This window comes from Bacillus rossius, chromosome 10 (assembly GCF_032445375.1).
Source record: "Bacillus rossius redtenbacheri isolate Brsri chromosome 10, Brsri_v3, whole genome shotgun sequence".
Classification (NCBI taxonomy): domain Eukaryota; kingdom Metazoa; phylum Arthropoda; class Insecta; order Phasmatodea; family Bacillidae; genus Bacillus; species Bacillus rossius.
In genome coordinates, this window is record NC_086337.1 from 47778703 (window position 1) to 48017345 (window position 238643).

Here is a 238643-nt window from a genome sequence, read left to right on the forward strand (position 1 = left end):
CGTGGTAATTTCAGGCTAAAGCAAAAAATTTACCGCCGGTTTGCTCCCGAGTATTTCGTTAAGGTTCAGATTTGCTTGGCGTGGAGCTCGAACCGGAGAGCGGCGGGAGTCTGTGAGTACCTTGACCGCCAGGGCCGGCGCGTCCACACAGGCGAACCAGGCAACCGCCCAGGGCGCCAAGTAGCTGGGGGCGGCGCAGCACGACACATAGCAGCTCATATTATAATATGTTTAACCATTATTGAAACTAGATGAAAATGGATTTTTGTAACAGTTTGGAATGTTTATATTGACATAAGTAATTATTTTAAGTCCACGGTGTCCTGTTTATGATTTGTAATAAGTAAAAAAGTAAAAAAAAAAAAAGTCTGCTTACATTTGATTGTTGACAAAATCTTAGGCTTACATGATGTATTTTGAGGCAAGGAAATTTTTTTGGGGTGTCCGGGGAGGGGGGGGGGGGGCATTAAGGTTTTTCGCCTAGGGCGCCAATTTACCTTGCACCGGGCCATGTGACCGGGTGTGCTCAGGACACAGGCAGACGTGTCGCAACTCGCAGTGAGGAAGGCGCGGACTCGGGTGACGTCCCAGGACGACTTCTTGGCGCAGTCCTCAAGGTGTCCGCCGACGACCCCGTAGGGGGGAGGGGTGAGAGATATACGACGTAACGAGCGCGGTGACGGGAGACGGGCACTCACTCTGCAGCAAGAGAGCGAGCGCCTCGCAATAAACGTTTATGGTCACGATGTTTGCGCGAGGCTCCGGTCCGCGCAACGCCAACATTCTTTTTTATTTTTTTTTATTTTTTGTGAGCGGCGTCGTTTATCCTCTTGATGAGTTCGGCTGCTGCGACGACCGCGGTCCACGGGATCCGCCCGTCGACTTACAAAAGAAACTGAGGCCCCGAGTAAGGGGTTGAGTTTTTTCCACTCGGGGGCGATTGGAATGAAGGATTATGCTGGACTCACAATGATACATCACGTTCGTCCGTCAAACAGGCCGAGCGATTCACAACAATCCGCGCATCCATCAGATACTTTTTTTTCCATTTTGTTGCCGCTGACTAGTAATATATCTTGAATTGATAGATTCATAGATCAAGTTAAGCACTTGGTAAATCAATAAAACATTTTTTTTATAAAGTAAAGGTTGCCGTTAATAGGTACCTTGCTAACGTTCTGGAGGTTATTTCATACGTCCGTCCGTCGAAAGTTAAAGCTTGGTCATGTTTTGACGGACGGACGGATGGAAATTTTTCCGTCGCGTGATTTGACGGACGGGTGACGGACGAATGAGACGGATCATTGTGAGTCCAGCCTATGGCTGCATCCGAATACTAGCCTAATGGATCCATTAGCTAAAAGATCCACTAAGAAGTGCATCATAGTAGACTCGGCCATATTTGCGTTGGTTACAAATTCTCACAAGGGATGCCGATGCATCCCTACATACGTCCACTAAATCGAGCATTTTTTAGGTATGCGAAACTCGCATCCACTGATGCTTCCTTTCATGCATTAGCTTCGAAATAGTGATATATTTTGTTTGTATATAATATTACTCAAAATTTTTTGCATAAGATTTTGTTTAAAACGTAATAAGTTTGATAACGCAAAAAGAGACAAATAAAACGTCAATAAAAAACGTAAGCCGAATTTAAACTATAGGGGTATTAAATACGCATTATACCTATATTTAATATTTAAATATTATATTTATATATTTTAAAGTTTTTGTTAAAAGAAAACACGCTGTGTTAAAAATCATTCTAGAGCGTTGCAGGGTGCCATAGCTAGTGTCATTAAAAAAAACCAATGTTTACAACCATTAAAGACAAGAGGTACCGACTGTCAACACCATGCAAGCGGCCTCGTAACACTGTTTACGAACTGCCACGACGACGGTGGTTTAAGCATTTGGTTTTTGAAAGCCACTCACGGTGTAGTCTTATTTGACATCCAAGTTACGACGGTCCATAAAAACGGTCGTCAGTTCACTTTGAAGGTTTTTGCAAGGTCGAGCTGAAATCGTGTTGCTGATGTTTCCGTTTCTAAATCGTTAGCGCACTGAATTCGTAAACGTGTCTTCGAAGCTCTTCAGCTAATGTTCGTCTTGTTACTCCACTGCACACGTACACATACACAGAGTTCTCGTACTTTACGATCTCTCCGTTTTAACAAAACGTTGCAAAAATATTAATGATGTGTACCATAAATTAGCTCTCGGTATACAACATTTTGTAGGAGACATTTCGTGAATGGAACGGAAGTCGCATGGAACGGAAATGTGCAAACACGGTGCTGCCATCTGGGGCGGATGGCGCGAACCGAAGTTCACAAAGACAAAGGGACACTTTATAGAATTAACTATTTAGTTAATATTAACAGGATGGACAGAATGTTAATAACATTCCTTGTCGAATATCAGGTACAAAGCCAGTGTTTAGTATTTTTTTCAAGTCTTTTATCCGCTTTAATCAGAGCCGTTTCATTATACAGTTAAAAATTTTGGTCTGCAAATTATATAGTATACGTAGCTGCTCCACAACTAATTCTAGCGGCGGGTGCGGAAAGTACGTGTGATTCGCGCCCAGAAATTTAGTTGAAAACATAATTTGTGTATATTTATCACGCTCGGCATTATTTTAAAGAATTATTTCTCCAATACATTTTGTGTTGTAGTTTAGTATTACAAAATGTATTTGCAACATGAGAACAAATGGGTTTGCTCGTTAGGGGTCGTCCATTAATCACGTGATGTTTTTTTAGCAAATTTTTAACCCTCCCCCTCCCCCCTAGTGATTTGTGGTGAGGTTTCAGACGCCCCCCCCCCCCCCAAATAAATCACGTGTATTTTTTTGGTACAAAATATTTTTAAAAATTTTAGAATATTATCTTTAAATATAGGTATAATCTAATTTAATTCTGGAAAATTAAGCACAGTGATAAAAATGTCCAGACACACATTAAGGTTGCATGTTTATTCTCACTGGCATAAAAATAATAAAGGAAAGGCTTATATGTGATATACGCATGTATTCGGCGCCAAAATCACAGTCTTACTAGCGACTGGCAAGCCGAGCCGGGTGGTTCATGTTGCGGCGGGCGGGGATATTGTTGCCTGGCTACGGCGAGTCAAGGTCACGCGGCCCTTTTCGGTTTAGTAGAAATCGCGCGAAAAAATAAATACACGTGATATCTCTCTACACCCCCCTCCCCCCCTTGTGATATTTCGTGATTTCCCCCCCCCCCCCTTTTCGAGCCTCACGTGATTAATGGACGATCCCTTACCATGGTTAGATGTCACACATCTCTGGCGAGTACTGAAATACTGGCTCACATTTATTTTAACCGTTTACGATATCCATTTTTTTAAGTGTTCAAATTGATTCATATTCACCCCTGAAAATGTGAGTAAGATTTAAATTTTTTTTTTTAAACTTTAAACAGACGAAATATGGAATTTGTGTTCATATTTATGGTAATATTTTTATTTGTGTTGTTGGGGCTTGACGTTTCATTAATGAACTAACTACTCGTCAGCTCAATGCTCGAGCGAGGCGAAAGATAATCCAATTGCTAGAGGCCGGAAAAATTCGCGGGTTCAATGACCTCCAGTATAGACTCGAATATCCTCTACACACTCGGGCAAATGCCAACTGTTCATAGGCTGCTGACTTGTGAGTCGTCTCGACTGGGTGGCCTGTGATTCGACACTTCTTTGAGTGAGGGTCTCTAATTGGCCCTCAGTCCTCCAGATTAACAGTGAACCAATGGCAGAAGCAGCACTAATGTATAATTATTTGAATTTTAGCATAACACGTAATGAACCCGCGAATTTTTCAGGTCTCTACCAATTTGCAGAGCGGCGGTTCTCTCAGCCTGAGGGTGGTTCAGCTTGTGGAAGAGGGGGTGGGTTTGGGGGGGAGGGGGTTGCAAAAGGATTGTGACCTGGCTGCTGCGTCTACACTCTGACGCCTTCACATACTCAACTACGAAATAAATCTTTTAATCTTTAGTTCTACTATAAATTCATTCATTATCATCTTTAGGGTAACTGCATCGGCTGAGGTGGACTGTTTTAAATAGTCATTTCAACTTTTTTTTTTTTAAGAGACTTGGAAACTACCGCGAAGGGGGAACTCGTCTGCCGCGAGTGTGCCGATTCGTGTTGCGAGCTGTTTCCACAGTATCACGGCGAGAGACGCGTCAAATGCGTGTTGGTATATGTAACGAATATTCGCATGCGATTAAGTCTTGACATTCGCATTCGCGTTCGACGAATTCTTGCAAATTTTAACCATGGTTGAACATTTTTTTTTATAAAATGTGGTTGTATGTAAAGTAATTCTTGAAGTTATATCAATAATATAATCTTGATAACTTTATTTGAAAAAAAAAAAATTGTTACTGTAACTGCCTTACTTTAAGAGTATCCAATTACATTTTGTTTAAAAGCATATCCTGTAATATGACTGGAGGAAGGGGAGGGGGTGATATATTTTTTAATTTTTGCAGTTGCATCCTGGATTTGACATATTACCCTTTGTTTAATCTGAATCTTGCCTACAAGCCGGCCAAAGATTTCCAACACGTTAATTGATAAACAAACGAACAAATGGTATGAAAATTTCAAAGTAATTCACCCTTTTCATACCACAATCACAAAAAAAAAAGCTTTATTACTCACGGAAACATTTAAAATGTATTTTATTCCACAGAAACATGTTTACATAAAAATTTAATAACGTTCGTAATATAACACTTGGAAAAGAATAAATAACACAAATTGGAATTTAAATGTGTTACTAAACACGTTAATGAATCAAAGTTGAATAAATTTCTTGTACCAATAGTAGGCCTATTTGGATGGCATAACCTTTATCTTAACCAATAGGCGTTATTCGCATCGTCCTAGACTGTGCTATGACAAGCCAAAGGGGTGAAAGTAGTCATAATTTTACATACTAGTGTTCGTTTGTCATTTACAAGTCCTCTGACACAAATAAAAATATTGTGGTTGGCAAACTAGACATGAAAATAAAATATTCCTGTAGGTCCCCCAAAAAATGAAAGAGATTCCGATTTTACCATCTTGTCGCATTTCATTCATCTGTATTAATAACTCAAATGAATGCACATTTAAATAAACAATTTTATTTATATATCTACACGATTCACATATAAACGAACTAATGGCTGTATACAGAATACATCTGAAAAAAAGAGGAAGGATAGGAGTCTTAGAATGAATTACTTCAAACTCAAACATCCTATTGTCACTCTTAAATACAGTTAGATTGGAGATCTACAATTGCATTACATAACTTTGTAAACCAGTTTTCAAAACTTAAGCTTAATTTTAATTTCGTATAACACAATAATAATTATTGACACTGTTACATTCGAGAATTTTCATCTGTAAAAGTGTTGCAGCAAAATACAATTTCCACGTTCAACAACTTCTCTTATTGTAAGGCAGATATCATATGTTGTAAACGATTAAAAATACGTACACTACTTTTCTCATGGTTATGTATTTTATATTTAGTTAACAGTTCATGCAGGAAAAACATTACAAACACAGCTATTTTAGGCATTTCTGTTTTGGAGAGGAATAAAATTCAAGTTCTCTGTACAAAGGCTAAGTGAAAAAACAATATACAAAAACGAAGAGCAGAATCTACGAGTAAATATTGTCACTTCTATCAACACATTAATTTATCTCTTTTCAAATCGTGCGCCATAAATATAACATATAATTGTATATGGTGATTTTAACATAAGTTCTTAATTTTAAAGTTCACTCTGGCTATAAAATTTTATTTTACATTAGATTCTCGTGTTGTATAAGACTGAATAGTCAGCTCATGAAAATTAAGTTTAACTGTTTCAATTACACTGTTAGTGATAAGAAAAATAGATTAAACTAAATGTGACCATTTGAGTTGCCTAGAAAATTGTATGGAACTTTAGACAGTTATGCACACAACTTAACAACAACACAGTCAGTGTCAAACTAGCTGAATGTTTTAATATGCATTTCACGAAAATAATGAGATATCTGGTAGAAATGATACCTGGAACTGTTTTTGCTGAACATAACCTTTTGAAAAACAAAGGATTATCTTCCTATTCTTTAATACAGTTACTTTCAAACTGAAGGAAATGGACACAAAATTATCTATTTGCTTTTATTGGAATGCAGAAGTAAAAGTGAAAGAGCGCATGTAAGCAATTTATATGCATAAAGAATATGAAAAAAAAGGTCAAGGAAATTCCGATTTTATCTACATATTAAATTAAAAAATAATAATATTTAACAATTGTGTTCATTTTGAATTTTGATAGAAAAATAAACAGGCATTAAATATTGACACTAGAATTAATATTATTTAGGTACTGATGAATGATATGTCGTGTGCATCTATCTCATGGACCATGTTTTAAAAGTGAGCAGCAGTGTGGATTGCTTGAATAAATTTCACGTGTCCTTGCTATGAGGAGCATGGTTATCTTTAAGATAACATGACGACTGCAGAGAGAGATTAAGCCTCCAAATGATTTGAAAATAAATGATAAATATGTAATAAAATATTGTGTTATTTCAATGAATCTAAATGTATAAACAAATTCCGAATCCAGCTAACACATGAACTTGCAGACATTATCCTGAAGTGTTCTGAAAACAAGTCTATTTAAAAAAAAGGGATTTGAAATGTACTAACATCTTTGAAACAAGAAATAATATGATGGCGAGGCCCATGATTGTTATGTAGGAAATAAATAATTAGTAGATCAATGTTTAGAAGACGGTAATGTTTTTTTTATAGAGCAAGTTGTACGTGTCATTATTCTTGAGCAATTAGTTAGTGCCATCGTTTATAATGTAATTCGTGGAATAACTGTTTTCAGAGATCTTTTTAAATCCTGACTGGTTGGGGTCAGAAAAAAAAAATGTCTGTATATTAAAAAAAAAAATTAAGTTGTATACAATAGGTATATTATTAAGTTTAACTTGTTCAAAGCTAAGAAATTTAAGTTTGTTCTCTAGCTCAGCTGAGTGTACCTAGTATTCACGAGTAATTATTGACCCTCAGTAGATACCATAAATGCTGTGGAAAATGCATTAAAAAGAATTTATTCATTTTGTTCTTAATTAATAAAATAATTACTTGTAAGTAAAATAAACAGCATATTTTAATGGAAAAAATGCAAACTGATAATGGAATATTCTTGTGCCTCATGTGAACAACCTTAGAGTCTCACGACTTATATACTTAATTACTGAACAGAAGGGTTCAAAATCATTTCGCATACAAAGCATTCGGTTTGTTTAAATTTTTCTTGTAGATAATTTGATGTATAATATGAAATAGTTGCTGCCACTCGATCCTAAATTATGTTACAGTTCGAATAAGGCGATAGTTGTCGCACGTGTAGTTCATCGAAACTCGAAAGTGAACTTCGTTCTTGAAAACATCCAGTTCCACAAGTAAATTAAAAAAAGATAATATTTCTTGCCTAACACAGCATTACATATTTTACCTCTGTTACATATTGGTAGAAATATTTGCATCACATTAAAAATTATTTTAATACTTTTCTTCTCAAATAAACTTATCACACGAACCTGTGCTGACGTATTTATTAATGGCACAATACAATGTTTAAAATCTGTTCCAAACATATGATAGAGGTTCTCTTATCACAACATCAAACACTTCAAAAGTTTTTTTTTTTAGAATCATAAACAAGTAAATGGACTGAACACTGCTAACTAATCCTACATAAATTTCACTTGGACACATAGAAATTACAACAGCCTACAAAAATAAATATAATACTGTATACTGTAAACTTCATAAATTATTACTTTACATATAACACAGCATTATCTTGAGATTTTACAAGTAAAGGTTCACTAATGTTCTGAGTGAAAAATGTTAAGGTGAACAAAATATTTACAAGGATAGTTTTTAGCAGTTCTACAGCAACAGCACAATACTAGCAGGAAGCTGAAGTGACAGTGTAGATTGTTTGTAACAACAAGCGGTCGTGTAGTATGTGCCGTAGTTTTGTAGTTACGCCGTGAACGTAATGTCAATAACTGCTTATGCTGCATCGTGAACTAACTTCACTGATTAAAAAAAAACTGTATGTTTTGTACCATCTAAAAATCCAACTATCACAGACGTGTGTGCACCGGCTCCCGCGCGCGAGGTAGCGTCCGTGGCGACCTGGCAAGTTGCAAGACACGCACTTGCCAGCAGCTCAGGGGAGCCCAGCGCCGATCACGTTGCCGTCATGGCACGAGGACTATTCCAGGTAAAGGGCGTCCCGCACTTCTCCAGGCAAATATGTCCTGAACTTATCAGTATTCTCCAGGCACTGATGTCCTGATCTTCTCCGGAATGTCCTGGACTTATCCAGGTACTGACGTCCGAGACTTCTTCGGGCAAGAATGTCCTGGACTTCTCAGAGATACATGTGTCTTAAACGTCCTCCGGTAAAGATGTCCTGGACTTCTCCAGGCATGAAGTTCTGGACTTCCCATGGGTACATAAGTCTTAGAATCCCTCAGGAACAAATTTCCTGCAACTCTATGGGCACAGATGCCCCAGACTTCTCCAGGCACGGATGTCCTGGACCTCTCCAGGCACGGATGTCCTGGGATTATCCGCGCGAGGATGTCCTGGACCGCTCCAGGGGAGAAGTCCTGGTCACGGCTGCTCAGGCGTCTGCTGGCCGAGTTCCGTCGTTTGGACAGTCTGGTTCGTGTAACCTGGGTAACCACAAACTGCACATTGTTATGCAAAAGTGATGGCAATGCGGTCATTTTGCAAACACTACTACGTGAGGAAAAACTCTGTGGAGTAGAGTTAGCAACCACCCAGGCGGATAAAAACTGCCATGTATATTACTATATATAAAAACAAAAATTTGCTAAAAGCAATTTGAATATAAGCGAAATTGTGATTTAGTACCTCCTTTGACATCGCATCAACATGGTTCTAAACGAAATATTTAAAAAAAAAAGCCCTTTGAGGGCTGATGAGATGTTGCAAAATGCACAACTATTCACTCGGAGACTGTAATGGCTTGCTTTTTGGCTGACGTTACAGCCTCTGGAACGTATTTCTACAGTTTGCAACGAGCAACGAATGGAACTGTTGCCTCGCCGCTTGCCCTCGAATGGTCGTTACTGAAAGTTCAGTGTCTCCCTACTCTGCAGTGGCGACTGGTTTCTGGCGCGTGCTCTACAACCGTAGAGACTCGAATAAACCAGACGCACGTTCGCAGCCATTCACCAGACACCACTGCAACCACGAAGGTTGTAGGTTTCTAGAGTCCATAGGTGTTTGACATAAATGAGATACTGTTATAATAAAATCATGTAAGCAGAAATTTGGAAAATTGGGGAACTTTTCTAGCTTTTCATGAATTTCGTTCTGCCACATTTCACACAACTAAATATCCAATTTTGGACTCAATGGGAATCTAACCCAGATTGTCGCTAGGGAAGCCACAATGGTAATTACATATACACAAGCTCACATCACATTAATTCCTGTTTTAACTGCTCTCTGATGTCATTGACCCTTTGTAAAAATAGCCATGTAAGGATAAGAAACGAAAAAATCATGGAGGACCTAGAACATGAAAAATAAAATAAAAGAGACGATCTTCCTATGCACATGGCAACAACTCATTAATAGGGATAATATTTTATCCCTAATATACTGAATTGCGATAAAACCGAAATTATAGTTAGATCATCGAATCAAAAAGCATTTAACAAAAACTTATTTCAAATAATGAAAAATTAATCTTTCGACGTTTGAAGTTAAAGGAATGTCGTTATTTCCGGACAAAAAAAAATTGTATTTAAGTGCATGGATCAGAAAAACTAATTTAATTTGTTTTAGTGTGCATTTTTGGTGAAGAGAGTTATACAAAACAGCTTTTATGAAAAATGAAAACTATAACACTAAAATTCTATGTTTTAAAAACGTAATTGTAATAAAAATAAAACCATGAAATCTTGCGTCTAATCGTTAAACGGGTAAACCTAGAGGTGTAATTGGTAGAGACCTGTAAAATTCGCGGATTCATTTTGCGATAGGCTAGAGTCCAAATACTTTTGACATTATTTTGCTTCAGTGATTGGGCCACAGTTTATCTGAAGGACTCTGGGCCAATGAAAAATCTTTAACAGAAGAATTAGCAAATCACGATCATTCCAGTCAACAGGTGTTATGAGTCGGTAACCAATCAGCAGATGGAGTCTACTATCCTTTAAGGATTTTAAATCGCGAATTTGGCAGGTCTCTAGTAATTGGTGATTCAGGACGGTTTGCACGCGCGCGCGAGAGACGATCTTGGGAAGTACCTTTCAGCAGTTCGTTCAGCTCCACCTCGTTGTGGCAGCAGTTGAACTCCTTCGGCTGCACCCCCTGGAATATCTCCTCCACGCTCTGCTTCAGGTTGTAGAACAGCAGCGGCTGTTTCCGCTTCACGAAGTCTTCGATCAGCGACTTGATGCCCTGCAACAAGCGCGTGTTAAAAAACAAAAATTGGTTGTCTGTAAAGTCGGTTTACGGACGATAGTTTAACGTGACAACGTCATAACAAAACATTGATGAAATGATTGCATGCTTTATGAATAAAATTGGATCATTTTTATTTTAATAATAAAAGAATAAATATTTGAAATTATACTAGTAACCAGATTTTTAAAATGCAAGAATAATTAACCTTTATTGCCGAAATTGTTGTTGTAATAAGCAATGAAAACCACATTAGATTTTCACTTCACTTTATAAACAGTCGAGTGGAAGAGAGATAGATACGGCGCAAGCGTACAATGAGCGTAACGGGACACTTTTTCGTGCGTGCAGCCGGCGTTCATCGATTTATTAGATGTTGTCACGTCAAAATAATGCTCTCAGTGAATCAGCTCGATTCTTCAGTTCAGCTCACTAGTGAAGAGAATGGACACCGGAAAAACAAGTTTCTCCTACAGAAGTGGAAATAAGTAACTTTCATTTCGTGTCTACCCATGGTTGTATCATTTAGTGATGTTGCGTTTGATATATATTCTGCCACCAGATATTTACCACAGGAGTGACACTGACCAGTAGATGTGAAATTCATAAATACGTTTCAATACTTTTTTTTTCTCCATAGTATTAATTAGGGATGGGTCAGTCATATCCTCAAAAACCTCAAACGACATAAAATCCTTAGTATTCGAAGTATTCGATATTCGATTCAAAGAAAAATACTGTAGAAAATAAAGAAAAATTTACAAATTCAACACTGATAAACTCTGGAGTTTATGACGCGGAAAGCACTCGGGACTCCGTCAAGATTTGCAAAATAAAATTAATAATAACCTAACATCTTAAGATTACAAAAAAAAAAATCGGGTGAAGGGATTGGGGGAGGGGGGGAGGGGGTTTACCAGTAGAGCTGGTACAGGGACGTCTACTTAATCTGAATTTTTTTTTCTTCACACCACACTGAAAGACTCACTCTCATTAAAAAAAATCGGTTGTCTGTAAAGTCGGTTTACGGACGATAGTTTAACGTGACAACGTCAAAACAAAAAAATTTACGAAATGATTGCATACTTTTATGAATAAAATTGAATCATTTTTAATTGAATCATCACTATTTTGTATGGATACAAAGAAGGAGTGAAATGAAATCTACAATTTAATTGATAAATTTACCTTTATTCACACTCATTAATTCAAATATGTTTATTACTTTAACGAAAAGAGATTATTTTAACTATAACTTTTATACATGTTCGCTATTTAACTTATTCCAATCTGTGTCATTCTGTGAAGGATAGGACGATGATAGGAAAACTAGGAAACGAATGGGAGTGTTTCAAGGATGATGTGCCTCGGAAAAAGTCAAATCGATGGTTGTTCCAATCGAGTGGGAAGAGAGACAGATGCGGCGCAAGCGAACAATGAGCGTAACGGGACACAGCGTAACGGGACAATGTGCGTAACGGGATATTTTTTCGTGCGTGCAGCCCGGCGTTCATAGATTCATTAGACGATGTCACGTCGATAGAGAAATATTTCAAGGAAGAACTGTTAGAATCTGTGGAGAGAAGCTGAGACGCACCTTGGCGGCGGTGAAGTCGGCGCCCTGGATGTGACGGCTGTCGATGACGACGGGAGTGGAGCTGGAGCCCTGCTTGACGCCCGCCTTGGACACCACGCTGCGCACGTACTCCACCGACGGGAACACGAGGCTGCGGTCGGGCGTGATCAGCAGGTACTCGCACCCGGAGGAACTCTGCGGGACCAGACACCACCACGGTGCACCTCAACCCCGAGAGCTCGTCGTAGTTTCCGCAGTAACTGAAGCCTGATTTTCGACGGGAAGCACTTCGTTTCACAGACGAGAGAAGCCACACCCGAAGTTCCCCGAAGTTCATGCTCGCTTTCCCCCCCCCCCCCCCGCCCCCTCGGTTCTATCTCATTGTATCAACCGGTGTGGCATTTAAATTTTGCGGTCGATTAGGAGAGGTCAGCTACATTATAAATACTTTAAAACATTGTGGCTGGTTGGTTATATTAGGTAAGTATAGCTACGTTAAAAATACTGTAAAATCATTTTATGGTTGGTTGCTTAGCAAATAACTTTTGAATATATAGCTATATCCAGGGCTAGGAAACCGTTTACATGATTTCACAGTATCTTTAATGTAGCTCTCTATCCTAACCAAATCAACCGCCCACAATGTTTTAAAGTATTTATAATGTAGCTAACCTAACCTTTTACAATGAAACAAAAAAAAAACCGAAGATGCACGATCGGGCGTTTGGCTCTCTCGTCTGTGAAAAGAAGGCTTCCCGATTTTGACTTCGAGTTGAGTGTTTCTTTTGTAAACAGGGTACACACAAGCGTGGAAAGAAATAAAAAAAGGTTTTGCTCTACACTCAACAAAATTCAGAATGTCTCGTTAGTTAAATAAGATTATTATCGTTGATTCAAGTTAAAATATCTTTACGAAGATCCTTGGACTACCATCCTGAAAGACTACCTACCATAATGACGGTATTCCGCCTGGCCTCTTCGAAAAAGGCGGAAAAGTACCATAACGGAAATCTGCCATACGTTCAGAGGACGAGACGGAATTCTGCAATACTTTCGTATACACTCTATGGGAAGAATACGGCGGCATTACCCTCGAAGTAGTGTATATATTATATTACTCGGTAGGTAGAGCCGTCAACCCTCTAGCTGTTTCTCAGGTTAACTTTAAAGTTTACAGTTAGCGCTTCTGGCTGCGATAGTTGCAATTACAAATAACGAGATATGATTCATAGCTTGAAATGCAACAAAAAAAAATTGGGATACATAGTGTGGAGTTATAATTATAGCAGAAAGATGGAAAAATCCGAGATGGCGGGGCCTAGTACCCCCAGGAGGGACCCCGGGACCGGAGGACACTCACCGTCACCTTCTCCACGCGCACGGTGGGGCGCGCCGAGGCGTACAGCAGGAACAGCACGTTGATGCCTATCCCGATGACGATGCCCAGCTCCAGCCGGATGCACAGGCACGAGATGAAGGTGGCGAAGGCCGGGATCAGGTCCAGCTCTGGAGCAACAGAGGCCGAGCGCGGGCGGCCGTTAGCGAAACCACAACCTTCTCAGACCACAACCGTGTCTCAGACCACAGCCATCTCAAACCACAACCGTCTCAGACCACAACCATGTCTCAGACCACAGCCATCTCAAACCACAACCGTCTTACACCACAGCCGTCTCAGATTACAACCGTCTCCGACCACAGCCATCTCAGACCACTACCGTCTCAGACCACAACCGTCTCATACCACAACCATCTCAGACCACAACCGTCTCACACCACAACAGTCTCACACCACAACAGTCTCAAACCACAACCATCATTCCACGGCAATGACACGTCGTCAGACATGGGAAAAACAAATTAAGAAAAACACGGAACAATGATTAATACAATAAATATGTTTTCGTTTTTAAACTGTTCTATTAATTGTAAAATAATAAATGTTAAAAATTAATGAAACATGAATATAACATGGCCAGGGTAATCGGTATAGGAAACCGTATTTAGTACATGGAACAGAATCCGATAAAGAGAACAGTAATTACAACAATAAATGTTTAATTTTGTATAAGGAACGTTGCATGAATTATTCAAAGAACTGAAGTTTGTGTAACAGAAAAATATGGGTATAGGAAACAGAATGGGGTACAAGAAACATCTCTTTTGTAAAAAAATCAGTATCATTATGGTATAAGGAACAGTATGTGGTATATACAGTAAACATAGAACTTGCATGGGGGATTCACGGAAATTAGCTGAAGGGGAGGGGGGTGGATATATGACTGTTATAAGCGTGGATTTTAACCGATGTTTTTCACTGCCCATATTCTGGTCTATATGTATGCAATAAAGAGAAAACTTTAAAATACACGGAAAATTATCCATAAAACTTAGTTTCAACGTTTACGTTTATGAACCCCGTTTCACAGCCATGATTTTGCATGCAAGTGGGTCCCTCAATGAAGGGATTCTTAATTGCAGGAGGATAGGGCTCTGCCCCCACCCCCCGGATCTACGTCCATGGTTATGCATATGAAGGACAGTGTGTGGTATAGCAAAGAGTATGAGGTATAGGTAACAGCCTGCAGTATTGGATACACTATGCAGTAAAGGGAACTTACTTTTCGTCCTCCACATGGGCTTGACCACGTGGAACTCCACCATGAAGACCACGGCGGCTATGATGACGGCCGCCAGGGACGCCTTCGGAATGAAGAAGAAGTAGGGCGTGAAGAACTGAAGGGATACCAGCACCACCACGCCTGTTGACGTCAGAAGAAGGGCCTCCAGTAAGTGAAACTGAGCACTTTAAAGAGCGCTGTTTGGTTTAGCTAACATGTTTTGTGTTTTGCAAATGGTGGTCAATACATAATAAGTAAATCAAAATGGAAGCTATAGAGGCAACTATACCTTAAGGGGTTCAAGAACAGAGGCGACTATATCTCAGGTGGTTCAGGAACAGAAGCGACTATACCTCAGGTGGTTCAGGAACAGAGGCGACTGTGCCTCAGGTGGTTCAGGAACAGAGGCTGTTGTTATACCTCAGATGATTCAGGAACAGAGGCGTCTATGCCTGAGGTGGTTCAGGAACAGAGGAGACTATGGCTGAGGTGGTTCAGGAACAGAGGCGACTATACCTCAGGTGGTTCAGGAATAATGAGGAACAGAGGAAACTATACCTTAGGTGGTTCAGAAACAGAGGTGTCTATAACTGAGGTGGTTCAGGAACAGAGGCGACCATACCTTAGGTGGTTCAGGAACAGAGGCTGCTATACCTCAGATGGTTCAGGAACAGAGGCGACCTTACCTCAGGTGGTTCAGGAACAGAGACGTCTATACCTTAGGTGGTTCAGGAACAGAGGCGACTATGCCTGAGGTTGTTCAGGAACAGAGGCGTCTATACCTGAGGTGGTTCAGGAATAGAGGCGACTATACCTCAGATGGTTCAGGAACAGAGGAGACCTTACCTCAGGTGGTTCAGGAACAGAGACGTCTATACCTTAGGTGGTTCAGGAACAGAGGCGACTATGCCTGAGGTGGTTCAGGAACAGAGGCGTCTATACCTAAGGTGGTTCAGGAATAGAGGCGACTATACCTCAGATGGTTCAGGAACAGAGGAGACCTTACCTCAGGTGGTTCAGGAACAGAAACGTCTATACCTTAGGTGGTTCAGGAACAGAGGCGACTATGCCTGAGGTGGTTCAGGAACAGAGGCGTCTATACCTGAGTTGGTTCAGGAACAGAGGCGTCTATACCCCAGGTGGTTGAGGAATGATGGGACTCGGTACAAACCACGAGATAGGAGGAAGCGTGCGGAGGGCGGCGCGGCGCTCTCACCCGTGTAGATGCCGCCGAAGGTGGTGGTGACGCCGCTGGCGTGGTTGACGGCGCCCCGGGACAGCGCGCCGGACACGGGCATCGAGCTCACGAACGACGAGAAGATGTTGCAGGCGCCCAGCGCCAGCATCTCCTGGGTGGCATCGATTGGGTGCCCGTCCGCTGTCGGGGGACACACAGCACACGGGCGCGTCAACCACTTGAGTGCTGACCTCTCAGACCCTGCTTCAAACGTATACTTGCAGTATCCCTCCGCCACAGTAGCGGATCCAGAGGGGGGGGGGGGGCTAAGGGGCTCAAGCCCCCTCCAAAAGCATCTGGGTCCACTATTGTTTTAGTGTTTGCCTTGATAAAGCCTAGCCTCAGCTGGGTCAAGCCCCTCCCAAACTAAAATCCTGGATCCGCCACTGCTCCGCCAGACAGTATGTTTAATGTGCATGCGTCTGTCGTTGTAAAATTTCAAATTATTAAAAATACATTTTGGGTGGATTTTCAAGAAATAACATGAGAAAATTGAACGTTTTATGGACACTGCAACTACCATCATCCAGCACAATTAACTTCCTGGATAATGTGCACATACAACAAATTCATGACAAATTTCGGTCGAGTTCTTTACTGCGGAAAATAGGGCCAAAGGGGGTAGAAAAGGGGAAAAGAGCTTTGAAAATTTTAAAAGAATCACTTTCACTTCCTTTGTATGAAAAATATTACATCTGTTTTGAGTTCTGAAAGAGTCTAGCCAACACTGACTTGTCATGTTGTTATAAATTCACGCCTGATGTAATCTTTATGTGTGCTTAAGGCTTGAAAAAGCACCAAATAAAAATTAGCCTCCCCCAAAACTCTGGGGGGAAAAATAAGGTTCCCGTGATTTTGGGAATTTCTAATTTTTTTTATATTTTATCATGATATAAAAAAAATAAAATTTTGGCGGAAGAAGGCTGCAAACGAAAGATTCCATGCTTTCAGAATATTCTAGGGCTGACACAAATATTTGGCTTTAAGTTGACGAAACCTGTAAAATAAGTATTTGTAATTATAAAAAAGTATTTTAAAAACTTTATGTACAAAAACACGAAATATTAAAATCAAAATAAGTTTGTCATACTAAGCTTTTCGGCTAGCTGTACGCATGATCCAGTCATGCAGACTTGTGGCGGAGGGGCGGGAGGGGGACACTCACAGAAGACCTTGGCGAGCGCGATGTTCTCGAGGATGGCCAGCAGCGGCACCACGAAGAGCGCCGACCCGATGCTCGAGGTCATCTCCAGGAAGGTGTAGGTGTGGTTGCCGACGGTGGCCGAGAAGGGCGGTGGCTTGAAGGGCGGCAACCCCGGCTTCAGGAAGCCTGCAGCACGCAAGCGACACGTGTGCCGTCAAGAGGTGCGTCCAAACGCGATGCTATGAGCTCAACGGCTAACACATGAAGATGCTTCTGAGAATGGCTCGCATCTCATCGAACCACGCGCTAACCCGTTGCGATGTCTCTCGCACGTACACGGGTCAGTTTTTTTCCTTCTGAGCTTGCAGGTGCCACTCGCTTCTCACCCAGAGGACTCGGGTTTCGATTCCCGGCGACGATGGACCTGGATTTTGTTCGAAAGTGGAAAATGTGACCGATTCTGTCGTAACCCAGTGGTTTTTCTCGGGGTCGTCCCATTTCAGATACTCAGTTAGCACCTCGTAGCCCAAATCATCTCTAAAGACCCCGATGTCGATGGGACTTTATCTAATTCGTTCATTCATTGAGCATGCAGATGATTGTTTAGTTCTATCTCTAAAAGGTCTGTTAACCTTCAAATTAAATAGGTTTGATGAGAGGAGCATTGACGGAATGAATGGACGGGAGAACTCCCTAGCTCATGACAACATCCACCGAGAGATAACTCCAGATCTAGTTGGTGGAAAGCGAGTAATGTTGGACACTCGACCAGAATGGATCCCTGAGTCTGCAAGGTTGGGATTTTCGTGATGAGCCACTCACCAGTGAGGACGAAGGGCGTGGAGCCGTGGATGGCGAACATGTAGGCCATGATGGCGCACACCACCACGACGATGATGTTCCTCGCCGTCGAGATGAGCCACAGGCCCTGGCACATGGCCTTTTGGAACATCGTCCGGTCCTTCGAATTCTCGGGCCCCACATTGATGTCCTTCGCCTTCTGCAAACAAAACAGAGAACACACCGTGCATCAACACCCAAAGAAGATATGCGTGGGGATTGCTGTTGACGTTGCTGTGAACCATCGGTTTTCTGAGAGCACTCTCGGCTTTTACTATTCCCTCATAAATTTATTTGGACAATGCCACATTCTATTATAGTCACTCCTCATCGTCTCTAAAGACATCAATCTCAACAAGAAACTTGGAAGTAACACGACCATTCATTCGTTCAAACCCTGAACACCTAACTCACCGCAGGCTAACTCTGGATATAAGCCCTGCTACTGATTTGGAATCACAAATATAGCGTCGATAGTATTTTTTTAAACATTTTTTTTGACACATGTGACATACAGGTAGATGAAAATCTCGGATGCAACACACTTCCTGTTTAGAATTTTTTTTATTCTATTTACATCGCATCGGAGATGCAAATGGTAATGAAACGAGTGAGTAGTATTTGTTTTTGTTTTATAGTGATGGTTAACCTGGAGTATTTCTCCAAATTATATTTTCATTTTGGATTTTTGTTTACTCGAAAAGAGGTAAATTAAGACCCTACTTGTAAACATTGGTGGTTATCATGATCTGTAGAGAATGTAATGGTTAGAGGCTAGATAGGCTAGAATTCAAACACATATACCTCTTAGATAATTTTGCTATTGGCTTACTGTTCATCTTGGCGAATCTCAACCAATTATAAACCCTCAAGCAAATAAGGATCGAATCACAGACAAACCAGCTAAGACGACTTACAAGTCAACAACCAATGAACTTGCGTTATTTGCCCAGTGTACAGGAGAATGTGCAGTCTATCCTGATGACCATCGAAACCGCGAATTTTGCACGTCTCTAGTAATGGTAATAGTTGTTTGTTTCGGTTTGTCGCCCGGTTAAGAACCGTGTGTTCAACAATAGTGCCGTCACGACCCGGCGCGGGAGGCACGTGTAGCAGACCGCCACAAGGAGAGTGGAGGAGGGAAGGTTGGGGAGTTGAGCACGAGGGTTGACGAGTCGAGCACGAGGGTTGAGGAGTCGAGCATGAGGGTTGAGGAGTTGAGCACGAGGGTTGAGGAGTCGAGCACGAGGGTCTAGGAGTCGAGCACGAGGGTCGAGGAGTCGAGCACGCACCCTGAGCACCAAGAGCACGACCATGCAGACGACGCCCAGCAGAGCGTCCCACAGCCGCGTCTCGGAGATGTGCTCGAACACCTTCTCCCACACGTCCAGGAACTTGCTGCCCTGGAAGCTGAGCCCCAGCAGGTCCTTGATCTGCGTCGTCGCGATGATGATGGCCGCCGCCGAGGTGAAGCCCACCGCCACGGGGCCCGAGATGAAGTCGATCAGGAAGCCTGCAGGCACGTTCAGGCTCCCTCAACCATCTGGCTTACACCATGGGCGTCGCAACCGGAGGGGACGGGGGGGCAACACGTCCCCCCCCCCAATAATAAAAGTCTTCAATTTCGTCCCCTCCAATAATATATTTAGTTTCTTAGTTATATTAAAAATATGAATTTTACCATATGTTGTGCATGGTGCATTTAGTCCAATCGTGGTAATGTGAATTTTTAATTCGATCTTCGTGTAAAATCAAAGTTCAGGTCCGATACCGAATACAGATATGTTAACTGTGTTTTTACAAATTTGTTCTCAGAAAATATTTTTTAGAAAAAATAAATTATATATTGGAACACACTATAATTAGAATATTTAGGAAAGAAAAATGCCTAAAAACCACCTTTCTGCACCTTCAAACCCCAAATTTTCCCGGACCCCCGCTTTTTTTTCTAGGGAATGGATATTCCTCAACAACTAAATCAATTGAAGTCCCCCCCCCCCCCCCAAAAAAAAATATATATCCTTGCGACGCCCATGCTTACACAATCGCTACTAATAATCGTGAATGTAAGTTTGTTTGTTACGCTTTCACGCGAAAACTACTTAACTGATCATCATGAAACTTTGCACACATTTTCTTGGATGTATGAGAAGTAACATAGGATACTTTTTTATTGAAAAAAATAATATTTTTTACGAAAGATAAGAAAATGTTTGTCAAAAAATCTCAAAATCTAGTTACTTTAACGCCATCTATCATTCCAGTTATGAAGTTCCAACCCTGAGTACTGTAATACCGTTGCACTGTATTATCTACGGTCAAAATTCAAAATTCAAAATTATTCATTTCTGTTACAGAGAAATATATTTTATTGATTCATTTCTATTGCTATGATCTCTGATACTTATTTAATGGCTTCAATGCGAGCAAAGCCACGGGTAAAAGATAGTGCAATATATATTATATCATTAAAACATCACTGGACATCATAACGATTAATTACCTTCATATTTTCTAGTGTAAACTGTAATACAAAAAAAAAGCAAACTCGTCCTCTAGGATATTGAAACAATAAGGCTTGTAAACGTAAGTTGTGTTCCTCACGGAGAGCATAATTAAATGTCATCTGCAACCACAACAGATTGGTGTCCCATCTATGATATATTATGGAGTGCAAATTTGAGGTTTCCTTATGCGACGGCTTCGGGTAATAGGAGTATGTGAGACATTGCTGGATGCCGTGAGAGCACTTTTTTTTTTAAAACCCGTTTCGATATGAATTGGGAACCATTATCAAACACGATTATGGATGGTAACTCTGAGATCTTCAAAATATGGTGTTGCAAAGCTGGAATTGGCTTTGAGAATAAAAAATAATGTATGTTATTACAATGGTGAAATAAAAATATATTTAATACTTCAGATTTCATTCAATTTATTTGACTTTATGTGTGATTTATTATCCCGTCTAGGCCAAAGGACCCCGTGTGTCTGTGTGAGCACAGTAAGACTGAAGGATTGGCCCCCAACCAAAAAATCTGTCTTGAAATAATTTGTCTACAATATAACTTGGTATTTATGCGCATCGTTCAAGTTTAATTCATTAATACTGTTACGAGTGTAATGTGTTGAGAAAACTGGGTTCGTAAGGTATAGCCCAATTAATTGGTTCAGTTTTATTTATTACTAATGTCTACACCATAAATTTAATAACTGCACTCAAGAATTCTGTCCACAACAATTAGCCCTACACTGATCATTGAAACATTAACACTTTCCACTAGAGCTTGGCTCGACAGTGGATCGCTCTTTAGTCCGCTATGTCTACCAGTAGAACACTGTCGAGGCCCTTGCCTGTCCGGGCATGCATGCGGTGTGCAGAGCTTCAAAAGAACCCAAGTCATTTGAGAACTACCTTCCCAAGTATTCAGAGTAGCGTCTGTTTACGAAAAAAAACATTTAAGAATACCCTGAGGCAGATGGGAGGAGTTCTGTGTTCGTACTTCGTTATAAACTGCATTTTTTTGGAAGAGTAAAAATGGCTTTCAAATATTACTTTACAAAACACAAATTTGTTTCTTAAACATTTTTGCTCACTGGTGTATATCGAAACAAGGACAGTGCCAATGGCAGGAATCGTGCATTGGGAAGAGACGGCAAATGCCCATCTGCAATGTGAGAATGAGACGTGCTATGGTGGTTGAATGTGGTCTGCAGTCTAAGGACCAGACGTGCTGCAGTGGCGATGGAAGCAGAACTCACCGAGCTGCAGCACCCCCATGAGCGTCACGACGCAGCCGCTGAGGAAGCACATGAGCACGGCGAACTCGGGTCCCAGCCCGTGCAGGTTCTCGCGGGTCAGCAGCGCCAGGATGGCCGTCGGGCCCACGGGGCTGTCCTTGCAGCTGCCCAGCAGCGTGTACACGAAGCACGCCATGAAGGACGAGTACAGCCCGTACTGCAACACCAGAACCACCCTTGAACCACACACACTCCGGACAGGTATCGTTGAACCAACAGAACTGCGAGACAGACTCCGTTAGTGTCCATGGAAGAGTTGCAGAACTAACAATTTATTGGTGTATGGTCGCCAATGGCCACGGTGGACATAGTCAGCATAGGGAGTCAACATAGTCTGCAGAGAGAGTTAACATAGTCTGCAGAGGGAGTCAACAAAGTCTGCAGAGGGAGTTGTTGGGAGGTTCCGACAGTTACGGTGGACATAGTCTGCAGAGGGAGTTGTTGGGAGGTTCCGACAGTCACGGTGGACATAGTCTGCAGAGGGAGTTGTTGGGAAGTTCCGACAGTCATGGTGGACATAGTCTGCAGAGCGAGTTGTTGGGAGGTTCCGACAGTCACGGTGGACATAGTCTGCAGAGGGAGTTGTTGGGAGGTTCCGACAGTCACGGTGGACATAGTCTGCAGAGGGAGTTGTTGGGAAGTTCCGACAGTCATGGTGGACATAGTCTGCAGAGCGAGTTGTTGGGAGGTTCCGACAGTCATGGTGGACATAGTACACAGAGGGAATTGTTGGGAGGTTCCGACAGTTACGGTGGACATAGTCTGCAGAGGGAGTTGTTGGGAGGTTCCGACAGTCACGGTGGACATAGTCTGCAGAGGGAGTTGTTGGGAAGTTCCGACAGTCATGGTGGACATAGTCTGCAGAGCGAGTTGTTGGGAGGTTCCGACAGTCACGGTGGACATAGTACACAGAGGGAGTTGTTGGGAGGTTCCGACAGTTACGGTGGACATAGTCTGCAGAGGGAGTTGTTGGGAGGTTCCGACAGTCACGGTGGACATAGTCTGCAGAGGGAGTTGTTGGGAGGTTCCGACAGTCACGGTGGACATAGTCTACAGAGAGAGTTGTTGGGAGGTTCCGACAGTCACGGAGGACATAGTCTGCAGAGGGAGTTGTTGGGAGGTTCCGACAGTCACGGAGGACATAGTCTGCAGAGGGAGTTGTTGGGAGGTTCCGACAGTCACGGTGGACATAGTCTACAGAGAGAGTTGTTGGGAGGTTCCGACAGTCACGGTGGACATAGTCTGCAGAGGGAGTTGTTGGGAGGTTCCGACAGTCACGGTGGACATAGTACACAGAGGGAGTTGTTGGGAGGTTCCGACAGTCACGGTGGACATAGTCTGCAGAGGGAGTTGTTGGGAAGTTCCGACAGTCATGGTGGACATAGTCTGCAGAGCGAGTTGTTGGGAGGTTCCGACAGTCACGGTGGACATAGTCTGCAGAGGGAGTTGTTGGGAGGTTCCGACAGTCACGGTGGACATAGTCTACAGAGAGAGTTGTTGGGAGGTTCCGACAGTCACGGAGGACATAGTCTGCAGAGGGAGTTGTTGGGAGGTTCCGACAGTCACGGAGGACATAGTCTGCAGAGGGAGTTGTTGGGAGGTTCCGACAGTCACGGTGGACATAGTCTACAGAGAGAGTTGTTGGGAGGTTCCGACAGTCACGGTGGACATAGTCTGCAGAGGGAGTTGTTGGGAGGTTCCGACAGTCACGGTGGACATAGTCTGCAGAGGGAGTTGTTGGGAGGTTCCGACAGTCACGGTGGACATAGTCTGCAGAGGGAGTTGTTGGGAGGTTCCGACAGTCACGGTGGACATAGTCTGCAGAGGGAGTTGTTGGGAGGTTCCGACAGTCACGGTGGACATAGTCTACAGAGAGAGTTGTTGGGAGGTTCCGACAGTCACGGTGGACATAGTCTGCAGAGGGAGTTGTTGGGAGGTTCCGACAGTCACGGTGGACATAGTCTGCAGAGGGAGTTGTTGGGAGGTTCCGACAGTCACGGTGGACATAGTCTACAGAGAGAGTTGTTGGGAGGTTCCGACAGTCACGGAGGACATAGTCTGCAGAGGGAGTCGCTGGGAGATCTCGGTCTGTCACTGAGGACACAGTGGTCGAGAGACTGGTTGAGTAGTCGCCTACGAGTACGGCGGACCGTAGTGGACGAGTGTTAACATTTTGGGTGAGCCGGTATGAAAGGAAGTCTCTTGGAGGTTGCCAAGACAAGGTTTCTGCATCCGCGATTTAGTCGTCAGGTCCCTGACCACAAGGGTGACCAGTGTGGGTTCAAAAATATTTTCTATTTCACATCAACAAGAGTCCTTTAAAGTCGGCTTGATTTTTTTTGTTGTAAAATGTATTAATTTACATATTTTTATGGCTACTATACTATGCAGAAAATTTTTACACCAAGGTTTAACTAACGATTTTTAAAAGGTCATAAATGTGTTAATATGTCAATTCAAATTTTTTTTAAATTTTTACTCCTAATTTAACTCGGAGATAGGTTATTCCATACTACTCAAAACACTCAGGTCATTGGAAGATGTGTCCGCTACTGGTATTCGGCTGGTGCGATGTCAAATGTCATTTTGGTGTAAGTCTGTGGTGTGGATGTCTGTTGTAAAGATAGCAACTGGGTAACAACATCAAACAATGGCTGTACAAAGCATAATGTTAGAAGATTGTTTAACAGCTTGAAAAAAAACTCGTATAAATGTTAAATTAAGTGAGTTTTATAAACCAAAGAATGCTAATAAAACGTCAAAAAAGTAATTAGCATTAAAATTAAATGAAACAACAAAAATAAGGTTGAGTTAACCAGGTGGAAAAGGAAAGGTCAGCCGGAGCGGAAGTAACCACACTACAGAAGAATGCTCCATGTAAGCAGAAGAGAGCAGGAGAGGGCAGCAGGCTCACCTGGGACAGCAGTTAACCACTCTACAGGCAGGTGGGCAGAAGAGAGCTCACCTGGGGCGGCAGGCCGGCGACGTTGGCGTAGGCGATGGCCTGCGGGATGACGGTGAGGCCGACGGTGAGACCCGCCACCAGGTCGCTGACGGCGGCCGAGGGCGAGTAGCGCGGCAGCCACGAGAGGATGGGCAGCCGCTTGTAGAGCAGCTTGCGCGTGCAGCCGCGCCGCGCGCGCTCCACCACCCAGCGCACGCGCGCGTCCTCCTTGACGCGCCGGCACCACGGCTGCTTGGCGGCGGGCGCCTCGGGCAGCGCCACAGCCACAGCCACGCTGCCGTTGCTCACGCCTGCGTCACAGCCACGGGACCCGCACTCCTCAGTCCCCGCCACACTCGCGTGGGTACATTGGAGTTCATACAGACACACAGCACGTGGGATGTGGGGAAAAAAATCAAACATGGAATAATCCTTTTTTTAACGTAACACTCTAATTATTACTATTCTTTTTTTTAGATAATATATTTATTTTTTCCCTCTTTCTTAATTGTTAATTGTTGCATGACACCTACGAAAAAAGTTTTTTTTTGTAAAAAAAATTTCCTTTTATCTTTTTTATTTTCAAGTTGGATACACTCTTATACAGTGATGAAGATATAATTATAAGGGTTCTGCATTTCGTCAACATCGATATATATATATATATATATATACAGGCTGTAGAAAATAGAATGAATTAAGGCTTTACCATCCCGGCGTCATCAAAATCAGTCCAGATAGAATCGCTAGGTAGGATTAGCGGTAAGTTATGTGAATGGTGGGGGGAAACGGTGGTACCTTGCAGTAGCGGTCTTACAGGAGAGTCGATGAAGCCAATGAAGGACCGTGCCATTTACAGGGGTAGAGTCTCTGTTGAGACTCGGAGAAGTAAATGGGAAACCGAATTCCGGAATGGCTCGGACTGGAGTCGAAACTATGTAGGTCTTTCGGAATACGAGCCCAGAGCTCCACGATAGTGCTATCCGGGAGTGAATCCCGAGCCGAATGCCGCCGGCTAACCTAGAAGGAGGCCGGACGCACACAGAATGAGACACGAGACACGACGAGACATTTGTGCCTGGTGGTACTTGACTTTCACGTGTTTGCACACAAGCAAATGCACACAGGATCAAGAGGCGACAAGACGCCACACAGAACTGTCGCGATCAGACACGAGGCGACCACATCGAGTGGCTGCTACAACTTCGTCGCGAGCGGACTGTCTGCTAGCTGCAGTGTTCTACGCGTGCGCTAGTATAAAAACAATTGCCGTAAAAAAATTTCCGTTACTTTAATTTGAGGAAAACATTCACTTGTAAAGATTTTAATATAATTTTTTTCTCACTATGGAGCTGAGTGCAGGTCGAGTAGTATGTTTAGTACACGAAAGACCTATTTTAGATAATCCACCTTTGAAGGGAGTGTCACAGCAATTCGATTTCAAGAATTTGGGAAGGAAATAACGAATTCAAAAGAAAAAAAATACAGTGTTAATCTGTAGCGAGGCATCGTGAGGTGTCGCGCCGTGCCTTGTATAATTCTGTGTGCGCCCGGCCAGTTGCCTCTGACGAGACAGCCGCGCCGCCTGGCCGATAGGAGCGCTGCCAGCGCCGCGCGCTCACTGGCGGCTCCTTTGATCCCGCCCGCGACATGTTCACATACAAAGGCGAAACAGGAAAAGGAGGGACGGTGCCAAAAATGTCACCCACGCTGTACAAAAAAATTCTCACCTTCAATTTAAAAAAAAAAAAAAAACTGGTTACAAATAATACAGGGATCTTCGTAAATTTACGGCTATCTTCGTGAATATACGGACAACTGAGTTCACTTACTTTGAACATGAGTCAAAAATCAAATCCTTGGTATGTTAAACAGATATTCCACGCCTTGTTAGTTCTGCAGAAAGAACAATCTTCTTTTGTCTAAATGTGTGTTCCCTTTTGTTAATAACAAAACACAGAACTTCAAAAACGGCGCGGTTTCTCCGAAGATTCAGCTATATGAAATTACGAAGAACTCTTCATTTATTTGAGTTGAAATTCTTCGCTGAAAATGCTTTAAATTTTGCTGTGATTTATACGAACAGTGTACTACCCCCATCCCTTCCTGAACATTTTCCGATGTTAAAAACATTTTAACACAATGAGCAAGAAACTATTTTAAAATATTAAAATATATTATTCCTTTGATTTTATTCATTATTACATGACATTATAAGAAAGATTTAATTCTGAAAAATCCTTGCCCTTCTTTTTTTTCAGTTTTGAGCTGGAGCCACATATAATTGTAAGAGTCTAGATGGAGCTTATGCTAGTGAAAGAGATGCTAACCAATCCAAAATCTCCCCAGTATGGAGGCTATAGTATACAATCAAAGCTCTCTTATGGACAAAATAATGTTTTCAACATGGATTGTCATGTGACCGCCTCACCTTGATCCTTGGTTATCATCCGGCTTTACGCTCACCACGTTTATATCATAGGCACAGCTTTCTCTGCGCTGTAAACACTGCTGTTTGAGGTCAATACTGAACAGCTGTTCTACACTCTTAGAAATTACAGTAAATTTAAAGACTTTCCAAATAACAGTTCTTCGTAATTTTATATAATTGAATCTTCGTAGAAACTACGCAGTATTTCGACTTTCCAGCTCTGTTTTTTTAACGTAAGAAGAAATAAACATATTATTGCATGAGTCTTATCAAGTTTTTGAATGTTTTACTAGTAGACCAAGATTATTTTCGTGGATTCATGTTCAAAGTCAATAAACTTGGTGCTCGTAAATTTACTATCTTCGTAAATTACGAAGATAGTAAATTTACGAAGATCCCTGGATGATTTGTAACCGGCGTTTCACGGTTGAAAAAAAAAAAAGAAACAGGGAAACAGAGCTATCCGTACGCCCTCAGAGTATTCTTAAATGCTATTCGCAAACATACGACACTCGGATATCTTTGAGCAGTTTCCAAATCACGCTTATTTTTGTTTTTCTTCCTGAGAGCTGTGCACACCGTGTGTGTTTCTGAGTCCCGATAGGCGGGGAACATAACTAAAGGTTAGAGACCCGGAAATTTCGCGGATTCTTCTGGCCTCAGGATAGAATTCAAAGTTATAGGTGTGCTCGACCCATGTTTACATTCCCATTGGTTGATTTCTTAGCGAGAACATTTTTATCCTTGTTATTTGACACTACCTGATTCGCTTTCTTCTCTCCTAGCTGGGCATCATTGGCTCACGGCAGTAGAGGGGCGTGTCCAACTAACTGCGGACCAATCATGAACACAGTGCGAGAGTGTGAAGGTTTGCATTCTAGCTTGCGACTAAATGAATCCGCGAAATTTCTGGGTCTCTACCAATAGCAATGACAAGAAAAATAAAAAAGATCTCATTGGCGTGTGAGACCGAGCATTAATCAAAGAGTGTTCTAAATAAATGCAAAATCGTGCCCCACGCCGGCTCCAGGCCCGCGAAAGATCAAATTTTTTTCCCCGTTCCATCTTCCCCTTCCTTCCCCTCTTTTCTTCCCCTCCCTGCTCTTCCTTCTTCAGCCGGGCCGAAAAAAGGGGGAAAAAACCCAACCCGGATGGCCAGTTGACCTTGAACGTCCGCTGGAAAATAGCATTTGAGATTGTACAAAAAGGAGGAGAGGGGGTGGAAGCAGGGGAAGGAGGTTGGTGAGGGAGGGAGGAGGAGGGGGGGATAAATGGCGAGAGAGGGCATTGTTGAGCGGGTCATTGCCGCCGGCGATTGCGATCAGCATGCTCCGCATTCTGTGCTGCGGGTCGGCTTGCCCGAGTTTAGAAGGGGGGGGGGGGAGGAGGGACGAGCCCGTAACTACATCCGGTTGTTAGCCCCCTTTAAGCTCACTCTGTACCCATCCCATAGTTATTTTATATGCATGCAAATTTTCGATTAAATAATTGTGTATCGCACGGTACAAAACATGTCAGCGAGTCTTTCATTATACTCGCCCGAGATGTGTAACATCTAACTTGATGTAAGCTTTTGGACATACGCCATTGCTAAGCACATGCATGTCTGTAGAAGAAAACTAAAAAAATACCCAAAAGAAAAAAAAAATACAAATTAAGCAAAAGAATTGCTGTCGTCAGCAGGATATAAACACCACATAATATTCCACAGAAATATGGTCAACAAACAAAGAAAAATGGACTAACAGATAGAAAAAACCCCCACAAATGACAGCACAAAAATATTGAACCCAAAAAAATTCAGCACAACAGTTTATACGAGACAAAAACACGACAAAACGAAAAGACGAAACAAACACAATAGTTTTCCAAAAACAGAAGAGAACGAAAAAAACCTCACAAATGATGATAGCACAAAAATATTGAACAACAAAAAAAACAGCAATTTTTTGCTTAATTTATGTTTTTTGTAGTTTTCTTCTACAGACATACATGTGCTTAGCAATGGCGTATGTCCAAAAGCTTACATCAAGTCATGCACTCCCATTGCACAAATCTTTCAAAGATAATGTAACACCTAACTTCAGAAACAAGCAAAATCACGTGTTCTCATGTTGCAAATAAACTTATAATATGAAACTCAAGAGACATTCAACTTATTCTACCTTAAAATGATGCCGAGAGTGACAAATACACGCTAATTTTGTTCAACTACATTTCTGGACGCGAATCATACGTAGTTTCTGCAACCACCGCTAGAATTCGCTGCCGGAAAAAGCTACGTCGAGTATTGAATCATTTGATTAGCAGACCGAAATTTTTAACTATATAATGAAACGGATCCGATGAAAAAAGAGAAACACTTGAAAAAAAAAAACAACTAAACCCCGGTTCAGGGCATGATTTTGGATAAGTAAGTAATTTGATTAAAATACTGCCCATATTGTTCAAATTCATTACAGAAGGAATCCGCAGTAGTCCCGCGACACTGGATACGAGGTGTGAGGGATACAGCGATGGCATCAGAATGAGTGAAGCTTGGAGGGAAGTCTAGTAACAACGGATGAACCCACTCTTTTCTTCGACTGGGTTTCCCCCTTTGGTTGCTCCTCTTCTCGCAGTGAGAGCAAGCACGAGAAGTGTCTCTGATTCCTCGGGTTACAACAAATGTGTTGACATTCCGCCGGGAAGAGAAGTTCATTCCACGACGAGTTGCCCGGCGTGAAACTAGCCCGCCACCCCCCCCCCCCCCAAATAGTTTTCGCACTGCAGTAATCTATCTGGGAGTCAAGGGAAGCCTTCTTTTCACAGACGAGAGAGCCAAAACCCGAAGTTCCCCGAAGTTTACGTTTTTTTTTTTTTTTCGTATCTTTAATGTAGCTATCCTAACCAAATCAACCGTCCACAATTTTTTAAAGTATTTATAATGTAGCTAACCTAACCTAATTGACCATTAGTAGGGACCTGAAAAATTCGCGGATTCATTTACCTATAGGATAGACTCCACAGTCTTTTAAATACTCGCGGAAATGACACCAGTTCATTGGCTACTGACGCGTGAGGCGTCTCAACTAGGCTGTCCGTAATTCGGCACTTCCTTGGTTTAGTGTTTCCCATTGGCTCACAGTTCCCCGGATAAAATGTGGGCCGATCGCAGAAGCGGTACGAAGGTATAGTTGTTTTGATGCTAGCCTATCGCGAAATGAATCCGCGAATTTGGCATGTCTCTAACCGTTAGTATCCTTTTATCAACATAGCCATATTTATTTACAATGAACCAAAAAAAACAACCGAAGATGCACGATCGGACGTTCTGCTCTCTCGTCTGTTGAAAGAAGAATTCCCGGGAGTAAAGCAGGAAGCTCGGTGGAAGTCTGAGCCGAACCGCTTCGCCTCGCCTCGCCTCGCCGCCTGACCCTGGCGCGCTAGTCGCGTGCCCGCCGGCCCAGACACACACGCACCGGCCGGCCTTGAGAACCACGTGGTCAGCGGGTGTTCAGGGGGCCCCGGGGATGACGCAACTCCCGCGACCGGCGGGTCAGGATCAGGTGCAGCGAAACTCTCATCACCCACAGTCCAATCTACCATTTTTTTTTTACGTGACAACGTCTAATAAATCGATGAACGCCGGCTGCACGCACGAAAAAGTGTCCCGTTACACACATTGTCCCGTAACGCGGTGTCCCGTTACGCTCATTGTACGCTTGCGCCGCGTCTATCTCTCTTCCACTAAATTGGAACCATCGATTTGACTTTTTCGAGGCACATTAAACTTGAAACACTCCCATTCGTTTCCTACTTTTCCCATCATCGTCCTATCATTAACAGAACGACACAGATTGGAAGAAGTTAAATAGTAAACATGTATAAAAGTTATAGTTGAAATAATCTCTTCTTTAAAGTAATAGACATATTTGAATTAATGAGTGCAAATAAAAGTAAATTAATCAATTAAATTGGAGATTTCATTTCACTCCTTCTTTGTATCCATACAAAATGGTGATAGTTCAATAAAAATGATTCAATTTTATTCATAAAAGTATGCAATCATTTCATCAATGTTTTGTTATGACGTTGTCACGTTAAACTGTCGTTCGTAAACCGATTTTACAGACAACCAATTTTTTTTTTCATATTGTTACTAGTGGGAGATAAACTGGTTCGTACTGATAGCTCAATTAATTTTTTATAGTTTTATTTAATATTTAATTACTAATTAAATCACTAAGTATCTGTCAAGTTCCACATTTCACACTCCTCACTGGAGCCAGGCTCAACAGTGGTTCGCCCCTCACCTAACGCCTGTCCACACACACAGTCTCGCGCCACTCAGTCACATTCGCACGGTCCCGTCGCCCCGCGTCTGCGCCGCTCTCCGAACTCGCACTTCACTCCTCGCCTGTCGGAACTCCCGCCGAGGCAAGCGTCACCGCTTTTATTACCCGTCGGCCGTCTTTCTGGAACCGACTGGAGTGGTTTTTGACGTGTCGCGTCATCCCCGGGCCGGGCACCCGACGCTCGAAGCATCCAGAACAGTGGCGCTTATTCGCGCCACTCCGCGCGGTGGTCTCAGTAAGTCCACGAAATTCCCAGGCCACCTAGGGAAACATAACAGTGCCGAGAAAGGAGTGCAGGATTCCGGTGGGGGGGGGAGGGTTGGTGAGGCCGAAGGTATGACGTCAGTGGCCTTACGATGGTGTAAGCGAAATGCTTCAATTTCACGACGGAATTATACCTTTGAATATATATACTGTATAGAAGTCGCGAGTGGATAGGATTTACTCTACGTTTTTCAGAAGCGTATGATGAGCAGCTTGGGAACTTCACCGCTGCAGTGCGCTGCCGTAAAGCCCTGCATCGTCTTAGTTGTTATTTACACGTTAGAGCGCAGCGCTGTCGCCCGCTGTCATTCCCCGCACCCCTCATCCATCATTCACTGCAGCTCAACGGGAGGGGGAAGGGGTTTTTGAAGAGTTGGACACTTGTCCGCTAGGGACCACCACAAGTCGATGCCCTAGAGATGGTGGCGATTGCGGCGGTGAATTAACCAACTACCTCAAAACCGTATTAGAAATTTTAACCTGGGCTGGCGACTTCTATACAGTATATATATTCAAAGGTTATACATAGTTATTTTTATAGTTTGTATATACACTAACGATGCAGATGATGATGATTCCTTTAAATACGTTGCACTTGTTCGTTATTCTCCCTGGCCGATAACGATCTACAATGTGTTCGTCTGAGCGCTTGGCGTATCGTAACTGCGACAACCGGAACATTCACTCACGACGCCTGCAACCGCGCGGGAAACCAACCCGGCGTACGGCTACGTAGTGCGGGCGAACGGGCCACCTGTCGAGGTACAACGAGTTCCGTAAGGCCGGGTTTATACGTAACGCAAGAAACGCAAGAGCGCAAGAAACACAAGACGCAAGGTTTGTAAACCACGCAAGGCGCATCAGTGTAACGCAAGAATTGTTCAACTTCCAACATTTTTTTTTTTTTTGTGTTTCAACGTGCGTTTACGACGTCCATTTTTGAAATGACTTGTTCCCAAAAACTTTTCAAGGCGCACACGTTAGGTTCTATCAAATTATATCAATTATATAAGTTATATCAATTATAAGCATTATTTTCACACTTGCTAAACTTTCACACAGTGACAGGAAATAACTTTTTAAAATCAAATTCCTGACAGTTTCTTTTTGTTTTTGTGATAAATATAAATTATCTATAGAGAGCCGGAGTAAAAAATATGTTTTCTACTGTTTTAAATTTCTTACATTATAGGGTTGGTAATGTTTTCAACTTGCATGCTTTTTAAACTACTGTGACATTTTGTAAGCGTTAGTTGGCTCTGGACTGAGACCCGATGCGCCAGTTCGCGGATAAACAAATTATTATTAAAACCTTCAATAAATAGCCTATTATTAATATCCGCTCAACGCAATCTTATTTTTTTATAGTTTTAAGCACACGTGCTGACTGGCAGCCGCAGGGCGACCAATAAGGTGGCTGGCTCACCGCCAGGGGTACCAACCCAGACACGAACAATCACCAACGCGGACCGCCAGGTCCAAGCCCCCCCACCCCGGCATGGTTGAAACTTTCTGGCCCCAGCCAACTAACTCTTCTTCCAGACCATCCTTCTTGTCCCGTACCGAACCTGCCTGCTCAACGCTTGCAGTTATTTAACCCCAGCATGACTGTGCCCAGGGCTTTTCCCTGTGTCTACGCAGGTTTTTACCTGGGCCCAACTTAACCAGTTATAGTCTAAATCCAAGATATGGAGATTTAGTCATGACACCAATCGCTGCCATTGCTGGCCAGTCCCCGAACAAAGCACACAATGCGTCCTACCCTTTTCTGCATGGCTGAAACCCAGCCCTGACCCAAAGCCCTCACAAACAAGTACACTTTGTTTTAGTTAGATTAGGGAAAAAAAATTGGTTGTCTGTAAAGTCGGTTTACGGACGATAGTTTAACGTGACAACGTCATAACAAAACATTGATGGAATGATTGCATACTTTTATGAATAAAATTGAATCATTTTTATTGAATTATCACTATTTTGTATGGATACAAAGAAGGAGTGCAATGAAATCTACAAATTTATTGATAAATTTACTTTTATTTGCACTCATTATTTCAAATATGTTTATTACTTTAACGAAGAGATTATTTTAACTATAACTTTTATACATGTTTGCTATTTAACTTCTTCCAATCTGTGTTATTCTGTTAAGGATGGGACGATGATAGGAAAAGTAGGAAACGAATGGGAGTGTTTCAAGTTTAATGTGCCTCGAAAAAGTCAAATCGATGGTTTTTGTTCCAATCGAGTGGAAGAGAGATAGATGCGGCGCAAGCGTACAATGAGCGTAACGGGAAAATGTGCGTAACGGGACACTTTTTCGTATGTGCAGGCGGCGTCCATCGATTTATTAGACTTTGTCACGTCAAAAAATAGTCACTAAGCCCAGCCTACGGCGTGTGGCATAACCGTAACGCATGGCGGAGTGGTGTTGGAGGGGGGGAGGGAAAAGCAGACATGATCGGCTGGGAAAACAAGCACCAAGGAGAACAGCCTCGGCGAGATTGTCAGTCAAGAAGGCGAGTAATTTACGAGATCTGCGGAGCCAAGTACGCGCCGCTCCCAAGAGTTTCTGGGACTGCTTGGCAGGTGTTGGGCAGGTGTTGGGCGCCGTCAGGCGAGAGAGCATTCCCTTTCGCTAACCGTCTTCCGCTCCAAGACTCCTCTTAGTTCGCACACGGCATCCAGTGTGACGAAGAAAAAAAAATAAGAAAAAACTGCCCAGTCGGCTGCAGTCACACGAAAATAATATAAAAAATAATAATATGAAAACAATCCTGCAAAGCGAAATTCCTAAAGATATCTGCTGCATCCGTATAGAAAATCATTCAAGTGTATTACATGACGAATTTGAAGCCTTTTGTAGGAAAATGCAGAAAAGTATTTACTTGCAAAACATCTTTCAAGATGTTTTTTTTTTTGAAGTTAAACTTTTTTGGGTGCGATGAGAGTAAAATTTCAAAGCCGAATTTTAATGCAACGTTTTCGTGAAACATTTAGTGAAACTTATCGTGTTTCCAAGTTGTCTATGTTTGCACACGTCTGTATTACAGTAAGCATGTCTTTCATACAAACTTCACATGTAAGTGTCATGTATTTAATAATATTAATATATGTGTGTGTTTATGACTTGTTTTAACGAAATCTTCAAACAATTACTTAAGAACAAATTAGTAAAAAAATAAAATAGAAAATAACATAATAATATAGTTCTTCTATTTTATTTATTTACCAGTTTTCTCACTTCAATCATTTTGGAGCACGTTTTTGTACATTTTTTACATAGCTATACTTTTTTATTTATATATTTTCAATTTTTTTATAATCACACACATACACGCAGTTAAAAATTTGATGTATCAGATAACATTAAGTTGCGGCATCAATTAAATATTTTCCTAAACTTCATTGGACTCTCTAATTCCAATTTTTCTGCGTAATTTTCAGTTCTCAGTCCGTATAATCTTTTGTTTATTTGTCCTTCAATTATATCTTCCCTTTCTTCTGAAGCAAACCGCGCTGTTACTTCTTCAGTGTTATCGTTCCTCCACTGCTGCGCACTTCTTGTTTCCCTCGCAAAGAAAGAAGGCCCGGAAGTGACCGTGGTCGGATGCGCGCGCAGGTCGCCGGGGCTGTCATTTGTCGCCGCCGTCCCACGCCCCTCCCCCTCTCCAAGGACACACGCCAGGCCACGCCCACCCGCGCGCGACCAACGCGCGCTGAGCGTAGACGCAAGCCCGGTGCACAAACGAAATAAAATGACAACACTAACGACAGGTCGCACGCACGAGATTTTACTGACCTGTTTTCGAACCGGGTCGTTACCACAACGCCGAAATACCACAACGCCGAACTTACAATAACGCCGAACTTACAATAACGCCGAACTTACAATAACGCCGAATGCCAACTTGACCGCAACGCCGACAGCTAGAAAACTGCTGTGTACCACAACGCCGAAATATAGTAACGCCGAAAAATTTTGCTGCGGGGGGGGGGGGGGGGCACAGGAGCAAAATGAAAAACAACTGAATGAATTTGTTTGATAACCTTACCTAACCTAACCTTTGTGGCAGTCCTGCAATGACATTTTTCGACGTTGTGGTACACAGCAGTTTTCTAGCTGTCGGCGTTGTAGTCAATTTGGCATTCGGCGTTATGGTTTTCGGCGTTATTGTACGTTCGACTTTGTGGTATTTCGGCGTTGTGGTGCGTCCCCTTTCACCTACAGATTCACGGTAACGCACACCACGGTCGTGTACATGGGAGACAGATCGTGCGAATAGGAAGGATGAATAAACTTTATTTACATTGCGGACGCATGGTGCAACAACCAATGAGATAAGAGTAGGGTGAATTATGGAGGGACTAGAGAACTGTTTATAATTATCAATCATACTGTGGCAAGAAATTGTTGAGATATCATAGTTCTCAGGTGTAATTAATTAATGCTTTTATTTATATAAAAAGTCACTAGCAATTAATGTAAATAAAATTTTTATAAATGTCTCGCGGTTAGAATGGTTAGCATAAAAAAAATTTACATAGCCCAAATTAATTAATATGTTTAAAAAAACTGTGTTCGCAAACTGCTATTCATATGTTACGGGATAAACATTTGGTACTTAATTCAGTTGTTTGCTAGCGCTAACAACAGGTGTCAGATGCATCGGGAAATGTGAGATTTCAATTGTGAACCCATTTCGCACAGGTAGTGGGCGTGGCTTTAAGGTGGCCGCCTCTTCGGGCCCACGAGCTCTAGAAGAGCGGGGACGCTAAGGGTGACATTGGGTCGCGCGTCACACGCCTCTTCGCCTCTATGCGCCAGGCATCGAACTGGCGTGCGGTCTTCCCGTCGGTAACGCGTCTCTTACTAGACTTGCAGCGGTGACTCCATCTGTTTATGCTGGAATATTGAAGATACCGCTATACCTTATATCTAGGGACACCTGTATTTCGCGATTTCATTTCATGTCAAGATATTTCACAAAACACTGTGGCTTTTTCTAAGAGTCAAGGCAAATTGTGAGGGTGCAGCAGTACGGTGACCACATTCTCGTTGGCCCCGTCAAGAGCGGGACGACACCTCTCACCGACCTCAGCAAATAACCACAGGAGAAAAGCTACAGTATTTTGTGAAATACCTTGACACGAAATGTATTCGCGAAATACAGGTGTCCCTACGGCTATACCACTTACAATACTGTATGTTGAATTTTTCATACCTAAATATGTACTCGTACGTGAAAACACCCTTTCGAGACTTTTTCACTGTTCAAAAAATGCAAGTTGTAGACGAATCCATTAAAATAACTTGTATAGAAACATGCGATGGCTCTTAAATGCCGTTTGTAATCTCTTGTGATAAGTATTGAGAGGTTTGTAAATGGCGCGTCTAACACCTGGAGCCATCATCATGGCCTGCCACATCCGCGCAGTCGTATCTGACTCGTGCGTCGGAGCTGAGGGCACAGATGCGCGCGTGTGGCATTCGATTGGTCCACGCGACCTATGACGTCAGATGCTGGTGGCGCAGTCCCGTGGAGCGGATCGGGTCGTTACCACAACGCCGAAATACCATAACGCCGAATGTCAAAATTGACTACAACGCCGACAGCTAGAAAACTGCTGTGTGCCACAACGCCGAATTACCACAAAGCCGAAATAACAACTGAATGAATTTGTGTGTGTTTCTTAAATGTACCTTAACGCCGAAATACCACAATCAAACCTAACCTTACCTAACCTAACCTAACCTAGCGTAATATAACCTAACCTAACTTAACCTAGCATATCCTAGCCTAGCCTAACCTAACCTAGTCTAGCCTAACCTAGTTTAACCTAACCTAGTCTAACCTAGCCTAACCTTTGTGGCAGTCCTGCAATGACATTTTTCTGCGTTAGTGTATTTCGGCGTTGTGGTATTTCGGCGTTGTGGTGCGTCCCCAAGCGGGGGATCTGACTGACCGGAGCTGGCGAACTTGAGCTTCCGAGGACAGACAGGTCAGTCAGCGCCATAAGCTTCTGACGTCATGAACCATTTTTGCCAATGAGAAGCATGAGGAGTATAAACAAGCAGTAAAACCGCGCGAAAATAACTTAATCAAAACAAGGTTTTTAACTGCATCTTGATATAATTTCGTCTTGGAAACAATTTTGTTTAGTTTGATTTTCATTAGTTGGGTTATAACGTAAAAAAAAAAGTACCTGAGAAAGTAGATAAAACTGTAAACATGTGTAGGCATGAAAATAACACGTTTGGTCCAGATATATATCGAACTCTTAAGTTGAATTTTTTTTAAAGTATCGAAATTCCTTTAATATACATTAATCTCTCTTTTGTAAAAAACTCTCGAGTAAAGTCAAGATAAATATCTAGAGGCATGCAGATTTCGGGTCTCGATGAAAGTTAAAACACTACAGCACAGGCTGTGTTTCGTGATTGGGTGAGTTTCTCCCAGGTACACGTCGATTGTAACAACACCAATCACAGTGATTCAGTGCGGAAGTAAACGCGTCCTGAGTGGCTCGGTCAAACAAGGCAACGACTTCTCTCACAGACGGCCGCCAATCACAAGGAAGAAACCACAGGTGCGGGTATATCTTGTTGCAGTCTAATAAGTGTTCATATCTTTTCGCGAAAAGTGCCTGCCCCTATAAATATCTATAGTAATCTACCATGCTGCCCTCTATGTGTGATCACGTGAACCAGATGCAGCGAACAAGTGAATGTGGCATGATGCTACATCCGACAGAATGGTCTGTCAACACGGTCAGACAGGTCAGGCGGTCGTGACTGCGTGAATGTAGCAGGGCCTTTAAGGATTATTATGCCCCGTCATCTAGGAGTTTTTTCATCTGTTTACTATGGTTCAATGTTGAACTACTTATCAAAAATTTTTGGCATGTTAATGCATAAATCACATCTCCCAGACCTTCAGTGCCTTGTTGCAACCACATATTTACCAACAAGGTTTTAGCCTGTAAACGCCGCTAGGAAACAACTTATTATTCTACCCGGGCGACTCAACCGCCATGACGATCACACCATTTCGCAAGTGGTGACTTCAGAAAGGAGCCAAAGCTAAGTCCTATGCCATTTTAAAGCTAAAAAAAAATTAGCAAGTGTTATAAAAAATATTTCGAATTGTAAGATGGCGAGGCTTAATCCCCCTTAAGGCTTGGTCTCGCACGCAATTTTGTTTTAGATTTTTTTTTCTTTCCGCCATCACTGTTAGTTTGGGGCTATTTCTTTTAATTCAACGCGACAACTCTCTTGCATTCTTTGTGCTGTCATAGATATTTTCAACAGATATTCACTCAGTGTAATATCATGCGTGTAAAAAAATGCGCGCAAGTATACATAGTTATCATCACTTGATAAAAAAAAACCTATGTCACGACGTAGCAAGTGTGGCAGAATATCATAAACAGAACTAGATTTAAAAAAAAAAATATTCAATTAAAGTTTCTTTTATACTTTTTTTCCTGAGTACTAGTATAAACATTTACAAACAATAACTAGCAAAAATGTACATGCTTCTAACTACATCAAATCAGTGCATTGCAAATAATAAGCATTTTGATTAATATACACGAAAGATGTTTATTCAGTTAAAGAAAGGAGTCTTGTGCACACGGTGCCCCGTCGAAGGGAAACTAAAACCGGTTTATTTTGGACTGAGAGCGAAGTTGTGCGAGGCGGACGTCACACGCTAATGTATTCGTCAGCTGTCGCCAATTACGTCTGCAAGTGGCGCGCGGGACGTGTGGCAACCTCGCCCCGCGCCGGGAATACCAGAGGACGGAGTTCGCGCACGTGCGCATGCGCGCGCCGCGGCGACAGCCAACCGGCGGTCGATCACGTGACCTGCAGCCAATACCTCGTCAAGCTTTAGCTTCCGACTGACGGGCGGATGAAGGTAAACCTCCAAGATGTTAGCACAGCACCAATTGCTGGCAACCTTTACAGTGTTAATTTTTCGCCGTGACAACGTCTTATAAATCGATGAACGCCGGCTGCACGCACTAAAAAGTGTCCCGTAACGCACATTGTCCCGTTACGCTGTGTCCCGTTACGCTCATTGTACGCATGCGCCGCATCTATCTCACTTCCACTCGATTGGAACAACCATCGATTTGACTTTTTCGAGACGCATTAAACTTGAAACACTCCCATTCGTTTCCTACTTTTCCTATCATCGTCCTATCCTTGACAGAATAACACAGATTGGAAGAAGTTAAATAGTAAACATGTATAAAAGTTACAGTTAAAATAATCTCTTCGTTAAAGTAATAAACATATTTGAATTAATGAGTGCAATTAAAAGTAAATTTATCAATTAAATTGTAGATTTCATTTCACTCCTTTGTAGCCATACAAAATAGTGATAATACAATAAAAATGATTCAATTATATTCATAAAAGTATTTAATCATTTCATCAATATTTTGCTATGACGTTGTCACGTTAAACTATCGTCCGTAAACCGACTTTACAGACATTCATTTTTTTTTTAAGTTTGTCTATTAGTTTAGCAGCTTGCATAAACTGTTTTTTTTTTAATTACGTATGAACACATTTTTTAAAATTGTTGTTCGATAAAAAAAAAATCGTCCAAGACATTGAAATCGTTTAAAAATAAAAGTTTCAAAACGGAAACAGAACTTCTCATCGTATTCTTAAAATTCATTTCGCAAACAGGCACCACTCGGTTATGCTGAGCCGTTTCCTTCTGAAGCTCTGCAGTGCGCGCGCGTGTGTGTGTGTGTGTGTGCGTGTGTTCGGTTACCGCCTCCGTGGTCAGGGTCCGCGCCACACCGCCGTCCTGCCCGACGCTGAACGCAAAGAGTCGGAGCACGCGATCCCTCGCAATGGTTATTATTGCCGTCGGAGGAGCTCGGCGTGACGGGCCTCGCCCATTGGTTCGCTCCGTGATGGCGCACTGTTGATCATTTTCCCCCCTTCCCCCCCCCCCCTCAATCACAAAGCCATCACTCTGGGCCCGAAGGCGTCACGTGTCCGCGACTGAAGGCCGCCGCCCGCCAGGTGCGGAATGCCTGTACATTAGGACCCTCAATGATCCGTCGCTGCGTCATCAGTTTATATACTATTTGTATGGCAGCACGGACGTCGTAACTTAGCAAATCATAACTTATAACTAGAGACCTGAAAAATTCGCGGGTTCGTTACGTGCTGTGCTAAAATTCAAATAATTATACCTTAGTGCTGCTTCTGCCATTGGTCCACTGTTAATCTGGAGGACTGACGGCCAATTAGAGACCCTCACTCAAAGAAGTGTCGAATCACAGACACTCGGTCGAGACGACTCACAAGTCACCAGCCAATGAACAGTTGGCATTTGCCCGAGTGTGTAAAGGATATTGGAGTCTATCCTAAAGGTCATTGAACCCGCGAATTTCTCCGGTCTATTATTATAACTAGAGACCTGCAAAATTCGCGGATTCATTTCGTTACATGCTACAATTCAAATAATTATACCTTAGCGCTGCTTCTGCAATTGGTCCACTGTTAATCTGGAGGACTGACGGCCAATTAGAGACCCTCACTCATAGAAGTGTCGAATCACAGACACTCGGTCGAGACGACTCACAAGTCAGCAGCCAATGAACAGGTGGCATTTGCCCGAGTGTGTAGATTGTAGTAGAGTCTATCCTAGAGGTCATTGAATCCGCGAAATTTGCAAGTCTCTACTTATAACTATCACAGCCCAGAAACACACAACTCGGAACTGTCGTAACTTATAGAAGTACAAAATGTCGAGCTTACATATACCTAAAACACGCAACTCAGAACAGGCATTAAATGAGAAAATTCTATCTTGTGTGAGTTCCTGAGTTATGACAGCACCCCGTCAATGTTCGCAAACAAGACAAGTGACGGTTGGGAATTGGGAACCGCTGGAACTACTTTCGAGGGCTGTCAAAAGACCGAGACAAGGTAACACTGCGCAGACTTGCTCACTATAGGCGTGGTTCTGCTGCAGTTGAAGTTATCGCCGCCACCTCGCACAAGTTGCGCTCTTGCAGTCACAAACCCCCCCCCCCCCCGTCCCCTTCTTCTCATTTGCATAATGTCCTTGGTGCCCGCGGACGAATGTGGAACAGGATGCCTGGATTTGTTCTCGTCTCGCCTTGCAGCTGCACAAGGCCGCGTGGGCGGACAGACAGACAGACAGACACCGGCGGCGTGCACAGCTCCGGGGGGCCTGGCGCCATTTGCAATCCGCCCGGACGTTTGTTCAATGCGCCTGACGGCCCGGATCAGTTGCTAATGCGGACAGCACAGTCAGCGACATGCGCGTCGCGGAACTGACACTATCATCATTGCCCGGTCCGCATGCCTGTCTGTGCCTGTCTGTGCCTGTCTGTGCCTGTCTGTGGACATCGACCCAGGGGCTCGCAAAGAGTCCCAGGCCGCTTATTACCGCCAATCACCTCTCGTTTCGTGTCTGGTGTGTACGTTTCTCATGTGTTCGGCTTGTAAATGATTAGGGACTGGAAAAAATTCGCGGTTTCAATGACCACTAGGATAGACTCCACGATTCTCTATGTACTCGGGCAACTATCACCTGGTCATCGGCTACCGACTCGGGACACCTGTTTTACTGCGATTCTTATGATTCGATACTTCTTTTGTTGAGTTTTGGCCATTGGCTCAGAGTCCTTCCCAGGTAAACTGCGGTCAAATCACTGACGCAGAATTAAGCTGAACGAGTTTGGATTCCAGCCTGTCCCGAAAGGAATCCGCGAATTTTTTCCGGTCTCTATAAATGATTCTGGAGTCTGTCGGTAGGGGGTGGCTGTTTGTCCTTTTCGGCTGTGGCGGAATGCCTGATCACTAGAGACCGGAAAAATTTCGCGAATTAATTTCGCGATAGGCTAAAAAACAAATCGTTATACCTAAGTGCTGCCTCTGCTATTGGTTCGCAACTCACACTGGATGACTCTGGGCCAATGAGAAACACCCGACCAGAGCTTTATACGAATCGCAGGCTGCTACGCTGGAACGTCTCACAAGACAGCAGCCAATAAGTGGGTGACATTTGACCTAGTGTACGTAGAAATATGGAGTTCATCCTATACAGTTCTTTGAACCCTGCGAATTTTTCCGGTCCCTACTGATCACGAAGAGACACGTGGTGGCGGGGGGAGGAAAAACCTTGCTCCACGCAACAGCTCCCGGTCGCATCTGATTAAAAGCGTCCGCACCTTGTTTTCAAAGCTGCGTTTTTTAGAACAGCGGGGGGGAAAAAAATGCGTGATTTTCAGATTAGACTTTTGGGGCATGAAACACCTGGAGGGCCCCTACCTCGAGTGACTTGCGTCACGGCGGCCACGCCCTGGTCGCGACGGCGACCTCCAGGTGCCGACCCGAGGGACTGCCCCACGGCGGCGGTCATCTGGCACAAGGCCCTGGTGCGACCAGCACAGCCGCGCCCCGGGGTCCTTGCCCGCGTGTGACATCTCAGCTGTAGAGAAGCCTGAGATGTACATCAAGTTCTGTCCCTGCCCCGAACACACGCCCGAATATTCACCTTCGGCCAAACCTCGGGATTTGTTTTATTTCTGCGCAGGAAAAAAAATGAATTCAAAGAATTAAAAGTGGTCGGTTAGGTAGAGCTACATTAAAAATACTTTAAAACACACTTTAAGGACGGTTAGTCAGGTTAGTATAGCTACATTAAAATAAACAGAGAAATACAAAAAAAATATATATATAATCTCGAGGTTGGCCGAAGGTGAATATTCGGGCGTGTTCGAGCAGGGACATAACTTGATGTACATCTTAGGCTTCCCTCAGCTATCTGCGCGACAACTGTGCTGCCACCTGTGGCGGATGCCGTGGACCGAAGGTACAAAGCCCAAGGGGAAACATAAAAGTATTAACTGTTAATGAATTAAAAAAAAAAAGATGGGCTGTAAAATTCTTCAGTTGTTTTTTTTTTTCCCTTCACTTTTATCGGAACTGTTTCGGTATAAAGTTTAAAATTCCGCTCTGCGAATCTAATGATTCGGTAGCTGACGTAGCTGCTCCGCCGGCGGCGAATTCTAGCGGCGGATCCGGAAACTACGTGTTTTCGCGTCGAGAAATCACACGCGCCAATATTTTTTAAAGGATTCTACGTGAAATTTCGTGTATTAGTCTCGTATTATAAGTTAAGTTGCAACATGAGAACTCATGGATGTGCTCGTTACCGAGGTTAGATGTTCACACATCACTGGCGAAGTACTATTTTTTTTAACATCTGTACTTTAACATGATTATTTCAGTCCTCTTATATAAAAAATATATAATATATAATAAAATATATAAAATATATATAAATTTATAATAAATAATAAATTATATATATATAAAATATATAATAATATATATATATGGACAGAAGCTGCGTGGACACTATTTCCATTTTTATTCTTATATTCTCATGTGTTGTCAGTAGCTAGGTCATAGCAGACGAGCGAGGGGGCTGAGTTGGGGGGTCAAAACAATAAACAATGAGATAGAGCGGCGACAGGAGGGCATCGGATTGCGGAGGGAGGGGGGGAGAGAGTGCGAGATAACTCCGAGTAATCCCGCCACTTCCGCCAAATTTCATACTTGGGAGCACACACAAAAAAAAAACCTTGCCTTATCAGCCTAGTGGCAGTCGTAACACCAGGTTTACAAACAGCGCAAGAAACGCAACATGGCAAAATTATGTAGTTAAACGACGACGTTATCAAATACCTATTTACAAAGTACGCAAACGCAAAAAAAAAAAAAAAAAGAACACAACTTCCATTTCAGAAAAAAAAAACGTTTAAAGATGCATGCGTATTGTGTATAGAAGGTTAAAAAAAAATATGTTTATTGTTAGCATCACAATGAAAGCAAATGACGCTTTTACATTTAATGACTGAGAATTCGCACGGTTTTGATATTAAAAAAATCATGGAAAAAAAAAGCCTCCAGAAGTAAATTTCTTTTAGAGTTTTATAGACCAACTTTGTTTTTGTTTACTGTTTTCTTGCGTTTCTGGTATAGTTAATTACTCGGCCTAGAAGCGAAAGCGTTGAATTTTAATAAACGAACCCGGATCACACACAGTAAAGGTTTGCCGCGGAAGGTCGCCAAGTGGAGGCAAGGCAAAGGCGACTCAGTAACTTGGCGAGGTTGTTTGCGTGAGTAATGGCTTCCCACGGAAAGTTGCGTCCAAGGACGGCCGCCCCGAAAATATCCGCGCGGTAAGGACTCTCTCCGCGGCGGCTGGACGGAAGACAATCTGAGGCCTCGAACTGACAGACGGCCGTCTCTGCGACGAACTGGTCCGTCGCTGCTTCCTACTTGGGGAACCCGGCGCGCGACAACCTGCCAAAAAAAAAAAAAAAAAAAAAAAAAAGACACCTAGCTACGCAATTCCTCAAGGAAAAACAACGTCCGCGTATTTTTTTTCTCGTGATAATATAGAGACCTGAAAAATTCGCGGGTTTATTTCGTGTTATGCTATAAATTCAAATAATTACACCTTAGTGCTGCTTCTGTCATTGGTCTACCGTCAATCTGGAGGACTGGGGGCCAATTAGAGACCCTCACTCATAGAAGTGTCGAATCACAGGCCACCCAGTCGAAACGACTCAATGAACAGTTGGCATTTGCCCGAGTGTGTAGAGGATATTGGAGTCTATCCTGGAGGTCATTGAACCCGCAAATTTTTCCGGTCTCTAGCTGATAAATAATCCAGCGCGTTGTTCCAAAACAATCCCCCTCCCTCCCCCTCGATGTAAGCCAAACATAAGAACAAAAAAAAAAAACAAATTCAGTCACGGGGACTGTCGACAAAAGTGAAAACTTAATTTTTTTTTAATGTGTAATATGAAATCATTTCTACGTCAAATGTACGCAAGAAAATGATTTTGGTATTATATCGCTAGCATGTCGATGACGCGAACCCATGAGTTTTGTTCCAACGAATAATAACTTTAAAACTAGAAGAAATGAAGAATAAAAAGTTATTAACTTAAATCTACAAATAATCAACATTATCTCTAATAAATCAATAACCTGACATTTGAAGAAATTCACATCGTAAATAAATAAACAAAAGAAAAAACATAACCTCAACTTAACTACCTACTAAAAATATCCAATGCTCGCAATATGTACCACATAATAGCGTTAAAATTTCATTGGAAAATAAAGATAAAATTAAAAACTTGTATCTTTAAAAATAGAATAAATTAAGTTTTATCCTTGAAATATAAAAAAACACGTCACGTTACCATGTCGATGACGACTTACATGAATTTACTCCCTATTCAAACCTTCCTATAGAAGTTTTCACTTCAAAAATAGCTTTCACTCTTTGTATCCCTGTAACATTATTTTCAAAAAACCGCTAAACATTTCAAAATATGTATGGAAGAAAAGTAGAACATTCTGAGCAAAGATCTCCGTACTGGACACGATAATCGTGCACCATTTAGCTTCTGAGATGTGCTAGCTATAAACATCTGAACATCCTATCGTGTTTAAAACATTTTTTTTCGTTTCTCACGGAGAAAATAGTTAGAAATTAAGTAATACCATTAATGGTGTTTTACTATGCCCTGAATTGGAAAAAATATATTTAAAAAATACTTGGTGTTTCAAATCGACAATAACAGGATAAAAATATGATTTGGTCATATGGTAGGAGTACAAGAAAAATCAAATTCGTCCAGGTCTTTATTTTGGTGGATTTGTTTGTTTAAAGGTTTGGCATATAAGTGTCTATAATTTTCTGTGTACATTCTTAACAGTATTATGCATACCTTCTTTAAATAATTAAATAAAATACAATTCTTTGGTCATACGCAATTGTAGTTTTGCACTCTTTGTCATGGAATAAATTATTCGAGAATGCAAAATAATAAACCCTGGGCAACACAGCAAACAAATGGATCAAACGATGAAACTAATCAGGTATTATGGACAACACAATGCGACGACAGCATAGACGAACACAGCCAAACTTAGATATCAGACTTCAGGATTAAATAGTTGCGTTTATGTATATGTAAGTGCGGACAGATGTTAAACGTGGTCTGGGTTCCATTTTTAAAACGCATTCTTCGGATTTTAAGTGCTTCATTTTGTGAATTGTGGTACCTAAAACCAAACGCGTTTTAATTATCAAGTAAAGTTTTATGAAAAGATATTTCCTCATAAATTAAAGTGTGGCAACATATATTTATCCTGTGTTGTTTGATAACACTTATGGTTTGTTCAGAATATGTACATGTTTATGTGATTTAAATTACGTCTGCAGTTGCAGTATTTGTTTTTCCCTTCGAAATAATTTCTTTGGCGTGTACATCACTTACGTAACTGTTTTAAACTGAGTGATGTGAATGTTACTCACCTGCCAGATGTTGAAGTATTTCGTTCCAAATTTTACACTAGTTTTTTCTCGAAAACAGTTGGATAAAGGTTAATACAAAAAGGCGGCCTTTTCCGATCTTTGATACGCCTTTAAAAACCACCTTATTCCTCCGGGTCTCAAAAATTTATGGAAAATTAAGGGTTTTTCCTCTTAATTATTTAAAGGAAATAATTCTTCAGTGACAAGATTTTTCAGTGTTTGTAGACATTATGCAGACATTAAACAGACACTTGACATTCCAAGGTAAATACTTTCTTTATTATTTATTTCAACTGCGACTTCAAATGCGTCTACCAATCCTGGGAATAAATTTATACTCTATGTCGTATAAAAGGTTTTCGGCTTATTGTCACGTGACGAAACTGCAAGCTGAAGTTAGTCAGTAGAATTTAGACTCATCCTGTGTTTAAGTCCTCAACAGTGATACGGAATGAGGATACAAAGAACGTTATTTTTTTTCGTAGGCACGACCAGATTCTTAAATTGCTGTGACGCCTTTGGTAATCGGTACTCGATCATTGCAGGAACTTTTTTTTTTTGTTATGATAACCTTGAAGGCAGAAATTTGCAGTAGGGACACACATGCTTCTTGCACAACACTGATGTGATGCGGGTAGTAGCTGCATGCACTGCCAGGGGACGCGGTCAGTAGATGGATGACGTGAACATTATCACAAACGAGTTTGCGATTGAATATGAGTAATAGGTCACGAAGGAATATGTTTCATATTATGCACACAGCCATATTTTCAGCTACTCTACATCCAATGGCATTGAAATAAAACTTATAGAATGCCTTATGTCTTTGCGTTATGCACTCACCGTACAAGTTTGATCACGTGTACTTTTTTTTTATATGAACTCGGGTGCTCGGTTGGGAACTGCAATTAATAAAAATCGAGAAAGTTCTGTGCACTTGTCACAAACCGCGCTGTAAATTCATTTTGTGTACATACGCGCTTTCCTGTTGCCAATAAAACGTAGCGTTCCCTGACGTGCTTTTCGACGATTATTAACACAATTCAATGTAAATGCGCAAACAAGTCAATGAAGGTATGATATTAAATAAATTTTGATCATTGAGTATTTCTGATGAGTAACATTTTATCTTTCGGTATACGGCATTTGGTGGACGATATTTCGTGATTGCGCCGAAGTCAAGGAACGGAAATGAATAACAGCGACAGTGCTGCCATCTTTGGCAGATGGCACGAACCAAAGTTAAATAAAATTAAAGGGAAACTTTAAAGTATTAAATGTTTAATGGATTTTAGGCAGATGGAAAGAGTTTTAATACAATTCCTTGTCGAAAATCGGGTCCAAATCGGAGGTTTAGTGTTTTTTCAAATCTTTTTTCACTTTCATCGGAGCCGTTTAAGTCTTTCCTGGAGGGAATATTATCCGCGAATAATCCGTTGTAAGCATCTAGACCCATAAGAGTAAGAAACTGTTACACTTTGTTGGAAACAATATTTGACATATACATTAATTGTGCTTACTATGCGTAGTGGTTTGCAAAATTCGCGTTTTTAATTTTCAATATTTTAAACTGCAAACGATTATACAGTTTAACATCTCTCACTGGATCACGGGATTTTTTGACACTCTGCAAAGTCCAAGGTACCAATAACAACCATGCAAAAAAAATTGTTACCCAGTCATGTTGAACCCGCATGTGGCAGCAGCCAATCAACAAGTGACATCGTTCTGATTCGTGTAAAAAGGCGATGGAAAACATTTCCCGTCACGAGATTAGAACCACGCCTCTTGAGATTAGCAAGCAAGCGCTCTACCGCTGTGTTTCGAAGCCTATTGGGAATTTAGAACGAAAATATGTATTAAATTCATTTTAATGCCATTTTTATTAGACATTTTAAAAATTGTGAATACTTTTTACTATGGTTACGTATTTTAATTTGCCACAAAGTTTCATTTTGCACACCAAGACTTTTGGTATGTACCCTAATGTTTACGAAAGTAACTATATACGGGTTTATGTTGCTACACGTGGGTCTACCATAATTGTGACACATTTCCGTTCATAGACTTCAGTTCCATTTTTCCGAAATTACTCCAACAAAAATGCCGTGCACGCCGAGGGCTAAGATTTTTACAGATCAATAACTTAAATATTTGAGGTATCGACTTGCGCCGTCATTTGTCGTTGCTGTGAGCTTTTCTCCCCCGCAAGCGGGACGTAGCCACGAGCGAGGGAAGCCTTCATTTCACAGACGAGAGAGCCACACCCGAAGTTCCCCGAAGTTCATGCTCGCTTTTTTTCCCGCCCGTTCTATCTCATTGTATAAACCGGTGTGGCATTAAATTTTGCGGTCGATTAGGATAGGTTAGCTACATTATAAATACTTTAAAACATTGCGGATGGTTGGTTATATTAGGTAAGTATAGCTACATTAAAAATAATGTAAAATCATTTTATGGTTGCTTAGCAAATAACTTTTTAATATGTAGCTATCCAGGGCTAGGAAACCGGTTACATGATTTCACAGTATCTTTAATGTAGCTATCCTAACCAAATCAACCGTCCACAATGTTTTAAAGTATTTATAATGTAGCTAACCTAACCTTTTACAATGAACAAAAAAAACCGAAGATGCACGATCGGGCGTTTGGCCCTCTCGTCTGTGAAAATATGGCTTCCCCACGAGCGAGCGGTCAGTTTCGAGATGCGGGCGGAGGCGGGGGCGGTCGGCAAGTGGGTCCCGCCAATGGGGCGCGCCAGGAAGGCTAACCTACTGGTTCATTTGCCAAGAGAAAACACGCACGGTCGGCACCACGGCCTTGGCGCAAGAACCAGCAGGTCCGCTCACGGCGCTCGCTCCGCGTCAAGGAGTGGCGGCGGTGTTGGGGCGCTGCTGGGTCCGCGTGACCTTGAGATGAAGAGTGCCACGCACAGGGGGAGGAGAGAAAAGAAAGAAAAAAAGAGAGAAAAAAAATCGCTGTCACCTACGTAGGTGCAGGCATACATAATTCATCGTGTCTGACCTGAACCGACGGCGTGGTGGCAATTACCGAGTTATTAGAGAAAATGCGGAACGGCACACGTCATAAGCCCGCGAGGTCATCAGTCGCCTCTTCACGTAGTACAGCTTCGTTAAATATGAAATATTTCGTGCGATGAAGACACCGAAATGTACGTTCGCCTACAGGCGTTTTTTTGCGCCAACGGATCGTTACGAACAAGAAAATTGCTTGTAATTATATCAAACTAATCTGTTTATTATTCAAACGTTTGCAAATGAAGCTCCGGTAGTTAGGATACAATTTAGCCTTTACGGGTGTTAATAGCGAGATTATCTTCCACGCGATAAATGCGACATTTTCCCAAGCTATTTTCGAAACCGGATGTAGTCAACAGCTGATATCCGGCTGCCAAGGATTCCAAACACTAAAACACAAAATAAATATATACAAAAAATAAATTGCAAAAATTTCGTTAACACAATATTTGTCGCAAGCAGAGTATACTTCCAAAACGTGTGCGTCAGTGCTGCTTCTGCTGATGCACCACAGTCCCTGGAATGGACAGTCTGGGACTAAATGCCCAGACAGAGATGTAGGTAACCTTAGGTCTGCATTGACGTCACAGACGTCTAGTGGCTCGAAGGCGGCGCCTTTAACGGCCTCGGAGACGAAGGTTACCAGGACGTGAAACGAGCAGTTGTAGTTTCAAGATTTGTGTGGTCTTGTCAGAAACTGGAACAAGATGGAATAAATCCTGGCATGCTGCTCATAAACAATGTCCCGCTACCCGCGTGGTAACAGCTGCGATACACTCACTGCTAAACCGAAACATGTTGAGTGTGTCAGAATTCAACCAACAAACTGCAGGTTCATCACGAAAAAAAAAGGGGGGTTGTCTGTAAAGTCGGTTTACGGACGATAATTTTACGTGATAACATCATAAGAAAACATTGATGAAAAATTGCATACTTTTTAATTTTCAAATATTATTTACAGTTTTTGCAAATTTAATTACTCAGTTTCAATATTAATACAAACATGTGTATAAAATTAATTATTTAATTTAATAAAATAATCGAGATAATTTTTATTAGTAATGAAATTCAATAAATATGCTGAATGTTTATACTATATAATTAATTTTAATAATTTATTAAATAGTGTCATAATTTATAATTCCTAACGCAAATAAATTACATATTGGAAACATTACTTTACCTACATAAATACACTTGAAAAAGTTTATAAACACAATTTATATTACTAATATTCAAAATAAATGTTTTTTTAATGATATGGACCAGTATTCAATATCAATCACTAAAGTATGTGATTTAAAAACACATATAATTGTTATTTGTATGTAGGTTTTGTTTTCTTTGCATTCTGGGAAAATTTCGTTGCATAGTGCGCGCGCAACGTAAAAAAAAAAAAAAAAAACTTCACTCTCGTCATTTTTTCATAATGCGTCTAAATGAATATAACTTCAAAAAAAAAACAAAGTGTAACTTTCATATTGTGCGTGAAATCAATTCGAGTTCATAAATTACAATTTCGCTTGGTACAAACTACTGTGAACTCTACAGCCATGTCTTTTATGATTTTTCAATAGATTAAATTCACACCAGAGAATGTACCTCGGTACGTGTAAATCTCGCTCTTGGGAATGATTGTAAGAAAAAGAAAAGAGTTTCAAGCTTCAGCATTTCAGTCGACGATTCCCCCCCCCCCCCCCCCCTTCGGAGAGAAGTGATGCCGCCAGCAGCTGCCGTCACCGCGGGTGTGCCTGTGATTGGACAACTCTCGCCCGACTGCACGTCAGAGCGCGGCCGACGGAATGTAAGCTGGCGTCACGGTCGGCTGGCGAAGACGTCAGTCACGTGACCAGCTCCCGTCTGCTGGCAAAAGTTCGCTCTCGCAATCGCGCGAGACGCCGTTCATCACCCGGTGGACACCGCACGATTTATATGGGGTACCTTTTTGACCACCCGGGCTGGACTGCACATTCCTACACATATCCAAGGGAAGTTGAAAATTCGCATCGGTAGAGACCGGAAAAAATCGCGGATTCATTTCGTGATAGTCTAGAATCCAAAAACGTTTGCCTTTTTACCGCATCAGTGATTGGGCCACAGTTTATCTGAATGATGCTCGGCCAATGAAAAACATTTAACAAAAGAAGTATCTAATCACTAGAGACCTGAAAAATTCACGGGTTCATTTCGTGTTATGCTAAAATGCAAATAATTATACCTTAGTGCGGCTTCTGCCATTGGTTCACTGTTAATCTGGAGGACTGAGGGCCAATTAGAGACCCTCACTCATAGAAGTGTCGAATCACAGGTTACCCAGTCGAGACGACTCACAAGTCAGAAGCCAATGTACAGTTGGCATTTTCCCGAGTGTGTAGAGGATATTGGAGTCTATCCTGAAGTTCATTGAACCCGCGAATTTTTCCGGTCTCTAGCTATTGACTCTGACCACACACAAAGCGTGTGAACACACTAGGCTCAAAGGAAACCATGAGATATCTAACGACAATCCAATTAGCTAAGAAGATTCTCGGTTATTTATAGCGCAGCTTTGAGGTAAAATATACCGCAAAATGATATGGTATGTAATTATCGGTACACAGAAAACAATAGTCTATTCGTTTACAAAAGATTCCATTGGAAAACAGTTGGCAAGAAATTGTTTTTAATACTACAATTTGTACAACACTGTGGTTATTTTTGCATATATGAAATACGAATTATAGATAATACTAAATATTTCTTACTAAAATTGGTATAAATTTTTATATTTTATGTTTCACTCAAGCATTATTTTTTTTTTAACCATGGAAAATTTAATCGAATATTCAAAAAATCTGACTTCATTTTTTTGAATCATGATTATTGTGTGAGCAGTTAATACTGGAAACATATTCAGGGAATGGGTTTACGAATAAATTTAACTATTGGAGATGCTGGGACAACACAAATAATAAATGCCCGGTTAAGAATCGGAACCCAGCATTACTTCAAACACTGTTTTGTAGTTTATATATTTGTTTTCATGTAAATGAATTAAATTTACAAATATATATAATTTTATATGAATATTTTTGTTCCATTTACAAAAAAATATATATACAGTTGAGATAGTTTCGCTAATTTAAAGTTTCATTTGGTACACCAACACACTTTGTACGTCACCCGATGATCACAGAAGTGACTATATACCAGCTAATGGCACCAGACGTGGGTGGTCCACCATCTCTCGAAGAAATCGACAAAAAAGGTGAGCTATGCGCATGCGCAGAATTTGAACAACAGATAGGTCACGGATAAAACACCAAAATTCGTGTCCAAAAAAAGGGGGGGGGGGGGGGACTGGCCGCGTCCTATCGTTAGAGACCAGAAAAATTCGCGGATTCTTTTCACGACAGCCTAAAACTCATATAGATATACCTCAGTGCTGACTCTGCTATTGGCTCACAACTCACCTGAATGACTCTGGGCCAGTGAGAAACTCTTAACCGAAACTGTGTTGAATCACAGGCCGCTACATTGGGACACCTTCACAAGACAGCAGCCAATTAGAGAGTGACATTTGACCGAGTGTACGTAGAACTATAAAGTTCATCCTAGAGGTCATTGAACCCGCGAATTTTTCCGGTCCCTACGCTATCGTGCACTAGGAATACTGTTAGGGTATCGTATAGGTGTAGCATATACCGGTCTATGGGGAGGGAAGGGGGTAGTGGTTATCAAAATTTGTTGCAGATCGAGAGAAAACTGCAGCAAGACGCCGAGGGAGTCAACGACCTCCCAAGAGCTCGTCCAGCTCTCTCCAAGGAGGAAACCGGAGCGACTTCGCGCACCTGTCCAATCAGCGGGTGCCCCGAGGACTCCAACTGCCTCCCCTCCCCCGCTCCTCATTCGCCGCGCGCGAAAACCGCGTCTCGGCATTGAGACAGGCCTGTGGGCGGGGCAATTACACGTTTTTTTTTTAACACATAGCTTGTCTTGAACACTTTTCGCATTGTATGATGTGATCCAATCGTAGACGTACCTATTACTAGGGACAGGAAAAATTCGCGGGTTCAATGACCTCTAGGATGAACTCCACAGTTCTACGTACACTCGGTCAAATGCCACCCACTCATTGGCTGCGTCTTGTGAGACGTCCCAACGTAGTGGCCTGTGATTCGATAAAGCTTTGGTCGGGCGTTTCTCATTGGCCCAGAGACATCCAGGTGAGTGGTGAGCCAATAGCAGAGGCAGCACTGAGGTATAAGGATTTGTATTTTAGCCTATCGCGAAATGAATTCGTGAATTTTTCCGATCTCTACCTATTACAAAGGTATAATGTTTCGAATTCTAGCCTTACGTGAAATAAATCCGTATTTTTTTTTTTACTATCTCAATCAATGACTACGAAATGAAAAAAAAAATGCCTCTAAGGAACACTCCATAGTTATCTGTAAACAGAAAAATAAATTTATGTTCTTTTACATGCAAAAAAAAAGTAGTTTTTAATATTACAAGACAAGAAACACATTGTAAATTTGTAAAACACATAGCTATGGTTATTTTTCCAATTATTAAATACGATTTGCGAGGGAAAAAAAAAGTACTTATTACGAAAATTGGCGCGTGATTTTATATTTTAATTAACGTTCTCATTCAAAGCACAATTTCTCCAAACCATGGGAAAAAATACAATCGAACATTCAACGATTACACTTTATTTTTGTTGTATCATTCTTATTGTGAGCGCAGTCAATACTGCGAAGCTATTCAGGGAACTTTTTTACAAATACACTTTTTTTTGTAACTTTTTGAGGTGCTGGGACAACAACAAAGGGTAAATGCCCGGGTAAGAACACTAAGGGGACAGTATTACTTCGGACGCTATTTTACAGTGGCAGTTGTTTTCATGTAAATGTTAGAAACAAATAACGAATATTACAGTTAGGGACTGGTAAAATTCGCGTGTTCAATGACCTGTAGGATGAACTCCATAGTACTACGCACACTCGGTCAAACGCCACCCACTCATTGGCTGCTGTCTTGTGAGACGTTCCAGCGTAGCAGCTTGTGATTCGTATAAAGCTTTGGTTGGGTGTTCCTCATTGGCCCAGAGTCATCCAGGGGTGAGTTGTGAGCCGATAGCAGAGGCAGCACTGAGGTGTAACGAATTTGTATTTAAACCTATCGCGAAATGAATTCCGCGAATTTTTTTTCCGGTCTCTAATTACAGTGTATAAACGAGGAGTAAATAATTTCGTAACCGTTCGAAGGAGCGAGAGCGACATGAGAAGGAGGAGAGGGGGGAGGGGGGAAACTGCGCGCGAACTCGGAGAGTTAGATCTCCTCGCGGTGTTGCGACATCCTCGTCATCCCCTCCCCTCCCTTAACCAGCTCTCCCCTCCTATCACCCCTCCCCCAAACCCCCCCCCCCCCCCACACCCGGCAATCCACCGATCCCTCGCTCTGATGGCGCGCGTCGGGACTCCCCGCCGCAGCGAAGATGTCGAACCAATTCCTGCGCCCCGCTGCCGACACGCCAGCGCAGAAGCGGCGAGGTTGTTCCGCTCCGCGGCCGAGAACAGCGGGAGAAAGAAAGTCTTAACCCGACACAGACCGACTCGGTTCAAAATTTTTTTTTCCTTCCCGCAAATCGCTGTGAAGTTGTGCCTGATTGATTTCCATCGCTGATCGAACTCTCCAGTATTATATTTTGGTGACCCGTGTGTGAGGTCTCACGAGATGCTTCACTACAAAAAAAAATTGGTTGTCTGTAAAGTCGTTTTAACGTGACAACGTCAACATGAATGAAATGATTGCATACTTTTATGAATAAAATTGAATAAATTTTATTGAATTATCACTATTTTGTATGGATACAAAGAAGGAGTGAAATGAAATCTACAATTTAATTTATAAATTTACTTTCATTTGCACTCATTAAATCAAATATGTTTATTAATTTAACGAAGAGACTATTTTAACTATAACTTTTATACATGTTTGCTATTTAAATTCTTCCAATCTGTGTTATTCTGTTAAGGATAGGACGATGATAGGAAAAGTAGGAAACGAATGGGAGTGTTTCAAGTTTAATGTGCCTCGAAAAAGTCAAATCTATGGTTGTTCCAATCGAGTGGAAGAGAGATAGATACGGCGCAAGCGTACAATGAGTGCAACGGGACACAGCGTAACGGGACAATGAGTCATCCTTTTTCATTCGTGCAGCCGGCGTTCATCGATTTATTAGACGTTGTCACGTCAAAAAAATAATCGACAAACTCAGGGTTACCAACCGGACAGGCGAAAGCCTCGTCTACGTATCGATTGTTTCGCACAATAATACAGAATGTAAGTTCACTCAAACCTATTATTCATTCTATGGTTTCTCTCTGAATGTTTACCGTTTCTGAAGCGCATAGCAGTACCTACCCTATCCATGACTCGTTGTTGACGACACATGATTTGTTTTCCCGCACACTAAGTCTCAGGTAAGGTTTATCATTCTATTTATCATGTCGTTAACTGTGTATCTAGTGTCGAAACGTAAAAAAAAAAAAAATTATCTGAAGCGTCTCATGACCTTGCACACGGTCACAACATTTTTTTTTTAAAAGTACTTCCACAAATGTTACAATGAATCGCAGTCGCGAAGGGAGGGTGTTTCAGAGTGCGCGAACTAGCTCTGCTGGGTCTAATGAGTCCACAGAACTGCATGCTAGCTCGAACTGCTACATACTAGTATTAAAGAAAGAAAAAAAATATGAATAATCATTTTTTCTTATATGTAAGACAGCAATTTTCATTTATATTAATACTGAATATTGAGTATTTTTAAATTTTTTAATGTGATTGAATTTATACTTTACCAACTATATTTATAATAAAACCACAGTCCTTTCATTATTATATTTCTATTAATTATTTGCATGCAAAATTAAAGTTATTCTTTTATAACGGTAAGTAAGTAATTTTGTAACTTCTAATGCGTGTACAGAAATACAGGTACCCAAATTGTTTGTTTGTCTAGTGTTCTGTTAAAAATATTGACAATAATGGGGAAAAAGAAAAATTAAATTTTTATTATCTTATAACTTTATATGCTGGTCAATACCTATTTTAATTCATGATTTAGTATTAGGGAGAGAAAAAAACTTTCAAAGATTTCATTGCCACGTATAATGATGTGATTGTACCGGAAATTCGATCTTAAGCATTTACGAAATTTGCCCGAGGATGATTCATCAGGGAAGAATATACAAATATTCTTAGGTAATTATCAAAACCATCGTCGAAATATAAGTTCCAGGTGAATTTCCAGTACATTTTTTTAATTATTTTCAGGGGAGGACCTCCGAGAAAGTAAACAGCCCAGCGGCCCGCAAAGTACAGGGTCGCTATCGCCGCCCGGTAGCCAAGCAATTCCCGTCAGCAGAGAGTGTGTGGGTTCGATTACCCGCGTGGGCAGAAAAATTTCATAATCTGAGTCTGAACTGGTCGGGGGGTTAACACCGCTAGACCGGTTGGTATGAATGTAGGCCGTTCATCGATTAAACCCGCCGTCGTAATAGGTCAGAGACGTTAAAAATTAATATGAGTAAATATATATATATATATATTAAATTATGCTCACAAAAATAGTGATTTACATATTGAAATCACGTTTTAGTGAGCATAATGGATGGATTTTACTTTTTTCTGATTTCCAGTTATCTTCTGACGTTCCAGTGAGACTGAGTAAAAAAAAAAGTTTCAGATATAACTTTGAAACGTAATGATAAGTTTTCAAAACATATCTGAAACAATGTATTTTGTAAAGTAAAATTTGGAATGAGAATATTGGCAATACTTTATTTTTCTGTTGTATTTCATCGAGAGCATCATCTGAAAATATACATTATTAATTTTTAAGGTGTGGTAGTTGAAAGACAATTAAAATTAACTTTTTTTTGCTCTTTTGAGAATAGCACATAATTTTATGGAATGCCGTGTTAATAGTAGTGATGGACTGCTACAAATAGTTTCTCCTGTGAAATAACAATTAATTTTTATTTATCATTTTAATTATTTTTTGTTAAAACGACTAGAACTATAATAATACTGTCAGCAGATACTGATTTACTATCTTAAAAACTCAACAAACAGTAGTATTAGAAAATATTAAAACTCATTATAATGAAAGATAGTACGTTCGTTAAATGATTAGGGACTGGAAAAATTCGCGGATTAATTTCGCGTCATGCTAGAATTCAAACACACGTGCCATCATATTGCTTCTGTGATTGGCTCACAGTTTATCTAAAGGACTTTAAGCCAGTGAAAAACCTTCAACCAAAGAAGTATCGAATCGGAAGCATCTCAGTTGACAGGTCTCACAAGTCAGTAGCCAATGAACATGTGGCATTCGTCCGAATATGTAGGGGATCGTGGATTCTATCCTAGGGGTCATTGAAATCGCGAATTTTTCCAGTCCCTATAAATGATTCATGCAATGGCGAATTTTGATTTAGTGCTATTTTTTGGACATATGCCATTGCAGTTTTGCACTGTTTGTCATGGAAAAATTCCGAAAATCCAAAAATAAATAAAAATATGAAGATAAAAAATTTACAGAAAACGAGACCGAATCAGTTGATGTCGGAAAAACGGAACTAATCATGAAACTAAACAAGTATTATGGACATAACGACGACGACAGCACGGACAAAATAAAAGATCAGTATAAAAATAACATACAGCGCAAGAATTCCATTCAAGGAACTTAGTAATGGCAAAAATAATATAACAACACAGATGAACACAGTGAGCTAGCAAAACCAAACAGATTAAATGCAGGTAGACAACAAACCTGAACAACGCAGCAAACATATAAAAACTGTTCTGTTCATTTATTATCTTCATTTTTTTTTCTCGGAATTTTTCAATGAAAACAGTGCAAAGCTGAAATGGCGTATGTTAAAAAAAAAACTGCACTAAATGAAATATGGTATTCGAAATGAACTGCTCAATGTCAACAAGCCGGGTAACTATCGGTCCGGCAACAGTGGACGCCGTCCACTCTGTACTGCAATCCAAGAGTGCGACAGACTATAGGCGTTGCCGCGGCGAGAAATGAAAAATAAAAAGTTCGCGAAGCGACCTTGACGACGCGGTCGCAATCAAGGCGCGTGAATCACTCGGTCGCCCCACGACAACTTTCACGCGCGGCGCGTGATGCCTCCCTAACTGGTGCAACGCGCTGTCACGCTACTCTCTTACAAATAACTAGAGACCTGCAAAATTCGCGGTTTCGATGGCCTTCAGGATAGACTGCGCACATACCCCTGTACACTCGGGCAAATAACGCAAGTTCATTGGCTGCCGACTTGTAAGTCGTCTCAGCTGGTTTGTCTGTGATTAGATCCTTCTTTGGTTGAGGGTTTATAACTGGTTGAGATTCGTCCAGATGAACAGTAAGCCAATAGAAAAATTATCTAAGAGGTCTATGTGTTTGAATTCTAGCCTATAACCGAATGAATCCGCGAATTTTGCAGGTCTCTACAAATAACACTACATCTACCCGCTTTTTTAACAAAAGAATTTACTTTAAAACACTAATAATTCTTCATGATTTCAAATAACTGAATTTTCGTATAAACTTTGCCGGTTTACGCTTTAAAGTTATGTTTTTCGTTGTAAACAGGGTAAACACTCAAGTGGAAGAGAGACGTTTTTTTTTACTGTAGCCTTAACACATTTTTAATTTTTTGTTACAACAACAACAACATTACTCTTATTAGTTGATATTTCAAGCAAGCGAAATCAGTACACTCTTAGAAATTACAACAAATTTACGGGCTTTTTAACGAACAATTCACCAAAAAAAAAAATAGTTCTTCGTTATTTCTAATAACCCAATTTTCGTATTCGATTTGGGATTACTTTTTTTTTTAAAGGTAAACAAGCTCGTTGAAATAAGAGTGTTTTTGCAGCAGGAATCTTAAAAAAAATATAACTTTTGAATTTTTCTAGTATTTTAAGATTATTTTCGTCAATGAACTTAGTACCAGTAGCTAAATGTACGAAGATATATTTCAATTTACTGTGATTCCTTTATAATTTTTAACCGATGTTCTTTGTAAATATTTGGTACAAAATTTTTAACAGTGTACCCCACCGTCCAGTTCGTAGCCACTTCCTGACACCACCGTCAGAAGTTGTGAACTGTACCCCTATCGCATCCCGTGGCAAAGTCCTCCCACCATTTCCTTGAATTGTGCTTTTAATGATTCTGTCAGCCGATGGCGGGGGGGGGGGGGGGGATGGATTCGAAATCATTTCATAGGCATACGTAGAGACCGGAAAAATACGCGATTTCAATTCCCAATACGACAGACTCCGTGATCCACTATGCACTCGGGCAAACTATATCTGCTCATTGGCTACTGAATCGTGACACCTGCTAACTTACATGATCGTGAATCGATAAATCTTCTTGTTTAAGGTTTTTTTTTTTTTACTGTCCTAGAGTCCTCCAGATTAACTGTTGCCCAATCACGAAAGCAGCAAAAAAATTTTTTAAAAAATTGGCAAATGCATTTGGATTCAAGCCTATTGCAAAATGAATCAGCGAATTTTTTTTCACGACTCTGGGCATACGTCGTTGGTGGTTTTCACTCGATGTAAAAGAAACACCCTCAAGAATGAACAACTAGGAATACGTTAATAACCACACGTATAACAAGCCAATATCAGCTGATGTGTAATGTTTATAGACTGGGAAAAATTCGCTGTTTCAATGATCTCCAGGATAGACTCCACTATCCTCTACACACTCGGGAAAATGCCGCCTGCTCGTTGGCTGCCGAATGGCGAGACTCGTAGTCTGGGTTGCTTGCGATTGGACACTTAACACTTCTTTTACTTTACTAAAATAATAACGTGAAACATTTAAAAACACATTATAACACTAATTATATGTTTGTATACTTTTTTTTAATTCAAACGACTGAAATCAGCAATACGTTTGGTGTGTTCCCCAATGTATAACGAAAGCTACTATATAGGGGTTCAGGTTGTTGCGCCGTGGGTCTGCCATCTTAACGGCTTCGGCACCGTGGTTAAACATTTACGTTCATTCGACATTCTGCCCCACTATTCGCAAATATTGCGCTAATTCTCGACGCAGGGAGCCAGTGCGCCGCACTATTAGTCCATCCGCCTCACAGCGGCGTCGTGGAGAGACGGAAGATCCAGGCGCTGGCCCTATATCTCTATTCACTGGCGGCTGACTTCTTCGAAGAAGGCATCGAGAAGCTTGTGTTACGTTATGACAAATGTATTGATCGTTTTGGCGATTGTGTAGAAAAATAAGGAAGACCCAGCTGTACTTTTGGTGATAAAATTATGTTATGTAAATTTGTCTTGTAAATTTGTATTTTTTTATAGCTCTTCGGAGGTTGAAAAAAAAAAAAAACAGCCCTCTATTTCGGTGTGTATATTTTCCTCTAAAACGAACCGGTTTTAACTGATGTAAACTAAGTTGTAGTTGATCGAAATTGACTTCAAAATTAATTCAGTGACATTCAAGGCAGTGTGGTTAGTAAGTAAGATACGCGAGTTTAACGCGACATCCAGTGCGCAGGTTACCCTGTTTGGAAGCCAGGCAGCCTTGGCGTCTATCCAAGGAGGTAGCTAAGTATCACATCAACCGGTAGGTTTTATGCATTTTCTGCAGAAAGTGTATGGATACCACGTGAATGTCAGGGCATTTTCTAGTCATGAATCGCGTACACTGTAAAAATAATAACCGTCAAATTACATACACGAATTTGGTTATTTTACATTATTGTCGTGTGATTTTGAAAAACTCGTACAATTAGTGTAATGTTAAACAAATGTTTCTAAAAAGCCAAATTGTGCTATAGGCTTCTGTAAAAAAGAATACACGAATGTACAGATGTCATTACTATATGCTAAATCATACTTTTGGATGTACAAGTGAAATTTCACATATATCGTCTTAAATTAATCAATGTCCTTATTTTTGTCCATACTGTAGTTGTCGAGAAATAATTAATTGTAAAAGTGCATAATATTAGAGAGAGAGAATTTTACATAGACTAAGAAACTGCAAACATGCAATACATTTTATAATTAAGAACGTAAAAAATCTTATTTAATATACATTTAACTACGAAAGTGGTAATGCTATTACATTTTTCTTTATTAGCACGCACGATGGTTGAGTGGTTAAGATGCTGAACTGATGACCACGAGGTCGTAAGTAGTATACTTCGCTAGTTCACTCATATTATATGAAGTATTTACTTTAACAATATAAGGTGATGAAATTAAATCTCGCTTTACTGAAATCAATGTTCATTAAAAGCTATAAGCTACAATATGCATTTTTTTTCTGAAGTACAAAGAAACATGTTTATTGTTGGTGTAAATATACTCAACGATGCAGTTAAGTTAACTGTACAAAGTTTGGAGAATAACATGCCCCCACCCTCCTTAGCTGTAGTGATGTTTCTCATACGCCAAGTGATTGAGTGTTCGGCAGCTCCAAAACAGGTTCCAAGCAGCAGTTTTAACGCTTAAAAATATCTCTAAGCAACTTTTAGACTTGAAATGCGCTTGAAAAGAGTAACCCAGGGCATTGCTTCTGTAATTACAGTTAACCTTGAAAATTTCAGCAATGTAATTAAGGGAATAAGGGAGCTAGAAAGTTTTTAAGATTACTAGAACTCTTTTTAAACTAATATACCTAATGATTTTTATAGCACCCGAACTTAAAAAAAAAAATCAGTTTACAAAATAAAGAGTTTTAATTTTAAATGAACTAACAAAAACTGTTACATTAAAATTTTTGAAAAAATTTATTTTCTGTCGAATGGTTGTAAGTCTTTTTTTTTTTTTTTTTTGTGAAATATTATGCACATGACTGCACAGTTTGTGAGAGTGTACAACGAGCGAGTACATGGGTGCATTTAGAATGGTCATTTTCAAAGCAATTTACCGCTTAGCATACAGCGCGGAAGTCAAAATCATTTTTTCAAAACATTCAACCTGCAATGTTAAACAAACGAGTGACGAAACGTCCTAAAAAAAATTCCCAGACTCCCTGTTTGAAAATACTGTGGGTGATTACGGCCTCGTGTCGAACGGTATTATCAGAGCAGTGGGTTTAGCGTTGGGCGTTTACCTGCCACTTGTCCCGCTCCGCGTAACGCAGTGAACAGTTAGCGGGAATTGTGCTGTAACCAGGTTGTGTGCCGGCCGTTTAGCGCACTGCCCGGTCTGTGCCCAGGGGTGACCAGCCTGCGTGCATGCTTGTCCCGCCTTGGCGGCAGCATGCCGGCCAGCAAACCTGTCCCGGTTATGAGTCGGGAAATCATACGGATATAATTTAAATGTAATCATTAAATAACAAAAAGATTTAAGGTTGCTTAGGAATGTGTATATGTTCATAAATAAACGACTTATTGCGATCAGTAAATCTCCTGGCTGATGCGCCAAGAGTCATGGGTTGGATTCATTTCAATTTGTATGAAACTTTTTTGGATGTAATCATGGGAAATTCTGCGAAGCGCCACCTAGAACTATTTTCTTAGGCACAAGAATGGTAATGAGCGTCTCACTCTTAGTTTACAGCAGAGGGAGAGAGAGTGAATGGCGCGCACTGTTGCCAGAGTAATGCTACCTTGCAACATAGGTTATTTTCGTTCCATTAATCAATCATATGGTTTATTTACACCAAAAAATTTCATTTTGTGCGCCATTGTAATTTGTATTAAGTTTTTGAAAAAAAAATCATTACATTGAAAACTTTTTTTTCAGTATTTTTAAGACCGTAAAATAATGTCTAATGTCATTATCAGTACAGTTGTAGACATTTAAAAAAAACACTAATTCAACTTCTAAACACAATTTATTTCACACCAAAAAAAGTTTTTCAAGCAGGTTCTCACTATTAATTTCAGATATTCCATTAAACCACGTGCTATGCTCAAACACAGCAAAAAATGTTAATACAAATTTGTAGTACAAAGGTTGTTGACAAAAGGGATTTGGTCGCAAGCTTAAAACTTTCATAAGTAAAAATTATGTTATTTTTTTTTTAGGAAATACAACAAAAGATGCATTATTTACCATATTGCCATCAAATATTTCACTTTACAGTATTAAAAAAAATATTCATGGCCCAAGAGAAACGTATTTTTTTTCTGAAACTTTAAAAAGTCGTGTCTGTGGCGCACGTCTGGCAACATTGCACGCCGAAACAAGGACGGCGCTAGCGGCCTGAGATCGTGTCTCGGGAAGAGAAAGGGAATGTCACACCAAGGATGAGACGCGCTGCAACAGCTGGCGAGGGACAGTGGCGCCTCTGCACGTCGAGCTGTGAAGCAGGAGAGTAGTCCCGCAGTGGAACTACTGTGTGCTGAAGGCTCGGGTGGCGTGTTCGCAAGAGTGGGAGTCGAGGAAAGAAAGCTAGACTTGGTGCACGGTAAATAAAAAAATATATTGTGCTCTTTACAATACATATAATGAATATCTTGACAATCCTTAAATAAATGAATAATAACTCCAGAACATATAAATAACAATGCCTAAAAATAAAGCATGATTTAATAAGTGAAAAAAGTTAAATAAATATAACCAGAAGATAAAATAAATATTATTACACCAAATTGTCTGAGTTGAATAACCACTAATCCTCTTTAAATCATATTCAAAATTAGCACAAATACCAGACATAAACATAAAATTAATGAAATAAATGTTAATATATAACTTAAAGGGCAGAGCCGTGTTAAAATTGCAAATTTTAAAAATCTCTGCCTTGAAATTTTTACATGTGATGTCGTTGGCAGCTGAGTTTCCACGAACTACCCTATCCTTGTAAAGTGCGTACGTGTTGCGAGAGATAAAGTAAAGGTGTCGCGCCCGAGTTTAGCTTCGCGTTGGCTCGTGAGCGAGTTGAGACGAGCGAGTTAACGGCATGTAAATCGACACGCAGTTTCCCGTCCGAGGCAGTGTCTACACGGATGGAATGAAACTGACACAGGAGCCAGCTGCCCTGCCCAGGACCGGATTCACTGCCTGTGGGCCCCTAGGCTGAGTCTGTGGTGCGGGCCCTCTCATTGGGGTAGGGAGGGGGGGGGTATCCCCTTCCAGTGAAACAGTGGGTGCCTCTTGCCTGGGTCTGGGTGGGTAGTTTATTTTAATTGACCTACAAAACTAATAGTTTTGATCAATTTTCTACTTTGAAAAAATTAGTTTATTATTAAACTAGACAATTTAACCAAACAGTATTTAGAGGTTAAGGAATTAAGTGACACCAAAACGAATGAAAATAATCGAAAATTTCTAAATGCTGGCACAACTCATATATATAAGCTTTCCACAGAAGAGTTTACTTCGGCGCAATTAATCCACACAAAACAACTGGACACTATGTCGACGCGTATTTTAAGAATATAAGAAGATCCACATCGCAGCAGTAGGTATAATTTTTTTTTTGTGTCGTGTGGTACGGGCCCATTTGTGGTGCGGGCCCGTAGGCTACAGCCTAGATAGCCTGCACGTAAATACGGCCCTGGCCCTGCCCGAGGGACAGGCCTGCAGCGACGGAATGACCCGCTGGAGAGGAAACGGGAGTGCCCCGAGAAAACCCACAGGTTCACGGCGCAACGTCCTGAAAACCTCGTCGGGAATCGAACCCCGGTTGCCTCGGCGGGAGACGAAGGGTTCTTTGAATATTCGACCACCTCGCCTCTTGGATCGTTTTTGTCACGGAAAGGAATTTTGGGGGTCGTTACCACAACGCCGAGATACCACAACGCCGAACGTACAATAACGCCGAATACCATAACGCCGAATGCCAAATTGACCGCAACGCCGACAGCTAGAAAAATGCTTTGTACCACAACGCCGAAATACAGTAACGCCGAAAAATGTTGCTGCGGGGAGGGGAGCCACAGGAGCAAAATGAAAAACCACTGAATGAATTTGTGTACCTAACCTAACCTAGGCTATCCTAACCTAGCCTAACCTAACCTAACCTTATCTAACCTAACCTAACCTTTGTGGCAGTCCTGCAATGACATTTTTCGGCGTTAATGTATTTCGGCGTTGTGGTAATTTGGCGTTGTGGTACACAGCAGTTTTCTAGCTGTCGGCGTTGTAGTCAATTTGGCATTCGGCGTTATTGTACGTTCGGCGTTGTGGTGCGTCCCCGGAATTTTGGTAGTAGTGGCGTAAATTTCAAAACTGTGGCAGTATCGAAGGGCGGAAATAACGGATGGACGCAAGTCGCAAGCCGGCGCAGTTCTGAACAGATACGGGCGTCGCTGAGAAACCTCGTGCGAGGTTGGTCGTGTGAATCGTAGAGTCGCGACGGAAGAAATTCCAAGGCTATTCGACAGTTGGGCGTGCTCAAAGATGAAGCGCGCGCACTTGCCGACGTCAGACCCCTGAAAAACCCAGGTCCCTGTGGCTTCTGAAAAACCCATTTAATGACTGATATACTAAAAATAAAGCGTTTGAAGACAAAATCCTCATAGGAACGGTTAATCTAAAACTTTATACCACATGATTTCATGCTTTGAGAACATGCTGTGTTTGACATAATTTTCTTGGTTAGCACAAAAAATTTTTTTTATAAACAATGAGTATTGGTTACATTAAGAATGTATTTAAAATCATGAGCGAAAAAACGAACTATAAAAAATACGTTACTACTTACTCAATGGCTATACCAATTTTAAATTGTGTAGTATTTAAAATTTGGATTCTTTTCAAGCATGGTATATAATTTAAAATACCACCTGAAGTAGATTAGCTGCTACAAACAGTTTCTCATGTGAAGTCATTGGCTTGTAGTATTAAATTAAATTTAAATATTACAAACTATTTAGTGGTAACTGGTTTCCAAAGGAATCTTTTGTAACAGTAGAGAATATTTTTTTCTGTGTGAGGTTTGTACGTATACAGTGCCCTACTTACTACCCGACCCCCACCCCCACCTTTCCAACGTCTCTGTCTCTCTTTACTCACTCTGTACCCACGGACGCAGTTTCAATTAATTACAGGCAGCAGCGAGAAAGGGAGATTCGTCTGCAACCTTTAACACCAGTCTCCAATCATCGCTTACACTGTTGACTTAAAAGTAATGTATAGCGAACAACAAAGCTGAGTTGCCACAATCAACAACACATTAATTATAACCGAGTGAGTGTTTTGCAACGACAGCAAAATCTGAATTCCAAGAATATTATTATTTTTTGAGCGGTGTGCAGAAATTAAGAGAAACATGCCAATTATTTTGTAATATCTGAATGTGTCTGAATATGAATATTATTCCAAAAAATGTTGATGTTGGAATGTCGGTAGACTACTTATCTCACTTTTAAAGTATTAAACTTTTTTTTAGATTGACAGTAAAAAATTCTACGTATGAAAAATACGGTACATAATCTCTAAACCGCACAGTATATATTGTCACGAACACATTTTTATTTATTTCTACACTATTAAATTATATATTCACCGCTTGAAGTGCCATAGTTGAACTTAGCACGACGGAAAATATCGCGAAAGTTCACACCCTCGCGGACACATGCCAAAGTCGCCCTTATGGACAACGGTCGGTAGATAAAAAGTAATCTGACCGGCCTATCTTGGTGACCTAGTGCCTGTAGGTTAAATTACTTCTGGTATAGTGTCGATCAGTCAAATGACTTCCGGTCTAATGACGTTTCTGCAGAATGACTACCGGTCTAGTGCCTGTCTGTCAAACTCTACTTCCGGTCTAATGCCTTTTTTTTCGGTAAAACTACTTTCAGCCTAGTGCCTGTCGACCAACTGTCTTTACATATAGTCCCTGACGGTTAAGTGACATCCAGTCTAGTGACTGTTGGATTAATGATTTCCGGTCTAATTAATTTTCGGCAAATTACTTCCGGTCTAATGACATTTCGACAAATTACTTGGTCTAATGACTTTTCGGCGAATGACTTCCTTGTCTAGTGTCTATTGGCCTAGGTGCCTGTCGGTTAAATGACTTCCGGTGAAGTACCTATCGACCTTGCCACTGTCTTTATTGCATCCTTGGCTCTGTGTCAAATAACTCCAATAATGCGGGCTGCTGTAGCCACTTTTAAATATAATATTTCGCCTACAATTCTTGTTTAAGTGCCAATCAACTTCGGCGCGAGGGCTTCTGGGTAATCCCGGTTAAGGCAAGGATGTGTGTGTGGTATATCTAGCATAAAGATTAAGTTGTTTATAAGCTCGATAAAAGATATATACGATCAGTGGGCCTGAATAAATGGGACGCCACAGAAGTTATTTTTTTTTTATGTAGCAAATTAATGCTTTCCTTGGTTTTCATTAGTAGAGCCACTTAGTGTCAGCTTCGGGTTGATGATTATTCGTAACTTTGAGTCTTTAAAATTATACATAATTATATACTTCTTATGTAGTAGGGAACGCGGGTTTTTATCCCAACTCCAAGCATGAGTAAATGTGATTTGTAACCCACTTCAATCTTGGAGGTCCCGAAATTTAGTAGTTGATAATTTATCGTTACACGTAAATACTATATTTAAATGTCTATCATATCATTAGCAACAAAGGGTATACAAAAAAGGCGATTGTCTGTAAAGTCCGTTTACGGACGATAATTTTTACGTGATAACGTCATAAGAAAACAATGATGAAAAATTGCATACTTTATTTTTCAAATATTATTTACAGTTTTTGCAAATTTAATTTAAATAATTTGTTTAAATATAATCGCGAACAATTAGTTAAAAAGCCCGCCTTAACCTGTTTGATATTATAGAAGATTTTCTCGCACGGTGATTGGCCGGTTCTTGCACGCTCGGCTCAGGCGGAACGTGACAATTTTTCGTGCGTGCAGCCGGCGTTCATCGATTTATAAGACGTTATCGCGTCAATAACTTTTCCAAAGCTGTCTTTCTCAAGCTGTTCTCGTTCAGTATTGATGGATGGGCTTCGAGAGGAAATTGCTGATTATGTAACGTGAGCGACTGCAGATGACGTCATAGACTGGCCCACGAATGTTGACTTAACGAAGGTTGCTGTGGTTTTCCCAGCCATAAAATGTTATAATTCATTACTGGTACTGCAAGCTGTCGCCAAAAAAAAGAAATTAAGCCTCTGCGCACATGACGTAATCTCAAAAGTGTATCAGGGCGACGTGTAAGACGCGATGCGACAGCCAGAAATCGCGCTATCGTGAACACGGGCTTTCAACCGCGCGACGAACGAATATCAAACTGTTAAATATGATATGTTTATTGCCATTAGATAAATGAAAAAAAAAAACACGACAGCCATCAAAGCTTGGAGGTTCGTTAATAATGACATTTTTAAAGACATAACATTCCATGGGGAAAATCTTAATCTGTAAAAAAAAAGTTTTAGAGGTTTTACAAAAAAATTAATTAGCTAACAAAACCTAAAAAAAAATATACAAATTATAACTGTATTACCAACGGATAAGTTTAATCATCTGCCGAAACAAAATTTGTTATGTTCATTTCAATAACATCACGCCCACGACGCGATGGCCGTTTATGTCTCGCTGACGTCACGGATGTGTCGAACGTGATATGTTAGAAAACTTTTCGCGTACATTGTGATCCCAACCACAAACCGTACGACGTAAAATAATCCCTGTTACTACGGTTAAGGGAAGGACGAAAGGAAAGGAATATTCTGGAAACAAGCAGGCGTCTCGCGATCCCCAGGCTGCAACGCACGCGTCTTGTCAAGAGAGAAGCGTAGACACGCAGTCTGTGCAGGCTCGAGAGACGGGCGCAGTGTTGCCACACGACCTCTAGTGGTCTCTCTCTCTCTCTCTCTCTCTCTCTCTCTCTCTCTCTCTCTCTCGTCACGCCGCGCTCCCGGTGCAATAACCACGAAGGTGCGCTTGCCGCTTTCCCTATACGCACGGTTGACACGATGAAGAGCGACGTCTCCTATTACGCTTACGTTACGCTCACCTCACGCCATGTACAAGAGCGTACGCAGTTCATTCTCGTGAAAAAGGGGGGGGGGGGGGGTTAATCAGTAGAGACCTGCAAAATTCGCGGATTCAGTGACCTCCAGGATAGACTCTACTACACTCTACACACTCGGGCAAATGCCACCTGTTCATTTGCTGCTGACTTGTGAGTCGTCTCAACTGAATGTCTGTGATTCGACACTTCTATGAGTGAGGGTCTCTAATTGGCCCTCATTACTCCAGATTAACAGTGGACCAGTGGTAGAAGCAGCGCTAAGGTATAATTATTTTAATTGCAGCATATCACAAAATGAATCCGCGAATTTTGCAGGTCTCTAATAATCAGGTACTGGAAAAATTCGTAGATTCAAAGACATCCATGATAAACTCCACGATCCTCTGCATACTTGGAAAAAAAAAGTCGCATGTTCATTGGCTGCTTACTTGTGAGGCTTCTTAACTGGGTAACTTGTGATTCGAAACCTCTTTAAAAGAGGGTTTCTAATTGGTCAAGAGTCCTCCAGATTAACAGTGAACTAACAGCAGAAGCAGCACAAACGTATAATTGTTTGTATTTCAGCATAACACGAAAAAAAAAATCCGCTAATTTTTCCTGTCTCTAAAAATAACCTCTTTGCCTGCTGTTTGATTTCAGATTCTTTTGTTGTTGGGAAAGAAAGTTTTTTTTTTTTCATATAATTTCTGAGTATTTCGGGGTTAAAACCCTCCCTCTTCCCCTATCACAGCTCCTGAGTACGACTCTGACCGTGTACTTGCGTGAACTAGAGTACTTGCGACCTTGAGTACATACATCACTTGCGGATCTGTTTACTTTTTTTTTTTTTTTTTAAGTCCTCCGTGAACCAATAGCAGAAGCAGCTCAAAGCAATGGCGGTAACAATAGAATTACTTTTCGGGAGGAGATACCGTACAAAGAAAGGATGGAGATACAAAAAAATGACATCAGAAGTGACAGAGATTGGCCTTGGAACATTACTTACAAATTTACGGTCACAAATACAGAATCTCGATACTTCCCGCACACAACGTTTGATGAGATAAAAGTTAAACACATCAAATTAAGTATTTAAGTAAAATTAAATGTTACCGCCTAAATAAAATTAAATAAATAAAAATTGTCTCAGGAGAGGCTATCACCCCTAACCGCTCCCCGTCTGGAGCCGAACTTTGGCTCAAAGGTATAATTATTTGAATTTCAGCGTGCCGCGAAACGAATGCGCGTATTTTCCCGGTCTCTGGACATTAACTTGAATGCAGGCGTGTGAAGTCCAGCCAAGCTCCTGAAAATAACTTGAAATCCTCAGCTCCCCAGAGATTAGAGAAAGTCACAGATGGAGCATAAACCCAGTTTGTAGGTATCTCTGCTGAAGCCAGGGGACGTAAGGGGGAAGCAGGTCGCCGCCATATTGTTCCATGAAGAAAATCGCATTTTCTCATAGGTGATGTATGTATGGTGGTGGAAAAGTGCATGAATATTAAACAAATAAAGACTGTTGACTCGAGAAAAATGATTGTGTGCAAGAGTAGGTAGTAAACTACATTTTTATATACAATACAAACAAATGGCCGCCATCTTCTTACGTGAACAAACTGGCCACAGTGCTCAGAGCTTATGCTCCATCTGTAACTTTCTCTAATCTCTGCAGCTCCCTGGTGATGGGACCCTAGCACGCCATGTCGCGCTCCTGTGAGAGACAGCCTTGTTCCGCGCGTGATTCTTGTCGCGGGCGCCGACACGTAACAAGTCAGCGTCACCTCCCGACTTTCCCTCCCCCCCCCCCCCTACACACCTCTTAATGTGGTCCGCCACTCTTTCCTACGACACAAAGAAGCCGGCGTTTACGTGTGCAGCAGAACGAGGGACTCGTGGTTTTCCACCGCGCGCATGCGCGATACATCTGAGCACTTTTGAAACCAGCCCATGGAAACGATCCCTGGCTGGAATTACATCGGATCCGTAGGGTCAGGCGTTTTTTTCTTTTCTCGCATCAGCGGGTTCTTCCTAGAAACTGGCTGACGGCTGCAAGAGAAGCCAAACCACAAATTACAGTTATATTTTAGATTTAAGGGGGGATTAGGCCACGCCATCTTGCATTTTAAAATACTACAGCTTCTGTGGTAAAAAAATTTTTTATACGTCGACATGTCATATATTGCTTAAATTTGGCTTTTCGTTGTTGAAGTCAACACTTGTGAACTGGTGTGATTATCATGCTAGTAGAAGTGAAATAGTAAGTTATTTTCTCGCGGCGCTTACAGACTACAGCCTGTTGGTAAAAATGCGTTTTCAACAAGGTATAGAAGGTCTGGGAGACATGCCAAAAACTGGGATAGACAGTTCAAGATTATAATTATAGCAAAAAGATGGAAAAAAAAATCCAAGATGGCAGGGTCTGCTCCCTCTTAAATTAAATCACTGACAAAAAAATTATAGATTGAAAATAATTTATGAAACTAGCCCTTAAAGTTTACCTCCTTTTAACACAAGGTCAAGTCTAACAGTCGTAAAAACGTTTGCAACTATTTTTGTCAAAGAGTACTACTCTTGAACTTGCTGATGTTCATAGCGTCGTCTTGCATTGTGCAATGCACAGAACGATTTGTACGCTTCCTGCTTGTCATCTAAGAGTCCCGTCTTTATTTTCGGCGCATGCGCGGTCGGAGAAGTGATGTTATCGCGTGTCGCCCCGGCTGCGGAGGCTAAAAACACTCCGTGACAAACACCAAACAACTGCAGACGCGACGGAGCCGAGTCCTGCAATAACATACCCTTCCAGTCACGTATCGTTTCCCAAGTACCGCAACTCTGTCAAGCGAGGCAGAAGCATTGTGACGATGATTATCACATTATGTTGGCTTTTCAATAGAAGTAATATCAGATACTAACAGCGTACTATATAACTGAAAGGTTGTACTTATATAAATATACACATATATATAAATAAATGTATACATATATATAAATAAATGTGTATAAATATATACATTTATTAGTTAGTCCTAAAATTCTAAAAATGCATTTATTAAATAGTTAGGCATAAAATAAATGCAAAAGGTATTTTTTTTATATTTCGGGAAAAACAAATTTACTTAGAAGAACGTTTCTCATAAATATTATATAATAGCTTATATAATAGGTTTTTTTTTGTATACGAGTAGAGAAAAAAGTTGATTCCTTTTAGCATATATTTTGCTGACAATGTCGTTCATGGCTTGGTGAACTGACTTCATAAATTCAACATATCAAACGTTTGAGTTGCCCTACACCTAATAAATAACACAAGCAAGAATGGGATGTAAGTTTTCTGGTTCAAATTGGTTTTTAAGAGTTTTGTAAAAACACAGGATTAACTCCGTATTACAATGGTTCATTAATAGTTAGACAAAGCTAGAGGGGCCTAAGATTAGTTTCCTACTACCATCCCCCTTCTTAAACACGTATTACAATGGTTCATTAATAGTTAGACAAAGCTAGAGGGGCCTAAGATTAGTTTCCTACTACCATCCCCCTTCTTTCCACCCGGGGCAAGAACTTAATCTTGGCACCTCGTTTTTTCCCCCAAACCAATAAAACCAAAACCTCGCCCCAGAACACCACGTATTAATTTTACTAGAATATTCCAAATATATTTGTGATTCAACTTAGATGGTAAATAAATACATTTATTTGCAGTGATTAAATTTTTTTTTTATTCATCGCAAGTTGGATTGTGCGTGAAAAATACAAGTTTCTGAATATATGACGATATACTATGAATGTATCTTTCAATACAAATGATTCAGTTCATCTGCCCTCCAACTTTGTTTCTTTGTGTTCTAACACTACATTATTCAAGTAAATATCTATAGTATTATATCTATATACTTAGTAAAAGTTACTCTGTCAGTTTATTTTTCTCCCCCCCCCCCCCCCCAAATTCGGAGCAAGGGGCGCAAGTCCCGTATGCCCCCTTCTAGTTTCCTTCCTGCAGCCAAAATACCCCACATAAAGGCAACAGTTGTGTGGAGAGGGGGGAAAGGGGGGGAAGGGATTATCCGCACGTGTGACGTCGCCGATGTTAGGTGGGTGTGTCGCGCGAAAACGCGCTGCGAATACTGGGAGCGTCGCCCGGATGGAAGAAGGTGATAGGTGATTGTGGGTAGGGGGTGGGAGGGGGAGGGGGCACAGCTGAAGATGGCTTTCACCTGTACGCCATTTCACAACACCGCCGCGGACACACAATGCCTCTCTCCCCTAAACCCCCTCCCCCCGCCATCTTTCCCAGATCCACCCCGCCTCCATGCCAAGAAGTTAGTTACTGGTGGCTCACCACTGGCCATGTAAGAAGGAAGTTGTTAATATGTAATCTGGATTTTAAAAAATTTTTATGTCAATTTTAGGTACATGTAAAGGGAAACAATTATCCATTAATATTTTGTAACGCCGCCAGATGCGAGTGGTTATCGATGTCCAATTAAAAAAAAAAAATCTTTAAAATTTGAAGTTCCTTGTCTTCTCTGTCCTATCCGCGTCGGAGACGAAGATTTCACCGATGATTTCGGGTGACGTCGATGTCATTTCCAGGGTAGCGGTAGGTATAGCTTCTACCCTAGAATTGGCGACTGCAAGTTCGATCGGAACGTCTGTGAAAACGTCGCCTCTGACGCGGCTACGACCCCACAGGCCAAACATTGTTCAGACAATGGCCGCGAAAACCCGCGCTCCTTTCTAAAAATTTGCATTTGACGACTTTACGGGGAAAGTTTTCTCCTAAATGTGTTTCCGTCCCAATATTTTCCGGCGAGGAGTCGCCTTCCTCAAGACGCCGGCATTGTTCGAGAATATCCTGCATAACTGGTTCGTGGTTTAAATGATTTTGAGACACAAACAATGAAGAGCCAATTATTCGGAATTAGACTATAAATGTCATGAACTAGCCAGCAACAGTGACCTTTAACTCGAAACATTTCAGTTTTACCCATTAACCTACTCTTCCCAAATAGTATGATTTTGAAAGCTAAATCATGCAATGTATTTTTTTTTAATTTAATAAAAATTACTTTATTAGAAATTATATATAAAGAAAAATAAAAATACTACTAAAGAACTGAAAAGTACAGATTAGAATTAAAAACGACATGGTTTAAAAATTATGTAATAAATATGCAGCAGCGTACATATTTTCAGTAGAGCACAAAGTCAGGTGCTACACAGCAAATAAATTTCTACACTTTATCAAAAGATTCCTTAGAAAATCAGTAGCCAAGAAATGTTTTTATTACTAAAATAAAGATATCGACCCTTTGTACAACATATGGCTATGGGTACTTTTGCTGTATGAAATACGTTTTTCGATATAGTACCCACTGAATATTTCTTACGAAAATTGACGCATAATCTTATAGGCCTATTTTAATTGATGTTTCATTCAAGCATATTTTTTTTTCAAAAAAAGAAAAATATAATCCAATATTCAATAAAAATTCTAAATGTAGGATACAGTTATGAGCTGACAGTGTTTAGAAGTCAAGAGTATTCTCACAAAAATTTAAAAATACATATATTGAAGTAATTCGATCCATATATTTTTAATACTCTTAATTATTTATTAGTTTTTGGTTTTTTGTAAACACATTTTCTATTTGTCACTGTAATTTAATGTAAAAATGCACTAATAATTCATGTGTGTTTGAACACCTGGCCCTTGAAAAGAGTAAATTTGGCCATCATTGCTTCAGACTGCGAACAGCGACAAGAGTGAAAAAAATAAGTAGCGTTAATTTATAACTGGACGTGTCTTTAGCGACAACTACGGGAGGGGCGTCTCTGACCCCCTTCTGTCTTCCACCAACCGACAGCGCATCAATTACGTAAATAACAGTCACGAAACTCGAACCACGAACCACAATCCACGAACTTCGCCGACGAGAAAAACAGGACACATTCTCAGAGGTCGAGCTAGAAAATGCACCACACAAAAAAAATGTTCTGTACTTTTACAAAATATTCCTTTGGATACCATTTGCCAAAAAATAGTTTTTAATACTACAAGAAATATATTGAAACTTTGTACAACACATGTCTTTGGTTATTTTTGCATATAAAATATACGTTTTTCGAGATAATTCTGGTGCATAGTTGATTGTTAGTTGATGTTTCAATCAAGCATATTTTTTTAAAGCATGAAAAAGATAATCGAATATTCAACAATTATTACTTTATTATTTTTTTGTTATGATAACTAATGTACACAGTTAATACTGGAAAGCTATTCAGGGAACGTTTTTACAAATAACTTTAACTATTGAAGGCACTGAGCCAACACAAAGCATAAATGCCCGGGTAAGAATCCAGACCCAGTATTATTGCGAATACTATTTTGTAGTGATGTAAGTATACAGATTTACAAATATCTGTAATTTTACATAAATATTTCTGTTCCATTTACAAAAAAAATTACAGTATAGGTCAGGTTCATACCCGGACGATGAAGGAATCGAAAGACGACAAATTTATTTCAAACAGTTTTTGCGCCATAACAATTGTATTCCACTAAATAATAAAAACTTGTCTTTGTTAAAGCATAGTATATTGTTTAATGGAGTGCCTGCAGTTAACAGTGACTGGCTTATGCAAATAGCAAATAGTTTCCCTTATGAAGTCCTTGCCGCTTAGTAGTGAATTCATTTTTGGGCATGACTAATACTGAAAGTTGAGAAGTAAGGGAGTTGGTGTGTGCAATCTATGCCATGTGAATAATTGAAGTCAAAGTGAGAACCACCACTCATCACTCTTTTCCATATAGATAACTAAACAATTTTTTTGTATTGTAATAAAATGATAATTCCTTGTGTGGATTTTATCTTGATGGCATTTTTTGATTCTTCGCAGCTTGTTCCTTTTAAGTTACTAAACAAACTTCTAGTATATTACTTATATATATATATATATATATATATATATATATATATATATTACGATTTGTTTTGCTATCTAATTGCTGACCAGTTGGCTTCAACTTCAGAAAATACACCCACCCCACCGACTAATACCTCCATGGTAATAATACCGTCAATAAAGGGTTAGCAGAGATCAGGGATATATACAGATGGTTCATAAGGTCCGATTCTAGTCAAGGGGTTGAAACTAAAAGTGGAGGGGGGATTTCAGTATACTACACGTACCAATATGGCAGCCGTTTGTTTACTAAAGTATCAGTTGTACCTGTATTAGTGGTTCGAGTGGAGGAAATTTCAACTCATATCATTGTATTATGAAGAATTTTATTTTTTACTTTTAATGTACATATATAAAAAATATTATCAGTAATATTTTATTCAAATTTTCTTCCGAACAGCTTAACTACAGTCTTAATAAAAGTAGGCTAGAACAGCTGATACAAATATTAACAAATGTCCGTCATATTGGTATGTGTGAATCAGAAAAAAAATATAAAAATATGGGGAAAAAACGGTTTACCGTCTGACGGCTAATGCTCCGTCTGTATCCTTTCCTTATCTCTGGGGGGGGGGGGGGAGGGGTAACCACCACGTCTGCGTGATTACATGGTAACCGGGTGAAGCCATTTTTTTTTTTTTTTTTTTTTTTTTTTTTTTTAGGTTATGGTCTACATTTCTTACGGGTAGCCACCTAAAACATTGGCTGAAACTTTGCATTGTGGAAACCGCATGACAGTGAATGTTTTTGTAACGACGGAGATTCTCATTTCTACTTACCAACCAAGCCCACTTTTCCGCAAAGTTTTGTGCTGAATAATATGGCGATGGTTGCGACTTCAACTACGTCACAACTACGTTGTCTCCTGAACATTCCCAACCCCACGCCGTCGATACGCACTACGCTGCGGTCTCTTGGAAATCTCTGGACGTGTAATCGCTTTGTTTGTGTGGTGAAGAACGCAGTTTTAATTGTGTGTGGGCATGGTTTTTTTATGGTCCTCACTCCGCTTATCTTTCTCATTGTCCGGTGCGCATTCCGGCTGCACGCGAACAATTCTCGCGCTGCTGTCTCGTCGCCATCGCGTCCACGCTCAGCCACGCTCAGCCACGCTCAGCCACGTTCGGCGGAGCATAGAGGTCGAGTCGACGCAATAGCGCGACGGTCCCGGCGCTACGGAAGAAATACGATAAAATATTATTTTGAAGTGAAACTTCTAATGCGACTTCCAACAAGGTTGCGTTAAACGTTTAACGCTACCATGAAGGGGGCATGAAAACACTGTTGCGTTAAACGTTAAACGCTCCTGGGGAGGGGGAATAGAAAGAGACAGAGCGAGAGTTAATGCGTGGCACTCGAACGCATGCGCGTAGTATACCTGTTACAGGCCAGCATGCGCGTGGTATTCTTGCTATGCAGCGAAGTAAACAGTGTGCGTCGTGAAATTAGCTGAAATACGTACTTGTTTTATTTTATTGTTCTATTTTAATTAATAATATTCATTATTTCCTTTACTTGTTTTTTTAGTTTGATTTGATACACATATAATTTAATAGGGTACCTAGTATTTTTGAAGTGAAACTTCTAATGCGACTTCCAACAAGGTTCCCCCTTCCTATTTTCATTTCCACATTACGAAGTTTAACTTATTCCGCGCGGAGGGACTGCACGCACTATTTTTTTTTAATGTGTAACATCTTAGCTCTCGGTGTACGACACTTGGTAGGAGTAATTCCGTGAATCGGACGGAAAAGTCGCATGGAACAGAAATGTGTAACCACGGTGCTGCCATCTGTGGCGAATGGCGCGAACCAAAGTTCGCAAAGCCATAGGGAAACTTTATAGTAATATTTGTTTATGAATTTTAAAAAGATAGACAGTATTTTAATAAAATTCCTTTTTGAAAATCAGGTCCGAAACCAGGGATTAGTACTTTTTCAATTATTTTTTTGTTTTGTTTTTATCGGAGCTGTTTCATTATATGGTTATAAAATTTTGTTTTGCTAATCGAATGATTTGATAGTCAACGTAGCTGTTTTGGCAAAGTATTCTAGCGGCGGGTGCGGAAACTACGTGTGATTCGCGTCCAGAAATTCAGTTTAAATCACAATTTGCGTATATTTATCACGATCAGCACTGTTTCAAAGAATTCTACGTTAAGTTTCGTGTCCGAGTTTCGTATTATAAGTTTATTTGCAACATGAGAATACATGAATTTGCTCGTTACCGAAGTTAGAATTTTAAAAACGCCTCTTGTGAGTACTGAAAGCTAGCAAACGTTTTTTTTTTTATTTACATCGCGTAGTAACCCCGAAGTTTCTGAAATTAGCTCAGTAAAAAAAATTATAAAGATGTAAACAGACGAACATCAACAAGGCGTGAACAAATTGTCAGTAACTACTGTCACGTTAATTCAAATTATGGCTTACCAGTGTGACACTGGCAGTGTCTAAATGTCTAAAAACAAATAGCGAACACAGATCCATGAAAGCAAATTAAGTCACAGGACAAATTAAACCGAGCGACTCAGAAATCTACAGTTAACCCATTTAGTAAAAATATATGGCGTAAACAAAGACTGAAAAAAAGATAGCCAAATTTCACAGTAAACATGAAGTAGGACGAATAAGTTGTGTCATTAAAATAGCAACGAAGGAATAAAAATAACGGCACCAGCAAGTGATCGTAGTCGAAAATTTGGGCAGTACCAATAAGAATAAGAAAAACAGAACACGGAATCAGTACCAAAAAAATCTTAACCAAGAGGACACAACGAAACGATGTTTCGAATATGTGGTTGTGACGTTTTACAAATAAAATAAGCCAAATAAGTCTCCGATTTCAGACTTTTGAAACTTGTAATTCAACGCGGCAAGCAAAAATGCTTGGCTTTAAAGTGCTTTTTTTTTGCCCATAGCGTGGCTTCATAGAAACGCCTGATATATAACACCTCTGCGAAGATATTACCAAATCGTAAAGAAGGCACAAATCATAACGGCCTGGCCTGTTATACGGTTTACATAACTTTAGCAGGAAAAAAAGAAGAGCGCGTGTAACTCAGTACATGTGATAGACGTAGAAGTGGAACTTCTTTGGCAATTCAAACCTCGACCTGTAAGTATATAGTAAAGGGTAAAACTGCAGAGAGAGAGAGAAAAGAGAGATAAGAAGAATATTTTCTACACTTTCTGCGTGGCTGAAACCCAGCATGATAAGTCGTAAAGACTTCGGCCTGAGACGTACTTTAGAGTCATCCCTAACCAAGACCCCCTCCCAACGAACACTCTTAGTTTTAGTTAGGTTAGGAAAAAAAAATGTGTAGCATAGTTGACAGTGGGTAAGAGCTGACGTAGGCGACGGCCTTGGAGCCTAAGGTGATTGGTGTTTGTGTGTGTGGGGTGTGTGTAGGGGGGGGGGGGGGGGAGAGACGTCGTCCACCCGGCGGCTTGCAGTTAGAAAGTGCGGTCGTCGCTCACCTTCCTGGAATTCTACCTTCCCCCCCTTGCCCACCTTCTGCAGGGGGGGGGGAGGGGGCTCCGTTACAGCAAGCACGAGACCTGCGTGAACAAGAGTAACCTCCACCAGGATCTGCCGACGCGAAGACAGGGAAGAACATAACCTCCAACCGAGACGAAATGGCTTGGACAATCCTTCGACGTAAGGCTCGTGATCATTCTCCGACTCTGCGTATAACAGTGTGGTTCGAGAAAAATGTTGAACCTGCATATTCCACAAACGAAACCGGAGGTCCATCGTGACGTCACCGAAAACACAAACTCGCCGAGACGCCATCTTGTGTTGAACTGCTTCCCCCCAAGTCTGGAATTATTTGAGAGCATCAAGTCCAGATGTCATTTTTTTTTCCAGTGCAACAGGAGAAGACATGAATTTTCGTTCTTACCGAGGTTATACGTTACACATCTCTGGTGAGTAGTGAAAGACTCGCTAAAGTGATTTTTTTTTAAGTATTGCATTTTGATGAACGAGTAACCTTGAGGCTTGAGACATCCCCAGCAGTGGAACCTCAAACTCAATTTCGCTGGTGGTAACGGAAATTATGGTTCCCACGTCTTGTGTTTTCCCCACCGAGTGTGGCGATGCCGTCATTTCTGCACGCTAAACCTCTAATTTAGCCTTGAAATTGTTGCGCTCAGGGCTTTTTCATCCGTAGTTTTGAACGAGGGAAATGAATTTCGCACAGACAGCATTCAACGAAAGAATTTCGTATACTTGAGGAAAGTGAATGGCGCGATGATAAGCCTAAATTGAGGGTTCAGAGATCTTCAGAGTAACAAACGCCATAACTCAAGGAACATCATGCAATTAACGTTTATAAAGCTCAAATTCGTAAACCATCACCAACCCCACAAATTGAGGTTATAAAAAAGTAAAAACATTTTTTTTTCTTCAGATTTTCGTAATAATAAAAGTTTTATTTTACGTGAGATATTCTTAACAGGTTAATTTTAAAATTTCTCTGTGCGATAGTTAAATAAGTGAAAACCTTATATAGCAAAAAAAAAGGAAAATAATTGCCTTTATTCACATGACGTCTACATCTTCAAAAGTTTCGGAACACTTAACATTAAATATGGATGGCGGAAATTAAAGCCGAAACGCAGGATGGTAATAGTTGGCTGAGGTTTGAGTTGCTTATTTGTGTTTTTCCTACTTTAAATACAGTGTTTTTTTTTCTTTAAGCCTTTTGGCGTCTTGCGTTTTTGGCGTTCTTGCATTTCTTGCATATAGTCGGAGTCACGTGCGAACTTTGTCGATATCAACAGGTCACAAAACAATAACGGATGGAAACCGAAAAAAAAGAAAAAAAAAAGAGCTATTCTTTCAGTACTCGCCAGTGATGTGTAAACATCTAACCTCGATAACGAGCAAATTTACGTGTTCTCATGTTGCAAATACACTTATAATACGAAACTCGGACACAAAATTTAACGCAGAATTCTTTAAAATATTGCTGAGCATGAAAAATGTAGCGCAAATTGTGTTTTCAATTTTTATATCTTGACGCGAATCACACGTAGTTTCCACGCCGGCCGTTAGAATTCGCTATTGGAGCAGCTACGTCGACTAACGAACCATTCGATTTGTGTGAGCGAAATTTAAAACTGTATAGTGGAATGGCTCCGATAAAGGCGACAAAGACTGGAAAAAAATACTAAACCCCTACTTTGGACCCGATTTTCGACAGGGAATTTTATCAAAATACTGTCCTTTGGTTCGCGCCATCCGCCACAGATTGTTCCGACCCACGGCCGGCGTTCTCACGGTCCCTCCCACATGTGCGCCCTATCAGGGTAGGGTGGTGAGAAATTCCAGTTCGTTTTATACATTCCGGAGTTATAGAAACTAAACAGAACTGCTAGGGATCACTCCTTCTTGTTTGATCGGCAATGACCAGCGGCCAGGGCCACCATCCCAGCATAGTCACCGCCTCAGCCCCGTAACCTCGCTCAGCTGACCAGACAGTTGGCTGTGTCCTGAGCCCTGAGACCTTATCAGCACTGCTGGCGCCTACATCCGATCTCCCACATCTGCCACAGGTTGGCAGCACCGTCTGTCCCACGCGACTTCCATCCCATTCACAAAGTTACCCCCCCCCCCTCCCTTTCCAAAAAAAATGTCGTTGTGTCGAGTGCTGAGATGTCGCGTGTCAAACACGTCGCTGAAAGGGTCAGCCGCGGCGCGCGGCGGCGGAAACGCGTGACACCGGAAGCGAGCTGCGTGGGAGTGAGGCGTGTATCTGACAGGTGTGCATCTGACAGCTACCGCCGCGCGGCAGGCGTGAAGTTATCGCAACAATCTCTCAGCGTAGTTGTGTGAGGAGAGGGAGGTAGGAGGGAGGTAGGAGAGAGAGAGAGAGAGAGAGAGAGAGAGAGAGAAGAAATAAAAAAGAACGGCGGCGGTAAACTTGCCGGTCTGCCGGCCTCCACCGTGGCTCAAGAGGCGGCTGCGCTGACCTCAGAGGGGGCCGCGTCTTTCACAGCCGCGACTGTCGACGGCGGTGAACCGCTTCGCCTCTGAACAAGACGAGTCCACGCCGTAAAATATTTTGCGTGCGCGTCGAGTTTTCGCACTTGTGAACGTGAAAAGACACGCAAAAAAAATTTTTTTTTCAGTTCTTTTAACAAAAAGATTTACTTTGGAAACCAGTTGCCAGGAAATAGTTTGTAATACAAGAATATATGAAGTACTTTTTTTCGAGATAATACTGAGTACCTATTTCTTCCGAAAATTCTCGCATTATTTTATATGGAAAAGATAAACTAATATTAAACAATTATTTTTTGCTTTATTATTCTTATTAATGTGCGCAGTTAAGGCTGTTAAGCTATCAAGGGAACGGTTTACAAATAACTGTTAACTACTGGAGGTACTGGGACAACACAATTCTGGTAAGAATCTGAACCCAGTATTACTGTGAACACACAGTTGTTTTCATGTAAATGTACAAATTTACAATTATTTCGATTTTACATGAATATTTCTGTTCCATTTACAAACAAAAAAAGTTACAGTTTGTGGAACCGAATGCTGCATCATGTAACGAATTCGTATAAATAATTGCAGGAAGCATCAACCTGATTACCCACGCCATTTTCGTGACGCGGTAAGAACAGAAGTTCCGTCGGTCTAACTCGAGGCTCAGCCCGCGTGACTGGCGATGCTCACTGGCGAATGTGCGGAAAGCTACCTACGGCTAGTTTCGCCACCACCTGGGCTGTAAAACCGCGAACGCCCCGCCGGCGATTTTCGCCCATGTCTGCAGGAAGCACGTGGCGAGAGGTCCTGACGGGATAATCGATAGAAAGCACCATGTTTATAGCCGTCTGTTGGGAAACTGGTCGGCGCGGTGTCCTGCCGCCACAGGGTGTCTCCAAAACTGCTCGCCGCCCCGCGTTCGCGTGCAGGGTGTTTGTGAAGCACGGCTTTACGCTCCCGATTACATTGATAAAACCTTAGCAGACAAAACCAATTTAAAAAAATCAAGACAAAAGAGACGAATACGCTAGCACACTGAAATCAAGCCAAAATCAGCCAATATAGAAATTTTGTATTCACAGACAGCACACAGATTCCCGCGGAAGAAAATAGAAAAAAAAATATCACAGCACAGATGAACACAATGGGATGGACACAAAAAAAATATATTAGTAAATAAATATACAGAAAAACCAACCTTGGCCAACACAGCAACAAAATGACGAACACAACGACGATACTAAAACAGATAATCGTGACAACACAACGAAGACAATACAGAGACGAATATTGCAGGCTGCATACGACACAACAGTTGCGACGTTTCTGGAACTGAGATCTGTTCCTCATCACTCATCAGGCACAGACAGCAATCTTCCCCCATTGCAAGAATCATTCAAAGAAAAATATTGACAGTGAAGGATAAAAAAAAAACTTAATTGACGGTTACTATTTATGAAGTACTGAAGCGATCCCAGATTTTCTGTTGTTTTTTTCGGGCATCAATACTGGAAAATGGTGGGGATACTGCTATTATCATTGACCATTGAGCATTTATATTACCATCAACGCTCAGTTCAGTTCACACCTAGGGACACGTTATGGGCTGTATAGTATCGATATGTACTGTACTCGCGACTAGCTTAGAAGGAAAAGTATCGTACTCATGAAAGTATCTAGTGAAAACTATCGATACCTTGAGGCAGCGATTCTTTTCCTTGGATACTTGGCGTTTTATTATGCACGCTAAATCGTAAATAACAAAGCAAACGATAAATCAATCAATGCTTTTATTGGAAAAAATTCGTATAAAAACCAAAAATAAAAAGTATGAAACATGACACAAAATTACGAAAGAAAAAAAAGTTATTAGTTAAACATTTTTACGATTGGAAAGTACCAAAATCTAAATATTGGTAATTAAAGATAATCTTACCTTTAAGGCAATGAAACTTTGTGTAACCGACCCATACACTAAGTTTTCGATTAAGTTCCAACACATCTTACAATATATTATATACATATAATTGTCGATTATTCAATATCATACAGGCCGAAAATGGCTCAAATAGTAAAAGCATTGAATATATATAATGTATAGAAGTCGCGAGCCCAGGTTAAATTTTCTGTCCGGTTTCTCAGAAGAATTGTTGTAGTTCCAAGCTCCGCCGCTGCGATCGCTTTCATCGCTGGGTATCGGCCGTATACGCCCCTGGTGGTATTTGGCAGAACTAGGTTAACCAGCCAAGTCGTGACATCATCCTTCCCCCCCCCCCCCATTCCAGCCCCCCTTCGAAAATCCAAGACCAACGATTCAAATTACCCGGCAGGTCTTATCAGCATCGTTAGGCGACCTTGAAGAGGAGCTTCCTTTACCGTCGTTTGCGAATGATGAAATCCCAAAAGAAGCTAGCCATGGAAATCACTGAATGATGGGATTCTGTACCCGAGTGAAGTGAAAATTAGCTAATAAAACTTTGTACTGGTCAAATAGTCAGTGTTCCGTTCAAAATATGGTTTTATTTTAAAAGTAAAATACTTATTTAAACTATATTTCGCGTTTGTACAAATTTACTTTTAGATATTGGCAAGGAAAATCAACATACCTTAAACAACCTTCTCTTATTCAACGTTATCTATTAAGTAGTAAAAGGGGTAAATATTATTTTTAAAAAAAAATGGAACCCACTAAATCAGTATTCAATAATAAAATACGCATATTAAAATTTTTTGTATTTAACTTTTTTCGGTAATAAAAATTCAGGATGATTTTGGTTTAATTGGTTTACGTATATTGCTATATTTTCTAAATCACATAGAAAAGGGAAAAGAGTAGGTACATCAGTGAAAATTCCAAAATCAATATGCGAGATAAGAAATTTGGTAACTGCTCTACATTTCAAATAAAAATGCATTGGTTTCATGAATACTGAAATGTATGCGTAATAAGGCATATTGTGTTATTATCCTAAGCATGACTATAACTAAAAAAATTACCGTAATTTAAAACGATGGCAGTCTTAACATACAATAAGTGCGCGAGTCTTAGTTTATATTTTAATTGGCTTCTTCGTCAGATGGAAAAGAGTTAAGATTTCATCAAGGAAAAATATATTCTCAAATTCACTAAACCGGGAGATAGAAAATAAGGTAGGTACTTAATTTTAAATAAAAGTTAAAATAGGCTTACGCTAAAACATTTAAAAATAAGTCGTAAAAATATTTTTATTTATTAAATATTTTCTATACTTGACAGTTCTTTGGGTATAATTCTTCAAAAATCTTTGGAATTTAATACATACTTTTCTTAAAATGGTAGAGTATCAGCAATACCCGGAAATTACGTGAGCAAAGCCACGGGTTATTAGATATACTTTTACTATAAAATAAAAACAACTATACATTTGTAGTTCACGAATGTGATATTTTGTTTATTGCTTCACAACATTCATTTGCCAGTCTGAAATTTCATCGTACCACTTGTCAGAAATGTCACCAAAAATGATAGATAGATTTTTTTTGACGAATTTCAATTACGAGGAAACCTTTCGCAAGATTTTTTTCTTCGCAGTAGTCACTGGGACACCATTAATTTAAATCCACTAAGATAATAAAATTGTATGTATAATGATTTGTTTTTGTATATTTATATAACTTCCCAACCAATTTTTAATGATTTTCATGTGAGTAAAAACTTGTAAAGCAATTTAATTAACTGTGTCATAATTCTTCTGATTAGATGGAAATACAAACTTTTCATCCGTAATATACGATGATAAAATATATTTATTATTGCAAAATAATATTCACTGTTCAAATGCAAATTTAAATAGATTATTCATACATGTTTCCTGCTAATTAATGGTTTAACATAATAATTTTTAGTATAAAATCCTTTTTCTCTTGTGTTAAAATGGGTTGCTAAAATGAGGAATTATAAATATATCACTTACTAAGTCCGTGCACAGATTTACACAAAACAGTGAATGTAGATAATCTTTAATGGTAGTTTCTAATTTTCTGCCCTGAATAACATGAATTCGGTTGAATTCATACTAAAGTGAATTTTTTGAACAACTTAAATTGATGTAATAAATAAATATTTATTTTTTATTAAAAATCCACAAACTGTTTTTAAAATATAATATTTATCACGCCAGATCGAATAATAAACAAAAAATAGCTCTTATATGTTGTCTGTGTTTAAATAATTGTATTATATTTCATGGAAATAATATTTACCTTTCGGTTATTAAAAGAAAATATATTTGTATTCAAAATACTTGCGCATCGTTTTTACGAGCATAACTTGTGTATCTAACCTCAAAGCAAGGAATATAAAGAGTGGCAACTCAATGCTATAACAAACTTTTCATATCAATGTTGGCAAAATTGATTTTTTTAGTGGTCATTCGTTACTGGGAATATTCACCATATAACGTTTAAGATTATTTATTTTGAATTACGAAACAACCAAAACATTATGTAAAAATGCTTCATCTTATGTTAAAAAAATTATAAACTGCATAGCCACAAAGTATGACATCATACCATTAGTTTCAGTTACTAATAACATTACGTGCACGCGTTTGAACAGTCATCGCAGCCATAGTTGTTTCATAGCTACCAAAATCATTCAACGTTGTCAAGCATTATTCCAAATTGTGTTTTGCCATTTTACTCAATGCGCCACTCCGTTAACACATTTTATAAATTCTGAACTACGAATGTCAGTATTTTTTTTTTTTTTTTTTTTTACGTTATTACGTTTAAGAAATTTCTGTAGTTTTCTTATAATTAAAACTTAAATTTTGATGTTGGCATCTTTTAACCGCACTTTTTTTTTCGGTGGCCGTACTGCTCCAATTCAGTTGCGCCATTGAATATATATAACTTATAGAAGTCGCGAGGGGATACGATTTATTCTGCCAGTTTTGGAATCAAAACTGAGGTAGTTGCAAGCTCCCCCGCCAGACAGCTCTGCTTTCGAAAAGAAGGCACTCGTGGTTAGTGTCTCCCACGCTAGAGCGCTATAGTATCGCTTGTCTCAAGGTCGCGCGCGTATTATCTCTCTCTCTCTCTCTATCTTTTGTATTTTGTTTCCGTTGCTGTGTGGAGGGCCAGCGCATTGACAAGGCGGGAGGTTATGCTCGTCAAAACGATACGTAAATATATTGAACACAAATGTATTTTGTTTAAAGAACCGAAAGCAAAAAAATATTCCTTGAAATATTACACAATTATTTAAAAAGAGCCACATATATCAGTACTTCATTGGTGTTGGATTCCAGATGGTGTAATAAATATTGTATTTGAATAAAAATCGGTCCAATTGGAAATAAAATAAATATTTTATTCACCAAATTAATTAAAGTACCTCATAGAATCCACTTTAATATAAATTAAACCAAATGTATGCAAAGAGGAAATTATAAAATACCAGACACTGTTATATAAATAGTTGATCAGTGTAAATCTGTGCACGAACTTAGTCATGCATTAATAAAAACTTTAGTAAGCTCTAACACAAGAAACTCGTTTTTATCGGGGAAAAATATTGTATGTCAAAGAAATAACTAAACAGTAAACATGTACATACATAATATTTATGTTCGCATACGTGCAGTGAATATTATTTTGCAGTGATAAATTAATATTTTATTAACATGGCTAGATCTAAAAAAAAGTTTATACAAAATTTTAAAAATATTTACTACCTATACTTTTCAGAAGTAAAGTTGGTTTGTAAATTCTCCTTCAGGAGCATTATACAACACAGTGCATTAAATTGCGTTTCAAGTCAAATAAAAAAAAAATTAAAAATGGGTGGAAGTAAAATAAAAATACCACAAACAAATGATTATACGTACTATTTTATCATCTTTATAATTTACAAATAATGAGGGCCCAGTAACTTTGAGTTAAGTTGGTGTATAAAACTCTAGCGAAAAACAGTTCTCTGTATTCTAGAGTTGTTTGAAGTGTTTATTTACATGCACAAAAACTTTCAATGTAAAAAAAGCCACATAATCATCCTACCATAGTAGGTGACATTTTTGACAGTTCGTACAACGAAATTTGTGACTTTGACATATGAATTATATGAAGCATTAAGAATTGGTGAAGCAATAAACAAAACTAACACATATTCATGTAGTGCAAGACTAGCTAATCATGTATTAATAACTTTTGTTTATTTTACAGTAAAATATTCAGCGGCCAAAGACTTAATCCGTTGCAATAAATGTAATCTAAAGCCATCTTAAGTGAAACAAACTGTGGCTAAATGATGCCCAGTAATTTTGAGCGAAATTGTAATCGTGCAAGTTCCCATATACCACAGCTGTATTTACCTTATATTATATGTATATGCATAATCAATTTAAATATCACTTAACAACTTTAAAAAAAATAAAACAGAGTACAATATAAATTTCAAAGAATTATTTAATTCTAAATATCAGTATATAAAACTCTTCCATTGCGTATAAATTTTTTTAACTTTTACTTCCGTACATTCTTAACGATACGAAACATGCACAATGCCATCTAATGACATTTAACAAAACTATTGTGTTATTGTCCCTAGGTATTCGTTACGTATACGTTTTATACGTTAAGTAAAATAATCTCATTAGTAAGTACTATTTTTTACATTAATTAATGTAAAATATTTCATTGTCGATCTTTAGCAAACGACTTACACACGTGCAATCACTGACACGTATAGAGGAAAGTTTATAAATCAATGACTCGTTAGAAAATGTACGTGTTTGTTTCATCATCTGTGAAATATGTAAAAATATGATCGTGTAAAACGCAGAGGAATAATCAACTGTCATATGTCAGGACTGAGATTATTTGTCAGAAACGTTTGTTGAAAGCTTTCAAACTAGCATAGTTCTAATGAGAGAATAAATAGCCCAGTCAAAATATGCTAACATTTCGCTTGTACTCGAATTAAATCCGATATTTTTGTTACACTTTGCACGTATTCAGTAGTGTCCAGGGGAATTAAAATCAAAAGTCATGATGAATAGGAAGTGAGGTAGTCAGAAACTAGAAAGGATTATAAAAAAAGGCATTTGTTTTTGATTTTTAAAAAAAATATCTCGTAAATGAGTAACCTTAAAAGAAAAAAGGTTTTAATAAAAAAATGAAAGAGTATTAAAAATCCTATAAAAAATTATTTTCACTTTTTCATTTCTCTAATATTGTTTGAGATAGTTTCACTTAAAAAATGAGTTTTTTTTATTTATCTCAAACCTTTTTCCTATAGCAACTGACCTATATATTTGTGAACCGTGCTTCTTGTATGCCAAACGCTGTTACTTGACTTTACAAGACATGTTTAAGCTAGAGTCCATGATGACCCCAGAATTAAACATTTTTACATGTCAGGGTTACTTCTCAAAGAAAAGAACTGATAGCGTTTGGTCAGACAGACCACAGAACAGACTTAAATGCGTAACATGAAAATTGTTGGAAGCCTCACACGAGGACGAGGATTCACTGACAAGTTCTTGAGCGAGTGGACCTTGGGAATGACTGCATTTGCATCTGCTCATCATTGAAGAGTTATGCGCTACTCATTTTATATCTTTGAACAACTAGATTTCTGACAATATCGAAGAAGTAGGGATGCCACAGATTAATATAAGATCTCTGCTTAGCTAAATAATCACCCACCATTTCCTGGAACACAACAAATCATCTATATAGCAACTGGACTAGTAGGGGATGCCACAGTTACCTTTTTCAATGCTATAGTAATTGGCGAGCAATCAATACAGAGTAATGTTGGAAAAATTCTAATCAAGCATTGACACGAAAAGATCAAGCTCTCCCTCTGGCGAATATTAGCTACACTATTACATTCAATTGTAATAGCTCATTTATCATTTGTTAGTTTTCCAGAGGTTAACGATAAGTGATGAAAAATAGGATGACTTGATCATGTATATGCAGTATGAGTTGGCTCCATTTCATTTAGCTCTCTTTGACGAAGCTGGGATACGCAAAACCAAGAAAGCAACCCTGTACATGTTTTATGTGACGAGGGAGAATTTGGACTTGGAAAACCCTGACTTTGTTCTTAATGGTGGATTCTTACTACACAGTCATATAGCCGATAAGAGGTACTGATTCCTCTATTTGCCCAAAATATGTCAATTACATTATCATTTCCTATTTATCATGACTGTTGATGTGACGTTCCGTGCAGACCACTGAACAATTGAAACACAAAATCATAAACAACGGATTGAATTTGAGCACAAAATATACTTTGACTGGGCTAGAAGTCTATAACACTCGTGTTTAAATGCGTACCTAATTTTTAGAATCTCAATATAAGTGTCTTCCAGGTGAATTTTTTTTTCTGGATACATAATAAAATATTTTTGAATTTAAATTGTTCATAACTTAAGTAATAACGGTAGAATTCAAAGTATTTTATACAGTTTTATCTACTTAAAAAAAGTACGGAGGTGGTTGTGTGGACCAATGTTTACCACGTTTTTGTTTTTATTTTTGTATAAAACAAAAGTTCGAACTTATGTTTTTCTTACACTAATCCACTTAAAAAGTATGTTCTCTGGTAAATAAACGCAAAATTTTTCACATGACGTTTTTTGACAGCGATCATTAAGCTACTAACATCTTAATATTGTAAAGTAATAAACAAAAAATACTAATGCAGCTGCAGTCTATCTACTCACAAATAATTAATTGTTTAGTTATTTCTTAAGCACATTTTGCAATCTATCTTAAAATTTTGTTGAAACGCTTGCCAAACAAATGCATTTTATGACAGACGACGTGGGTAATACTTGGCTAAAACTTTGCGTTTATTAAAATTTACATCGAAAATTAACTAGCGTTCACTCGGTTTTAGTCAAAATGATGAAATTAAAAATATGTGGTTGCTGTAATATAATTAGTTTTTTAAAGTAATTAAAACGTGGATATTTTAAATATAATAGAAAAGAATTCTTTACAAATTCATATTAAATAATTAGGACTTTCCTCGCATACTTGCGTCAACTTTTTTTACACAGTATATAACTGATAAATAATGTAAAACAAAATTGGCAAGTTATAATTCACAACATCCCTGTCATTATTTTTAACTGGAAAACGGAACATTGATGTGCCTTGTGAACCGATCCTCGTATTCTGACAACCCGTGTACGCACATTTATTACCCTTCAGCATGTCTGAAATTATAAAATTATCAATGCGAAATAAAGTTAAAATAAGTAGGTATTTAACTTTTAAATTAAATCATATTTTAAACTCAACACGGACTGAAGGCCTGATACAAAGTTCTTAGGAGCTAATTTTCACGTTACTAGGGTACACAATCCCTCGATACAGTGATCCAAGTAACTGTCTTCTCCCGGGGTTTCGTGGCTCTCAAAGTCAGTGGTAAGGAATACTTATCGTCAAGGTCGCCGAACGGTGCTGATACCAGCTTCCCGTATATGGGAGGGTGACTGGCTGGTTAACCTAGTACGCCCTAAGACCGCTAGGGGCGTGCGCTGTCGATACCCAGCGATTGAAGCGATCGCAGCGGCGGAGCTTGGAACTACAACAATTCTTCTGCGAAACCGGACAGAAAATTTAACCTGGGCTCGCGACTTCTATACATTATATATATTCAATGGTTGCGCCCGCCCGTATCTAAGCGCTCGGATTTCAACAAACGGCACCGCCTCTCGATAGAGTGAGACAGAGAATTACGCGCATGACCTTGAAAAAAGCGATGCTACAGCGCTCTAGCGTGGAAGCTGGTAACTACGAGTACCCTCTTGTGGAAAGAAGAGCTGTCTAGCGGCGGAGCTAACAACTACCACAGTTTTGGATCCGAAAATTGGAATAATAAATCCTATCCCCTCGCGACTTCTATAAGTTATATATATTCAATGGTAAAAGAATCAATTAAAAAGTGTCGAGTATCGAAGTATCAATATCGAAAGAAAACTACGCGTTATCAAAAAGTATCGATACTTTTTCCGCGTCCCTATTTACGTAGCTCGCCTGTCAAGGTGACCATGACAGACCCCATTACCGACTGACCTTCTAAACGATGAAGACACTGTTGACTTCAAAATTCCTTCCCGTGACTAAACGTTTCAGGGTTAAGGCTGGTCTATCCTTGACAGCTACACTTCCATATTTGTGTCCTCCCTTTTGAAAAATATTTCAACTATATAACGATATGCTAAAAAGGCTCATGCCTCGTACTTCCAATTTTGTCGGTTCAAAACCAGTAGTGTGCATCACATTGTTAAACAGACTAAGAATGATATTTCTGTCGAGAGATATATAGAACCAGTGTGGGCTATTGAACATACTACGAAAAATACGGAATGTTTCAAAATGATTAATCCGATTTCACGAGCCTGTAACAGTTACACAAATAAAGAATGAGCTTAGAGCAATAGAACAATACAAAGATTTTTTTATTTACTTTTCACGAAACAACTATCTCTTCCAACTACTGGTGCCACCGTCGAATGCTCTGAGTCAGTGATTGACAAACTTTGTAGGAGAGGACCAGATGGAAAAGAAAACTACCTAGGCGGGCCAACAAAATTTATCAAACGAATTCTTGTAACAAAAAATCAGGTCCAGAGCCGAGGTTTAGTATTTTTTTCAAAGTTTTTTTTCACTTTTATCGGAGCCGTTTCATTATATAGTTTAATATTTATCTCTGTAAATCGAATGATTCTATAGTCGACATGGCTGCTCCGGCAGCGAATTCTGGCGGTGGATGCAGAAACTACATGTGATTCGCGTCGAAAAATGTAGTTGAAAACAAAATTCACACCGTCCCTTAACGCGGTGTGGCTGTGTCATGGACACGGCCGTGTGTTGTACGCGAATATGTGTACGTAACAGGTAATATTTTCTATACAAAATATAAAGTACGCTATATTATATGTTATAATCTAGTTTGAACACTAAAAAGTCCCGTATAAGCCAACATTATATATTTTTGATTATATATATATTTTTATTTTAACACCATATATATTAACTGCAACTATTTAACACTAGTGTTTTATACATGCAATCGATAGATTTTGACGAGAGATGACCATTGAAACTGAAACGAACGTCGTAGCTTCTCCGAGCTATATATATTTTCAATAATTATTTATATCGATTATATAATTATATATGATTAAATGTGATTATATATATGTATATATACATTTCAGCAACATATATTTGATTATTTAAATTTCAGTTAATAAAATCCGTTTTAAAGCCGGTCCGCATTTTAAACAGCACATTTATACTTACTCCGGTGGTTCGATTACCATGCATAGGAAGAACCACCAAGAAATTTATGCAGGATGTTCTGTTTATGTAGGATCTTTTCTTCTTTCTGCTGTATCCTTATATCCTAAACAGATTCATATTCTTTAATTACCGGAACTTGTGAGCGATTCAACTCTTCCTCTCAATATTACATCGCGAATGCAATTACAATTTCTTGTCCCTTCTGCCATCAGATGCAATGTAGGAAATGGGAGCAATTTTAAAGACGTATTCACGTCAAAAAAAAAAATTGGTTGTCTGTAAAGTCGGTTTACGGACGATAGTTTAACGTGAAAACGTCATAAGAAAACATTGATGAAATTATTGCATACTTTTATTAATAAAATTGAATCATTTTTATTGAATTATCACTATTTTGTATGGACGCAAAGAAGGAGTGAACTGAAATCTACAATTTAATTGAAAAAATTACTTTTTTTTGCACTCATTAATTAAAATATGTTTATTACTTTAACTTTTATACATGTTTGCTATTTTAACTTCTTCCAATCTGTGTTATTCTGTTAAGGATAGGACGATGATAAGGAAAAGTAGGAAACGAATGGGAGTGTTTGCAAGTTTAACGTGCCTCGGAAAAAGTCAAATCGATGGTTGTTCCAATCGAGCGGAAGAGAGATAGATAGATGCGGCGCAAGCGTACAATGAGCATAACGGGACACTTTTTCGTGCGTGCAGCCCGGCGTACATCGATTCATTAGACGTCGTCACGTCGAAAATGGAAATGGCTGGGCGGGTAGGTACTCACCGTTGGCGTGGTGCGGGGGCCGGAAGCCGTTGGCGGCGCCGTTGGGGGAGTCCTCCGGCTTGCCGACGCTGAAGCCGTCGTTGTCGACGCCGCCGCCGCCGCTGAGGTTGCCGGCGACGCCCCACGAGGTGAGCGTCACGGCGCTGCCCCTGCGGCCCTCCCACCTCATGTCGTAGCTGGCGCCGGGCGCGCCGGGCATCTGCTGCTGCTCTCCTCCTCCTCCGCTAGGGGCGCGTCACGCGGCGCGTTCGCGCGAGTCGCTGCCCGCCTGCCCGCCGCTCATCTTCCACGGCGCCGGTCCCGCTCCTGCGGGGGGACAGACACCACCACGTCACCACCACGTCTTCCAACACATCTTCCAGTGTGATTTAAATTTCCCTAACCCAACTAAAACCTTTGAATATATATACTGCATAGAAGTCGCCAGCCCAGGTTAAAATTTCTAATACGGTTTTGAGGTAGTTGGTTAATTCACCGCCGCAATCGCCACCATCTCTCTAGGGCATCGACTTGTGGTGGTCCCCTAGCGGATGAGTGTCGAACTCTTCAAACACCCCCTTCCCCCTCCTTGTTGAACGACCTTCAGCTGCAGTGAATGTTGGGTTGGGGGGGGGGGGAAATGACAGCGGGCGACAGTGCTGCGCTCTAACGTGTAAATAACAACTAAGACGATACAGGGCGTTACGGCAGCGCCCTGCAGCGGTGAAGTTCCCAAGCTGCTCATCATACGCTCCTGAAAAACGTAGAGTAAATCCTATCCACTCGCGACTTCTATACAGTATATATATCCAAAGCTAAAACTAAGCGTATTTTGGAGGGGTCCGGGTTAGGGGAGGGACCTAGGTGCGTCTCAGGCCGAAGCCTATCACGCCTTAGTCATGCTGGGATCAACCACGCAGGGAGAGGGTCGCATGCATCGTGTGCTAGGAGGGGGATTGGCCAGCCATGGCAACGATCGGCAACCATGACCAACTCCCTCTCACTCTTAAATCTTAGACTATAACTAAGAGATAGGTCGGGCCCAGGTAAAACCTGCAGTGACACAGGGGAGAAAAAAAAACCCTGGGCACTTTCATGCGGGATGCAATTTGGCATTGCGTTACGTGTAGGAATTCACAGGAGACAAGAGGATGGTCTGGATGTAGTGTTGGTCAGAGTAGAAAAGAATCTACCATGCGGGGGGTTGGGCACTTGGGACTCGTGGTCCGCTTTGCTTTTTATCCAGGACTGGATTTAGTGACCAGGGACGCCAGCGCCCCTGGTGGTGAGTGGTTACACTGACCACTCACTCCGCCCGCCGGGGAAGCCTACGATTCACGCCGAGTATCCGACATGCCCGAACATTACCGAATACTTGTCTTCGGGTGTGCTTCGGAATACTTTTGTCTAGGTGAAGAAAAAAAAACCGTCTGTTTTAAATGCCGGAAATAAACAAATAAAGGTAGGAAGTTTTATAAAACCATTAAAACCAAGACAAATATTTGAGTAAATATACGAACATTCTTATCTTTTACATTCGTCTTGCAATGTCATCAAATTAAAATGCGATGTTATTAACTTAAGATTTATTTGTTTTTTGGATATTGTTGCGCAAGTAATAAGTGAAAAAAATATATACGTGAGTTCCTACTGTTCATCCTTCGTCCCGGTTTGTTAGGTCAGGTCAGTTACATTATAAATACTTTAGTTTGAAAGTATTTATAATGTAACTGACCTGACCTAATCGACCATTTTAATTAATTAGGCATTCACGAACACACGGCAAAATAAAAAATGCGTTTTTTCACCTAAAAAAAAGAATTCCGAAGTCATCCGAAGGCAGGTATTCGGTAATCTTCGGGCATGTCGAATACTCGGCGTGAATCGTAGGCTTCCCCTTCCAGTGAGGTGTGAACATCTGACCTCGGCAACGAGCAGAACTTGGGCGCTCTCGTGTCGCAACTGCACTTTCAACACGAAACTTAAGACACAAAATTTAACGTAGAATTCTTAAAAATAACGAGTTCAACTACATTTATGGATGCGAATCACAAGTAGTTACCGCAATCGCCGCTAGAATTCGCTGCCTGAGCAACTACGTCGACTATCGAATCGTTCCCTTTACAGACAGAAATTTTAACCAATACAATGAAACGGCTCCGATAAAACCGAGAAAAAAAAAACCTTGAAAAAATACTAAACCCCGGTTTTTGGACCTGATTTACAACAAGAAATTTAATTAAAATACTGCCCATTTTTTTTTTAAATTTACGAATCAGTAAATACTATAAACTTTCCTTTTTTTGTTTTTTTAACTGTGAAATTTTTTGAGTTCGCGCCATCCGCCACAGATGTGGCTGTTACATATTTCCGTTCCTTGATTGCCGTAGCATTCACGAAGTTAATCCCAACTAAATGCCGTATACCGAGAGCTAAGATGTTACACATCAAAAACTTATTTTAATTATGACAACACATCAAAAACTTACATTACTATTGACAACACATCAAAAACTTGCATTACTATTTACACTAACACACAGACATATGGGCCTACAGTAGTAGCCGTAGGCCTCTTGGCATCTCACACAGTAAAATACTATCTTCACTGATATTTTTCAAATTTTTTTTTTTTTTTCGTAATTCCCGGATAACCACATATTTTTTTGAAAAAATTTCATTTTCTTTCCAAATATCAACATAGATTTAAATAATTTAAGATAGGTTGTTAATTAAGATAACGCATTGATAATGATCAGCATTTTTCCTCTATTACGAACGTTTTATATGACTTCTAAAATGTTACGTTACCATTATATTACAGTAGATAAATAAAAAAAAACTCTGAGGTAAAAATTAGGTATGAAACTGTGAAGTATGCCCGTGTTTATACAGTATATTTTGTCTTTCGTCGCCACCTAATGGCTTACTTCTTTTATAATTTATGTTAGTATAAAACGGTTAATCAAATGTATATATTTTTTTAATGTGAAAGTATAACTGACTGAAACATTTTACGGTTTTGCTGAAAATTTACCGGTAAATTACAGGAAGATTCCCCATTAACACTTTTTCAAAAAACAAACATCTTAAATTTTTTTTTATTTTTTATGTGGAAGTATAACTGACTGAAACATTTTACGGTTTTGCTGAAAATTTACCGGTAAATTACAGGAAGTTTCCCCATTAACACAATTTTTTTTTCTCGGAAAACTAACATCTTAAAATTGTATGAGCAAGCTGGCAAACCATTGCAAGAATAATTTAAAAACCCGCGTCGAGAGTTGCCGGAAAGATCCCGCGTAGACGCGCGCGTTCGTGCCCCCGCGCGGGGTAAAGGGAACACACACGCCAGGATCGTGTCTATTCCTCTACGGAACGCGGCCATCGGGCCGGCGCGGCGGGGCGATAAGGGCGCGTGTTGCCGGCGCCCAACTGTGCCATCGGCGCACGCACGCAGGGGGGGGGGGGAGGAGGGGGTGAGAGAGCGCGTACGTGCCTGGCGCGTCGACTTCCGGTGGCGGCGCGCGATCTGTTGACGTCTCGCGCGATCGTCACGTACCGTGGACGTGCTGACAGTTTCTTGACGGCGCGGTGGTCCTGTTCCCAGGACCACACGTGTGCCAACCACCTTGATTTAGTAAAAAAAAAAAATTGAGGTCGGCTGTGTCGGGACACGGTCGCCATGTTACCATCGTGAATACGTCATAATTAGAGACCGGAAAAATTCGCGGATTCATTTCACGACAGCCTGAAATTCAAATAGTCGTACCTCAGTGCTGCCCTCTGCTATTGGCTCACAACTCACATGGACGACTCTGGGCCGGTGAGAAAAAACCTCAACTGAAGCTGTATCGAATCACAGGCCGCTACGTTGGGACACCACCTTCACAAGACAGCAGCCAATGAGAGGGTGACATTTGACCGAGCGTACGTAGAACTATAAAGTTCATCCTGGAGGTCATTGAACCCGCGAATTTTTCCGGTCCCTAGTCATAATGTAGCGTGTATCATCCTCAGATTGCCGTGAGTACTTTACCGGTCTTTCATTCTCTCTTTCCAGTGCATTATTAGTGTGCTGTCCTTGTTTCGGTGTGTTGTGTTGCCAGATATACCAAATGAGCACAATAGTTTTAGACACAACTTTGGATATAATGCAACGGAAAAAAAACTGTACAAATATTTTTTTTTAAATTGAAACGAGTTTTTTAGGAACACATTTTATTTTTGTTGTATTTCACCAATATAAAATACAGTACTTTTAAGAAAAGAAAACATGACTGAAAGATGCCATCTTAGTACCGACAGTTTTTCGCTATCAAATATTTTTTTATATTATCTAATATCATACATTTTGGTTATGTCTGACCATAGTACATAATAAATGGAAATTCTTGATTTTAATAGTGACAAACTGCTACAAATAGTTTCTCCTTTGAAATAATAATTAGTGTTAAGAATCGGATTATTTTTGTTTACTTTCCAAATGTATACGAATGTAATAATACTGTCAAAATACACTATTTTCATTTTATGGTCTTAGAAAAATCAACAATTCAGTAAAACTGAAACAAAACAAAAATTTATTACAATTGTCAATCATATATACGAAAGAAGAATTTTAATGTCAACAAGCCAGATAGTGTCAACTTGGCAACACTGGACGCCATTTGCGTGGGATATTATAGGCCGCGGCTGAACACTATCAATTATGACTGCACTCGTACTAGGCCGGGTGACGTCCGCCATCTTAGCTTCCTTCCTCTCGCTGCAGAGTCTGTTCCGTTGGGAGCTGGTAAGTGGCACCTGTTTGGAATCAGCACAAGCTGTTCTTTCCTATAACCGTCGTTTCTTGCCGTTCCGATCGTAAAGGTTTCTTCATGTACTACGGCATTGTACATTTTTCGCACTATTCTTAGTAATTTCGTCTCACAGTTGTTATATAGCAAATCTTTTTTTAACAATTTTTTTTTTAACGTGGAATCGAACGTTCGAGAAACTTGCCTGTTACTCGAAGTGAACTGTAAATATACAACAACAAAAAAGTTTTATTTTGGCGCATGCGCAAACCCTTACCCTACCTACTCGAATATACTAAGCCTGTTTTTTTTTGCTTTAAAACGTTTTAAAATCCACAACATTTTCGTTACACTCCACGTTTTTAACTGGCATCTCGATTTCCAATAAGTATCTCATAAATTTTTTTTTGACAGATTGGAAACATTTTGCTTATTATATTATTAGGTATCGAAAACATAATCATCTTTGGTTGAGGACATAGATAAAATTAATGCAAGTATGCATGTGCGCAAGTGTGTGAGTGTGCAAGTATGCAAGTGTGCAATCTTTAGCATGTATGCTGCGTCATTTCTACCTCTCCCCTTCCGTCTCTTCCTCTACCGGTTCCACCACACATGTACCAAACTATTCCCCTCACGCTATCGCTATTTTCATAACGCTCGAAAACTGTAGTCCCCTTAGCAAAGAAGTTTCACTAGAAAAAAAATTGTTGTCTGTAAAGTCGGTTTACGGACGATAGTTTAACGTGACAACGTCATAACAAAACATTGATGAAATGATTGCATACTTTTATGAATAAAATTGAATCATTTTTATTGAATCATCACTATTTTGTATGGATACAAAGGAGTGAAATTAAATATACAATTTAATTGATAAATTTACTTTTATTTGCACTTATTAATTCAAATATGTTTATTTCTTTAACGAAGAGATTATTTCAACTATAACTTTTATACATGTTTGCTATTTAACTTCTTCCAATCTGTGTTATTCTGTTAAGGATAGGACGATGATAGGAAAAGTAGGAAACGAATGGGAGTGTTTCAAGTTTAATGTGCCTCGAAAAAGTCAAATGGATGGTTGTTCCAATCGAGTGGAAGAGAGATAGATGCGGCGCAAGCGTACAATGAGCGTAACAGGACAAAGTGTAACGGGACAATGTGCGTCCTTTTTCGTGCGTGCAGCCGGCGTTCATCGATTTATTAGACGTTGTCACGTCAAAAAATATCATCTGTTTCTCGACGTTTTCATTTATCGGCACGAATCCTCGATTCACGTATGTGTCACGTATTTGTGGGCATGGTACGATGTTTGCCACTAAAGTTCGGTACTGCGTAGACTCGCCCGAGTTGTATTTCCGTGTTCACGCCTGTGTCACGTACAGTCAGTTCACATTTTCAGGAGCCCTGCATGAGATCTGCCGACTTGCAAAGTGAAACATTTACAGTTTTGCAGCATTCTACGTAAAATTTAATTTGACATTTTTTTAACAGTGTATGAAATTCAAGTTTGTAGCGGAGGTATTCGCTGTTCTTGTTCAAGGAGAGTGCAAACAAGTGCCAACAATCCTTCCTTGTAGTAACCATCATGCAGATATTAGTTCATGGAATGCGTGTCTGTTCTAAAGGTAATGTCACACTGGTTATATTTTGGCTAGTTACACTACCCGAAGATGTATAGAGGCTAATGTTAGCAGTTTGTTTGATATGTATGTATCTTGAAAGGAACTCGCTACACTGTTAAAAATGTACACCTTCAAATTACGAAGAGCCCTGGTTACAAGTTATCAACAAATCATCGTAAATGTACAGTTATCTTTGTAAAATTGACCGACACTAAGTTAACTAACTTTTAACGTAAATCCAAAAGAATATTCTTGGTATATTCGCTGAAGTGTAATGTTCGCGCTGTGACGACTGCATTTTATGGAAGTGAGTGCGTTTAACACTGAATATTCTGTTTCACACTTACTAACCATCACCATACGTAGTCAAGGCACCATTTACACGATGTTTTCGGCGTAACAATACGGCTGTTGGCGAAGTAAAAAAAAATTGGTTGTCTGTAAAGTCGGTTTACGGTCGAGTTTAACGTGACGTCATAACAAAACATTGATGAAACGATTGCATACTTTTATGAATAAAATTGAATCATTTTTATTTTAATAATAAAAGAATAAATACTTGAAATTATACTAGTAATCAGATTTTTAAAATGCAAGAATATTTAACCTTTATTGCCGAAATTGTTGTTGTAATAAGCAATGAAAACCACATAAACTTTTCACTTCACTTTTATAACCAGTCGACGAAACAGTTCACGTGTAGATGTACAGTAAGTTGTGTGCTGCCGCTGTCTTTCTTCTCCTCGGATCGCATTGGCCAATCGAGTGGAAGAGAAATAGATGCGGCGCAAGCGTACAATGAGCGTAACGGGACACTTTTTCGTGTGTGCAGCCGGCGTTCATCGATTTATTAGTCGTTGTCACGTCAAAAAAAGTGACTTCGACTTAGTCACAACATGCCGCATACCTGACTATTCCTAACCCCGTAAACCACTGACTCCTCGCCGCATGGAGCGCGCGCCATCTTGCCCGCTCGAACCAGAAGCTAAGTAATTGCTCGGGGGTATTTTCCGTGAGAGGGGCGGCGTGTGACGTAACTGGAGAATCTGCGTGTAACGAGCGTGGCATAACAGGTTACACTGCTGCTAACTGGTACCCTGCCACAACAGGCATCAACACAGCCCCGCGGGCGTTTCACGACTGCCAACGCATAAAGAAAAAAATCAACACAAAACAAGCGTATCAACAGAAAATATTTCACACACACACGCATTAAAATGAGTATGTGCTCACGTTAGACGATGTTACGAGTGCTGGTAATTTTTTTTTTTTTTTTTTTTTGTTGCCATTTATATCTAACGACTTTATCCGGGATTCCAATATTTTTCAATGAAAATATGCAAGGCGAATAAACACAGAAAAAAATTTTCTGTGCTTTTACATTTTGGAAACCATTTGCCAAGAAATAGTTCGTAATACTACAACATGTGGCTATAGTTTTTTTATTTATTTTAAATTTATGAATTAGGTGTTCCGAAATAATACTGAGTATTTCTTATGAAAATTGGTGGATAATTTGTTTTTATTGATATTTCATTTAAGCATCATTTTTTAAACCATGATTAATATAATCGAATAATCAACAATTTTACTTTGTTTTGTTCTATCATACTTACAAATAACTTGGGTACTGGGACAACGCGACGGCTAAATGCCCGGGTAACAACAATTCTAACCCAGTATTATTACGAACACTATTTTGTAAGATTTTTGTAAGATTATTTTCAAAGATTTTGTAACGATACAGTTTTTTTCCTTCATGAAAAAGTACAAATTTACAAATATTTATAATTTTACATGACTATTTCTGTTCCTATTTCAAAAATAAATTACAGTGTACATTGACCAAACAAAATATTTGCAGTAATATATATATATATATGTGTGTGTGTGTGTGTGTGTATATATATATATATATACACTCACACACGCGCATTAAAAGACTTGAATGTACAGAAGACAGACAGCGGATAGTTTTGTTTATTAAATTTATATCCTAAAATTGTTTTGTAATGGGTTAACGAATGATTTTTCGAACAAATTAAAATATTGTTCTCGAACAAATCGATTGAAGGAACCACTAAATATTGTTGGCTGTCGTATGTTTGGCGCGTATTTAACTGCAAGAAAAGTTTTTACATGGTCGTTAATTTTTTTATGTGTAAACATCCCAGCTCTCTGTATACAGCATTAGATAGGAGTAACTTCGAGAACGGAACGGAAAATCTGTCACCACGGTGCTGCCATCTGTGCCGGATGACGCGAACCAACGTTCACAAAGCCGAAGGGGAAACTTTATATTAGTTTAATGAACTTTTATAAGATGGGTAGTATTTTAATGAAATTCTTCCTTGTCGAAGATCAGTTCCAAAGCCGGGGTTCATTATTTTTCCAAGTCTTTTTTTTTTTTCGCTTTTATCGGAGCCGTTTCATTATATAATTGAACCTTTCGCGCTGCAAATGGAATGATTCTATAGTCGACGTAGCTGCTCCGGCAGCTAATTTTTCCGGTGTGGATCGCGTCCAGAAATGTAGCCGAAAACACGATTTTCGTATATTTAAGTTTATTTTAAAGAATTCTACGTTAAATTTCGTATCCGGAGTTTCATATCACGAGTGAATTTGCAAACATGAGAACGCGCGAATTTTTTTCTCGTTACAGAGATATTTACACATCACTGCCGGGCATAGCCGGATTTAGAGGTCTGGAGGCCTCGGGGCAACAGAGGAGCGGAGGCCCCCTGGCCCCAAATTATTTTACAAATAAAATGAACAATTTTTTTCAGTCGAGTTTTCCAATAAATAATATATTGTGGAATCAAGTAGATTCTCTTAGTATTTAAAAAAAAAAACATACATAAATATAATCGGAGACAAGTATTATATGACATTAAATTTTAGTGTTAATGAATATTTCTGTTAATATTTAACAATAATATAATCATGTTTGAACAAAGTACTGTAGGTAAAGGTAAAACAGCGAAAAAAGAATATTGTTACGATTTCCCTGCGGGTTCGTAAGGATAGCCCAATTGATAGATTTTTATTACACACACAGTTTTATTTATTACTACTACTTGCCACTTACAAATAATCTTCTAAATTGGCAGATAATTAATTACATGTAAAGAAATGTCAATTCCCCAGTCACTCGTTTCACACACCTCGCTGGGCCGCACTTCCGGCGCAACTCTCGCCGCAGCACCCCTCGTGGGTCTCCGCCGCGGGACTCCGTCGCCGCACTTCGCCGCCGCCGTCACACCCTTCGCCGAGATCCCACTCGACGACTCGCTCGCCACTTCACTCGGGACTCCGCCACGCCCACGACTCTATCGCCCGGAAACTCCACCGCGGGAAAACTCCCGACTCCACTGAACTCTCTCACTCCCTGCCCTGGAACCTTCGTCCAAGGACTTCGCCACTCTGCCGCACCCGCGGCACTATCGCCCGGAAACTCCGCTGCGCGAGAACTCCCCACTGAACTCCCAACTCACTCTGACTGACTCGAAGGTCGGCCCAACCTCCTTAAATAGCCCTTGGGTTCCCATCCAGAACAATCGGGCATATCTCCAAGATATCGCGCGACCTTCGCCGTCGAAATGCCCAGAAACGCATCGTGAGTCCTCGAAGGACGCGGTGGCTGCTCTAAGAACGCCGATAAAGGCGTCTGAGTCATTTTATTCCGCAGTGCGGCCTCTTTTAAGTAACCCGATCTGAGGCAGGTGCGCGCTGCGACGGTCAGGATGTAGCGAGATAGTATGACACGAGATACCAGGGAGAGGATGCGGGTGGAAGGGGGCGCAGACAGGCCGAACGAGTGCGGCGATGCCATGCACTGCAGCCAAGCGCGATCGTAACAATATCAAAGGATTTGTGGGGGGCCCGCCGTTTGTGGAGGCCCCGGGGCTTTCACCCCGGTTGCCCTCCCCTAAATCCGACAGTGTCGGGTAAAACAGCCGGCCTGCTCGCGAAAACACGACGTATCTTGGCCGCGACATAGCGTCCTTCGTAGCAGTTGTGGCTGCGGCGAGGAATTAATTACCTCCGCGCTCGTCGTCCGTTGTCGTCACGCCGGGGGTCCGAACAAAAGACGGTCGAGACTTGCTCGCGAGGTGAAGCCTTCATTTCACAGACGAGAGAGCCACACCCGAAGTTCCCCGAAATTCATGCTCGCTTTCCCCCCCCCCCCCCCCCCCGTTTTATCTCATTGTATAAACCGGTGTGGCATTTAAATTTTGCGGTCGATTAGGATAGGTCAGCTACATTATAAATACTTTAAAACATTGTGGATGGGTGGTTATATTAGGTAAGTATAGCCACATTAAAAAATACTGTAAAATCATTTCATGGTTGCTTAGCAAATAACTTTTTAATATGTAGCCATCAAGCGCTAGGAAACAGATTACATGATTACACAGTATCTTTAATGTAGCTCTACTAACCAAATCAACCGTCCACAATGTTTTTAAGTATTTATAATCTAGCTAACCTATACTAATTGACCATTAGTTATCATCAGTGGCGTAGCCAGGATTTGCGTATGGGGGGTGTTAAGAAGCATGCCCCCCCCCCCCCCCGTATTAAAGCGGGGGGACCCCCGGGAAAATTTGGATTTTAAGGTGTATAATAGTGCTATTTTAGCAGTTTTCGGTACTTAATTTTAATATTGTAATCAATGGTAAAAATTTTATTAATTTTAATATGAAATTTGTTTGAGTGATGAATAAGAAATTAATTAAAGATTTGGAGCTAAGGGGGGGGGGGGGGTTCGAACCCCTAAACCCCCCCCCCCCCCTGGCTACGCCCCTGGTTATCATGAGTTACAATGAACAAAAAAAATTGGTTGTCTGTAAAGTCGTTTTACGGACGATAGTTTAACGTGACGTCATAACAAAACATTGATGAAATGATTGCATACTTTTATAAATAAAATTGAATCATTTTTATTGAATTATCACTATTTTGTATGGATACAAAGAAGGAGTGAAATTAAATCTACAATTTAATTGATAAATTTTCTTTTATTTGCACTCATTAATTCAAATATGTTTATTACTTTAACGAAGAGATTATTTTAACTATAACTTTTATACTTACATGTTTGCTATTTAACTTCTTCCAATCTGTGTTATTCTGTTAAGGATGGGACGATGATAGGAAAAGTAGGAAACGAATGGGAGTGTTTCAAGTTTAATGTGCCTCGAAAAAGAAAAAAATCGATGGTTGTTCCAATCGAGTGGAAGAGTGATAGATGCGGCGCAAGCGTACAATGAGCGTAACGGGACACCGCGTAACGGGACAATTTGCGTAACGGGACACTTTTTTCGTGCGAGCAGCCGGCGTTCATCGATTTATTAGACGTCACGTAAAAAAAAAAAACCGAAGATGCACGATCGGGCGTTTGGCTCTCTCGTCTGTGAACAGAAGGCTTCCCGCTCGCGAAGTGAAGGCCCTGCTGACTCCCCGTGGTTTGAACAGAAACAAGATGGCGTGATCTTCGCGAAAAACCGCTTGTTCATGGCTTCCAGTCCGCGCGGGAGGAAGCGGAAATAAGGTCATTTCGTGAAGTCATCACAAGAGATAGAGAGTCCGGTCGCAAAAAACACCGAACCGCGGCTGCAAACGCACGAGATTTATAAAACTGCAAAATGCTGCCGGTTTTGGAGGTAAACAACCCCGCGAAATGGGGGGGGGAAAAAAAAGTGGAAGGGGTATAAAAACCACAAAAAAGCATTCATAATTTTTTTTCGCTAAGCTTGTCTTCACGTGCTTCACAATAGCGTGAAGGACGCGATGCGACAGCAAAACAACGCTTTTGTTGTGAACACGTGGTTATTTACTGCGCGTCAACCAAGAATACGCGTTCATATATGTAAAATGTATTTTTGCCATAATATACGCACCGAACATACGACATCCATCAATGCTTGCAAGTTTTTTTTACTTGTTATGTTTCTGAGAGAGAGAGAAAAAAAACTTATTTTTAATACTCGCCAGTGATGTGTAAACATCTAAACTAGGTAACGAGCAAATTCATGTGTGGTCATGTTGCAAGTACACTTATAGTAGGCGTTACTTGCGTTATTGCGTTCCTTGCTTAGTTTGCAAACCCGGCCTTAGAAAATACCACGTAGCAATGCATCGCACTGATCAATGCCGATCATATTCGCTTTTCAAGTACGTACTTTCTCCACCCGCCGCTAGAATTCGCTGCCTGAATCGTAAACGTTGAGTGCTACCATCACCCGCAGCTAGGGTTACCAGACACTGATAATAAAAAAGGAGGACATTCATCTCGCAAAAGGAGGACATTTCACTAAAAAGGAGGACTATATATATATATATATATATATATATATATATAATATATATTAAAAACCCATGAATTAATTACAATGCAGTACGATATTTTACAATGTTTTGGCATTTAATACAGTTTCATTATAAAGAATCAAACAAACTACGCATATACAGCATATTAAAAACACGTGCTTCTGTATGTGCTGCTACCTGTCAAGCTGTCATAGAACTACTTACTAGTGGGATGACTCTGCGGACAGCGCGCGCTTTACTCAGAGTGTAACTGCAGGAATTATCTCACTTTATAAAAAAGCCGGACATTTTGGAGCATTAAAGAAAATCCGGCCGGACGCAAAAAAATACATAAAAAGGAGGACATGTCCTCCTTTTGCCGGACGTCTGGTAACCCTACCCGCAGCTCAAAAACAGCACGAAACACAAGAAAATTTTGAACTATATAATGAAACGGCTCTGATTAAAGCGATAAATACAGAAACTAATAACTAAACCCGGCTTTGGAACTAATTAAAATACTGCCCATATTGTTAAACATTACTAAACAGTTAATACTATTCAGTTTCCGCACACAATAGATGACTATAAATTTTAACAAAGTATTAAAGGATGGTTGTACTAAAATAAAGTGTTATTTTTTAATACTTTTGCGAATTCATGAACATGCATTTCCTAATAAGCGAGATTAATTTTAATTTAAATAAAAATAAAGTATATAGACTCTAGTACATATTAAATAATAGATCTAATGGACTGGGCTATGTATTTAATAATACTACAGCAATAAAATAAACTAATAAAATGTGTTCATATATAGTTTTCTAAAGCACAAGTCGTATAATCCTGTAATCTGTTATTAAAAAAAAAGAATTTAAAAATTTTTTCAGCGACGAAATTAGAATCACGTCAAAAATTAAGCCTTGACCTTACTTCCATGTTATCGCCAGTGCACTATCGGGACGATTTGTTAGAGAAGAATATGTATTATCAACAGTGTAATAACACTATGTATTACTAACAGTGTAATGCCAGTTTTCTTACTTCTTTTTATAACTTGGTATTACTTTTTACTATGGCTATTTTAGTTTACAGAATGAATGCCGGAGTAGTTACAATATCATAAAATTTCATTTGGCACACCACTACGTTCGGTATGGTACCCTTAATGTTTTCCGAAAGTGAAAATATACAGGTTTACTTTGCTACACGTGGGTCCGCCATCTTTGTTTCACAATCCCGTTCAAGACTTCCGTTCCATTTTCGCAAAATTGCTCCTACCAAATGCCGCATTCCGAGAGCTACGATGTTAATAAAACTTAACATTTAATTGGAAATATCACTGAAAGTAGTTGGAAATAGGGGGTTCAAGCACAGGCGGAGGAGCCAGGAGCCCGCCATCTTGGATGACGTCATCGGCGGCCATCTTGGATGACGTCATCGGCGGCCATCTTGGATGACGTCATCATGACCTTTGACCTTGACCTTGTCAATCTATGCTAATCTATGCTAATCTATGCTAATCTATGCCAATCTATGCCAATCTACGCTAATCTATGCCAATCTATGCCAATCCATATGCTAATCTATGCTAATCCGTATGCTAATCTATGCCAATCCGTATGCTAATCTATGCTAATCTGTATGCTAATCTGTATGCTAATCCATGCCAATCCATGCTAATCCATCCGCCATTTTGTATTTCTAGAAATTTCCACCAACTTCGAATCGTGACGTCACCGTTGCACTTTGTGTCACGGACGCCATCTTGGATTTGAATTTTTTTTTCGAACTTTGAAATTCGATGTAAACATCAACCGCCATCTTATTTTCGTCTGCTGGTGGCCGCCATCTTGTTTTCGTCTGCTGGTGGCCGCCATCTTGTTTCGTCTGCTGGAGGCAGCCATCTTGCGACGTCATATAGTTCTGTTGGTCGCCACCAGATAGCAGCAGGGATTATTTTATTTTTTTTCTTTAACTAAAATAATTTCAGTGCCGAGGCTGGGATTCGATCCATGGGACGTGAAAACGTCCAGGATGTCGTGGTTACGAGGCGGACACCTTGACCACTAGACCACGAGACCAATTGGGATATGGTGGAATAAATAATCTATATATGCCACGTACTGACGTCAAGTTTTATGATAAAAGGGGGGAGGGTGTCTTTGCCTTCCCAAATGCATGAAATTCAAATTATTATTATACCATCGCCATCTTTAATTCCAGCACAGACTACCAGATGGCGCCAAATTCAAAAATTAGTTGCCAGAGGCGCCGCCATCTTGGTTCTCAAGTTGGCTGGCAGGTGTCGCATGCCGCCATCTTGGTTCTCAAGTTGGCTGGTAGATGTCGCTAGTATCGCGCGCCAAATTCAAAAATTAGTTGCCAGAGGCGCCGCCATCTTGGTTCTCAAGTTGGCTGGTAGATGTCGCTAGTATCGCGCGCCAAATTCAAAAATTAGTTGCCAGAAGCGCCGCCATCTTGGTTCTCAAGTTGGCTGGTAGATGGTGCCACCGTCACCATATTTTAGTTCATACAATCGATACCAGATGACGCCACCATCGCCATCTTTAGTTCCTAGTGTTGCTACCAGAGTGTGCCACCGTCGCCATCTTTAATTCTTAAAGTTACTGCCGGAGTGCGCCACCGTCGCCATCTTTAATTCTTAAAGTTACTGCCGGATGGCGCCAAGTGTTATGCAATGTGTAACCAGTCGAGATAAGTTTGGAACCTGTAGCCATATTATTATTAATTAATAATGTATGTTTATTAAATATGATAGAGTATTTATAAAATATTGGTGTTGTGTAGAGACTCTCTCTTCTTCTCGTAGTGGCGGAAGACATCTCGAAGGTAGTGTTAGAATTTATGTATTAAAGCAATCACTCTAGCTGAGGAGACTAATAACTTATAGTTACAATTCAATAATATCGGCAATTTAATGTTTTGATATTAAAGCAAACAACGTAAATGTTAAACACATATTTATTTAAATCTTATTACAAACAGCAAGGGGTAAGAACAATCGATGATTTAAAAGAAGTAAATAACGAGTAATAAAATCACTTAATATTCACACACTACACATCATAGTGACAAAGGCAACATTAACTCGAGACCCAATTATACATAGTAGTATGGGTGGTCGAATAGCCAGAATTTAAGTAGCTGAACATTACAATGGGCGCAATGGAATTTGCCATACAGTTTTATACATTTATCCAGGCGGTTTCCATAAGTCTTTAAAAGTTTGTTGAAGCTAGGACAGTTTCTTTCATTATGTAAATCAACAATGTTGGCACTGCACAGTTCACTAAAGATACTTTTCTGTTTGTCTCCTAGGACGTATACTACATCTCCTTCTTCAGGGTTGACGATGTCACATAACACTGATGAGATTTGGTCAAAGCTCACTTCACCTTCGTTCCACGAGAGTCCATGCACTTCATAAGTCAGTTTACGATTCTCGCTTTGCGACAGCCTGTCTAGTTCGGACCAGTCACATGGTGGTTTGAATATGTATTCATAGGTCCTCAATACATCACCGTCCTCGATGAACATTGCTGCAAGTTGCTTAACCACATACCCCTTTTGTGATGTGAGGCACTGAATGTTGCAGAGAAATAATGACATTTTTTTTGCCAGTACTCACGATAACTGATGTGTGAAGCTGTGCTAGCTCTGCAAGGCTGATGCTAGTTCTACAGGTATGACTGCAAGGCTGCAGTGCTGATGTTGTCTCTAGGATGCTGAATGTCAGACTGGTTGTAACAACCTTTGGTGTCGTAGTACACACAAATTTACAATTCGTCTTCATCACTATCCCCCAAGCCACTATCCGTTCCTTCATCCACATCTTCGTTCACCTCTTGCGCTTCCTTTGCGGCCTCGATGCAGGTCATAACAGCATGATATAAATAGGTAATAAATATCTCTTCCTCAGGGAACTCAGTGAGAATGTTGAGGGTGGAGGATGTAAGGTGGTAATGTATATCATTAAAGTCCATACCTATGTAGCGACGTACTACATCCATTACAAATTCCCGAACACCGTCCATCGTAACACTGTTTAAATTACAATCGCAAACACTCTCCGCGTAAACACTGGTGGAAGCCATGATGATGAGAGCGTGGTTAGAAGCAGACTACCACGTTAGCGGAGCGATGCTGTGAGGCCCCAGACTCGCTCGAAATAACCTGCACAACACATTCCAAAAACATGACGTAGCCTATGGTTGACGGCACAAACACCCTGAGTGGCTCTGCGTGTTTCCTCCTGCCCGAACACGCGCTGCTGTGAAAGCCTCTTCCCGAGCACAGACGTCACTCCCGCAGCAGACAAAACAGGCGTATGCTACAGGAGCTAGAACAATTGAATAGCCAAATATATATTTAGACTACCCAACTTCATAAATGACATGAGATAATTCCTGTGCGATAATCATACTTTAAATGTTGTAATGTATGTATAAACAATAATCATGACTAAGTACTTGAAAAAAAATGTAAGTGAGGTGTTATTCACCTTTAGCGCTTCTCGATTTCTGTATCTGCTACCCACGAATTAAATTGAGACGGGAAACCCCACCATTTCACAAAAGACCGACCATTTCTTCGTTTGAGAACTTTCTCCACCAAATATGTGTCCGGATACATCGTAGACTGGATCTCTTCAGCATAGAAGCCACCACGAATAGGCTTGTGGTCCAAGTCTTCGAGGTAGTAGGTCCTGGGTTCCGATTCACGAACGTGTGTCACACGGAAAAGTTCAGAACTCCAATTCGCCGTGAAACCTTTCTCAAAGACACCTTTCTGCTTGGAGATTCTCACAATGTCACCAACATTAGCTTTATGCTTGCGTGTATCTTTCTTCTTCGTGTTGGTGAATACAGCCCCAAGTAGACGATCATCCTTTACATCTTTAGGCTTCATTTTCGTGGTAGAATGCACTGTGGAATTATATTCACTTATAAGTTTCGACAAAAGATCCAACCAAAAACAACTCAAAGTCTTTTACAAACATAATATTTATTACTCAATTTCTATCCTACTACAGAATCACTTGCGAAAGCCAGCAATCTTATAAACATTTAGCCCTGCATAGACGTGCAACAACTACTTCTTAGCTCCAAATGGCTCCAAATGCTCCAAACGGCCTTCAAATGCTCCAACAGCTCCAAAAAAAGGCTCCAAATGCTTGACAGCTCCAAATGGCTCCAAATGCTCCAAACGGCTCCAAATGCTCCAAATGCCTCCAAATGGCTCCAAATGCTCCAAACGCTCCAAATGGCTCCAAATGCTTCAAAAGACTCCAAATGCTCCAACAGCTCCAAAAAAGGCTCCAAATGCTTAACACAGCTCCAAATGGCTCCAAATGCTCCAAATGGCTCCAACAGCTCCAAAAGGCTCCAAATGCTTCAAAAGGCTCCATCTTCAATTGGTTCCAACTGATTCCAATTACTTTTCTTATCGAACTTGGCATGATTACTAACATGTCTTTATTAGTATACATTTTGACTGGCAGTGGTAACGTATTTTGCACCTTTAAGTTATAAGTTTTATTTAGAAATCATATTTCGATAAATGGTAGATACCATTTGGAAAGAAAATATATTAATTTATCTTTAAGTTTATACACATACATTTAATTTAAGCCATTATTGTATGTAGCCAGCTTCCCTCAGTTCTTTGAGTATGAAGGATATTTCTTTAATGTTCGAATAGTTTCCTGCACAAAGCGATCCATGTAGTAGTCGTAGCCTGTCAACCAATATGTTAGGATCTCCCCATGAGGTATAATCAAACTCTTCTGCTGCGTTCATCATCCTTGCATGTTTATAATAAATATTATCTCTGGTGTCTATCGTTTTAACACCAACCTCAAGGTCACTTTCGTCATCGTGCCAGAAATTATCACAAGCTTGATCAGGATAATTTATTTTATTACGACGTTTCCATCGTTTTGGTCTCAAACCACCATCACAGTCTTCACTCTTGCATGCTTTTGGTGCTTCAGCACAATACTCAATCATGTCAGCCTTAGATGTGTCAGCACAGTCTTCGTTCACGCCAGCTTCTGATGTGTCACCACAGTCTTCAATCATGTCAGCACCACAAACTTGATCAGGATAATTTATTTTATTACGTCGTTTCCATCGTTTTGGTCTCAGACCGCCATCACAGTCTTCGATCTTACCTGCTTTAGGTGCTTCAGTACAGTACTCAATCATGTCAGCCTCAGATGTGTCACCACATTCTTCAATCATGCACGCTTCAGATGATTCATCAAAGTCTTCGACCTTGTAAGCTTCAGATGGTTCTCCATCTTTCTCATTTTCATGGAGACGACTAGATATTGGAGTAAATATATTTTCATTTCTAATGTGGTTACAACTACCTTCGTTTGTTTTAAATTTTAAATTATTATCTTCATCTAGATCAGTAATTTTAGCATTAGCTTTTTCGCCTTCGTTCCTCTTCCGCGATGTTGTAGCCCAGTCTTCGTTATCTTTATTCATCTTAATTGTACAGGTCTTGTAATGTCTATCCAAGTAATATCTTCTACCAAAGGATTTCTGACACTGACTGCAATGAAACGGTTTTTGACAAGGACCCAAATTACACTCGCTTCTCTCATGTCGTTTAGCATTCTTTCTCAAGGTAAACACCTTGCTACAGTATCTACAGTGATGACGTTTCGTTACAGCGTCAGATCCTAAATCGGAATTCATATTAGTTACCGAGACTAATGCCAGATGCAAACTAAGAGTTTTAAATTAGATATATTACTTAAATAGAATTTTTTTAATTATTTCATCAGCGAGAATTAATTTATCTCATTCAAAGGTACTTGTTGCAAGTAGTTCTGCTTTTCAACAACAGATGTCGACACGTATTGCTTGCAGGTAAATATTATTTCTTTCTTTCATGCAGGATGCAGGATTCTCACTAACGATCGCAATAGAGGGATGGCATCGCTATACTCCAAGGAGAAGGTAGTTTGTTCTTCCAGTTAGTGTTTCTCAGGGTATATATTATTATTTGACTGAATAATGATTTTTTTTCAAATTCCACCTAATAAAAATAAAATAGAAGCACTCAGAGTAAACCATCAGGGATGATGTCGTTTATAAACATCATAAATTACCAATTTTTTTTAAAAAAAGTCCAAATTTAATCCTACTTAAGCAAAGAGTTCACAAGCCCGCTTGTGCTAGAACTCTCGTGTTGCTTAAGCAAAGAGTTCACAAGCCCGCATGTGCTAGAACTCTCGTGTTGCTTAAGCAAAGAGTTCACAAGCCCGCTTGTGCTAGAACTCTCATGTTGCTTAAGCAAAGAGTTCACAAGCCCGCTTGTGCTAGAACTCTCGTGTTGCTTAAGCAAAGAGTTCACAAGCCCGCTTGTGCTAGAACTCTCATGTTGCTTAAGCAAAGAGTTCACAAGCCCGCTTGTGCTAGAACTCTCATGTTGCTTAAGTAGGATTAAATTTGGACTTTTTTAAAAAAAAATTGGTAATTTATGATGTTTATAACCGACATCATCCCTGATGGTTTACTCTGAGTGCTTCTATTTTATTTTTATTAGGTGGAATTTAAAAAAAAATCATTATTCAGTCAAATAATAATATATACCCTGAGAAACACTAACTGGAAGAACAAACTACCTTCTCCTTGGAGTATAGCGATGCCATCCCTCTATTGCGATCGTTAGTGAGAATCCTGCATCCTGCATGAAAGAAAGAAATAATATTTACCTGCAAGCAATACGTGTCGACATCTGTTGTTGAAAAGCAGAACTACTTGCAACAAGTACCTTTGAATGAGATAAATTAATTCTCGCTGATGAAATAATTAAAAAAAATTCTATTTAAGTAATATATCTAATTTAAAACTCTTAGTTTGCATCTGGCATTAGTCTCGGTAACTAATATGAATTCCGATTTAGGATCTGACGCTGTAACGAAACGTCATCACTGTAGATACTGTAGCAAGGTGTTCACCTTGAGAAAGAATGCTAAACGACATGAGAGAAGCGAGTGTAATTTGGGTCCTTGTCAAAAACCGTTTCATTGCAGTCAGTGTCAGAAATCCTTTGGTAGAAGATATTACTTGGATAGACATTACAAGACCTGTACAATTAAGATGAATAAAGATAACGAAGACTGGGCTACAACATCGCGGAAGAGGAACGAAGGCGAAAAAGCTAATGCTAAAATTACTGATCTAGATGAAGATAATAATTTAAAATTTAAAACAAACGAAGGTAGTTGTAACCACATTAGAAATGAAAATATATTTACTCCAATATCTAGTCGTCTCCATGAAAATGAGAAAGATGGAGAACCATCTGAAGCTTACAAGGTCGAAGACTTTGATGAATCATCTGAAGCGTGCATGATTGAAGAATGTGGTGACACATCTGAGGCTGACATGATTGAGTACTGTACTGAAGCACCTAAAGCAGGTAAGATCGAAGACTGTGATGGCGGTCTGAGACCAAAACGATGGAAACGACGTAATAAAATAAATTATCCTGATCAAGTTTGTGGTGCTGACATGATTGAAGACTGTGGTGACACATCAGAAGCTGGCGTGAACGAAGACTGTGCTGACACATCTAAGGCTGACATGATTGAGTATTGTGCTGAAGCACCAAAAGCATGCAAGAGTGAAGACTGTGATGGTGGTTTGAGACCAAAACGATGGAAACGTCGTAATAAAATAAATTATCCTGATCAAGCTTGTGATAATTTCTGGCACGATGACGAAAGTGACCTTGAGGTTGGTGTTAAAACGATAGACACCAGAGATAATATTTATTATAAACATGCAAGGATGATGAACGCAGCAGAAGAGTTTGATTATACCTCATGGGGAGATCCTAACATATTGGTTGACAGGCTACGACTACTACATGGATCGCTTTGTGCAGGAAACTATTCGAACATTAAAGAAATATCCTTCATACTCAAAGAACTGAGGGAAGCTGGCTACATACAATAATGGCTTAAATTAAATGTATGTGTATAAACTTAAAGATAAATTAATATATTTTCTTTCCAAATGGTATCTACCATTTATCGAAATATGATTTCTAAATAAAACTTATAACTTAAAGGTGCAAAATACGTTACCACTGCCAGTCAAAATGTATACTAATAAAGACATGTTAGTAATCATGCCAAGTTCGATAAGAAAAGTAATTGGAATCAGTTGGAACCAATTGAAGATGGAGCCTTTTGAAGCATTTGGAGCCTTTTGGAGCTGTTGGAGCCATTTGGAGCATTTGGAGCCATTTGGAGCTGTGTTAAGCATTTGGAGCCTTTTTTGGAGCTGTTGGAGCATTTGGAGTCTTTTGAAGCATTTGGAGCCATTTGGAGCGTTTGGAGCATTTGGAGCCATTTGGAGGCATTTGGAGCATTTGGAGCCGTTTGGAGCATTTGGAGCCATTTGGAGCTGTCAAGCATTTGGAGCCTTTTTTTGGAGCTGTTGGAGCATTTGAAGGCCGTTTGGAGCATTTGGAGCCATTTGGAGCTAAGAAGTAGTTGTTGCACGTCTATGCAGGGCTAAATGTTTATAAGATTGCTGGCTTTCGCAAGTGATTCTGTAGTAGGATAGAAATTGAGTAATAAATATTATGTTTGTAAAAGACTTTGAGTTGTTTTTGGTTGGATCTTTTGTCGAAACTTATAAGTGAATATAATTCCACAGTGCATTCTACCACGAAAATGAAGCCTAAAGATGTAAAGGATGATCGTCTACTTGGGGCTGTATTCACCAACACGAAGAAGAAAGATACACGCAAGCATAAAGCTAATGTTGGTGACATTGTGAGAATCTCCAAGCAGAAAGGTGTCTTTGAGAAAGGTTTCACGGCGAATTGGAGTTCTGAACTTTTCCGTGTGACACACGTTCGTGAATCGGAACCCAGGACCTACTACCTCGAAGACTTGGACCACAAGCCTATTCGTGGTGGCTTCTATGCTGAAGAGATCCAGTCTACGATGTATCCGGACACATATTTGGTGGAGAAAGTTCTCAAACGAAGAAATGGTCGGTCTTTTGTGAAATGGTGGGGTTTCCCGTCTCAATTTAATTCGTGGGTAGCAGATACAGAAATCGAGAAGCGCTAAAGGTGAATAACACCTCACTTACATTTTTTTTCAAGTACTTAGTCATGATTATTGTTTATACATACATTACAACATTTAAAGTATGATTATCGCACAGGAATTATCTCATGTCATTTATGAAGTTGGGTAGTCTAAATATATATTTGGCTATTCAATTGTTCTAGCTCCTGTAGCATACGCCTGTTTTGTCTGCTGCGGGAGTGACGTCTGTGCTCGGGAAGAGGCTTTCACAGCAGCGCGTGTTCGGGCAGGAGGAAACACGCAGAGCCACTCAGGGTGTTTGTGCCGTCAACCATAGGCTACGTCATGTTTTTGGAATGTGTTGTGCAGGTTATTTCGAGCGAGTCTGGGGCCTCACAGCATCGCTCCGCTAACGTGGTAGTCTGCTTCTAACCACGCTCTCATCATCATGGCTTCCACCAGTGTTTACGCGGAGAGTGTTTGCGATTGTAATTTAAACAGTGTTACGATGGACGGTGTTCGGGAATTTGTAATGGATGTAGTACGTCGCTACATAGGTATGGACTTTAATGATATACATTACCACCTTACATCCTCCACCCTCAACATTCTCACTGAGTTCCCTGAGGAAGAGATATTTATTACCTATTTATATCATGCTGTTATGACCTGCATCGAGGCCGCAAAGGAAGCGCAAGAGGTGAACGAAGATGTGGATGAAGGAACGGATAGTGGCTTGGGGGATAGTGATGAAGACGAATTGTAAATTTGTGTGTACTACGACACCAAAGGTTGTTACAACCAGTCTGACATTCAGCATCCTAGAGACAACATCAGCACTGCAGCCTTGCAGTCATACCTGTAGAACTAGCATCAGCCTTGCAGAGCTAGCACAGCTTCACACATCAGTTATCGTGAGTACTGGCAAAAAAAATGTCATTATTTCTCTGCAACATTCAGTGCCTCACATCACAAAAGGGGTATGTGGTTAAGCAACTTGCAGCAATGTTCATCGAGGACGGTGATGTATTGAGGACCTATGAATACATATTCAAACCACCATGTGACTGGTCCGAACTAGACAGGCTGTCGCAAAGCGAGAATCGTAAACTGACTTATGAAGTGCATGGACTCTCGTGGAACGAAGGTGAAGTGAGCTTTGACCAAATCTCATCAGTGTTATGTGACATCGTCAACCCTGAAGAAGGAGATGTAGTATACGTCCTAGGAGACAAACAGAAAAGTATCTTTAGTGAACTGTGCAGTGCCAACATTGTTGATTTACATAATGAAAGAAACTGTCCTAGCTTCAACAAACTTTTAAAGACTTATGGAAACCGCCTGGATAAATGTATAAAACTGTATGGCAAATTCCATTGCGCCCATTGTAATGTTCAGCTACTTAAATTCTGGCTATTCGACCACCCATACTACTATGTATAATTGGGTCTCGAGTTAATGTTGCCTTTGTCACTATGATGTGTAGTGTGTGAATATTAAGTGATTTTATTACTCGTTATTTACTTCTTTTAAATCATCGATTGTTCTTACCCCTTGCTGTTTGTAATAAGATTTAAATAAATATGTGTTTAACATTTACGTTGTTTGCTTTAATATCAAAACATTAAATTGCCGATATTATTGAATTGTAACTATAAGTTATTAGTCTCCTCAGCTAGAGTGATTGCTTTAATACATAAATTCTAACACTACCTTCGAGATGTCTTCCGCCACTACGAGAAGAAGAGAGAGTCTCTACACAACACCAATATTTTATAAATACTCTATCATATTTAATAAACATACATTATTAATTAATAATAATATGGCTACAGGTTCCAAACTTATCTCGACTGGTTACACATTGCATAACACTTGGCGCCATCCGGCAGTAACTTTAAGAATTAAAGATGGCGACGGTGGCGCACTCCGGCAGTAACTTTAAGAATTAAAGATGGCGACGGTGGCACACTCTGGTAGCAACACTAGGAACTAAAGATGGCGATGGTGGCGTCATCTGGTATCGATTGTATGAACTAAAATATGGTGACGGTGGCACCATCTACCAGCCAACTTGAGAACCAAGATGGCGGCGCTTCTGGCAACTAATTTTTGAATTTGGCGCGCGATACTAGCGACATCTACCAGCCAACTTGAGAACCAAGATGGCGGCGCCTCTGGCAACTAATTTTTGAATTTGGCGCGCGATACTAGCGACATCTACCAGCCAACTTGAGAACCAAGATGGCGGCATGCGACACCTGCCAGCCAACTTGAGAACCAAGATGGCGGCGCCTCTGGCAACTAATTTTTGAATTTGGCGCCATCTGGTAGTCTGTGCTGGAATTAAAGATGGCGATGGTATAATAATAATTTGAATTTCATGCATTTGGGAAGGCAAAGACACCCTCCCCCCTTTTATCATAAAACTTGACGTCAGTACGTGGCATATATAGATTATTTATTCCACCATATCCCAATTGGTCTCGTGGTCTAGTGGTCAAGGTGTCCGCCTCGTAACCACGACATCCTGGACGTTTTCACGTCCCATGGATCGAATCCCAGCCTCGGCACTGAAATTATTTTAGTTAAAGAAAAAAAATAAAATAATCCCTGCTGCTATCTGGTGGCGACCAACAGAACTATATGACGTCGCAAGATGGCTGCCTCCAGCAGACGAAACAAGATGGCGGCCACCAGCAGACGAAAACAAGATGGCGGCCACCAGCAGACGAAAATAAGATGGCGGTTGATGTTTACATCGAATTTCAAAGTTCGAAAAAAAAATTCAAATCCAAGATGGCGTCCGTGACACAAAGTGCAACGGTGACGTCACGATTCGAAGTTGGTGGAAATTTCTAGAAATACAAAATGGCGGATGGATTAGCATGGATTGGCATGGATTAGCATACAGATTAGCATACAGATTAGCATAGATTAGCATACGGATTGGCATAGATTAGCATACGGATTAGCATAGATTAGCATATGGATTGGCATAGATTAGCGTAGATTGGCATAGATTGGCATAGATTAGCATAGATTAGCATAGATTAGCATAGATTGACAAGGTCAAGGTCAAAGGTCATGATGACGTCATCCAAGATGGCCGCCGATGACGTCATCCAAGATGGCCGCCGATGACGTCATCCAAGATGGCGGGCTCCTGGCTCCTCCGCCTGTGCTTGAACCCCCTATTTCCAACTACTACTGAACGTGAATACATTTCAAAGATTTCACAAACGCATCTAGTGAACAAATATTCAAATACCAAGATACATGATGACAGTGTTACCAATTCACCTAACCATATATTTCGGAAAGAAAATTCTGGCGCTCATTTTGCCGCGTCAGAAGCGCGACTAAATAAAATCTCTCTAACCGTTAAGTCTGTGCCTCGACTTTTTATTTCGCGCTGACATCACTTGTGCGACTATTGTGGTTGGTTGTAAAAAAAATATTGCCGTCCAATCACATCGCCCCCCCTTCGCGCCATTATGATTCCTGAAACAAGCCAAGCAACCAGGGACTGTACACAGAATTTTTTTTACTAATGAATTACCTAAGCACAGCGTAGCAGAGTTCTCTCCTCTGCATCGTAAAAAAAAAGCAGACCGTAAAGAAACTTATTGCGAGTCGTAGAGTTACTAACAACATTACAACTTAATAACACGCTACATGCGCGAAGACGTGAACGAATTATTGCATTATTTAATTCCCCTCCCGTCAAACCCCTATTTTTCTCAACTGCGAAGAGGGGGGAGGGGAGTTATAAGCAAAACTTATGCGGACGAAAGTGCTGCATGATTCTTGGGTATCACTACTAGGCTGACGGTTTTGTTTTTCATACACACTGTACAGCTGACAGAACGTTTTAATTAATAAACTATACAGAAAATAAATGTATTTACTTTTACAAAATATTCCTAAGGAACCAGTTGCTAAGAAATAGTTCTGTAATGCCACAAATATGGAATACGTTTTTCGAGATAAATACACACGGCGATGGTTTTGGGGTCTATGGACCATGAAACGAAAAAACCGTATAAAAATTTTCCGGGAGTCGCACCATATTAACGGCTACAATGGGTGGTATTTCTTTGAAGAAAAAAAAACCTAAAAGGAATTTATATATGTTGCCACAATACAAACACAACACTTCAGTCAATGTTTTGTGCGTCTTGACGTAATCACGCAGACGGCGCCACCCCCCCTGGTCAACTTCTGAAACATGACGAGCGACAACGCGAGACAGCGGCTCGTCTTCGTGATAGCGACGTCGACCTTATCGACTTGGAATGCCCCTGCTTATCGCCCCTGCGCCCAGATGCGCCCCTGGAGAAATCTCTGGAGGAAGAAGAGGAGGGGGTGCTACGAAGAGGAGGGGAAGGAGTTGAAGAAAACAAGCGCGTCCGATTGCAGAGAAACAAGTGAGCGCGGTGTAACCAGATGCCGAGCGGACAGACAGCGGACAACAGACGCGTGATGAAACGGGCGACGACGGCTTTTTTTTTTTGTGGTGGAAGACGCGCTCACACTTCCGTGCGTTCGCAAAAAAAAAATTCAAAAACAAAGAAGAAAAAAAAGAATTAAATCGTTGACGTTTGCCTGTTGCGCGCGGGGAGTTTCAAAATATCCGCTCTTTTACGCTCGCGAAGCAAAAGACGTCGCTGAAGTGCGGTGACTTCCGAAGACGAGGTCTCCTCCAGTGGCGTACACAGACATTCATCTCGGGAGGGAATTGGGAAAGAAAAAAAAGATTGTTTTTAGTTACTTTTCTTTAATTCCCACATCAACAGCGAAGGATAGTGACAGTTAAAATATCATTCTCAACACGCACCACCTCCTGTGTGGTTTATGATTCCAGGTGTTGTGACAGCTCACCCGAATCACCCAAAATAACACCCTACTTACTGCCTTCATTGAGATCTCGCGTATTTTTTTTCACAACTTCAGGAGGAGGTTTTTTTTATATCCGCCCTTCCTCTTGCGACCGCCACTCGCCAGATAGTTACGAGGATTTTATGATAAATAACTTGGTTCGCGCGCTAATAGATGGCGCTAGAGTCACATGTATATGGAGTCATTTAGTTTCATATCTACACAGAAAAAAAAAATCTTAAAGTACTTTTACAAAAGATTACTTTCGAAATCAGTTGCCAAGAAATATGCTGAAACTTTGTACAGCACATGACTAAGGTTATTTTTTCATAAATATTAAATTTTTATTTTCGGGATAGTACTAATTATTTATTACGATAATTGACGCATAATTTTATATTTTATTCGAAGTTTCATTAAGGCATATTTTTTTTAAACATGGAAAAAATAGTCGAATATTTAATAACTGGACTGTATTTTGTATTGTTATGATTATTAATGTGCGCCGTTAATTCTGGGAAGCTATTCAGGGAACGGTTTACAAATAACTTTAACTATTGGAAGTATTGGGACAATCCGAACACAAAATTGCTACGAACACTATTTTGTACACTATTTTTGACGCGAATATTGTGGGTGTCTAATAATAAGCTGTCGGAGTTCCAATTTTTAATATTCTGTTTGTTACCACAAGTAGAAGTAAATGGACGCTGCTTGCTACTTAATTACATCATTTAAATTTATCTTAAGGAAATGTATGTTCATTATTTTGGTGTCAATTTTTTGAAATATTTGAGAGATTTTACAACTTAATACAGTAGGATTAATTTATCTGAGACAAATAATAATGATGTCATGGCTTTTATACTGGAATTTTGCAGTTCTGTATTATAGTTAGTTCTCATTTTGGGGATGCAGATAGAATGTTTAAAATGTTATTTTTACGGAAAATTATGCAACGTAAATTAGGCAACGTAAATATTTGTGCTGGAGAAAAATAAATTTTATTTGTTTTTTAATTGAGAGAAACTTTACTATTTCATCATTAATTATATTTTCTCTGAGTTCCCATCCTATGGACCTACAGATTATTTATAAATTTGTTCTGTATGGGCATACAGTTGTAGTTAAACAGATATATTTAAGAGAATAAGTATACCTGATATATTTTATGTTGATTTGAAAGTGAATGTGTATCACGTAGTTTCTACTACAAGCGTATGCTTGAACAGATTCAATTAAAAATATTGAAAACTGCATAAAGCTGATCATCATGACAGTAAATTATGATTTTGTACTCAGTCCGTTTTTGAGGTTATTATCCATCGCAGAGTGACCTGAGTACAATATCAGGGTACATTAAAATTTTCTTATGCTTCTTTTCACATGCAAAATATTAACCTCAAAATTCATTGCAATTCAGGACACTTGCACGATATAAATTCAGTTTGGAATCCCTTAAATTTGATTCAAATAGTCTCACATGTATTCTTGTTTCAGGTCATGCAAAATATTTTGCTGAGTCGAAATGCAATTTGAAGTGGGTATATAACCACGTTACTAAATAACTTCCGCCTCCTTTGTATTCTCTTTCCCTTTACAATATTCTATTACGTTATCCTTTACAAGTTAAAAATACATATTCTTCTAAAAGGTTCTTTTACATATTCCTCTACACGATTTTCATACATATTACCCTTACAAGTCAGCTGATGACTGCTTTATGTAAGAAAAAAACTTGCAAATGAGAAAACCTATTTTACTTACTGGCAAATTTTTCACAGTTTCGACCACGCTTAATAACCTCGTCGTTAAATCTTTTAGTTTGACAAGCGAATCCGACACGTAAGTTACTTTTGTTAAGCAAAAGACCTTGTCAAAGTATAAATCTCCACTTGTCGGTCGCTTTTCGCTCTTCACTTGTCACATGTCCATACCTTTGTGAAGCAGAAGCTCTACTTATGCACGCTTAACTTGTCACTAGTTAGTTACGTTTGTGAATAGTCAAGCTTGTGTCGCTTTTACAAACTGGCACGTGTACGTTACGGTGCCTTCGAAACACTTAAGCACTTAAGCGCATTCTTAAGTCTCGACACTCTGTGCTCCATGTGTCAGGCATTATTCCGTATCCGAGAGGGGGGAGTAATAAACCACATGTCACACCCCGTACCATTTTACTCCATAACTCAACGCTTGAAAAAATTAAAAATCATACTAGTAGAAAAAAATATAAATGGTTTTAATAAAAATTACCGCAGCGAAGTTCACTTGTGCTATATTTTGATTACTGTTCCTTTGGAAAACTCGATTTTGGTGTGAATAAAATTGTTAAACGAGATATTTTAATTTTTTGATCAGTTTTGCTGTAAGATATTATAACTGAATGGTAGAGCCTATTTTCATAGTAGATATAATATAATATTCAACCCACTAATGCATAATAATTGAGAAAGTTAGTGCGTTTTGTGTTTAGATGCTTGTTACCTTCAACACTACTGAACCGATTTCAATAAAACTTGGAACATGTAGCCCGAAATGTGGTTTAGTATACACATGCTACATATTATTACGAAATTCCGTGCTTTATGGGGGTGAAAATGGGGTAATTTTGGTTGCAAAAATATTAAATCACAATGCTGGTAAGCTGTTATTAGGCTAGAATACAAGTAGCCTTGAATTCATGCTGTTAATGATCTAAAAGCAAGAAATGTTGTAAGCTAAAAAAAATTGGGATTTCCATATGATTACATGATAAAATATCGTAATTTTCGCATTTGTGTATTAAAGGGATTAACCGAAAAATGCATGTTTTAAACAGTAGCGCATTCAGTCATAGTGCAAAGGAAAAAAATACAATGTCGCCGATATTTTGTAATACCGTAATTATTTTAAAAACTTTTTTTTCACACAGACTATAATCTTTCTTATTTCTGATCCTAATCGAATGGCAAGTAATATATTGGATGTAGGCACTGGGTTAACATATTTTACTGTCCTGTGAAAGTTTTGATGTCTGGATGTTTGTAACTCAAACGCATATTCACTAATCACCACCAAAAACTGTTTGCAAAGACAACGCGCGTCCTTGGAATAGCGACAGGAATAGGAATTGGGGATTAATTAGCATACTGACTATGTTTTAAGTTTCGACAAAAAAAAATTCTTTTGAATTATTTAATTTAAATTTTATAACCAAAAAAGACATTACTAATATATTTTATTTTTCCTACCACTACATTGGTGATAAAACTGTGAGTATCGGTTATTTTCATAATTATACAGACAAATAAATACGTCGCTGAAGTGCATCATAACGCTTTGAGATGAAACGGAAGCATAACCTGCCAACGACGGGTACCACACTTCACCCCCAAGCTACCAGGACCGTTGAGGAAACAATGATAAGAATGTGTATTACAATATTGTAAAACCAGTTTTTTTTTAGGTCATTTAAAACTGGGGATTACTTTTTACTATGACTACTTTAGTTTACCAAATATAATATACAGGTTAGTTTCACTATCATAAAGTTTCATTTGGTGCACCAATACGTTTTTTTATGTAACGTAATATTTAACGAAGATACAAGCTGCAGTGGTTTTTCATTGCCTTCGGCAGCGTAAGGTCCTACGTGGACCGGAAACTCTGGCGTCGTCCGGAAGCTCTAGCCACCGATTTCAACGAGCTTAATGGGTTAGTATCCTAAACTATTTTGATTCGTATAGTTTTAAATAAATTCGTAATATAACAAACCAATTGTTTATGAAACTTTTTTGCTTCTAAACAATCATTAGTTAATGGTTTTTATGAACTTAAAAGACAAATTTCAATGTCAGTCCTGAAAGAATAAAATAACGTGGTACACAATTTTGGAATAATGTATTATTGATTCATGAGTAAAATATTAAAAATAAAGAGTTTTAAGACGAAGGCTACAATACGGAAGTTTAATCCAAAACGATATACCAAGGGATTTAATTATTTTATTGCATGCTAGGCCTCACAAAACAATTTGCCTTTAAGTTCATATAAACCATTACATAAGGACTTGTTTCGTAAAAAAAAATGCCTCTTGTAAACATATTAATGTGGTTATATTATTAATTGATTATAACCATGTACAAAAAAAATATTAGAAGCAACATAACTAAGTATTCTAATCCGTTAATGGAACCTGTGGGAGGTCCGTGTCCTTATCCTAATCTGAATGACGTCGCATTGTCGCACGGAAATCTGCTCTGTCTACAATTGCGATGTCCGAATCTACTGATTTCTAAAGTAGTCACCAGAAAGAGAGAAAAATATAAAGCGACAAAATAAGTGTTTTTTTTTCTTCGATATTTTTTTTGTTTGTTTTCATGCATTAATAATGACACTGATAAATATCTCGTCTCGGTCTTCCTGGCTTCGTATTACACCCCGTCCATTCCTTTCTGTTTCAGATAACTCTTTTTTTTTTTTTTTTAACTGGAACCGGAAACCGCAAATATTATTAAAGTTCTTCTTCTTCTACGCTGCCAAAGCACACAGATTCAGATTAGGACAGAACGTCCAAAGTTGGCCGCTGTTTCCTGAGACAAGAGGGTCGCATGGACCAAATTAAGCGACTGGGAAATTGTCATTGCAGACGGGCCTTGTTTGCCAGGGAAGGTACATCCCAGAAGGGATTCGCAAACGGCGCTACGACGGAGGATGCACTCACCAGTAAGTCCCGTTGCAGGGGCGGGCGGGTTGATCGCTGCACTGTTTTTGTTTTTTTATATAAGTCCTGGCACACGAACGCCTCGCGAAAAACAACGCACGGCACGACACGGCACACTCCGCGGACGGCACAACCTCTCTCTGCGAGGGATAGGTTACGTCTGCCCGGCCGGGCGCAGTCAGCTGGTGATAATGGTCCGGCAGCCTTCGCCGGTGTGGGGGAGAGGCGTGGTTGGAGGGGAAGTGAGCGGAACCCCGCGGCTCCGTGCGAGGGGGGTAGGGGGTGAAAATGAGACCTATTGTGTGTGTGTGCCTGTGTGTGTGTGTGCTGGAGAAAAGAGCTGGAGCGGCGTTGGAAAGGGAAGAACATAAGCAAGCGTTTTGCACCTGTCTGTGCAGATTTCGCGCGCCGTAAAAGGAAAAATTTCCCCCCTTCCACCTTCTAGCGCTGTAGCAACCCGGTGATGACTAAACCGTCCTGGTCACGTGACTTGAAACGCCAGCCCATGCCACAGGTAAATTGAAAGGTTGTGAAGTGTTTTTGTGGGGAGGGGAATCCGATTAGAAAGGGAAACGGGAATCGGGGGAGAAAAAAAAAACTAGTTTTTCGACTGTAACCCTCCCTTCTACACCCCCTTTTCGCAGTGAGTCATCTAATCTGTTTTGTTTGAACACCTCTTTCTCAATACTCGCGGTTTCGGTCACTGTTTCCTCGCAAGGTCATGGATTTCGAAAAAGTTGTTCTGAAAAAAAACAACTAATTGTCACTCTTTGAACATGGCGTTTCTCCAGTCCCACTGCCTTCTACCATTCTGAAATTCGAACTAAATTAATTTCTTCCAACTCAATTTTTTTTCAAACTGGTCCACTTGAATGGGCGGATTTCTGCAGTTTGTTTCAGTAACTGAATGTCACTGTCTTACCAGCGGATATCACTGATTCTCCAGTAAGTTTCAACAATTTCTCATGAGCTCACAAGATTCATCTTAGAGTATAATGCTGGACTCACGAAAATCCGTAACCCGTTTGTTTTCCCGTCCGTCTGTCAATCACGTGTTTTGAACCGCTCGGCATGTTCACGGACGCCACGGATAAATAGTGTTCGCAGTTATACTGGGTTCGGATTCTTGCTTTGTGTTATCTTATCACAGTATCTCCGTGCCCTGAATTGCTGTCGAGTATTAACTGAGCACATTAATAAGCATGATACAAAAAAAAATCAAGTCAAATTGTAGAAATATGAAAACACACTAGTAAAAAAAAAAAAACCTGTCAATGTGGTTTTCGTCACTTGGGGGGAACAATAACATGAATTAAAGAATATTTAAAACAAATATAACAAAATAATGGGGGAAAATGAATTAAGGTTTTAACTAAAAATGTCTTTCAGACTTTTTTTTTAGGTTATAAATTCATCCGTCCGTCAAAAGTTAAAGCTTGGAAAGGTTTCGATTTGACGGACGGATGGAAATTTTTCGGGCCATCTGATTGGCTGTGTGTCACGTGATCGACAGACGGATGAGACGGATAGTTGCGAGTCCATCATAAGACGTATATAGATGTTTTCAAACGTATTTCGTCGTGATGACCTTGGAAGCCGAAGTTTGTTTGTCGAATTCAGACTCACTCTGTATGCGTGTGACGGTATGTTCTTTGACGGGAAGCCTTCTTTTCACAGACGAGAGAGCCAAATGTCCGATCGTGCATCTTCGGGGGTTTCTTTTTTGTTCATTGTAACTCATGATAAATAATGGTCAATTAGGTTAGGTTAGCTACATTATAAATACTTTAAAACATTGTGGACGGTTGGTTTGGTTAGGATAGCTACATTAAAGATACTGTGAAATCAAAAATAAAAAAAGCGAGCATTAACTTCGGGGAACTTCGGGTGTGGCTCTCTCGTCTGTGAAATGAAGGCTTTCTGTTCTTTGACCGAGGGGGCTCGCGCCGGTTTGGGCAGGGAAGGGGTAGGGAAGGGGGGGGTGTTAGGACAGGAAGGAAGCGAGAGGGTTAACGAGGAGGGAGACGTAATCGGCGGGCGATCAAGCGCGACGGGACCCCGGCCTCTGGCCTGCGCTCCAGCATCTCCGGGCCGCCTGATCTGAAGGGTGTGTGTTCTAACTGTGACTCGGGTTTTGAGGTGAGGTTTACAAACCTCTGTGATGTGACGGCAGTGGTGTGGCCTGCGATACCGCTCTTCAACCGCTTTAACCCTGAGTTTATGTTGCGCCAATTGTGGATGAGTCTAGAGACCTGCAAAATTCGCGGTTTCGATGGCCTTCAGGATAGACTGCACATACCCCTGTACACTCGGGCAAATAACGCAAGTTCATTGGCTGCCGACTTGTAAGTCATCTCAGTTGGTTTGTCTGTGATTCGATCCTTCTTTGATTGGGTGTTTATAACTGGTTTGAGATTCGTCCAGATGAACAGTAAGCCAATAGCAAAATTATCTAAGAGGTATATGTGTTTTAATTCTAGCCTATCACCGAATGAATCCGCGAATTTTGCAGCTCTCTATGGATGACGAGTATTGTAGTGTTGGATTGATTCTATTCGGAGAGCTCTAAATGTTAACCGTTGACTGTTCTCTTCCTTGTTAGTTATTTTGCATTTCTGCTGTTTGTCAAGTTTGTGGACACACGTCAATTGTTGTTTATTGTTTTGGGTCATTTACACAGCATGTTAAATTTGTCTTGTATGAACCTAGTTTTTTTTTTTTTTTTTGCATCTCGAGTTACGTAGTACCTCTATTCCCCTTGATATGTGGTGAGTGGAGAGTAGGGTACTCACACTCCGCTCCGAGCTACGTCATTCGTCGCTGCTTGCTGCTCCTGATCACGTGTCCACGCTGCAAATATATATATATATATATATATATATATATATATATACAATTGGAACAGAAATATTCAAGTTAAATCACAAATGACTTGATGTAAGCTTTTGGACATACGCCATTGCTAAGCACTTTTTCTGTAGAAGAAAACTAAAAAAATACCCAAAAGACAAAAACCACAATTTAAGCAGAAAAAGTGCTTAGCAATGGCGTATGTCCAAAAGCTTACATCAAGTCATGCACTCCCATTGCACAAATCTTTCAAAGATAAATCACTAATGTTTGTAAATTTTGTACATTTACATGAAAAACAACTACTACATCAATATAAAATAGTGATCGCAGTAATGCTGGGATTCTTACCCGAGGATTTATGATTTGTGTTGTCCCAGCACCTCCAATAGTTAAAGTTATTTGAAACCGTTCCCTGAATAACTTTCCAGTATTAATTGCGCTCTTTAATAAGCATGATAAAACAAAACAAAAAATCAAATAATTGTATATTCGAATATCTATTCCATTCTTTAAAATATATTTGTCTTTAATTAAAACATAATTTTATGTATAAAATAATCAGTATAATCTCGAAAAACGTATTTAATATTTATGCAAAAATAATATTATCTATGTGTTGTACAAAGTGACAATATCTTCCTTGTAGTATGCATTACAAACCATTTCTTGGTAACTGGTTTCCGTAGGGATTTTTGTCAAAAGTACAGAAATGTTTTCTGTTTGGTCAGGTCTGCGAAAGATCTAGGGACTATCGTACAAAGAAAGAAAGCAGTTATGAAACACAACATTAAAAAATTTAGAGAACATTTTTGATGAAAGAAAAGACTAACGCATGAATTTAAGTATTTAGGTAAACATAAAAATTCCATATTAAATAACATTTTTAAAAAATCAGCTTGGGAGACGCTATAGTCCCTACCACCACCCTCTACCCCCCCCCCCCTTATTTTTCTAGAGCCGCGTGGAAAATGCTAGAATGCTAGAAGTGTGTTTGGTAGTTTGAAAGGAATTACCTAGAAACAATCGCCAAAATATCATAATAAAACAAAACAAAACAAAGATGTTAACAACACATAAGCAAGGAATCAGCATAAGACTTAATCATAAACAAAAAGATAAAAAAAGGTAGGTATATATACTTATATATATATATACTTATATATATACTTATATATATATATACTTTTATATATATATATGGGAAAAGTGGGTTGGGGTGTTTTTATTTTTCATTTTTTCTTTGATTACTGACATGGCAATGATTTAACACACTAGCTACCTAACTTCCTGCCCCAAATGATTTATTCATACTGGGTAGTTCAGTATTAATTTACTTAGAAAGAAAACCCTCATCCCTCCCCTTTTGCCACGCCCTCGCTTCTCAAGCAGCCAATCAGAGTAACTGAGTGGCAAAGCTAAAGAATTGTAGACCACCTGGCGCAGAAGTCGTTTTTTCCCGGAATGACCGGAGCGGATCCGAGGTACAGGCTGTTCCAGGTAATCCGAGCACTTTTGGATTCTTTTATAGGTGTTTTCTCATAAGTCTGTAAGCATAGCTGTGGCTAGAATTTGTGGAAGACGGGGGTGGGGTTGGGGTTAAAATAGTAACTATAAGAAAATATATTTTATAGTCCTTTTTTTTTTGTGGGTCTTGGAGAATTGGGAGGGGGGGATTAGTATGGAATACCCCCTAGACAAGAAAGATCCTTCCCAGAAAAATTTTAAAATTTTTATGCCTTAAAACTCATTTTAAGGCTATCTGAAGACCGGAAAGTGCTTTTTTCAAAACCTTAAATACGTAAAAATAACCTGCCCTACCACTGCCTCCGGTTAATGTGCCAATACGTATTTAAAAAGCAAGCTACTCTATAATTTTACATATTCAGTTACCATAAATGGAGCCATACATGAGTCTCTTTAACTAACACACTAGAGACTAATACCGGACAGATACATATATACTAACAACACAGGGGAGAGAGTGGAAAATAACCTAGCGGCAAGAGGCGTGAATGCTATTTTATAGATAAATTGTGCATTATATATTAATTTATCTGGTGTCAAACATGATCAATTTCTTTTTAAGGAAGTTAACGTACTGAAGGTCAATTTTCCCCCATAAATCTGTACAATGATTTAAAAAAAAAAAAAACGTTTTTCTAACAGAAAATAAATTTATTTTCTTTGTCATAATTTTGGTACCATGTGTATTAAACAGATAGCCTACATCCTTCATACTGGGCATACCGTCTGCCATCTATCGGACTGACGTTAAAACAACACCAGGTTTTTTTACAAAATAAAAAAAACTGTGGATTTGTCCGGTGTTAGTCTCTAATGTATTTGATTGTAAGCTGATTAATGAGTTGCTTTAAAAGGGGGGTGATGGTCATGGCCCTGAATACGCCCCTTGCAATAAAGCTTAAAAATATATAACTTCTTGTCAGTTGGAAGAGGTTTAAAAGTAGGCATATTTTTCCAGGCGAATGCCGAGCATTGGTTGACCAGACCGAACAACAGAGAACAGGACTCCCAGATTGCTCGGATCATCTGGACTGTAGTGTAGCTGGATTTGCGCGGGTGAACAACCGGCCATCGAGAAAGTTAATTCTCCTCCCGCCCTCCGCCCGAAGGCTTCCTCCATGGCGCGTTTCTCCGTGGCGCGGTCGGTCGGTCGGCGGGAGACTGCACAACAGACCCGGTCGTCGGTCTTTTAGCGATAGGTTCGTTTATCTTACCACCCCCTTCCTTCCCTCCACAGCCATCCAACAATGCAGGGAAGCCCATGGCGCCCCATCATTCAGGACGTCGAGATGACGTTGCTGATTGAATGGGGGCTTTCGGGATTACCATTGCCGCTTCGTTTTTTGTGTTTCGTATCTTCCGCCTCGGCTCCTTTTTTTTTTTTCCATCACCACCCTCAATGGTATGCGGGGAAAAAAAAGGAAACCAGCGCCATTGAAGCAGATGATCATAAACGCTATAGAAGAGACCAACAAAATTCGCGTTCTTTTCCATCAGACTCCATATTCGTCACACAAATCAGGACTATGATATTTGTTGATTGGTTGAGGCCATATTGTGTTCTTTATGTGGGTTGAACAGGAGTAGGTTACGTTTTTTAACGCCATAAAACCAACTTGAATAAATAAATAAATATATGTATGTAGAGACTGGAAATATTAGGGAATTCATTCCGCGAAAGCATATAATTCAAACAATTCTACGTTTGTGCTGCTTTTAAATTGGCCGTAAGTTTACATATACCTGGAGACCTCAGAGCAAATAACCCACACCATCGTTCAAAGAAAAACAACAACGGATCATACCACAACCCAGCCAAAGACGTCTCAAAATTCAAGAGCCAAGGTCACATGAAATCAGCCTGAGTGAACAGAGGATTTTGCAGTCCATCCTGAAGGTCAATGAATTAACCAATTTTTCCTTTGCTTAGTGATTTGGTTATAGTAATGAGAAATCTACCGTCATAACTACATCTTTTTGTTTTAATATTTCAAAGAGATATATATATATATTTAGCTTTATTTCTTTATAAATGGACTGCACGGTTTTTTAAAATAAAACTAGTTGTCCTTTGGTTTTAGCATCAACGTGTTTGGAGTACGATGGACTAGGTAGGATGTGGGTCATACCTTTGCACCTGCGTATGAGGAAAACCACAGCTTGATGTCGATTAGAAGATGGGTGGGGGGAGTAGAGATAGAGAGAGATAGAAGCACAAGGAGCAACAACACGCGGAGGAAAGTACCATCGCGTGAAACACGGAGGAAACATTCCCGCTAATGACTTAACCGCTGTGCAACTAACAGCTGGAGGAATCCCCAACACTTAGCGTGTCTCATGCGCGGCTCAACTATGTTTATAAAAAAAGTACATAATTCGTTGTTAAAGACTGTTTCATGCCACCAAATTTTGCTTTGAATCAAATCCAAGTTTTTTTTTTTTAATTTAACATCTTTGGAATTATAACACATGAAGTCACTACCATTTTGATTATTAAGGGGTTTTAATTCTTCGATTCCTTAAAATATGTTCGTTTCAAACATTTTTTTAAAATTGGTTTTATTGTGGTTTCCTCATCAGAAAATAATAAATAATTAAAATATTCTGGAAGAATAACTTGTATTGTGTGAGAATTCACTCAGTAAGAGAGATTGAATGTATTGCAACCTTAAGATAATTATCAAATACTGAAGTATTCAAGGACATGATAAAGTTGAATTGGCTGTAGACCTTGAGGAATATTAAGTCCTGCGGACTTTGATTTTGCAATTAATTTTTTATGTAATTTCAATTTTAAGTTAATTATCAATTTTTTTTTTTTTGGTTTGACAGGGCATAAATAATATCTTCCCAGGTTTACATACTTCGTTAGAGCCTTATATTTGTCAACATGGCGAAACATAAATTATTGATTCATAAGAGCAAATTCAACTATCATTAGTACACCGGTCCACAAATGAATAAATGTCCAAAGCTACGTCCTGTACTTACTAAGCCGTAACATATAAAAATTTTAAAATATAAACTGAACTGTAAGGTGTGGGATAATATATGAAAAACCATGTGGATTCTGCCATATTTCTAGGACCATGTATAGGGTCATGCATATTCCGCGAAAAGATTTCAAGATTAGTTATGAAATAAAACACTAGCATCGTCTGTGTTTCGTGGTTGGGTGAATTTCATGCGCATGTCGATTGTTACAACACCAATCACAGTAATTCAGTGCTGAAGCAAACGCGTCCTGAGTGGCTTGGTCAAACAAGGCAACGATTTATCTCGCAGACGCCCGCCAATCACAAGGAAGAAACCCCATGTGCGGGTATACCTTGTTGCAATCTAATAGGCGTTCAGATTTATTCGCGAAAAATGCCTGCCCCTACCATGTAGTTTTTGCGATAAGATTTCGTGTTAAAAAACTGTAGCATCGTATGTGTTTCGTGGTTGGCTGGGTTTATTTCAGTTGCAATCCTACTGTCGGCACACCAATCACAGCCATTCAGCTCTGAAGCCAACACGTCCTGACTGGCCCGGAGAATATATAGGGCAATGCCTTCTTTGCAGACGACCACCAATTCACCAATTACAGGCCAACAATTTCTAGCGCAGGCATACCTACCTTATTGCAGTCTAATGTGTGGTCAGAGATATTCGCAAAAAAAATACCTGCCCCTACTAATTACCAGAGACCGGACTATAATTCGCGGATTCATTTCGAGATATGCTAAAATTCAAATAATTATATCTTACTGCTGTTTCTGTTATTGGTTCGCTGTTACTCTGGAGGACTCCTAACCAATGAGAGACCATCAATCAAAGAAGTATCGAAACACAAGTTACCCTGTTGAGAAGCCTCGCAAATCAGCAGCCAATGAACAGGCGACGTTGCCCAAGTACGCAGAGAATCGTGGAGTCTATCCTGGACATCATTCAAATCGCCAATTTTTCCAGGCCTACTTATTACCATTAAGTTGGGTTTACAAAAAAAATTTCCAAATCTAACATAATTTTCTGTTGCCAACGCTTGAAGTGTTAATGTATCTCTCTAATGACTTTTTATTTTTTCATTTTTCTTTCCTGACCATAACTTGCATTAGAATAAATCATTTTGCCTGGAAGTAACTGGCGGAAAAAAAAACACAAGATTTTGAACTCCAGAGCCTACCCTCTCTCTCTCCTTCACGGGTTTCTGTATTCGTCATTGCACCCAGTTACTTATCAAACTTGCAAGCACAGAACCCTAGACCAGAACACTCTATGTTACTCTACTCGCGGCACTCGTAAATTGAAATTGCTGTCAGACCTGTGGGCAGGTAACGCGGCCTAGGTAGCCAGTCAGGCTTCGTTTTGTTGGCAAAACTGGGCTTTAAAAAAAAACAACTAACCCATGATGAATAAAACCCATGCTTTTTGACATTACTTTTTTTTTTTTCATTAAAATGCCTGCAGTTTGGTGAATATCATGAATTTTTTCAAACACTTAACTTTTTTATATTTAGCGTATAGAAAACCTTCCGTTTAGATGTATCTTATTTTTTAAAAAAATGAAATATTATTTATCTGTTACTTGAATGAATTTTTTAAAGGGTTAGTTAGAATAAGAAGAAATCAAACTGTGTTTCGTACGTCTGTAACGTACTTTCTAATTTGTAAAATGTAATAAAGCATGTTAATTTTTGTAATTGATTTTTTTATTTAAAATTAATATAGAAAATGAAAACAAAGGGTGTCATAGACTTGTGTTTTTTTTTGACGTGATAACGTCTTGTAAATCGTTGAACACCGGCTGCACGAACGAAAAAGTGTCACGTTCCGCCTGAGCCGAGCGTGCAAGAACCGACCAACCACCGTGCGCAAAAAAATCTTCTATAATATCAAACAGGTTAAGACCGGCTTTTTAACTAATTGTTCGTGATTGTATTTAAACAAATTATTTAAATTAAATTTGCAAAAAAAAAATTGTAAATAATATTTGAAAATTAAAAAAAATATATATGCAAATTTTCATCAATGTTTTCTTATGACGTTATCACGTAAAATTATCGTCCGTAAACCGACTTCGCAGACAAACCCCCTAATTTTTTTTTTTCGACTGGGGTGCTGGAAAAAATAAAAGAACCAACCGAAAACCCCGCGGGTCGGACACGTGGCTGTCAACCCCGCTCCGCTGCTTCCGGTTTCCCGCCGCCGCCGCCGCCGCCTTGGAGGCGGCAAGGCCTCCCGTCCCGTCGCCGCGCCGTCAAAGCCCCGGCCTTGTGGCGGCGACGAGCGACGAGCGACGAGCGACGAGCGACGTGATTGGCTCCGCGTGTTCCCCGGCCGAGCAGGTGCTCGCGCCTTGGCGGACGACGTCCTTCTCGGGTTCCTTCCTTTTCTTCTTCCTTCCATACGCGCGTTGTGAACAAAAAAAATGATGAGAACGAGTTTTTACGATGCGCACGCAGCATGCGACAATAAGTGACAGGATGAAAAAAATAAGGCTACATACAAATAAAAAAATTTGCTTTTTAATAATATACTTCAGTGATTGATATTGAATACTGGCCAATATAACTAACAAAATTTATTTATTGTAAATATTAGTGATGTTATGTTGCCGTACCTATGTACAGTAAACTCCCTATTATCCGCGCATGCTACGAAAAAATACAGCACATATGTAAATATGTATTTTATTACAAGTGAGCAAATTTCAACTCTACTGACGAGTGTATTGTGTGCAGTATACAGTAAAACGCCACCGGCCTTCTCGGAACTCACTCAGTAAGCTGATATGCGTTGCTATTTTTGTTTCTGTCGCACTTTGTTTCTAGTCGTATGGTTGAACAATTTTATGTTTACATTACTGAAATGTATTGTATGTTAATTACTCAGTAAAATACTAAAATTCTAGCATCATTTAAAAAATTGTACTTTAATTATAACTTTTACTGTACATAAATGTTTAGATTTTTAAGTTGAAATTAATGATTCAATTTTTGTTTCCCATTTTCCTCTCTTTTGCGGATTATCCGCGATTTTCACTATCTGAGGTGGCCCTGCCACTTAATTTCGCGGGTAATCGGGAGTGTACTGTATTATGATGTCAGGTTGTTCGTAAGCTGGCAGGGAGTGTCTGTGGAAGGTTTTAGTAGTCCCCTGTCCGTTTTCATGGGAGTGTTTGTGACGTGTTGTTCCCGTATATATATTTATTTGCATTATAAAATGACATTAATATTTAATACCTAATTATAATAATTAAAATAAACATTCAATATATTTATTAATTTGCATTAGTCAGATTATGTATTTTACTAAATGAAATAATCAATTTTATATACGTGTTTAAATTAATATTGATTACCAAGTATTTATTTTATATTTTAATTTTTTTGAATTTGTGCTATACCAATATCACTCCAGTCATTTTATTATTCTATTTATATTAATTATTTGCATGAAAAATTAAAGTTAGGTTTATGTACTCCGAGTAAGTATAACTGCTAAAGCACGTACATAAGTACACGCACAATTTTTTTTATGTAGGTATCATGGCTTATGGAGCTAGGAATTGTTCGAGAGACGGATCGCTACGACGTGGTTGAAGTCACTTCCTACCCTGTCATCGCCTTGAGCACAACAATACAAACAATAACACCGAAATCTTCTGTTTTACAAACTAAATTTTTGTAGAAATAAAAACCACAAAATCTTGTCTCTAGTAATGAAACATGAAACTTCTCCAACGAAAGAAAACAGACACATCCACACACCTATACACACGCTTACGCACACCTATATGAGTAGCAGCTCTGCCATTACTCGAGATTATCGGTAAGGCAAAGTACATTTTGCGAAAAGATTTCCTGGCCAAATCTACCTACGCCTGAAGGCTACGCCGAAACGGATTTTAAAACTTTGTAGCATTGTCTGTGTTTCATGGGTGGCTGGGTTTATTTCAGGTACAATTATACTGTCAGAACCTGCAGACGACCGCCAATTACGAGGGAACAGTCGTTGACTGCAGGCATACCATTTTGTTGCAGTCTAAAGAGCAATCAGATTATTTCGCGGAAAAAAAAAATACATGCCCTCTTCTGTTTCCCTCACCATTGCGTTACGTCAGTTCACCATCTCACCATTACACCTCTCGACAGTTTCTGATCGATGTCGTTCGAACTGGAGTTGTCGGTAGATGTGGCAACACTGCGTGCTACCCCCTTGCGGTCGGGGTCTGGAACTCCAGACACTAGGGCGCGGGGGCCAGCCGTGAGGGGGGAGTCTGTGAAGTTCCTCTGACGGGGGAAACCAGGAAAAACTAGGAACAAATTGGCTGCAAAACAAACCACTCTCGAGAGAGGCAGTAGTGCGTCATCGTCAGAGAAACGCGTGAGAGGAATTGCTGTGAACTTTGGCCATGCGTCAGTGGCGGCTGCAGGTGTTCACCATTAGTGGTCAAGGTTCATGATTAAGGAAAAAAAAAATTATATTTTGATTAAATATATTTTCAAAATTAACACTAACAAGACATAAAACAATACAGAAAGATCGCATAAAACATTTATCGTGATGCTACTGTAAAAATTAGGTAAATAACAGCAATAGATACAAGTATTTTTCTGTCAACTATGAGTCAAATTTGCATTTGCAGAAAAAATATTTAATGACTGAAACATCCATAAGAAATATGCTACGCACTTCATGACATCCACCGGGCGGCCACGCACCGCAGAGTTTTTTTTTTTGTTTTTTTTTTTTAAGTGAAACTTCTTCGCTGTTGAGCGTTACGAAAATTCGGATCGCGTGAGGGGAATGGTTAGGTACGCGATGGGGGAACCGTCATATAAATGACTCAGCGTACTTTCATACTTGCACGCTTGCACACTTGCATACTTGCGAGCTTACACACTCGTATGCTTGCATATTTGCACACTCGCATACTTGCACACTCGCATGCTTGCACACTCGTATACTTGCACACTCGCATACTTGCACACTTGCACACTTGCATACTTGCACACTTGCATACTTGAATACCTGCATATTATTTGTACTGCGACCTCAGGCAAAGAGAATTACGTTTCCTTTACCTAATAATATAATAAGCAAGAGGTTTCATTTCTGTCGCGTGAGGACTCCACGCACACTTTTTTTTTAATTTATTTACAAACAAGTTGGGCGCCTGCAGCCGGCAGAGTCGGGACTCGTTCAACAAACTGGCAGCGGCTCGACTCGCGGTGACCTTGAAACCGGCAGGGTGTGGCTCAGAGGGCGAGTCCCGCCCGTCCCCGCCCGTCCCCGCCCGTCCCCGCCCTAGCCCGCCCGCGGTCCGTGCCAGTGGCGCGGACAGGATTCGTGTTCGGAGGGGCTCCCCAAGGTTCATCTCATTCACTTCGTTCCCTTATTTTTTTATTTCTATATGTCATTCACACAATCACACTTAGTTATACTTCAGGACAGCAAACACTCGCAAAAGCAAGTGTTGTGTGCGAGCGCTCGCTAGGTATAGTGTGTCAGATATGCGCCGTAGATAGGGACTGCAAACCAACTGTAAACAACTTGATGAGGTTGTTGGTGTTCGTGAAGAAACATCATGTTGGTTACAACTGGTGCTACTTCTGAGAGCTGTCAAATTTTAGACAAGTTAAATGATACAGACTTAATGATAGAAAAAAGGCTTTGTAACAACATGTTCTATTTTTAGACTTTTTTTTTAACATTTTGATTATTCAAGATAAAAATTGAACTTAATTTTAAAAAATCTAAATATATAGATGTCGTTTCCGAAGGGATCTTGACTTCTCCTCCCCCCCCCCCCCTTCCGAATCATATCTAATGGGTCCAATATGGCACTAAGCATGCCGTCTTGTCTCGTCAGATTATAAATAAATAATGGGAGGGATAATCTAGTCTCTCCAATCTTAGATTTTAAAAATATTGAAAAACTGCTTTAAATACAGCTTTTGTGTGGTTTGACATGGAACCTAACATTTATCACTTGTACAAGGTCACCATTTGCAGACTGGTGTAATTGTTTTGATATTTACGGTTGGCCAAGTAAAAAAAAAAAAAAAAAAAAAAAAAACTTGAGACCTGAAATATTCTCGTTGTTATTCTGAGCGAGTGGCTGGAGTGCATACCACTGTACGTTTATAAATAGGTTCTCGTTGGATCGTGGGCAGGTTTGACTCGTTCCGAAGGCTAAGAAACCAATATTACAAATTCCAATTCAGACGGACGGTGAAATTTCGGCGGTACCCAATGGATTGGGCCAGTGATTGAGAAACGATTTCGAGATAAGCTGTGTGTTAAAACACTGTGTAGGCATAACCACCTGGGTTTCGTGATTGGTTGAGTTTCTTTCAGGTGCGCATGAATCACAAGCGATTATGTGCGGAAGCAAACGCGTTCTAAATGACGTGACCAAGTAAGGCAATGTCTCCTCTTGCAAACGGCCGCCAATCACAAAGTAGGGAATACTGAAGCAGAAATACCGTATTGCAGTCTAGTAGTAGAACAGATTGTTTAGTGAATATTTACTGCTTCTATCCATGACCGGCAGGTTAGACTTGATGGCAATGTGTGTTTCTTTTCGAACCTTAATCATCGGTTTGTTGGCTGCTGTCCTGGAGAGAAGACATCTTGGTCATGAATAATTACATGACTGTGATTCGTAGACGGAGGAAATATTCGTGATAGGTAGAGACCTGAAAAATTCGCGGGTTCATTTCGTGTTATGCTAAATTTCCAATAATTATACCTTAGCGCTGCTTCTGTCATTGGTTCACTGTTAATCTGGAGGACTGAGGGCCAATTAGAGACCCACACTCATAGAAGTGTCGGATCACAGGCCACCCAGTCGAAACGACTCACAAGTCAACAGCCAATGAACAGTTGGCATTTGCCCGAGTGTGTAGAGGATATTGGAGTCCATCCTGGAGGTCATTGAACCCGCGAATTTTTCCGGTCCCTAGTAATTCGTCAGTTTACTGTCTGAAGGTTGGTCAGTGCGTCCGGACGTACCAAAAACAATTCCGAATCCAATTTTAGACGTCACAGAAATATGCAAATGTCCGCCGGAGTTTTACCTTGTTGTTCGATGAATCCGCGGGAAAAAAATTTTTTTTTCGTGTGCGTGTCGGGATGGGTTTCCCCCGCGCTGAAGGATCGGCCTGCGTCCAAGGCCTCCGGGGGAACCAGGTCGGCGAGTTATTTCGACCGCTTCACCTCAGAGAGTCTTAGGCGCCGGGGTCCGATGAAGGCGGCCATTGTCCTCCGGGGACCGGGGTCCTTCCCAGAAGCGCCGTGAAGCGCGCGCGCGTGTTTCGACAACCGATACATTCCTGGCGCGCCGCGCGGACGGGAGAGAGTTCGCGAGGCGTTTGTTCGGCGAGGGGAGGGGGGGGGGGGCTGTCAGCGTAGAATAGGATCGTGCACGGAAGCAAAACAGCGATTTTCTATCTTATACATACCTGTGTTACGAGAAAACTCCTCGCGTCTTGATACTTCTAAAAATAATAACAATAATAAATCCTGTGATTTTTTTTTGTAAATGGAATAGAAATATTCATGTAAAATTACAGATTATTTTTTTAAATTTGTACATATGTGTATCACTGAAAAATAGTAATACTGGATAGAGGATTCTTACCCGGGCATGTATGCTTTGTGTTGTCCCGGCACCTGCAATAGTTAAAGTTATTTGTAAACCGTTCCCTGAATAGCTTTCCAGTATTAACCCCGCACAAAATAAGCATCACGCAACAAAATAAAGTCAAATTTTTGGATGTTCAATTATATTTTTCATTGGTTAAAAATAAAAAAATGCTTGAATGAAACAGAAATACGCCAATGTTACTATTAAATACTCGGTATCCTCTCCGAAAAAAGTACTTCATATAATGCAAAATAACCACAGCCATGTGTAGGGGCAGGCATTTTTCGCGAATAAATCTGAACGCCTACTAGACTGCAACAAGGTGTACTTGCACCAGTGGTTTCTTCATTGTGATTGGTGGCAGTCTGCGAAAGAAGTCGTTGCTTTTTTTGACTAAGCCACTCAGGACGCGTTTGCTTTCGCACAGAATTACTCTGATTGGTGTTGTATCAGTCAACATGTACCTGAAAGAAATTCACCCAATCACGAAATACAGACGGTGCTACAGTGTTTTAACTTTCAACTGGTCTCGGAATCTTTTCGCGAAATATGCATGTCCCTAGCCATGTGTTGTACATAGTTACAATATATTTCTTGTAGCATTACAATCTCTTTCTTGACAACTGGTTTCCGAAGGAATCTTTTGTAGAAGTACAGAAATTTATTTTCTGTACCTATAGAATGATACTCAACATAGCATATCTAGAAACCGGTAAAACTCGCGTATTAGGAATTAGGCAAAATTCCACACACTTTTACACGAGATAGTAATTATCATTTCAACGTTAGCTCCTGCCACATTGTGAATTTTGACGTTTTTTATTATTTTTTATGTCCTATAAGTAGAGACCGGATAAATTCGCGGATTAAATGACCTGTACGATAGCCTCCATAATCCTGTGCTTACTCTGGCAAATGTCATTTGTTCATTGGCTGCTGGTTGTGAGTCGTCTCGACTGGGTAGCCTATGATTCGATACGTCTTTGATTGAGGGTCTCTTATTGGCTCACAAGTCCTCTAGATTAAAAGTGAACCAATGGCAGAAGCAGCACAAAGGTATGAATATTTGAATTTCAGCATGTCATGAAATGAATCCACGAATGTTTCCGATCTCTATCCATAAAGCTTGTCACAGAAACCATGATTATTTTGCAGATATAATGTGTAGCAAGGTAGGCTTGAAGCAACAAACTTACATCTTCACATTGATGATCAGACTACGGTTCTCTTGCCACGCGCTTGGTGACCGAGAGCCAGCTATGAACAAGGGGAAGATGTGGCTACTTTATCACGTGTAACCCTCCAAAATATGTGACCTTGTTATCGACCAATGAGATTATTAATAAGGCTTGACCACGTATGAGGGCACGCTGAATCCAACCTTAGAGTGAAACTAAATCGTCGCGCTACAGAAACAGAAATTCTCCACGAGCAGTTTGTTCTGTGTCGCATAAATAATTACCGACACGCAGGGCCGTGTACTTTTCGCGAAACGATTTCCAGACCAGCGGTGTGTTGAAATTTTTTAGCATTGTCTGTGTTTGTTTGTTGGCAGGTCGGTTAATTTCAGGTACATTTCTCCTGTCAGCGCACCAATGAGCTAACGCGTCCGGAATGGCCCGGCCTAACAGGGCTTCTCTCGCAGACGGCCGCCAATCACAAGGGAACAATTCGCTGTAACGGGTATGTCGCATTCTAGTCTAATGAACGATCAGAAAATTTCTCGAGAGAAAAAAAAAACATTGCCCCAGTCGATACGTACCGAGCGAAGGCTAGATGTTCAAAACATTCGATTCGCATTCCAGAGAACATATGGCGTTTTAACCCTGGGCCTTGCTATCCTAGTTTTTGGTTTATCCTACCCCCTGCCCCAATCTCTGGGACGAATGGTAACAAATAAAAATAAAAACGGGGACTTAATATTTTTTTTGTAAAAAAAAAACTTATTTTTGTAAACTCACAAAAATATTTCTTTTATATAAACCTATGTCTTATAAGTATAGTAACAGTAGTATTGCACAAAAAATTTAATATTGAATACATAATTTCTGTAATTTCTGTAATTCCATGGTCAATGGAATCGGGAAGTTGCGCCCACTGTCCATGAATAGCACTTGATGTTAAAAACAATATAATCATACAGTTGTAGTGTAATATGTTATGCTGGTCGCTAACCGAACCCAGCGTGTAACTGTGTTAGCTGGTTGTATTTAGTAGGCATACGCGTGCTTGCCATGTGATGCTATTTTTACTTGGATTATATAATTGCAATTCCCCTTGCGTGTATGTACCAAGCAAAAATTAAGTATTGCGGTATAGTCTCACGTTGCAAGTACTATTTAGTTTAAGCAAATAATTGTCTGGGTTCATTGTCACTCCCGGCTGAGCATGTAAGCATAGATCAGTGGAGAAGCCCGTCTCACAGTAAATACTTATTTACGGATTACATGATTGAAAGTGTCAAGAGAGTGACTCAGAGGCTGTAGATGGAACTCCCTCTCAAATGGGAAATAATTTCTTGTGGCGTTGCAATCTATTTATTGCAACATTACAAATCATATCATAACAACGTATCATTACAATAAATATTTCCTGTAAAGCTTACTAACTTCTTCTTAGAAATGCAGAATCTTCTTTGTATTTCTCTTGTAAATGTGTTGGAGGACTTGCAGTTTTTTCCTTGTGCTCAAAAAAAATGTGAGCGAGACTTTCAGTACTCGCTAAGGTTGTGTAAACATCTAACCTCTTTGACGAGCAAATTCCTGTGTTCTCATGTTGCGAATACGTTTATAATACGCAACTTGGACACGATATTTAACGTAGAATTCTTTGTGATAATGCCGAGCGTTATAAATATATATATACGCAAATTGTATTTTCAACTACATTTCTTGACGTGAATCAAACGCTGTAGAATTCTCTACCGGAGCAGCTACGTCGACTATCGAATTTTTCGATTCGCAGAGTGAAAGGTTAAATTATATAATGAAACGACTCCGTTCAAAAGTTGAAAAGACGTTTTATAAAAAAAAATTACCAAACCCCGACTTTGGACCTGATTTTCGACAAGGAATTTTATTAAATACCTACTGCTCTCTCGTTAAAACACTTAAAACATTAATACTATAAATTTTCCTAGTGGCTTTGTAAGATTTGGTTGACGCCATTCGCCACAGATGGCAGCACCGTGGTTGGTACAAATTTCACTCCCATTACTTCCATCGCACTCACGAAATTAATCCTAACAAATGCCCCGTATACTGAGAGCTAAGACGTTTACAGATTAAAAAAAAAATTTCTCGTAATGTTTACAAAATTTTATTTGACTGTGTACGCACTTAAGCGAATCTTTCCCCAAATTCAACCTTCACTGTTTCAGGCACACGTGTCCCTCCAATGACCTCGCTGCAGACAAATAATAAAAAAAATCCGAAAGGCCAATTCATCGCTGGCTGGATGATTGTTCTCGCCGTGGGACCAGCGGCTCCGCTGTGATAGGCTGGAACAAGGAATGTGCGCTTCACCGGGAAGGGAGAAAAAAAAAACAAGAAAAAAACATCATCCGCGAATCACTTGTTTTCGTTTTGCGCGGTCCGTTCGGTCAGCAGATTCCCTCCGCCTTTTTATACCTTCTTCGTTTGGCGCGGCGCCTAACGTGCGGTTAGTCGGAAACGCAAACAATGAGTCATTTCTCTCCCCCACTTCTAATTAACTCCTGGAGGTCGCCGTTTAACATATCTCTTTGTTTCTCAGGAATGCGTGGCGCTATTACCGATGACTTCACAGAGGAAGCACGCACCGGTAGCATTCATATATTTTAAGGCAGGAAACCCGAAGGTTAAGGTTGAGGTAGTTAGTCTCTTTATGTCTTACGGCCATGCGCGGAAACGTTAAGTAACGATGTGCACAAAACCCTTGGGCCTACTTATTTGTGAAGTCTGTCCTAAATGTCGTAATTTTATTTTATTTTTTCCTAACGTAACTAAAACTAAGAGTGTTTGTTTGGGAGGGGTCAGGGTTAGGGAAGAATCTAGGTGCGTTCCAGGTTGAAGTCTTTACGACTGAACATGCTGGGTTTCAGCCATGCATCTGAAACAGCGGGAGTTTCCCTTCCCCCTTCCTTTTTTTCACGTGTCGCTACCAATCATTGGCCGAGTACGCCCGAGTCAAAGGCGCCGCCATGGCAGGTCCACAACCTCGCGCCCACAGGTACGGAGAAAGTCGGCCTGTCTGCAACGTGAAGAAGGTGGGTGTAGGTTGGTTAGCCGGGGAGGGGGGTAGAGGGTAAGTTTCCACTGCCCAGGCCACCGCAGTGCTCGTAATCACACTCGGGTTCCTTGCAGCCGTGGAAAAAAACCGCGGCTCGCGTCCAGCCGGGGATTGACCCTCGGGCAAAAGAAACGTTTGAACCTTTTTTCCTTTCGTTGATGCGGCGCCTACACTCCAGTAACTTTCCGTCGCAAACCTGGCGGGGGATAGCATTCGGTGGATCCCCGGGCCAAACTAGCGTGATTTCCCGCCGCCATGCCTCGCTTCAGCACACCTGTCCATCGTTATCGTTACCCCGGTCTGGTGGGGACTGGAGGAACAATTCTCGCGGGTTCAATGACTTCCAAGATGGACTCAACTATCCCCTGCATACTTCAGCAAGGGTCGCCCGTTCCTTGTCCGCTGACTTGTGAGGCGTCTGCACTATTTAGAATCTACAGTCGACCTACGAAGAATTCACCTCAAACAAGCGAAGATTTCTTGGTGATTTCTAGAGACCGGAAAAATTCGCGGGTTCCATGAACTTCAGGATAGACTCCAATATCCTCTACACAATCGGGAAAATGCCAACTGTACATTGGCTGCTGACTTGTGAGTCGTCTCGACTGGGTAACCTGTGATTCGACACTTCAAAGAGTGAGGGTCTCTAATTGGCCCTCAGTCCTCCAGATTAACAGTGAACCAATGGCAGAAGCCGCACTAAGGTATAATTATTTGAATTTTAGCATAACACGAATGAACCCGTGAATTTTTCAGGTCTCTAGTGATTTTACATAGCTGGATCTTCGTAGATACTACGCAGTATTTCGACTGTCGAGATGTATGTTTCGTTCTAAACAAAAGTAAACACACGCGTGGACAAAACAAGAGTGTTATCGCTGTAGACTTGACCTGTTTTTGTTTAATATTTTGTTAATACATCAAGAATGTTATTTTAAATTCATGTTTAAAGTAAGCGAAATCGGTGTCCGTAAATTCACGAAGATAAGCCACAAATAGAGACCTGAAAAATTCGCCGGTTCATTTCGTGTTATGCTAAAATTCAAATAATTATACCTTAGTGCTGCTTCTGTCATTGGTTCACTGTTAATCTGGAGGACTGAGGGCCAATTAGAAACCCTCACTCATAGAAGTGTCGAATCACAGGCCACCCAGTCGAGACGACTCACAAGTCAGCAGCCAATGAACAGTTGGCATTTGCCCGAGTGTGTAGAGGATATTTGAGTCTATCCTGGAGTTCATTGAACCCGCGAATTTTTCGGGTCTCTAGCCATAAATTTACAAAGATACCCGGATTATTTTGTAACCAGCGTTTGTCGAAAATTGAAAGTGAACATTTATTAATTCACCTTCTGTCCTGACTTCATATGATTGGGTCACATGAATATATATTTATATATATTTTTTTTTACTGGACTCTTGTTCTTCTTATTCATTCATTAGGGCAATGTATTTTCGCGAAAAGTATTTTAGACCAGCTGTGTGTTTGACACATTGTAGCATTGTCTGTGTTTCGTGGTTGGCGGGATATTTCAGGTACATGCTTACTGTCAGCGCACCAATCACAGCCATCCAGTGCGGAAGAAAACGTGCGTCCTCAATGGCCCGGCCTAATAGGGCATTGGTTTCTCTTGCAGACGGCCGCCAATTACAAGTGAACAATCGCTCGTGCAGGCAAGTCTTATTTCAGTCTATTGAGGATCATATTTTTTCCCCCCTAGAAATACGTGCTTAATCTCATTATTAGTAGGGACTGGAAAAATATAGCTGAATAAAAATTTATGGCGAACGCTGGGCTATCTCTACATTTCAGTGTTAACTAAGGATTGTCAAAATTGTAATGAGTATTTTTTAAGTTGTTACATTTCAGTTGTTACAGTTGTTTAAACATTTCAGTTCCATTAAAATTCCGTTCATTCAAGAAATTACTGCTACCAAATGCCGTATATCGAAATATAAGATGTTTACACATTAAAAAAAAAATTACAAAACTTTTCTACGGTTACTAAAATATTTCCGTCACATCGCAGGTAAAGCTTTTCATGAACGGTCTGAAACAAATTTATATGGAACACACAAAGTGTGTTCGGTCAAAAATAGGGGGGGGGGGGAGGAGGCTACATTACGTGCTTAATAAAGCACGCGTTTTATACGTTTTTTATACGTATTTTAAAAGTTACACCACTCGCAAATTTTTTTAAAAATAATAGGTTTTTATGGTACTATATATATATATATATATATATATTTGCACACTTAAATTTAAGTCAAGTATATTATGATTTTAAAAAATTGGGATTTTTATTTTTTATTTTTGTGTCAATTCGATTCAAGTTCCGAAGTACGATGTTGTGATTTTATGATTCCTGTGGGTTGTGCACGTCCATTGATTCTATACTCGATGCACTGTTATCGCCGGGCTGGGCCGATGCAGACGGCTGCAGCTCGAGGTGCGCTGACCACTCCGGGCCGCCTGTGCCGAGTCCTGCTCGTCCCTTCTCAGTCGACACAGCAGACATCTCTCTGCACTCGGGGCTTCTTCCACTTCTTCACTTCTGGTTCGGGCGTTATTCATTGCTAGAGACCTGTAAAATTCGCGATTTCAAATCCCTAAAGGATAGACTCCATGATCCTCCATGCACTCGTGCAAATTACATCTGCTGATTCGTTACCGACTCGTAACACCTGCTGACTGGAATGATCGTGATTCGCTAATAATTCTTCTGTTAAAGATTTTTCATTGGCCCAGAGTCCTTCAGATTAACTGTGGCCTAATCACTGAAGCAAAATAATGTCAAAAGTATTTGGACTCTATCCTATCGCGAAATTAATCTGCGAATTTTACAGGTTTCTAGTAATTGTGCAAGAAATACTGAAGTATTTTTATACAAAACGTAGTTTACACTTTAGAGTACAGAATAAAAGTGGTTTTGGAGCAAATCGACCAAATACTTTCGTCGCTAGCTCGCTTGCGACTGAGCGCTAGCCGCGCCTACTGCGCATTTTAGCGTTCGCTGCCGCGTTGGCGCCAGCGCAGCGTTTCCCGTTGCCGTTACGATGGTGTAGTCATTATTAGCCTCGAGTGTACAGTTTGACCGTAGTAGGCGTTTCAAAGTGTCCTATTTTCGTGTCGCCAAGACTGTTATTGCTCCCCCCTTGCCCCCCCCCCCCGTGTCACCCACCCACCTTCCCGGTTAGAATCTATATACGTTCATCGAATTCACGTCAATATCTGTGTGCTCACGAGCTCCCGCGACACTCCAGAAAGGGCTGTCTCTTGTAAATGTCACCGATCAGCTTATTTGAAGAACCTGTATGCTCTATACGTGCCGCGTTATCTCCAGAAATGGCGAGAATGATCAAGGTCACTGATGGGTACTACATATATATGTCTGGTGCAGGATCTCTGAAGGACAGCATTTGGAACACGCTTTTTTTTTTACAGCGTTTGTTGTTTTATCTTACGTGTTATTTGTAAGAGGTTGTGGTTTGGTACGTGCCGAAAGAGTGGAAAACAAAACTTAGTCAAAAGCTGTCGAGGGGGGGGGGGGGGGGGGAGCTTCTTAAGTCAGCCTCATACTGAAAATACAGACCTCAAGCAAGAAGAATAATACTAGAAGGAAATCACGACGTATAGGTAGCGCCAGTGATTTTTCGTGAAAACGATTTCGAGACAAGATGTACATATTTTAATACACTTTACCCAATTCCTTGCGGAAGCAAACGCGTTCTAAATGGCCTGACCAAATAAGGCAACGGCCTCTCTTGCAAACGGACAACACTCACCAACCCAAAAATTACTGACGCAGAAAAATCTCATTAGTCTAGTAAGTGAACAAATTTCACAGCAAAAAAACATGGCCTCAACGAATAAGTGGTACATATAGGAAAATTAAAATATATATATATTTATTATACAAAAATAGTGTCGGAAATATACAGTTCAAAATTTTTTTTATCAAGATTCCTGAAAATGCTATGGACGTTATTAATCATTGGGTAAAGAATTTATCTGTATAAGGGAAAAAAATGAATGAATAGGAAACGTACAATACTTTTATGGTAAATATCCCATACATAGAGACCGGAAAAATTCGCTCCGTATTATGGTGAAAATCAGATAATTATACCTTTGTACTGCTTCTGCTATTGATTCACTGTTAATCTCGAGGACTCTTGGCCAATTAGAAGACCTAATCAAAGAAGTATCGAATCACAAGTTACCCAGCTGAGACGTCTCACAAGTCAGCAGCCAATGAACAGGCGACGTTTGCTAGAGTAGGCAGAAGATCGTGGATTCTACCTTGGAGGTTATTGAACTCGCGAATTTTCCATTCCCCACCCATACAGCGTAATGGATCGGCTTCACCCCCAAAGTATGGTAAATTCATTTTCATGTCATTGGTTTTACAAAATTTGCGCAAATTTTTGGCTATAAAAGCATTGCCATCTATGCTTTGTTGAAAACTTTGTTGCCGAATCAATACTTCGCCCTTTTCTTTATTTTTGTAAAAGTCTTTAAAGTATGTTTGCTTGACTAATCACATCAAGGTATTTTAATACACATTAAATTATTTGTGTTTTCACAGCTGGTAAATACATAAAATTTAAATTATATAGTCACATTTTTTAAATGCTCCTTCATATGTATCAACAAATATAGAAGAAAAAAAATCCTAAAAGGCTGGTGATACTGAAAATTAGTAACTTCCATTACATGTGTTGGGAACATTACCAAATATGTTTTTACAGTGTCGCGGAAGATAAGGACGTGAATGCAAAGAAACTTGGCCTCAGTGAAAACTGTGCGTGATGATTAGCTTGTCAGATCAATTTTACTCCGCGTCTTACGAACACAACCTTAATAAAAGTAATACGAACCCTGAGGAATGGTTGGAGCAAACTTGCGGGCCGAGTCGGTTCTGGATTCGAACTCTGGTAGAGGATTATGATTTGTCGCGAAACAAACTGGTTCGCTCACTAGGCTGCAAATGCGGTGTTTCTGCGTCAGTTATTTTCTGCTTTGTGATTGATTAGCGGTTGATAGCAAGAACGCGTTTCCTTCCGCACAGAATTGCTGCGATTCACGTCCACGTAAAATAAACTCAAGTAAGACATTTTTTGTCGTAGGCAGGCAAGTTACAGATATAAATAAAATATTGTGATTATTTTGCAGGTCATCCCTACTAGCCGAAGTCTATGAAGGTGGTATGGAGAATTACACAGGTTTATTCGCCTCGACAGTTATTAGGCTCACACCTCATGAATACATCAAAACTCCACCTGGCAACTGAACCCGTTAGGGTGTAATCCTGGTTAGGAGAAAAGATGGTTCTTTTCCATGCCTGACACTGTTGCAAGAGTCTAACATGGGTTCAGAGAACCGGGAAATAGAATCGCCATTTCCATTCGCGGCATGTTACTGGAGAGCGCACGGCTAGGTCGAGAGGTTGAGGAGACCCATCCCAACTTCGGCCCCACCGACCCACCCCCAGCTCCGCCGTTCACCCCCAGACCACCTACAGAGCTAGAAGCCCCTACTGTAGGAATCTGAGCAGCACCGTCACGGAACCATACCTCTCACATCCCTGGGACCCCTTGGTCACCCAGTTACTCGTGATCCAGCTGAGGCCTATCCAACCTCTACTAGCTCAGCAGGCTAGTACCCGAGCTTAAGTAGCTCAACACTTCCACTCGTCAACAGGGAGTGTTCTCCAAGCATACACTGAGAGGAAGGTTTGTTTGTCTCAACAAAATATTTGTTTGTATATGGTGAAATAAATATATTTCGTTAATTCAAACAAATATTTTGTAGTAGGAAAGATTCTGTTGACCCAACAAAATGATTTTGTCAACTCAAATGTATATTTGGTTAGGTGTAACAAATAATTTTTGTTACTTACCGAGTTTGGTTAAGCTAACAAAATATTTTGTTCCGCCAAGTAAATATTTATTTCGCCACATATAATCAAATATTTGTTTGATTCAAACAAACCTTTTTCTCTGTGATAGGAGGACCACTACCACCACGTTTCCTACTCCAATATTCGCATCGACAGCGGGGGTTTGCGTTTGCGTTGCCACAGCAGGTAAAACATGCACGAAAGCAGCAGGCGAGGCGTGTAAAGAGTTCGCGAATGCCGCCGCAGCGGGTCGCGCGGGCCGGGTTAATCGGTCTGCTCGTGACGTCACGTCGGGGCTTCCCAGAAGCCGACTTCGCGACGTTGCGTCAGGAGCGCGCTCTCCACGTGAAGATCGCAGACAACCGCCTCCGTGAACACCCGCCAAAGACCCCGTGGTACACACACAGCTGGAAACATTGGCTGTCCCACACTCCATTAAAAGGGACCGCCGGAAAAATTCGCGGGTTCAATGACCTGTAGGATGAACACAGTTCTACGTACACTCGGTCAAATGCCACCCACTCATTGGCTGCTGTCTTGTGAGACGTCCCAACGTAGCAGCCTGTGATTCGATAAAGCTTTTGTTGGGTGTTTCTCATTGGCCCAGAGTCATCCAGGGTGAGTTGTGAGCCAATAGCAGAGGCAGCACTGATGTATAACTGTTTGTGTTTTAGCCTATCGCGAAATGAATTCGCGAATTTTTCCGGTCTCTATCCATTGATATAATTTAGGGACCATTAATTTTAAAATATAACACGCTTACCTCCTTTGCGTCGATGTTCTGTCACGAATACGTTCAGCAGATATTCACTATAATTCTGTGCTTGTTGCATATAGGGGGTTAAGTCACAAATGGTTAAAAATGAGTTATTATCACAGGCAAGTTTGCGAAATTGATAAGGGAGATTAGAGACATTAATTTTAAAACAATTATTGAGTTTCCAAAGTTCTAAAGAAGTTAATAATGCTAAAAAAAAATCTGACTTCAAGAAACCTGATAATTTTCAGTAGCGATTTTCTCAAACCTATGATTTTGGACCTAACCCCTTTTACGCAACAAGCACAGAATTGTAACACAGGCTGTCCATAAAAAAAAATCCCCAGTTTCAATGGTATATTGCAACAGTTACATTTAGACTATTTACAACAAATCATTAATCAAATTGAAGGTAAACTAACCTAGTTTTTTTTCTTACAAATATTCAAAAATGTGCAGCTTTAGTTATACGGCACACATCCAACCTAAAAGTCCAATTCTTCCCGCACCTTTGCCAACACGTCCGGAGTAATGGAAGCAATAGCCTCTTAAATTCTGATGTCTCAACTCTAGTAAATCATTGGTTTGCAGCGGAACGTAGACACGGTCTTTTATAAACACCCAAAAGGGAAAAAAATCGCATAACGTTATGTCTCTGTCGTCTTGGCCATTATGACCAATCCAACGATCAGGGACTTCGACGTTCAACCTCTCTCACCAGATAAAGTTTTCAGTTTCACTCTCTACTAATTGGGGAAAGAGCCCATTATTTACGCGCTGCAAGCGAGAAAACAACAAAGCACTTGCAATCCCAGATGAATCACAGCATCGCGCAGGGCAGCCAGCTTATATATCGGCCATCATATCATCACTGTACGAAACTCAAATGAATGACACTAAAAATAAAATTATTTTCTTATCTTAAACGACAATTAATTATAAAGTTGAAATAGCACTCCTTTATACCGAAAAAGGAGATAAAGCAAAAATGAGATATTCGAGTTCGGCAGTCCAACAAGAAAGTGTACTTCATTACTGTTCACTCACGAACTCGCGGCAAATTTTTCACAAAAACCTCGTTCAGATATGAAATTAATTTTGTGCAGAGCAACTCAGTCATGTACCTACCTGAAGAAAAAACGGCAAAGCAAACTAACGTAATTAAATTATGCTAAGACGGATATTTTCACCGGTGTATTTTGCTATATAAAATTATACGCACAGCATTGCAAATGGTATATGGAAGTACAAAGAGCCTTTATCTTTAATATAACACCATAAAATGATATTGTAACCGCTTAAAGTCCCACAGAGGCTCGTCACCATCGTTAAGACCACAGACAAGTTCTGTGCCTGGAGCGTAGAGGCGAAGAGGTGCGTGATGCGCTAGACAGTGTCGCCCTTAAGACCACCGCACACGATCAGTTCGGACTTATCATCTGTAACTGTCTTGTGTGAGCAAGGGACTGTGGACTGGTCAGTCGGAACTGATGGACTGGCGACGTGATGGCTGCCCATAAACAAAAACGAAACACACACACACGCGGAACTAGCGTGTGTGGGAACAACGTAGCGCCAGTCCAATTTGTCAGTCCAAAAAAAATCAGTCCATCAGTTGAGTGGAGTGGCAGACATATTTGTTTATACTCTTCGGTTAATTTTTTTTTGACGTGATAACGTCTTATAAATCGATGAACGCCGACTGCACGCACGAAAAAAACATGACTCATTTTCACGTTCCGCCTGAGTCGAGCGTGCAAGAACCGGCCAACCACCGTGAGAGAAAATCTTCTATAATATCAAACAGGTTAAGGCGGGCTTTTTAAAAGCAGCAATTTAAAAAAAAAAATTGATTTATTTGTCCAATTTCGTCATTTCAAACTAACAATTTACTGACAATGATTTGTTTATTTCTATAACTAATTGTTCGTGATTATATTCAAACAAAATTATTTAAATTAAATTTTCAAAAACTGTAGGTAAATAATATTTGAAAATTTAAAAAAGTATGCAATTTTTCATCCTTGTTTTCTTATGACGTTATCACGTAACATTTATCGTCCGTAAACCGACCTTTACAACAAACCCCCCAACCTTTTTTTTTTTTTTTTAAGATTTTCTAAATGAAATGCCAACTGAAACATCTAAAGTTTCTTCCGTGATCTACGATGGAACTCTACACCCAACAGCAGCAGCAACCACAAGACTGGACATGTATGTGTGTGGGGAATCTTCAGCTCAGTCCTAACTGTATGTTCTGGCAGAGCAGTGCGAACTGGGGAGCTGCGATGACGGGAGGTTTCGGGCAACACGGCGTGGCAACGGCAGGAATAGCCGAGGTCCCGCGCCGGAAGTGCACGGAAGTATCGACCAGGGGAAGGGGAAGGGGGGGGGGGGGTGACCTCCGGTCGCCCGTGACCCTTGAAGGGCGTGGAATCGGAAACCGCCCGGCCGTCGCGAGCGAGAACCACGAGGTCTCGCCTCAACGGCGGGTCGCGCTCAAGAACAAACCGCTCACTTCTCCCCGGGAAAAACAAAAACAACAAAAAAGGATACAGAAATAATTGTCAAACCCTTTCCAATGCTTGTTGTTTCCGTCAAGCTTGCTCCATCAGCGGTTATTCAACGCGCGGCGACCGGAACAGACATTTCCGCAGTGAGACCGGGGTTACAAAACTTTTCGCGACGACGCAACAAACAACCAGCGCAACAAAGATCACGGTCGTTTTTTTTTTTTTTTTAACAAAGCACGGGAGTTGCAAGACGTTCACCGAACCTAACTATTGAAATCGTGAAACAGCAGGAAACGAATTAAATCCCCGTGCTAATTTTTTTTTGTTGATTATAGTTTTTAATGTATTAACATCTCCGTTCCCGGTATACGGCATTTGTTAGGGGTAATTTCGTTTAAACGCAACAGAAGTCGATAAACGGAAATGTGGAGAATGGGGTGAGTCCCACGCGTAGAAACATAAACTCGTATATGGTCACTTTCGTAGACATTAGGTTTCATCATGTGATGCGCGCATCGTGAAATTCCTCTCTCTTCATAAGGCGCCAAGAGAAGCATAAGTTCAGAGAATGCAAGCTCCGTGCAATCGCCGCGACTTGAGGACACGTGAAACGCGCTGCTCGGCGGCGCGACTCCCGTCCAAGCACACGTAAAGTTCACGGCCCGCGAGAGCGCGCGCCTTTGTGCGGCGGTCGAGGCCGCGCGCGCCGGGCCGTGACGGCGACCTCCGTGCGACGCACCGGCGCGCACCCCGACGACCCGCGGGAAGGAGCTCTCCCTGTCTCGTGTCTCCCTCCCGTCCACTCCCTGTCACGTGTCTCCCGCCCGTCCTCTCCCTGTCTGGTGTCTTACGCCCGTCCTCTCCCTGCCTCGTGTCTCCCGCCCATCCTCTCCCTGCCTCGTGTCTCCCGCCCGTCCTCTCCCTGCCTCGTGTCTCCCGCCCGTCCTCTCCCTGCCTCGTGTCTCCCGCCCGTCCCCTCCCTGCCTCGTGTCTCCCTCCCGTCCTCTCCCTGCCTCGTGTCTCCCGCCCGACCTCTCCCTGTCTCTTGTCTCCCGCCCGTCCTCTCCCTGCCTCGTGTCTCCCGCCCGTCCTCTCCCTGCCTCGTGTCTCCCGCCCGTCCTCTCCCTGTCTCGTGTCTCCCAACCGTCCTCTCCCTACCTCGTGTCTCCCAACCGTCCTCTCCCTGCCTCGTGTCTCCCGCCCGTCCTCTCCCTGCCTCGTGTCTCCCGCCCGACCTCTCCCTGTCTCTTGTCTCCCGCCCGTCCTCTCCCTGCCTCGTGTCTCCCGCCCGTCCTCTCCCTGCCTCGTGTCTCCCGCCCGTCCTCTCCCTGTCTCGTGTCTCCCAACCGTCCTCTCCCTGCCTCGTGTCTCCCGCCCGTCCTCTCCCTGTCTCGTGTCTCCCACCCGTCCACTCCCTGTCACGTGTCTCCCGCCCGTCCTCTCCCTGTCTGGTGTCTTACGCCCGTCCTCTCCCTGCCTCGTGTCTCCCGCCCATCCTCTCCCTGCCTCGTGTCTCCCGCCCGTCCTCTCCCTGCCTCGTGTCTCCCGCCCGTCCTCTCCCTGCCTCGTGTCTCCCGCCCGTCCCCTCCCTGCCTCGTGTCTCCCTCCCGTCCTCTCCCTGCCTCGTGTCTCCCGCCCGACCTCTCCCTGTCTCTTGTCTCCCGCCCGTCCTCTCCCTGCCTCGTGTCTCCCGCCCGTCCTCTCCCTGCCTCGTGTCTCCCGCCCGTCCTCTCCCTGTCTCGTGTCTCCCAACCGTCCTCTCCCTACCTCGTGTCTCCCAACCGTCCTCTCCCTGCCTCGTGTCTCCCGCCCGTCCTCTCCCTGCCTCGTGTCTCCCGCCCGTCCTCTCCCTGCCTCGTGTCTCCCGCCCGTCCCCTCCCTGCCTCGTGTCTCCCTCCCGTCCTCTCCCTGCCTCGTGTCTCCCGCCCGACCTCTCCCTGTCTCTTGTCTCCCGCCCGTCCTCTCCCTGCCTCGTGTCTCCCGCCAGTCCTCTCCCTGCCTCGTGTCTCCCGCCCGTCCTCTCCCTGTCTCGTGTCTCCCAACCGTCCTCTCCCTACCTCGTGTCTCCCAACCGTCCTCTCCCTGCCTCGTGTCTCCCGCCCGTCCTCTCCCTGCCTCGTGTCCCCCGCCCGTCCTCTCCCTGTCTCTTGTCTCCCGCCCGTCCTCTCCCTGCCTCGTGTCTCCCGCCCGTCCTCTCCCTGTCTCGTGTCTCCCAACCGTCCTCTCCCTACCTCGTGTCTCCCAACCGTCCTCTCCCTGCCTCGTGTCTCCCGCCAGTCCTCTCCCTGCCTCGTGTCTCCCGCCCGACCTCTCCCTGCCTCGTGTCTCCCGCCAGTCCTCTCCCTGCCTCGTGTCTCCCGCCCGTCCTCTCCCTGTCTCTTGTCTCCCGCCCGTCCTCTCCCTGCCTCGTGTCTCCCGCCCGTCCTCTCCCTGCCTCGTGTCTCCCGCCCGTCCTCTCCCTGTCTCGTGTCTCCCAACCGTCCTCTCCCTACCTCGTGTCTCCCAACCGTCCTCTCCCTGCCTCGTGTCTCCCGCCCGTCCTCTCCCTGTCTCGTGTCTCCCTCCCGTCCACTCCCTGTCACGTGTCTCCCAACCGTCCTCTCCCTGTCTGGTGTCTCCCGCCCGTCCTCTCCCTGCCTCGTGTCTCCCACCCGTCCTCTCCCTGTCTCGTGTCTCCCACCCGTCCTCTCCCTGCCTCGTGTCTCCCGCCCGTCCTCTCCCTGTCTGGTGTCTTACGCCCGTCCTCTCCCTGCCTCGTGTCCCCCGCCCGTCCTCTCCCTGCCTCGTGTCTCCCGCCCGTCCTCTCCCTGCCTCGTGTCTCCCGCCCGTCCTCTCCCTGTCTCGTGTCTCCCAACCGTCCTCTCCCTGCCTCGTGTCTCCCGCCCGTCCTCTCCCTGTCTGGTGTCTCCCGCCAGTCCTCTCCCTGCCTCGTGTCTCCCGCCCGTCCTCTCCCTGCCTCGTGTCCCCCGCTCATCCTCTCCCTGCCTCGTGTCTCCCTCCCGTCCTCTCCCTGCCTCGTGTCCCCCGCCCGTCCTCTCCCTGCCTCGTGTCTCCCGCCCGTCCTCTCCCTGTCTTGTGTCTTCCGCCCACGGGTGCTCTGCAACACCTACAACCGGCACACTGTAGAAACAAAGTGTGTGTGCGACAGAAGTGAAACATCTTGCTTAATAGTAGGCCCATGCATATTTCGCGAAAAGATTCCGAGACTAGCTGAAAGGTAAAACACTGTAGCATCGTCTGTGTTTTGTGATTGGGTGAGTTTCTTTCAGGTACATGACGATTTTTAAAACATCAATCACAGTGATTCATTGCGGAACCAAATGCGTCCTTAGTGCCCCAGCCAAATAAGGCAACTACTTCTTTTGCAGACGGCCGCCAATCACAAGGAAGAAACCGCTGGTGCGCGTTTACCTTGTTGCAGTCTAACGGGCGTTCACATTTATTCGCGAAAAATGCCTGCCCCTTCTTATTAGGTTTGGGTAGAGATAAGTTATTATAGTAGAGCCCACTCATATTTCTCGAAAACATTCCGAGACTAGCTGAAACTTAAAACGCTGTAGCATCTTCTGCGTTTCGCAATAATTGGGTGTGTTTCTCTCAGGTACTACATGTCTATTGTTACAACACCAATCACGGTGATTCAGTGCGGAAGCAAGCGCGCCCTGAGTGGCTCGGTCAAACAAGGCGACTTCTTTCGCAGACGGCCGCTAATCACAAGGAAGAAACCGCTGGTGCGGGTATAACTTTTTGAAGTCTAATAGAGTTGCAGGGATTTTTTATACTTTCGAAATATGCCTGTTCCTAATTATTAGTATTTTTTATTTAATAGATAATTATTTAAAATATTAAGGATGCCGGTATTATCTCTATTAAAAAAAATTAAAACTGAGGAGTAGACAAACACAAGCAGCGTTACGAGAATTCCGTAGCATTATTGCTGCGTCATTTGTAACATGTAACTTTATGCAACACATGGCTATGGTTATATTTGCAAGCATATAAGCCCGGATAAGAATCCGAACCTAGTATTGCTGCAAACAATATTTTGTAGTGATACAATTGTTTTCATCTAAATGTACAAATTTAAAGCTATCTGAAATTTTACATTAATATTTATGTTCCATTTACAAAAGAAAATAGATACATATGTATTGCAGTGTAGGTATGGGATGTATTTTTTAGCGAAAGAAACTGACCGCTCTTTTGACTGCAATAAGTAGAGACCTGCAAAATTCGCGGTTTCGATGGCCTTCAGGATAGACTGCACATACCCCTGTACACTCGGGCAAATAACGCAAGTTCATTGGCTGCCGACTTGTAAGTCGTCTCAGCTGGTTTGTCTGTGATTCGACCCTTCTTTGGTTGAGGGTTTATAACTGGTTGAGATTCGTCCAGATGAACAGTAAGCCAATAGCAAAATTATATAAGAGGTATATGTGTTTGAATTCTAGCCTATCACCGAATGAATCCGCTAATTTTGCAGGTCTCTATAAATGACCCTACGTATAGGCGTGACAAAATTCTGTGCGATTCGGGGCGGATGGTTTTATTGCGTGCGATATGCGGATGAAACTGGCGTGGATCTACAAGTTTGCAAGCCGTCCTCCAATACACTGGAATTTTTTTTTTGCAAGGAAAAAAAATCCTTAAAAACTCAGTTGGCAACGATATCATTATTTGTAAAACTTCAAGGCAGAGCTTTATAAATTCTGCAAATTATACGTATTCTGCCTTGTAATTTCACAAGTGATACTGTCGGCAACTGAGTTTCCAAGAACTATCCTTATAAAAGTATGTACAAACTTTTTTTTTTTACAGTGCACGACGGAATTCAGGGTCGAAAATAATGTGCTGCAAGTAATTTCAACAGTTCACGGCCACGCGACGTCATTTGTTGAAAATGTCGCCGTCCGGACAGCGCCGGGTGATGGACGGCGCTAGATTGGCGCGAAGCGGAATGACGTAAGCCTTACACCGACACAATTGTGCGCATTGTGTAGGCAACGGAACACGAACCCATGATTCCGGGCACCCGAAGGATACATCACCACTAAGATAATGGCGGTAATACAGAGTTGGTCTGTGGAATATTTTACATTTAAATAATTGTAGACAAAATGGGAACACCTTCCCTCTTCCAACCCACCTTTCACATCTGGAGAGCAAAATATTTTTTTTTGTTACAATGATGTTTAATGCTAATTCCTTGCGTATGTTTTGCTAACATCTTTTTCTTGCAATATTCATTCAATAAGCTATGGGTTTCTTTTTATAATTCTTCCTAGGGAGTTACTTTATAGGTATAAACAAAACTTCTAGTATTAGCCTTTTTGTAGCTTGGGCTTTTTTTTTGTCAGCCTAACTTCAACTTTAGAACAAACTGAATAGTCCTTAAATTTACTGTGATTTTTAGCAATATTATAATTCCCCAGTAATAAGGTTCGTTCTAAACAAAGATAAACGCACACGTGAACAAAAGAAGAGCGTTATTGCTTTAGACATGACCAGTTTTTTTTTTTTTCAATATTTTGTTGTTACCTAAAATATTCTTTTCGATTCGTGTCCAAAGTAAGTGAACCCAGTGTACGTAAATTTAAGAAGATAGCTGTAAATTAACGAAGATCCGTGTATGATCTGTAACAATCGTTCCTCATAAATTGAAGGCGAAAAACACTGTTAGAAAAATTTACCTTAAACGCTGGTTACAAAATATTCAGGGATCTTAGTTAATTTACGATCATGTACGTAAGATTACGGGTGTTGAGTTCACTTACTTAACAGTAAAAATTGTATTATGCTAACTAAACATACAAAAACCTTTTTGAGTCTAACAGAAAAATTATTCTTTTTTTTTCTTCTTCCACGTGTGTTTGCCTGTTCAAGAACGAAAAACGTGATCTTTGGAATTCGTTGTAGTTTCAACGAAGACACAGTCATTCGTAGGGACCGGAAAAATTCGCGTTTTCAATTACCTCTAGGATAGACTCCATGATCCTCTATGTACTTGTGCAGATTACACCTGCTGATTGGCTACTAACTCGTGACACGTGTTAACTGGGAAGCTTGTGATTCGATACTCCTTCTGTCGAACGTTTTTCATTGGTCCAGAGACCTTCAGATAAACTGTGGCCCAATCACTGAAGCATCAAGAAAGGCAAATGTATTTGGTTTCTCGCCTATCGCTAAATGAACACGCGAATTTTTCAGGTCTCTAGTTATTCGAGATCACGAACAACTCTTCGTTTATTTTCAGGCCGAGTCTTCGTTCGAAGAGTCAGTAAAATTACACTGCAGTTTCTGACAGCGTAGCTGAGCGCGCGGCGTTGCGAAACAGGCGTCGCCGTTGCACGCGGTGCGAATAGCCTTACGTGCGATCAATCAGTCCTTTTGACTGCGTGCCTGCGGTTACTTCACTTTCGCTCCGAGTCACGCACACTCGCCGGCGACGTCGAGTTCTGGAAAGCATTCACTCGCGCAGGCCCCCAGAGCGCGAAGAGTGATAACATCTTATTTAATGGTATCTATGAACGTACAGACAAATGTTTACATATGTCAGTCCTTGCATGTACTGAAAGCAAGAAATTATGGGTAGAGCCACGGAATTTTCGCGCATTCATTTAGTTGCAAGCTAGAATGCAAACCTCCACACTGTCGCACTGTGTTCGTGATTGGACCGCAGTTGATTGGACACGCCCCTCTACGACCGTGAGCCAACGATGTCCAGCTAGGAGAGAAGTAAGCGAATCAGGTAGTGCCAAATAACAAGGATAAAAATGTTCTCGCTAAGAAATCAACCAATGGGAAAGTAAACATGGGTCGAGCACACCCATAACTTTGAATTCTATCCTGAGGCCAGAGGAATCAGCAAAATTTTCGGGACTCTAATAATTAGTAGAGACATGCAAAATTCGCGGTTTCGATGGCCTTCAGGATAGACTGTACATAACCCTGTACACTCGGGCAACTAACGCCAGTTCATTGGCTGCCGACTTGTAAGTCGTCTCAGCTGGTTTGTCTGTGATTCGATCTTTATTTGGTTGAGGGTTTATAACTGGTTGAGATTCGTCCAGATGAACAGTAAGCCAGTAGCAAAATTATCTAAGCGGTATATGTGTTTGAATTCTAGCCTATCACCGAATTAATCCGCGAATTTTGCAGGTCGCTAATAATTAGGGGCAGGCATTTTTCGCGTATAAATCTGAACGCCTGTTAGACTGCAACGAGGTATACCCTACACCAGCGGTTTCTCCCTTGTGATTGGTTGCCGTCTGCGAGAGAAGTCGTTGCCTTTTTAGACCGAGCCACTCAGGACGCGTTTGCTTACGCACTGAATTACTGTGATTGGTGTTGTAACAGTCAACATGCGCCTGAAATAAACTCACCCAATCACGAAACTCAGACGATGCTACAGTGTTTTAACTTACAACTAGTCTCGGAATCTTTTCGCGAAATATGTATGGCCCTATATATAATGGTATTTATGAACGTACAGACAAATGTTTGCATATGTCAGTCCTTGCATGTACTGAAAGCAAGAAATCATGGGATATGAAGTTTTGGGTTAACCATTCTTATTCGTAGTATTTCATTCATTATATCAATAAAAAAATTTTTTTTTATAAAACCATAGAAACCTGAGTTTTTCAAGATTTTTGAAAAACTTAATTATTATTTATTTATGAATGAAATACTTAATTTAAAGATTTTTAATAGGAAGGCTACATACGAACGTATACCACATGATTGAATTATGTTGTTACATGCTAGGACTCACATATAAATTTGCCTTCAAGTTCATAGAAATCATTAAATAAGGACCTGTTTGATACTAAAAGGCTTTGATAAAAATTAAACATGGTTATATTATTAATTTATTTAAAATCATGTGCAAACAAACACCAAATATTAGAAGCAAAATTATTTAGAATAGGTACTATCCGCTTAACGTAGAGAGGTAGGATAAGAAATATTAAATATTGGTTAAAAGGTTTTTATACAATTTTTTTTATGATTTAGAGTTTTGAATTTGGCACAACACAGTATCCATTGAAAGTTTTAACTATTATATTTTTACCAATTCCCAAAAATATATTTAATAATATATTCTACCGGTAAAACATTTTTTTAGCAGCCGGTCAATATTTACCAACGTCAAGCATCCTTTATATTTAAAAAAAATTAGAGAGGAAATTTTTTTTTCAAATCAAGCAATAGAAAATTGTCATTATCTGAAAACTGATAAAACCAAAATTGTGTCGTTCGGGTCGTATTTCGAACAAGTGCGTGTCTCGCGGGCGAAGTGAACGCTCGCAGAGCTGAACGTCCACTCACTTTTCGTTCCTGCCCCACGCGCATTTGTACTCATCCCGGTTTCAAAACAAGAGTGAGCAGTTTCGGGTCTCTGTTCCTTTCTCCGGCTGGAAGAACCATTCATTTGCCCACGCAAAATGTTCAAGCCACGATTATAGGCGTTTAAAGTTAGTGTGCGGAGCGACTTGTCTTCAGTTCGACAGGATCTTAAAGTGCCCGTTTCTCAGACGTCACTCCAAGTTTGTTTACGACCACCACGAACCAACCACATCGAGTTATTTGCAAACACCGACATAAATATACGTAGACCATTAAGGGTCACATACTGTGTGCAGAGCTACAGAAGAAATAAACACTCAAGTACTCAAGATATCCGAGTGGGGTCTGGATAACCATAAGCATTTAAGAATACGCTGAGCGCAGATGAGTAGTTCTGATAACGTATTTGAATTTTAAACTGCTATTTTTAAAGAGTAAAAAATTGCTAAAACCACGTGTTTTCATTATACTATTTAGGGCTGAAACACCCAGTACAGATTCTTGAAAGCATACAAGGGTCTACCATTAAACCTTTATCTTTATTTCTCCACCAAAAAAAATGTTGTGGTTACCGTTCAAATCTCCATAGTCGCCCTATGCACGACGAGAAGACTGCGCGCCAGTTCAGAGCCTTGTGCTTAGAGGCGAAACCGCGCTAGAAGCACCAGCGAGCGTCGCACTTACCATCTCGCGTCACTAACATCTATATACCCCTGACTAGGTGGACTCCTGAAACTATTATTGAGAGCTGCCAAATTCGATTCAAAGTACATAATACGAACTATGCAAGCATAAAAATTGAAGACGTTTACCGTTTCGTAGCATACATAAGCAGGGGCGCAACAACTAAATTTCCAAAGGGATGGCAATATACCTTTTTATAAAGAATCATCGATCCTCCCTATTGAAGCGGGCGGTCCGGGGTTCCTCCCCCGGGAAAGTTTGTATTTCAAGGTGGAAAATGGTGCTATTTAAGCAGTTTTATTATCTAAAAATTGATTACACAGCATTTTCTTTGCCCCCGTTTGCCCCCACTTCAAGGTTTCAGAGGGGGAGGGGGGGGGCAAAATACGCTTGCGGCCCCCCCCCCCCCGTTGTTGCGCCCCTGTACATAAGTATTGTAAAGATTGTAAAGTTGCAACTTCACTTGTATTACTGTTCTATATATATATATATATATATATATATATATATATATATATATATATATATATATATATATATATAACATCTAAGACTTTTCTACAGATGTTCTACTAAGCAATGTATTTCGTATTTTGCCTTAACTAATTACACTGTATTGATTTCACAGTATAAATTTATTTTCTTGGTTTTTCCACATGGGAGAAAAATGTACAAAACAGTTTCTATAGTCTTAATATTGAAACATTAAAACAGGGAAAAAAAATCAACAAGACGCGTAAACACAAGCCTTAATACTGATAACGAGAGATTTTGTAAAAAAAAAAAGTAAAACTTGCAGCTTATTTTATGGTTATTAAAAAAAAAGTTGTGTTTTACCTGAAAGCATCTTGGTGACTTATGATTTGACATTCAACTATGTTACATCTGAGCTACTCTGAAAACTTGATTGCGCTGCTATAGAACATTTTTAAATATTTACGTCAGTTCACGCCGAAGGATCTTTGTCTCTCGCGTCCATTATATTAGGTTTCTTGGCTTGTGGATTTCAGTAACGTCAAAAGTGAAGAGTTAGTAAACGTTTCGGTAGACATTTCAGTCGTCACCATCAGGGTAATGGTCTCTTACTGAGTAATTTCAGTAATTTCAGCGCGTCGAGCCCCGAGCAGGCTTGTTCGCTTGATGATCTGTAGAGCCACGGAATTTTACGCGCATTCATTTAGTCGCAAGCTAGAATGCAAACCTCCACACTTGTCGCACTGTGTTCATGATTGGACCGCAGTTATCTGGACACGCCCCTCTGAGACCGTGAGCCAACGATGTCCAGCTAGGAGAGAAGTAAGCGAATCAGGTAGTGCCAAATAACAAGGATAAAAATGTTCTCGCTGAGAAATCGACCAATTTGGAAAGTAAACATGGGTCGGTCACACCCATAACTTTGAATTCTATCCTGAGGCCAGAGGAATCCGCGAAATTTCCGGGACTCTAATGATTAGAGACCTGAAAAATTCGCGGATTCATTTCGTGTTATGCTGAAATTCAAATAATTATACCTTAGTGCTGCTTCTGCCGTTGGTTCATTGTTAATCTGGAGAACTGGGGGCAAATTAGAGACCCTCACTCATAGAAGTGCCGAATCACAGGTCACCCAGTCGAGACGACTCACAAGTCAGCAGCCAATGTACAGGTGGCATTTGCCCGAGTGTGCAGAGGATATTGGAGTCTATCCTGAAGGTCATTGAACCCGCGAATTTTTCCGGTCTCTACTAATGATCTGTCCTGAGACACCACAGCGCGCGAGGCGTGTGTGTGCTCGCGACACCGGAAGCAACGGGTCCCAGGGTCCGCCTTGCCTTCACCGCCTGCCCCGCGCACGCGTCCGCCTTGGACCGGATATCGGAGCGCCGAACGTCCCCGCCCCTCTACCGCACGTAATGGCTATAATCGAGGGTTTTTAGTCCGAGGTCGGAGTCGCGGACGAATGGGGATAAAGTTTTCCTCGAGAAATTACATTCATTAAATGATAAAAATAATAATAATTTTCAATATATCACGTACCCTCTGGCTGCAGATAAAAATCAACTAACCGGATTCGAATTTTTTTTTCCAAGTTGGTAACGTGTTGCTGGCCTTCAGGCAGATACTAGCACTCTTCCGCGAAATAACTTAAAAAAAAAAAAAAGTCACCTGGAAACCATTTGCCAAGAAATAGTTTGTAATACCACAATATAGATATTTATATCTTTGTGCAACACATGACTGTGGTTATTTTTGCATATATGAAATACATTTTTTCAAGATATTACTGAATATTTCGTTCTAAAATTGGAAGATGATATTATTTGTTTTAATTGATGTTTCATTTGAGCATCATTTTTTTAAAACTATATAACAGATCATCGAATATTAAATAATTGGACGGTATTTTGTTTTATTATGCTTATTAATGTATGCAGTTAATACTGGAAAACTATTCAGGGAACGGGTGACAAATAACTTTAACTTCTGGGCATAAATGCTCGGGTAATAATCCGTAACCAGTATTACTATTTACATTATTTTGTAGTGATACAGTCGTTTTCATGTAAAATTTACTTACATTTTTAATTTTACACAAATATTTTCGTTTTAATTTACAAAAAACAAAAACATTTAGAGTATATTAACAAATTTAGGGAAAGAGAGAGGAATCAAAAGACGCCATATTATTTTAACAAAGAGTACTATACCATATTTTATTTAAAATTAATGTTGAAATTTTTATTTGATAATAGCAGAGATTACACAGTAATAGAATTTGAAATACTATAGTATAAAGGTTAGTATTATTATAGTTGTAGCCGATTTTAAAAGTGAATTTAACCTAAAACACCAGTGACGTCACAGGGTAAAATATGTGTAGCATCTAGTCACTAATAACTTCAGGCATTCCACAAAATTTTGTAAGAACTATTGCTTTACCGAAGCCTCATTTCGAAAATAAAAATATTCCTTTTGCGGCTTGAAAAATGAAACATTACCATTTTTTGATCACATATGATATGCGTCAACAAAAACCTTCGTCACACTACAAATGGCAAAAATCTTTGTAGATGATCTTGTAAGAAAATTCATCATGAAATATTTTTCCTTGTTTTACGGCTTACTCTGCAATAACAAACAGTTTGTTGCGACCAAGAGAAAAGTCGTTAATTAGCTATAAACAACTGCAAACTTACGTTACAGCAAACAACATTTATTATTTGAGAAATATTCTGATTACAGTTTTTTTTTCCATGTAAATGTACAAATTTACAAATATCTGTAATTTTACATGAATATTTGAGTACCATCTATAAAAAAAAATTACTGTGTACCCAAGGGGTGTATTAAAATACTTTGAGAGTTTTACGTCCATCTACCGAAGACCACACTTGGCTAGCTGAATTAGTTTTCAAGCTAAAAATATTTTTCAAAAGCCTTGGCGGAAATTTTGAGACACGCTGTGCTGTGGGTGAGCGCGCAATTAATTGAAACGTCTTCGACTCAGCGCGACAACCGTGAAGGAATGGATCCTGCAAACAGGGTGGTGTCGCGGGTAACGAGTTGGCGAAACCGGCTCCGCGCATCTCGGGAGACACGACCGCCAGGAGACCTTCGCGCGCAGCCAGGCGTAACTAGCCCGGCTGCACCTGGCGCTGCTAACACTCACGTTGAACGGGTCGTTACCACAAAGCCGAAACACCATAACGCCGAAATGCCACAATTGACCACAACGCCGACAGCTTAGAAAACTGCTGTGTACCACAACGCCGAAATAACAACTGAATGAATTTGTGTGTGTTTTTCAAATGTACCTTAACGCCGAAATACCACAATCAAACCTAACCTTACCTAACCTAACCTAACCTAACCTAGCGTAATGTAACCTAACCTAACTTAACCTAGCCTATCCTAGCCTAGCCTAACCTAACCTAGCCTAACCTAACCTAACCTAGTCTAACCTAACCTAGTCTAACCTAACCTAACATTTGTGGCAGTCCTGCAATGACATTTTTCGGCGTTAGTGTATTTCGGCGTTGTGGTACACAGCAGTTTTCTAGCTGTCGGCGTTGTGGTCAATTTGGCATTTCGGCGTTGTGGTGCGTCCCCACGTTGAACTCACGAGCAGTGCACTGAAAAGTTAGGATATGGTGTGCCCGGTAAAAACTTTTTTTTTTAAAGTGAAAACTTTTATGGGAAGGTTTGGATAGGGAGTAAATTCATGTAAGTCGTCATCGACATGGTTACGTGACGTGTTAACGATAACACTATATCTGTTCCTGTTAGTATAACTTATTGCGCTTTTAAATCTTAAGTGTACGATTACTGTGCAGTAAAAGGTGAGTATAAAATATATTAATATTCTCATATAGATATATAGTTTGAAAAACAAAGAAAACGGTGTCTTTGTAGCAATATAACCTAAAAATTACGAACATCATTATTTATTTTTTTAATATCCTACAATTACTATGCAATGCTTATTGTATAGTAATTTAGTGGTTATTTACTAAAGTGATAAAATTAATTTGTTGTGTGATAATATTTTTTTCGTAAAAATTGCGAAAAAGGTTTTCACTTCTGTCGGCAGTCCTCATGACTGCTTTGAATTTTATTTTTTGTTTGTACTTTCACAAGGTAAAAATCCTCGGAAACTCAGTTGCCAAGGATATCGGGTGTAAAACTGCAAGGCAGAGTTTAGTAAATATTTCCAGTGGTACGAAGCTCTGCCTTTCAATTTACAAGATATATCTTTGGCAACTGAGTTTCCAAGAGTTGTCCTTGTAAAAAATACAAAAATTGTTTACAGTGATAGTTACGAAAATCCAGACCTTTTTGGACAATACAACGAGCTCTTCGTTTATTCCACGTGAATTTCGTCATTGAAAAAATGCGTAAATTTACTGAAAGTTCCAACAGTGCAGCAGCTCGGAACCGAAGATGGGACCTTTTTGAGCTCGAATCAGGCGTGCCAACCACGCGAACACGCAGCAGACTGCGTGGACCGTGTTGTGAACGAGCATACAGTGCACACAGCCCACAGCTTCAGGGTACTATGTATGTCTGAATCTACGATTCAAGTCGGTGAAATATTACTAAAAAATTCTGCGAGAAAACTGCTACCAACTGGTAAGCTAGTGCTTTCTTGATGAATCGGTGTTTAAAGCTGTGAAATTAACTGAATAATCAGGGCGAAACCACTGAATAATTCAGTGGACCTTGTTCACTGGAATAAATGAAAATTCAAAAAAACAGATTGGTAGAGACCTGTAAAATTCGCGGATTCATTTCGCGATAGGATAGAGTCCAAATACTTTTGACATTATTTTGCTTCAGTGATTGGGCCACAGTTTATCTGAAGGACTCTGGGCCAATGAAAAATCTTTAACAGAAGAATTAGCGAATCGCGATCATTCCAGTCAACAGGTGTTACGAGTCGGTAACCAATCAGCAGATGTAATTTGCATGAGTGCATAGAGGATCATGGAGTCTATCCTTTAGGGATTTGAAATCGCGAATTTTACAGGTCTCTACAGATTGGCCATTAAATTTCAATTATTTGAAGCAGTTTCAACTAATAAAATCTAGAGTGAAGGCAACGGGCGCTTAATAACAGTAAAAATATTTATTTGATGAAATAAACCTGATTATTTAAAAGACAGATTTTTATTTTATTTATTCATTGCACAAAGATAAAAACTTTTTTTTTGGTAATAATTTATTTGATCTAATAAGCTGTGTTTTCGTTACCGTTTCTTTTGTGATTACAAATCATACATTTGATTTAATATCCATAGAGAAGTCAAAGACGTAAGGCTAATATAAAGGTTATCTGTACCCAGGATACCATTCAGGTACAAACCTACGGCTTGGCACTTTGCAAAGTTGTTGAATAACAAACGTGACACAAGAAAGTTTTCCACGTCCGAATTGTTTTGAATTCCAGTTATTCCTAGAGCGAAGTGTTAAAATGTGCACACACACAGTTGGTCATTATAAGTGACGTCTTTGAATATTCATGCAGGTACTAACGTACAATACGATCTTGGTAATCAGAAGACAGTAAGTGCAGTGTTCGTGTCACGTATCCTGAGAAATGTGTCCTGTTCTTGGTGGGAGGGTGCCAACCAGAAAATCACACATTAAGGCGCATGTTTAAGAGTTCCGAGAACAGTGCTGCTAAATCAAAGCCACCCTTGTTTATAGCCACCTTGAAGCATGCCGTTAACTTGAGATATTCTTCGCGTAGTTTACCTTGTGTACTGGGGCAATAACATTTCCATATTATATGAATAAATTGTAGGCTATTTATATTATACTTGCTTTTAGTCCGTACTGAATAAATTTTTTTAACATTTTTTTAAATAAAAAATTTATAACAGATATGTGTATCCTAAAAAAAAATATTTGTTTTTCAGTACTGTTACAATCTAGGCGTAAAAAAAAATTCTGAAACTTATTATTTCTTGAAGGCACGTACATATTATTTTGTTGCAAATGTACCAACGAATCACTTTGATTTTCGTGTGCTTTTGAATATGTATATTTAAAAATATTCAATTATTCATGTACAAACGACATGCATGTTCCATAGCCTTATGGTACCCACCAGAATCAAAGTTTCTACGCACTAAATAAATAAAAACTAGCTTAGAAACATTTGAATTCATGCATGAATGCATACTGATCTCAGCGCACAGCCTAGAATTAAAAATTCGCCAGTTTATTCCATTTATTTATTTCAGCTCTGTTTGACGCAGTTAAGGTGTGCACTACAGTAACGAACAACTGATATGTAAAAAAACACACACACACAAATTAAGAACAATCAAACATGAAATTGCAATGATTGCTGATAAATAGGGGCAGGCATTATTCTCCAATAAATTTGAACGCCTATTAGACTTCAACACGGTATACCCGCACCAGCGATTCCTTCCTTTGATTGGCGGCCGTCTGCGAGCGAATTCGTTCCCTTATTTGACCGAGCCACTAAGGACACATTTGCTTCCGCACTGAATTACTGTGATTGGTGTTGTAGCACTCGACATGTATCTGAAAGAAACTTACTCAATTACTAGGGCCATGCATATTTCGCGAAAAGATTCCGAGACTCGCTGGAAGTTAAAACACTGTAGCATCATCTGTGTGCCAAATAAGGCATCTACTTCTCTCTCATGACAGCCACCAATCACAAGGAAGAAACCTCTGGTGGCGTATACCTTGTTGCAGTCTAACAGGCGTTCATATTTATTCGCGAAAAATGCCTGCCCCTACCAATCACGAAACACAGTCGATGCTGTTTTAACTTTCACCTCGTTTCGGAATCTCTTCGCGAAATATGCATGCCCCTACTAATGAATCTCGAAAAACTTCAGTTGTACATTGATTGTTATTGTAATTATGTATTTATTTTAAACTTAAGCTTCTCTGAATTCTTGGTACTTAGCTTATACCACGATACAAAATATCACTGGCCTGAGCAAAATAATACATTATTTCAAATTTAGATTACATTTTCGGGTTGGAGACAACCTCGACTTTGTAAAATTTTGCAGGGACTGGGAAAAATAATTGGCGGTTTCAATTACCTTCAGTTCTCAGTATTCTCGAAGGGAAAAAAACGCCAGTTCATCGGCTGCTGACTTGTGAGTGGTCTCAGCTGGTTTGCCTGTCATTCGATGCTTATACATATGTGGGCGAGGGTTTCTCGTCGGTCGGCGTTTTCGATGGCCTTCAGGATAGACTGCACATACCCCCTTGTACACTCGGGAAAATAACGCAAGTTCATTGGCTGCCGACTTGTAAGTCGTCTCAGCTGGTTTGTCTGTGATTCGATCCTTCTTTGGTTGAGGGTTTATAACTGGTTGAGATTCGTCCAGGTGAACAGTAAGCCAATAACAAAATTATCTAATAGGTATATGTGTTTTTAATTCTAGCCTATCACCGAATGAATCCGCGAATTTTGCAGGTCTCTAGTGATCCAGACGAACAGCGAGCCGATAGGAAAAAGCGGTTTGAAGGTATACGTACTTGAAATTTTCGCGTGCCGGTCTTTACCATTCGATGGGACAGGCGACGACGGCCTTCCCCGACGGCGGTGCTCGATGACCTCGGGCCACGCCGAGGTCACGGTGACCGCGGAGCCGCCGAGGGTCTCCGCGGCAGTGTCGCCGACGGAAGGACGAGCCTCAGTTCCGGCGCAGCAGCCTTCAGGCTAGACTCCACAGTCCCTCTGCACGCCCGGGCGAGCGCCGCCCTTTCCTACCGTCTGCAAGCTTTGCGAGGCGTCTCAACTGCGCAGCCCCATGATTGGGGACTGGAAAAATTCGCGTATTCAATGACATCCAGGATAGACTCCGCGATCCTGTGCACACTCGGGCAAACGTCACCTGATCATTGGCTGCTGACTCGTGAGGCGTCTCAATTGGGGGACTCGTGATTCGATACCGCTTTGACTGAGGGCCTATAACTGGCCCACACTCCTCCAGGTAAACAGTGAACCAATAGCAGAAGTTGCATAAAGGTACAACTATTTGCATTTCAGCATATCGCGAAATGAATCCGCGAATTTTTCTGGTCTCTACCCATGATTCACCACTCCTTTGGTTGGAATTTTTCCAAACTGGTCCAATGACCTCCGGGATAGACCATGAACCAATAGCAGCGGCAGCACAAAGGCAATAAGTATTCAGCGTAACTATAAATAAAACCGCGAATTTTTTCAGTATATTCTAACATATGTAGGTATGTAAGGCGAGGAATGGTTAGGTTGCAATAAAACTATGTACTGAGATTCAGTCACTTGGGTTCTAATCTTAAACACGGTTTTTTTATGCGTAACATCTTAGCTGTCGGTATTCAGCATTTGGTAGGAGTAATTCGTGAATGGAACGGAAATGTGTAACCACTACCACGGTGCTGCCATCTGTGGCGGATGACGCCAACCAAAGTGCACAAAGACAAGGGGGAAACTTTACTGTATTAACTGTTTAATGAATTTTAACAAATTGGGCAGTATTTTAATAAAATTAACTGTCGAAAATCAAATCAAAATCCGGGGTTTAGTTTTTTTTTTTTTTAGTCTTTTTGGCTTTTATCAGAGCCATTTTATGAAATAATTTAAAATTGAGCTCTGCAAATCGAATGATTTGATAATTAACGTAGCTGCTCCTAAGCTAGTGAGAAAGCTATGTGTAATTTTTTTCAAGAAGTGTAGTTGAAAACACAATAGTATGTTTAAATATTTATCACGCTTGGCATTATTTTCAAGAAATAAACGTTAAATTTCGTGTCAGAGTTTCGTATTACAAGTGTATTAGCAACAAGTTTAGATGCTACACATCTCACTCGCTCACGTTTTTTTGTTTTTCTTCGCAATTGTGAAACGTGGCGGACGGTGTCAATATCCGGATTTGGGGGGGGGGGGGGTGCTATTTTGGGGGTGTTATCGGCACCCCTCCTCAATTGTAATGACCTCGATGTCAATGTTAAGTTAAGCCCAACAGGGGAAAGTCTTGCGTCCACTTGGTAGCTGCATAAAGGTTCCGCCACAGTCAAATTATAGTCTCCAATTAAATTAGACAACAATATTGGAGATGTTTTAAAATGTTGGACGAAATATGGCTTCCAGTTTTCTCCCATCAGATTAATTTGGACAAATAACCTCAAACTAGTTTTTAATCCTTTGTCTATTGGATGAGCCATCTCAAAAATTTAAATTTTAACTTAATGTAAAATAATAATTAACCATTCAGAATGATGGATGGAAAGTTTGAATAATTTATGATTTTTATGCATATATTAACTATTGAAACAAGTGTGGTATTTAATCACTTAAATACTCGTTGCATGATAAAATGAAATCATTTATACGATCGTTAAAATTTTATAGACACATTACTCACTTTTCCCACATAAATTACTTTACAAACGACACTCATAAAAATGTTTTTTTTTTTTTTTTTACTTTACATTTTCTCGGTAATCTCCCATGTGTCGCTGCGCCACTCAAAGAATCTTTGAGAAGAAAAACGCACATAATTTGCGTTTCCGTTGCGCTCAACTCTGATTGGCTGATTCTTTTAAACAAAAACATCACTGCGCTAGGGACGTTTTCGGTGTCGTTATAGCCCTCAAAAATTATCTGGCCACTTTTTTTTTTGTTGGCCTGGCGAAATTTTGACAGGGTGACAAAATCTTAAGGCTGGATTTGCAAACTACGAAAGAAACCCAAGTAACGCAAATAAAGAAAGACTCAAATGTCACACAAATAGGTTTTCAAATTACCCGTTCGTAAAATATGCAAAACGCATAAACACAACGCAAGCATCTGCCAACTTACGACGTATTGCATTTCCGGCTTGTGTTTCCGCCTTCCATTTTTTGAAGTTCCCTAAAAAGAAGACACAGACGTTATTTATATATAGAAGGCTACAATATGCACCACGTTTTCAGTTATTAAACTTTCGTAACACTGAAAGAAAATAACACTTTCCATTACACGATTTCACGTTTGTTTAATGGCATGCCGCGAAAATTATTTTTTTTCCCTGCAGTTTTAGGATTTCAAGTTGTAGGATGTCTTGCGAATTCGGCGATTTATAAACGACTGTGGCGGATCCAAGGGGGGGCACCAGGGGCAAGTGCCCCCCCCCTCGAAAAACCAGTTGTCTGCTACATTAATATTGCCGACAAAAATGATTGTTTCTGAAACCAATAAAATATTTTAATATAATTATTGAATTTCTTGTAGAATCATGAAATCTGGTGGTTGGATGTTATGTGTAGTGTGAGTAGATTAAATACAAATTTAGTAATTTTAAGACTTTTTTTTTCTCTCTGGCTACTCTGAAATCCTAGAGTTCCCCCTTCCGAGGTGAACCTCTGGATCCGCCACTGATTGTTTGCGTGCTGCGTTCTCCGTGGTGCTCATGGGACCCGGGGCAAAGCGGCAGAGTGGATGCCGCTGGACCGTCCAGAGATCAGGGGGTGTGGTGAGGGGAAGGGAGGGGTCGGGCCGAGAGGGGCGGAGGCCACGCGCCATCAAGGCCGACTGGTCCACTGTCCGCCGCAGCGGGCGTGCATCCACGCCGGGTACCGGGTACCGGGTACCGGGTGCTGGTCGCGCCACCCGGGGGGCGCCGGGCAGAGCCGCGGTACCCAGAGACGGGCCAACAACGTCCGTCCGGCCAACAGCCCGTCGCACGCGACTCAAAGAACGATGACGAACAAGCGAACCGGCAACGCCGCTCCTTTCGACTTTAAGGCGTGCCTCCCATTTCACGTCATGATTTTATATTTATATTAATCACTGACAAACTTTTAGACTTTTTTTCAATTGTTTAACTTTCACGAAATGAACAATATATACAGCGCATGATTTTTGCATTATTAGCTGCCAAAGTTACATTTTTTAACGTTTTTTTGGGTTTTGTACAAATAAGGGGATTTTGAATTTATTGCAGAATTCGAAACTTTTTAGGTTTAACTGCAATGCAACTGGCTACTTCATGATATGGATTGCATTTCTATATCACAAAAACTCATTTCATGTTTCTTGGCTATCAGAATCGTAACAAATTTGAGAATTTCGAAATGCCAGGTAAAAATAATTAATATTTTCTGAAAGAAATTCAAACCATTTCTTGGGTTCAAGACCTGGTTAAGTCACTCAGATACGCCAGTTGATTTTTTTTCTTCATTTTATCGTCATTAATTTTATTTATTGCTTAAATTCTGACACGATGACTCCCCTTGCATTATGTGGTTCTGTCACCAAAATTTTAAACACATATTCACTTAGTGTAATATCATGAGCGTAAAAAGTCGCGCACTTAATCGTAATTATAATTACTTGCGCGACTTTTACACCCAATATATTACATATAGTGAATGCCTATTGAAATTTTTTGACAGAACTACGAATGCAAGAAATGTATCGTGCTAAAATTAGCCCTTTAGTAATGGTAACGACAAGAAAATAAAAAAAAAAGTCAACATGTGTGAAACCGAGCCTTCACCCCTTGAATTCTTAATCCAAGCCAAGTTTACCATATTTAATATCCTGTTCCAATCCTTTGTCGAGTCTTGCTCTTGTTACCCAATCCCTTGAATCATATTACATTGTTTCTAAACCACACGAACAAGGAATTGGAGAACAATAATCGACAAAGGAATGGAAAAGGAAATTTTTAAATCACCATATTGGCCCGACGCAGGTGTTCAAAAATGATTCCCAACTATTATCGCATAGTCAAACAATTTTCAGGTGAAAATTGAATGTTAAACTTGTCAAAATAAATTACTAAAAAGGAGATGGAAATGAAAAAAAAATACTGACAAGATAAAGATCTAAAAACAGGGACAAGATTATTTAGTTGCCACCAAGGCTAAGTTAGTTCGATCCCCCGTGTGTGGACAAGCACATTTATTTTTGCAGTGGAAAACGTGACGGACGTTGTCGTGAGCCGTTTGTGTGTTATCGGGATTACTAACACCCCCCCCCTCCCACACCAAGCGACGGCAAACCATTCCATCAGTGGTCCATTGTAATATCGTCATCCTTCAAAGTCTCTCATAACTCCCAATGTCTAAGAAACGTTTTGCCTAATCCTGCAATTTATTAATATGTTAAAATCCTGCATTACTGGCTACTAGCTCACTGAAAATTAGCTTCCACGAGATTAAACACGCCCTATAGAGCAAATATACATAATTAGGGCCATGCATATTTCGCGGAAAGATTCCGAGACTAGCTGAAAGTTAAAACACTGTAGCATCGTCTGTGTTTCGTGATTGGGTGAGTTTCTTTCAGGCACGTGACGATTTTTAAAACACCAATCACAGTGATTCATTGCGGAACCAAATGCGTCCTAAGTGGCCCAGCCAAATAAGGCAACTACTTCTCTCTAGCAGACGGCCGCCAATCACAAGGAAGAAACCGCTGGTGCGCTTATACCTTGTTGCAGTCTAACAGGCGTTCAGATTTATTCGCGAAAAATTCCTGCCCCTATACATAATTAAAGTTTTTGCCTGTCTAAGTGGTTATTGGCTAGAAGTTAATTTTCTGGTTTCACACAGCTCGGTAATGCATGAAAAATTTATTGTGTAATCTATTGTCAATTAAAAAAAAGATATGGCTGCTTTCTCGTCCGTTTTTACTAGCTGGAATTAACGACCACTAACTGGATATTACTTAACCATGTGCTTGTTGGCGTTCAGGTTAAGTTATAATTCTTAAGTTTTTTCAATCGTAAACCTACCATAACTGGCATCAAAGGCAATCCGGTGGATTCATATTTTGTTTTTATACATAATGAAATTGGTTATATAACTACTTGAAAATCCAGACACGTGGCTTCGATGAAACCTAAAAATTGTAACATTTCAGCTCGTAACCTAGAATCCGTACACAATTCAGAATCGAGGATATTTTAATTTAATATATAAATACTAGTTCATGTACTGCTAATATCATCCTTTCCAAGCCACCATAAAATGGTAAAGGAAATAAATTCAGAAATTGTAAATACATACTAATATACTCATATAATAGCAAAAAGTAACCAGAAACACATTCAAATAATCAATTTCCGAAATCTTAAAACAAAATAAATATTCCAATTAGAGCTTTTTTTTTAAATTCTCGTTCAATGTTTTCTAAGTATTTTATCCTTTATTAACATGATGCTAGTAATTCCGTATTTCCTACTCCTTTCGTGCTACATGATAACCTGCTTTCCAAACGAAACGTTATTTCGCGCCAACAACACATGTTACTGTGCTCTGATTGGAACTTCCCTTAATTCTTAAGGAAATATATAAAATAAAACCATCTCTGTTAATTCTTAAGTCATCATATGGTTCGCACACGACAATCATAAACAATTTCAATAGAATACATAGATGTCCGTCAAGTGGGCCCGGTCACATTTCGTCGGGAATAATTTTTTTTCAAAATTCGTTAGTGCTACGTTAGTGCTGGTTAGTGCCGAAATTTGGTCGTTAGTGCTCCAAAATTGCAACTTTTATGGCCGATTTAGTGATCCGGGCTGGCTTGACGTCAAGCTGGCCCGGAAACATAGGAAAAGCACAATACGGAAAATTCAATGAATGCATTCGTTAGTGCTACGTTAGTGCTGGTTAGTGCCAAAATGTGGTCGTTAGTGCTCCAAAATTGCAACTTTTATGGCCGAATTAGTGATCCGGGCTGGCTTGACGTCAAGCTGGCCCGGAAACATAGGAAAAAGCACAATATGAAAAATTCAATGAATGCATTCGTTAGTGCTACGTTAGTGCTGGTTAGTGCCAAAATGTGGTCGTTAGTGCTCCAAAATTGCAACTTTTATGGCCGATTTAGTGATCCGGGCTGGCTTGACGTCAAGCTGGCCCGGAAACATAGGACAAAGCACAATATGAAAAATTTAATAAATGCATTCGTTAGTGCTACGTTAGTGCTGGTTAGTGCCGAAATTTGGTCGTTAGTGCTCCAAAATTGCAACTTTAATGGCCGATTTAGTGATCCGGGCTGACTTGACGTCAAGCTGGCCCGGAAACATAGGAAAAAGCACAATATGAAAAATTCAATGAATGCATTCGTTAGTGCTACGTTAGTGCTGGTTAGTGCCAAAATGTGGTCGTTAGTGCTCCAAAATTGCAACTTTTATGGCCGATTTAGTGATCCGGGCTGGCTTGACGTCAAGCTGGCCCGGAAACATAGGAAAAAGCACAATATGAAAAATTCAATGAATGCATTCGTTAGTGCTACGTTAGTGCTGGTAAGTGCCGAAATTTGGTTGTTAGTGCTCCAAAATTGCAACTTTTATGGCCGATTTAGTGATCCGGGCTGGCTTGACGTCAAGCTGGCCCGGAAACATAGGAAAAAGCACAATACGGAAAATTCAATGAATGCATTCGTTAGTGCTACGTTAGTGCTGGTTAGTGCAAAAATGTGGTCGTTAGTGCTCCAAAATTGCAACTTTTATGGCCGATTTAGTGATCCGGGTTGGCTTGACGTCAAGCTGGCCCGGAAACATAGGAAAAAGCTCAATATGATAATTTCAATAAATGCATTTGTTAGTGCTATGTTAGTGCTGGTTACTGCCGAAATATGGTAGTTAGTGTTCCAAAATTGCAAGTTTTATGGCCGATTTTGTTGTAATAAAAATGCGACCCAAAACTATCTAATGTAATTACTGTATATGAAAGAAAATATTGATTAGGGGCAACTGTTGTAACTTTGAATATTGATTTAAAGGTAATATATCAGTGTTGCCAGCTATAAGTACTTACCTTGTGTCAAAACTCCCTTGGATTTTTTTAAATAACAATTTACGTGTATTAATTCAAACGTTTAACCGACTGTCGGACTCATACAGTCATTATATACATCCCAAACCATTAGTCGCAGAAGTTAGGAAATTTAGATTCGACTTTACCTTGATTCTCAGCCGTGAATTTTACTTGTTTGGTAGATTATTTGCCCTCGGTTTACGGAGTCTAGGAGAAAGTTTTCTCCATTAAAGTGCAACCACGTTAGACTGTAGTATATTTAGTTCATGTGTTCAGGGGGTCAAAATGACAAAAAAATATTTAATATTGTTCTAATGCCTAAGTTACGAATTTAAGTGATGATCGCTATTTTTTTTTAATTTTAGAAATAATTTTCCTATACACCTGTTCAGAATTACAACAGCATTGTAACTACGGTTTCATTTTAGTAAAGTTCAGATTAATTTCCCAGAAAACAGTTACGAAATTGGTAAATTCTCTTTTCATGAACAAAAATAGAGTTCTTGCACAAGTCAGAATTTGTTTTGAATTTTTTGAATAAATTATTTTATTTTCAATATTTTTTGTTATTTTTTTTTAAATTCTTTTTTATGTGATTTATTCATATCTGGTAAAAGTGTGTTGGTTTTCTCCGGTTGCTCCTGGTTATTCCTGTCTCTACTTTGAAGGTTTTCTCCATGTAGGGTAATCCTGGTTTTTCATTTAGAGACTTCTGCTGATGTTCTCCGAGTGCTTCTGGAATATCTAATAAATTAATCTGTACCCGGAAATTAATTTTTACTTAATGAATCATGCAATTTATTTAGAGTTGTTTTTAAATAATGAATTTCTGCTACTAAATTATCGATAAAATGAGTTTTTTTTAATCTGGTGGATTTTAAAACAAATAACACCTATTACTCAGTCGAATGATGAGCCTTGAGACTGCTGAAAAGTACTAACATGAAGGATGAACTTCCTTCGTCTTGGTGTCAAGCGATCGATAGTGCGCATCCCGCATCCCACATAAACGAAATAAATAATTTTTTTACCTACCAAAACACGTAACGTCATCCGTTGACATAAATCAGAACTACTTACAACAAGTTCCTTTGCATGAGAGAACCTACATCTCGCTGATGAAGTATTAAAAATATTCTATTTAAGTAACTGTAGCAATTGAAAACTCTCAATCTGCATCTGTCATTAAACGTAGAAAGCTAACATGTATCGTGATTCGTTGTCTGATTTTGTAGCGAAAGGATACAGGTGTATGTTTTGCAGCAATGAATTTATCGTGAGAAAGAATGGTAGACAACACGAGAAGAATAACTGTGCTAAAAATCCTCTACGGAATATGAAAATTTGTGTTTGATGTAGCAAGTCGTTTACGCGAAGAGAGAGCTTAACAAGACATGAAAGAACTTGTAGCGTCATGCCTGCTTACAAGCTAAAGGACAACGATGGATCTACTAATCTAAAGGAGAGTAATCTGTATTATGTCAACACTTTTACTTGTCTTGAACGAGATTATGATCACGACTCTTCCGATCTCGGCAAAGAGCTTAAATTGAAGGATGAAGATGACTTGTGGAAGTATGAAAACAATGGAAGAATCGTTAATATGAAAAATGAAAATACATTCAAGCCCATATAAAGTACGTCCACCATACTTTGGAACAATGATGACTACTTAAAAAGGAAGCTTGAATTCGACGAAGAAGCTTCGACGTCAACAATTTCGAAATCTAACAATAATCTTTGTAAAGATGCTGACTTCTACTATGATGGCGTCAGTGACTCTGTGGCTGGTGACCAAATTAAAGACTGTGATAAAGCACCTAAAGCTAGCAAGTTCGAAAGCTTTGGTGAAGTTGTGATTCCGAAACGCTGGAAACATCGTGATAAAATAAATAATTCAGATTAGGTTTATGATGACAATAGTGATCTCAATAATAACATATATGACAAAGTAGCCTCCATACTTAAAGAACTGAAGGTGACTGGCTACATAGAATAATCACGTCTTGTTTAACTTGTATGTCAATAAAATTGAGAAATAAATAATTTAAATTTAAAAATCTTAGGTCTTATTTCTTGTAATCTGATTTCAAACTAATACTTAGTTCTCGTTATTAAGCTTCCTTTTTTTCCATTGAGTTTTTAATATTGTGCTTCCTTTTCGCTGATTGTTCTTACGATTAATATGCTTCCTATTGTGCTGCTTGTGCTTCTTATTGTGCTGCCTGTGCTTCCAAATTGTGCTGCCTGTGCTTCCAAATTGTGTTGCCTGTGCTTCCTATTGTGTAATTCTAAGGATGTATCAGGACTCGTTTAGCTTTGTGGTTTAGAGATGTCTGGTATATACGACCAACTTTATACCTGGTCTGGATGTTATTTCAACAACATTTTAATTTTTATCAGCAAGTATTTTGTATCGAGTCGTTTTTCGTGTAGATGCTAATTAATAAACCTTAAAAAAATTAAAATGAAACATATGTGTAATACGAAACTGAATGTGAAATTTATTTTATGTTTAGTAACTCTTTTCCGTGACCGAGTATCGAACCAAGGATGTAAATCTACCACTAGTATAAGTTAATTAATTTGTTAATGTATCCATGATTTTTAAAATTTTTCCCGAGTTTCCAGGGCAATAAATATAAATTTCCAAAATGGCGGTCATAATGGCTTATAGGTGGTTGGTAGGCTAGGAAACTAAGTTTATTTCAGGATTAAATGTAATTAATAATTTTTTTACATAAAACTAAAACATTTGCATCATCCAGGGTTCGAACCAAGGACAGGAATCGATAGCATCGATCGGTATATTAATTGCAGATTTTTTTTTTATTTTTGGAATTTTCCAAAAATTTTTAGCTAAATAATTACGGATATACAAGATGGTGCCCAAATTTCAAAATGGTGGGTATCGCAGTAATAATAAATAATTACTGTACTCTAATAGTCATAAATAAACTTACATTGTGGTGGCACACTTATACAGACGAAACAAGATGGCTTCCTCCAGCAGACGAAAATAGATGGCGGTCATGACGTCATATTAGATGACGATATATGTAGGGATAGGAAAAATTCGCGGGTTCATTTCGCGACAGGCTAAAATACAAATAGTTACACCTCAGTGCTGCATCTGCTACTGGCTCACAACTCACCTGGATGACTCTGGGCCAATTAGAAACGCCCGACCAAAGCTTTATCGAATCACAGGCTGCTACGTTGGGACGTCTCACAAGACGGCAGCCAATGGGTGTGTGGCATTTGACCGAGTGTACGTAGAACTATGGAGTTCATCCTGCAGGTCATTGAACCCGCGAATTTTTCCTATCCCTAGATATATGTATTGGCATTAGTGGAGGGAGGTCAGTCTGCCAGTAGCCTCTGTGGAGGAACGACCTTTCGCCATCTTTTTTTGACCTCGTCATGTTCGAACCAAGGACTCCGAGCTCCATGACGTAAGTGCGTTTTTAAACAAAATTTTTATTCAATATGATTATTTATTTTTTTATGTAAATTTTAAATTTTTTCCCCGTTTTCTAATATAAAAAACGGATTTCTAAGATGGCGGCCGTAACGGAAATTGCAACAGTGATGTCATAATCCACGATGACGTCTGTGGCTAATCGGATGCTTGTGTGGATTGTAAGCCTCAAAGTGAATTATTTTAGTTGCTGGCATTTTTGAGAACTAAATCGGGACATTTTCCCACATAACTGGTAATTTTCCCTCGAAATAGTGAATTTTTTTATTCAGATTTTTTGGGTTATTTGACGGGATTTTTTTCTGAAAATAAAATCTTTGGCTGATTTTGGCCAATTTTGAAGGTCAAAAGGTCAAAGTCTAGGTCAAAGGTTAAGGTCATCCATGATGGCCGACGTGACATCAGAATCCAAGATGGCGGTCGGCACCTCAGCACCTCACCCTGGCCCTGGCGCTTTAGGAACTATTATATGCTACTATAGAACAGCATAGTTCCGGGAACGAAATTAAAAATAAATTCTATTTAAAATAAAATAAATTGTCCCACATTAGGTCACAGAATTAACTTTAATATTTATAGTTTATATCTATACAACTTCACAGAGGACACCACAGTTTCGATATCATAATTAAAAATGTTTTTATTAAAATACAATTGTGTAATATAACTTCACATAAATACATTTTGTTTTTTAAGAGTATTGAGGTCCTAGAGATTTTTAATGAACATCAGATCTTTCGCGAACGTTATTTGACCGCAAAATGGCACACAATTGTATAATTTCCGTAAAAATTTTCCTTTTTGTCCCTTTTTATAAATAAGAGTCAAAAAGAAGCCACGATACTCATTATTTCCTCAAAAAAAATTCAAAAAGAAGCCACATTTCCCGAAAAAAGCGTTCAGACGCCAAAAAACCCTTTTTCATTTGTTACCAGTATGCTTACACAGTTACCCTTCTGTTATTATATCGCTTTATAATCATGCCTATGACTGATTTCGAAAGCAAAGATCTTACGTCCTTATAAATTCATATTTATTGGCTGAACAACATACATATGTGCACAAATCATCCGTTTTAAAACAACATGCTTCATTTCGTAACTAAACGACTTACGCTATTCAAATTTCAAATGCAGATGTTCATTATAAATGCAACTTAAATAATCGTGCATTTTAACGCAAGTTTCTCTAAAAGCATACCTTAGCCTAATTTCGTAACCAAAACATTTTTTTCCCTTTAAAATTAATCGCAAGGCCCAGTCAAAATACACTCATTATAAATAAACCATTTTAACATAACATTCTCTATAATCATACACATGTATAATTAATTAACCAAAACACTTAAACCCTTCAAATTTAATACGCAGATGTTAATTACAAAAACTTTATTTGTTTAGAAATTCTGTAAAGTGAAATAATAACAAAATTACTGATGGACAGGTGGCTTTGAGGTTTCAAAAACATACTGTTAATATTGTTTGAATGAATTTGTGGCTTATTTTTGGATTTGTTGTATCTTTTGTGGCTTTTCAGGGTGATTAAGTGATAATTTGATGTTTCTTTTTGTTTGTTTTCTTTAAAAATGGGCAATTAGGTTTTTTTAAAATATATCTGATAATCGTACAATAGTTCGTGAAATTATGCAAAATTTACGCTATATATGTATATACAGCATTAATATATGCGTGAAATTAATTAATATTTGCCCACGATTAGGTTAATATATGATGCTGATATATGCAATTTAGTGGCCATTTTTGCAATTCCAACACGACCACCAGCTGATTTCAATAATCTTCACTATTCATGTTGCTCCGGGACATACTTTTCCTATTTGCTTAAATAAAATTTAAATAAAATCTTTGCAACACTGCACACATTTGGAAAGTCAACAATGTCTCACCACAGCTCATTCTACAAAATATAATTTTTCCCGTCTTCTCTATCACCTGCTGTTATACATGTCACATATATTGGAAACAAGCAGTTACTCATTTCGTGATAAAAATTCATGCGACATATAAAATAAAAATAACATACACAAATACATTTAACATAACCATTATAAATTCAAAATAATTCATATATACATGTATATACTTTAAATACAAAATATGACATAAAGTAAAGTTTATTAGGGCTACTGTTCTGAGAAAAACATTAATTTTATTACAGAAACATAGTACATGAACATGGAACATAACATGCCTGTGATTAAATACCTCGATATAACCTGATTATAATTTACAAATTAGGGGTTAGTATGTAGGAAATAACAATTCATGAAATGTTTCGACATATTTAAATGGCGTACACAGAATGTTTCCAAAGTGGCATGTCTCATCCTGCTTGATATTCTCATGACATGAAGAAAAATTCTTAAAAATATATATACATAATTAGTAAAGCTTCTATTCCTAAAAAACTAACTTAAAATCCAATATAAACAAAAATTTGTGGAAAAACATTGTTGGCTGACATGAACTTCGCATTTTTCAAATCGTCATAGCATTCCCATACATCATTTAACCCTTTGCAATGGACTCTGTAGTGGCCTATGAATAGTTCTGTTGGAGGGGGAATGAATTCCACAACTGCTTTCAATTTGAAGGTTTTATTTTGTAATTTTAAAGTTGAAGGAATGTCCTGAAGATTGCACATTGAAGGTGATCTGTCATTTTCATGGTAGTATTCCAAAAATATTATCTTGTCATTCACATTGCACTGTATTGTTGTGTCTCCATTACAAAGGAAATGTTTCGACATTAAGGGGTTGTACTGCTTGTGTGTTTCTGGCACATCAACGTGGTTGGGTAATATGGAGTAGCATTTGCCGTGTGTGGTTGTTACAGCAGCTTCTGCTGAAATTTGTAAAAAGGATATCCCTTTACTCAAAAGAATGTCGTTTTGCATGGGTACGAATGGTGAATGTTTGATCCTGCGTGCATTGGGACAGTACACAGAAGAACAAACCCTTTCTTCTGTGCAGCTTGGAAAATCATGCATGAAAACCTTTCGCACAATATGACTACATGTTGTGTCACATTTCAAAATACTGATATTGTGCTTGCCTGCCAAAGGTTCAAACACATCCTTCAGTATTATGGTTCTCAGTCGATATGTCTCTGTTGTCACGCCTTTATTTGCAATTGATCTCAGCAACTCACAAATTTTGGATATTTTTTTCCTATTTACTATGCATCTTATTGCATCACTCGCATAATAACAACAATAGAGTGCTTGAACAATACTGTCGAAAGCACAGGTGTTTGTTACACTGTAAGTTCTCTCTTTAATTCTAACTGCAGAAAGGAGATTTCCGTTTCGTAATAAAACATTGGCTGGACTTGTACCCACTGCAGCTCTGTCTTTGATCCAATCTGGGCTTGGATACAAATATGAATATTGCCGGATCTTCTTCTTCTGAGGATTCTTTCCTTTCCAGTTTTCCTCTGGAGAAGAAGGTACCTGTAAGTCTTCTGGCTCATCTGCTTCAACAGTCATTACTTCGGGTTTCCTATAGCATAGAACACAGATTCTTCGTTGGCCATAACCCTCTTCTCCAACTGGCAGGGAACATTCCACCAATGCATGAACAGCTTTTTGGCATTTCGAGCATTTGTGTGCTCCACTTGGATTATCTCCATTCTCACATGCTGGGCACTTGGCAGTAAATGATATGTTTTCTGTACCATTACTTAAGGTTTCCCCATCATTTCTCTTTTCATGACTGATAGTTTCATTGAAAGAACACTGCTTGTTACATGGTTTTGGAAACTCCTCATTTCTGCGATGGTTATTTTGGGGCATATCCTCATTCCATGGTTGCCATAGGCCTCCTGAAATTTGGCTAGATTCATGCCTGTTTTCTGATGATACTGTCTCTGGAGGCATGTTTTTTGTACTTTCGAAATTTCCAGCAGCTATTTTAATGGTTCCATCAAGTGAGCTTACATGTTTCATAACAAACGAATCTACTCGCATCGGGGTACTTTCCTTTCCCAAAATACCTCTCTTTAATGTCTTGAAATAACTTTCCACACAAGCACTCGAAGCTGTCAGATTTCCGAACCCAAAATATGACCGCATTATTCCAGACCACAAAGGTATAGAAGGACATATTTCAGCCATAAACTTCACTAAATCAGGGAGATAAAATATGTTAGGTCTATTGCCTTCCACACAATTTTCCCTTTGGGAAATTTCTAGAGCTTCAGAGATCCAGTTGCAAGAGACTTCAGATGCCATATTTAGAATGTTTTGGAAATAAGTGTCATTCTCAGTGTTACTAGATTCAGGTTCATCAACTTCTTGATGGCCATCAAACATGCTGTTTTGAATGACTTTCTCGGCAAGTTTCTCCCTGGCTTTTTCCGCAGCACACATTTCCCCATTTTCTGTCCAGCCATCATTCATGCTGCTTGCTAAAGTAACCATTAAACAAACAATGTTGGTCGCTTCACTGATATTCTCACATTTTGCCAGCTGTCCAAAACAACACATATATAAACATTTTGCTCTTTTGTCACATTTTCCCCAAAACTTTTTCTTAGAAATCATTTTCATAAAATGAGCTATATCAAGTCTTTGGAAAACTCTTGGAAGAGAGTCTACGAATCCATCAATAACCTTGTAGCATTTAAACAAGTAAATTTTGACATTTTCGCAATCATTCCATGCTCTTGAAATTCCATTTAGTAGAGCAAGTGACGAATCTGTGACAGTTTCTTTAGGAACAGGTGCACCTAGTCGTACCCACTCTCGCAACCAAACTTCCACTGCCATTCCTGTGTGCTGCTGCGAAAGCATTTGGCACACAGGAAACGATTGGCTTTCATGCTCTGACTGACTAGAACTGCTGGAAATTCTTCCTGCCACTATCTGATATAAGAATACTGGTTTCTTTTTGCGCGCACTTTTCTTTACCATAGTGCATGTTGGAGGATTACATAACCCTCCAGTTGAATCAATAACAGCACTAGAATGCTCGGCTGAGCAGTACTGTTTATAGAGGCATAACTGCAGAGGAGTGACATAGTACACAAAAAAAGGGTCTAGTCCAATGTTGTGTATACTGCCTTGATATGGCAGCATATATTTGGCTTTGCTGAGGGAGATTATTGGATTGCTGTGTATCTGTCCCTTGACACTGCACTCGTGTTTAATCTGCCTGAGAACATTTAACTTAGGTAAATGAGCCGGTTCTTTGTCACCATATTTCATCAACTCCCCGGCCTTCTCATTTCTGTAAAGAAATGCTGATTTGTACTTAAGTTCTTCCGCAACATGTTCTATAAGTTTACCGCACACTTTCCTCTTCATTCCTCTAGTGTGTTTAAATGACGAGTCAAACCCTGAAATTGTCACATGTAATTTACATGTCCCTTCCGAAATATCTTGATAAGTGGCATTTACATGCAGCTCAGCATTACACTGCTTGCAGTAACCAATACAGCTTATAACATCTTCTTTTGTAAGGCTAACAGCCGCCCTCTTGAACACCCACAAGCAAGGTTTCCTAGTTTTGTCCCAAACTATTTTAGAAATTTCGTATGACCAAACACCTTTTGGTAGGACATTGTACTGCTTAACACCTCTTGAATTCCTGTTCTTGTAAAAAACGTTTCTTGGCTTCAAAATATTCCATGTCTCCTCTGGAAGAGATACTATGAAATATTCCTTTTGGCAGTTTTCGTTTCGATCTGTAGTTGGTGGCTCTGGTTGCACTATATCACAAACATCATCACAGCTGTGATAATTGTAGTTCTCATTTCCTCGCAGTTTTGATAATATACCACACCTGTTTGCTAGCACAGCTGTGTACACTGCTTTCGGTGTCATCCGTTGGTCAAGACTCTCACTAACTTCCTGCCATACTCTCGCGGATGGCGCTGAGACTTCATCATTCACGACAATGGAACTACTTCGAGCTTCTAGAGCTTGCAGAAGCTCAGAGTCACGTACAGCTGCTATGCGTGGCATCTTTCCTGAAACATGAAATTATATATATCAACATTATTTACTCTTACATAAACATATGTGGAGATACATCTACTTTGGAATGGATTGTCAGAGTTTTGTGCCATAAAATATGTGCATTAATTAGTTTGTAAAATTATAAATTAAAAAGTAAAGATTAAAAATTTTATTACAAAAAAAATTTTACAAATTAATATTATTAAAAATTAATTTGACTATTTAGATTTTTTTTAACTACTGTATTTTATTAACATGATTATTTATTAATTTTTGCTGAAAAGGTTTTTGTTGGATCACTTAAGCCATTTTGGGGAATTTTTCAGCCATAAGAATTTTTGGGGATTGAAATGGGAAAATTTTCTCATGAAAAGGGATTTTTTTTTTTTGATATCTGTAATTTTTCCGATTTTTTCTGAATGTTTCGGAAATTTCCAGGAATTTCAGTTAAATTCGACACCAAAATGGCGGTCAAGGTCAAAGGTCAAAGTTCGAGGTCATCTCACAATCCATAGCCTGAAGTCTGAGCCAGACTTCATTTCCCACTACTCGTTTCCATAACATAATTTTAAAAAACTGGTATATGGTTTTTTTTTGTATAACTCCAGAATTTGAGTACTTATTGTAAAAAAAATTAGGGGGAAAAAAACAAAACTTTTAATTATAATAACACTAAAGTTATTAATAAATAATTTTAATTTTTTTTAAACTTCAACACAATAAAGATACGATAAAAATTACATTTAAAAAGAGTGTTTATTTATATAAACAACTATATCTTCCAATCAAAATTGTTTTGATATAAAATTAAACATGATGAAATATCATGTTTAAAGAGACGGCAGGTGGATTTATGCCAATATTATTTGCAGTGATAGCAGTTGTCGGTTAATGAGAAGTTGGATCTGCTGCAATTACAAAAAAAAAAAATCTAATGGATAAACAAGAAAAAAGGATGCTATATTAGAAGAGCAAAAAAAAGTGATTTAGACATGCAAAATAAATTAAATTTTGATTTTAATAAGACAAAAAAAAACAATATTTGACCATTTTCAAAGAAATAATATTAAAATAAATAATATACCATTAAGTAATTTGGATTTTTGAAGAAAAGTTGCGAAAGGGATTTTAAAAAGTCCGATGTATATTATAGGTTTTGTGAATTAACAAATAATATTTACAAAAAAATTGCAGAATTGTTTATGTTAGGATTACGAAAAAATGAAAGACTAATATTTTTGTTACAAAAATTCAAACGAATATATCCCCAATTAATTAGTTGAGCAACTATGTTCAGAAAATGTATTTTTCAAAAAAAGAATAATTTAGATTAAATTATTTGTGGACAATAAATATTGTATTCGATATCATTGGTAAACACACAGAAAATGTAGAAAAGTATTATAATATCGTTATTTTAAGAAATATGACCATTTTAACTAAAACGAAACAAATAAATAGCTGTTACACTTATTTATAATAGGACAGGCATAATGGCATTAAAGTTGAGACATTTGTTTGTTTATTTTGCGCAAAGTGCTAACTACATTTGTTACATCGGTGTATGTATTTGGGAGGCGCATATGTGTATTTCGGATATATTTGTTACAATGTTTGGTATCACTGAGATTTATGAAAATCTTTGCTTTCAAATTGATATGATATTAACATTTAATCATAAAAGAATTGAGTCACTTTATACAGAAACAACATTAAGCTGTCATAAATTCCAGTTGATAGTTACTTAGTATTAGAACTTTTTACTCTTCATCATACATTATTGTCTGAACCAGTTATTCCTTCTCCGATATCAGCATAAACGAGATCAAAATAGGTCGATCTTGTGACAATTCAGATTAACGCCTATTTAATTATTTATTATGTTTACATATTTTTGCTTTTCATATTTAATTACGTACAAATCACTCTTCACACTTAATTACGTTATTTTATTTATTTTTAGTTTCAAATATTGACACTATATTATTTAAATTTTTATTTTTGGTTTTGTGTCCGTCACCGGTACACACATTGTTTTACTTCCTTTAATAGGGATGTTGCGTGAGCCAACAAAACTTCAAACCAGAGAAGGTTATAAAATGTGAGGCATTTGGTAATAGTTCTTGGGCGATGCCGAAATTTGTGTAATATCTGCGCGAACTTTGGCAATCTGAATACTATGAAATTGTAGGTGAGACTATGTACTGGGAATTTAAATAAGTAAAATTGGTAATTATTCGTCGTATTTTGAAAGGAATTATAGCCGATGGTACAAACTCCCGGGTAAGACTATGTTAATCTTGCTTGATCAGTGTATTTTTGTGTTTTCCTGACGATCGACATTCGTCGATTGCTACTGAGAGAAAGTTTTTATGTGTATTTTTGCAGTCATTTTTTCGTTAACTACCTAATTTTGGACTATTTTTTTTGTGAGAAACAGAAATGGATTTTATTTTTAGCATCATGTCTGTATGAACCAGGACTACGACAACCCAGATGAGTGTTGTGTAATTGTGTAAAGACTTGTGTTCTACTAGCAAAATTAAGATCATTTTATTTTACTATAAAGAACTACTAATTTCAGAACCCCGAGATACTTTAAGACAAGTTTCTGATCTTACAACTAAAGAATAGATATTTGCAGTATAGCCATTTCTGAGCCTTGAATATTTGTTTTGACGTCGACCCAAGTGTCGCCTCGGCTCGGGCAGACCGTTATGCTACGCCGACATCGCAGTTCAGGTGATCGTGTGAGTCTGTGCCCTGTGGCATTTTAGTGCAGCGCTACGAACGCTGAGGAGCAGGAGTGCCAACCCACCCCGCCGAGGTTTCTTTTAGACTCTAATTATTTACGTTTTAATTGTAACCGTGTACTTGTTGAATCCCTTTTCTCATTCAATTGTAATGATTTATTTTATTTAAAATTTTAAACCTTTATTCACTGTGCGCCTATGCCGTAAGGCCCAGCCCAAGCTGTGTTCGGTGCTTATCACATTTCGCGCATGAACGCGGCCGGCAGCTGTGGGCTGTTGCCAGTCGTCCAGACGGCCGAAGGGGGTGGTCGTCCCTGACAGTACGGGGTCCTCCCTCACCGTTTGAGCATCACCATCACCATATAGCTGCAATAGCGTAAGTTTACTTTAATCCTTTTCATCTGCCCCGTGTTCTATCCCCGATCCCGGCATAACTCTACCAGGTTCGCCGCTTTACCTAAAGTTTGTAGTTTTATATAGTTTTCAGATAGGTACCTTTTAGATTTTGTAGTCGACTGGCCGCGTGCGTGTGCTTATCCTCGGGTTAGAAGTCCGTCCATCAACTGTGAGTAAAGTCGTTTCACCCACACCGGGTTGCCTGCGGGCTAAACGTGCAACCATTATAAACAAACTTTACTTCATTATCCAACATGGGACTCTGCATTCAGCCTCGGTAGTCTCTGCGAGGGCGAGCTACGGGCCCATCTGCCCATGCGATCAAGTAGTGACTCGGGTCACTGTCACGTAACATGAACGTCGTTGGCAACAGTGCCCTTTGTCTTTGTGAACCTATGACATAAACGTTTTTGTCTTTACCTCTGTCTGGACCTAGTGTTTTTAAGTTCAGCGTTCGCCTAACCTCGCACTCCATCCGGAAATTTATCCGTCAAGTAATAAATATGATTCGCCTAGCTTCGGCTCCGACAAAGCCTGGGCTCGACCGCACGGCAGCACCATGTACGAGTGGTCGTGTGATAAATCGCGAAGCCAAACAAGGCAAATTTTTCATTCCTAACTACTGATATCTCCCGCCACTAGGCCAGGAACCTCCTCTTGAGAGTTCACCGGGCATAATAACCACGCCAGTTCAATCAGGGGACAGCCCAGTAGACGTCAGTTTGATTAAGGTAATTTCCTAGCTGATGTCGGTTTAATGTGAAGTTGTGATTAAGCCACTTGTATGTCCATGTAAAGCAGAGTTATTTATGTTTTTATTAAAGACGAGTGTTTTGGTATATGATGTATTACATCGTATTTTTTTATGACACGTGTATTATCGCCTTGCATTCACACTAGCAAATTAAAGGTAGTAAGCAGTGTTACATTACATACTACATACTTTTCTTGGTCACCCATCTAGTGAGGCCAGTACTCGTTTTCGTCGAGATACACATGTGTCATTCACCTTGACAGATTAAATGGGTATATATAAATTGTTACATATGTATACTATTACTTGTCGCCCAGCTAGTGGGACATCCTTATCCTTACTAATATTATAAATGCGAAAGTAACTCTGTCTGTCTGTTTGTTACCTTTTCCCGACTGAACGGCTGAACGGATCGTAATGAAATTTGGTAAGGAGATAGATTATATCCTGGGGATGGACATAGGCTATATTTTGTCTAAAAATATAAATTTTAAACGGGTTAAAAAAATTATATCTTAATTTTATGTATTGTGTGTCATAGATATACACACTGTTAGTGTCATTCCTCTATGTATGCCGAGCAATAGCTTTCAAGCCATTGCGTTACGTTTTGCTATTGTAAGGAACTAAGTAGAGAGTAAGAAAAAAATAAAGATCTTGACAGTTTGTAGTGTCGCCATATTTGTTTCAATTTTCAATACCGTTTATGTATATTACAATTTAAATTGCAGAAAAAAATAATGTTTCATAGACACATAAATAGTGAGTGTGTGTCATTTCTCTATGTCCACGAGGTCTCGCCGCGTCAATTTTCTCCTTGGGGCGAACCCGTCCGCTTACTTAAATAAACAGCTTTTATCGTTGAATGGTTTCATGATTTATTTCATGAAAATCTGCTCTCATAAAAAAGTTAGTTTTACAGACATTCAATAGGTGTCTCGCTCTCTCTGAAGATCAATCTATGAATCGTTACAAATTTATTTCCTTTATTTTTTTTAGTTTGATTTGATACAATATGATTTCACTAAAAATCAATTTCTACCCATTCCTATTTTCATTTCCATATTACGAAGTTTCACTTCTTCCACGCGGAGGGACTCCACGCAATATTTTTGCATGCAATTAAAAACTATTTTTTAATGATGCCAAAGAAGTATAACTTCTCATGCGCGTACCTATGTACACGCACCCATTTGTTTAATTTAATTTCTTCTATATATATTTTTTCTCCCTACCTAGGGCACTCATAATTCTTTTAAATTTCACGTGTATGTTTTCAATGTTATTCGAGTTGTACAATTTTTTTTTTTGTCAAATTGGTCATTATTTATACTTTGTTTCATTTTGGAATATGTTCGGTTGAGTGTGAGATAATTTTATTTATGTATGTTTTAATTTCATTTAATTTCTTATATATATATTCTTATCTACCTACTTCTATTAAATTTCAGGTGGATGTTAACGTTGTCATTCCAGTTGTATAAATATTTTTTTCAAATTAGTTGTTATTTATACTTTTTGTTTTATTTTGGACTATGTTTTTTTTTTTTTTTTTTTTTTTTTTTTTTTTTACCTAATTCAAATATTTGTGGTGTGTACAGGGAGTGATATCTCTATTAATTTCTATACTACTTTGGATAAGCGGAATATGGCCACCACAGTTTTACATATAAACAAATCTTACAAATGTTTTAAACATTATGACTTAATAAAAAATAGTTTCACAAATATACTTATATTTTTTTTGGTGTGTATAGTTTGAAGTTTTATATTATGTATGTACGTAAATTCTTAAACATAGAGTTATTTATTAATTTATTTAGAAAATTATTCATAGGTAGGTAATAAGTTTTTCTATTTGTCAATATTATTATTATGGTAGATAGGAGTACAGTAAATGCCTACATTCTTATATTCCTTTATATCTCTTTCGATTTGGAGTGTTTCCGAGCCATTCGGTGTCCTCATCACCCCCCCCCCCCCCAAGATGGTCAAAGCCCCAAAATTTGAAAGTTTAAATTTTTTTTTAAAATCTTTCTCTTTCGATTTTAAGTGTTTTCTAGCCATTCAGGGTCTTCGAACCCCCCGCCCCCCTCTGGGAAAAAAGCCCCAAAATTTCGACAATTTCAGGAATTTCAAATATCTTTTATTTCGAGATGGAGTGTTCCGAAACATTCCAGGTCCTGAACAACCATATCACCCCCCCCCCCCCCCACCCTTCAAAAAATTAAAAGCCGCAAAAGTTCGAAAAATTGGATGAAATTGTATTAAAATTAAGTCATTACGAACTAAAGTGTCCGGGGGATGGTGGAACTTTTACCCAAAATCTACTTCTCCATAAAATTTTGGGGGAGGGGGGGGGGGGGAATGCAAAACCCCAAAATTTCGAAAAATTTAAAAAAAAATTTAATATATACGTATACTTTTTTACTATTTGGAGTGTTTCCGAGCCATTCGGGGTCCTCAAACTACCCTCCCCCCACAAGGAGTCAAAGACCCAATAATTAAAAAATTTCCCAAAATTTCGAAAATCTATTTTCTTTCGATTTGGGGTGTTTACGAGCCATTCGGGGTCCTCAAAATCCCCCCCCCTCTCAGGGGTCAAAACCCTAAATGTAGAAAATTTCAAAAATCATTCTCTTTTGATTTTTAGTGTTTCCCTGCCATTCAGGGTCCTCAAAATTAACCCTTCCCCATCTGGGGACATAGCCCCAAAATCTCGAAAATTTCAGGAATTTCAAATATCATTTCTTTTGATATGGAGTGTTCCGAACCATTCGAGGTCCTGAACCTTCACCACCCCCCCCCCCCCCCTTTTCAAAAAGTGAAAGCTACAAAATTTCGAATAATTGGAGAAAATTGTATTAAAATTAAGTCATTACGAACTAAAGTGTACGGGGGATGGTGGAACTTTCACCCAAAGTCGACTTCCCACCCAATTTTGAGGGGGGGGGGGGGAATGCAAAACCCCAAAATTACGAAAAATTTCTTAAATTTAAGAATACATTTTTAATATTTGGAGTGTTTCCGAGCCATTCGGGGTCCTCAAACTACCCTCCCCCCACAAGGAGTCAAAGACCCAATAATTAAAAATATCTCCCAAAATTTCAAAAATCTATTTTATTTCGATTTAGAGTGTTCATGAGCAATTCGGGGTCCTCAACATCAACCCCCCCCCCCAGAATGAATAAAGGGGTCAAAACCCCGAAATTTAAAAAATTTAAAAAATCATTCTTTTTCGATTTTTGTGTTTCCCTGCCATTCAGGGTCCTCAAAATCACCCCTCCCCTTCTGGGGACAAAGCCCCTAAATTTAGAAAATTTCAGGAATTTCAAATATTTCTTTCGAGATGGAGTGTTCCAAACCATTCGAGGTCCTGAACCTCCATACACCCCCCCCCCCCCCCTCCTTCTCAAAACTAAAAGCCCCAAAATTTCTAAATATAAGAATATATATGATTGGATGTTGGCATGTATGACGTCGATAAACTCTTACACTGTTTGACTGATCGCCATGAAAGTTGGCACAGCGAAGTGTTTTTATGATGGAAAAGGTTTTTATGCTATCCATTTTTTTTGTAACTCGCCGCTAGATGGCGCTGTAGCGCAACAACTTCTAAACCTTTCAACCGATCGCCATGGGTAAACAGAAAATCATAGGTTACAGATACACAAACAGTAATTGTGTGTCTTTTCTTAATGTCCACCACACTGGACATATCGCTATCCATTTTGCTGTAGCTCGCGGATAATATATCACCCGGTGTTCAGCCCGGGCGAAGCCGGGTACTGCAGCTAGTATCTTATATAAAATTCTCGTGTCACAGTGTTAGTTACCATACTCCTCCGAAACGGCTTGACCGATTTTTATGAAATTTTGTATGCATATTCAGTAGGTCTGAGAATAGGCTACTATCTATATTTCATTCCGCTAAGTGATAAGGGTTGTCCACCCCTAACATTTTTTGGACAAAATTTTTATTTTTTTATAATGTGGCATTAAAAAATATATACAACCCTAAATTTTCACCCTTATATCACTAACCCTTAATTTTTAATAGAATTTTATATTTTTCAACTCCGATCGATAGCTTACCAATTACACTTGATCAACCTTCCCCGCATACAGTGAGCTCATTACCTGGATTAACACATAGACCACATATTAACATGAAATTCCATCCCTAAAGGAGTGAAAAAGTGATAATTTCATTTTATAACAGAAAAAATCATAGGTCATAGACATACAAATAGTGAGTGAGTGTCATTTATCTATGTCTGCCACACGATCATATACATAGTAAGGTCTGGCAAATTCATATTTTTGAAGTTATACTTCTATTGCGACTTCCAACAAGGTTACGTTAAACGTTTAACGCTCCTGGGGAGGGGTAATAGAAAGAGAGAGAGCGAGAGTGAATGCGTGCAACTCGAACGTGCTATTGTAAGGAACTAAGTAGAGAGTAAGAAAAAAATAAAGATCCTGACAGTTTGTGGTATCGCCATATTTGTTTCAATTTTCAATACCCTTTTTGTATATTACAATTTATATTGCAGAAAAAAAATCATGTTTCATAGACACATAAATAGTGAGTGTGTGTCATTTCTCTATGTCCACGAGGTCTCGCCAATTTTCGTCAATTTTCTCCTTGGGGCGAACCCGTCCGCTTAGTTAAATAAACAGCTTTTATCGTAGAATGATTTCATGATTTATTTTAGTTTGATTTGATACAATATAATTTCACTAAAAATCAATTTCTACCCCTTCCTATTTTCATTTCCACATTATGAAGTTTCACTTCTTCCGCGCGGAGGGACTCCACGCACTATTTTTGCATGCAATTAAAAACTATTTTTTAATGATGCCAAAGAAATATAACTTCTCACGCGCGTATTTAAGTACACGCACCCAGTTTTTTTCTCCTTGGTGAGACCAGCCCGCTTAGTGGAGCTCGCAGCGGCTAGCAAAATAAAGGCGCCAATAACAGTTTTGTTCTTAACTTCGTCAATAGATAGAGTTATTTGCCTTGAATTTCAAACGCACCATCGTTTGATGCGTTTGTCATGTCTTTAATTTTCGTTTGTTTGTGCAGTATGCGTTCCTATACCATTCATCCGATTGCGATGAAATTTTGGTGAGTGGTTATGCGCATGCCCGTGAAGGTTTCGAGACGGTATTACTATTTTGCAATAGTTGGAGCACAAATCTTTTCAAAAAATGTGTTTATTTCATATTATATAGCGGCACGTCTTCTGTTTTTGATGTATAAGTGCGCACGCATGACACAATTTATTTAAATATAAAAGAGAAGCTGAGATAGAGTGATATATAGAGTGAGATAGAGAGAGACAGTGATATAAGTTGAGATAGAGCGAGGTATAGAGAATTAAATGGGTTTGATAAAGAGATATATAGATGTATAGAGCTATATAGAGATTTATATATAGAAGAGATAGAGATAGTGGGAGTTATATATGTATCTATGTAGATATAAAGAGATAAATAGAGATAGAGAGATACATATATAAATATATAGATGTAGATAGAGATAAATATATATTTAGATGATTTTTATATGTGTAACTGCTTCAAACATATTAAAAAAACAAAACTGAATGAGGCATTGAAATGCATGCCGAGTATTAGCTAGATAATGGAATCTTTTTAATATTATTAATCTCTTATTTTTAAGCTTTTTTCTATAGTGATTTATAGAGTCTAGACTACATACAGACCACCAATTTTTTTTTAGATATACACAGGTAAATAACTATACACTGGCAGAACAACGTCTGTCGGGATCTGAAAGTGATATAAATTATTTTGCACACTTGACATTCAAATTAAGAAGACAATAATTACTGTCTACATCTGATTTCTAAAAGGTCCCCTTCACCCTGTGTTCAGCCCGGGCAACGCCGGGTACTAAAGCTAGTAGGTATATAAATTTTTAATTATATATCACGTTGCATCAGAATCTTCTTTATCTAAAATAAACATGATCAGTGTGAAAAAATGTAAATGTTTAATCACTAACGTTAGGTCGACTAACTAAAAGTAACATGTATCATGTACACGTTATTTTTAATTAATTTAACCTCTTGAAACGGTTTGCATTCAAAAAAATTATTAAAAACCAAATTTATAACGCCGAACATTTTTATTTCTTAGAAAAAATAAAAATCATTATTATCAGAAAATTTCAAGTGTGGCTTTGATGAAAGAAAATCCACATAGGTATACGTTTGTCTGTAAATCTGTAAGGGGGTGCCTCCCATTTCAGGTGATGATTTTATATTTATATTAATCACTGATAAACTTTTAGACTTGTTCAATTGTTTAACTTTCACGAAATAAAATATACATACAGCGCATACTTTTTGCATAGGCAATTAGCTGTCAAAGTTACATTTTTAACGTTTTTGAGTTGTACAAATAAGGAGAATTTTATTTATTGCAGAACTGAAACTTTTTAGGTTTAACTGCAATACCACTGGCTAATTCATGATGTGGTTTGCATTTCCATCACAAAAACTCATTTATGTTTCTTGGCTGTCAAAATCGTAACAAATTTGAGAATTTTGAAATGCCAGGTAAAATAAATTAATATTTTCTGAAGGAAATTCAAACCATTTTTTGAAGTAGCCAGTGGCATTGCAGTTAAACCTAAAAAGTTTCAATTCTGCAAGAAATTAAATTATCCTTATTTGTACAACCAAAAACGTTAAAAATGTAACTTCGGCAGCTAATTATGCAAAAAGTATGGGCTGTATATATTTTTCATTTAGTGAAAGTTAAACAATTGAAAAAGTCTACAAGTTTATCTGTTATTAATGTAAATATAAAATCTTGACCTGAAATGGGAGGCACCCCTTAAGGTATATTTGTTCTAAGAATATACTTCATTGAAAGTGGTATTATTTCGTTACCAAGTGAAACACAACCTGATTCAATTTGCAAAACTGGCAGTAAAATATTAATTTAATTAATTATTTTCTACAGCCCATTAATTAGGTAACGATAATTATATTAAGATACCCTATAATTTTGCGATATTTTATTGTTTCAAGCTAGACTTCAAAATCCCATAGATACTTGACCACTGGTAATTAGTTTATTGACGGCCATGACATGTACAACTTGTTCTAGTATTCCACTCGGTCACACTGATTGAAGCAACGATAGTGATGTATGTTTACTATTGGTTCCTACAACAGTAGGTCGAGTGCCGGGCGAGCGAAGCTTCAGTGACATTCATGAAAATTGTGTGTACTTGTATGCCGTCTATCTTAGTATCGCTTTGTAACGCAAATTGTTAATATTAGATTCCAAAACTGCAAGGAACATGTGAAAAGCTCACTACTCTGTGTAAACACAATATTTAATATACTAATTACAAAAATTCATTAGTTACTAATTTTACACCCGTAACTAAGTTACATGCAAAGGTGTTTGGGCGTGTGACCTTAATTTCAACTTCCATTCGCAGTCAAACAATCACTATTCATTAGTTACACAATCAAATAGTTATGTAGTATATCTGCCCGGTGTCTGTATGTTGAGAATAATACACTGTTCTAGCATTTTTAATAATTTTTAATCATGTATTTAAGGATTTTCGCGGAAGTGTCCTGCTATCTGAAATAATTTGTATGTTTCGAAATATTATTTCGGGTTTTAAATTTAGCGACTTGGCACATAAATCTGTAAGTCCGATGTTCTAATCCAAGACAAATTATACTACGAATAACTTATGTAATTATTTTAATACGGGATTCATTACTTATTTTGTCTCACATAAACAAATAAATTTAATTTGCTGGCTCACAGTAGTGAAAATATATTCAGTGAAAGTAATTTACGGATGTAAAAACACTTTCAAGAGTGTATTTTATTTGTTTAAGACAAAACAATGACTCGTGATATGAAATACCGATATTGAAATCACGAATAAACACGTCGTTACATAATAATAAATAAACACTTATTTTGTTATAAAACAGTTAGTTGTTTATGCTGATCATAGAGAAACAAAGCATTTATAGGCATATATAAACTACTTTCTGTAGTGACTCTTCCTAAAAATTAGTCGCCGTAACTGCACTGTATGACTGATAAAGATCCTGGCCATACGGAGTACCTTATTTGTTTGTTCATTTTTCTTGATATACGTGATATTTGTATAAATAAGTATGACTACAAATATAAAGAATACAAGTCTAAAATAGTCAATGCAACAAATGCATTGGACTACATATTTTTAACATTAAAGAACTATCTTTATCATACTCTACTTTAAATTTAAAATAACTCATTTGCAGGTAGTGGAAGAATACGCGGTAATTTGTTATTTACGGATTTGGTAAATAAATAATAATTTATCTGTTAACTTATACAGTATAATAACAAACAGTTTATATTAAAAAATCTATAAGGTTATCGCATAATTAGAAAACAATTTCATGAAATGAAATGGAAGAAACGTTTAAGCGTAATGTAGGACTCTTGTTAAGTTACTTAGTAATACGTTTTCATAACTGTATGAATACGAATTTAGTACAGCATACTCCTTACGTCATGTTAATTTAATGTGGGTTAAGGTAATTTTTGAAAAACCTTGACGATAAAATTTTATTTTAAATTTACAATGTAAGTTTTAATAGTTCAAAGTGAGGTCTACAACAAAAAATAAACACACAGAAGTACAAATGTATACCGTACAGTGTTATCCTATCCATTCAAGGGTAACGCCTAAAAAACGTGAAGTGAGTCGTATTACGATAAAAATAATTTATTTATTACAATAAATGTTGCTTTCATTTTGTATTTTTTTCGATTATATTTACTTGCATAATCTAAGTCTATTTACACGTAATTTCTCCATATAGTGTGAATATACATTCCATTTATTTCGTCAAAGAAAATACTAATAAGTGTAACTTACGCGAAAATGATTTCTAGTTTTGGGGGCATTCAAAAGATTGTCTGCCCAGCGAAAATCATACCGCAATTGTTTCCTTAAAACCAACATCCTTCTTCTCCCAGGTGTTTATTATTTTCATTATACTACAAATAAATTACCGGTATGCGTAAAACAATTTGTACGGCAATGTAAAATTATGCTGTATGCACTAATATATAGGTAAAATAAAATCCACTTACCTTGCAGAAGTTACATGTTCACTGATGTACTTTCGTCGAAAAATTCTTCTGGAGTGCTAATACGTTCACCAGTCACTGCTTCAAATATACTACTGACGCCAAACCTCTTCACGCAGGACTGCAGGATGGGCAAGATGGTCATAAAATCGCTTATGATCCTTCCCGTTTCCTGTTGACCGGCTGAAAACGGCACGCACCGCTTTTACAACATGGCATAAAATGTTTCCCCGACCGCCTTCAAAGCAAAGATACATCTGTCCAGGGAAAAAAAAATATTATTGCGGTATTTTCAAAGAAGGGCAATGTATCCGAAAAATTATCTCCAAAAAGGTAAAGTTTCTAGAAGATAATGCTGGAACATTAAAACATTCAAAAATACAGGTTCTCACTCTCTCTCTCACTCTCTCACTCTCTCACTCTCTCACTCTCTCTCTCACTCTCTCACTCTCTCTCTCACTCTCTCTCTCACTCTCACTCTCTCACTCTCTCTCTCTCTCTCTCTCTCTCTAAGATGATGAAAAAAATGAACTAAAAGAATCTCGGTTTCTCGGTTTTCAAACTTGAAACCATATACATACATGTCTGCAGTAGCGCGGCGTGACCGCGCGTCTCCACATATCACAGCCAGCGAACCGCCTTCCCCCTGCTCTTCATCCAACCTACCTCGGCGCTGATACCCTGCACCTGCTGAGTGTCACCGACATGCACCCCGCGCCTCCCCTCGAAAAGTTTCTCCGGCGCTATCTGCTGTCTGGATACTTCTGTAGAAGCCGACTCTTCCAGATTGATGTGTCTCAAACTGGCAGTGCCTTTGTGATCTGCCTCGCGCTTTCTGAACATCTTCCCAGGTAGCTGTTGTTCGGCCTCTGGTAAGACCGCTCCCAAAGATTACTCGGTGGTTGCAATCTCTAACGGGTAGAAATCATGTTGCAATTTTGGAGCACTAACGACCAAATTTCGGCACTATTGGGTTATAAGTAAGGTTACCTAGAAATAGAAGCTTTACTAAGTGTATATATATATATATATATATATGTGTGTGTGTGATTTTAAGATTTTATCTTCATGTCATTTTGAGAATATCATGTAGGATTAGACATACCGCTCTTGGAACATTCTGTGTACGCCATTTAAATATGTCGAAACATTTTATGAATTGTTCTTTCACACAGACTAACTCCAAATTTGTAAATTATATTCAGGCGATATCGAGGTACTTAATCACGGGCTTGTTGTGTTCCATGTTCATCTACTATGTTTCTGCAATAAAATTAATATTTTCTCAGAACAGTAGCCCTAATATACTTTACTTTATGTCAACTTTTGTAATTTAAAGTATATACATATAAATAAATATTTTGAATTAAAAATGGATATATAAAATGTATTTGTGTACGTTCATTTTATTTTATATATCGAATCAATTTTTGTCACAAAATGAGTAACGGCTTGTTTCCCATATATGTGACATGTAGGTATAACAACTGGCGATAGAGAAGATGGGATAAATTATATTTTGTAGAATGAACTGTGGTGAGACATTGTTGACTTTCCAAATTTGTGCAGTGTTGTTAAGATTTTATTTAAATTTTAATTAAGCAAATAGGAAAAGTATGTTCCGGAGCAACATGAGACTGAGGATTATTGAAATCAGCTGGTGGTCGTGTTGGAATTGCAGAAATGGCCACTAAATTATACATATCCGCATCATACATTAGACTAATCGTGAGCAAATATTAATGAATTTCGCACATCTATTAATGATATATGCCTATAAATATCCGAAATTTTGCATAATTTTATGTACTGTTTTACGATTATTCCATATATTCCTAAAAATTTCCCTAATTACCCTTTAAAAAATATATCTAAATATCACTTAATCATCATGAAAATCCACAAAAAGATACAATTAAAAAATTAGCCATAAATTCATTCAATCTGTATTAACACATGCTTTTTAAACTTCAAAGCCATCTATCCATCAGTTATTTGGTTATTATTTAACTTTACAAGTATTTAGAAACAAATATGTAAGCATTTTTGTAATTAACATCTGCGTATTAAATTTGAAGGGCTTCAGTGTTTTGGTTAAGAAATTATGCATGTGTACGATTATAGAGCATGTTGTGTAAAAATGGTTTATTAATGCATGAGTGTATGTGTAACTGGGCCTTGCATATTAATTTTTTAAAGGGCATAAATGTTTTGGTTACGAAATTAGGATAGGGTATGCTTTTAGAGCAACTTGTGTTAAAATGGACGATTTTTGTGTAGGTGTATTTGTAATGGACATCTGCGTAGGAAATTTGAAGGGCGTAAGTCGTTCAGTTACGAAATGAAGCATGTTGTTATAAAATGGATGATTTGCACATATATTTATGTTGTTCAGCCAATAAATGTGTATTTTGGAGGACGTAAGACCTTTGGTTACAAAATTAATCATAGGTATGATTATAAAGCGAAATAATAACAAAAGGGCGTAACTGTGTAAGCATACTGGTAACAGATGATTTTTTTTGCGTCTGAGCGTTTTTATCGTGAAGTTGTGGCTTCTTTTTGGCCTTTTTCTGTGGCTTTTCAGGATTAAAAAAAATAGGATACGTAATTGCTTTGTGACTCTTATTTTAAAAAAAGGACATTAGGAATATTTCTAGGGAAATATGGGAATACTTGAAATTTTTCGAAAATTATATCACTGTGTGCCATTTTGCTGTCAAAAAACGTTCCCGAAAGTGCTGATGTTTATTAAAAATTCTAGGACCCCAATACTCTTAAAACACCAAATGTATTTATGTGAAGTTATATAACACAATTGTATTTTAATAACAACATTTGTAATTATGATATCGAAACTGTGGTGTCCTCTGTGAAGTAGTATAGTGTATAGATATAAAAAAATAAAAAAATATTAAAGTTAATTCTGTGACCTGATGTTGGACAATTTCTTTTATTTTAAATAGAATTTATTTTTATTTTCGTTCCCTTAACTAAGCTGTTCTATGTATAAAAGAATATGTATGTATATACATATGTTTTTGCTCAAAAAGAAATTTATAACGTGTAAATTACGAACATAAAATCTTAATATTATATTTTAATACCTAGTAATGAATGGTTAAAACTTAATTTCCTAACTTCTGCGACTAATGGTTTGGGATGTATATAATGACTGTATGAGTCCGACAGTCGGTTAAACGTTTGAATTAATACACGTAAAATTTTATTTAAAAGAATCCAAGGGAGTTTTGACACAAGGTAAGTACTTATAGCTGGCAACACTGATATATTACCTTTAAATAAATATACAAAGTTACAACAGTTGCCCCTAATCAATATTTTCTTTCATTTACAGTAATTATATTAGATAGTTTTGGGTCGCATTTTTATTACAACATAATCGGCCATAAAAGTTGCAATTTTGGAACACTAACTACCATTAACGGCAGTAACCAGCACTAACGTAGCACTAACGAATGCATTCATTGAAGTTTACGTATTGTGCTTTTTCCTTGACGTCAAGCCAGCCCGGATCACTAAATCGGCCATAAAAGTCGCAATTTTGGAGCACTAACCACCAAATTGACTAACCAGCACTAACGTAGCACTAACGAAAGCAATTATTGAATTTTTCATATTGTGATTTTTCCTATGTTTCCAGGCCAGCTTGATGTCAAGCCAGCCCGGATCACTAAATCGGCCATAAAAGTTGAAATTTTGGAGCACTAACGACCAAATTTTTGCACTAACCAGCACTAACGTAGCACTAACGAATGCATTCATTGAATTTTCCGTATTGTGCTTTTTCCTATGTTTCCGGGCTAGCTTGACGTCAAGCCAGCCCGGATCACTAAATCGGCCATAAAAGTCGCAATTTTGGAGCATTAACCACCAAATTTTTGCACTAACCAGCACTAACGTAGCACTAACGAATGCATTTATTGAATTTTTCATATTGTGCTTTTTCCTATGTTTCCGGGCCAGCTTGACGTCAAGCCAGCCCGGATCACTAAATCGGCCATAAAAGTTGCAATTTTGGAGCATTAACGACCACATTTCGGCACTAACCAGCACTAACGTAGCACTAACGAATGCATTTATTGAATTATCCGTATTGTGCTTTTCCTATGTTTCCGGGCCAGCTTGACGTCAAGCCAGCCCGGATCACTAAATCGGCCATAAAAGTCGCAATTTTGGAGCACTAACCACCAAATTTTTGCACTAACCAGCACTAACGTAGCACTAACGAATGCATTTATTGAATTTTTCATATTGTGCTTTTTCCTATGTTTCCGGGCCAGCTTGACGTCAAGCCAGCCCGGATCACTAAATCGGCCATAAAAGTTGCAATTTTGGAGCATCAACGACCACATTTTGGCACTAACCAGCACTAACGTAGCACTAACGAATGCATTCATTGAATTTTCCATATTGTCCTTTTTCTTTTGTTTCCGGGCCAGCTTGACGTCAAGCCAGCCCGGATCACTAAATCGGCCATAAAAGTTGCAATTTTGGAGCACTAACGACCAAATTTCGGCACTAACCAGCACTAACGTAGCACTAACGAATTTTGGAAAAAAATTATTCCCGACGAAATATGACCGGGCCCACTTGACGGACATAATACATAGAGTCATATTTTAAGTTCACGAATAATTCTTAATTCTAAATTTTCTATCGTAAAACCACCTTTAGTCCGGATAAACGAAGTTTAACTGTACTTTTTTTTCCCCCTTCGGGTGAACACTCGCAGAAAGTTGCTTTGAACGCGGGAGTGTTTCGACCACGCAAAGGAATGTTGTTGTTTTTTTTTTTTTTACAATGTAATATTCGACGCGAATAATGCACAGGCTTTTAGGGAAAGAAACGCTTAAACGCCTCGCCACACCCCACATCCCCGACTCAGTGACTTGCTTGTCGCGCGCGCAACGCCGCGATTTCCCGTTACGTAACGACGCGACAGCTCGCGACCAGGAAGGAATGTTCGAGGGAGGGGGTCGCGTGTTTTTTATCGCCGCGTACCGGCCGCTCCAATGCCCAACCGCCACCGTTCCGTTTTTTTTTTTTTTTTTTGTTATATGTGCATCGAGGAGAAAGCGCGCGCGCGCGGGGGGCGATTCCTGCAATGCCGCGCATGCCTCTATCCCAGGGGTGCCAACCGTACACGAGTCGTGTGTTCAGGGCCGTGTGTACCGTTCCAGTTACGTTTCACTCGGTTAAACTTCCCGAATCTTCGAGTGGCTGAACTTCCACACGATGAATACTTTTCTCATAATTAGCTGCCAAATTTGCATTTTCAACGTTCGTGTGCAGCGTGGATATAATAAAATTGGAACTTTTTAGGTTTAAAGTCAATTTTACTGGTTGCTATGGGATATTATTTAACTACTTTAAAAAAAAAAATTGTTTTACCTGGCCTTTTAAAATCATCAGAATTTTTATTATTTTAAATGACTAAATAAATTTAAACCATACCAGGCATTAGCCACCACCATTACCCTTAAACCCAAAAACTTCCAGTTGTTTATTCCTTTTGGTTCTCCTTATTCATATTGCACAAAAATGTTAAAAATTCGAATTTCCCAGCTAATTATGCAAAAGGTATGCACTACATATATATATTTTTTTACATTTTGTTGAAGTTAGGTCACCCAAAAATTCTACAAGTTTAAGTTTGTTGAACGTAAAAAAAACCCTGGAATGTAACATACACTATTAAGAGCGAGGTTACACTGTACACGCTGAACAACTTCAGGTGAACACGTTTACAAACGCGTAAGAGTATGGTTGCACGGCAGTTGGTATAAAATGTGTTCAACTCAAAAACCGATCGTCTACTGTCATCGAATGGTTTGAGCAAGTGTACGTCTGTTAGAGAATTACCGTCGGCATCAATTTTAAGACAGTAAAAATGAAAAAAAAAAAATGTATCTTCTTCCGACGGGGTTTGTACCATGTACCTCGGACTTACAAAGCGTACACATCACCACCTTGCTACCAAGACCAAGGGAAACAATGAAGATAATGTGTATTATAATAAATGTAAAGCCAGTGGTTTTTTAGGTCATTTAAAACTTGGGATTACTTTCTTTTATGAATATTTTAACTAACCAAATATATTTCAGGGTAGTTTCACTATCACAAAATCTCATTTGGCACACCAATACATTTGGTATGTCCCCTAATAATTAAGAAAGTGACGATGTACAGGTTTATGTTACTACACGTGCGTCCGCCATCTTTTCGAGGTTTCTGAGACTTCTGCACATACGCAGCATCAGTCCCGCTTTTCCGTTCCATTTTCACGAAAATACTACCACCAAATACAGAGAGCTAATATGTCTACACATCAAAAATATAATAGACACAATGACATTAGTTCAATTCTCAAAATGGAGTAAATAAATATACAACTATAAAAATTGTGCCAACTTTAACAAGGCTAAAAGAAACGAAATTAAATTGCAAATGGCCAAGCGACCACGATTTTTCTGATGAGATTTAAGTGAAAATAGCGAAGCTGTTGAGCATTGAAGTCCAAATATTCTGGTCTTAACAAATTCTCACTCGCAGAATCGCAGTACAGGATCGCTGGTAATTTCGCTGAGAATTTGGAGCAGGCTATCTAAAGTTCTGGTGGACTTTGACAAACTTGGGTGGTGGAGTTGGATGGAATTTGTGATCCTCGCCGAATGAACGTGACGTCACGTGAACTGGATAATGATCTCCGGGTACCGAGTACCCAACGATGCAGATTCGGACAGATCTTGTACACGCAGGGCCGGTTTTAGAGGTCTGGAGGCCTAGGGGCAACAGAGGAGCGGAGGCCCCCTGGCCCCAAATTATTTTCTAAATAAAATGAACAATTTTTTTCAGTCGAGTTTTCCAATAAATAATTTATTGTGAAATCAATTAGATTCTCTTAGTACTTAAAAAACATACATAAATATAATCGCAGACAATAATTATATGAAATTAAATTTTAGTGTTAATGAATATTTCTGTTAATATTTAACAATAATATAATCATGTATGTACAAAGTACTGTAGGTAGGTAAAACAGCGGAAAAAAAATATCAAAGGAAAATATGTTTACTAGTGTTTACTTGTCGGAATTTGAAAGAATTTTTTCCGAAGTCTCTATTGTGGGGGCCCTCCGTTTGTGGAGGCCCCGGGGCTTTCGCCCCGGTTGCCCTCCCCTAAATCCGGCCCTGTGTACACGTGATGCGTTTGTCTGCCATGTGAGTTCAGGATCAGTGTGATAATTTTGTGAGGCAATCACTTGTTACAAATAAATTCAAAAACGTATTTATTATTATAATAATATTTATAGTTAACATCAGGATCCCTCCCTCCCCACACTTGGCCTATTAAATAAATAATGTGCCTAGTTTCAGAAGAACACCAACTACTCTGAGTGCCGTCAATTTATGATTAGTGTCAAAGAAAACATTGATGTCAGAATAGTAGCTTAAAATTTTTCTTGCGTATTCGTCTTATGGGTGTGTTTATTGAACTGTTTTTACTATTTGATTAGCTTTAGAAATTTAAGCGACGATATGCTCAAGTGTAGTTATGTATTTTGCATGATTTTTATACGTTGTCGCTAAGTGCCGAAATTCTTTTAGGAACTTATAATAAACAGGATTTTTTATTTTTGCTGGGAAACATTCATCACTGATATTTAATTATATCAAACCACATGCTCTAAATCTATTGCTTCAGAAATAATTGTTTACTAAGCAATGAAAGCAACAAATTACAGCTTTAAAATATTGTGATAACAACTTTTTAAAAATACTATTTTTTTCTCTTAAGAAATCTTTCAAATGGCTGTGTGGCATGCAATAAACGTGTTTACCATGTATTTATGCACCATAAAATTTTATGTTCAATTATAACATGGGTCTGGTTTAGTACTGCAAAACAATTTCACCAAGTATGGTAAAACGGTGTAATTTTACCTTATATCTCTATAATTAAAATAGTTATCTGTCACTTAGGTAGTCTGATAGCCGAGTAATCAATTTTCTGCACTGAATGTAGCATCTATACAGATAAATTATTTGTTTGGACAGTCTCTGTTTAGTTATTATTATAGTATTAAAATTATTATTTTTAAAGAAGCAGTAAAATATTTATGAGATAAAAATAAATGTTTTCATCACCTTGAACTTTTTTTTTGCAGAAATAGATCAAATCATTTTCTACCCCATCAAAAAGATGGCTAAAATTTAAGCAGCACACTTTTTAACCACAAAATTATTTTTTAAACTACCTCTTAAATACATCATACATTATCTTATGTGCTAATTATGCGTGTTATTTTTATACTTACTAGTGATTTGTTAATTTAATTTTTATGTTATTGATTTGGAAATAACTTTTCGTTTTTCATAGCTATAGTTTTTATTAATCTTAATTTGCATGTGCCTACTTTGTAAATATTTATGTGGTGAAGTATCTGACAAGGCGACACGCCTTGACTCCATCACATAAATTAAAACAACAAAATTAAAAATATATATATTAATGTTTATAACTCGAGACACTGATAAAGGATTCAAGACATATTTAGTATTTATGGCAGAGCCCCGCTCGCGAGAAAGGGCGTATGGCGTAACTAGGACGCCATTTTATGGGAGATTTGGATATCAGGTCAACTCTGATGACGCAAAAATTCGAAGGGGTGCGAGACCATTTAGAATTTGGGAATGGGGCTGAGAGGTATAAAACTGGTGACATCAGCCTTCGACCCAGTGAAGTGAAAAGGGCGAGTGACCTCTTGGTGAACTATAGCCGGACAAGCCTTTCAAATTCACCATGAAATAATATGTTTACAGATAAACTCAAACATGTTTCAAAATATATATCATTATAAAATGAAATAGCTTAAATTTTTTTATATATAATCTAAATAATACATTGCAGTGCTGGATGTAAAATGTGAACTGGTTATGATTTATCTAATTTTTTAACTGTTAAAACGTATATGATTTTAAATCACATTATACAATAGTGTTACATAGTGGGGAAAAAAAGGGGGTTGTCTGTATAGTCGGTTTACGGACGATAATTTTACGTGATAACGTCATAAGAAAACATTGATGAAAAATTGCATACCTTAACCTGTTTTATATTATAGAAGATTTTCTCGCACGGTGGTTGGCCGGTTCTTGCACGTTAGGCTCAGGCGGAACGTGACAATGAGTCATGCTTTTTCGTGAGTGCAGCCGTTATCACGTCAAAAAATTATTTAATCGTTAAATTATATATATATATACGTAATTTAGTTATCTAACCTATAAACCCTCTTTAATTTCCAATGTGTTATTAGCAAATTTAAAGATTCATAAGCGATGTCCTTTTTCCTGGGTATGAATTTTGCAGCTGATTTCATCAAACATACAATTTTTTTGGACCAGTCACATGTGTGTGTGTTTGTGTGTGTGTATATATATAAAAATATAAGATTCAAGTTATCCAACTTGTCAGAAAAAAAAGCTACGTTAGCCACGAGTTCGGTGTCGTCTCAACATTCTAACTTTATTTATCCAAACCTTATTGAAAAGCGTTTCTTGGCTCGGAATTATACTGCTATATCGAAGATGGCAACTTCAATGTCGACCGAAACGTAGGCGAGTCATTCGCGTTCGACGCGGCTAGAACAAAGCAAGCCAAGCGGACAACGGCCGCGTACGCCGACGATCTTTTGTGTGGAAGGTGCTGGAAGCGTTTTAACTACTCAGGTTATCCGAGTTGTGTCCGTTTAGGAAAATTGGAGGGCGTATTAGTAGATCTATTTATTTTTCCCCGTATTTCATTTTTAAACTTTTTTTTTTTTAGGTGAGTGGAAATGTCTAAAGAGTTCGTTTCTGACATATAATTTTTTAAGGCATGAAACACCCGGTAGTGATTCTTGAACGCACTCAAGAATCTTAAATGACACCTTTACACGGTAACCGCCCAGAGCTCGCAGTTGCGCCACGCACGACGAGAAGACTGCGCGCCAGTCCAGAGGCGACAGACACCACGCTAGAAGCATCAGGGAGCGTCGCTCTCGTACAAACACGCCCCATGACTAGAGACCGGAAAAATTCGCGGATTCATTTCGTGATAGGCTGAAATTCAAACATTTGTACTTTTCTGCTGGTTCTGCTATTGGCTTACAGTTTAACTGGAGCTCTCTAGGCCAATGAGAGACTATCGACCAAAGAAGCGTCGAATCACAAGCTACCCAGTGGAGACGCCTCACAATTTAGTACCCAATGAACACGCGTGTTTACTTGAGAAATGCAGTGGATAATGGAGACTATCCTAGAGGTCATTGAATCCGCGAATTTTTCCGGTCCCTACCCATGACTAGGCGGGGTCAGTGGCTTACTGATGAGCGCCTCACTGAGTGGATCCGCTACTTGATCATCGTTGGGACAAGCATTTCTAGGGGCACTTGTCCTCCCATTTTGTAGTCATTAAGAGTTTGAGCGGCCAGAGGGGGAAAGGCCCTCCCGCCCTCTTGTCTTTTATTTGTCTTACGGCGACCACAAGGCATCCCCAGCAGTCGTTGATTACGAGCAAGTGTGTCACCACACTTGCCCCTGGTGTCCTTTTGGTTTAATCCCCCTCCTCCTCCCTGTCTTCAGAGGAAGAGAGTGAGGGCAGGATCACCCATCTGCCCTGGTCCCTGAATGCCGAAATTTGAAATAATGTAGGTCTTTTCGGTGTTGTAATAAAAGAGGTGAAGTTGGCAGGGAAAAAAAAAAAAAAAAAGCAGTTTTATTATTCGTGATTTTTGATCGGGGAGAGCGTCCGAGCCTTGAAAATGTGTTTTTTTTTGTTTTTTTTTTACACTGAGTGGATCGCGCGCGCCGGCCTCCCCTTTAGGACGAGGGGGGTCCGGGCGGAACCAGCCTGGTCGCGAGCCACCAGCCGCAACCGGCAGTCGGCGCCACGGGCCATCACCGGCTCGACTGGTTCCTGCGCGCGGACGACCACCTGCCAGTTACAGACCTCCCCTTCTCGCCTGTCGCCCGACCCCAGGGGCCTTCGTGTTCCAAACGGCAAGCCTAAGATGTACATCAAGTTCTGTCCCTGCCCGAAGTGTATTTATTTAGGGGGATTCTTTAGGGGGATTTTTTTTAACGGGTACATTGTTTAAGAAATTTTTCGAGGGTGTGAAATTAAAGTGTACCTATATCTTGAAAACAAAGTGAAAAAAGAACAGCAAGACAAGTGGCGCTGGTGGCTAAATTTCGCACTACGACCAACAAAAACTTGCTGGTCACGTTTTCACGTGTAAAGTTGTCTGGTTGAGGTTGTGTCCGTTAGTTTGTTGTGTACTCGCCGAGTTTTATTGGATTGCAAAGTAAGTCGTTTATGTTTTTCTGTGGTCCCAAGGAATTTAAAAAAAACAAGAATAATAATTAATTATTTGTGTTGAAATCTTTTCCAGAATGCCAAAAAAATATATATACATCAGCAAAAATATAGGAAATGTTGGGAGACCGATCCAGAACTTCAATGTTAGTAAACATGTATTTTTTAAACCGAAATTAAATTCCTACATATATAAAATTGTAGATGCTGTATGTTATTTTTCAAAATTATTATGCTCTGTTTGGGCAGAAAAATAAGGAAATGTAAGAAAAGCTCTCAAACAGGGTGTACAATGAAAACTTTAGGGGTTTTTAATCGAAATCTAGGGGGATTTGAAGTTGGTCCTGTAGGAGTTGTCACCACTGCTTCGTGTTTCAAACACTCGGCTTCCAGTTTTGCGCGGGCTCCACTGACACGGTTGCGGTGTTGTCGTAACTCAACAAACACACAGCTTAGAATCACACAAGGATAGAATTTCCTAAGTTATGTGGTTCGGTCTTGCGTGTTTCTAAGTCATGATAGTTATAAGTTACGTTTTCATAAGTCATGACGAATCTAAGTTGTGAGCGAACCCAGTATTACTGCGAACACTATTTTGTAGTGAGACAGTTGATTCCACGTGAGTGTACAAATTCACAAATATATGTAATTTTACATGAATATTTCTGTTCAAATAACAAAAAAAATCAAGTTTATGGAGTTGATGATAGTCCAGTGGCAGTTAGGAATGGCTTCACGGGGTTGCGTATCGTTGAACAATAATTCTGAACTATCGTCAAAAGACAGATCGCGATATTTGTTCAAATGCACGTGAGTAAAGTATTGTGACAGTATCGCGGCGTGAATGGGAACACGTGTGCGGTTTTTTTGTTTCCGGTGAACACCGGGCCACAAGTTTCCATCACTAGAACAAAGGACGTTGATGTACGAACGAGCACAAAAACAGTTGAATGGCAAGAGGCAATGAAACTGCTGAGCGAAGCGTCAAACAAAAAATGATTCTTCAGGCTTCCAGGCGAGGACAAAAAAAACTTTTATTTTGCTAACTTCGCTCACGTACAAAACTCAGTAACATGGCGTGATTGCAGCAAAAACATTTACTCTCTGTGCTGCACAGAGCCAGAAATAATGAAGACTGCGTATCTACACTGAAGAAGTTTGGCTCGTGGAAATTAACGCTATCATTTATTTGTAATGATACAAATCGTAACGTATGATCGTATGGATAACACATAGTTGCTACTAGTTTATTTCATTCCTTAGTCTGCTTGTCAATCTTCTAAAGTCAGTGCAAAATAAACAAATCAACTCTAATGTTATAAATGGAAAGTGTAAGTTTGTTAATTTGTTTTAAGAGTTTGATTCGGAAAATTCTAGACCGATTCAGATGGACATAAGCTATGTTATATTTATTTAAAAAATATTTTTTCGAAAGTTAAGCAATAGTTTTATACTCATATACTTATTTATATATATACTTATATATATATACACGCACACCACAAGTGAACATAATTTTCGAATATTTATCAATTTTTTGGTGTAATGATTTGCCATTATATCGACACACAGTATTGATTAAATAATTTCAATTTGAAGACCAGAATCTAAAAAGAAAAAAAAATAGTAATGATTGGAACAACATTATTTAGATATCCATTTTAATAGCGATTCTTAAAATAAAAAAAATAAAAAAAAATCTTTATCCACTCGTGCGGAGCCGAGAACCACAGCTGATAAAACATATGTAGAGTCCCGGAAATTTCGCGGATTACTCTGGCCTCAAGATAGAATTCAAAGTTATAGGTGTGCTCGACCCATGTTTACTTTCCCATTGGTTGATTTCTTAGCGAGAACATTTTTATCCTTGTTATTTGGCACTACCTGATTCGCTTACTTCTCTCCTAGCTGGGCATCGTTGGCTCACGGTCGTAGAGGGGCGGTGTCCAGATAACTGCGGTCCAATCATGAACACAGTGCGACAGTGTGGAGGTTTGCATTCTAGCTTGCGACTAAATGAATCCGCGAAATTTCCGTGGCTCTAATAATATGTCGTAGTAAATTCGCGGCTCCGGCGCTGACAGGCGGAGACCTGCTGTCCTGGGGAGCAAGCAGTCAGTCAGTCAGTCAGTCGCGCGCCGGGGGTCGCTTCCGCCCCGTGCTGACTCGGCGGAGTCGCTGACGACCCCCCGGCTGACAAGCGTGTCAAGGCTCGCCCTGTCGGCGATGATGACGTGCCCGGTACGCCGTCGGATACCTCCGGGTGTAGCGCTAACGGTCCCGAGGCGAGGCCGCTCTTTCAGGCGCTTCCCCCCCCCCCCCCAACCAACACGGCGGTCGCAGGCTCAGTTGCACCTTTGAATATATATATACTGTATAGAAGTCGCCAGACCAGGTTAAAATTTCTAATACGGTTTTGAGGTAGTTTGTTAATTCACCGCCCGCAATCGCCACCATCTCTAGGGCATCGACTTGTGGTGGTCCCTAGCGGACAAGTGTCGAACTCTTCAAACACCCCTTCCCTCTCCCGTTGAACGACCTAGAGCTGCAGTAAATGATTGATGGGGGGTGCGGGGAATGACAGCGGGCGACAGAGCTGCGCTCTAACGTGTAAATAACAACTAAGACGATACAGGACGTTACGGCAGCGCACTGCAGCGGTTGAAGTTCCCAAGCTGCTCATCATACGCTCCTGGAAAAACGTAGAGTAAATCCTATCCACTCGCGACTTCTATCCAGTATATATATTCAAAGGTTGCACTACGAGTGTCTGTTTAAAAGCCTAAGATGTCCATCAAGTTCTGTCCCTGCCCGAACACGCCCGAATATTCACCATCGGCCAACCTCGGGATTTGTTTTATTTTTTGCGCAGGAAAAAATGAATTCAATTATTAAAAGTGGTCGGTTAGGTTAGCTACATTAAAAACTTTAAAACACTATGGACGGTTAGTTAGGTTAGTATAGCTACATTAAAATAAACAGAGAAATATAAATATGTATATAAATAAAACTCGAGGTTGGCCGAAGGTGAATATTCGGGCGTGTTTCGGGCAGGGACAGAACTTGTACATATTTAGGCTTCGCGTGTTTGTTAGGGACTCCACTGTCCTATGCATACTCGGGCAAAAGTCACCCCGTTACTTGTTTTCCGAATTGCGAGGAGCCTCAACCTGGGTAACTTGTGATTAGATACTTCTTGGGTCGAAGGTCTCTAATTGGTTAAGAGTCCTTCAGATTAATAGTGAACAAATAGCAGAAGCACCACAAAGGTAAAATTATTTGAATTTTAATCACACCACGTAATAAATCTGCGATTTTTTTCGGTCTCCAATAATAGCGTGGTAGAATCCCGATTAACTGAAATTCGATTCACTGAGATTCGATCAACTGAGATTCGATTAACCCAGCGGACCTCAAGTGACATTTCCGGCAAAGACTGTTGAAACATTTGCTTGAGGACATGAAGAATGATATTACTGTTGTCAAAAGCCTAAAGATAGTTAACCTCAAATATGTTATTCACTGGTTGTGTGAAGGTCCGTCTGCAAAAGTCCGAACCTTTGGGCGGTTCGTGTCATCCTAATGTGAATGACGTCACATTGTCTCACGGAAAACTGCCCAGTCAACAATTGCGATGTTCGATATCAGAATCTACTGATTTCTAAAGTAGTCACCAGAGCGCAGTAAATATAGAGCGCCAAAATAATTGTTTTTTCGATTGTTTTGGTTTACTATTTCCATGATTTGTAAATGTGTATGTAGCTAAGTTTTTAATACTTAGTTAAGTTGGTAAATTTGTGGGAGGTCAATAAATTTTATTTATTTAGTATGGTAAAAGTAACCTCCAATAAATGTCCGTCATTTTCTGTTTACCTTTTGAAACGGGAACTGGAAACAGCAAATATCACGAGTGTTCATTCTTCTATGCTGCCAAAGGACACATATTGGGACAAAACGTTCAAATTGACCAATGTATTCGGACCAGGAAGATTCGGACCATCGCCCGCACCACGCATGACGTCAGAGGTTTGCGAGGGCCAATACTTGTAGACGGGCCTTGAAACATGGAGCAACGTGAAAGAATTCACACAGAAGAAAATGATACCACTGAGCCGAAAAAAACCAAGACGGTTTCTTTTCTGATTGTCACCGTGTTATCTGAGATTTAGCTCACCCGAGCTTGCCACTGCCTTATTAACTCCTTTAATCGAGACTCTACCACTCAACCACGAGGACGAGGTTATATAGAAATATAAAAGTAGCTTTCAATAGAAAACAATCTGATATCAAGCACAATACTCAGAATTTATATATTCATGCAATCAAAATTGAAATTTAACCATAAAATAAAAAAAATAACTTTAAAAGATATTAAAATAACTAGAAGCAAAAACATGAAATTGATAGAGTAGTACTACGGAGAATGAAAGGAACATAAAAATAGGCCCAGAAAATTTAAGCAACGAAAAAAAAGCTTCTTGCAGAAAGCTATGCATGTATATCCAAATTATGTCGTGAATTAAAACAAAAACTTTGTTTTCCATGAATAATAAAGCACATTACCATAAAGACAATAACATGATAGTGAGAAATTAGACGATTCACGGAAGGAAGGTTCCGTGTATACATATACGTGTTTGTGTGTAATTAACGGAAAACTGCGGAGAGTTATTTACCGACATTTTACCGTGGTTTACGGGAAATATATCTGAGTAATTTCAAACAGTTGTAAAGATTCAATTCAAGTGGTACTGGCGGTGGAAGCAACGCTTATCACATTTCGCTTACTGGATAGATTAAGCTGCGTTGATAATCATCGTTTGATCTTCAAATTATAACGAATCATTATCAGGCGGACTCTGTTCCGTGACTTGGAACTTCTTTCTTGGCCATACGGGACGGTGGGGAGAAGTCCATTGTGTTTGAAAGTGTAGAAACCACACGACCGGAAAATTACGTTTCAAACACGCTCGCGATCGCTTTTACTTTAGCGGAGGGGGTTGAAAATGGGAAGGGGGGAATAATTGAAGGAGGGGGTGAGGGGTACGATGTGCCACTCCCATGACGAGAAGTTGGCGAGTCACTGTATCTTCCTCGTTTTGTTTCCCTGGCGCCGTTGTCGTCGCTATAGTCTGTCCCACGCTGAGACTGCAGTTCAGAGCAAAGGGCGACCACTGTTGCCAGATTTACACTACCGGGCTTGTTAACATTAAAATAATATTTCTTGTGGTATCGATAATTATAATAAGTTTAATTCATTTTTAACTTTTCTATTCGTTGATTTTTAAGACAATTAAATAGTTAATTTTGATATTATTATTACAGTTTATTTTTAATTCTGAAAGAAAAATAATAAGAATTTATTCCAAGCACCTATCACAGGAGAAACTATTTGTAGCAGCAAATAACAAGGCGTTCCAATAGTTCGGTCATATGGTCTAACAGAGCAAAAAATTCATAAAATTAAAAATTTGGTGACATAAACAGTTGAAACCAAGATGGCGTCTTTCAGTGACATTTTAGAAGTAATAATAATGTATTGACAGAACTGAAATACAGCAAGTTCTCATTCCGAATTTTCCTTTTAAAAGTAAAAACTTTCGATGACATTTAAAAAAAAAAAATTTAATGAGCCTACGACTTGCATGCTCTATGGAAACAGAACACGCTGAAACAAGGACCGCGCTCACAGCAGATGCCGTGCGCTGGAAAGAGAGAGCAGATGCGCGCTGCATCCAAGGATGGGACGCGCTGTAGGCGATCGCCGCTGTCCGGCGCGGCTGTTACGTAACGACATAGAGGAACCGAACTGTCGCAGACGGAGCAGGGCTTCCCGCCATTGGTCGACTCGCCTCCCAAGGTCGCCCGTCCTTCTCGAAACTGTGGAAACACAAAAAAATTCCGGCAATTTTTTTTTCTTTCGTGGTACTGTCCTCAAGGTCATCACGAGACGACAGAGATTGCAGTCTTTTAGCGACTTTTTTTTAATCTCTGTGATCAGTTCGCCTGGTTCTCTAAACAAGGGACATATTCTTCACGAGTTTTTTTTTTTTTTGCTACTCGGCTGTGCAGATAAAGCCCCAAGAAGCGACGGGATAGTCTTATATTGAAAACTATTTTTTTCTTCTTAACGGAACCTATGTATATCACTGCATTGCTCGGGGCTTTTTAATTCCAGAGATTCTGCCCCCTAACCCCCCAAACACCTGGGATTTACATCCATGTTTTTTTGTATAGAGCTGTCCGGTATTGGTCTCTGGTGTATTGGTGTAGTGTTTTCCGCCCGGGCCACAGACAGTTGGATGGACTCTTCACTCTTTTGCCTTCCACCATCCGTGCGCCGTCATGCGTTCACAGTCTTGGTTTTCTCCTTCTTCCCCACAAAATAAATGGCCGATGACGAAAGAGATACGATAGTAGAGCTTGTGGAGCCTTGGAAAAATTATTTTGTTAGTATTTAAAACAAAATTGGTTGTCTGTAAAGTCGGTTTACGGACGTTAGTTTAACGTGACGTCATAACAAAACATTGATGAAATTATTGCATACTTATATGAATAAAATTGAATAATTTTTATTGAATTATCACTATTTTCTATGGATACAAAGAAGGAGTGAAATGAAATCTACAATTTAATTGATAAACTTACTTTTATTTGCACTCATTAATTCAAATATGTTTATTACTTTAACGAAGAGATTATTTTAACTATAACTTTTATACATGTTTGCTATATAACTTCTTCCAATCTGTGTTATTCTGTTAAGGATAGGGCGATAGGATAGGATAGGAAAAAGCAGGAAACGAATGGGAGTGTTTCAAGTTTAATGTGCCTCGAAAAAGTCAAAATCGATGGTTATTCCAATCGAGTGGAAGAGAGATAGATGCGGCGCAAGCGTACAATGAGCCAAACGGGACACAGCGTAACGGGACAATGTGCGTTACGGGACATTTTTTAGTGCGTGCAGCCGGCGTTCATCGATTTATTAGACGTTGTCACGTCAAAAAAAAAATGGCCTCTTCCGTATCGCAAGCACGGGAGACATAACTATAAATCTTCTCCCCACGCGAAGCCACACACAACACTGATTAGTGGCCGGTGCTGGCCAGGAAAGCTAGTGGAGGTTGGATGCACTTCGGACAGACCACAGGCTCTCCGGGTCGTCTGAAGAGTCCCATAGATGTGGTAAACTTGGATAAACGCCCTCGTGATACTCCTAGGATTAGGACTCCTCAGAGTCAAATCAACCACAGGTGAAATGGAATTGTAAAGGGGCACAGTGGGTGGCTGTGATGCAGAGATGGGTAGCCCCGGCCTCTCCGTTGTAGCTCCTCCTCTAACACCTACAGGATGCGGATGAAATGGCGTGTCCACTTCCCTCTGGCACTGGAGAGCTCGTGTTGGTGGATCCAGCTATCACGGCAGTACGCGCCAGTAAATCCAGCACGATAAACCACTGCAGCATTCTGCTGAACGACTGTCTTGTCTACAGCTTTGTAAATTTGTTTGTTATCTTTCTTTTAGTTCCCTAGTTTAATAGGTGCTGACTAAAGAGCGGGTGAGTGGTGGTTGCAGTCACCATGGCGGATACAAGGGGGGGGGGGGGGGAGGTCACCAGGGGCAAGTCCCCCGAAAAACCAGTTGTCTGCTACATTAATATTGCCGACAAAAATGATTGTTTCTGAAACCAATAAAATATTTTAATATAATTATTGAATTTCTTGTATGATCATAAAATCTGGTGGTTGGATGTTATGTGTAGTGTGAGTAGATTAAATACAAATTTAGTAATTTTAAGACATTTTTTTTTCTCTGGCTATTCTGAAATCCTAGAGTGCCCCCCTCCGAGGTGAACCTCTGGATCCGCCACTGGCAGCCACTCGCCACCAGGAACTCATGTGCCCACGGACACAGCACCATACGTGGAGAGACGAAATATTGCGGACCACAGAGTCCGAGCACAGAAACCCCAGCGTCGTAGCAACCGCTCGTCTACCTTCTTGCTGACCGCTCTCTTTATCCTTTGTTTTCCTGCTCTCTATAAGGGCGGGATTCCCAAGACGTTCAGGCGAGGTGGCGAACAGGCACCGCCTTATTGGGAGGCAACCGCGACCTAACCCGCGGGCCGTGTTCCAGGAACTCGTCCGAACTGAATCCCGGTAAGGAAACAAATCGTCAACCCGCGAGCGAGGCTAGAAAAACTGGTTTCAAAGCATTTTAGCGGACGTTTGCGCAACCATCGATGTAATTGCTACGGCTCATATCTTAAAGATAGCAGCAGCATCGCACAAAAATAGAACAGCCTTTTTTTTTTTAAGTTGCTAATATTAAAGTGTACAAAATGTTTTCCAGGATAGTTTTGATATCACAGAGTTTCATGTGGAACACCAACAAGCTAGGTACGTCACCCCGATGATCACAATAGTGACTTATATACGAGTTAATGGCGAGAGACGCAGGTCCGCCATATTGCCGCGGAATTTTGGAAACAGATCGGCAACGGTTAGGACACCAAAATCCGTTCCCTTAAACATAAGTGGTTGGCCGTGTCCTATTGTGCACTAGGAATGCGGTTAAGGTACAAGTGTAGCATATTCATAAACTAAAAACCTTTATTTTTGTGTCTTGGAACACCAGCTTTTAAGTGGGGACTCACACGCCTTGATCTTTTTTTTTTTTCGTCATTAATAATAACATTTAAGGGCTATCTCGGTAAATTTAACAGTAGGCTATAGCTCTAGTGCATGTGTTGTCCTACCAAAAAATATTTTAACAGATATTCACTAAGTGTAATTTGATGGGTGTAAAAGGTCGCAGAAGTGTTTGTACTTTTTATCACTTTTAGCATTTTTTTTTTACACTAATTGTCCGCCCACTTGGTCTATTGGCTAGCCTGTCTGGCTGGGCCAAGGGCGGGGAGGGGATTTTACAAACCTTCTCACTGGGTTAACGTCTGCGTGTTTGTGATGTCTCTCTTTCCCCTGCATCCCGCGGAAGGCAATGGGAAACCACGGCAGTAACATCCTGCCTCGGCAAACACAGGGGCGTCACGGCTGACATTATCCTGGCGTTTCGTAAAAATATCAATTGAAAATAATTTTAACGGAACCGCAAATTCAAAAGAAATTTAGTTTTGGATTTATAGAAATAACTTATAGAAATTAAGAGAAAATAAAAAAAATTGGTTGTCTGTAAAGTCGGTTTACGGACGATAGTTTAACGTGACAACGTCATAACAAAACATTGATGAAATGATTGCATACTTTATGAATAAAATTTAATCATTTTTATTTTAATAATAAAAGAATAAATACTTGAAATTATACTAGTAATCAGATTTTTAAAATACAAGAATAATTAACCTTTATTGCCGAAATTGTTGTTGTAATAAGCAATGAAAACCACATTAACTTTTCACTTCACTTTATAAACAGTCGAGTGGAAGAGAGATAGATGCGGCGCAAGCGTACAATGAGCGTAACGGGACACAGCGTAACGGAACAATGTGCATAACGGGACACTTTTTCGTGCGTGCAGCCGGCGTTCATCATCGATTTATTAGACGTTGTCACGTCAAAATCTTCATGGAATGTAGAGACTCTACCTTAATGCATGTAAGACTGTGCCCAATGTTTCACTTGGGACCACCTAAACTAGTATTAGTCTAGATGTAAAATACGGTGGTTATTAGTAGTGCCAATATTGCTGCCATGGCTGGTCAGCACCTAAACAAAGTACACACTACGTGGCTCTCTCACTACGTGGCTAATCCCTACACTGTTATGATTTTTTGTTGCAAATGTAACATAAATATTCATCTAAATTTATATGTGTGTGTATGTATGTGTGAGTAAATTTGTGCATTTGCGTGAAAACAACTTTATCACAAAAAAAAAAAAGAGTTCGCAGTAATACTGGGTTCGGATTCTTCCACCGGGCATTTATGCTTGTGCTGTCCCAGTACCACCAAAAGTTAAATTTATTTGTAAACAGTTCTCTGAATAGCTTACCAGAATTAGTTGTGCGCAATAAAATGCATAATGAAATAAAATAATAAAGTCCAATTATTTGAATGTTCGATCATCTTTTCCATTATCATTTATGCTTGAATGAAACATAAATTATAATATATAAGATTATGCACCATATTTCGTAATTATTACTCAGTATTAAATCGAAAAAAACGTGTTTCATACAAGCAAAAAAAAAAAACCAAACCATAGCCACATGTTGAACAAAGTTACAATATCTTTCTATTAGTATTACGAACTATTTCCTGGCAAACTGGTTATGCGTGTTCTACTATGATCTGCGAACAAATTTTTTGTTGATGTTACGAGCCGACTTTCTTCAACCTTCGGGCCACGACAATGGGGCTTTATTTGCGGGGCCTCTTCTAACCACCGAGGTTTCGCGACCCGCGCCTAACACTTTTGGCACATTTCCCCCCCCCCCCCTCCTCCTTCCTCAACACTCCTTCGCACGAAGGTTAACCGCTGGCGGTATTTGCTCTCCCGCGCACGCCATTGATGATGCGTCGTGATTCGTTAGCGTATGTGTGTTTCTGGGCCGCGCCGTCTTTCTTTCTTCGTCTTTTTATTTTCTTTTCTTCCTTCCCCAGCGAACCTTGAGGTGTCGGTATTCGAGTAACTGTTGCCGTAATGAATCGTCCCGTTCAGCGGCGATAATCGAGTGCTGTTATTTAGCACTCAGATGTTATCTAACAGCACAAGGGCACTCTCATGTTCACTCTTTTCTTTTTTTACGGCGATGGAAGTGTTGTAATACAATTAGCCTACGCATTCTATTGGATTTGATTCCTACATGATTCCACAAAAAAAAATTCTAAATGTGAAAAATAACACTATAATGTATGACTGAAAGATATTTCATACTCCACGGAAAAAAAACTTCTCAATGTGACTCGAAATTATCCCTTTGTACTGACATGTGAAAATGACTAATTAAAACTTGAACATATTTTTAAAATATAAAATATCTAAAATTATAAAAATGTTAATAATTTCAACCACTTTTTTTTGTAAATTTATTAATTTCATTTAGCTGTTCGAAATTTGTGTAATTTAAACCAGCAACTGACCATAGTGACCTCTTTCCAGCAGGAGTTGTGTTGTTTAACCAGACGATCAATTTTTATCGTCCGTTTGGCAATGGCGTCGCGAGTAAAGATGCCTGCATACAATATGCCGGACGAGAGGCGGGAACTTCCGGTGCGTTATCCCCGCCGTCAGCACGTGAGAACGCTGATCGCTGACGGAAACTCCGTCTGTACCACGAGGCTGCCGAGCAGATGACGAGTGAAGGTTTGACGTCCGAGCACCTTGTCCTGCCTACGCTTCACTATCAACCAATGGTGGCTCCGTAAATAATTTTCTGCAGGGGCTTTTGTACTATGAAGGACGTAATAAAGATCTAGGGTTTCACGGCTATCGTCTGGAGTTGCTTGGCTTCTGGGTCGCCGGCCGCGTCCAAGTCGAAGATATCATCGACATTTCGGTCCACGTTGAAGTCGCCATCATCGGACCAGTGCGTAGCAGTTACTTACCGCGAGTATTCAAGTGCGACTGTGATGCACACATGCAATCGAGTGCCAAAATAAAGATCGATGAAATTCTCGCTGCCTTCCGAGATTAACTCCTTCGTGAAGATTTGACGACGACATCTCCTCGAATGAACCCTGCACTGTAAATATTCTTATTGTAAATGGAACAGAAATATTCATCTAAAATTACAGATATTTGTGAATTTTTTTTTTCATTTACATGAAATCAACTGTGTCATTACAAAATAGTGTTCTAAGTATCTAATACTGGGTTCGCATTCTTATTCGGATGTGTTGTCCCAGTACTACCTCCAGTAGCAGTTATTCGCCAAACCGTTTCCCGAGTAGCGTTCCAGTACTAACTGCGCACATTAAACAACATAGAAATATTATTTTTGAATGAAACATCAATTAAAATATAAAAGAATTATGCGCATTCGCCAAATTTTCATACATGTTATATAGAAAAAAACTTATTTAATATATTATGCAAAAAATAACCATAACCATGTGTTGTAAAAAAAATTACTTATAGTTAGAGACTGAAAATTTCTCGATTTCAATTACCTGTAGGATAGACTCCATGATCCTCTATGCACGAGGTAAAATGACATCTGCTCATTGGCTACTGACTCTTGATACCTGTTAACTGGGACGCTAGTGATTCAATACTTATTTTGTTAAAGGTTTTTCATTGGCCGAGTGTCATTCAGATAAACTGTTGCCCAATCACTGATGTGGTAAAAAGGCAAACGTTTTTTTTTGGATTCTAGCCTATCGCGAAAGGAATCCGCGAATTTTTCCGGTCTCTGCTTATAGTTTAACAAACCTTTTCATGGCTACTGGTTTCTAAAGGAATCTTTTGTAAAAATAAAAAAAAGCACAGAATTTTTTTTTAATCCTTTGTACCGACTGTAAGGAAGTTGCACTCGGGAACGAGTGAAACAGCAAGGAGGCCCATGTTGCCGGGCTCGCAGCAAGCGGAACAGACGGACAGAGAGAGAGAGAGAGAGAGGGAGAGAGAGAGAGACGGTGGGGCAGGCCCGGCGCTGAGGCAGATGTGGGTCACGAGGTCAAGGACCGCTCCTGTGTGCGAGGGGCGTCGTCCCGGGGCGACACTGAGTCGCCGCGACCTGCCTTTCTGCCATTGCGCGAGCGAGGACCCGGGATCTACCGCAACCCCTCCCCTACTCTTCCACCCATTATTCCTCTCCTTCCCCCCTCCCCCCCTCTACACACCCCACCTGAGCCAACACCCTCTACACTCAAGGCCGTCATCAACACTGGTCCTTCGCTCCCTCCGCCCAGAACATCGCAGTAGTTCGTAAATCATAACGTAGGGCCACGCCTTATTTCGCGGATTCATTTAGTCGCAAGCTAGAATGCAAACCTCCACACTGTCGCACTGTGTTCATGATTGGACCGCAGCTATATGGACACGCCCCTCTACGACCGTGAGCCAACGATGACCAGCTAGGAGAGAAGTAAGCACATCACAGGTAGTGCCAAATAACGAGGATAAAAATGTTCTCGCTAAGAAATCAACCAATGGGAAAGTAAACATGGGTCGAGCACACCTATAACTTTGAATTCTATCCTGAGGCCCGAGGAATCCGCGAAATTTCCGGGACTCTAATCATAACGTAGGGCCACGCATATTTCGCGAAAAGATTCCGAGACTCGCTGAAAGTTAAAACACTGTAGCATCGTCTGTGTTTCGTGATTGGGCGAGTTTCTCTCAGGTACATGACGATTTTTAAAACACCAATCACAGTGATTCCATTGCGGAACCAAATGCGTCCTGAGCAGCCCAGCCAAATAAGGCAACTACTTCTCTCGCAGACGGCCGCCGATCACAAGGAAGAAACCGCTGGTGCGCGTATACCTTGTTGCAGTCTAACAGGCGTTCAGATTTATTCAGGGGAAAATGCCTGCCCCTAATCATAAGCAATTTAACTAGTTTAGTGATTCCGATTTAAGAGCCGGCTGACGCATTCAGTAATTTCTCGACGAGGATATCTTCGACACACGTCATTGGTTGGAATAGTTCTAGACTCATTTCATAAAAAGAGTATGAGACACATACAGATCAAACTTAACAGCATGATGGTGTTAAAACTATTAATTTATTTAAAGAAAGAAATCGTGACTACGACAAGCATCACGTAAAACGCATGACAGCTTTTATTTACGTTTAAAAAAAAGGATTAACGTATACAACTAGAGACCGTAAAAATTCGCGAATTCATTTCACGATAGGCTAAAATACAAATCGTTATACCTCAATGCTGCCTCTGCTATTGGTTCACAACTCACCTGGATGACTCTGGGCCAATGAGAAACACCCAACTTTAGCTTTATCGAATCACAGGCTGCTACGCTGGAACGTCTCACAAGACAGCAGCCAATGAGTAGGTGGCATTTGACCGAGTGTACGTAGAACTATGGAGTTCATCCTGCAGTTCATTGAACCCGCGAATTTTTCCGGTCCCTATATATAACTAAGCATCTTTAATTCATTTTGCGACAAGCTAAAATTCAAATATTATACCTCTGTTGTTGGTCCACTGTTAATCTGAAGGACTCTGAGCCAATGACAAACTATTAACCAAATAAGTATCGAGTCACGGTGTGACCCATTTAAACGCCATCACAAATCAGCAGCCAATGAATAGGGAGCTTTTGCCCGAGTGTATAGGGGACTGGGGAGTCTATACTAGAGATCACAGAACCCGAGAATTTTTCCATTCTCTTTATGTAACCTGTGTATAACAACTGAAAAATAATCCCTTCCCCTTTTACTACGTGCGGTGATAAATTTTTCCCATGCGAAATAGTTTTCGTAGTACGCTTTAAAATAACACTTTGGTTATTTTGTACAATTGTTCCTACTCATAGTAGTGCTAATTTCGCAACAAAATTCAGTTACTGACTGCTTTATCACGGCAGAAAGCTTCGATAGCAAATTGTAATTTATTTATGTAATGAATTTTTGGTCGCTTGTCAGGAAGCAATTATGCAAAAAGTAATTCAAACAAAAATTCTGACAGTCCATTTTTTTCTTCAGAAATTTTTTTTTCGAACAGTGATTTATGGCTTGGCCTAAAACGCACAGTTAGTTAATTCATTTTGTCATTAGTATCGATAAATGTATCTTCGATAGCTGTCTCGCATTAGTTGTTGGGTCACATATTTTGCTAGCAGATGTCGAGCAGCTGTGATGTCTGACAAGTAGTTATTATTACCATTATGACTTGCTTGACATTTTGAACGCTATTAGATTGTGCTTATTTCAGATGAAACATGAAATGCAAGAAAGCTATTGTAACAAATTTACAGGGAAAGATAAAATTCTCAAAATAAAAGAAAAAGAGATGAGTGATTACAAGGAAGTTAAATAACAAAATTTCATGTGGGCCCGAGCATTTAAGAGTGCCCATTTAGCTACTCACCTCCCCCCCCCCCCCAAAAAAAAAAGCTAGACACGTGACCGAATGGTTGTCCGCGCCAAGAAAGTAGCACGTTCACGAACGGCTAACAGCACTTTGGTTGAAAGGTTATACCCCGCCCACTGGGCTACTCAGCGAGGAAGGTCAAGAAAGAGTGGTAATTATGCACGCGAGTGCCTCGTGTAATCACCGAACATTACTGTTATTTTCGTTCGGAGCCCGACTCGGTAGTGTAACTCAGTTGACCTGTTCTGCTCAGCGCTTAAGGGGCCCGCCTACCCGGGCACACACACGGTGTGCAGAGCTTCAGGAAAAACAACGCGATTTCAAAACTACTCAAGATATCCGAGTGGGGCCTATTTACGAATAGCATTTAAGAGTTCGCTGAGGACCGAAAAGTACTTTTAATTTCGGATTAAGTTTTTAAACTGTATTTTTAGAAGCGTTAGAATGCCTAAAACGCGTGTTTTCAGAGTAATTTTTAGGCAAAAACAATCAGTACAGATTCTTGAAAGCACTTAAGGGGCTTGCATAACACCTTTATCTTCATTTCTCCGCCATATAATGTTACGGTCACCGCTCAAATTTCACAGTTATCCTGTGACGACGAGACGAATGCGCGTCTGTTCAGAGACTTGCGCTTAGAGGCTATACCGCGCTGGAAGCACCAGCGAGCGTCGCGCTTATCATCCCGCCTCACTAACACACATACACCCTTGACGAGGCGGGCCCCTTAAAGCGCCTGTACTGACGGCATGATACTGACAACTTCGTAGGTAGCTGGCGATGTCTAATTAGCGGAAACCATGCGTCGTCGTCCTTGCGAGCTGAGATCATCAGTGCCTATATACAGACTGGCCTCACAGCCGGGTGATTCCATGCTGCGCAGTACACGATAAATATTTTTTTTTGTGAGTGGAACAGAAATATTCATGTAAAAGATACTTGTAAATTTGTACATTTACATGAAAACAACTGCATCACTACTGGGTTATCCCAGTATCTACAATAGTTCCCTGAATAGCTTTACAGTATAAACTGCACACATTAATAAGCACAATAAAGCAAAATAAACTCTAGTTTTTAAATATTCGATTATCTTTTCAATGGTTAAAAATACTATGCTTGAATGAAATATCAATTAAAATATAAAATTATCTAGTAAAACGTATTACATATATGTATGAAAAAATAACTATACATATCTGTTGTATAAAGTAACAATATTTTCCTTGACATCTTGGCAACTGGTTTCTAAAGGAATATTTTGTAAAAGTACGGAAATTGTTTTTCTGTGTAGGGTGGGCAGAAAAAAAAATTATACGGGTAAATAAGTACATATAACAATAACAAATACGACGCAAAAAATAATTATTTGACTTATTTTGGTCGTGCATCGTATAAAAAATTTATATAAATTGCCATTTCCAGCAATATTAGTAGCTACATCTCTTCGTACTTTTTAAATATTATTAAACATTAAAAACTACCGTAGTAGCATTAACAGTATTTTGTTGTTCCAAAACAACGTAAGATGTTTGAAACAATGACATGTGCAAACAATTGTGTGTATTTTAAGTTATATTAAAAATTATTCGGAAAATGTTTAATTTCTATAAACCTTTTAGTAAGATTCGTGATCGTAAGATTTCAATCGACTTTAAATTTTTTTACGTCGTTTTAATATTTCCTAACTACAACGGTTCGTAAAAAAATTTAGTTAAGTATTAATTTTTCTACCGACCCTTTTTAATCACGTGAATGTATTATTTATTCGTCTAAGAATAAGTTCACAGATTCATTCAATTTCAGTACTTTTATGTTTTTCTACTACTGCCTGTCATTTCTTCTCGCGTATATTTTAAGTTTCACAGACATTAAACTCCGTAGCGCATGTGGCTATGTAAAATCACACACTCTATTCAAGTTAAAGTGTCAATTTTTTTTGACAGATGCTTGAAAGAATATTCTGACTTTGACAGCTGAAGATTGTGACGAAATAAACAAAACAAGAAGAGCTTCGTGTATCATCAGACTAGCTTGAACATGCATCAGTAATGATTTTGTTAAATGTATAAGAAAGCGCACTTTTCGAGAAAGTGATACCTTATATTGAACAGAGTGTACACTCTGCACAGATCAGGAAATCTGGATCGAGGTTTCAAATTTTTTTGTAGGTTGCTAGAAGACAGCCTAAGGATGAGAGTATTTAGTATGTCAATGATACGCCTTTATTTTAAATATTTTAAGTATACGGTCCCACAATCCATGTGATTATTTTTTAATTCGTACTCAGTACTATTATTTAAGTGCTATTTATGAAATTTTATCACGATATTTCCCTTAATTTGTTTTTCTGTCACAAATATTTAGAACACATATTCACCAAGTGTAATTTAATGGGTGTAAAAGATTGCGCCAACATTACTATTTCAGCCCGAAAAGTTGGGTGGGAAGCCATAATGGGACTTTAAGAGGAAATCAAAATAGAACTGCAACAAATATGTATAAATTAATCTCATGTTTATAAAAAAAAATTTAAAAAGTTTATAAGGCGAGTAATTTTCACATAAATATTAAATAAGGTGCTGCTACACTGTAAAAATTACCTTAAATTTAAAAAAAAAATCAGGATTATTAGTTATATTTATAATATCTTCGTAAATTTACAAAAACATATAATTCTTTAAAAAATGCTGAGTGTGATAATATACCTATATACCCAAATAGTATTTTCAACTACGTTTCTTGACGCGAAACACACGCTAGAATTCGCTACCGGAGCGGCTACGTCGACTATCGAATCATTCCATTTTGAAACCAAACATTTAAAACATATAACGAAACGGCTGCGATAAAAGCGAAAAAAGACTTGAATAAATACTAAACCCTGGCCTTGTACTTGATTTCCGACAAGGAATTATATTAAATATCCTTTAAACAGGCTTCCCTTTGGCCTTGTGAACTCTGGTTCGCGCCATCCGCAGCAGATGGCAGCACCGTGGTCGTTGAACATTTTTTCGTTCATCGACTTCCGTTCCATTCACGATATTACTCCTACCAAATGTCGTGTTCCGAAAGCTAAGATGTTTACGCATAAAAAAATTCCGAAAACTTGTTAAGGCTCCAGCAGAGATACATTTCTTCGTTTCGCGTGTATGTTCGCCCTTGTTTACAACCACAACCGCGAAGAGGTGATTCGGCGTTGTTTAAAAGTACGAGGATCGAGTTTTCTGGATACTAAAAAGATTTCTTAGTTAATTTTCAGTGATTGTTTTTTTTTCGTTGAAAAGTTCGCGATCTGACTGCGATGTATAACGGCGTATGTGCCAAGAACGATGAGCGGACAACCGGACCGTTAGCAGCGCGTGTGTCCTGTTACTGCGTGGCTGACAATAAAAACTTTTTATCGGCGCGGAGTTGGTATGCGCACCGTTAAGGAGGCGTGGTCTGCCCTGACCCGCCGCGTGACCCTGTGTTTGCGCTTGTGAGTTACATCAGTTTTATTTTTTAGCTCTCGGAAGGAGGGGGGGAGGGTTAGTAATTTCGTGAATGCGACGGGAGTCAATGAACGGAAATGTGTAACAACCACGGTTTTGCTATCTGAGACGGATGACGCGAACCAAAATTCACAAACACATATGGAAACGTTATAGTTTTACCTGTTTAGTGATGTTTAGGATGAGCAGTAGTTCTTGTGAAAATCAGGACCAGATCCAAGGTTTAGTATTTTTTCAAGTCTTTTATCGGAGACGTTTCATTGTATTGTTTAATATTTCGCTCTGTAAATTGCTCCGGCAGCAAATTCTAGCGGCGGGTGCCGAAACGACGTGTGATTTGCGTAAAGAAATGAAGTTGAAAACACAATTTACGTATATATTTATCATGATCACCATTTTTTTTAAAAAGAGTTATACGTTAAATTTCGTGTCCGAGTTTCGTATTAAAGTTTATTTGCAACATGAGAGAACACGTGAATTTGCTCTTTACCGAGATTATACATCACATATCTAGCAAGAACTTGAAATACTAGCTCACATGTTTATTTACTTATTGCTTTGTAATTGCGCTTAACGTCTCGTCGAAAGCGAGGTGTCATTTACATAAGGCAAACACGCGTCAATTCAGACCATGGATAACAGGGGCGAGAAATCTGCCACAGCAGGTGGCGAAAAAAAAAAACCAAACGATTATTAGACTGCAATAAGGTATGCTCGCACCAGTGATTTCTGGGGGCGCGGAAGACTACCTACCATAATGGAAGTATTCCTCCTGGCCTCTTCGAAAAAGGCGGAAAAGTACCATAACGGAAATATGCCATACGTTCAAAGGACGAGACGGAATTCTGCCATATTTTCGTATACACTCTATGGAAAGAGTACAGCGGCATTACCCTCGAAGTAGTGTATATAATACTCGGTAGGTAGCACTGTCAACCATCTAGCTGTTTCTCAGGTTAACTTTAAAGTTTACAGATAGCGCTTCTGACGGTGATAGTTGCAATTACAAATAACGTCCAGTTCGCGGACGAGAAGAAAGAAATGTTTCCAAAAATTATTTTTATAGGAAGCAGCACTGTATTCTTATTATGACGATTTAAAAAAAAAAATACATATGGTAGTTTTCCATGCACGAAGGAGAATTCTGCAAAAATTTCTTATACATTCTACGGAATGAGGAAAACGGCCTTACTCGTAAAATCGTAATTTAACTAGCTTCATAGAATTTACATTTTTGCACACTGCAATACTTGAAGTAATTGTAGATCATTATTCAATGAGTGCAAATCCAACGCAAATATTCAAGGGTTTTCTTATGTAATGTTTTCATTTTTAGGGTGACAGAGCACAAAAAACTCAGATGTCCATATTAAATTATTTAAAGTCTACAAAATGTGTTCTTAAGATGCTGAAATGGGAGGGAAATTTTTTGTGTAGTGTAGTTTGTTGGCACAGAGCAAGCATCACAGGCGTTCTAGGGGAGACATAGGCTCGTACATGGAATGCACAGGCTTGCAATCTTTAAAAAATAAACTTTGCTGAAAATTAAGTATTTCTTTCTATTAGGAATTAAATATGTTACTATGCGTAGCATATAATCCTGCTTCTTTGAAACTGTCAGATTAAATTGACATTCAGTTTTTCGTGCCTTACAAGACTTATAAACGAATTATGACATACATAAAAAATAGGTACCATATAAGAACACAGAATAACAACCAAAATAACATTAACACAAGCCATACACTGATACATATCATTAACTTTACGACAAAACACGAAACAACATAACATACAGATAAATAAAGTTTGATAAAGTTCATATTAACTAATTGATTATAATGGGTTACTTTGGTTTTCAAAAATATACAAAATAAATAAGTAGATTATAAAAGTTTTAAATAACTTTTTTTTACAATTAATGTTGCTAGATTATTCAAAAAGTTACTAATGGTTTCAAAATTGTAACTAATTCTATAATTGCAAGTTGAAGTTCTTAATCCAAACTTAGATATATTGTATAAAGCATCAATAATGGTAATCACATGTATATTATCAAATGAGTATCACTGATTGAAATCTAGTAAATAGAACATGCAAATTAAATTTATATAGGAATGTAGCATATTTAAAAGGAATTTACAATCAAAATTAGTTATTTAATTCCAAATTACGACACAATATTCTACTTAATAGCTAATCAATTTGAAGAACAATGTACAGAATCAGGTATTGATGCAGAGAAAGTTATAAATTGTTTAAGACCTAAGATCTTCAAGTGCAACTAATAGCATTATCTACATGTTGGTGAAAAAAAAAAACTTGCCATACAGTATAACTCCAAGGTATTAAAAGTGGACACCTCGTTTAATTTAATTTCTTACTATGTCGTGATTCTAATCAATTGAATTAGTTTTTTTACTAAATGTTGTACAATAAATGCTATCGTAATTCAGAAGCTTTTGTTAACTTGAAAACTAGATCTGGACAGCTGAAATATCATGCTGAATAGTTTAACAAACATATTTCCATTCTATTTTTCCTTCAGCATCTTTTCTTGATCAATTTCGATTATAGTTGGAATATCATTTCTTAAATATTAAAGAGTGGTTGAGATAACCTAATACTTTGCGGAACATCTAATACAATGAAATTGCATATGCAAATTTGACTGTTATCGTCTATTTGTAAAAGAATTAAAACAAATATATGCCACGCATTGTTTGAGGAAGCCTAAAATTGATAATTTTTTAATAATAAGATTGGGTTGGAAAGTATAACAGGCTTTGCTCATGTTGAAATAAATATAAATTATTATTTATATCTGGATGTTATACTAGCGCGCACGCGCGCACACACACACAGATTTATAATAGGAATTTATATATATATATATTCCTATTACAGTTGGAATATCATTTATTAATTAACTACTACTGTGCGGAACACCTAATATCATGAAATTGAAATATCTTTTGCAAATTTGACTGCAAAGTGTATATTTGTAAGCTAATTAATACATATATACTTACATATGAGTAGGCCAGTTGCAAAGTAAGCCTTGTCCACAAAAATTGAAAAACGAGTTTATGGTGGTTTTGGGTGCACCTTTGTGGTAGGTATCAGTGACAGTTAAGAAACTGGAACAAAATAATTCTTTTCCCTGTTTAAAAGCCGCACAAAATACCAGTACAGTTTCAAAACATGCCTTGTCCAAATTTGCTACTGTTACAAAACAGGTTATGTCCATCCCGAATACTGTAGCAAAATAGGTCTTGTCCTTTAAAAATCTAGTGTTTTCAAATGCGTGGTGTCAAAACGGGTCTTGTCCATTTAACATTATTTAAACATTAGTACGTGCTGTGAGAGGTTTTATAAATCTACAAATGTTGTGTAAAATAAAAAGGCCAATATTGATGAATATTGTCGTAAAACTATTTCACTCGTGTAGTTTTGTACTGGGTAGGCATAAAATAAAACGAGTTTTTAAAATATACCAAAGTGATAAATCTAACATCAACTTCAAACATTAATTGCTTACAGGAGTTGTATACTATATTAATTTATTATCACTTCAGCCATAGCATTAATATTGTTACTTAATTTTGGTTTTTTTTTGTTGAAGGTACACCAAAAGAAAATCGCAGTCGTGATGTTAGATCAAAACAATTTGCCTTAAAAAAACAAGCTGTCAAAACATACATTCAATCACTACAAGTACTAGAATCGCACTACTGTCGTGGCAAATCAAAACAGCAATATTTGCAGAGTTCTCTTACAATAAAAAAGCTTTGGTGTTCTTTTAACCAAGCTTCATACATCAGCCTAAGAGTTAAATATGAATACTTTAGAAAGATCTTTGTTGAGGACTTCAATATTAGTTTTGGTTGCCCATCAACAGATGCATTTTTATTCTGTATTCGGTTGAAAGAGGAGATTAGTTACACCCATGATCAGGGCAGCAAACAAGATCTAATTACTCAATACAGAGTGCATAAGCTCAAAGCAAAAGTGTTTTATGAACTGCTTAAGAAAGAAGAAGATGGTGTAGTTAGTTTTAGCTTTGATTGCCAAAAAAATCAAGTGCTACCTAAACTACCTGATCAGTCTGCTTACTGCAGCCGACAACTCTATTGCTACAACTTTACGATATGCCAGGGCACGTCATCCTCCAAACAAGGTCACCATAGTACTTATGTTTACACGTGGACTGAGCCAGAATGGTATAAAGGGTCTAATGCTATTGCATCTGCAGTCTACCATCGACTAAGGAACACAAGCCTTGCTGGTGTACATACCGTAAGTCTGTACTGTGATGGCTGTGGTAGCCAGAACAAAAATAGCTCAATGATCGGTATGCTATGCAAATGGTTACAATCATATGCTCCACAAATGTAAACAGAATTATACTGACGTTTCCGATCCCAGGACATTCATACATCCCTCCCGATAGAGTCTTTGGCCTCATTGAACAAGTGATAAAGAAGAGGGAAACCATAGTTGCTCCTGAAGAATACTATAAACTGTCCAGGGAGCATGACCAGCTATTTACACCAGTAGAAGATTATAAGGTTTATGATTGGAAGAGTGCAGCTGAAGTAATATTAAAGAAACCTGGTAACCGGCATTTTCAATTTTCTCCGTTCAAGCGGTTCGTAATACATCGTTCAGAAAATGGAAGTGTTCTCGTAAGAGGAGAGCCTAACTACAAGGTAGATGCTGGAGCTGCTAAATCAATATGCAGGCGTGGCAAAACCATTTCAAACATAACACCAAAAGAATTGAAATTGGGAGTACCAATAAAACCTGAGAAACTAAAAGATGTGGAAAGCCTTTTGTGTAAGCATTATGGAAGTGAATGGAAAGACAATCCCCTTCTTGGCTGGTACAGTTCTATCCTTGAAGACACAACAGTAGGTGAGGCAGAAGATGCTGAAGATAACATTATCATGACAGATGATGAACTTAGTATATAGTATTTAGGACAAACTAAGAAACTCACTGTTTGCTCATTGCAAACCTTTAATTTTTTTTTATTTGCATATGTATGTTAAAATTGTGTTGAAAACAATGGTAAGCAAGTCGGTTTGTTTAGTGTTCTTAACTTACAATTTAAATGACCTGTCTGTTCCAAAGTCTGCATCTGTAGCTAAAATACACAATATAAATTTAATTAGTTATAATGTACATTCCTTTAGCAAAGTGCATCTTGTCCAAACCCAGCAGTTTCAAAATAAGCCATGTCCAGCTGACTGTTGCAAAATAGGCTATGTCCAAACAATTTTATTTAATTTAAGACACCCCAATTGTGCAATTTGTATGATATTTGTGCCGTGGAAAGAAGACTCACTAGCAGTTTGGTAGTATTTTTTAAATCACTGTTAACGCTTGGTAAATGGCGGCAGCAGTTTTTCCTGCATTACGCAAAATGATTTATGCTGGACAAGGCTTACTTTGCAACTGGCCTACTCATATATGTGTTAAAGACTATCTTCCTGATTGAAAACTACGTGGTTTTTCAGAAATGATATGTGCCTATCAGTATATTTTTCGTCGAAAACGTCTAAAATACTACATAACAGAGGTATTTATCAATAGTTTGTGGCTAAAATTTAACTGTCGATAATACTTCAAGAAAATGTATACCGATAAATGGATGAACACACAACATCGGTATACAACCACTCACTGACTGATACACACTTAATTCAATTATTTTATGTTCAAAAGCAAAAAATTTTAAAAGTTCGTTTGAGCTTTATTTATAACATGTTGGAATGATAATTCTGCAGTTACTGAAAACTAAAACGTTACAAAACTAAAAAAAAATAAAAAATT

General features: G+C 39.5%; 2 protein-coding genes across 3 annotated transcripts; both read right to left on the minus strand.

Annotated features, from left to right (window-relative positions):
* Positions 1 to 4098: 4098 nt before the first annotated feature.
* LOC134536096 (sodium-independent sulfate anion transporter-like) lies at positions 4099 to 127829 on the minus strand. Of its 2 annotated transcripts, none has more exons than XM_063375634.1 (13): positions 127632 to 127829; positions 95238 to 95543; positions 24734 to 25023; positions 21730 to 21925; positions 19260 to 19480; positions 17950 to 18127; positions 17149 to 17313; positions 15963 to 16124; positions 14747 to 14887; positions 13486 to 13631; positions 12147 to 12320; positions 10393 to 10546; positions 4099 to 8784 (listed from the first exon to the last, which is right to left on the minus strand). In XM_063375634.1, the coding sequence occupies exons 2-13, from the start codon at positions 95434 to 95436 to the stop codon at positions 8723 to 8725; spliced, it is 2088 nt and encodes a 695-aa protein (XP_063231704.1). In that variant the 5' UTR covers positions 95437 to 95543; positions 127632 to 127829; the 3' UTR covers positions 4099 to 8722. The 2 variants fall into 2 exon arrangements, with proteins under 2 accessions (XP_063231704.1, XP_063231703.1); XM_063375633.1 differs by having other exon boundaries at positions 4100 to 8799.
* On the minus strand, positions 95473 to 203757 carry LOC134536337 (uncharacterized). Its single transcript, XM_063376090.1, has 4 exons — positions 203581 to 203757; positions 158767 to 159165; positions 156938 to 158516; positions 95473 to 95543 (listed from the first exon to the last, which is right to left on the minus strand). Exons 1-4 carry the CDS (start codon positions 203755 to 203757, stop codon positions 95473 to 95475), a joined length of 2226 nt encoding a protein of 741 aa, XP_063232160.1.
* Positions 203758 to 238643: the final 34886 nt, after the last annotated feature.

What these genes read in the sequence shown, in the direction of transcription:
- LOC134536337 (XM_063376090.1), bottom strand. Translation starts at nt 203,757, where the DNA reads ATGTTCAGAAAGCGCGAGGCAGATCACAAAGGCACTGCCAGTTTGAGA. An exon ending in TGCAGGGTATCAGCGCCGAG is followed by an intron (nt 159,166 to 203,580) that starts GTAGGTTGGATG and finishes CGTGGGCGGAAG; the next exon opens with ACACAAGACAGGGAGAGGAC. An exon ending in ACGAGGCAGGGAGAGGACGG is followed by an intron (nt 158,517 to 158,766) that starts GTGGGAGACACG and finishes GACACGAGGCAG; the next exon opens with GGAGAGGACGGGCGGGAGAC.
- LOC134536096 (XM_063375633.1), bottom strand. Translation starts at nt 95,436, where the DNA reads ATGCCCGGCGCGCCCGGCGCCAGCTACGACATGAGGTGGGAGGGCCGC. An exon ending in CACGCCCTTCGTCCTCACTG is followed by an intron (nt 17,314 to 17,949) that starts GTGAGTGGCTCA and finishes TGCGTGCTGCAG; the next exon opens with GCTTCCTGAAGCCGGGGTTG. An exon ending in GCTGAACGAACTGCTGAAAG is followed by an intron (nt 8,800 to 10,392) that starts GTACTTCCCAAG and finishes AACAATGTGCAG; the next exon opens with TTTGTGGTTACCCAGGTTAC.